Below are 288358 nucleotides of genomic sequence, written 5' to 3' on the forward strand. Positions count from 1 at the left end.
AGACCGAGGGGAGGCGCTACTAGACAGACGCGAAAGAAAGCCCAGAACTGGCAAACGGAAGCGATTCTCTCTGAGAAGCTCCGCTGTGAAAATCGACATGAAGTGGACCAGCTGGATACACATTCACCGAGCCGTCATCCCCAGCAGCCCGGGCTCTGAAGACACGTCAGTGCCGGACCAGGCCATCGGACCCCAAATACAGCTCCCTTTCCGTATAGGCCTCCGATAAGATCGCGCGCACCATCTCCTGCCAACTGGCCTTGCGCTCCTCGCTTATGAGAGCGGCTTCCCCCTTAGCGAGACTTCTCCCAGGGACACAACTGTGAGAGGAGAAAAAGAACAGAGAGGGGAACTCAACAGACCAACAGATTCTATGCCGCCCGAAAACCCGGAAAGGGCAACCGAGTCTCCTTCGGCCGGGCCTCAGGGGACATGGGTCTCTTTAAATATTAGGCAGAAAGGCTGAGGTCAGCCAGGCAGGTGGGAGGGGGTGGGAGAGTCGGGTTTCAGGGTTCAGAGCATCCTTGTCCACCAGGGGCCTTGGGCTGGAGCTCTCTTCCTAGCTAGACCCCTGGTGTGTGCGTGTGTTCAGGGCAGGGAGGGGAGACGGTTCAGAGGGGGGCTGCAAGATGCGTCGAAGGTAAGGATGTCAGGGAGAGGAAGGTGCTTCCAGTTTATTTTCCATCAAGAACCGTGCTGGGCTTCCAGGACAACACACACACGCACATGCACACATGCACACGCACGCACACGCACACACACGCACACGCACGCGCACACGCACACACACGGGTGTCTGATGATCGCAAGTGGCTAATTCAGCCTTGTGAATGTCCAGTTTCAGATGTCGAATGCCGGTCTCCTCATTCTGGGGACCCACTTGTCCTCTTGACCCTTCATCCCCAGTTCTTGGTCCAGTCCTGCAGGGAGCCCTGCTCTTCCCGGTCCTCCATTCTCCCTCGAGGGTGCTCCCAGTCCCCGAAGCCTTCCATTTTGTCACTTTCGATCTTTGTCGATGTTCTTTAAACTGGGTTAGGCAGAGCCCCGGTGTACAAAAAGACCTTCCAGGGAGTTTATCCCGGCAGGAAGTACATTAAAGGAATCAATTTCCAAATCTCCAGCTTCTATTTGTGGTTCCTTTCCTCGATTGCTTGTGCTAGAGAAGGCTCTCTGGGGCTCCCCTATCTACCGCTTCCCAAATAAAGCTTATCTCCCCCCCCTCCCAGGACTTCACTTGGGAGAGAACACCTTCGAACAAAAGGACAATTGTAAGCACTGATGTTTGAGGAGCTTAGCGCCGCCGTGGAGGAGGAGGTTTCTGCAGGTTGCCCACAGGTGGCTGCAATGTCACGGCCGTGACGTCACTGGGGCTCTCCCTTCACGCGCACGGTGGAGAGTCAGGACAGGGATGGGCAGCGGTGCCGGTCTGTGACCTTGACCTTAGCATCGTCTGGGCACCGTCTAGAAAGAGAAGACCCGGGCAAGAGTTTGTATTGTTTTGCAGAAAGGATGTGTCTTATTTAATCCATGTACGTGTTCTCTGGATTGCCCTAATGAAACATGATATTTTAAATTATAAATAATCTACCAAAGGCTAGCGGACTCTGCAGATGGTGACTTACTAGAAGGCCTATACTTGTTCTTATTAGGGGCTGAAGTCTTGCAAATCCGTATCCTAAGAATTGGTAGTGTTTGTCCCTGGGTCAAAGTAAGGAGTTCTATGTCTATTTATTAATGCATTTCCCTTCTGACATTATTTCTGTGTATCATTTCAATACACTTCTGATTTGGTTATAACTTTGTAAGAGGATGATGATGCTGGTGGTGAGGAGGAAGAAGAGGAGGAGGATGTCACTGGAACTGTGACTTGCACCCAGGGCCTTGTGCTCCTGCTAGGCAGTTTTGCTCATGGCTAGTGTTTTACTGTTTGAGTCACAGCACTGCTTCCAGGTATGTTCTGGATTTTTGCAGGTTTTACATCTCAGCTTCCTGAGTAGCTGGGATTGTGCCTCTGGGTGACCAGGACACAGGACAGCTTTGCTCTTCTGGACGATGCCACCCTCCCTCCATGTGGACACAGAATCCGAGTAGATTTAGCCAGCTCCACTGCACTTTCTGATCGCCCCGGGGCCAATCGTGTCTAATAAAATAAGCACCAGTGAGAAAAAAAGTGCTAGTTCTATCAAGTGGAAACTCAAACTTTTCTGCATCTGAGAACTGGGGAGAGTTTTTAATAGTAAAGCAAAGGTGACAGCGAGGTTTATTTTTTTTTTAATTGAAATGCAGTTTTAGTGAGATATTTAAGTTTATTTTGAAGGACTGTTCCTAACCAAGAGTGATCTTCACACTTCTGCAATGCTGGGCTTTATGAAACGTTTTTTTACCTTGGTGACACAATCCAAGCTAATGTGCCAAATGAAATGTAGCCTAATTAGTACACATGAAGAAAAAGAGGCAATTAGCTACGGGGGAATGAAGGACCTGGGCAACCAGGAAAAGGTCCAGTCAGGAGACAGGAAGTTGGATGAAGCGTTCAATGAATCATTTGCATTTTTAATCCCAGATGTATTGACTCTGGATTGTGATATTGATTTATTATTGATATGCATGGTTAATAGGTACAAAGATTGAGTAGAAATATACAATACATATAATCATTTTCATTAAATACTAGATGAAATATTGTTCCAGAGGGTATTAGCACATTAAACTTAAGGATGCCGAACATACTAGAAAACTTGATTTATCACAAGATCTATGTTTAAAGAAAAACAAAGGTGTATAATTTAATCATTCCACTATTTTTGGAAACTATCTAATATTTTGTCCTCCAAAAGCATAGATTTGAACAATACATTCAATAACTTTCAAAAAGGCTTTCCTATTTGTTTTTTTTTATTTGCTGGTAGTAATCCTTAAATCTTACATACACTAAAATCTAGAAGGATGTTTAGAATTTAAGTTAAAAAAATACTGCCCAGTGAAATATTTGTTTGGGTTTTCTTCTTTCTAGTAAGCAACTTGTAACTACTTAAAATTATGGAGCCCCAATTTTTATTGTAAATTGAGACACAAGAGCAATCTAACTCTCCATACATAAAGCAGAAGGGTTAAACTGTATCAGAACTGTTTACAACAATACTAGAGAATGGTAGGCACTTGAGTTATCATCAGCAATAGGAAGTGATAGACGAATATTTCACCTAAAACTGAAGTCAAATTAACCCCAAATATCTTGTTTGGGTTGTATTGCCAATAGATAAATACGAACTGTTTTGAATCATTTCTGAATGTGAGCATACATTTCTCAATGAGAATAAGCCAGAATATGTATATATTTCCTGAATTCATTCTCAACTAACATTCTCCTTAAGTCTTTATATATTTTGTAATATGTTAAAATTATACTAAAAAGTTTTGGCTGAGAGGTAGTAAAACCAAATCTGAGTATATTACTATATTTTATATGCCAGTTTAACACAGGAATACAGAAATGTTTCTGCTTGCAACATGATTTACACAGATGCAGTGTTTTCAGCATTTTCCAGGTACATAAATACCATTCTGAAGCCCAGTGTTTTCAGATTTTACATACCTGATATTTCAAACTATAGTAAAGTTCATTGCTATTGCACACTAACTTAACAACCTCCTTCACAAACCTTAGCATTTAATCAAGAGAAGCTTTATTGCTATTTATAGAGAAGAACACATTTTAGTGATAGATCTGAAAATAAAGATGGCACACAAGTGTTATTACAGCCTTTGTTCTCCGATTAGTAGTTGCTGGTAGGTTTAGCTCACTTGTCTTTTATAAGCATGTGTAAATGCCTGTTATTTATCTAAGTGAACCCCTACTGTTTTTAAAGACAAACAATTATTCCCAACCCAAACACTTTCTTGTCACTATAAAATATATAGCACTTCCTCTTTCATTGTTCCTGTTCAACTCCGTTTCGGTCACACTTGCTTGGACTCTCTGTGGACAGCAGCTGCACGCACTGGAAAATCACAGCTTTGGCTCTTCGGCCTCGTGTTGTCACGTGACAGTCTTCATAGAAGACAGAGAACAAATAGTAGGGCAATCATTTCCTTGGTCGAATTGACAAGGAAGAAAAATAATAGGTTTTAAAATGTGTTCACATGCAGAAAACTGAAACTAGGTCCTCAAATATCACCTTGCACCAGCATCAATTCAAACTCATTCAAAGACCTCAATGTAAGATCAAAGCCCATGACACTTTTATAGGAAGGGGTAGAGGAAACTCGAGAGTTCCCGGGCACAGGTCAAGACTTTCCAAGTAAAATCCACAAACACCACAAACCAAAGAAAGACTTGATGAATGGATTTGAGTCACACTTGAAAGTTTCTGCATGACAAAGCACATAGCCAACAGGCTGGAAAGCATGCCTCCATGATGGAAGAAGATCTTTACCAGCTATGCATCAGATAAGGGCCTAGTATACTTAGCAATATATAAATAGACAATCAAAAAGTTAAATGCTCAAGGAAACAACAACCCAATTAATACATGGGGTAAGGACTTAAAGAGAGACCTCTCAAAAGAAGAGGTAAAAATGGCCAACACACATGAAGAAATGCTCAACATTTGTGGCCATAAAGGGTATGCAAATCAAAATAACACTGTGATTCCACCTCACCCCAGGTGGAACGGCCATTATCAAGAAAACCAACAATAGCAGGAGGATGCGGCTGGGATGGGAGCTACTACACGGCTGGTGGGAGTGTAAGCATGTTCAGCCACTCTGGGAAGCGGTGTGGCGGTTCCTCGCACATCTACCCAGAGCCTCCCTGTGATTCAGCAGCTCCGCACCTGACCATTTTCCCAATAGAATAAGAAAGTCTCAGTAAAACCGGCACAGGCCCGTTCACTGCAACACTGTCCAGTCCGCCCAGAGGGCCCTCGTGGAGGAATGAATCCATAAAATGTGCATATACACAATGGAATTCTACCCATCAGTCAGAAAGATGATGTTTTACCATTCATAAGGAGCTAGAAAGATTTGTGAAAACCTTACAGGAAGTGAGCCAGACAGTCCCAAAGAAGCAGCGGTTGCATGGTTTCCTTCATTTGTGTTAGATAGAACGTGCTCGTACCTCTCTAAGTACACACTTTGGGCAATATGCAAATGGGCATAAGTGAATGAACTCAAGTATCTTAAGATCTATGAAGAGTTAAAGCTGTATAGTTTCTTGGAAAGACTAGGTCAAAGATCAGCAAAGTCATTGCAAGGAGAATGGCACATCCAAGGGGGGTGGAGAATGTGGTCAGGAATTCGTGATGGACACCAAAATATTAGGAAAAATAAGGGCAGGGGTGGGTTGAAGGAAAGCGAGAACATTGCAGGAACGATCAAGATGCACTGTGTTCAGAAATCGCTTCGTAACATGGCAATGCCTGTACAGCTAAAGATAATAAAGGTTTAAGTCATCTTTAAATGTCCAATAATATCAACACAAAAGGAGATGTGGGATTTGTATATTCTGTTTTTACTTATTCTGACTTCCAGCACTCTGGACGCAAAGACCAGAAACGGAGCAAAGTCAAACACTGATACATTTTACGAAGTGCGGAAATTTTAATGGTATGCCAAGCAATGTAGAAACACAGTGGCAGTTCTTCTGGGTTTTGATTCATTTTTTTTTTTTTTTTTTGCCAGTCCTGGGCCTTGGACTCAGGGCCTGAGCACTGTCCCTGGCTTCTTTTTGCTCAAGGCTAGCACTCTGCCACCTGAGCCACAGCGCCACTTCTGACCGTTTTCTATATATGTGGTGCTGAGGAATCGAACCCAGGGCTTCATGTATACGAGGCAAGCGCTCTTGCCACTAGGCCATATTCCCAGCCCTTGATTCATTCTTTAAAAACCTTTCCAAGTCTGGTCCCACAAATTAGGAAATTTTGAGTCAAGATTTGTGAAACTTACCAAACGGAGATTTAGTGTAGAATAAAAATGACAGAAATTGCGAGTATACACGCTAATGAAGAAACAAACACACGGCTGGGGATATAGCCTAGTGGCAAGAGTGCCTGCCTCGGATACACGAGGCCCTAGGTTCGATTCCCCAGCACCACATATACAGAAAACGGCCAGAAGCGGCGCTGTGGCTCAAGTGGCAGAGTGCTAGCCTTGAGCGGGAAGAAGCCAGGGACAGTGCTCAGGCCCTGAGTCCAAGGCCCAGGACTGGCCAAAAAAAAAAAAAAAAAAAAGAAACAAACACATGTGATCTACTTGGCCATTGCAAGTCCGTGGCTAGTTGAGATTGATTTTTTTTTTTTTTTAAGGAAAAGCCCTCTATCTGGGCTCGATTTTGCTGTACATTTTCCCATGCAGCTTACACCCGATGATGTGCTGGGATTTGCCTGTGTGACCGACCACTGCCCTGCCCTTGACAGCACCACGGGAGGAGTGAAGACAAAGTCTTCTCCGTCAGGTACGCCATCCCACCGCTGAGGTGCGGAAGCTGCATGCTGCATGAAGAAGACGTGAGTATCGAGCTCTTGCCCTGAGAATCGGATCTTCCAGGACTGCCCTATTTGTTCCGTCCTTTAAGACAACGTAAAAGAAGAAAGGGAGCCATGCGTGTGACTTTAGAAAGCATTCCGTACTGATCTGGACCCTCGGGAACCAGTTGTTTTTAATAGTACTTGAGTTTCCATGTGGCACAGAGGCACCTGAAGGATGACCATTTGCATAAACCGCAAGGTCATATAAGGAGAGCCCACGGTTGCCCTGGATCATTTCATGTTGGGGACCCAGGAAATGCCGGAAGCAGAGCCGGGTGGGTGGCCGCCTGGATGCTCCTCAGGTCCCTGAGCCAGTTCTGTCCGCGCTCTCGCCCTCCTGGTAGCTGGAGAAGGCTGGCAGGCGTGTGACCTCGTGCAGCTGCTTATCCTCCCGTCTGCAGGTCAGGTTGTCAGGCGACACGCGTTCAGTGTTTCTCCTGCGATTCCATGAACAAATTAATGAACCAGGTCAAAAGACAAATGACCGCCCCCGGTGAGGAAGCCGTGCGGTGATCAGATCTGGCCAGACGGGGGCAGCAAAGGGAAGCTGAGCGGCTGGCTGGGAGAGAGAGGAGCCCTCAAGATGGACCAGGGCAAGAGGGGGTGGGGTGTCTGTGAGCAGAGCCACAGAAGGCCAGAGGAGAGTGACCCCCCCCCCCCCAAGCCAAGCCAGGCCTCTCAGCAAGTCCGGAGGGCTTCGCGTGACCCTGGGAGCGAAAAGCCAAAAGACGACCCACCGGGCAAAGCCCCAGCCCAGCCCTGACACAGTCCCCGGCTCCCCAAGCGCGGTCTGGTGACACACGTCTGTACTGCCTGCTCTCCACCCACTCTGCCCAGGGCGCCTCTGGAAGCCAGGCTGACCTTGGGGCGCAGAAGAACCAGTGGAGTTGGGGATCTACCTATTCACGGCAGGTGGGGAGTGAAAACGAGCTCGCCTCTCTCTGCCTCTACAGCCAAGTGGTTCCCGGCAGCACGATGTAGGTTCTCCAATGCAATGGCTCTACTACAGATAACTTAAATTATCCTAAGTGTACGCTTGTCATAAGGAAGCCAAAACAAGGTGAAAACATTTTCGCCAGTTGTTTTAAGTGACTAAGTTTAGCGCAGAGTTCTCACTCAGTTAAGAGTGCTCAATAAGCCAACCCACTGGCGAGCTGAAATTTCAGTTTTCTGAGAACAGCAAAGTGTCTAACGCTCCCTCAACAGAACTTGGGTGAATCCTTTATTGCGTCTTGTATTTGGGAAGCAAATGTTAAAATATTAGGAGTACTTACTATCACAGAGCTCTCCTGAGTATTCACTGAAAGATTCAGTCATAGTTAAGTTAGAAGTGTACCAGTCATAAAGTGAACAATTGGTCAATATAAATTAACATGGCTTTTTAGGTATAACAACTTTGTATACATTTCCATGAACTTGTTAAAATATCTCAGCATTTCTACTTGGCGTCATTATACAAGGCAGAGTAGATCCGGCTTTTCAAGAACGTTGCTCTCCCCTTCAGATGTACAAAATAAAAAATAAAAGAGCAGATGATTTAGAAAATTAAATTTATTGCATTTCTACAGTGCAGAACTGCGGTTGTGAGGTAATCATGATCATGAGGCTGGGAATAAAGTAACAGTTTGCTTTGTGCAGTTTAACTTCTCCTGAGGTAATCTCGACGGTTGCACCAGAGCGGTGAGGGACACAGGAGGGAGGGCGCTGCCGCCGCCGCTGCGGGGCCGGCTCTGGCTGTGGAGTACAGTGTCCAGCATCCAGTACGCAGCCGAGACGGCCGGATGAATCCACAGGACGCTCAAGATGGCTCTTGGGCGCAGGCGATGGGTTCGCCGTCCTGGGAAGGCCTGAGGAGGGCTTGGAGCACGTGTACCCTTTCCATACAACCTGCCCAGCACAGACGCTTGGTAGGGGCCCGGAGCAAATCGCACAGGCCACGCGCACGCGAAGGCGAGAGTCGTGGGGCAGGCCGCGCGCGGCTACCATCTGAGGAGGACCAAGTGCCCCCCAAAAATGCATTTCACCTCACGAGTCAGCTAGTTCTATTCTAGATAACGTCAAAGTCCTCTAGGCGTTCTGTGCGGACGATGACTCAATTTGAAAGAAATTCGCTTTTCATTGTTCGCATTGCACAATAACACAGGATCTCTCGGCCAACTTTAAATCATTTAAATATGAGCGTGTATTTCCTGGATGATACCTCGTCTTACAACCTTGCCGATAAAACTTCCACTATTGTAAAAGACGATCTTACCTAACATTTTCTATTTTAGAATAATTACAAGAACTTGCCAGTATGTCTCAAAAATCCTGTGTCAATATTTTCTTTTTATCCACAGGAATAAAAGAAAGTTTTCAGCCTAAGAAGGAATTCCTACCGTGCTAATCCACATTAGGTACAAATTAATGTCATTTAATAGTCTCAAGAGCATGCCAAAGTTTAAAATATTTGAACATTAATTAAACAATTAAATACTGTGTCGGATAATAATGGGACAATTTCCTGATCAACACTGCTAATTAATGCCCGTGTCATGAAGTTCACAGTGAGATTTTCGTGTTAATACTATAACTTGACAAAAGTTATAAAAGGCCACGAAACCAAATTTCTCTTTCTAAACTTTCTAGTCGATATAGCTTAGATGTCTGTGTTTGAAAACAAGTGGATTCCTTCATGTCAGGCTTGCACACAAAGTAGGTGAGTTCTCCGAGTGTCACAAGACCATAGGTGTATTTAAAAATTCTCACTAGGAATCACATTATGATGAAGTTCTTCTGTCTAATCCCTCCAAGTAGCTTTTACACAATGCGGATTCTTCATTCTTGGGTCTGTGTCTCTGATACTGTGCACGGCTGCTTTGTAAATCCACGCGGACCACTCATAAATGTTGGCCATTTAGTCCTAAGTGAATTTCACCAACATAGTAGAAACGACACCTTAAGATGTCCTCCATGCCATCCTCAGGGAGAGACCACGTGGCCGGGTTCCACTCAACGGTCACCGGGTTGCCTGAGCGGGGCCTCCTCCCTCGACATCGGCCCCACCTCACCAGGCCAGAGGGCCTTCGCCTCCGGAGACAGACAGCCTGCCACTCTATTTACCTAGAACCTCCGTCTGCGACACAGAGAGCCCGATGGAAACAAGGCCGTGCTGTGTGCACGGATGGGAACTCAAGCGTTCACCCTTGGGGACGTGGCCAAGTGCAGGGCAGTGTGGAGTGATGTCACGGGCCCCCGCGGGGTGCACGCCGTTCACGTGGATTTTATTGGGAACGGGAAGACACGCAGCGGAGTGCGCACAAACTCAATGTAGACGTGAATGAATTATTATGTAACCTTTCTTTTGAAAACACTAGCATCTCCAGTACTGCCAGAGTTCTTGTCCCAAACGTAACCCCTTTCTTTCCTCCTGTTGTCACCATAATCATCTTCTATGTATTCCTAACATCTGTAACTACAAATAGTTTGGCCAATGTTGTCCATGTCCAGTGGTCTGGTTTTATTTCCTCCAGCTGAGTGACAGTAACCAGAGGTACATGACTGTTTGGCAACTGGAATGTTGTTTCTGTCTTTTATTTTTGCTAATTGGTCTAAGAGTGATATTCCAACAGTATTCTAGTGTGAATCTTACGATTGCACATTATAGAACATGCTTTTTCCTGGGGAGGGGTTTCTTATATAATAGAAAAGTTCAGTCTGAAGGTCAAGAGACAAATTGCTTCCTGAAAATAAGCCTGGCCTCCATGTTCCTTGAAACGCCATCTTCAGTGTTTCTGTGAACAAAGTTGAACACAGGGAACTTTGGCTTCCAATCTCTTCTTTCCTGTTTGATCAAAGGACACACAAGATGGAGTCCTTGAAATTCACAGTGAGCGCACATTTCAGAGTATGTGCTTGGTGACAGAGGACGTCTTTGAGCTGAATCCCTTGGTGCTCTCCACTCTCTGGTGCTCTTTCTGTCTCTCTGAGAACATTCTGTGCCTGCTCCCAACCTACTGAAGTTATTTGGACATTAAAAATGAGAGCCATGCTCTGTGCCCAACTGGATTATTCTCTTACTTTGGGGGAATCTCTATTTTCAGTCCATCCTGGGTTTTCATTCAGCTCTCGACCGAGTAATAACCTCTTCACTCATTCTTGTGTGACATCCTCCAAATTTAATTGACTTCAGCAGCTGTTTATATTTAATATCTTTAGATCATATCTGCCTTCATGTTACAAGGAACATAAAGGCCACATTTCAAGTTGTGCTTATTGCCTTACTTCATTGCTAGAGAGGAGAAAGATGATAACAGGACTTCCTTATCAGACTTTTATTGTGTTAGCCATCTCTAAGTATTCCACAGGCATCTGCCAGTCATTTCCAATGCACATGGAGATATTAATAGTTGCATTAGGAATTTATAACAAGCTCATATGGATTGCTTCCAGTGTTTTGCTACTTAGAGTAATATTTAGTGTTGTTTTCCAGTAAATAGATTTTTATTTTATTTATGTAACCCCTTTGTAGCCTGTTTCTATTAGAAATATCAGCCAAATGTTATAAAATCAATTTTCAGGGCCCAGTGACAGAGGTATGTGGTAAATCTTTTACTTTGCTACTGACATGAATTACACTGGGGAATTTCTCTCATTCTTGGAAGAAACCTAAATTATAATAACATTATTATGGTTTTGATGCATTGCTATATTATGGCCATATCAAAAAATTGTGAGAGAATGGTATTGTAGATAAATAAATCTTGCTTTCCCTATGGTTCTGCCTGGAGCAGACTTCATGATGGGCTGATACAGGAGCATGGATTTTATTTAGGAAAGTTCTCTCAAGGACATAGAGGGAGCAAGGGCACCTTGAGACCGGAGGTGTGTGGGAAGCCTGTGAGAACCCAGGAACCGTCTCTGATCACAGTGTAATGGTAAGAATAGCGGAATTTCACAGCCATGAATAGAAACTCCGTCTCCCTTCCCCCTCTGCCGGAAACCAGGCTCTCTTCCTACCCAGTTTGGACTCCTCACCTCAGTGGAACCTCAGGGAATTGTTCTTCTGTCACGTGCTGCGTGCTCTTGGAACAACGGTCCCCAGGGCCTTTCATCCTGCCACGTTCTCAGGTTTTGTGTCGTCTGTGATGATGAATAGCATCCCATTGCCTATCTGCAGTCTGTTTCTGTCCCCAGCTCTTCTACTGTACCGGATGTTGATTCTCTATTTTCCAAGGGTGAGGAGAACCACGTGAGCTTAGCGCTGCAAGTCTCTGTTCAGTATGCTGATTTACACTGATGTCAACTCCGGTCCATGTATATCCGTCGAAGCTTCCTGCGTAGAGTTACTGGAGTTCATCACCACTGGGCTTCTAATTTTCTGATGAGCCAGTCATACGCTTTCCAGCCGGCTTTTCCAATTCACATCTGCACGAGCACAGTGCTCATGATCTCAAAGTGAGAGAACGTCAGATCAGTTTGATTTCAACACACCACGAGACAGAAATAAATCGAATCTTGAGCTTAGGAGCCCGTGCAGCGCGGCACCGGGGGGCCAGGGGCTCGGACCTTGGAAAGGCCAGCTGTGGTGGGAGAATGGACCTCCTCCACGCTCAGAGCCTCCACACCTGCCGAGCGCCCTTCAAACGCCCTTCACAAGGCCGGAAGAGGCGCCTGGAACCTGCCACCTCTGCGTAGCACTTCCGGAGACTTTCTGAGTAATGAACTATTACTTGGATAACCTCCAAGTAGGAATTAGACAAATAGGAGCCAGAAATCTTTAAAAGAAATGTAATAGTAGGAAAGAGAAGCGTTTGGTTCTCGTCAGCTGTATCTGGAAGGAGATAGTTCACGCTCGTTGTGACTTCTGAGTGGAGAAATGATGATTGGGAGAGGACTTGAAGTGTTTTGAAAGGCAATTCTCAAGAAACTTCAAGGGCGAAGAAAATAAATAATGTAATGGAAAAGGCCACAACAACGTGGTGGCTTAAAAAAAAAAACTATTTTAAGAATGCTTAGCTATGTGAGTCAGAAATGTGATTAACTTATTCTAGAAAGTCTCAGAGTTCTCTGCTCCATCAAGTGTGTGTGTGCCCAGGGCAGGTAGAGGGGTGGGGAAAGGGAGGGAAGTGGAGGGGTTGGTGTGATTAAAACCTAAGATGTGCACGGGAGGAATCCCGGGGCACGGTGACTAGATGACGAAATGCGCGAGGGTAACATTCAAAAAGGCTCTGGTGGGGTGAGTGCCAGCTGGGCTGGGGGAGGGGCTGCCGGGGAGGAGAGGGAAGGAGGCGGGCTAGATGTCCTTGATACGCAGGTGTAAAAATAGAAACAGGGTATCACTGGTGTTCTTCGTGATAAGCAGGCACAAGGATGGGGGAGAGCGGAAGCCGGATCGAGCTTGGTCAGGATATTTGTGTGCATAAAGAAACGATCACAATAATGTAACTCGTATTTACTAAGATACATGTTCATATATATATATATATATATTCTCCTAAAATTCTTTTAATTGATGAGATCCCAATAACGAGAGAATTCGAATCTACAAATTTCAGATGGGTTGGAAATAGTGATGAGAACAGCAGCTGACGGAAGGTGCATGGATGCCCTCCCCGGGCGGTGGGTGGCCACGGTGGACGGTGGGGGGCTCGCAACCGGGGACCGGGGAGAGCGAGCCCAGGAGTGGGGGCCCCTGCGGGACTGATGTGTTAAGTCACCACTATTTCCCATGTGATAAATGCCCTTCCAACACAACTTGATTGAGTATGTGTGTGTGTGTGCGTGTGCGTATGTGTGAATTTACATAATAGAGACCTGCAATACTCATGTATGGAGACAGAGTCATGCACGGAAGGGACTCTGGGAGGGGGCAGACTGGCTTTGAAATGCTGTTGTCCAAAGCAGGAGGAAAAGCAAGGCCGAGGTGGTGGGTGGTGTGTTACCCAAGCACACAGACACGGCTGTGGCATTGCACACCATTGCTCATGCACACACTGTCAGCCATAGAGTAAAGGTCTTGGATATATTACTTCAAAAACGTTACAGAGATGTGGGCACAACCTTTTAGGCACAGTACCAGAGCTATGGGTCACGTACGTGTACTTTTTACACACATCTGGGTTTGCATGAATTTCTTCACAAGTTGAAACGCATCTCAGGTGTTATCATTTTCCCTCATAATATTAGTTTTTCTATTTGCCTTTTCTAAATCTGCTTTTTCATAAGGTGATCAAAAAGCGTGTTGGGGGAAAGGAATTCCTTTTAACCAGCTCCTGAGAATTTGTTTTAAGCAGTTCACCAGGCAGACGCCCAGCGATACTCTAATTTTCTCTGGAGGTTTAAGAGCTCAGAGGAGAAGAGAGTGGTTTGTGGTTATTAATTTTTGATATTACTTTGGTACCGAATAGTTGGTGGAACTGCTTTGCTTCTTTTACTGTTTTCATGCCTAAGCACATTTTGGTTCTTTCCCACGCCTCTGTGTCTTCATTAAAATGAAGAGCCAGAAATACAAACTCAGGGCTCTGGGGTGAGGAAATCAGTAAATCCAGCAGTTGAAAGACCCTCAGAACCGCAGTGAGGATAACAGGCACACATATTGGCACTGACCGGATCTTTCGGCGAGGCCTCGCTGCAGTAGGGAAGTGTGCTTCCGTGGGAGAGATGGGCAGACGATGACTTGCACCTGGGAAACCGGACAGCCAGGGAGAAGGCTCTGTGAAGAGGGAGACAGAGGCAAGGAACCCCACAATACCCGGTGCTCAGGATGCCCCCCAAAGTTAGGACTGGTCAAGAAGACCTTTCCCTATACTTGAAAAATCACTCAGCCAATGCCATGAACCCACACTCTTAGCTTCCAGAGCTGTGAGGGAAGACATTCCTGTTCTTTTCTTAGCTGGCAATTTCTGGTTCTTTCTATCAGCACTACATAGAAAACTAACGTAGTCCCTATTCATAAGCATGTCAGCAAATGAAGTAATGATGTGTGATAAAAAAAAATCATTACAAAGTAATCACTAATACGAAGTTCACATGCATACTAGCTATGCACATTTACTGTTGGGGTAGAAGGTATGTGAAAGAGATATTTCTGCGGGTGAAAGCACAGATTGGTGATGTGGTTTTACTGTACCTGCACGGAGGAGGGAAGGGAGGAAACAACACAGGATCCAGACACCCTGCGATGACACCGTCGTGAAAGCCTTTAGTTGTAGAACATACCACTTGGAATTTCAACAGCTACTGATTCTTCACAAGCCCTTTCAAGAGACCATAAAAAAAATAAAAACAGAATGAATCAAAAAACCCGCTAATATTTTCTTCTTGAGACTTTCTCACAAATGAGACTCTTGCTGCCCCCCCACCAAAAAAATAAATAAATAAAAGAACCAGGAGGCAGAAAAATTGTCAGGACCAAAGTCACCAGAAACCATACTGAAAAAGTAAGAACACACGAAAATATAGTCCTGTCATCACACCTCTATTCTATTTACAACGAATTCAGCACTCAAGAAAATGGCACTAGAACTTCTTCATCATATGTTTCTGAAGAACACGTATGTATGCATTAAAAATTACTGTGTTGTTATTCCCAAGGTGTTATTTCCTTAAATCGGTCTAAAATTGGTGTCAGCAATGACCCGTTAGTCAGAAAATACTCAGAAAAAATAGCAATTAACTCTGAATAATTTACAAAGAATATTTATACCGATAATGAAGATTTTGTTGACAAGCTCCGAAAGTTCTGTGGTAGGTCAACACTACAATATTTACTAAACTTAATCAGGTCATTTCATGATCCATCAAATTAACCCTTGATGAACTGGATGCCCTAACGTATTAGCCATGCTCATAATGTTCGCAGGTTACTAATTGTCTGTAATATCCCAATTATCACACCTATAAAAAAATGTACTGTTCTTTTGAAATTCCTTCCCAATTAATAATATCAGAATCCCCTCCAAAAAAAAAAAAAACAAAGAAATTGAGTAAAGTCAATTGTAGACTTGGCGTGTGTGTGTGTGTGTGTGTGTGTGTGTGTGTGTGTGTGTGTGTGTGTGTTCTGTACTGGGGTTTGAACCCTGGGCTTAGACACTATCTCTCAGCTTCCAACCCGGAGACCCACCCCTCGTGCCCCAGCTCTCCTTTGGCCTTTGCTGGTTGAGTGGAGAAAGGAGTCTTATGGCCTTTCCTGCCCAGACTGACTTCAAACTACAGCCCCTGACCCTCGGCCTCCTTAGAAGATAAGATTAAAGGAATGAGACCATAGTACACAGCAATTCTTTAGCCTCAGGCACAATCTTAGCTTCCATTAGTCTTTGGAGAATGAACTTATCTTTCTTTTCACTGCTTAGGTTTTCCTCTTTGAGCCTTCAAAAGATCACAGTGCTCCTTAGTACATTGGGTAGTTTCCCATGGCTTTTGCATCTTGAATATAACTAGCATTATAAGAGAGTGGAGTGTGAAATCAAGGCCTTAAATTGAAGCCTCAGTAGCTGCACATATGCAAAAAAAAAACAACCCACAAATAAAAATCTTCAGATCTGCAGACAAATGCTTATGCAACCTACATACACATACAACCCAGTGTGGCTCACGCGCGAAAGCTGACCCCTATCAGGAGCCGGCCCTGACAATGCAACCTATCATGGCTTGTATTTGTTTGTGCCTACTTTTAATGGGGTGAACGTCACGAGACTCACTTACCTGCTAGATCCCTGAGTCCACCGAGGGTAGTAACTCACAGAGTGTGTGGAAGCGGAGTGTGTTCTGAGTCCACAGGGAGGAGACATCTCCCATTGGCTCGCTACCAGAGTGGCCCACACCCCAGATGGTTGGTCAGGGGCCGGAACCACCCGCAGGGCAGAAGAAAACAGGAAGGACAAACAGAGACACATTTGCCTACCAAGCCATCCTGGTTATACTGGGAATTTTACCGTCTGTATTTTCCTCAAAGAAGCCATAATACTTACCTGCTATTTTTGTAAGAAAATGCATTCTGATTTGCTCTCACTTGACTTTGAAATAGCTGTTTTGAGCATGACCTCTTTGTCGGTACATCCCAATGTTTAGCATTGTGCTTCTACCATAAGAGAAAGCATCGAAGAGTTCCCATTATTGTGCCTTTAAATTCTGCTATAAAGCATATAAATCACTGTGGCCCAGAAAAACCAGACGCAGGAGAAAGCGGAGCACAGAGGTATGTTGATAATGTTTCCGTGCTGCACTTCTGATATTGACTATTTGCAGGATAAATGGAAAATGAACACAATTTATGAGTATTCATGATAATTGCCAAAAAGACACTGGCTCTGAGTTTATAAAGCCGATTCTGTTCACAGCAAAAAGAAGGATGAAGCATTATACATACTCAGTGGCGGCTGCTCCTTGCAGAGCCTCTTACTTTGGAGCAAGAGTGATTTAGTATGCCTGCCTAAAACATAAGGAGAATTTCGGTAATATCAAATAACGTCATGTTTTTGAATGTAAAGAACTGTGCCCTACAAAACACTTGCTGCTTATTGAAGGGAACAAAGGAATGTTGCGGTTTAAGTGCATCTTTATTTGAAGGGGAAGATGAAGACCTGCATAGTTTCCTTTCGCCGTAGACGCGTGCGGTAAATGCTCTGTCTGCGATTCACTGTGATTGAGCCGTCCTCAGATGAGGTTCATCTTGTTCGGAATGAGTCCCGGGTTTCCTAAATGTAAAAAAAATATATATATATATATATATGTTGTTTTTAAGTGTGCGTTTGGGTGTGTGAGACTGTGTGTGCACACAGAAGCGACCCCGTGGCCCTGTTGCGTCAGCGATGGCGGGAATGCACCCGGGGGAGAGCAGGACGATGGTGATGGACCGCGGTGCCCGGCCCTTGGTGCAGGACGGGGCTGCCGGCCCTGTGCGCTGACCCCTGGCTGTTGTCAGTCCCGCAGCGTCCGCAAACATGTATGGAGAGACGTGTGCCCTGGGAACCTGTAGGAAGGCGTCTCACTCACCTTGGGCCTCGCGTGTTGTAGAACGTGCCGGAGAGGAGATCAAAGCACGCTGTACGCAGGCATAAAGTATCATCGCATGTATCCTGTTTGCATAGTTGATATACGCTAACAAAAATCCGATTGCAAAGGAATATTAGAATTGCAGGGGTGATGTTGGTCAAGACACGTGGTGCGCATCAACTGGCGCGATGGTTGTCAACATGATGTACAACAACTGAAAGGAACTACGTGGGCGATTTAGAAAGGAAGCGCTGCCGTTCTGGTGTCAAGCCTCACTCCAGTCGTTTTAGCAGGAGAATTCGCAGAAATACGTGGCTCTCAGCTCACCCCCAGTTTCCACGTCCCGGGTTCCTATCGTTGCTTCGCATTCACGAGTTTGGGACAGTCTCTCACTCGCCAGGAGCTGGCATTCCCTTCGCGTAGTTTACAAAGCCCACCGCCCTCCCACTCCAGTGGATTCTCAGAAATACCCGCGAGCCAGGTCTCCTTCTCACTGCCAAACTGCGGCCATCGCTGGTCTCGGTGTCTTGGTGAAACTAGCCCAACGCAAGTCCCCGGGTGTGTTCCTTCGTAACCACTGTCCGTTTCAGAAATACCCCTTTCTAATATTTTTGAAATGTGTGGTTTGGGAATATCCCCACAGGAGGTAAGTGCCAGTGCTGTTTAGTCCACCAAAGAAGCAGGACAGAGAAAACGGCGTGTCTGAGAGGAGCTGGCCGAGGAATGACTGTATCAGCATGGAGAACGGGCATCAGAGAAATGTGAGGGTTGGGTCCTTGGCACATTTCCTGGGAGCTGTGGGCACCGACACTGGCGGGATGCAAAAATCCCAAACCAAATAAGACAGGGCAAGGACGGAGCTCGCACGCTCCCCGCTGCGGACTTCCAGGGCCCCCCTGGCTCTGCTCTGGCCTGGGGCGAGCTCAGGCTTCCTGCGCTGGTCTTGGGGTGAGCTCCGGTGGGGTGTGGGGGTTTCTTTATCACAGCGATATCAACTACTTCTTCAGTTATGTCTCCTTCTCTAATGTTTATGAATCACCATTCGAGACCTTACTTTGCCACACGCAATGAGTTAGGTTTAGTGAAAGTCACTGCTCTTAGGATCGTTAGGCTGTCTGGATTTATGCCACTTGGTCAGGTAAAGAGGAAAAAACATGGCAATGTAAGCTGATTTCGCAGGTTTTTTTCATGTAACTGGACAGTAATACTATTTATCCTCCATTTCATTACTTTCCCTTTCACCGGCGAAAGGGATTATGTATCGTGTGGACATGATAATACAATCACAGAGCATATTAAAGAGTATCTAAAAGTTACAAAAAAAAGCTTAACAATATCCAAACCAGCAGCTAAATGGTTGAAAATCCATTTTCTTATTATTTAGTTTACAAAGACAGACATAAGTGTAAAAACCTTGTCAGGAAAAAAAGAAATTGGTAGATCATGATAATTAGAATTTATTTTCTCGCTGTGCAACACCGTTGGGTTGTAAGGAAGAAAATAAAAGCAGGGCACATGTCTTCAACACTGTGATAACTGAAAGTGTGTGGAATATTAATTGTTTTCAAGAGCACAATCTGCTTCGCACAATAGAAATAATTGCACAAAGAATGTTGTAATCATTGACTTGGGTGAAGTTAATCTGTTTTTGTTGTCTTCTGTGTGGTGTGGGGATTGAACTCGGGTCCTCGAGCTTGCTGGGCAAGAGCAAATGCATCCTCAGTGTCTTTCCCTCCCCCTCATTGTAGGAGAAGAGCTGCAGGCCCAGGCCCCGGTGGGACACAGTTCCACGCACGTGTGCGCCCACCATCTGACTGGTGACGTGGGCCAAGTCTCCGCCTCCTGCGTGGGTAGGATACGAGCTCAAGCCACTACCCTCAGCTGAATAGAAATACTGTTTCCACTAAGCCCCGGAGCAATATCGTGGGTGCACGTGTTGAAATAGGCCAAAATTACGATGGAGGGGAAAGCAATGATGTAAACCGTCTACAAGTTCAGATCGTAAGTAAATGTCTGTATTTCAAATGAAAAGCAACTGTTTCTGCAGCGCTGACCACAGGTGCCCTCAGAGTGTGATTTACAAATGCTTTCATATGTAAAATGCATTTTATTTTCAAGACTTAGTAGTAAATTTGGTTAATTTCATGTTACCTTATAATCCATTTTGAACAACAGGCACCTGATCTGGGCAGAAGAAAGTGCCGGATCTGGATAAGCAACAAATAATCTTCCTGCTCCCTCCTTCCCACAAGGAACACATCACACACACACACACACACACACACACACACACACACACACACACACACTTTAGAATCATATGTTTTCCAATACAGGGAACACCCTCAAACTATAAATAGTATGTCACAAATTCCAGCCACCTAAGGCAACTGGTAGCTGCGCATGGGGGTGAAACGGGGCCCCTGCCCTCCCAGCCCCACAGAAGGGGAAGTTGCAACCCACAAATGGTTAAAAGCAGCAACCAAGGGAGGGGAAAAAAAAAATCTAGCTTGACTTCCTCTATTAACCAGACGACAGCAAGTCGGGAGAAGCGGTGCCCTTTCCAATTTAGGAATGATGCTCTCCAGACAGTGCGAGTGACTCCGAAGCATACGAAGCAGTTAACCTGCCCGGCGAGAGGCCACACCAGGTGTCTGCTCCTAGCCTCCCGCCTCCGGAATCGTTCCGATCAAAGAAAGGCGGCCGGGCCCCCCCCCTCCTCCCTGTCTCCCCCCTCCCCGCTCCAGACTCTGCGTGGGGAGGCCCACTGGGTCTCGGATTTGGAATCAATTAGTCCTGCGTTCTTGTTTCCACAGAGCAGGGCAGAGGCCTGGGTGGCCGCGGCAGAACACAACGATTTCTTAGCTCAAAGCAGGGCAATCACGCCCTGTCACTCAGTCACAGTTCCAGACTCTTGTTAGTTTCTTTCCTCATTAAAACGACAGCATCTTGAGCATGCAAGGAAAGACAGGCTGTAAGGTGACGCGCTAAATCTGCGAAACCAAGGAGACAGAGAGGTGACACCGATCGCTTATCTGACCCAGGGCAGAAATAAACATTTAAACCAGCACGTGTGAACAAGCAGATAAAGCATACGATTCCATTTTTTTTAAACTGAAAATGTGGTTTTTATAGTGATCCCGAATAGCCATGTTTCCCAACCAGACTCAGCAATCTGCGTTTAAGAAGAACATACAAGGGCTCTGAGTTCAAGCCCCAGCATGGACACAAGGAAATAAATACATCAAATTAAATTAAAAGAAGAATTTATTTAGCTATTGGTATGCCTTAGGAAGAAAGAAGAAGGGATGAATTGCTAAAATTCTAGGAAGTGGTTAAAAACTGGGTTTTAGATTGACCTCTAATTGGAATCTGAGACCTACATATTTAGGTAATCCTTAGAGAAGAAATAGGACAGAACAATTTTACAGAAAAATAATGGAATGTGTTTTCATAAATCAGTCTGAAGTATTTTATATTTTAAATTCTATAACATTTGCCGTAAAGACTAGAAGATTCGTATGGCTTGTGAATTGTTAAGGCTTATGGCAACCACGTGTTAATTAGGATCAATTTTCAGCTATGGTTGACTCTAATGGTGGAGTTTTGCTGATACTTGACAATGTTAACCGTGGCGTATAATATCACTAGAAACTTCTTAGGTATGTGAGAATAAGAAAATCTTCTAATTATGTACCGCAGGATATAAAAATTTTGCGTTAGTGGACTTGGCATGTTTAATTAGTGTTTTCAAATTTATAATTAGGAAAAAAAATTCAGTGAAGCGTGTCAAGTTGGTATCAGGAAGACTGTATTTCTTTGCGTTTTGCTGAGCGAAAATAAACACTAACATTTTGAGAGGACATGCTAGTGAAAATTTTACTGAGGCTTTTAGGTACACAGTTAACGTTTCAGACTGAAGCTCTACAGGTTTAGCTTCGGGTAGAGCGCCTGCTCCTGTTGTAGTTTGAGTACAGTATCAAATGAGAACTCACATGAAGGAGATGTGGCGTTTAAGGTATTATGGAAATATACATTCCAGGCCTTCCCTTTATTTCACTAATGTAATGGTTGGGATGATGAAGGACAAAGTTTACCATCGTAAGACTCCAAGAAAATAAATCCCGAGTTTCGGTGTGCGGAGGCATAATGTCCTTCCGGACATGCAGTTTGGTTTCCAGGCCCACAACCTCCTGGGTAATCAGACTTGCAAAAGGCATTGATGATATTTAGATAAAATAGTCTAATACCAGGAATAAATCTTGGTGAGATGGCCAGCCTATGTAATACGAGCAGCCCCGACTTGCATTACAAAGAGATTTATTTAATCCTCCAGGAAGAAAGAAAGAAATAGTCTGCAAGTAGCACAAGTGCAGGAAATATGTTATTCCGTATAACTCCTCTTTAACGTAACAGCACATCACACGCAAAATGAATAATGCTAAATGTTCTATCACGTGCTATCAAATGTGACTTGAAATGCTGAGGGACAAAAGGCGTAGAGAGCGTTTCCTCCCCGGAGCTCTGCAAGGGGCTCAGAGATGCACAGATGCGTGCACTGGGTTTAGAGAAAGCAGCGTGGACGGCGCTGTGCTCTGCAAACCTCCACCCGGGGCTCTGCCATCTGCCAGGAGAAGGGAGAGGGAGGTCTGGGGGCCGGGCATGGGCCTGGCAGAGGGGCCAACGCGGCCCGCGCTCCGGTTGTCGGAGGCCTGGCAGCCCGCAGAGGAGGATGCAAGGGTAGCTCCAGGCACTTTGTGATGAGTACCGTGGCAGAGGTGAGGTTTGCAGCCATGTTCTTCACTTCAGGAGGGTGTGGGTGGAGTCCAGAGGAGCGCCCGGGAACATTCCAGAATGAAGTGACTCGCATCGTACACGTGCAGACGAAGGGGTTAGACGGAGGCTCATGTCTAGAAAGGTCCCAGTGAGGGTGGCCCAAACAATGCACCAAATGACTGAAACAGGACACCATTGTGGGGGGCAAATGCTTCCTTTACCACGGACGGAACGGCCCCCATCTCACCTAAGCGGAGCAAGGTGTTGGACAAGTGAGCGGGAAATCTTGCAATTTTTTTTTTAAAGCAATAGGTCTTTGAGAAACATATATAAAAACAGAGTCGTACAGAACAGCAAAGAAGTCCCAGAGGGCTTTGCGCAGTGGGACTCGTTGAAGGGTGGAAGGACTGCACAGTGCCATCGTTGGAACAAGAGACGAGGTGGAGAAAGGCCTGCGACTCAGGCGGGGGGTTGAGCACAGCGGTGCGGCCTCACGGATGCCACCCGCGCTCCCTGCCTGCCCCGTGAGCCGCGCGCGTTACAGCGCGGCCCAGCACGGCTGGGGAAGGGTGGCTTCTACCAGAAAGGACCACCGGAGAGCTGGGCACTGGCGGCTCCCTGGTGGCTGCCATCCTAGCCGGTCAGGAGGCGGAGAGCTGGGAATCACACCCAGCTCAAGCCGCCTGGGGCAGGAAGGTCGATGAGACTCGCGCCAGTTACCCACAAAAGCCAAAAGTGGAGCAGCAGTCCAAGTGGCAGGGGGCTAACGTGGAGCAAAAAGCTCCAAGACGGCACCCGGGCCTCGAGTTCAAGCCCTGGGGCCCACGCACACACAGGTATGCACACACACACACACACACACACACTGTGACACATTGATGAAAGTAGTCCCAGTGAAAAGAATGTATCCAGCAATATATGGTGATAGCATATAGATGATAAATTACCAATATTACTAAGTGTGTCGGCCATCATTAAATGCTTCTTTAGTGGATTTGCCAACAAGGTATGCGAAAGGCGACAATACTAACTCACCTTTCCTTCTGTGGACAGCTTCTGATTAAGTTTGTGTAGGATTTATAAATTCTGATGCACTTTGATGACCAATTGTATCGGTCAAAATGTAGATCATCTTGTAGGCTTTACTTGCACAATAGCCTTTCTTTGTTGCAGTATAATTATCCAAGGAAATTTTAATAAATTTCTAAATTACCCAAGATAGTACAACCCACGTCCCTAGGTAACAATTCAATAAAGCTAGATATTAAAAACTTATATATAAACAGAATCCAGCTATTTAGAACTAAACGCAATATATTATCTTAAGATAAAATCAATAAAATTCCAGTTGCAGCCATTGGAAACTAAATATTATGAACATAAATTTCACTAAAATAATATCTGAATTAAAATATATGGGTGGAGGCCAAAACTACACTTACCATGTACTGTTTTATATTCAACAGGAAAAATAAACATACAGAGGATAAAATTACAATACATTAATCATAGAAATTTAAAAACAAGAAATAAGATAAAAATAATTTAGTTGACAAATATAATCCTTCATAAGCAATTCAAATGAACAAAAATAGCTGGTATAACAAAGAACAAAATTAGAAGGCTTGGGTAAGGAAATTAGAGATAGACTTGTCATCATATATATGTGATGTATATGTGTTCATATACTTCTCCATATCAGTGTACTTGAAAATGTCATCAAATATTATTAAACATATAAGTGTAACTGAGCAATTTCAGTAAAATATGGAGACTATATCTGTGGAAAAGAGTACTGAGAGTAAAACCTTTAGTATTGTTGAAATATTTGGAGGGACAGTGCCTGTAAACCAGTATTAATAAAAATTTCACATTGTGTGCTGGGTACAGTGTGTGACAGTCCATTTCGTTTTTGCTTTTTAAAAATATGGCTTTTTATGTACTGGTAAGTTTTCAATTTTGAGAACTGATGTATCCAAAAGGCATGTTTGGAAATGAATACAATAAATTTGGATCATTAGTAAAAAAACAAACACAGAACCAGACAATATATGTTATTAATGGAAATACAACACTGGGTTCTTTACACATAATTATTGAAATTTTCCAACATGCAAGTCAAGGACTAGAAAACGTGAAGTTGATGAAATCAGGATGAGTCTGAGATAGAAACCACATTAGAATAGAAGGCAGAAATCAGAGAAGGATGTAAGGGAAGGGAATCCATGTTGACATCAGAGAAGGGCATAAATGAAGGAAATCCATATCGGAATTGTACTTAAGAGTGGACTGAGATGATTTTTACCTGTTCTTATTGAGTGACCATCTTTGTTGCAAGATAGGAATACAAACTAAAGGGGTAGATTAAATTATTCTGGAGAGCCTTTTGAAGGATCAATGTCTGCATCTTTGTGCAAAAAAAGGGTATTTATTACAGAATACTTCAGTATTGCTTTTACCTTTATAGTGTTTATTTAATCTATTTTGTACACATGTTTAAATTTAGTTAATGAGCATAATGAGAAAACTCATATTTGTATATACTTCTTAGATGTTAATCATTTCAGATAAGAAACAATTTTAAGCTAGCAGGGTGCTGAAGTTACTTTTCTAGAAAAGAAGCATCCAGTTTCTGACTTTCTCAATACATATTTATCTCCATATGAGTGCATCTTTTTTTTTTTTTTTTTGGTCATGGGGCTTGGGCTGGTGGTTAAGACTCTCTTGGACTTTCCTGCCCCCGCCATCTTTGAACCAAGATCCTCATACCTCAGCCTGCTGGGTAGCTAGGATTACAGGCGTGAGCCACCAGTGCCTGCCAAGTGCACAATTTTAGAGAAGGGCACGTGACATTTCATAGATGGTTAGTTCCTTTAAGTAATGATTAGAATGTTGCCAATGGTGGTTCTCAATTACCATTGGTCAATTTTGTTCTTAACTATCTTTGACCCGAGTAGGAAGAAAGCGTTTTCAACCATCCGTGTATAAATCTTGAAGTCTTTTGTAGGTGACGTCTTCAAGCGCTCGTGGGAGGCAGAGCCGGGAGTCTAATCAGAGACAGTGGCTCCAGCATCGGTCCTCCTCAACGACCTATACGAGCCATCCATAAATCAAATCTATTTCGCTCCTACTAATATTTTAATTATACCTCCAATTGCTTTGAGCAGCTTTAACACTAATATGGAATACACGTTTAGTAGGTTTCCTCCGAAAATGTTCTCTCTACGGTTATCAATTCCAAGAGAACACTTTCATTAAAAATGAGAAAGATTTTTTAAAAAAAATCTGCTCCCATTTATCCATCGAGGAGTTTTTCCCATGGCTCTGTGGGGCTGTGGGCAAAATCATCTCTTCTCCATTTCTGAAGCTGCTAATTACACACCACACATTAAATCAAGTCCACTTGGGAAAAGGCCACATCATCAATTAATTTAATTAACAGGAAGACTGAGAGAAGATATGGTTATCATATGATAATCACCCCTTGGGGATGTCTCTCCGGCGCAGTGTGTTTCATATATAAGTGGCAAAAGAATGGCCATCCTTGCGAGGGTCTGTTAACTCTGCGGAGATCAAACTCCAGACGTGACCCATGTGATTTGCACGGGAATGAATAGCAGAATTTTTTTTTGTAGAACCTGGAACGTTATTTAAGCATCTCAGTTTTTATAACCAAGTTTGTATTTGTAAGTAAAGTTAGGGCTATATAGTTTTTCTTTTCTTTTCTTTTTTTCTTTTTCCCCCAGCCCAGTGGGTTTTCTTTCAGGAAGCACCCCATACCCTCTTAAATGAGGTTGAACAAGAACGTGCTAAAACTTGGCCAGCCTCAGCTCCAAGTTAAGACAACTTGGAATGCATGCTACAGTCTCCAAGAACAGCAAGGCTTCCTTTGCTTTTCCTGACCAGCCCTCTTGATTCCTTTGACCAACATGTGAGATTTTTAATTTGTTGACCTCAGGTCTATTCTACTGACACCATAGCTGACTTCATACCTGTACCACACTGCTTTGACTATTGTATGTTTGAAGTCAGTTTTGAAAACAAGAAGTTTGGGGAGCTCCAAAGTTGCCCTTTTTGCAGGTTGGTTTGGGCTATTTCAGGAAAATGAAGTTTCCTTTTCTGCAAAAATATCATTGGGACCTTGATAGAGATTTTGAATACACATTTTGAATACATCTTATCAACATCAAAACATCACAGTCACAGAAACTGGATGTCCTTAGCATGTGTTTGAGTCTCCACTTTGTCTTCTCAATTGTGTTTTCCAGTGTTGGTTTTGTCATCTGAAGCCTTGCTGAATTTATTTCTTAGTTCTCACAGGGTGTCTACATATAAAACATTTATCTGTAAGATTATTTCTTCATTTTTAACCATGATGCCTCTCATTTCTTCTCTCGTTTAATTGCACTGCTGGGAGTTTTTATTCCATTTTTAAACAGAATTGGCAACAATTGGAATCCTCTTTCTGACTTCAGACAAGCCTCCAGTCTCTTACCATGTGGGCAATACAAGACATGTGAGAGTTGAGTTTTGTTTCTTATTTTTGTGTTCTTAGATTGTTAAGCCTTTTTTTAACTATTGAATTTCATGAGATTTATGCCAATTGGTTTTTATGGATTAATACAGATGCCTATATTGTTATTCCTTCTCTCCTTATAAAAGAGACCAATTTTATTATTCTCAAGCATTACTAAAATTACATTTTCTTTTGGTTTTGCAAAACAAAAAAAAAGCAAGGTAAAATTACATATAACAGACTGATATTTCAATGACTATTGTAACTGAAATCTTTGTTCTTTTCCTGGCTTCTTTTTCAACAAAGAAAACATTTCTAAGATTATCATTATGTAGTTAAATGGTTTATCCGACAATTATTAACAATGATCCACAATTATCTACATAATAAAGCAAGTATTTGATTGGGTAACATTCAAATAGTTGGTTTTATTTGCCCTTTGCCAATGCAAATACCATTGCGTTTGCTTTGAAAACACATTCCAATTGTTTCCTAGATAAAACCTTTCATCTTTCAAAATAGTGTTCAAATGTTACATTTTCCAAGCTGCCCAACCACATTTTATAATTCTATATCGTCAAACATTAAAGCATAGGATATTTTTCTTTTTTACATTCCATAATACACAGAATATCTATGATAAGCTTCAGTGTCTAATATTATCTGTCATGAAGTACTTTCTCAAAATGTGTGTCATTTTCCAGTCAGAATTACTGAGAACTAATATTTCCATTTTTAACAAAAAATTTCCATTTGAACACTTGATTACTGTAATCTACCATGGTCATATCACTATTGCTCCTGGTAATCAATTAATGAGGAACATAACATCTTCAAACTTGGTAATATCAAAGACCTGCATACATTGGATTGGTTGTAGCTGTCTATAATTTCTTAGGTATGTAAAATATGTAGAGATAAGTTTAAATCAGATTGCAAATATAGATGGATCTCAGCATCCTTCTAAAATTTTCAGAACAACCACAGGTGTGTGCAACTTGCCACCTGCCTTAGTCTTCAGCAGCATTCTATCCTGGGAACCTAGAAAGGGACCAAGGCCTTCAAACCCAGATGAGGACCAACCAGCTTTTCATCCCCACAACCCCAGGAGCACCCAGTAGATGGCTGAAGACTTATTCTTTGTGTAACTGAAATCCTGCCAACAGGCATTTATGCATCACAATAGATTTCTTAATCCCTAACTATGTCACTCTGTCAGAGGACTTTAGATATGTAAATTGCAGTCTAACCTAATACAGTCACTTATTCAACCAATACACATTTATAAATCTCAGTATTTAAGTTTGTGATTCTCCCCCATAATTCCAATTCTACTAGCATTCTTTGAATTATGTTGATACTCTTTAACCCTTTGCCTTGAAGAATATCTTCACTCATCTACATGGTATTGCTTCAATTGAAGCCACTCAGTGTCATCAATCTAAAACTTCAATCCAAAAAAAATAAGCTCAAGCTTTGCGCAATGTTTGCTGAAATTTTTGTTGCCTGTAGCAACAAGAGGCCAAAGCACAGTCCACACTCTCTGTTAAAACATGAATCACGGAACGGATAAATGTGAAATGGAACTGCTATGGTTTGAAGGCCTCCTCCGTCGCACGTGGTCATCTGGACACCTCTGGAGGAGGCTGCTAGCTAGCAGGCGGTCACACACAGCTGTGTGTGCAGATGACAGGCACTGTGGAGACCGCCAACCTGCTGGAGCACTTCGCTCTTGGTGTCCATCGCCACGTCCAACCACAACCTTCTCCTGACAGGAGAAAACCCAGACTCCTGGGCAGGAAGAGGACAACACCCACCAACTGTGTTCTTCCTGCTGTCTACCCAGGGTTTCTCAAGGAAGAAAATCCCCAAGCAGTCTGATCCCTGCTCTGGAAACTGCTGAACCATGGAAAATCTAGCAAGGAAGCCCACAATCGTATCCAAGTCATCTCACTAGCCAGACTAGCCAGACTCTTTTCATTGATATGGAATCGGGAATCAATCGACAGATTGGTATTATTTATGTAGGATTAGGTTTTGTTTCTTTTACTCGGCTCAGGGAGTTGTCACACACTTTGCCGAAGAGGACACGGCCGTGTGTGCAACTCAGGACTTTTATCACACAACTTCTCTCAACTCATAGCCGTGCACGGGAGCGAAAGTATGTAAACGTGAATAACTCCTCTTCCCCAGCAACTCAGAAACCAGTCCACCCTCGTGAAGGACGGCATTCTGCATGAAAAACACTTCACAGTTGACGTGGAATGTACCAGAAGCTCAATAGGTATTAGCTTTTGTTATAAAGTAACCCTGTGTTGGAAATGTACCAGGTTGAAAGATGGCATTGGAATAATAATTATATTATTTTATCTAAATCTGTCACTTAATTCTCAGCTTGGGGATAGGAATAAAAGTCTGACATATTTCTACTGGAGATTTACTGGAGTGTAGATTTAAATGGAAGCTTTACGCTCAGTGCGCACTGACAGGTAGCTGCACTAGAATTTGTGTGGTGCGCACCAAACAAAGAAGTAGAAACGCAATACAGAGCTTCATATTCCGTGACTTATGTAATCACAAAAGTACGCCTTCTGATCCCAACTGTTCTTTTAGCCGTGTCTCATATTTTTTTCTCCCGAATAAATGAGCTTCTACACAAAAGCAAGGATGTATTAAAAATATCGATTGTCCCAGCCAGTATTTCTAGTGTGCTTGTGACTTCACAGGTCTTCATAGCCATTGCTTCCGCACCATTTCACTTCACAACAAGAGTATCAATTTGACTGCAGGTTCCTTCTGTACCATTAGCACACTAAAAAATCTGTGTCAATCACATTGAAAGGTTAGCAAAAATAATACATGCCTTCTTTTCAGATCAGTTCACAATACAGAATATACTAAAAAAAAAAACAAAACTCCAGTATCAGACTTACAAAAACCAATTGCAATTAGTGCCACGTCAGCTTCCAGGGCCGGGGCCTTTTACCTGCCAGACACAGCTCTCAAGTGAGACATTCTAGGGTGAAGTCAAGGCGCACACTGCCTTCAGCCATGCTTGCTCCCGCTCCTTGGCGGCCTCTGGGTCGTATTTGTTTTCTCCCGGCAGAGTGCAGTGAGGTTTCCAGTGCCCACCGGGTCGCGTTGCCTAGCTGCTACGTGCACGTCATAGTTTCTGTCCAGTGGCTGATTTCTGGTCTCCTTACCGATGTCGGCCCCACAGGTGGAGGGTAGACGGAGCCGGGGCCAGGAGGCCCTCCCTCCACCCAGCACCCACTGGGTGTCACGGGTGGAGGCAGCACCCACGTTTAGCAGGCTGGCCGTGGGGCCAGCGTGCCTTGCAGGAACCCAGGGCAGTGCAGAGACGCAAGGCGAGTGTCTGAGGCTAACTGGCGTCCTTCGCATCCTGCCTGTTCCTGCTGCGAAGTCATTACAGCGTTTTAGAGAACCAAGGAGACTATATCCACCTAATCCTTCCAGAAAGGCCTCTCTCCTAAGGAAGGAAGCAGGCTAGCGGAGGAGGGGTGAGCCAAGTTGGACTTCAAGGACAGAGATTTCGTCACGGTGATTCAGGTTGGCTAGTGAGCTTTCCTTGGTTTAAAATGTATGACTACCTTTCAAGGCTACTTCTTGATTGAGGGAAGGAAGGAAGGAAGGGAGGGAGGGAGGGAGGGAAGAAGGGAAGAAGGGAGAAAGGAAGGGAGGGAGGGAGGGAGGGAGGAAGGAAGGAAGGAAGGAAGGAAGGAAGAAGGGAGGGAGGGGGGAGGGAGGGAGGGAGGGAGAGAGGGAGAAAGGGAAGAAGGGAGAAAGGAATGAAGGAAGGGAGGGAGGGAGGAAGGGAGGAAGGAAGGAAGGAGGGAGGGAGGGAGGATGGAAGGAAGGAAGGGAGGAAGGGATGGAGGGAGGAAGGAAGAGAGGAAGGGAAGGAGGGAGGGAGAGAGGAAGGAAGGAAAGGAGAAAAGGAGGGAGAAATGGAGGGAGGAAAGGAGGGAGGGAGGGAGGGAGGAAGGAAGGAAAGGAGGAAGGAAGGAAGGTAAGGAGGGAGGAAAGGAGGGAGGGAGGGGGGAAGGGAGGGAGGGAGGGAGGGAGGGAGGAAGGAAGGAAGGAAAGGAGGAAGGAAGGAAGGTAAGGAGGGAGGAAAGGAGGGAGGAGGGGGGAAGGGAGGGAGGGAGGAGGGGAGGAAGGAAAGGGAGGGAGGAAGGAAGGAAGGAAAGAAGGAAGGAAGGAAGGAAGGAAGGAATTAAGGAAGGAAGGAAGGGAGAGAGGGAGGAAGGAAAGGAAGGGAGGGAGGGAGGGAGGGAGGAAGGAGGGAGAAAGGAAGGAAGGAAGGAATAACATGTTCATTTGATAAGCAGGACAGGGGAGAGGGAGCCACCTTAGAACTCACAGGGTTGAGATGCCCAGGGTCAGCAGGAGGCCTAGTCTGTCCCTGGATCTGCTTGGCAGGGGGATGGGCGCCCCAGTGAGCCCGTGAGAGACATTCACTCCCTCCACCCCAAGTCACCGATGGGATGGGGAGGATCCCGTGACCCCTCACAGGGGAGCCCGCGGTGGTACTTGAGGGTGGGCATGTTGGTATGGTTCACAGACCGTTGTACGGCTGGGAAAGAGACTTCGATTTGAGGAAGTGCATGAAGGGGGATACACACAGAGGCGTGCTGAAGGCGGTGCAGACGGAAGAGGCGCGTTAGGCATGGTTGTTGTTGGATGTGTGTGAAGACGCAGGGTTAGCTTGGGTTACTGAGGAAGACTTAAAGAACAGTACGCCGGCCATCCCGGCGCAAGAGAGTGCGTAAGGTGTGGAAGTGACTTTGGCTGGTTCTGGGTGACTTGCTCGGAGGCGAGGAGTTTCTTTATGAGGAGGTGGAATTTGAGGAGATTGTATCAGCACAGCCATTCCTGTACACCCAATGGTCCAATCCACTCCAGTTTTACAGAACGGCAGAAGCATTTGACGGATGGACAGTATGATATTCACGACGCCATTGAGCCCGAACAAAAACACAAGGGAAAAGGATTAGGCAAGGAACTGTGTAAATAATATGGAAATTGTATTATGTGTATTGAGTTAATTTCAACAGAAATATTTACTATCCAAGGAGATAGATTCTCATACAAAAATATCAAAATAAATGGAGTATTGCTATGGAATGTGACTGTCGAACGTTTGAAAGGATGCTGGTTTTCATATTGAGAAGCACAAGACACCCAAATTAAATAAGCTTCGTTTTAATTCTATTTACTTAAAGCAGATATATTAGTATTTTGAGAATAGTTTATGGTAGTTATACCTGGAAAGAAGTTATTGCAATTATTTTACTTTTCTTTGACTACTGGGTTTGAAAATCAGTATCATTCAATGACTGAATACATTTGTTCCAATATTAATAGAACAGTCAATTTTTCTATATGTACTATGAGTCTGTTGTATCTAATAAAAGAAACTATCATTCATTAACATTTTAATCACAGTAGGTATTTCTGGTAATTGTGTGTTTTCAATGCTGTCACAATCTTTTTCAAAAAGATTTTGAATCATTAATATTCAATCACTTGAGTTCATTTTCTTTATAGAAGCATCAATGCTTATGCTATTTATAGGAAAAGTAAAATAATTACAGCTATCACTGTTTCAAAACTTAAATGTCCTTAATTCCTATTACTAGCACATGGAAGTATGACTAGATAATTCTAGCAAACTGGGATACAATGACATTTCTAAAGGATGGATTTCATAAAAATACAGAAAATTTGACTTACACTTTGCATTTAGCCAGAAAATTTGTGATGAAAATCTGAATAATATGTATATGAGTTTTATCAGTGAATATTCTGATATTTTTAAAGCAAAAACACAACATTAAATAGTAGAAAAAACATGATCATGTCAGGTATGAAAAAGTGAAATCAGTTATTCTTAATTGAGTAGTTAGTTTGAGGTATTATTTTGTAAATGAGTATTTTGGATGATGTTAAGATATTTATGGCTGCTTGAGAAACACCTTTTCTGTAGAATTTCTTGATTTGTTTTATGAAAAATTAGCATATCACATTAGGAACATATTTTTGACCTGACAGAAACAACTTAACAGTGAACCAATTGACTTTTTTGACCTGCAAGTCAGTAAACGCATCCATTCTTCCCACATGCATGTATGAACATAAATCAATTTTTATAAATGATCATGAGATATATTTATAACCTTATTTTATGTTTAGAAAACACAAGGGTTCTTGAGAAAAATGAAGACAAAATTTTTTTGGAATTAAACTTCTCAGAAAATGCATATAAAGTAACAAACCTAGGCTCAAACTACAAGGGAGAGTTTTTATACAGATAAAATATTTGATGATGGCCTACATACTTCAGGCAATGGAAAGCAGTAAGCCCATGAAATTTGCATTCAACATCCAAGTCTACAGTGGAAAAGAAGTAGCTTGTCCATAATTTTTTAAGTCAAAGGATATACTTTATATATGAAATGTTTATTATGTTTCTAAAGAGGAAAGGCAAAGCATATTTAGTTGTACATTGATATATGCTATGAAGTGAGAAATGACTATCCATTCATGTTCTTTCCTCCCATACTTCTACCTTCTCTTCCACCCTTCCCTCCTTCCTTCCTTCCTTCCTTCCTTCCTTCCTTCCTTCCTTCCTTCCTTCCCTCCTTCCTTCCTTCCTTCCCTCCCTCCCTCCCTCCCTCCCTCCTTCCTTCCTTCCTTCCTTCCTTCCTTCCTTCCTTCCTTCCTTCCTTCCTTCCTTTGTACCTACCTACCTACTTCCCTTCCTCCCTCCTTCCCTCCCTCCCTCCCTTCTCCCTCTCTCTCTTTTTTTTCTCTTTCCTTTCTTCATTTCTTCCGCTCCTTCCATCCTTCCTTCTGCCTTCCCTCCCTCCCTTCCCTTCTTCCTTTCCTTCCTTTTTTCCTTCTTTACTTCTCTTGTATCCATTACATGTCATATGATAGGTAACATCCATCTCCACAGACATGCACACATCCATGCACACCTTTCTGTGTGATTAAGTTTCACTACTATCTGGCATGTTTACCTGTATTTTCTTTAAACAGAGAAGTTTGGTATTCTGTCACTGAATTCAATTGCAATATCACCCTGTCTCCTAATCATGAATTTTCTGGGAGGAATAGGACATCTTGGCAGATTTCAGAAAGTCTGGTTTCAAGCACAGGGAAACAATCATTGGATAAATAAAAATAAAATACTGAAGTATAGTGTGAAAGTTTGCACTTGTGATTTCATCTTTTGTCTTTAAAAGACTAGGTCATCCATATCAAGTATTTAGAAAAATGACTTTTAAAAACTTTACATCTTTACATAACTTTAACACTGTAGCTTAAAAAGCTATTTTTTCTCAATGTAAATGTGGATTTTAAGTCTTGAAGTGGAAGGCCTACACAGGGTAAAAAGTTGGTTTTCCGATTATAATTTTTAATTTCCTGATGTCATCAGCAAATAACTGATTCAAGCGCCTACTTAATCCCTTTAGAACATTTTTCTGATTATCTGGGTGCCCAAAGATTTAGCCTGGAAATGTTAGTTGGAGTCATTATGCAAATTGCCTTATGCGAGAATATAACCTTATGCCCTCCTGGAAAGAGAAATTGAAAGAGGCCACCCTGAATTAATGATTTCCTTCCCTGCACGGTTTCCAGAGCGAAGAAACTCACAGGAATGCCCCGTGGATTTCATACTTTCATGTCCACTTCTGACTGGCCGCAGGCTAGTCAGGAGAAGGGGGAGAAGAGAGAGAGTTTGGTTCCTGCAAATACAAACCAGAACAATTGCCCTTTCCTAAGGGAAAGGCAGAGAAGAGGTCATAAATATTAATCCAGCCCTATCCACTGACCATCAGATGAAGTAATGCATTCTGCAAGATTTCCATGAACACTCTGAATGTTCAGCCTCACATACAGAAGAGAAGATGGGCAGTTTCTGAAAGGAGTTTTGTACCCGGAACTGCCCCGTTTTATGACGAGAGGGCACCCTGCTGTCTAAGAATCTATATGGATATTTTGAAGACTATATCACGTTAGCGATTAACATTAGTTTTGACTTTCAATGTTCAAATTTCCATCTGATAGCTGCAGTAACGGTGGTAATTAAAAACGAACCCCGCTTACCCTTTGGGATTTGATAGCACTTGGCTGTTCACTCTCTTCTTGAGCATGCAGACATAGTTGCTGGTGTCCAGCGAATTCTCCCCGGTACCCCTGGTTGCAAGAACACCGGTGGAATGGGTGGTGGGTTCTCCGTGTCCTCCTCGGCGATTTCCACACCCACTCCCTCACACCTTATAATGAACACCCCTGAGAAACAGAGGAAACCGTCCGCGTCCTCGGAAGCAGAGGTGCACACAACCCCCGGAGCAGGCAAACATATCTAACTGTGGAAAACACACGCGTGCCTTATGCTTTCCTAGTCATACGGGAAACATTTTAATTGATACCCAAGTAGTCCATTTGTCCACCTCCTAAGTATCTGCATACTTACTGAAGGACAATGTGTGTGTGTGTGTGCGCGTGCGTGTGCGTGTGTGCTATGACACAAGGAAGGCCCCGTAACCAGAGCCAACACTGACTCCACCCCCACCCCATAAAATGAAGGCTCAGTAGGAACTTGTCATTAGTTTGGCTCTCATTTCCTTGATGTGTGAGCACAAAATTCCAGGACTCCTTTGCTTTGTTAGCATTATAGTAGTGGGACCCCTTATTGATAAAGTGTGTCGTGATCTTCCTGAGAAACCTGGGCACTTTACAGAACCGTGACTTTATTTTCCTGCTTGGCTTGCAAACCCAGAAGCTCGGCAGCAAGGCCTCCGGAGACAGTGTCCCGTGTTCTCACGTTTTGCTACTTGGGAAACTCAGAATCATGTCGGTGCCCAGATTTCCCCGGGTCTTTCCTCTCTGCCCTGCTTTCCCTGAGCAAACACAATCCTACCGCTTCCTTGAAACATTCCAAAGCTTTTTAACTCGTGCTGAAAATTATTCTCAGAAACAGAGGCCACAGTTCTTCAGCTCATTGATTATCTTACATTCCCAGAATATTTTTGAGGTCATTCACCAAGGTAACACAGAAAATCTTTCTAAATATTTTAGAAATGATGGAGGCTGCTTTTAGTACGAAATGCTACATTTTGTAAAGTGAATCCTTGGCTTTCAGCTTCTTTTTCCCCTAATAAGCATGCTATATATAGAAGAAGAAGAAAAAATGGACTGGTAACAGCTCTCAAAGACAAATAGAAGCACCTAGAGTTCACCTTGCTTTGGCTGGTAGTATACTAGATAGAAATCTCTTTCAAAACTATGTGTATGCATATGTATGCAATACGATCTATATACATAGGGCATTCACTTCTAAAACATTGAAAAAATCATTTCTTCTTCCGTATAACATTAGGTTTCTAAATTTTCTGAAAAATAAAAACTTAGAGATACTTTCAAGTAAATGATTTATGTATCAGGCCCCAGTTAATCTGAGCTTTAATATTTCTAATTAATTAACCTTAGCTGTAGCAGTACGAGCCCCAAAGCAAGGGATTACCAGGTGACTTATCTATGAATAAAACAAATCCATTATTTGAACAAAATATCTTTAAACTGGTTGCCTGAAACTTACAAAAGCTTTGGAGAATGTTGGTGTAAGAATCACTCTGAAAAGCTACTTAATTCTCTTAAGATACTAAGACCCACTCAGCTTTAAAAAAATATCCTCAGACTTTAAATACTTGGAGATTAGTTCTGTTGTCTTGAAAACAAATCCATCCATTCCAGTGCATGAATAGGGCTATGGAAGAATACTTATGCAAACGAGAGTCGAGATTACATTCTAGACGTGTATGATTTTTAGTATTTCAGATACTTTTTAAGAAAATCCTGAATTAGGTAATGAAGTGTTTTTATATTTAAATTAAAAGAAAGTACAGGAAAACCCATAGTTTTTTCTTGGTGAATGTACATGTCAATAATATCATTAATTCTATAATTTTATACTGAAACACTTGTTTTTATAATGACCTTGTGTTGAGCATTGGCAATTAGAATGTGACATGTGCATGTGTAAAAATCCAATCTATTTTCATATTTATTTCAAGGATTTCAATATGCATCTCAATTTTCAATTTCTACAGTATTACCTCATCCTACTTAGCTAATTTTAATGTATTAGTGTTATTATCTTTTAGTATAATCAGACTATAAAAACATAGTACAGTATTAGGAAATATTTCCTTCAATTTTTAAATTAATCATAGGAAATAACAAGCTATAGTAAATAAAAAGTAAAGTTGTAACACGTTACCATGTTTCACACGTGACATCAGTGTCACAGACGCAAGAACTTTTGAGATCACATTTGAAAAATAATAAATGAACTAAAAACGATTTCTTCTCCTGAGTAGACAGGACGATGCATAAGGCTGATAGACAAGTGTACCTTAAGGCCAAGTTCTTTGCCACAATAATGTTAGGTCAGACATGACTAAAGTTAAGATAGAGAAGACAGGAACCATGATTATTTTTATCTTTGAATCGTTTTTATGTAAAGCCCTCTCCCCGTCCCCCGGCCTCTCCCATCCAGAGTTCCTGAACACAATGACCCCACAGCTAGCGGGCAGACACCACGGAATCAGCATTAGAACATGAGGTGAGGTGATGGATAAGGACCTAGCCTCAGTTTCCTGCATGTGTGTAGCCAACTCAGCCAGCACCATTTGCTGAGCAGACTGTCTTTCTTCCATCCTGTGTTTTTAGCTCCTTTATCAAATTTTAGGTGGCTATAAGTCTACGGGTTTGTTTCTGGAGCTTCTATTCGATTCCTAGGTCCTCAGATTTATTCTTGTGCTAGTGCCAAACTGTTTTTATTACTACAGCTTTGTAATGGAGTTTATAGTCTGGGATTGGTACGGATTGTTTTTGCTCTTCAGGGTCTTTTATTATTCCAAATGAATTTTTAGATTGTTGATAGCCTTGAATAATGTCATTGGGATTTTGATTAATATTGAATTGAATCTGTGGATACTTTTTGACAGAATTCCATTTTCATGATGTTAATCCTTCTAATCCAGGAGTGTGGAAAGTTTTTCCATTTCCTTAATTTGGTTTTATTTTTTTTTTTCAGATTTTTGTACTTTCTATCATAGTGGTCCTTCACATCTTTGGTTAAGTAATTCCTAGGTGCTTTATTTTTGTTTGTGGCTATTACAAAATGAGTTGCATTATTGATAGATATAAATATGGCCATATGTAACTATATATGTATGGCCATATGTAGCTATATATGTATAACTGCACATATGTATGTATATAATTACTATATATACATATATATAAAAGACATATACATGTGGGGGTGACATACTTCAGTCCTCCCAACCCCCCTCAATCCTTTCCCTACCAACACCTGTTCCCCTTTACATTTGTGTATCATCATCACCATCACCATCCTTTAAAGACTTCAATAAAATACGTAACCAAGGAACAAATACGCCAATTAATAAATGCACAAAGGAAGGGACTATTTTCCACACAGGTTGAAATGGCACACACATTAAGGTATATTCGAAATCATTAGCCACAAGGGAAATGAAAATCGCCACTCCACTAAGATTCTATTTCACTGTATTCAGAATGGCAAGCATCAAGAAAACAACAGATACCAGAAAGGGAGGAAAGCAGAGGAGCGCAAACCATGTGGAAATCCGTGAGGAGGATTCCCAGTAAACTAAAAATGTACTTTCCCATGACCATAGAATAGCACCCCAGAGCACATAATCAAAGATGCTTTCCCACCCACATTTCTTGCAGCTCTGTGCAAAACCATCAAGCTATGGAATCGTACTGAGTCAGTAGTAGTAATTCTTATTATCTAATTTTGCATTCCCAAAGTCATAAACACATAACACATCCAGCCCTTTTCATTTTCTGTGAAATACAGGGCCTCTACAAATTGGATTTCTTTTGGTTTCCCATTGGTAGAAGGTAAATATCCTGCTAAGAATTGTAGTGTGGGGTCTAGAGTGCTCTATCTTCGTTTAGATAAAATTTACTTAGTGAGTAGTAAATTTAGGAGTTAGTTACAGATGCACCTACACATGCACGCGCGCGCGCGCGCACACACACACACACACACACAGAGGCCAGTAATTGCTATCTGAAGAGAGATGCTAAATAAAAGAATGACAAGGGAACAGCCTTCATGGGAGACTATTTTCTAGGAATCACTTGTCATAGTTGGAAACTACTGCGCCATTTGCAGCAATATGCATAGTTGTTTTTCTGTTGTCAAGTCTCTGATTTCCTCCGCGTAAGTTCAGGCTGGAGATGTTATTGAACGTTGTCATCAGAACATGAGGAGGCCCTCCATAGTTCACTAATTAAAAGACATGATAAGATGGCAGCGTACATTTCACAATGGAAAAAAAAAGAAAACAACCCTTCCGGATAGGAAGTCTCATTTCTCATATTTTAATTTTATAGGATTTGGCTCATTACAGGTAATTCAGTATTTTTATAGTTCGCCTTTTTAACATGGGTCAAAAAACGCTATCACTTATTTGTGGGAGCTGGCTGAGTGCTAGTTTAAACCTCTCTGTATGCATCAAGCTGTCTTTCCCTCGCTTGAAAGCCTGTCAGAAATAATCATTTCATGGTCTCACAATCACAAAGGTGCGAAAGCCACATGTCCTGCCATCTTATATGCCAAGAGCTGGAGACAGAAAATGCTTACTAAACTACAATGGACGCACACATAAGCTCTGTTTTGTTTTCCTCTACTTAGTTTCTTTCAGGAATCAATTGTATGATTTGTGTTATCTCTATATTATTTTAAAAATCGCTGGTAATTGGTTACTGAAATCTACCTGTAAAATAGGAGGTGAAATAACTGTAATCATCACTGTGGCTATTTGGTAAGTAGAATCCTTTATGGGATGTTGTTGGAATGCAATTTATATCAGCAAACAACCCTTAACATTTTTGCTCAAGGAAACCCGGTACAGTCTTGAGATTATTAACTTTACACATAATCCAAGAGAGGAAAAGTCAGAGTGCCCTTATGACTCAATTAGAAAACACTAAGCTGTACCTGGAGAAAGGAGCTGATAATACATGAGTTACTGTAAGTCACAAGTCACTTGAGATAAATCAAAGAGATTTTAGACCCAGAAAACTATTTCATCATTTCCAAATTTCAGATACTCTACAAAACACTTTTTTTTGTTTGAAATGGCACTTGTAAGGGCATTTATATGAGTCAGAATAGCATCTAACATTTTTACATGCTAAAAAAGATAATTATATTTATATGTGAATATATATACACACATATATAGTTATAATACAAATGAGTATGTATACATATGTGTGGATAGAGATAGATCAATCCATAGGTAGATAGATAGATTTCTTGTGATCTATGTTCTGTTGGTGTTTAGTATGAATTAGTCCCAAAGCTACATATTATAATACAAATAGTTTCAGTTGGAAAGAAAATAAGAGATACTGGGATAGGCATTTCAGCAATACACAACAATCCCCAATACATGAATGCAAGGAAATATTGATAAATTTCCACGTACAGTAGCACTTCAATCAGCTCAATTATATCCCTTGATTTCACTGAGAAAACAATTCAATTCTAGGCTAAGCTAACGAGACCATACGACCAATATTTTAGAATATGGTGAATGTGACCTTCAGGAGAATTACATCTGAGAATGATCACTTGAGACAGGGGTGGCTTGTCTTTGAGAGTGAGGAAGACAGATGGGGATTTCATGTGAAGCCTTTAGCCTGAGGCTCGGCCTTTTGCTTGTTGTGGTGGCGGTGGTTTGTTTACTCCTTTCTCAACCAGCCCCTTATTGCTCCCTCCTTGTAACAACTATTTGAGTTTCTGAGCCCTGTGGGGGAGGCTGGGGGCTTGCACACTGAGCTTCAGAATCTCACACACTAAGAAAGATAATTGTATTTATGTGTGAATAGACAGAAAGGTAGATACACACCTACACACAAGTAGAGTCCCCTCAGGATGCCTTTGGCACTGTTGTCACTCACCGGGAAGGAAGGATGCAGGATGCTTAACAGGCCACTGCTGAAGGGAAGGAGATGGGCAGGCAGCTGCTTGACGGGCAGGCCTAGGTCGCCAGCCCGGGAAGAACTTCATTCTGGGACTGCAGTGCTTGGCTTCCAGGTTAGAGTCTTGAACTCACACTGGATACTCAGATACACCAAATCTCATCTTCTCTGCCATTAAGCTAAGAATTATAATGATTTGATCAGCTGAAAGGATAATTCACAGATAAATAAGTCTTCTATTGTTTAGAAGCGTCTGTAATATACAGAGCTGTTTTGCTTTTATCATTACCATATGGCTGTTATTCTAAAGTTGGCATTAAATTGCATATTCAATAACCCCAAAAATTTTCCCTAAAAATAACAACAATTGCATGTCTTGTTCTTAAATCAACAACGTAGGAGTTGTGTCAAAATATTATGTAATGAATCAGGAGTAACCTGTCCCGATTGAAAGAAATCATAGAAAAAAATGTAATAATTTTATACAAAAACAAGAGCAAGCAAACAAAACAGAGTAAGAACAAAAGAACTTTTCTCCCTGACTACACATATTTCTCCAATAAAACATACACACAAATAATAGAGAAACAATCCTATTTCCTCATTGAGTTACTGCATAAATTACCCTTGTCAAAAGTATTTGTTTAGTATATTACATTCCTAGAAGCATTATACTTCCAGCCAGAAGTACTGGCAGCTTATTAGGGTAATTAATAAGTAGCATGTCACTTATGTGTGTGGGAAAAAAAAAAAGAACAAAGACCTTACACTCACCTAAAACAGTATTAAATTTCATGTCTCTCAATTTCCTGTCAAAATCTCTTTGTAATAATGAAAACAAAGGAAGTAAACTGCAAAACAGATCTGTCACGGAAGCCAATCAAACTTCGACCTTGTCCCTTTCCGTTTGGTCACAAAGCCGTTCTTCTCTACACCTCTGTGAGTAGATTTGAACCCTGCACCCATCTGACTATAGAGGTCTGTTCCAATCATTAAATACAACTTTTTCCAAAATATGCTTTTTTACTTCTCTACAAGACACATAAAAGTATGCCTTAAGTGAACATTTTCCTATATTAAGTTTACTAAAGATGAAGTCACTTTTAAAGCACAGAGGAGTTCTTACATACAAATTCAAAGCTTAATTGAATATGTTAATGATCGAAGTGTAAAAGTACAAGTAATTTTCTGGAGGCACATGACTTAATATGGGCTTAAAATTAAATGCAAATAAAAGAGCTATACAATTAATAACATTAAAATGTTAATGGCCTTTCCCTGGGGCACGGCGACGATTTTCACATTAACTATTCTTTATTCCTTCTCTGACCGCTTGCCACGAATGTAAGGGCAGAAACCAGCCCAGACGCCCGGCTCTGCGGTGGGTCAGCACCTCGGTGCACCCTGCCGGTAAGGCTGCCGCTGATTTCACCAAGTTCAAAGGCAAGGCCTCTGGAGGCAAATCCAAACCCGGACTCCCCCAATCCAAGCTCAGGACCCTGCCCTGCAGAACCCAGTGCACCAGCCCTCCTTGCTGGGCTCCCTCTTCATTTCCAGAGCAAGGAGCCCACCTGCTCTTCCTCCTCCTCTCCTCTCCAGGAACCGGGAGGGAGATAATGGAGAGCACTGCCTTGCATGAAGGATGGCAAACTCCATGTCAACACCAGGCCACAGTCCTGCCGGGTTCCTGGATCTGAGATGGCATTATTCCACGTTCTGAAGAAGCGAAAGGGCCTGAGAGCGTGGCAGAACTCGAAGATGCTAGGGATTCCTCACCAGATTGAAGAGCTTCCTTTCCTGTAGCTGTGTCGCGCACCTTTGCTCGAGCCACTTCCATTTGGAAGCCTAGCCAGCTGACGCATTCAGCAAGCGTCTGGTGGGAGGTTGGGGTGTGTCCCTGCCCTGCTGTTGGCCACTTGTGAATTGATTAGCATGAGTAAGACCATGCAGACTGTAGACTGTGAGGAGCCGAGGAGCAGGTATAATTCAGCCAGTGGAATCTAGAATTCTTGGAGGAGGAAGCAGAGCTAGCGATGGTCACAGGGGTGACGGGACAGCAAAGACCCCGTGTGGATAAAGTGAAAGCAGCCAGGCCCAGGGAAATGGTGGAGCCAGAGACATAAAAGCCGTGTCAGGCTGGAATGCCAGTCTTCACGAGAAAGACAATGAACGCAATCGCTTGCGCTGATGACAAATGCAGGCCTTGTTCTTTTTATTATTATTATTATTATCTTCAGATTTCATTGCAATCTAATTTTACCACATCTAGTTGAAAGGTGGCTTTTCCATTAAAAAAGACGCTCGCCCTTATTGACAACTTCCTCTCTTAACTGAAGAGATAAATTGTAGCCCTAAAACATAAAAACAATGTGTAATGCCTTGGATTTCTGAAGTTAAAAGTAATTTCATGGTACAGTCTGATGAACATGAACATGGCCATGACGTGGGACAAAAGTCGAAAAGAGAAGCTTGATTTATTTTACCCTCTCCATTGTATATTTGAACATGGGGAAACGGTTATGAAGTTTAGCCTGGGTCTCCTGGGTTCTGAATGCATTACTTGAATACTGGCAGCCATACATTAAAACTTTTATGCAAAATGATTCTAGTGGAACACTGCAATGTTGACCACTAACAATATTGTAAGAGCAGCCTTTCAGCACCCACGAGTCATATTAGAAATCATCCAATTAATGGGAAAATTCAAGCTAGAAAAATGAAATCAAGGTTTATACCTCCTTGGTAGAGCATTTTCCCAGCATGCATTAGACCTTGGGTTTTGATCCATATAGAAATGAAAAAGAAAGAAAGAAAGATGAAAAAAACTAAAGATGAAGAAAACAAAGGCAAGAAAGGGAGAAAAGAAAGAGCAAGTCAAAAATATCAGTTAACAATTCAATCTCTATGCTTCTAAATGCTTTGCTTATTTTATCTTGAAACTCTCAGCCTCTCTGAAGTTCCTCTAGTTTAATGAAAACACAGGTCTCATTTTCCTGTGGAATTGTCACGAATCATTTGGCCTTCATTGACCTCATTCCTTAAATATCAGTTCTGAGGCTTTCCACTTTAAAGGTGCTTTATTAATGAAAAAATATTGAGTAACTCCTTTCTATTTCACAAACCAAATTAACTACAATTGAACCTTTGACTCCCAAATAAAAGCATTAAAACTTGGAGCTTGCATTGAAGAATTAAGTATAGATCACTGTAAAATAGATTTTTGTGTCGATATAAGAGCATAATAACTCCCAAATGAAATATGAAATACAATTCAGAAAACTCAATGAAAAAAACTAATGAACATGGGCTCCAATGATCATTTTGACAAGTGTTCAATTGTCAAAAGGATTTTAGAAGCTAAGATTTGAAAGGCTCAGCAGAGTAAAGCTAGAGACCGAGCAGAATGCTGAGGAAAGACCTGCAGGTTCTCTCTTGCCTTCTGGGTAATAGAGGCAGCAGTTCTTGGGTCGCTACAGATTCAGACAAGAGTGATCCAAATAAGTAACAAAACTGTGCCTAGACTTTTGGAAACGAGAGTATGGACTCTGCCTTTCGGAAACTGAAGACGCAAGGAACAGCAAGGGGCATGGATTAGTAGGGGAGACAAATTCTACCCTCCGTCACGAGCAGAGAAGTTGTCCCTGGGTCACAATCACATACACTCTATGCAAAGCTAGCCTTGAGATGCAGTCACCACGTCCGTCCGTCGGTAAACATTCGATGGCTCACTTCCTGCAGACCCAGGGACCTGGAAGGTGGGTACAGGAGGTTCATGAGTTTAAGGCCAGCTGGATGAAGTCTTCAAGAAGCGATGTCCTATTCACAGCAGTGAAAATGAAGGGAGACATCTTAAACACAAGAGGAAAACTGCAGGCCACATGCAGGAGGATAAAGGCAGACCCAAGAGGTTCTTGTCAGAGCCTAGGCTCCAACAACAGCGGCGGAGTCACCAAGTTAACGTGCGGGAAGAACACCGGCACCAAAGAAAACGCTGTCAATTCACAACTCCGTGCTCAGATTTCTCATGGAAGGAAGAACTGGAAAATTTCCCAGCCAGCAAAAAAGAAAAACAAAACAAAACAAAACAAACAACAACAATATAAAAACCCACACAGTGAAAAAAAATGTGAGTGGAAATTCTCCACACCTAACCACTATGAGGGAGAATGAAGTAAACAATGCATGAGTATAAAATGACATGGCGCTTTCCTTTTTGTACTTAGGTTTACTTTTTGGAATGCCTTGTGTGTTCATAGTTTGGAAACAATAAAAACTTACAACATGTCACATATTTAATTCTCATACATTAAACATTAAGTAATTATAATTAATTTTTTTCTAGTATGGAGGCAGTATTGTAATAGTGTTCAAGTTTGGATGGTTGCCACTGTGTGAGGAAACAAAGAATCATATTTTTGTCTTGCACTTTTTAAAAATTCAACTTTCATGGAATATGGGCATATTTCCCTTAGACCCTCTAGTTAGGTGATATGAAATATTATATTTTCATCATGACCAACATTTTTGCTTTCCATGTATTAGTAAATGCTCACATTGATGTCACTCAATGGAGACCAAAGTAAGAATTTCAGCCTTACTAACACTTGTGAGGGCAAATCATTGTTCTAAATGCCACAGTCAATCTACGTGCATTTTAGTCGTGCCTTTGAATTTACTTTGCATTTTATTTCAGACTAGTTTATTTCTCTATAAAAAAAAAATCTCACCCGGTTTGAGTAAGCCAATGCAATAAATTTAACTGGTCTCTCTTCACTCATGAAATATTTACCATATCCCCAAATGTCAAAATATTCCAGCCTGCTTTTTTTCAAATCTGTGATTTATCATGCTGTCAGTATGGAAGTATTAGGTTTCCTCCTTGAAGCAGACAATACAAGAGTGATACTTTAAATTTATAATTTTTAAATCTCCAGGACCAAATTACACTCTCATTTTCTCTTCCATCTTATTGTGACTTTTGAAGTAGTAAGAATTATGTGTCCCACATTTTATTTCTGAAAAATAAGCTAAGGAAAAGATGACACCTTACTAAGAATTCAATTTCGTCCACATTCTGAAGCCATGCTGGCCTTTCTTTGTTGTGGGGAAAAATCTTTGCCTTTATCTGCCCAACCTCTGCCTGTCTAGCCCCACGATAACTTTCGTTTGTTTTGTGTTTAATCCTTCCCCCTCTTAGGTGTGATAAGCTTGAAGGAGGAGTGGCCTCTCACATCTGAAAGGAGGGGAGGAATTGGGCTCCAAGCATGGTGGGTTCTTCCTGAGTAACTGAGCAGCCAGGTCTGAGGCTCGGGCTCTGCGGCGAGTTTGTGGCCCTCACCGGTCTCCAGAGCTCAGAACCCCCGGGCGCATGGCCCTGCCGTGGTCCAGGAGATCGGAGGGGCCTTTCAAAGACCAGGCACTGAGTTTAGGCTAGTCACCGCAGAGGATCACAAGAGCCCAATAGCTATGCCCCTATGAACGCATAAGATGACGCTAAGTGAAAGGAACTCCATGTGATGGAAACGACTGCTATATCACTGTTGTAATCACTTTCCACATGCCATGTGAAACCGTAGCTTCTATTGCTGATGATCCTCTTGTATCCCCTTCCTGGGGTTGTACCTGCACTATCACAGGCACTGAGTTTGGGAGAGCAGACAGCGGCGTCGACCTTAACTCTGAACCAAGAAACTTAAAGGCTCACGCATCCTCCTCTTAGGAAACTGTAACCGCTCTGTATATCAGTTTGAGAATAAAAAAAAGAAAAAGAAATACAAATGGAACTCTGGGTGATGAGCCCCGTGACGACTGAGCGTAATGGCCAACATTTGGGAAGTTATCCTCTTCCATTGCCACAAAAGACACAACATGCTTTGGTACAAATGTCTTCCAAATGGAGGAGTGCATTGTAGAGCAGAGAAGGAATCAGTCGTTTCAGTCCCGTCATGGTGTCCTATCAGAAGTCAGTGGAAGGGATTTAGAGGTTAGCAGTCAAGGGTCATGCAGACTGAAGAGCCCATGGGTGACGGATGAGCGTCCGTGTGAAGAGATCATACCAGTCATCTAAACCTCCATCATCCTCAACTCCAGTGAAGGCGAGAGGACAGCCTCCCAGCACTGCACGACTGCCCAGGCAGAGCTCAGAGGCAAGTGCGCAGCAAGGACCCTCTTTACCAGTTCTTCTCCATCCCACGAACTAATCCCCCACAATCCTTAGCTGCCATCGTTGACAGTTGAACAAAAGAGTGTGTTTCTCCAGCCTTGCATTTCCCTGGCTGGTGTTTTGGATGGATCTGGGATGTCCCCACTCACATCTCCAAAGCCCCTCACCGTGCGTCCCGGCCTAGGAAGGAAGCAAGCGTTTGGTGACTGTTTCTCGAAGGTCCGTGTCACCGAAGTCACTTCCGTTCCACGCACGCGCCTTCTCGGCTCTGTGGATAAATAACAAGGACTCCCCAGCAGTGAGAAGCAAGCGGACACGGAAAGAGCGTTCCCTAGTGAGGCTTAACGTGAAGAATCGCCTTCCTGGAGGGAGACGTGGCCTTTGAGTGGGGCACGGGAGGACCACAGAACCCCCGTGTCCACATAATGTACCCGTTTCACGCATCCGTTCAGCCCAGCCCATTTCAGGATCCATTTTTCTTTCCTAGGAAGAATGCCATATAGTTATTCACATAGTTGCTTCTGCAATGTTAAGTAATATTACTTAACATAGAATTGTAGTGCTTGACAAAGAGAGTGAATTGCTAATCCATTTATTTCCTGTCCTAAGTATATACATTATTTATATTTTATAAGCTATTTGTGATACCATATCTTACTATTAATTACATTATATGCCCTACAGTGATGTATCTGTATATAGATGTCTTTTTTTAAAACAAGAATCTCAAGGCCTCAATGTGTACTGAATCTTGTATCATCTACCATGTAAGGAATGTCACTCAGTATAATGAGTAAAAATTCTGAAAGAAAACATGTTAAATGGAATATTAACTCATTTAGATATTTTAACAGGTATATTAGATCTTTCTGTAAGTTGTTAGTTAGCAAAGCGCATGACATGCTAACATGCTCATTAAACCATGTGTCTTATGAGCTGGTTTCCTTAATAAATATAAGCCTTAAGATCCCATACTAAAACAAGGTAACAGCGTGCTGTATTAATATGTATGTTCATTGCAGAAATAATTCAATCCTGAGATTCTTCCAGGCAATTTTTTGATGAATGGACAGCTTTATTTAGTTATTTTTTAAAATATATTTTAGCTTGAAAATAATAGACAGAACCACACTGAATGAGGTAAGAATAATTTTTTTTTATTTTAAATTTGAGTATCCTATGCAGAACTAGAGTATTTTCAGTTAATATATTGAAAGCTCACCAAGTTTTTGAGGGAGATTTTCTTCTACACATCTGCCTGGAACAGCATCTATTTAGAAAAGAGAAAATTCCACATAATGAAAGAGATTTTGCAGATACTTATAAGCTTAACCTTTTGTCTCTGGCACTCTTATGACGATTTTATGTGGCAATTAACCTCTTTGATCTTCGAAGTAAATATATTGTGTAATAAAAAGAAACTTGATACAGTGGTCCAAAATAGCAGCTGATCTAAGAAATATATGGCTCGATTTTATATGAAAATCTAGGTCATAGAAGAGGAATTACAATGCAATATAGTTTTCTCTCCCAGGTGCCCCCTGTGCTATTCATTTTGGTATGGATAGCAAATTTTCTTGCAGTTTCAAGTGCTGTCTTCTGGGATATGTTCTATGATGCTTATTTAAAATATCTTGCAGATGCTTTACTCCTTTAATATTTGCAAAATTTGGGTTTCATCCTCATGGGTCTTCAGTTTTGTTTAAGGCCGGATAGGGTAAATGTTGTTGCAATCTCATTAGCATTGAAAAATACCAAGTCGATCAGATCATAATTCAAAAGCAAACACACATGGCCACGCTATAGAGTTACCTCAGTTTAATTCTCATGCCTCGTCTATGGGAAATGTGCCCTGAAATTATGTGTTCAAGTCAACCCTCTTAACTCTATTGACAATTGTTCCAGTCTTTTATTTTTAATATGCTTCTTCTATCTTATAAGCTAATTCCACATATTGCTAATAACCTCCCCCTAATTTGAGACTCTTCTCTGGTTTCTTGAGTCTAGGTAGAGAATGATTTAGTATTGATTAGTTTGAAACACAATATCCTTGTGTTTTCATTACGTTGATTAACTGTGTATTCTGTCAAGTATGTATTTTCACAATGTCAATTTCATTAATATCAGCTTGTTGAAAGAACAGGAAAAACATATTTCATATTAATATGGATATCAGAACAGAATCCTCTTGATCTTTTGCCTCCTGTGAATATATTTATTTGGCATCAAATGAAAAATCAAGCTTTTCTAATTCATAATTTTAACTCTGCGTAACCCAAAGAAGTAATGCCATGAAAACCCAGATAAAATGTTTGGTCATGTTGTCTTTAAGTAGAGTTTCAGTTCCTGTTTATCTCTGCTTGATGCATTTTGAAGGGTGGAACACTCTTCAGTATATCTGATTTACTAAGCAATATGCAAAGATCTCTAACTAAATTTGTCAATCAAATGTAAAAAGCATCCATCTAGAAATGACACCAGATGAAGCATCTAACAATTTCGGGACACTGCAGTTAGTAATCACATAACCCTATCTCAAAGGGTTGGAAAGGGAGAGACTTGACTTGCTTTTCAAGCAGCTCTGCTGTTGCCTGCGGTGGCAAAGAACCACAAAGCCCTTAATTCTCAGTTTGAATTTTAACAGGACAACACCTAGCTGAGATTTTCCTTGAGAAACTTTATTGCCCAACTAGCCATTCATGCATAAAATGAGCATTTTTTCACAACAGTGTTAATTTCCTACATGTTGTATAATGAAGTACCCCAAACCAGGCGCGCTCTCTCTCCCTCTCTCTCTCTCTCTCTCTCACACACACACACACACACACAAACTAAAAATACATTTTCTCACCATTTTAGAAGTTAGAACTGTGAAATCAAGGTTTTGACATAATTGCTTACTTCTGAAAGCCCTGAGATGCAGGTGCCCACACTTCCACACTAGCCTTTAAGAAGTAAGAATTCTTGACATCTGTCACCTCACAGACACATTGCCTGTGCTCCACCTGCCGTCTTCACGAGGATTGTCTCTGTGTGTGTCTGTGTCGCCTCACTTGTAAGGACACTGGCCATGTGTCGGTAGAGGTGGCTTCATGGTAGCTAATTCTATCTGCCTTGGCACGTTTCCAAATCAGAGCCTATTGTCCCGCACTGGGGCTGGGGTTTCCAGGTCCCCTTTGGGGCGAACACTTCGGGCCTCTCCGTACATAACCTCTCAGCGTTGTGCAGAGCACCAGGCCTGAACAGCCAGCCACCAGGCTGTCTCCATCACGCAGGTGTAAATCCATTTCTTTACCAATGATTTCGGGCACATCCTATCGCTTCCAAAATGTCTCAAAGCAGTACTTGGCCCTCACCATGAGGAATCACGTGGAAGTTTACACTCCAACATAAAAAAAAAAAAATTCTTCAGCAAACAGCAGAAGTAATACTTTCCAGAGCCATCAGCAGGGTGAACGTGATCGCAAAATGGTAAAACTCCGGCATCGTGCTTTAGCTTGAATGCTACTGTTAGTGTCAGGGTTGTGAAATCAGACTTGGAAATGCATGGCGTAGTTGCCCAATGAAGCGCCCTCTCCAGTGAAGGCACCGTCCGCTGGCTGCATCACCCGCGCATTCTTTACAGGTTCACCCTGGAGAGTGAGAAGTGGGACACCAGCTCCAGGGCCCCCGATGCACAGGGGCAGCTCTTACGCCTCCACGGGGTCTGTAGTGTGCGCTGAACTCACTAAACCTGTGTGAGGGATGGAGCTATGGTCGCCTTGAGGATGGCACGTTGACGATTGACCTAGGACTTCACAACCCCCGTTGCCTCTGTGGCCTCTTCCTTAGTGTGGAGTCTACAAGGCACAGCCCCGATCGGGGCACTGGACGGTGACACGTTCAAGTGCATGGGGGAAATGGTTATATAATCAATGATTATTTGAAACAGCTTCGGCCAAGGCTTGACACAGCAGCACCTCACATTGGGACAGTACCTGTTGTTCTTTCCCATATGCATTAGTTAGGAATGGGTGTTCCCTGAGTTTGTCTTAGAAAGAAGTGACTGAAATAGCACCTGTGTTTTTATACATTCTCTCAGTGTGTTTGACTTGAATTCAAATTTAAGAAACCTAAGTTTAATTAAAAAAAATATGTACTCAGTTTAACCTTGAGAACCTTTCTTGAGGAAATCCAGACTGTATTTCTGCACATATGTACACATACCTCTACAGAAATGGTGGCATTTGACTAACACATCAATTCTTTTTTTCCTATTTTATTGTTTTAATACTCATTGAAGGACTTAACTTCCTTGAAAACTTAAGATGTGCTTCTCATGCAACGTGGTACTGTATTTTAGAAGGCAACTCCTTACCAAACCTCTATTTGAATTTATCGATTCTACGGTGTTGTTGAGTATACCTGATAACTTTGTTGACATAATTCCAAACTTTAATGGTCTTTAAAAGTCATGCTTCAGCCACTAAAGGTTCTGTTGGGGTAATTTGGTCTAAAAGGCCTTGTATTGGAGTTCGTGATTAAATGAACCACAAAATTATTGAGGCTACTGGTAGGTTACCAAAATGGAGTAATATTTATAAACATTTGAAATAACAAGTATGACTTCCACCTACTTGGTATCTTGGGACGAAGACCGGAAAGTGAAGCAAAGCAAAGAAGACATTTGTGCTGAGCAAGACCTTTCACCTCTTTATCCTGAAGTAAAACGGACAGCACCCCGGCTCTCGGTCCCTTCTCTCCCAAGCACACCTTGCCTTTCCAGGAGGAGGGGCAGTCTCCCAGCTGGGAGGGGCGGGAGCCTCGTTCCTTGCAGGTGTCTCAGCTTTCCTCCTGGTTAGGGTGCCGTTTCAATGTTCTTCTTCTTCTTTGTGATTAGTCCTGATGAGCTAGATGGCATCTGGAGAACTTTCATCCCAGCGCCCTTGAATATTTCATCACCAGAGTCAGAAATGATTTTGATGAATTTTTAACCGTTTCCTTTTATCCACCCTCATTTCTTGTGTATTTATTTTTAATTGAGAACATCGAATACCATGGTCATATTTTTGAAAGGCAGCTATGATAGCTACCAAGTTTTGCCTTCTTCTTTTTTGTTTTAAATCTCCTTCACTTCTGTCTCCCCGGGTCTCTGTCTTCTTCCTCCTTCCTCTCCCCACTCCAGGTTTATTACGGTTTTTCATAGTTCATCTATCAAATGGTGACTCGCCTATTTTTGTTTTCGTTTTAGTGTTGGGAGTATTGGATGGTTTAAGGCCACCTGTCTGGCCGCAGTCGGGACGCAGTCGCGCGTGTCACCAGGCACTGTAGATATGAGGGTTCCCGGGTGGATTCTTCTACTAGGAGTGAAGCCACTGCTATGGGTAGGGTGGGCTGCTCACAAGGGAGACACGCTAGAGCCGCCTCCCCGGGCCCGCTCCCATTCACCGGGCTGGCGCCCTGCCCCGCGTACCCGCCACGGTGGGCGCCCAGGGCGCAGCGAGCCCTTCCCCGCGCGCCACGAACCACCCTAGGTTCAAACCCACAGCCTCCTTTCTAACCCACGCGTGTTTTCTCCTTGGGCTGTGAGAACTGAAGGAAGAGGCCTTCTCTTCCCCGTGGGCCCCATGCCCCAGGGTGGGGTGGGGTGGGGTGCGCTTGAACCCAGGGACCGTGCACTGGAAGAGCGCGCAGCGGGCCCGCTCCGTGGCCTCCCTGGGGGTGTGGCAGCCCCTTTCCCCGGTGAGGGCCCCCCTCTCAGGCGCCCCAGCACACACACATATATATATATATTTATATGTATATATGTATATGTATATATACATACATATAATGTACATATCATATATAATAGTATGATGCCTTGATTTTCTCCATGAAAATGCAGAGGATTTTGATCATAAAAGACACGTTTACCCCCCTTCCCCCCCAGACAGCTCCAGCTGACAATAAGCCAAAGACAGGAACCTCAATATGCGTGATTTTCATTATTTCCTTTAAGCCACGGAGTAGATGTGGCTGTCCCCTGGGGATGATTCTCTTCCTTAATGATATTTCCCTGAGGAAGATGTTTATTGTCCACCCACAATTTACAAGATGTCTGACTTGAGCCCCAAGGAGAAGCTGCGCTCTGCGATTCCCCTTGTTTATCACCCTTTGATTTTACTTAACACATTATCTGACCACAAGGAAGGATCCTGGACCTTAATCTTGCTGGTCTTCCCACATCCATTAGGCAAATGCCCAGTTTAACAAATGAGTCTTCTACTTCGCCCTAAAAGCAGAAAACTCATTTTTCCTCCAACAAAATCAATGAAACCAGTTCAGAGAAACAGGCCTTTTTTTTTTTTCTTTAAAAAGAGAGAAGAAGAAGGAATGGGAAAGCTAGGCCACCCCTCGGGGTTAGGTTTAAGCAGAAAGCTCACATTTTGTCACTAGGCACGCACAGATATTGCGAGCATTCTACGTGATAGAAAAGACTCCTGACGTGCCACCAAGTATCCATTGCGAGAACAAGGTATCGGGATAAGTGCAAATCCCGCTGCCTGCTGATGACAGGGGAGGCTGGTCCCTTTCTCCCTCCCCAGAGGGTAACAGTGATAAAGCAGATCGGGACGAGACTCCATCTGACCTGGGAATTTCACATTTCAGTTACTCAAATCTACTGAGGCATTAGATAGGATCGGGTTTTTTTTTAATTTTTTTGGGGGGTGCACTAATATGGATTTTTAAACAATACACTGCTGAAGTCTATGCATATATAAGTATCTGTGCGACAAACGTGCCAGAATGTGGAACAAAATTAACATGCTGATAGAAGCTCCTTGCCTTTACACACTCATAGGAATCTCTACTAACTGGCATTTTTGCTACTATACTTTCTTAAAATAGATGCAGCATGTTACTCCTGCATTTGATTACTTAATTTTACAAACTACAGTGCAAGTGCAGAGGGATCGATTTGTTTTGAGTTTTATTCACTTAAAAAATAAAACCCTCAAAGTGAATTTGTCTGTAGAATGGTTTTTTTAACATCCCATTAATTATTTTTGTTACAGAAAAAGCATCATTTTTTAAACCTAAAACCCAGTCATATGAAGACAGTATTTATTCACATTGTAGGAAAAAAATATGAATTGAAACATTCTTTCCTAATCACAGGTCTGGCTTTTATACAATGAAGGAGTGGAGGTTAAGTTTAATTACTCAGGAGAAAGATAAAAACCATCATCATATTTTCACATGAGGGAGGAATGAAAGTTTAAAAAGTAGTCCATAAATGCATCACATTATTTTGTACATATATTAGCCAATATATGAGTGGGAAGGGTTCATGTCTCTTGAACTTAAACAAATAAGAACAATCTTGCAACCTTGATAAAGAATTTTCATCGCCAAATAAAAATGCATAGGAACCTGGGAAGAATTCTGCAGATCGTGATTTGCAGGTATTTATTGCATTACATCTAGTCTGTTGGATTCCATTTACTTCTTTTCATTTAGTGTCAACAATTACATTTTCTCTTTAGTGTGAACAGAAAGGAAAGTAAGGGAGCAATAATTCTCTTGATTTTAATTTTAAATGTGGAAGCTTTTCTATGTTGAAAATTTTGTTTCTTTTTTTCCTGGTATATGGTATTGAAAACAGTGTATCTGTACCTAAGTGTTTTGACAGAAAGGACAAGTTAAACATCTGTAACACTTGTCTGTTTTCTTAGATTTAACTATAAAGGAGCAAGTAAGTATGCATGCAAAATTCTACTGATGTTTTAATGCCTTTTCTTACTTTTGCTATTAGTAAAAGGCATTGTAATTTCTAATAATTCTGTGATATTGAATTGAAACTTTACAATTTAATGGCTGTCAGCACTGCTATTTGGGTGGGTTTTTACAATTGATTTTTTTAACTTTCTCTTCCACCATTTGCGGTCACTAGCTGAAGATCAGAGGGCAAAGGTAAGTAATAAGGTACAGCGTACATGCATTTATTGTAATGTTTGAGTAGATATCTGCTTGGCCTGCTATGTTAGGAAATGTTCATACCCAAAACTTAGGAGTCTGCTCATAAAAGGAATGGATGCCTGATGCAATACTCAGATGTAGATGTTTTCAGTGTACTATTTTGAATTCTGTAAAGGTAAATTTTAAGAGCGAGAGATATTTATAAAAATTGCCGAATTATTCTCTGTTGAATAGTTCAAGATGGAACTTCTCCTGGGCTGCAAATACAGCCCATCCAGCACAACAATTACACTGAGAACCACCTCCAGGATTACCATGCTTAGATCTAATGTAGAGACAAAAATGCACTAGAATCTAGTTGTTGGAACTAATTTGCATTTAAAATTTCCTTGTAAATATTAATTTTGACCCTATTTTGTTTAATTTAATTATTTTCAAGACATTTTTCAGGGTACAAGATACTATTACCCATTTTACATTAAATATACATAAAGTTTTTTAAAAAAATAATTCCAGCAGTATATTTCAGGTGAATTTGTAGATTAGGCGATAGAATAAAGAAGGAAAAGTGAAATTGAAGAGGATATCTTAAAAGAATTGGTGTAAGAGCATTTGGGGCAATTTCAAATATTATTTATGTCTCTCCCCCCTACCCCCCCCCCATTATTTTACTCAAATTATGGTGTGAAGATGAGGATGTTTTGTTTAGTTAGAGAAAAGGAGTTAGATTGAGGTTGTAACAAGAAAAGGAAACATCCAAGTTTCTATCTACCAGCTTGCTTTTCCTTATCGATTTTACACACGACTCAGGCATCTGATATTTGCCCTTCATTGCATGCTATATTATTTATCAAAGTATTTGCACATTTCAGCCTGAAGGTGACAAAGCCTTTGCCTTCAATCTAATGATCCGTGATCCTGTGCACACACAACCACTGTCTCCGTCGGTGCCGCCATTAAAAATGAAGGGCCCACTTTTCTGCCATTACAGAAAGCACTCTGAATTTCTGTGATGTTTGTTTATCACCTCAGAAATTAATGAAGGATCTCTTTCTTCCTGAAATGATGATCATGCAACTCGGAGCCTGTGGAAAAAAAAATCGTCAATATCTTATCTAAATTAAAATCTAAATTAAATCTTTTTTCCCATATGACTCAACTTCCTGGTGAGCATTCAATTATTATGTGAATTTACTGCTGTTCTGCAGACAGTGCAGAAACATGAAAACATTGGGAAAAAATTGATCAGAACAGAATCATCGGCAGTGCCTTCAAAGGGAGTCAGGAGCTGGTTTGAGAGCGGGACAGAATGAGCAGGGTGGGGAGGGTGAAGTGTCACGGTTCCTACAGGAAGAATGGCTACCGTGGGTCCAGCACTGACCTCGACACCTTTGCAGTCCATCTCTCGCTAGACCCGGGGCACGCCTGAGCTTCCTCAGGTGCTCATTTGTGGGTGGTTAGCCACAGTATGAAAACTAAGGTACAGATGGCCTTGCAATTCAGTGTCCGTTCAGATCTTAGCTCCACCACCAGTTCCACGGCACGAGGTGGGTTTTAGGACTGCGATGCTCGTGTTCTCAGTGCCCGGGCGGGGACCGGTCCCACAATGCATCACTCCATGACTGTCCTCTGACCCTGTGACCTTCCCAGGCAACTCTACCCAAAGGGAACTTTCCTAGACATAAACAAAACAGCAGAATTTAACCTCATTAACTTTTTTTAGCTGCCATTTAATACCTTTGGAATATCTGTTTTAATTATTTGGCATGACGTTATTTTCTTTCCAAATTAAGCCTTAACAATGGAAATGAAGTCCCTTATTCATACTTATTCTGCACATTCAAACCAACCTGTATGTTTTTTACGTGAAGAAGATGTCCATCAATGGAACACTGTATAGTCCACGATAAAACAACTTCAAGTTCTGTTAAGATAATGAGTGGACTTTTGATTTCAACTACAGATCCATCAGTGCTATTGACTATGGTTGAGTATAATTGACTATATTGACTGATATTCACATTGACCATAATTCGCCTGCTTCTATACTTGCATGTATGCATGTGTGTGTGTTCATGGATATACACACATATGTGTATTCTATCTATCCAATTCTTGTAGATTGCTACATGAAAGAAAAAAAATCTCTGGATTTTTACAAATAAAAACAAAACGTAGCCATACTTGATTATTTAAATCCTTTTAAGAAAATAAAGGAACATAAAAATAATTGACACATTTTAGCATTGTGTAAAAGTTTTCAAAACATGAAGTCACAATAAACAAAAAGAGGAGAAGATTTGGGTATCACCAATTAAGCTTTTCCACACTCACCATCAAGTGCTTTTATGGATGGCATAGAGCCAATGGAGTGACAACATCTCGTGGACAATGTTTTCCGTTGCTGTTCAGTGTGGAGTCCTCTTAAGACCGTGGTGAGCCTCCTGTAATGCGTTAGGCGCAAATGCACTTTAATGTCTTCAGACGCTGTTAGAAAGAATAGCAAAACAGGCACGTCATCTCAAACTTGAAACGCTTACTGCGGACACGGTGTGTGTTCTGAAACTGCGTTTGGCGCGCCGGCCTGCAGTGGAGGCTGCATTTCAACAGCCGCACTGGCGGCGAAAACAGACGACGGCTTGAAGACTTCCTGGCAAGATCCTTCTCCTGCTAAACGGAGTGCACTGCGTCGGACATCTGTAATCTAAGTAATCTGCAAGAAAACACATAGCCAGCTGTGGGTTCCACCGTTTCATGATTAAGATGGCAGTCTATTAATCAATTTATAGACAGAAATGCGCTATTGTTCAAAATAATAAGGATGTAAACACCCAGTTATCAATAAACATAATTAAGACAATAGTCTGCTGCAGTCATTTATTTGCCTTCCAGCTGTTTGATGAAATTACTGAATCATAGAGCCAAATAGCTAATAGCATGTTTAGTCTGGTTTATTGGAATAACGAATGTTTGTTAATGATTAAGTGCAAAAATACATAATAGAAATTAATGTACCATGAAATAAAATTTTATATGAGAATCAAAATGAGTACATAAAAAGTGGAACCTTTAAATGAACATTGCATAATATACACTTAAGAACTAGTAAATCACTTTTTATTGAAGTGTATCTACTAATTATGCCCCATGAAAAGTGACAGCAATAGGCCCAAGGCGGGGCAAGTATTGCGCATGGAAATAAATTTATTATAAATGCTCCTCACCAATTTTCTATGTAATCCCAGAAAACAGGAATATCCTAACATCGGCCCAGAACCAAGACTGCGTTTCTCTGTGCTGTGTCCCAAGTCACTTAGCCCCACAATTTTGTGGTGGTCCCTTTTGCAGCAACCGACGGTGTCTGAGATGATGCATTGGTACCTCCAAGTAAAACCTATATATTAAATTGATAATTCTGAAATAAACCATCAAGGGGAGATCATCTATCCCTCCTTCCCAGGGAAGGAAGGGAGACAGGGGCGTTAGGAAGGGCGGGTACCAGTGCCCTCCCCCCCCCGCATTGCATTTAGACGACTTAGACAGGAGAGGAGAACGGAACAGTCTTGTCCCCTGACACCGAGCCGTGGGGAGCAGGGAGGGCGAGGCCGGCGGTGCCCGCCCGGCCTGGAGAGGGGAGGGCTTCCTGCCCCTCTCGGGCCGCCTGGCCCCCCGCCTGGCTTTCAGATGGGCCCCGGTTTTCCGGGTCCCGCTTGGCCCAGCCCCTGCGCCCCTGCTCGGGCTGGTGGAAGTGTCCATGTCTTCCCAGGAGCGCCTCACGAGGGGATGCAGAGGAGCCGTCTCCTCGGCCATCCTGCCTCGCACGTGTGGCTCAGACATCCATTGCCTACCGAACCAGCCCGACATCCTGAGTGCGCACCTGATACTGTAAAAAAAAAAATGGTAGGAGTAAGCCCTGAAAGAAGGGTTTGAGCCATCCCGCCTGTGAATCGCAGGAGGAGGCGGAGGCATCGTGTCCCTCAGCTGGGTTCACTGTCTCAGGAGCAGCGCCGTCTTCCTGTGACTCACGGTGCGCGTGGGAAAGGGGACTGGAGGCTGAGCCTCCGTCTGCAGGGCAGAGCTTCGATCATCCAAGGGCTTGATCACACAAGCAGGTGTCTACGCATCATCTGCAACGGCTTTCAGGCTTGCTTGCTTTCAGATCATGACTCCACTGGCTCACGTTGTCGCTGGCATGCTTCCGGGGCAGGCTTCTCCCCTTCTAGGAAGAACATATTCTCTTATTCATTTTCCTTTGTTCCATGCCGCATTCTGAGCTTTTCCCTCTCCTAAAGCCAATGAGATCCTGGTGTTTGGTACAGTTTTTAAGCCTGACATCAAGCCACTCTATCAAGCTGCTATTATTTTTCCTGACTAGAAAATGGGGTTCTGTTTTTCAGTCTCTGTGCGACCATAGCAACCAATGTTTTACCTGTTCGGCAGTTGTCGTGCGGAGCGTAAGCTCATAATCACAGATCAAACTGAAATCTAATGAAATACAAAGTTCACGCTGCAAAGCCTGTCGGGGAGGATTAGCTTGAACTTTATTTATTTTAGAGTGTCAAACGCTTAGTTTACGTCTGGTAACATGCTCAGTATGCATCTATTGTGTAGACATACAGCCATCTATAAGAGATAGGCAGGTTTCTCCAAGATTTCTACAGGTCCATCATCAAGCAAAGCAAAAAAAAAACCCAACCCCCAGGAAAGAATCACATTCCTTCCTTCTAGTACAAAAGGCTACCGAGTTCTGATGCTGTTTACCACAGGAAGTAGGAGAAATTTTGGATGACTCTTGCACTTCATCTCCTTTAGCATCAGTTATTTGTAAGTAGGCTATTCAGACAGGTTTCATCCTGAAGCATATAAAACACCCAAACAATTCTTATTTAAACGCTTCTACACAAATACATCATGATCAAGAATCATTTCAGACATGGGAAAGCCATAACGGTGTTGGGAAAGTGAGACTAAAATCTGGCTCCAGCCTGGAACTCCCCATTGACCTCACAGGACATTCACTCTGTGATGCTGGCCCTGCCTTGGGATTCCTCCTAGCCCCCTATTCACGCGCAGCCTCTGCAGAGCAGGCTCACGGAGCCGCTTTGATCGGTTGTCCACTTGCACTGAAGCCCCAAGGGGAGCTCAGGCGGTCTTCGCAGTGATGGCTCTAATGTATAGAGCCCCGAGGCCGCAGACATACCACAAACTCACTTCTTCCCACCCCGAGACGAATCTGGACAAGCGTGAGCTGGCCTTCACCCTGTCACAAGTCACTGCCTCTTGTAAGTCGGAAGAAGACTTTTCCAACATCCCAACGCACCCCCCGTCCCAGGAGACACCGAACTTCACCACCTTGACAGTAAGCTTTCAAAAACCTCTTGAAACAAAGGCGAAGAAGTCGTCTAGAACGTAGAATGCAAACAAAAGAGCTTTCTTCATCAACATCATCAACATCATCATCATCATCTGGAACTTCAATATCACTTCTAATAATTCAAACATGCAAGGAATCCAACGGCTTGTGAATACGTGTGGTGGAGGCACACGTTTCCAGTGACTACAAGGGTCCTTGAAAATAGCATCTTACAATTTTCCTTTTGTCACATTTTACACTCTTAGACAATTAGCACACTCTATAAACCATCCTATACGGATGGAGAAAGACATGAGCAAGATCAGTTGAGCTTAGAAATCTATGAGAAGACAATTTAGGGTGTTGACAGTTGCAGTTCCCTTTGGCTTAACCCCATTTTTCACATTCTTAAATGTCTGCTCATGACATACTGAAAAGAACGAAAGAGGAAATAAAGAAAATCACTGTGAGCTTTTTGCCAAGGATCAATCATTTTTTAGCACCTTATGACAGATGGCTTTTGACTCCTAATAAGTTTCTCAGGATATGTTTGTGTGAACATGCTCCTCTCTGCATATACACAAATACAAATAGCCCACACGTTGAATTTCATATGCGTGGATGGATGTGCTAACAGTATTCCTTTCTATTCCACTTAATTCTCTTCAATTTCCTGCATCCATGTTATTGTTGCCACCACTTCAATACTTTCTAATATGTACATTGGAGGTAGGAGAAGCCATTAAACACTGGTTCAATGTGTCCTAGATGGAAATGTTAGTGAAATGGTGCTTTATTTCTGCAGGCAAAGAGACAGTGTTCAGATGTCTGAGCATCCGCAGAGCTGGCCCCCGGCATGGCAACGGGGTTCTTTAGAGGATCCGTGTTGGAGGGAGCAGTCCACAGAGGCTGAGCACGCACACGGAAGAACGGCAGATAAAGCCCACATGCACGTTCAAATGTCTAAGATGCCACTTTGCTTGTGAAACTTCCCTTCTGATATCACCAACCCTTCGGTTTTCTAAAGACCAGCAGTTTTCTCAAAGCAAGGACAGCCTGACATCTTGACATCATAAAATAATTGTGGCACATTTAACATAGGATGCCTGGGATCAAATGACAAATCCTTTCTTGAAGGGAGTGTTCAATTTTAGGAGGACACCGAATTTGATACATTTATTCCAAACATAAACTTTCATGATTTCTATTCAAAGTACCAAGGATAAAATAATGGAAAGGAAAGGAAGTCAGAAGAACAGAAAATGAAAAGAAAATGTATGTTTGTAACAACAAAATGTGCAAGTTTAAAAGACGTGAGCTGTATGTGTTAGATATTTCACGTTTCAGAGACACCCGTGATTATAAGATGAGGATGTAATAACGCAAAGGGAAGTGTGAATGAGCAAATTTAGAATTTTATCCGGCAGCATCATTTTCATACATGTGGTGATGTTAGCACGTTTGCAGTGCTTTGAGTTAAATGTCTATGTACTTGCACACGGGTCTGCCAGCCTCAGTGCTGCGTATAACACCCCAAATCACACAAAGCAGCCTTTGCATTGTGTTCCTGTGAAATCTGTAGGGGCTGCATAGGTTTTACAGCTCATTGTAGGGGGCTTGGCTTTCCAGTGAGAGAGAATGAGATGCATTGTAAGGCCCCTCCTACTTGGTATTGTTAGAATGATCACACCCTAACAGTTTAGGAAATTGATATCAGGAGTTTTCCATCATATTTTAGACAAAAACTCCCACATAAACAGGAGCCCCAAAGTGTGCACTTGCTGAAGAAACTGAAAACACACACAGTGTTACCCAGCAACTTGGCTGCCACTCATTGAGTCAGTAATCCACTGTGAACGTGGCACTGGATATCTGCTCTGGTGATGAGCTAGAACGGAGATGGGAAACAAAACTCATTATTATTTTTTAAAAAAATCTGAAGCAAATTCTTTGTAATACTGGTGCGTGAAATTCCTCTGGAAACATTAAGATTCCGGAAGCTGTATAAATGTAATTCACGTTTGGAACTATTCCATAAAATAGTACAGCTAGCTAAAACCGTGTTCTCCAAGAACAAAAGATTAAACCGGCTTGCAGCGATGTCACTGGCTGAGAAGTTCACGCGGGCGTGAGTTTGCTGGCTGCGTTGACTGTTTACGTTTAGACTGTAATGATGAGCATTAGGTCATGGCCATTGGGGACGTCTGGAAATGATATCAATATTATGGTTTAATATTTTTGTTGGTCTGAAAATAAATAATGCCTAAAAGATTACTTGGAAAATTCTGGCAGCACAAGGATGCTTCTTTTGGAATGTTGGGCCTAGGTCGGTTAGTTGAAGTTCGAGTGTCCTAATTCTTCATCTACTTAATATTCATGAAAATTATAGAAATATTCATGTCCTTAACATTTAGGAATGCCTTTGCCTAAAAATGAAATGACTCTAAGTATTGAAAAAGCCATTATTCTGTTGAAGTACAATGATTATACAGATTAGAACAATAAAAGTACCATTTTCACACAAAGCACTGATTATCATTTGAATACTTGAATTTTACCATCTGCACAGGCCTAAGAGAGCTGACTTCAGACTTTTGCTCTACTAAATAAGAACTTTTAAAGACTTAAAGAAGGGAATTGAGGTCACACTTTGCAACTGGTGAGACATTAACCAGACTCTATTAATTGCAGGCAGTAAAATCATACTTTCAGTAGTTTTTAACAGTATTTCTTTAATAAATGTTAACATTTTCCTGTTTCCAAAGTAGCAACAATTTAAAAAAATATTTTTATTGCACTATATATGTATTCCTTGGAAAGAACTAAAGTACTTAGAACTATTTACTAAGTAACATAGTTTAGTGCCAACTACTTTCCATACAAAATCCATGTTACCTCGTGGAATTGTTTTCTGGGGTTTTACTATGTTGTCTTGCTAGAAAGCCAGCAGCCGTGGTGAGCGCAGGCAGAGAGATAGGACTTCTCGGCACCAAGCCAAGCCAAGAGGGCCACGGAGCCACCAGGCGGCGGGTGAGAGGTAGGGGTGGGGGAGGAGGGGTGGACATCCAAGGTCAAATCCTGTAGCAAGAACTGGAATGCACAGCAGGAAGGCTGCGATTAATACTGTACTGTATACGGGATATATAGAAACAGGAGATTTCCTGCTCCTACCACACCAAAAATACACAACCATGTGAAATGAAGGAATATTCTAATACACATGGCAGCAATAATAAAAATTATTTCTTCAGGCATCTCTGTATCAAACCCTCGTGTGGCACACATTAAACACATCAAAGAAAGGAAGGAAGGATGAAAGAAGTGAGGTGGAGCAGGAAGCAAAGGAGGAAGGAGAAAAGAGAGGAAAGAAGGAGAGAGACAGGAAGGGGGGAGGAAAAAGGGAGGAAGAGGAGTAAACACCTATTTTGTAACTTAAGGAACAAAGCGGTTCCTGCTCCCTTTGGGTTATAACAGGACGATCGTGACAGCATTGGCGAGAAGTTGTCATGGAAGCACTTGCCCCGAGAGCACGTGTGTCTGGGTGCTGGAGAAAGGGCCTCCATTCTCCCAGGACTGAGCCCGGCAGCTCAGCCCACCTCACCCCACAGGGGGAGACCTTCGCCTCCTGGCAGCCCAAGATCGCCAGAGCTCCCTCAGAACGTGCTCCCGGCTTCGAGAACAACGTAGCAGAAGCTGCATTGATGTGGCTTTACGCCATGCTTTGGGTCTCTCCGGGTTTCCTTTTCCCTCTGCTGAGGCGGAACACTGCTGAGGTTCCCCAGACCTGAGATCTCAGTCACTCAAACCTGTCCCTTCCGGTACGTCATGCGAAATGAAACACATTCCGCAGGTAGCTATCAGCTCAGGGGTGGAGATGACCTGGCCACCTCGCTCTTGAAGTTCCCTAAGCGGAACCGGGGGCCCCTGGCCAGGCTCGACCCCAGCACCCATCATCTTACAGGCAAATGTCCAGACAAATCTTGAATGATTGCAGGTATACTGAAGGCTGCGACGCAGACACAGATTGCCTTTAATGCACGCATACCTGCCATCTGCTCTCCTCTGTCTCATTAGCCATAGTATTTCATAAAGTAGGAATGAAGGAAGCCATTTTAAATTTTAATTACATAGGAGGCATTTATATTATGGCAGTTCTGGGAGTTGTAGCCAAGTACAGGTGGGAGAAATACACGCAGGTACACGCACCCTGGACACTCCACATTCCAGTACGCTGCTGAGATTTTCCTGACTTTGCCAAAGAATGGGAGTTATTGTTTTTTAAGGAAATATGGAACATCAATCCAGGCAGAAGGAACACCAGAATTCCGTCGTCCCAGGCGGATGTCAGAAACATTTAAACAGCTGTCAGAGCAGTTCAAACTGTCATCAGAAGTGACCTTAAACCAAGTTTAGATTTTCAATGTTATTTAAAAAAGGGGGGAAAAAAAACAACACAGGGCCATTATGCAGCTGTCTGAAATATTAAATGAAAGAATGAACATCTGTTCAGTTGCTCTTCAAACTTTAATGGTTTGGAGAGAAATTCTGTTTTCTTAGATCTTTAAGAACATCTGAGACCCGTCCAGCCTCCACACCTGTGAAAACTCCTCTCAGCACACAGGCTCCTGACTTCAAAGCTCCCGACTGGTCCTTTGCCAAACCTATGCCATCAAACAACAGAACAAATTATTAATATTACCTACGATGAATATTAATGCCTAGGATTAATATTGCTTATTATCTCTCTGTCTGTCTGTCTTTCTCTCTCTGCCTTCTTTTTTTTTTTTCAGATGGACTCTCCCTATCTATTCCATGCTATTCGAGAAACCTCAGCCTCCCCAGTGCCGAGATTGCAGGCGTGCATCACCGCATTGGCTTGTGGCTGTATTCCTCACAGCACGTACGTACCATACTTTGTAAAGAGTTCTGTTACAGACTTCACAAGTTAGACCATTTAGAAGTATCAGAAATTTTTGAAAACTATTCAACTATTTAGTGTATACAGTTCTATTTCTTAAGCCAAATGTGCATAAACAAAGCAGAATTGAATACCTCAGAATCACTCCTTAAGGAAGCGCAAATCCGTAAGACACAAGGATTCACAGCGAACTTCAGCTGATATTCAAACTCCTAACAGAACTTTGCTTTTTTGTTCCAACTCCTACCCAAAGTATTTGAACTAACGCTTTTGAGTGTTTCTCAGGAAAGGAAAACAAGTTCATCAACTCAGAATCTGAAGTTCTGCTTAATTTCACATGTCATTACAAGTATTTTTGAAATACTGTTTAATTATGTTGCCTTATTTTTAAAGTTAGAATGTTTCAAGTCACTCATATGAAGAGAGATATCACTGAAACTTTATTTCATGTACTATGAATCTAATATTTAAAACACTCTTAAATATTTCATTTATAACTATTAGACCATTTTTTTTTCAAAAACTTCAGACCAATAGAATTATCATTCCCTTAAGCTGTATGGACTAACTGGGGATTATAACAAAATAAGCTGGAAATTCATCTCTTAATTATATTAAATAATTATTTATACATAATTTAACCATTTGGGTATTGCTAGAGGACAAAGGTCAGACCAATGCTGTTGAAAACCTTATGATTTTGAATCTGCTCTCTTTTAAGGGACATCATCTCCTGTTTGTTTCATGAAGCTTGAAATGGCGTCGCGCCGTTGGTGTTCATACACGTAACCACAGTGGGCTGGAGGAACAGGCGATGGATACCGGTCTGAAATGTAAACCAGTGCACTCGAGGGGCGGGTGACCGCCCCACCCCCACCCGTCCGCAGACGTCTGCACCGCTGGTCCCGGCTGGCCATTCTTCACCCCGCGGCAGCACCACGCGGGCTGCTCTCAAGTGTGCAAACATGGCCTCGTCCACTTGGAATGTCACGGGCTGGCAGTGTGCATCACGCGAGCAGCTCCCTGTCAGCGCTGGACCGCGGGCTCTGTGGCCAGGGCTTCCCCATTCGGATAGAGGTGCTTAGTCACACGTGCTTTGCACTTCCCTGGGCGGTGGGTTTTGCGTTAGGCGATTCCTCTCGGCTCTACGTGCTGCCCGTGCTTCACAGGGGCTATGGCAAGATGCGCTAGAGGTGCTAGATGCCATAGTTTGAACTTACGGTGAGTCACGGGGGCAACCCCATAGGCTAAAGACTAAATGCATCTTTACTTACAATTTGCAGCTTAAAGCTTATAGTGATGTAACCTGAGTGTAAATTGTAAGACTCTGTATATGAAAATGCGGCTCTATTTATAAATCTAAACCCCAGAGAAGTATATTTGTGCATCTGTACTCAACACAATCATGCCTATCTATGCACACATGCATGCGGTCATGTGTCAATTACTGATGAGGTTAGACTTACAACAACAGGTCATTGAGGGTGTCTTCATTCTCTGTCCCCGAGCAATAGGGCCTATGGAAACCATTGTCATGTGAGAAGAGCAGGGCTGACCAGTGGCCACCACATACAGGTTCCGGGATCTGTGCTAGTCGCACACTTATGGGCGCAAGTTTCCTCACGTGCACACGCAGATGTGTACCTGCCCCGGGATTGCTTACCTTCCCCCTTTGCACGTTACTGCCTTCTAAGCAAATGACTTGGAATAAGTAAGTCATCTGATCATAGAACTATATTTTAAAGTCTACGTGTGAAAGAACGAAAACATTGACTTGGCTAAATACAAAACCAAATTACAACATTTTCTCAAGTTAAGAAGAAAAGACAAGACAGAACAGCAAATTCTCCTTAACTGCATTATGACCTTTGACCCGTCCTCTTGCATGCCGTTAGGAATTTCTCCCCTGCGTGTTTCCCAGCTAAGTTTCGATTCCCCCCGCTCTGTAAGCGGTGGAGACGGGGAGCTCGTTAGCAGATGATTTACTGCCTGTGCACGCGCGGGGCCCTGCACACCTGTGATGAACGGCCATTGGGATCGCATTCCCACAAAGACCTCTTGGAGCAAATGGCCTCGTGTAAATTGAATTCTTGTGCTGCTCGGGGAAATTTATGTTTCAGGATCACAGGATGAAAGCGCGGAAACAGCTGATAATGACTCGCCATGTGTTTGCGAATTCTGCGCGGCTCAAGTGGGTGGCGTGCGGCTCTGCGCGGCGCGGCGGGGGTCGTTGGTGGCGTGTCCCCATTTCTCGGCCTGCTGGAAGGTTGGCGTGGAAGCACGGTTTCTGGGACTGCCACATCGCGCGGGGGAGGATGACCTACACAGGGCCGAGTTAAAGCAGACGGGGTGGGGGGGAGGCTGCGAGCCTCTTCTCTGAGGACAGGAGGCCTGGCCCTGGGTAGATGCCCACCCGGCACCTCCGACCCGCCCGTGGGCAGACGCTGCACCGGGCACGGCCCCGGCGGGTGAGCACCGAGCTTGCCCGATGTCAGCGTGGGCTTGGCTCGAGCCTTCCTAGGAGAGCAACGATTTCAAGCTCCCATTTTGTACATCTACAAGTATCCACTATTACTATCTGCTAGGATACAGTTCTACTAGAGGCCACGGGGGCCAAAGGTTACCTTGAAAGTTATTTTATTTTGGAAAGAATAAAAACAAACTCTGCTCTGGAGTTCCTGCCCGCGAGTGGTGATGGCGGTTGAATCTCTGCCAGGGTGGCATACGCGTCCATTGAGAATGTATGCCAACGTAATAGCATGGTTATTCATGAAAAACTCCTAAATGAGTACTGTGAACTGAAAACTATCATCAGCTTTCTTATTTAGCAGTAAAGGGCCTTAAAAATGTGAGAAGAGGAGCCGATGGGTACTTGTTGTAAAAGCATTTGAGCAAAAGCATCTCGGAGTCTCTACGGAGCCCGGTTGTCTGGAAGGGAATGAGGTATTTAGCAGGGGTGACGGAAGGCGCAGAGTTCTTCCTGACATCCACCCCGCTTTGCACATCCGGAGGTCACATTTCTTCCCTTGTCACAAAGTATTTACTTCAGTCATGGACTTGTCATTCTGCAGGGTGAGTGCAGACGCGGAGAGTTTGGAAATGATGAAGTGCCTTGTAAATGTAAAAGCCCTTCATCTCTGGTAACATTGTTGCTATTAAAATATTATTAAACATCAAGTCTGCATTCTATAATACTGTAGGCTAAGGGAACACTTTACACAGGGCCTCGGAATCAGGAAGCAGATAGTAAAATTTCCACCTGCTTCTTTTAAGATGACTCAATCCAGCACTGGCCAGAGTTACAACCTAGTTCACGCAACACATTTAACTAGAAGTTTCACTGCTTTACCACAAACAGTGTTACATAAAGATTTGCTTTTATAGACTATTAATATAGAGAGAAATGGAATAGAAAAGCTTGAATGGACAATCCTGAGAATCTACCTGCTTGCTCCTGTCCTAAATATGGTGTGTTTCTCGCTGAGTAAATCATTTAGAGAATCATGAAGCGCGAAGGGAAAGTAGAGAGACTGAGCCACGGCAATGGGACACAGGAGCCTGGTAATTAGACATCTGATCAAGATCACCCCCTAGTGCCCATTCACCCACTCAGCACGCACCCTACACAGGCCTGATACATTTCACCTTGGAGACTCAAAGGAACACCGTCTGGACATTTCCATGGAACGCAAGGTGCGTTTGTGAATCTGGAAGCGGAGAAGGGCTGTCTCCCCGTGTGTACTGGGTCCTGTGGGGCTCAAGGGTGGGGACGGGCTGGGGGTACAGTGAATAGGCGTCCCCTAGATGTTTCTATAAACTGAAACCTGCACTGACGGACACAGGTACTTCAAGTTCTACTCCTTCCCTGTCCGACCAAGCGCTGGCTGCGACCTTATTTTTGCTCTCTAAGTGTATTGATTGTGAAGTCCACTCCTTCCTGCATGCATGTCAATGTGCTTTGGGGCACTGTGGTGTTTTTGTCATCTGGTCTTGTTAGAGCACTGGTGAATGTTATCGCTGGCACTTCCTTCATTTCTTTAATATTCAGGCCTGATGCTTACCTCCTTGTGCCGGTCTCTTATGTGTGTGCATTATGAGGTCCATCATTTCATCCATATAATTTGCTCATTCTGTAATCTCCTTCAGTCAGAATATACCGTAGCTCACACTAGCAGCTCACAAGACAAAAATAGATTCTCCTTTCTTTACTTCCTTCCTTTTTTCCTAATATATTCCTAACGTGGACACCCACGGGCCTTTTCAATTTACGCATTGCCACTGCTATTTATGACAGGTCATGGCTTGGCTTCTTGGTGGTTAACGGGGAAATAAGAGTATCAGAGACTTTCCCGCGCAGGCTTCAAACCGTTGATCCTCAAATCCCAGCCTGCTGAGCAGCTCGGGCTGCGGGCTTTCCCATGCTCTTCCTGTGCACACCGGGCCTCTCCTCATCCCCACTCTCGGCACCCCACGGAGCGTGGTATACACCGAGGAACCCGCTCTGTGCTCATCTCCACCCTCCTCCACAGTTGCCATTAGGGCTTGCTATCCCGGTTGAGTTCTGTCCAAAGTCTGTGGGATCGGACAAAGGCATAGTGAGATGAATCCAGTGGCAACTCACACAGGGTAAAGATCTGTGAAGACCTTGTGTGGTCACCCTAGACACTAGTCAGCCCTCCCCAGTCCTCTAAGTCTGCTGGGTGGTCACCGCCCTCAATGCGATGGTTCCCAAAATGTTGTCCCCACCGGGGTGTAATGGTACAGTGGCACAGTACTGAATCGCACTGTACAGATGGTGTGTTCTTGTAGAGTAGGTGGTGTTTGCAGATTTTTCTCTTTCTACTTTGTAATACATTGCATCTTTAGCATCAAACCATTTTTGGTAGTATTATAATTAGCCATTGCACAAGTGTATTTCAGTTTATCCACTTCCTTTCAGTGAGATTTATCTTGCTTGCACACCTTGGAGTATGCATGTTTTTTTTTAACACCTTGCATAAAGACTCTTGGGCCTGCTTACCGGCTTATACTGAAAGTGTGTATCTGGTGTTAAAGGTGTGCCAAAGGCATGGATCATTCTGCCCCCTGCCCCCTAGCAATGAGTTAGAGGTCATCTTACCCCACAGCCTCGGGAGCATTTGATGTGCTGTGTCCTGGCTTTTGATAATTGAATAGGTGAACAGTATAAATTACTGTTGTTTTAGTACCTAATTCCCTGGTAACATATGGTGTGGAGTACATTTTATATGTTTATTGAACATCTGTGTATCTTCTTTATGAGGATTGTGCCCAGTTAATTGAGTTGTTTTATCCTTACAGGTACGTTTTAAGAATTTGATAATTAATATTGTGGTTTTGTGAAAAAAATTTTCTCACTATGAACTTTTCAGTCTCTTGGTATTACCTTTTATAGAACTGATACACTTTATTCTATAAAAATACAGCTGATTAATTATTTCTTATATGAATTACACCTATAGATTTTTTAAACTAAAAATTCATTGCAAATTCTAATGCCATTTAGATTTGTTTTCAAGTTTTATCTCAGGAATTGTATCTGTTTATATGTACTTTATGATCCCTTCTGAATTAATTTGTAAAGACTGTGAAGTCTGTGTCTAGATAATTTATATGCTTGTAGACATGTAATTTTTACAGCACCAGTTGTTGAACTTTTTTCCTTGCTCCACTTTAATAGCATAGCCGCATTATCAAAGAAACATGAACTATAATCTGTGCGAACAATTTTGTGTTTTCCATTCTACTCCATCGGTCTACTTGTTTTTATCTTAGCAATAGCATATTATACACAGTACAGTACTTCTGTCTGCATACCTTTATACTTGTTAAGAGCCAGAGGAAGCTCATTTATAATAGTCAGAGGGTGTAAAACCCTCTTGTTTAACCACTGACAGATTTTATGTGGAGTCATCAGAGAATTATTAAGACTGTAAACACCAGCACTTCACATCTATGTGTGCGCTGTCCATCTTCAGAGGGACTGGGATACAAGCATTGATGGGTACTCTTTATAAGAACAGAACTTAATAATTGTTTACCCAACATTCCATTTCAGAGTGTGATCCCTGGGAAAATAATCTAGGACATTTGGTTCTGACGGTGTTCAAGAAATTAACTCAATCAGCATGGCAAGAATGCACACTAAACCACAGTGTGAAGCCATGGTGATGCTGCAGTGTCTCCTAGTGGTGTCCTGGACTGCGAGGTGATGGGAAGAAAATGCCATGCTTATCTAGGACGTTTGAGAGGCTCCAGAGTAGACACCACGCAGTTGGCTGCTTTCACTGGGTATGAAAATGACTTGGGGAAAGAAAATGATGCAATGAAGGTGATGAATCAACAGTTAAAGCCAAGTCTGGCAATTGTAGGACTTCTTTCATAGCACACACACACACACACACACACACACACATACACACACACACCCTAATATATTGAGATCAGATGCCATAAATGTGTAGAGATGAGGCCGAAGGTTTCACTATTAGGATACCAGAGATTCATGAGTGTTGAGTCCCAACGCTAAGAAGTCGTCTATTGCTGCCAGGGAACTACGTGAGAAGATGAACATCCTTTGATTTGTGAAGGATCATCAACGGAACACTGTCAAACACTCCTTGAACGCCAGATGCCTCATTTCTCCTTGGGTCTGAAGAAGTGTTCAGTTGTTCGTTCTTTAAAGCAGGCAGCCTACAAGCCAACCCTTCCTTGAAGGCAGTGTGGAACCTCTAGCTTGTAAAACATCGGCTCTGTCAGGAGCCATAGACAGGCTTGGTTCTCGCTACCAAAGAATAATCCAAGGAAAACCACAAAACAGTCCGACTTTGGAAATGCTGAATCTGCTTTTGGTATTATATTTATTTTATTTTACTGTTTATATGGTACTGAGGAAGTGAACCCAGAGCCTCATGCATGCTTGGCAAGCACTCTACCACTGAGCCAATCCCCAGACGCTGAATCTGTTTTGAGAAGAGCGCTGCTGTACCCCAAAGTTGAGCAGGAGTTATCAACTGCCTGTTGCAGGAAATGCAAAGTGTATGGGATCGAGTCTGGAATATGCAGAATCAAAGGGGATGCAATACAAAGTTAGACATGGATTCTTTATCTATGCAGGAGAGTATACCTTTGGAAGAAGAATAAATGTGCTAGGAAGATCCTCAGGATATCATCTTAACACTCTGCCATGTTGAATCTGGCAAGTTTGAAAAGGCAAGTCACTTATACCAGTTGAAGTAGAAATGTCAAAATTACCATTTTCATCTAAGAGGATAAGAATCAGAAAGCTAAAGGGGAAGGGAATGAGAAAATGAAAATGATATGCAAATTCAGAAACTCTACCTGATGACTCTGGCCTATGAGAGGAATAAAATGGCATTTACCCTCGTTATAAGAACAATGATTTGAAAGGTTGCAGCCAGCGTGGATTACGGGAAGTGCTGTCACAGAAGAGCATTCCCTCTTACCTAATGCCTGGTACATTTCCCCAGAACAGGAGAGGCCAAGGGCAGGCTTGGCACCCTTACATAACCTGGGATGGATTCAGTTCAATAAACCGAAATGGTCACATTTGTAGCCAGGTTGGTTTGACCTTCATCATTAGAAAGGCTCCCCATCATAAAGTCCATGGCTCCAGGTCTACAATCTCCATTGGAACCATCGCTTGAGTGTTCTTTACTGGTCCAACGAGGAGAACATTTTTACCTGGGATCTCCTCTTCACCACTTTGGATATGATGTACGTGAGTAGGTCAGAAGGGTTGTGCTAGTGTGTATGTGTGTGCATGTATATATGTGTGTGTGTGTGTGTGTGTGTGTGTATACATCACAGTGGGCTTCCGAAAATTATTTTTCAAAAAATTACCTTTGTGATCACACATAGTCTTCTTACTGGTATTGCGCTATGGAGAATTGGAACATATGTCCTTTTCAAACCAGACTGGCTCCTGTGAAAGACTCTACTGTTAGGATGGCATAGGGGTGTTGTAATGAGATTTGCAGTCTCAAAGCAACTATAAATCTTAAGCCTGGCTCCCTTCCATTAGAATGCCTGGGTTCTTGACTTTTCCACTGAGATGGCATGGTTTTCGTAGTCTCTGACACCAAGAAAAATCTTAACCTGGAGAAGAATTTGCCTCATGATTAACTGAGCCCGAGGGAGAACCAGTGCAGTCACCACCAGCCCAACCCAGCAGGAAAGGTAGCTGGAAATCAGATCCTCTAGCGGTCAGATGCTGCTGCTTTCTAGAAATCAGATACTCCAGCTCTATAAAACTCAGATCCTGAAATGTTATAAAGTGCAAACTCGGAAGATCTCTAGAAATCATGATCTACAGATTTCTACAGTTCAGACCCTGGAGCTCACTAGAAATCAGATCCTGAAGCTCTGGAAAACAGATCCTGCAGTTCTCTAAAAGCAGATCCCATAGCTCCCCAGCAGTCAGATCCTTGGTTCTCTAAAATCAGAGCTCATAGATCTCTAGACATCAGAGCCCAGAGCTCTAGAAATCAGATGCTGAGGCTCTCGAAGTCGGATCCTGCAGCTCTCTAAAAATCAGATCCTGAAGCTCTTTAGAAGTCAGAGGCTGCAGGTCTCTGAAATAAGATCCTGATGCTATAAAATTCAGATCCTGCTGCTCTCAACATATGGTCTTACAGCTTTCTAGAAATCAGCTCACCAGAAATCAAAGGCTGTAGCTCTCTAGAAATCAGCTCCTGCAGCTCCAGACATTGACCTTGCGGCGGTCTGGACATCAGACCCTGTAGCTCTAGAAACAGCTCCCCAACCTGGCTGGCTTTGTATGGGATGAGAAAGAAAGCTGTTTCCTGTGGTCCTAATGTAAATTAGGGGCTCATGACAACAACATGGTTTATCATTCTAATATCCTTCCATTGTCAACATTGGTACATTGCGCTTCTGTTTTTCTCTTTTAATTTTCTGTCACTGGAAATCCTGGAGTTAATATAGAAAAATGTTTATTTCATCAGATACACCAAATGAGTACATATTTTTTTCTGTTTTAAAAATGTTCCTGAGAGAGTGAGGGAAAGGATGAAAAAAAAAAGAAATGTATTCTTTACCTGATTTATGTAACCATAACTCTTTTGTGTGTCACCTTTATAATAAGTTTGTTAAGGGAAAAAAGTTCATTAGGGGAAAATAGTGAGATTCTATCCATATTTTTACACAGTCAGTGATTTGTAATTTATTGATATACAGTTGATAGTACATTGACTATCTCTTAGCAATATCTACCTTAGGATAAAAATATCTCAGAGTAAAATGTTTCATTATCTATTGACAAACAGTTTTATGATGAGAGTAGTGTGTGTGTGTGCGTATCTGTGTATGTGAAAGAGAGGGAGAGGGAGAGATAGAGGGAGATGGAGAGAGAGAGAAAGAGAGAGAGAGAGAGACAGAGAGAGAGAGAAAGATAGAGAGACTCTCCTGGGGCTTGAACTTGGGCCTGGGTACTATCCCTTAGCTTTTTTGCTCCAGGCTAGCATTTTACCCCTTGACCCACATCTCCAATTTCTGGTTTCTGATGGTTATTTGAATAAAAGGATCTCATGACCTTCGTGCCTGGGCTGGCTTTGAACCGTGACCCTCAGATCTCAGCCTGCTGACTAGCTCAGATTATAGGCGTGAGCCACTGACACTTTGCTCATGAGGATAATTTTTAAACTAAAAATAAAACGTTCGATTGCATATTGTGCTGTGTCAAATGGACTTCTTCAACAGAATATTTACAGCGATTTTGTCTCTTCAGACGATAACATTGTAATAATGTTTAGCAAAGCCAAAGAATGATTTGTCCAAGAAAACAATGAACCATTTTCTTCAACTGTCTTGTTAAATATCGTGCGCTTGACACCTTGCTACTTCTGCTGACAGGTTACAGAGGATTACAGAGCGCGCTCACTTGCCTGGCAGCGCGTCTCCTTTCCAGGGAGACGGAGCATTCAGGACTCACGCTGCACTAAATGTAGCGCGGAGACACACACATTAAGGACTTCTCTGTCATTCTCAGTGTCTCGTAATGAGGCTAATTAGGAAGACACGGATCCTACAACCACACTGAGCTCGAGATGTTTAGATGTGCGAAGCGATGTCAGAAGTAATGACGCCTGGTTCAGACATTTACCATCCCTCCCTTTCCTTGAAGGTGGGTTCGCCCTGGGAGCAAACTGTGAGATGAAGAACATATGGAGGTTTCCCGGGGACACTGCGCAGGCAACAGCTGTGGAGAGCAAAGTACGTAGTGTTCAGAGCAGTTACACTGGGGCAGTTCCCGAAATCTCAGCCAGTTTGAGGAAGACCTGCAGCTCGGAGAGTGGAACTGGGCCCTCAGGAAGGACCAGGACCACGCACCCCCATCGAAAATACCGCAAGGGCACAGAGTCCGTGTTGTTGTCTGCTGCCGTTCACTTCTGAGAGTGAGTTCTCCAAGATCCTGCTGGATTTCTTTTGCTAAGGAAAATGTCCATCAGAAAGACTGTGGGGCGTGGTGCCTCCTCTAGTGAACTGTGACAGGTGAGACCCCTTCTTATTCTCTCCTAACACCCACCCTCAATTTCAGCAAAAACTCCAGCTGCAGCCTTGCTAATGCCGGAGTCCGCGGCTAGGCCGGCAGAGTGGCCCAGCCTTCATTCACATTCATAGGATGGGCGGTTGGTTTTGTTCCTTTTGGATCACGCAGAAATAGAAGGTAGAGAACAAATATTGCTCTGGGCAGGATTATAAATGAGCATCGAGGTGTGTTCCAAGTAAATACACGCTGTTGCAGGTGTACTTCTCGATAAAAATGGAAAAGGACCCATCTGCCCAATGAATCCTTGTATTCTCTGTACCAGAGGCCATGTTAATTTTCTCTAGAAAATTCGTCACATCTGGTGGAGCAGCTGCTGTTGGAGTTACCTCCCGGAAATTGCAGCTCTCCACTCTGCCCATGTACTTCCCATCTGCTTTTGTTGTTGTTGTTGTTTGTTTGTTTGTTTTTCTGGGGGTGGGGGGGAGGGAGTGGATTTGGTAAATTAAATGGGGATGAGACGTAACCAAAGACCCACAGGTATTTAGGAACTCCACTAACTTCTTCCATTTCCTTCTATGATCCAATACTACGTTTTCATTTAATTAAATTGGCCAGGGGCTGATACATTTTAAAATATTCATATGTGCTCGTTTTATCCTGAAAAAAAAATGCGAAGTTTCTGAAGTCGAGCTCAGATGGATCTTTCCAGCACTCCCAGCCTATTGCTCCGCATCCTTGCACGCTGGGTGTGACCCAGCCCACACACACGCACACCCCCAGAGAAGGGACTGGAGTCGCAGGTCCTGTATGTGGCTTGCCTGCGGACTCACGCCGCGCGCCGGCCCCGCTCCTCCTTCTGAACCCAGGAGAGACATAAATCCCTTCCTACCAGAAGCCAATCCTCAGCGCAACGGGGACAATTCCCTTGCTGTTTTCTTTCTCAACCCCTGGCGAGAGACGCGAGTGACTCCGAGTGAGATGGGCGTGGAAGTGTGAGCACGCGGGTCGTGAGCCCCATCTGGAGGGCGGCTCTTGTCAGCTGTCCTTCTCCCCGTGTCCGCCAGGGCCGGACACCCCGAAACTCCTCAGCCACTCACCCCACGGGGCGCAGACTCAAAGCTCACCTCCTCAGGGATAGCCCTGTCCGTGTGAGGTAAGAAGCCAGAGACGGAAGCTACCGGAACCACAAGGGAGTTTATCTGAATTAGAGATTTCCAAATTGGACTGAACAAGTGACCTCGCGTAGCAAGGCCTGGTCCCCTGTTGGTGTCACATTGAGGATGGTGGAGGCTTTGGGGAGGTATCAGGACTGTGTGCCACCAAGGAGGGAATTTAATGAAGGCGATGGGTAAGTCGTTTCTTCTCGGAGCTATGACAACTTAGCCTACCCTGTGACCTGACCCTTCCCAGTACTGTGAAAGTGACAGTTGGGGACAGCTATACGTGGAGAATTATTGTCATAGTCCACGTATTCCATGTTTTAACTCTACACTTTCAGTACAAAACAACCCTTCTCTCGCTGCTGGAAATAGATTGCCTGTGCTGGCACCGAGTTTCTAAAACCGTCCGTCCTCTGTGTCCCAGAGACTGGCCCGTACAGTCAAAGTTATTCCCTGACACCTCCAGAGTGAAGAGGAATCTTCTAGATCCTGAAGCTTCCTCTTCAGTGCAGTGCTGTTCCCAAAGAATCGGAGTAGACGTGGTGACGGAACCCTACCGAGCAGGACCTGTTGCCATTTGAAACCGGAGGCTCCCACTAGCTCCACATTCCTGCCTAGAGAAGGGAGCTGCTCAGAAGGAAGTACACCTGCCACTACGGCGCCGCCCGTCTCCCGACTGACAAGAAACTCAGCGCCTCCCAGCTCGAAGCCCCTCTGAGATAATCTTTGAAAAAGCCCCGAAGAACCAAGAAGTGTGGAAACATACCCCACAGCCAGACTGCAGTTCATAACCCTCAGTCTAAAAACACCAATTGCACAAAAAGTCAACGTGTCACCAGCAAAGACCATCGCCACAAGCCATGTAAGTACAGCAAGGAGGAAGACACTGAAAACCATGGCTTTTACCTGGTTTAAACATCTTGAAGTAAATGTTGTCATGCTTGAAGGAGAGAAGAATAGTAACTAATAATTTATGACTGACGGTTGATAAAATTTCAACGTTAAAAGAGAGTTCATAATCCCTTGTCCATGTTAAGAATATATATATATATATATATATACATATATATGGTACTTTTTGAATGTGAATTTTCTGTGACTTACCTACTAAACACAAAATGTTTATGTATAAGAAATAAGATAGTTGTAATTGGGGTAATTACACAGATGCATACTACAGCTCAGAACTTTATCATAATAATTGGAAGGCTGATTGAGGTGAAAGGAAACACTTCATTCACAAGAATTTCAATTTCTATAGAAATAGGTTTTCTTTAAAATCTTTCAGTGGTAGCAAGCAAAAATGTAATATTTTCTTAATATCTGTAATAAAGGTTAAATGACTGATAAATTTAAATTAGGCATTAAGATTAATTCCTTCCTTACTGGAAATATACATCGCCCTTTATTCAGGATTAAATTAGGCCTTTACAGTGCAATTACCTCAATTTAAATGCATATATCTTTCCCAAAGTATAATGAAAATCATATACATGTATAAGAAAGAGTTGACCTGTCTGGCCTGCAGAATTTGAATATCTCAGTTTAATAACTGCTACTTACGTACTGCTATGAATGTATACATATATACGTATTTTCATATATATATGCATATGTGTACATATGTTGACATTGGGAAGTGAGAGAAGAAATGAGAAGAGTGAATAGCTGATTGAGAGGCCGAATCTAATCATAATTGACCGTGAAAAACAAACAAACTGTGGCGTGGAACACGGGAGGCTCCTGCTTTAATCCTAGCTACTTAGGAGGCTCAGAGCTGAGGATCGCAGTTCAAAGCCAGCCTGGGCAGGAAAGGAAGTCCGTGAGACGCTGAATAACCACCAGGAAAGTGGACGTGTCACTGTGGCTCTGGTGGTAGAGCACTAGCCTTGAGCTGAAGAGTTCAGGGACAGCCTCCAGGGCCCAGAGTTCAAGCCCCACTACTGACAGAAAAAAAAGTGAAAAATATATAATTACATGTTAATAAATATATATGTGTACATATAAATATGTAGGTACACACATTTATGGTAATAAATGTGAGTATATATGTACATAACATTATAATTATACGGTAATTATTGTCATCACATCCTAATTATCGCTCCGTTATAATTATCTTCTGGGTTATAGATGATAAGTTACCTTAGAAGAGGTTTAATGTCACACTTCTCAAAGAAACCATAAAATCACTTAGAACCTCACATTTCCAATAAACCGAGGCAGGATTTTCATCGCCTGAAGAATTCCCCCTCGGCACCCACTCACCGTGCTGCATTGGGCAGGGGCCGTGGGTGCGTGCGCTGCTGGGCTGGAGTGTTCCGCTCCCACTTCCAGGTTTGCAGCTACGCTGGCATCTGCACGACAATCCCACATTCGGGAAAGACGGCCTTCCATAGACCTCCTTCCGTCTGTCTCTAGACTCTGGGTCTTCACACAGAGGACTCAGGGGCCCTGTGTAACTCAGACTCGTGACAACATTTTCCACAACAGCAACATAAATTTGGATCGTGACTCTTTATTTGCCTCGCTGCAAACAATATTATTTGAACAGTTTACTAGACACATTTCCTTATAAGCCAAGCTTGTTAATTTGTTTATTTTTCTGTAAATGCAAATTCGTTTTAAAACGTAGATAGAAAAATTCACAGTTTTCAAAGCTAGCATTAAAATTGGGTTCTCTTTTTAAAATGTTATTCAAATATTATTTTAATGTGCAGTTGCTTCCCGAGTCTACATCCTGATTCCCAGGAACTTCTTCAGCTTCAGGCTGGGGACAAGAAAGGGCTAACTGCTTTCAACTTTCCCTGGCCTCCCATGCCTTCCGTTAGAATCCACCTGAATCGGACACTCCTTCCACTCAAAAAGAATAAAATGTTTGTTTGGGGAAATTAAGAATCATCACAAATAGGGGCAATGTGTTAACAAATAAGCAGCACACCCACTCGCGGGAGAGCAGGAATGAATGAAGGCCGTGGACTGGCTTCCCTGCAGGCCAAGCCTGACTCCAGCCAGGGACCTGGAGGGGAGACAGAGCCTCTGGTCCTCCCTTCCTTTTGTCCTTTCCTCAGGACTCAGCTCTCCCGAGAGCAAGCGTGGCCTCCTTGGCTGCAACGAGCCCGGTCTGAGCACAAGCACAGGTCCCTCCACGCGTGTGTGCCCAGGTGCTGGGCGCTGCTCCCCCCTGTCGTCTTGTGAGCTTGCTGGGCTTCACCGGCAGGGTGGACGGCCACGTTACAGCAGCCTCTGCCTTCCCTGTTCCAAACTGTGAAGGGAGCAGAAGGATCCCTGGGAAAAACAAACAAACAAACAAATAAACCAACAACCCATGCAGTGTCTATGGTGTGGTTCTCAGGCCTGTGCACGGTGGTAAGAACAGAGGAAAGTCCTCCGTTGCGGGAGGGCTGACCACCTGTTCCTCGTGCTGCTGCCTTCCAAGCGAAGCGCAGAGCCAGCCCTCGTCCTGACAGGGAGGCTGCCAGGCGATTGCCACACCCGTGTCTCCTGCTGGGGTCGGGATAACTCGATTTCCTTTGGCTCCTGATGACCGGGGAGGCGGAATTGATGAAGCCCAAGGAACAAGGCTATCAGAGCTGGAAGAGGAGGGGAATGATCATGATCTGAAATCCTAAGCATGGACTAATACCCAAGCACCCTTACTCTGACTTCTGGACCCCAGACAAGGAGGCGAGCGAATGCGTTTCTGTTGCTTCAGAAAGCCCTGTTTGAGGTCTAATAACAGAAGGAATGAAATATACAATGAACACCTGTGTTGCTATTGCCCACACAGTAAGTGACGAGTAATGCAAATATATGTTAGGATGCATCTTCAAAGGTATATTGTTTTACAAATAGTCTAAAGACAAACACAATGATAAGTGTACAGATATTTCAAGGAAAAATTGGATGATGTGTAACAACAGAAATTAAGGACTCATATGTCCCAAGTAGCTTATGTCTATGCTTACGTAAAAGATATGGACTCCTATATTTAATGTGTGTGTATATTTATGAAATGTTCCCGTTTTAGAAATCCAAACAATTAATCATATGAAGTTCATACATATATTTATCTTTTAATAGATTTTTAAGCTTGATTTAATGAATTTTTAATATCATACCTTATAACATACCAGTATTTCTTCTAAAGTATGGAAACAAGTAATTGGAATCTATGGTCCAATTCACATTCAATTAGTACTGTACTATCTCATAACAAAATTTGTGATGCTGCTAAGACATCTTATTTGTAGAGACCTTGCTCTAATTGGATTCTAAAATGGTGATACAAAGAAGTTATGTGGGATATCTCATTGTTGTTTTTACTTCCCTTCAGAGAGGGGTTATTAATGATCAGATCCATCAAATTCTAATCTGCTCAAAAGTCTCATTACTTTAATGACTTCATCATTATAAGAAATAACCTTACCACGATTGTTACTGTTTTATAAATAAAACAGATCTGATGTACAAACATAAGATATACTACAGGAATGTGGGCGACCTTTCTTAGAAGACATAAAAAATATGACACTATGGCTACTTTCAAACACAAAATATCGAAATTTTGAAAATTTCACATATTGTAATGCAAATTATTTGTAATAAACAAGCAACTTTTATTTGGCTGTTTACAAGAAAAACATCCATAGGCAATTATAGCAGACTATTTGTATTTTAGTATTACTATCATAAAATGGAACAAGGATGAATTATTGAACTGCACATTAGTGATATATATGTACATATATAAATATATACATATATACACATACATACGGATATTAAGAAAGATGGATAGTTTTAATGTATTTCTTCATCATATGTTGGAGAAAATTATAGTAATTTATTAAAGGTAATTCTAGAAGATGATTTAATATATATGAGTTAATTTAATATAATATAGTAACAGTTTAATATATAATGTAATGTATATGATAATTTCATGTGTATATGAGTTCTTTCTTAATGGACAAATGGAAAACCATAACCTCTTGAATCACGAAGTGCATTCTTTTACACAACAGGCAACTGAGATGATGAGGGTTGTCGAAGACAATCCTGGGTTTAAAACTTACATGCAACTTACCAGGCAGTCTGCATAAGATAATCATAGAGGCTAACAATAAATACAGTTGTCCAATATATAATATGAAGTATAAAAACTCCTACAGTGCAAATGACAAACATTTTTACAATGCTGGCTACACGTAGAGAGGTTAAAAGAGAGAAAATGAATCATTCAATCTCTGCACATCTAAAGTAAAAATCACAGCAAGTAAGAAAAGTGCAGTCATTTTCTTAATAGAGTGGTGATTCTACAACTATATCAGCCATATTACAACATCTGTTTATGTTGCTAGTTTTTATTAATATGTAATGTCTATTAGATATGGTAAATAGTCGCTACATTTCTAAAAATATGGCAACAATGAATGTCTTTAATTCCTAAGTGCTAACTAATTAAGTGTTAAAGCTCATGTGCCGTTTGGTTTGGTTTAGGTGTGGTGATGTTTGAGTCGTGTTGCCTGATAACGCTGAATTCTCTTGTACCCATGTAGTTTACGTATGGTTTCTCTGGCCATCATAGTTAAGATTACTGAGACTGTGTGCTCTAGGTTAAAACACTGTTTATGAATCTGAGAACAGAATCACATGATTGGTGGATAAAAAGTAAATAAAAGTAAAGGACAATGTCAGGAGATACAGCAGAAGCCAAGTGCTCAGCGAGCCTGCCTCCAGACTCTAAGTTGAGTTTCATTCCATTCTTTCTTCATGAACAGAATGAGCCCACCAATCATTAGTTAGGGTCAACATTTAGCAGACAGTGTTAGTCAGAGAGAACTATTTGGAAAATAAATAAATAAAAGGCGTAAAGTTTAGAAAAATGAAACAACCTATTTATTATCTGTAAATTAGATAACTAGATAGAACAAAAATCCAGTGAATTTATGGGATAATAACTAGAACTCTTATTGAATTCCACAAATCTGCCTCAGATTAAAAACTAGAATCGAAATCAATTATATTCCCACATAAACCATGAAAAATGAGGAAGTTAATTAGAAATGTAAATCTATTATTTGTATTTGACTGGAAATCATAAACTACCTAATAATAAATTCAGCATGGAAGAGTAATAGTTTTATGAGCAAATAATTAACTATACAAAATTGTTAGCTGCAGATAGTTAATAGAAATTTCTCCAGGTAGTATTTTCAGAGGCACTACCTCCAAATTAAAAACTGGATTTTAGAAAGCATTATTATTTTACACAGAAATGAAGCTCTTGTAAGTCTTCTACTAACTATGTTTAAAAAGTGCTCATTTGGCTGGATTTTCAAGGGACATTAATTCCCTTTGGGTTTTAATTACATTTTCCCTTCCATGTTTCTGTATTGAAGCCACACACAAAGTCAGACCATGCGACGTCCGTCCACCGGGGGCAGGGAGCCGTAGAGACGCCCGGAGGGAACGTATTAGCAGGTGAACGCGCGCTCTCTAATGTCTAGGTGACGGGCCAGGAGTCCAGTCACGGGTGAGACCCGGCAAGCAGAGGAGCCCCTGGGAGGATTCGGAATCTGTGGCTGGAGAGGCTTTCCTGGGCACAAAGCCAAGCCAGTCCTGTGCCCTGCAGACCTGGCTGACAAATGTCCTCCCTGCGGGGCCACCCACCCGGGTTCCAGTCCTGAGGGTCACTGCGGGGGGGCCCCCCATCCAGGACAGCCCTGAGAGCGTTCTCAGGAGTGCCAGCACATCTGAGGGCATCGTCTCAAGGACAGATGGCCGGCCACCCCTTACACTATCCCCTCCCCAGCGGTGCAGTGCGGGGCAACGCCTTCCCAGACTCCATCTCTAATTAATGGGCACAAATACAGACCCAGGAGCGTGGTTCATGCGGAAGACTACCAGCCTGGGAAGGAGGGCTGACTTCCAGCCCCAGAACTTGCAAAACCACACAAAATAAAAGCAACCTCCCCAGTATTTATATCACACGTATTTTATTTACAACGTTGTGTAAATTTATTTGCCCTGACCTAAATGTCCTTCAGTCGTGGCATGAGACAAATCTATTCGACCCACATCTGCACCCGTGCCAGGAAGAGATCTGCTAATTTACAAAACCAGAAGATAACTTTGGTAGAATCCATTCACGGTATTGCGGTTTCATAGTAAGTTTGAGAACAGAGGGCATTTTGAAAAGAAAAGAAAAGGAAAGACAATTCAGGAATCAACCCAAACAGTCAATGAGAAGTTAGTTCATCTCTGTGTGAATTCCAACACTAATTTGCTTTGGAAAAATTAAACGATCGCGAGCCAAAAGGAACTCAATTAAAAGCCAGCAGCCTTCGAACTCGCAGACGGTGCTCTTTATAAATTGTATTGCTCCGGAGCAATTGAGAAGAATGTAACGCAGGTTGGAGAGAAAATAAAAGTTTGGAAATGAGCTATACAAGAAAACACACACCCACACTGACATAGAGGCGAATTTATTTGTACTTATATAGGAAAATAGTTACTATCTATTATTCATACACCCAGTAGAGATTACAGAAGCACCTATTTATGTAATTGTTGCATGTGAATACTCAGTATGCCAGCGGAACGGTGGTGCGCCCGCTCTAGCACGCCAGAGGCCCCAGAGCCAGCGCTGGAAACGCCAGTCCGTGTGTGGGCAGCGCCCAGCAGCGCCTGTCGGGGCCTCAGCCACGCCCTCTGCCACCCCGGGCCCACGTCGGAGCCTTTCTCCACCCGAGAAAGTAAAGTCTCCCTTTACTCCCAGGAGTCCCTTCGGTGGAGTTGTCCTTCTTGGGTGTCTCCCAGTGCTGTGGGTGGCAGGTGTGCGTCACTGTGCCCGGCCTTTGTGTCTGTGCCCTCCCTGGGCTCGGGGATGCCCACCCTGTGCCCGGCCAGAGGTTGAACGGCCGCTGCAGGACATGCACGCTCAGACTGGCCTCCAGCCAGGGCCCCCAGCACCCACCTTCCCCGGGGCTAGGGTCATAGAGTTGGACCCCTGGGCAGGTTCCTGCAGCATTTCTCTACCATGGAAGCGTGTCTGTGTCTCCCCGGGGAAGTCTGCAGGGCTGGCTGGTTGTTACCCCCTGTGGGAAGTAGGGAGAAGGGCTGCAGATCTCATCCCTGGCCCTGTTTAGTTTTGCCGTCCCTTGCACCAGCTACATAACCCAGCGGAGGAGCTTATGAAGTCCAGCACACCGGGCTTCTTGAGAGTTATAAGCTAAGGAACAATGTATATTCTTCCTAGGAAATTGTTTTTCCAACTAGGGTACTAGTTAGAAAAAAGAAGCACACTTTCAGGAGTGTTTCTTCATTCCAATAGCCACACTCAATTTCTTCTACAAAGAGAGAGTTTGGCAGCTATAGCTCCCATCCTGTAAGGAAAACAATGGACGAATTCCACGTCTGGGGATTCACTTATCAAATGTTATTCATCAAATAAATATCTTTGATATGGCTGAATGACACCAGAAAGTTTGAAAATAAAAACATGCAGATACTGAGAAAGCTGAGAACTAGAGTAGAAACCTTGTGAGCTACAAATTAGTGGGAACAACTAATAGATACCTTTTATTCATGCTATGATAGTTTTTGTGATCCAAGAAAGGTTCTCTTGTGCTTCACATGGAGAGAATAGGAAAGTAACCAGTTAATGATAACCTGGCCAGGCACCGGCGGTTCACGCCTGTAATCCTAGCTACTCAAGAGCCTGAGATCTGATCATCGCTGTTCAAAGCTTGCCCAGCAGGAAAGTCTGTGAGATTCTTACCTCTAATAAACCACCCAAAAGCCAGAAGTGAAATGGTGGACCAGTGGTAGAGCATTAACCTTCAGTGAGGAAACTCAAAGACAGCCCCCAGGCCCTGAGTTCAAGCCCCGGGATCATCTCTCTCTCTCTCTCTCTCTCTCTCTCTCTCTCTCTCTCTCTCTCTCTCTCACACACACACACACACACACACACACACACACACACACACACTAAATATCCTTATTTTTTCCAGCCAGAATTCTACCTTACGTTTAGAGGAGAAAAGAGGGGTAATGAAAACACTTTCCAAGCATCCTCCCCTACATACTGAGGCCAAGTAAAACACGTACACGAGTCAATAAGAATATAAATTACACAAACTTCACAAAAGCCAAACTGAAAGAGCGGATTCAAGCACCACAGCCAAAAGAACAAATCTCAGCTACTGCCAGGATCCCACTGTAACTATGAAGACACATCCAGATAAGAAGTTCAAAGGTGGAAAACGCATACCGTGCTGACACCCATTCCGAAAGTGTTGGAGGAACTGCCTAATTTCAGCCACAGTGGATTTCAGAGCACAGCCTTTACAAGGCCGCAGGGTCATTTATGATCATAAAAGGACCAGTACTCTGAAAAGATGGAGTAGTCTGATGTGCAGGTGTGTATGGAGTCGGGTGAAAGCATACAGGAAAGCGAGGTGTCTCCCCGACTTATAAAAACCCCATCAGGTTGGATTCGCAGGATGATGGCGAGAGGACCTTGACAAATCATCTGTGAGCCGAGGAGAAGTAGCTGGGCTTGTGGCTGGTTCCCTCGTAAACGTGAAGCTCGTCACAACCTCAGAGGATCTGAGGATCCAGAATAATGAAAGGAACAAAAAGAATGTGAAATAAGGGACCGTGTGGAATAAGACTGTGCGAAATAAGGGAAGGTGTGCAGTAAGGTAACCTCGGCTTCGCCTCATTAATGTAGGGTTCAAAGCCAGCCCTGTCAGAAGAGACTGTGAGACTCATCTCCAATGAACCAGTAAAAAGCTGGAATTGGGGGCATGGCTGAAATCGTAGAGTGCCAGCCTTAGGTAAAAGAGCCAAGCCAGCACGTGAGGCCCTGAGATCAAGAAGAAAATAGAGCAATATTATGAAATATTGAAAAATATGATTAAATGTACAAGCATACCAAATAGGTTTAAAATACATTCATCTTTAATTTATTCATGTGTCCATTGAATTCGAGGAACTTATCAACTAATATCTGTTCGTAAATGTATCAACAAAGGATGCAATATTTTATATTATTTCTGTGATATTTGGTCCTTTATACTTACAGGACTGGAGAAATTAACATTTTTTTGGGCAGATATTTTATGTCAGTGCGCGTCCACCAAGTTTTAAATCCTATAACTTTCTTACTTTTACATTATTCTAGTCACTTAGTGCCATAAAAGAATAATGAGATGGAAAACGTATACTGTAGCCCAAAAGAAATCTGCACTGGCAATTCAGAGAGCCCTGGACAGTAGTAAAGAAAACTCAATTAATTTTTATGGATCTTTTAAGATTTCAATCGTATTTGATTATTTTCAGAGCTAAATGTAAATGTTATGATCACACAACATGAGGGACCAGATGGTGTCTTTGAAAGCACATAATCTGCATGTAGATTCAATGTCATTTTCCTGGTATTCACATAGCAATGCTCTTTGCAAGGATTAGAACTCTAAATAGAGTCAACCAGAGACATGGGAAGAGACCTATGACTTGAACAATTAATTCTGAAATTACATTCCTTATCTACATCTAATTGCATCAGCCAGCAAAATATCACAGATAGTTCAATGATCATATCTAGGATTCAAAGTAGAGCGCAGGTTACATTATTTTCAGTTGTGTGTGTGAGAGAGAGAAAATTATTATCTGTTGGCATACATTAACAGATCATCTATGAGAATAAAACAATGAATACACATACGTTGAAGTCTAAAAGAAGACATTCATTTCTATGATCCCAGGAACCTACATTTAGCTTCTGTTTAGCCAGCGCTGAAGAAAACAGAGATGATGACTGCTTCATAGCAAGTCTACGTTGTGTTTGGCCCCAAGTCTGAGAAGATTCTTCCATTGCTATACCCTTTCATCTTAGATGTCTGTGGTGAAGGTTTTGACTGACTTTCCAAGCTATGAAAGGCGAATTTATAGATCAGAAGTATTTTTAAAATTATTATTCACGTGTTTTTTGAACTAGCACATAGTTGTAATAAAGAGATTCCATTGTGATATTCACACAGTGCATTTTAAACACTGAAAAATTTAGGTATGAGTTAAAATATAGCTAAAATATTTTTAAATAATCCTCCTGAAATATTTAACCATCAAAGAAAGCTATCCTCGCTTGGCACTGGTGACTGACTTCTAGAACACCAGCCCAACGTTGAGAGAACTGGGTTTCAGAGCCACGCTAAGCCCAAAGTTTGCAAGACTCTATCCCAACCAGTGGCTGAGCAGAGTGACACCTGCCTGTCGTCAAACACCTGCAAGAGGCGAAGGTCCGGAGACTCACAGTGACAGGTAAACTGAGGCACAGTGAGGCGAAGCAGCCATTGCTTCTCATCAGCATTCCAGCAGCACGGTGGGGAAATGATACAAAGTGAAGAAGAGACTGCCAGACGGCCGTGCAGTGCACAGATGTGCTTCACTGCGTGGGAAGCCAGTTCACACTTGTCCTCAAAACACAAGGGCGGGAGGCACCGAGGTTACATAGAATGAGGCAGGAGAAGCAGCCAAATCACCCCCGATGTCACAAATGTGAGCTGGAAATTTAGAAAACTTAGTCAAGTTCCATCACAAATGAGCATCCATCTACTCTATCCGTCCATCTGTCTATCCATCCGTCTATCTATCTATCCATCCGTCTATCTATCTATCTATCTATCTATCTATCTATCTATCTATCTATCTATCCAAATTTATAATTTCCAAATAATTTGAGATATCAAATGTGTATGACGGTAATAAATATTCCCCTTGGTTCAAAATCCGTTAAGCGCACCTCAGGCTTGGGAAGAGATTGTGTAGATTTCATATCCCCCCGTGCTCCTTGAGCAGTGATGAAAGGGGGAAAGACCCAGTGTCTTCTAGTTAAAGATGTTAGAGCGGCTGACACAGCCAGGGCTTTGCAGGAACGGAGCCTGGTTAGAAGAGACTTCCCGGGAGGGAAGCAGGTCCACAGTCGGTGCTGTTTTTGTTCTTGAGGAAAATTTCTACCTGAGAGCAAGAAGCTGAGAGGCAGAGCAGAAATTTCCCACTGACTTGGAGACGGTTTGGGCTCTGAGGATGACAGGGCAGGAATCTATGTGAGAATTTCACTTAACAAGTGAATGTTAAGGGTGAACTGAGAATATACCAGACCGACAAAGAATAAAGCCTCTGCGAAAGGGCGGTCCTAGGAAATCAGAAACAAAATAAATCTCCTCGGGGGCAATCCCGCATCCTGCAGAGCAGTCAATGGTCTATACATCTTAATACACGACTCAGTTGTGTATTAACTCAGTTGTGTAATGGCAAAGTGTACCAGAGTCAAAAATTACAAAATATGAAGGAAAAAAAAAAACAAAACAAAAGGTTTGAGAAATTCAATTCCAGAACTGAAAGACAAAGCACGTCCAATACGTAGTGGAGATTACGATGGCTAGGGTGTTGAATGACAATAAACTAAATTTTGACCAGAGATTAAGATTAAAAAAAAATCAGATCATTGAAATGGAGTGTTTTTGCTTCAGAATTGCCTTGAAGTGTTGCGGCTTCGCATCGGAGCGCGGCAGGCCTCCGAAGGCTGCGTGGCCCGCCCGTTGGCTGGGCTGGCTCGGAGGCCCTGCCTGGCTTTCCGTGGCGTGGTCGGCAGAACGTGGTTTCTGCTTCCACCTGCCTTCTTCCCTTCTTCACATACATCTGGAAAGCGGACGCGCGCCAGCAGAGTCTGACAGCCTCCCCTCGGGCCACGCCGGCCACGCTAGGAGCACAGGCCTCCCAACCAAGCCACGCCAGGGGCTCCTCACGACGCTCAGCACCATGAACCCCAATGCTCTGGGGTTTTCAATGCGAGCTAAGGAGGCGAGAAACCCCCAAACTGAAATGACAACGAGAAAGGGTCCCGGGAGCCTTTCCAGAGTGTCTAGGACACAAAGCCTTTGCCGGCCAGGCCCGCCCTGCGAGACTTCAGTGCTGCAAATCTTACGCTGCCTTCTGGTGCGCATCTTCCGAACTCAGCTCCCGTCGTGAGGAAGGAAGGTCCTTAACAAACACAAACGCTGGCCAACCCAGCGCATCCCAGGTGGACTTAGAAGGGGATCATGCATTCCACATTATTGTAGGTGTATGAAGAAGCCCTCTACAAGAGGTAGAAGAAAATAGAGTGTAAGTGATGTGGGAATGCTGAGGGGCTCTGAATGTGCCACTGTCTCCATGATAATAAATTCGAGTTTGCTTCTGAAAGTATTAAACACAATAGATGCCATCCAGGCCCCCGAACCCGGGAGTGAGAGTTCAAACAGTGGTCAGTGATGATCGGTGGATTGGCATTGCTAATGTCAATGTGAGCTGTGTCAAGGGACACAGGTAGACATGATGCACTTGCACTGAGGAAGGTCTGTGTAGATGCCTAAGTAAAACACACACAGAGAACAGGACAGACGGGAAACAAATAAGATGAATCTGGAACCTTTGACTGTGCTGCAGGACAAAAGCAAACACATTGGTTGTGTCACAGAAATCCTGGAGCCTACCAGACAAATCCTCATGGGCCCAAAACAGAAACAACTTGAGCAACAATACAGGGTAGCCTTTCATTCTTACTCAGAGCGAGCATTCATTCATTCATTCATTCATTCATTCATGTACATTGATAGTGATACATCACTCATAAAGTGAAGAGCATGTACCCTCAGAATTGCTGTAAACACCTCACGCTCAAGGATTTATCACAGTGACTCTCCTTTCTCTTTACAAAGAGTGAAGCAAGCGTAGGGGTTAAGGTCCTATGGGTTGAATTTTTGATGGAAATGTCTGACAAACAAAAAGAAATTACCAGGTATTTTTCCATCTGAAGACAACTGACAAAACGTGGGTGACCCCTGTCCCTCAACACTGTAGAGGTCATCGCCAATAAGGAAGGTGTGAGGAAACATGACAGCCAGTTCCAGCCGCCGGATGGGGGGGGGGGGGGGCGGCCGCGTCCTGATGGGAATCCGGAATGGGAGCCGAGAGCACTTGAGTAGAGCAGCCACTGGTTGATAGTAATGCATCCACACCGACCATGAATTGCGAGCAATGCACCGTGCTCCTTCCCGTGAGGCACGAAAGGTAGAGGAACTCTGTGGAGAAGGGCTTGGGGAATCAAGACAGTGGCGCGGGGACACATAGCAAGGCGTGGGCAACGAGGAAGGCCTCAGTAGAAAGGCGTCTTCATCTTCACCCTCGGCCCCGGGGGGCGGGGGGGGGGAGGAGGAGGCTGAGACCACAGACACGGGGGCAGTGCAGTTCCTCCCAGGGCGGCAGATGCGGCTTGAGGCAGCCCACCCCAAACACACCCCATGCTGGGACGGAGGCCACGGCCACCAAGCCAGCAGAGCCAGCGCTGCACCAGGAAGGAAGGACAGCCTCTGGAGATGCCTGCCTCCAACGGCAGCAGCCCGGCATGTCCTGAGGAGGGCGCTGCTGCTCTGCGCCCCCCCCCCCCACCCGGAGCCTGGACAGGAGGCTCCTGGACACCTGGAACCGTGTCCGCATGGGAGATGGCCACCGGGGCTTAGGAACAGTCAGAATCTGGGGTGGATGTGCTGGGAGGAGGAGACAGCAGGGGTGAAGCAGTGGTCATGGGAGTGGTTGGGCCCCTTAAGCTTCCAGGAAGCATAAGGTCCTGAACCTAGGAATCACCGTGTGAAGCAAACCATGGGCTCTGAACTTGGAGCAGGCGGCACGTCTGTCCTCTGTCCCCTGGCCTAGGTCCTCTGGCCTGCACCAGTGTGGGGTGAGCTTGTCCTGCCTCCTCCGGCACTGTGGGGGCTGCACATGGGGGGACTGGGGGTCCACAGAATGCAGCCCCCCCCAGACCCCACTCCTCCGGGGCATGGTTAACGACCGGCAATCTTTAAAAAGATTAAAGGTTACCAAAGCCATTTAGGGGTCATGGGCAGATGATAAATGATAGATTGATAGATAGATCCATCCCATAGACAGATAGATAGATAGATAGATAGATAGATAGATAGATAGATAGATAGATAATAGATAGATAGATAGATAGATAGAGGATAAGATAGATAGATAGATAGATACATAGATACATAGATAGATAGAGGATAGGATAGACAGATAGATAGAGGATAGGATAGATAGAGGATAGATAGATAGATGATAGGACAGATAGATAGATAGAGGATAGGATAGAGAGATTGATAGATGATAGGATAGATAAATAGACGATAGATAGATAGATAGATAGATACATGATAGGATAGGTACATAGATACACAGATAATAGAGATGTAGATGGATGCATAGATAGACAAATAGATGATAGACAGATAAATAGATGCATAGATACATAGATAGACATATGAATTCATAGGTAACACATAGATAAAGAAATGATAGATGGATGGATAGAGAAATAGATACATAGATGGATAGAGAGACAAATAGATGATAGAAAGACAGATTCATAGATACATAGATAGGTACATAGATGATAACTATACAAATAAATGATAGGTAGGTAGGTAGATAGATCGATCGATAGATCGATAGACACCTAGCTGGATGGGTTGATAGATAAATGGACGATTTGCAGGCAGGTAGAGGGACTTGGCTGGGTGACTGCCGGGTGTGTTCAGGGGGTCCTCACACCGCTCACCTCCTCTCCTCCTCCGATTTGCTTTCCGAGGCTGCCCTGGGATCCCGCCTGTCCACCCTCCGTCGGAACGCAGGCAGCCCGCAGAGCCCGAGCTGGCTGACAGGACCTCGTGGGGGTGACCGACTGCGTCCCCCACCTCGCCCCGAGGCCCCTGCCTTGCGGTGTGATGTAAAGTCGACTCCACAGATTACTGATGAGGCTACTCTGGAAAACTGGATTGATCCAGATTGATCTCTGCAGAAGTTCAACTGCCCGAGTCAAGAAGAAGATCAACATCACCATTACTCTGAGGGCCTGGAACGAGGTGACACATAAATAAAAAATCACTTGTTCATGGACTTTCCTGGACGCCGGGGAGCTGTTTGTTGCGTTGCAGACACAGTACTTCAACACAACGTGCTAATGCACACTTTATGTATTTATTTATACATGTCTGTGCCAAAGTCACATGCTACCCAAACAGCAGATACTTGTTTGGGGTGTGATATTGTCGTTTTGAAGGTCAATCCATTTATAAGAAAGCTTCTTTTAACTTACATATTTACAGGACCTACCTGAGCTGAATTCTTTATCACTGCACATTGTAATAAAATTCTATTGCTCGTTTCCTATTGAAAGGGAAGAGAATAGTCCTTTGTTATGATAAATGCTCTGGGTGCGATATAGAAAAGAATAGCACAATGGTAGAGTCCTGCAATTGCTCTAACAGCAGATGAGTCTGTAACTGCTTGCCATTAGCACGGGTTCTCTCTCCTTGCTGGTTCCCCGGAACACTACCCTTAAGTTTTGAATGTTTTCTACTTGTCTCCAAACAAAATGTGTTTTTCATTTCTTTTTTTTTTTTTCTTTTAATAAATCTTCCGTCACTTGAGCTGTTATTGTGGGTTAGAAAACGTGGAGGAAAAAAAGTCATTTCTGTTTTCTCCTAAAGGCATTTTATTCAGAAGCATTGTTTAAATGGCAGATATCTTATTTCTTCTGTAAATTTGAGCAGGGGGGTAAATGTTACCATACTTTCATACTGATTATGCTGACTGATTTAGTAAAAAATTAAGATATTCATTGAATTAAAGTAGGTTTTCCTCTAAAAGTAAAAGTAAATTATTCTAAAGAATTGATGCAAACAAGATATTAAGCTGTAAAAGGATTTTCCTTATGATATCCATGTAATAGTAAAATTAAAATAGATTTAAAAACATGTACCCACAGATGTAGAATGTAGAAAGTATGTTCATGTAAATATGTATATAGAGTACATATATACTATGTATATATTAATATGAATATATGTATGTACGTATTGTCTGATATATAGATATACATATAGATATAGATATAATTGTGTTCATTTGAAGCAAGCATAGGAAGGGGAAGGTAGACTAAATTTTTCCCATGTGGTATTTAATTAAACATAGAATATACAGGATAGCATTCAGTTGGAAAGAGGTTAAGTACAAGGACTATGTTTAGAGGAAGAGAGCTTCCTCTCTTGAACTTCCCCTTAGTATGACTAATGTTTAGATCATTTTCTTTCTCATTAGAAACCTCTGACCTTGCTTTGCATAGAGGTTTTACTTCAGAAGGTAAGAGACTGCAAAATCCCCCTCTTCTCCTTGTGAAATGTATGTCAGTCTCTTTAAGCCTTCTTTGCATGCTTAGGACCTAGAGGATGCCATTCTTGGTGACCTGGGATGTATTCCTTTGAAATGTAAAATTATCAGATTCTGTGGAGTGCAAAGTCTTCATGTTCCTGGTTCCCAAATACCAAACTCAGGTGGCCAGACACAGATAGGTGGGCACATCACAGAGACGGTGCCCAGAAAATCCTCCTTTGAGAGACTCTCTGTCTATCAGTTATATGAATAGTTCAGAAGAGATGGCTGTTGCTAAAGACAGGTTATCGCAACAGAGAGGCAAACACTGTAGCGTTAAAAGTTGTCTTGATAGAGAATATTGACGAGTCTGTCATTCCAAACTGAGTACATGATCCTGCCAAAATCTAGTTGAACAAGCAATTTGGCTCAGTGAGTTTCTCAGGTCTAGGTGTGAGTTGACACCATTACAGTGTCTTAGGATGGACATCTAGGCCCTGTAAGGTTTCCTATGTATGAAGTTTATTTCATAATACTGCTTAGTTTTAAATGATCTAGGTTGAACTGATAAACATGAAATGGTAAACATTCTAACACTAAAGTGTTAGCTTATTGTAAAGTAATGACGGTCCTCTGTATCTCTTTAGTTTCTCAGAATTCCCCTCAGAAATTTATTATTTATGATAAACTTATAATGGTAGACAACATGATATTTACAGGGCTTTGATTTCTTAACTTTGAATAATCATGGTTAGGTTTTACTTTGAATTATATTGAGCTATATGACAGTAGTTAAATTATGAAATACAGTATCTGCGGCTAATATAAATACAGAATTGAGAATTTTACCAGGTATTTTACCAGTTTATTGCTTTTCCAAAGAAAGTGTTTTCTTAAGAGAATTCCAAAATATCCAGTAATTACGTAGGCACTCTTCTGGGGATAATAGCATAACATTTCCGGTGAACTTTTCCAATTTAATTACCTTTTATTTTGTTATGCGGGAATTCAATCTCAAGATAAGAGGGAAGCCGCACTTTGAGAGGTGGGATTGGGAGTCTTTATTAGAAAGCCAGGACTCCAGGTGGGCATATGGCCCCAGAAAACCTTCATTCTTGAATATACTTCACACTGTTAGAAAAACTGTTAAAAAAAAAAAAAATCACTGTTAGAAAACCCCAGAAAACCTTCAGCCCTGAATACACTTAACACTTAGAAAACCTTCAGCCTTGAATACACTGAACACTGTGAGAAAAACTGTTAGCCATGAGGCTGGCAAAGCGAAGAGAGAGCGGAAAGACAACCCCAGCAAAGCTGTGAATTCCGATGGAGAGCCAGGAGGGGGAGGTGACCCCATGCTTGATGGCGCGGAGCTGGAGGCCTGAAGAGGGTCCTGGCCAGGGGTGGGGTCCCAGGGAGCGCCAGAGTCTCTTGAGTTCATGACACAGGATTGGCAGGGCCACTAACCAATTGTCCAAGTCCCCACCCCTGCCTCTAGGAAGTCAGGCACGCCTGGGGGGGTGGGACTCCCCCTTCAGCCACCAAGAAGATAAGATGGTGCCAGTGAAACCCAATTCCCATCATCCACCATGTTGGGGGGTTAGACCCAGCATCCTTATTCCAAGTTGGAAAACATGTTTTTAAAGGTAAACGTTAAAGTTATTCTTCTTATAAGTCAACGTACTGACAGGAAGGGAAAATCATGTTTAAGTATGATGGAGAATGAGATTTCTTTTTTTTGTTTTTTGAGTAATCACAGGATAACACAGAGATTTTATTTTGCCCTTTGCTCTTCCTTTAAAACATAACCGAGCCACTCAACTTTACAAGAAATACTATTTTGTGTGTGGTTTATGTCATCATTTCTGGGAATCTCATTTTAAGATTAGTTCTCCTAAGTTGTTAGCTTGAACTTGATGTGAGTTAACAATGCAATAGTAAACAAATGAGCCATGATAAATACCATGAGAAGGAATTTCGGGGTTTGATGGAATTAGTCTATATTTTGTGATTCAGGATGTATAAATGCATAAATTTGTCAAACGTCATAGGATTGTACACAGCAAAATGCTTACATATATATATATATATAGAAACTTCAAGAGTTTTCACTGACAATTAATTGTACAAATGTAAGGGGTATATTGCACTATTTCAGTACCTGTAACCAATGTCCTAGGCCTCACCTCAAGCATTTATATTATGTCTTTGTATTGAGAACAGGCAAAATCTTCTCTACTGGCTCCTTGAAATATATAAAATAGCCACCATTTATCCTGCTAGGCTGCAGGACAACAGATGTTCCTTCTTTCTACCCAAAAGCCTCCAGGGTTTTTTTGAAAACATAATTTGTTGTTGTCAATGAAAACAAATAAAAACACACACAACTTTTGCATATATTTTATAATGACCATTTCCCCAAAATAGTCACACTTAAAGTGGCATTATAATAAATATATGAGATTTACTTGTAGTCAAATTATTTAGAATGACTACATAAAGAGTAAAAATAAACTAGTAATATAATTGTAAAGCACATAGCTTAAAGAATTAAATTGCATATGCAAGTTGCCACCTGGTAGCTATGGTGATTTTGCTTACATTGACAACTAAATCAACATATTCAAAGTTACAAGGAAACTAAAAATGCAATAATACAATATTTCAGGGTAGGCAGCAGATACGACAGTTTCAGCCAATATTTAAAAGGAAGCCACAACATCTACTCAAAACTATATTCGTACTGTGTTACATGGCTTTCATCTTAAAGATAGTTGCATATTTTGGGAACTAGGCACTTAGCCAAGATGTAACATGGATGCCAGTTAATTATGTTAACACAGGGAACACATCCCAAATATGTGCTCTGAGACAATTTTTCACGTCTTCAGTAATTCTTGAAGGGTAAGATTCACAAATAGTTGAGGGGAAAATAAGGATTCAGGAATTTAATTCACAAAACACACGGCGCCATATAAGGTACACCTGACACTTCCCGCGACGTGCTTTTGCGTGATAGCCCGGGCAGTCTGTGGAAAGTCCGGCAGGACACGCGGGAGATGCCCTTTTCCTCCTCCAGCAACACGGGCTCGAATGCTAACACTAGTGATGGAGCAGAAAATGTTCTTCTTGTGTGTTGAAAGGGAACACATCACATCAGTGGTGTGAAATCCTTACAGAAGAGAAAGTATAAGGAGCGTTTCTTATGCTATTTGTTAATTGGAATCAAAGGCAGAATGCCAGTGTGAAATTCAGTGAAGGCACACCTACGCCATGTCAACACGGTGATAAACGTGAGCCTTCCGGAGAGCTTCGGCCTGGACCAGAACACATTATTGATATCCGGAACAGTTGGTGGGTGAATTAATCTTTCACTGATACTCTATAAATATTACAGTTTTTGTCGTGAATACCCTTGTACACAGCTCCCATTTCAGAGCCTCCCATGTGCTAGAGCACTGGCTCACCTGAGCGGGTTAGAGCATTCTAATGGCTCCTCTTAAGATGGAAGTGTGAATGAAACAGCTAAATAAACAATCAGAAACAGGGTTGGAAATGATCAGTGTTAGGCAGATAATTAAGAGAGAAGATGCATCTCATGGTAACCTGGAGGTTGATTTGATTTGGTGATTAGAAAGCGTATTTCTGAGGATGTGACATGTCTGAACAAGAAATCTGAAAGACAAAACGACAGCCTAGCAACGGAGCGAAGAGCATTTCCAGCGCAGGCTGGGGGCTGCATGAGCAATGATCTTAGAAGATTCAAGAAACCAGGGAGACCAAAGGCAAGAAGGCCGATAGGAAGGTATCAACAGATCGTGTACAACTGCATACACCACATTAATAAAGGAACTTATGTATTTTTTCCTTTCTGCAATGTCACTGGAGAGCCTTTGAGAGAACAACTTTTTAGTGTGTGCCACACAAATCAATGTGAAAAGACTAACTTTCAAATAAATAACTTCTGAAAATACTGAACCACTGACCTATCTGTTAAGTACATTGTGATAATTGCATGGATGCATATGCATACAGTGATGGTGTCTCTTTGGAGATGTTCACCAACCAATCACATATTTATATATGCACGTGTAAGATATGTGTCCATATACGCATATTTATATGCACACACGTTAAAGTCAGTGTTCCCTGGAGTGAGTGATCTGGCAGGCATTGTCTGTCCCCTGTCTGATGTCACACGTTCACTGTGTGGCTTGAGGTGACAAGATCTCCCCAGAGCCCAGAAACTCTACTCTACAATGTCCCAGGACAATTGCATTCTTCTGTACTTGCCGGACCTCGCTTCAAGAATATGAAACGTTGGAAAATATTATCATCTAGGCACAAATCTTATTCACGATTCAAGACATAGATTAGAAAAAGAACTCCCATGCACCCAGAGCTGGGAACATGTAGCCCCCCAAGAAAGATGAAGGAAGGGAGGGTGGGAGGGAGGAAGGAACACACTTAATTTAAAAGGTCCAGGACGTTAAACTGACATCGAAGAAAAAGACAGCTGGACAGGAGCAGCACAGTGCAGGAGGAGGCAGCACGAGGTGACTTGGAGATCTCCGCGGCTCCCAGGGCCATCACGGGGCAGTCCCAGGCAGGCAGGCAAAACGTGTCACCAGAGGAGAAAAACACTCCCCTTGGCACGTCTCAGAGCTTCGCGGAGCTCCTCTCAGAGAACAAAAGAGCTCCAAATGTCAGGACGTGTTTCACCTGAGGGATATGCTACAAGGAAATGCTCAACCTAATCTTGAGGGAGTGTCCTGGCTCCGTTGCTTTGCTTACCCTCTCCGTCTCACCATTTCTGTGCCCCCCGCCCCCCCCACCCGCCGACAGTTAAACTCACACGCCACACAAAAGGTACAGAAATCGAACACAGCAACAGAGGAGGGAAAAATAAACCCGAGAAGCGAAATAACACGAAAACGCTTGCTTCCATTTCTTAGAGTTCGTTTCCATGAGTGTCATTTTATACCACTTGTGGGGGGAGGGAGTCCAGGATGGAAAAGTTGGGAGAAAAGGAGGGAAGAAGGGTTGACACTGTTCAAAAAGAAATGTACTCATCACCTGACTTATGTAATTGTAACCCCACCGTACGTCACCTTTACGATAAAATATCAAAAAAAAATAAAAATTGAAAGATGAGAGCAAGTTCCGTGGTATCCTTAAAAAAAGAATATACTATAAGAAAACTAAGAACATGACGTGTGTCCTCCTAAACGGAGGTTTGGAAGACTAGTGAGGTCTGAGGAGAGGGTGAGAATATTTGACAACTTCTCCCAGCTTCTCTGGGTTGTCTTTCCAGCGGCTGTTGTATATTAAACCAGTTCCCAGAGCTGCAGCACATCAACGCTCTAATATAAATTCAAACACTCTCAGTGGAGGAATGCAAATTGATTCAAGGTTATTCATATTTGCTGCCTTCATTAGTATAAATAATAGGGAGATAAATTTTACATTATAGAATTAATTAACATTGCAAGCTTTTGGAGTACTATAGAATTTTCCAAGGAAATAGAATATGTTTGGTACCTTAGTCAATTTACCCTGTAAATTAAGGATGGAGAATGTAAATACATGCTTCAATTCAAACACAGAAAATAGTTTTTGAAACACAGTTGTAACAGAAATGAGAAATTGATTGGGGGGGCTTTGTATTTTTTCCTAAAAGAATGTCTGGTCTTTGCAAATATATGAATTGAGATTTTACTTAAGATGAAACTATCGTTGAATTAAATTTCACTCAGAACATCAATATTTTGTGCATCAATTATCTGTTTTACTTGCTAAGGCTATGTACATATACACATATACATATGCATATATTTCATATACAATAGTAATATCCTGTTCATATATCCAAATTATCTATTATAAATTAAATTTCCACGTAAAGAGGGTCTACATTTTCTTTGGTGCTCTTTCCACAGACTTTAGCAGATGAGCCATTTCATAATATTTAGTTAGTTAATGATCTCTCCATAAAATCTCATTCAATTCCATAAATAATTATACACTAATTAATATGTGGGTTTACCCAAATATTTAAACCCATATTTTATTGTTCTCTAACCTTGTCATATTTACAACTGTATTCAAAACTTTATGCCTAATGGAAAAGATACCAAACTTGCCTTGGTTTCATCCGTAGCAACAAGGATGGTTTTCATTCTCTTCCTGTTGGTATATATGTAAATCTTAAGCAAATTTTATACATTTTAATTGGCCAAAGTTTTTCCTAATAGCAACTTAGCAATACTTCCACATAATAATCTTGTGTCATTAATAAAAGAAATACACATCTTCATGCCCCAAGAAAATTATTTACACGTGTCCATGAAAGCATAATTCACTTTGTCCTGCTCACTCCTAGGAAGCTAAGGAGCCATAATCGATGCAGGGTTCATTGGAAATCTTTAGTAGTGTTAGCAGTGGTTCCAGAGCACAGTAATGTATGTGATGTACTAGCATGTGTTAGGGAGCAATCTGGTGCTGGTGAGTTTCTAGGTTACAATCCTTATGAATTCCTGGAGAAGGAAGGAGAATGAACTTCTACCTGGACTCTTAGGTTCTTGCGTACACACGATCAAGTATACACGTGCATGTACAGCTGCTCCTAGCTGAGCCCCTGGGCTTTAAGGATATATCCATGATCTATGACTACCAGTCCAGTTCTGTGTGTGGTGTGCGCCCACATAGTATATACACATGCATGGCTTTCTATATGAATTACAGCAATGTACTAAATATCATGAACTAACCAGCGGCCCTTACACCATTCAACCAAAACCTATCAATCATATTTTCATAGCAATAGGTAGAAAAACTTAATTGAAAGAGTTAGCATGTTCAGTTTATCAAAGACAATATGATAAGGAAGTGATACTAGTACATAGGCGTGTATTTTTTAAAGGGAAAGTTTAATAATAAGTTCTTTAATTAAAAACCATCTGAAGACAATTCTGCTCTGGTATCTTTCATCTTCATTTGGTTGTTCCTCTCCCAAATGGCTTGTTTCTGAAAAATGAGTATCATCTCACCTCAACAAAGAGGGGAAATGTCCACAAGCAGAGTAGACCCGCTACAGCCAGAGATTTTCCATTTAGAGATCGCAGGATTACAGATAGAACCATGGCAATTTAGTATAATATATTCCATGAATACATAATTCTCACCAGGTCAGCCTCTCTCCTTTTATTATTTAATTCTCTCTACAATCCCCAAATGAGCTCTTTGCTTTCTGTTTTGCATCAAAGACAAATTACTTCCTTTCTGTATTCAGAATATAGGAAATGTAATGAAGCTTAATGGTATTTAGTTGGGGATCAGATAATAAGGATGTGTTATAAAACCTTTCGGAGCAGACAAATAGAGGCTATTTTGTCCCTGTTTTGATGTGAAGTTCAATGGGAATAGATGAAGTTTTGACCGTGCATTTTGTTAAAAACTTTCAGGAGGTAATTCTTAAAGTATTTTTATATGCTGATCAGTTACATGTACAAAAAGATACTATTAATTGAGAGTGATAGCTGATGTTTTTCCCCAAATTAGCATGTCAAAAGAATTTATTAGAGTTTGCTACCACTTGAATTTAGGAATTCAGGGAAATTTCTCCCTGTCTTCCAGGCCGGCTGATCCCCCCTACTCCTTCCTACTCTACACATGGATGGAAATTACACAACGAATATCCTGGTCTTCAGTTTCCAATGCTTCCTATTATCCGTCACTAGTACTTTCCAAAAATGAACAAGATGTATAAATTACTACCTCTTTGGGGTTCTATGTCAGTTTGTCCCGGAAGCGCGTCCCTTAGCCGCTAGTTTCCTGGACATCTACCTATGAGTGACTGGCCTCTCAGATATAGGGAGAGAATCCCAGCCAAACTCTAGCAAGCCACCCTAGATCATTTGCTCAAGCCGTCTTACATGTATGATCTGCGGCTCATCCGTCTAGCAGTCTTTAAATGCATTGCTAGCTAATGTAATCTAAAGCTCCACCTCTCTTGGGAGGTTTGTAATAGACACACAGATTCCTAGGAGCCATGTAGATTGGTCAAGTCTATCCCATGCAGCCAGGGAAGGTAAGAGATAAGAGAGTTGGCAAACAGGGTTCTGGTGGGCTTCGCCATACAACACCGCAGAGAGGAAGGGGCCTGTGAGCTCTCCTTCCTACCCCCAAATGTGGAGCCCCCTCCCCTCAACCCGTCCTTCTCAATCCTAAACAGTTAGCGAGATGCTTCGGCTCGGTGTATGGGATTCGTTGTGCGGATGCAGGCCATAGGCCCGTGGAGGTGGGAGGTGAAGATCTCCGGTCTCTGGAGACAAGGACTCCATCCATTGCTTCATCTTCACCCACTGGGCCCCACTCGCAACACCCCGCCATGCACACCAAGATGGGGGCCTGGAGCCGGAAAGTCCACGTCTCTCTTGGACCCCAATCCCAGGCCAGACTTGAACAAATCTGCTGACTTCCTTCCACCTATTTCCCAGCTGCTCTCGGCAGCCCAGACCCTGTCCCAACCCGGGCCAAGCGGGGCCGGGCACTGGGCTGGCAGTGTGACCCCTTCCGCCCTCCGGGGCTCTCTGCACAAGTATCCTGAAAACGCTGGGAGCTGTATTTAACGAACATGAGTCGTGGTACGCGCTCACGTCTCATCATCCAAGTCTTTCTTTCCACATTAACTTGCAGATGATGATTTTAACTAATTAATTCATTGTAATTAATTTAATCCACTTTCAGATAATAATAATAATTTCTGCTATTCTGAGCATTTATTCTGTCTTACCCAGTGTGTCAGATTCAGAACACTGACTGTGTACATGTTGCTTGGTCTCGTTTGTTGTGTGAGTTTGAACAACGCTGAGCGAGATCTTCTCATGTCTTCAGGTTTTTCTTTAGTCCACCTCCATTATTACCTTGTTTTTCCTCTTTCCAAAGCTTGTATACGTATTTCCTTTGGAAAATGTGGCTATGTTGAATGTACATTGTTCATTTGCACCAAAACTTAATAACGTAAGTTGTTCTGGCATCAATTCTATTGACTTGCAGCAGTAACTCAAACCATTTATTGAGCATTCTCTGTGAAGTAAGCACGATGATATCTTTATTTCGTTTATTGGATATCAGATAATTAAATATTAATAAAAGAGAAAGAAAATCATTGGCATGAACTTTAAATTGACAAGCTGGAAGGAAAGCTTTGCCTTGAAGCAATGATCAAGCGTGTTTACATAGAGTCTATCGTGTATCCGGATTGGGTGCTTCATCAGTGCAGACTCAATTATCCCCAGTGACAGTCCTGAGACGTTCCCAGCCACGCCGGTGTGCCCCGGAACAGACGAGTGTGGGTGTGACCAGAGAGAGACTGAGGGGACACGGCCCAGCCCTGCCCCGGAACAGACGAGTGTGGGTGAGACCAGAGAGAGACTGAGGGGACACGGCCCAGCCCTGCCCCGGAACAGACGAGTGTGGGTGAGACCAGAGAGAGACTGAGGGGACACGGCCCAGCCCTGCCCCGGGACGAGGCCAGCGCCGGGCTCGCGCCACCCAGCTTCCCACTCCAGACCGCGGCTTTAAGTTGAAGTCGGGGGGAAGAGTGCGGGGAGTTCATAACCCAGCACAGAGGCCACACACGCCCCTGGAACCTTCCAGAAGAGCCTGGAAATCCTGCAAGCAAAGAACCCCATGATGTGTTGTGCAGGTCGCAGCCTCGGTCATACCCAGTCACGGCGCGAGGGACGGGGACGTCCCCCCCCTCCCGTGCACGAGCAGAGGCGGCAGCTGGGGTCCCCCTCCTGACTCCCCCTGACCCTGCCTGGCCCCCAGAGAGAAGGTGGGGGGTGCTGCCGAGGCTTCCTTCTTTCCTGACCTACTGGGAAAGAGAGATGCCTGCGTGGACGCCACTCAGAACTCAGAAAAATATATGCGCGTGCACACACGCACACACACACACACATGCACACACACACACACACGCGCACACACACACACCCCGCACAGAGGCACGCGCGGTTCCAGAAGAGAAAACAAAAAATCCTGTGAAGTGTCAACTGAAATAGAAATCGAATTGCATTGCGATGCATTGATAATGAATAGTTAAGAAACATGTTTTTGTTGTTGTTGAACAAGCCCGTCTTTTCCACACCGGCATGCCGCAGAGCAGATGCGAGGTGGCGTGGTCCATCCGTCAGCCGAGCACCGCCGCGCCCACCTCCTCGCCGCTCCCCGCGTAAGGTAACGCGGCAGCACCCCTGGAATCCCTGAGCCTTCAAAACCTGCCCAGCCAAAAATTGCTTTTATATGGATGCCCCCTCCAGGGAGATGCGTGGAATCGAAACTCTTGTTCTGGCGAGCCTGACATTGTTGTTTATTGGAATGAACATGAGAAATGGCTCATTGAAGAGACATAAAATTTCTTTAAGAGATTGGAATTTAAAACCCATCCCTGGAGCTTGTGTGAATATTGAGGCAATTTCATAGCCAGAGTCAGAATTTAAGTTCTCGCGGATTTTAAGTAACAATTGTTTTCACACTGCTTGCACAATAAACAGGAGAGCAGAGTCTGTTTTTCTGTTGGTAGCAGGACTCGGTGGTAGGAAATCCAGACTGTAAAGCTGTACGTATTACTTATGAATACTCAAATGTATCTGAGTAATGCTATACCTGTCTTAAGGTTCCACTTCATAATGAGTAAATGAAAATAAAGAACTACGTGGCTTTCCTAAAAGTATAAACGATTTTTTTTTTTGGCCAGTCCTGGGCCTTGAACTCAGGGCCTGAGCACTGTCCCTGGCTTCTTCCCGCTCAAGGCTAGCACTCTGCCACTTGAGCCACAGCGCCGCTTCTGGCCGTTTTTCTGTATATGTGGTGCTGGGGAATCGAACCTAGGGCCTCGTGTATCCGAGGCAGGCACTCTAGCCACTAGGCTATATCCCCAGCCCACGATTTTTGTTTTAAAGAACGATGACAGAAAGTATTCTAATCTCTTTTCGGACATGGAACTGAATCTACTGAAATACTTGTTTATCTGTTTTTCTTCGTTCTTGAGTCAGCAGTGCAGGAGCGTCATATATCTGCCTATCGTGTGCACCGAGTTAAAAGGATTGCGAACAACAGTGTCATCTCCATGACCACCGTTCTCAGCGCTAGAACACCAGGACAGACACATGAAGCTGGCGGATGGAGGTGAGTTCTGACCTGCAGGGGCTTCTGACTTGAGATTCGCGCGTGCAGCCAGGCATGCCAGAGCGGGCCCGCTGTGCCGTTCACCACGCGCCTCTAGCGAGAGGGCCGGAGGCGCCGCTGCCCAGGCCTTGGTACAGAACTCCGGGGAAGCCGCCCTAGCATCAACAGATACTCTGCACGACACGACAAGCCAATCCACGGTCAGGGACGACACGAGGAGAATTAATACTCGGATGGGGTGAAAGGGATGTCTATCTAGTCCCCGCCTGTCGAAGCGCTGTGCCGTTAGGTAGAAGCGAAGGGACTGGACTAGAAAGGCCACTGGGACGCACGGAGAGGCGGGAAGAGGGAAGAGCCCCGGCGGGCCGCCCGAGGAATGGAGGACAAAGACGGGCGCGTTGCACTGGGACAGACTCACAAGGAGGTGGGGGTGTGCCAGGAGGGCAGGAGGAGGATGCGGGCCTCGTGCAAGGCACGGGACACACCCGCACTCACAGTTCACGAGAGTCACCGAGACGGTGTGAGTCCTGGCTTGCACTCTCGCACACTGCAGGGCACTGCGCTGGTGGCCGTGGGTCCTCTGGGGCGTGAACGCAGCCCTCCAGCGGGGAGGGGAGGAGACCCAGGAGAAACACGGCTCGTGGGACCCCGTGGAATAGAAGCCCAGCCGGGGCCAGGTACGGTGGCCCCTACCCTCAGTGCCAGAACTTCAAGAGCCCACCTGGCAGCCTCTGCCCATCTCAGGAATGAGGGATGCTTTTGGACACGCCCGGAGGGTTTGAGGTAGCGTGTGTGTCTTCCTGCAGGGCGCAGCCCTGGGTAAAGGCCCAGTCCCAAGCCCCAGGCCCCTCTGAGGGCAATCTGAAGAGACGAACTGAGTCTCCAGCCCCCGACACCTCAGAACTCCCAAAGCAGGGAGCAGCTGTGTCCCTAGCTTGTGTCCTGGGGACCTGAACCCGGGTCCTGAACCCCAGGAAGAGCAGATCCTCCATATGCTACAGTTCCATCATCTCCTCCATCTCCTGGGCTTTAGGGAAGTGGGTAACTTCCGTCAGTGCCGAGTACGTACTGCGTATTTTCTTGATAGCAATTTCCAAATTTCCTGTTCAAAGTTCTCTTTTGTTTTCCCACTTGGTTACCCAAGGTATCGCTTTGTGTAGTCATAAAGCAGTGTATATTTTTGGTATCAAGAAAAGTCTCCACCACTCTGAAACCCTTAGCTCTTGTTATGATATGTGCTAAAGCAAATCTCCGAAGCTCCTTCCACAGGCCTATTTTAAACGCCTTATTTGTATTCTTCTTTAAATGAGCACAGGGAACGGCCGGCACACAAAAGACTTACAGTAACCCAGGTGCCTTTGGGAAATTAACTATTTTTAATAAAACACAGAGGCGTGCGATTTTGCATTTTGGGCTGCGTGATCTGTAATATAAATCCGCGTGTCCGGCATTAAGGGAGAGCACGCGGGGGGGGAGATGCCCTGGTGCCGTCTGGGCCGTGTGGCCGCAGGGACTGCCACCGCCGGCCGCTCGGGTCTCCACAGCACAGGTGTGTGCAGCTCAGGGAAACCGAGGCCAGGCAGGAGGAGCCTTTGGCAGCAGAAGCCGGCCTTGGTGTAGTCACGGTCTCATGGTTTTACTCCGTAGAGCCCTCGCAGCTCTGCCATTCTTTTGTCCGGTGACCGTCGCTTACCTTCACTCCAACATTCTAACTCTGCCCCTCCGCAGCGTAGCTCATAGAAATAAAAGCAAAACAGCTCCTGACAGAGAAACAGAATATGCGTCATCACGTCACTCACCCAAAAGACGGGAGTAGAAAGGCTCATGGCCCAGAGCGCATGCCCTGCTGGTGACGCGTGTTCTTCTTCTTCATGAGTACCAAGGTAGATATTGCATCTGTGTCTGAACTGAAGATACGGCTTGGAAACAAAAACATAAAACAGATAGATACTGCGTTTGTGTTTCAACGAAAAAATATAGTTGTGGAATAAAAACCTTTTAATAATTATAATGTTCACAGGGGCACATACATTTATTTTATCTTGTTTGCCTTCTTTAGTTTCTCGAAAGACAATGGAAATGATTTGGCCTACTTAAAATGGCCCCAGGAACAATAGGAAAGTGCTAATTTCTGCGTTTATTCATAGTTTAATCCCTTTTGAAAAATTGTTCTATGTAATACTGTGCATATTATTCAGTCCAAAAACCTGAGAAATATCCTAATGGTCATTAGAATTTACATTTGCAGGATGATTTCTCAGGAAATAAAGACCTACTGTGAGTGGTGTGTGTGTGTGTGTGTGTGTGTGCGTGTGTGCGCGTGCGCACGCTGCCCAATCTTTTCAAATCTTGTTTTGCTTTTGTGTGCACTTCTAAAAAGGTGGAATTATGTAGTATCACTCTCATTTTCATGCGCAATAAAGACAAAACATTTGACAGATAAACTATCAGAACATAACCGGTTTTTGGTAAATAATTGATAAATTTAATATCTATTGAATATGCTGATACTAATATTCATTCCCAACCTATTAAGACATAATCATTTTGAAAATTATGTTCAAAGAATATGAGGAAACTACAATTTCATTTTCAAAGTTTACTTGCTTAATATAACCAAATAAATATTTGTGCTATTATATTTTAAATAACGTGTATCATTAATTCTTATAGAGGATTCATAAAGTTAGCAATAAAAAGATGAACAGAATGAAGAGAATATAAACAATTAGCCTGAGAAAGGGAGAGAGATTCTAATAATTTGCCCAGGTTTTGTGCTCATCAGAACCGAGGACATCTGCCTGTATTTAAATTATTGTGTAACTTCTTATTAATTTGTCAGCTTATTATTTCTTTGTGCCATTAGGAAGTTGCTGATAAATTGGTAGTAATAAACTGGGTAGTAGTAGTAGTTGTGTATATACAAAAAAGGGATATCAGTATATTATACTTCTGTAATAATATGAATATATTAGAAAATACTGATATACTCATTAATATCTGTTCTTGGTATATTGGATATGAACGATCATATGTTTCTATATCAATGCTATCACATAGTAATCAGTATTAGCACATGGGACCCATTTTACTTAGTGTGTATCAGAACCGTGGAATTTAACCTGTATTAGTACCCATTATTATACACAATAACAGGTGTGATTGGGATTCTAACTCACAAACTAGAACAGGAGTGAGCCGTCGTGCGCACAGCAGACCTAGGGAGGCAAGTTGACCCCGTTCCCCAGGAGGAGAGACCCCAGAGGGGCTGGCGGGTCGCCGTGCAGGGGCGAGGAGCTTCCACGGAAGGAAGGAAGGGCAGCTCCAGGCCCCGCACACCCGCGGCTCAGGCCGCCCGTCGGGGGCTCCCACCTGCGAAGGTGACCTAAGGCTTCGAGGCGGCTGCGGTCGCAGACTTCCCCCTTGAGCCGCATTCACTCTTCACACATGAGCTCTCTGGCTAGGATGGAAGCCAGGGTTTTATTTCACCCCAAAGAGCTGGGGGTCAGTAAACCAAAGAAAAAGAGAGGGTATTTGCACATGGGGAAGAATGCACATTTTTAATGATTTTTTTTTTTTTTTTGCCAGTCCTAGGGCTTGGACTCAGGGCCTGAGCACTGTCCCTGGCTTCTTTTTTGCTCAAGGCTAGCACTCTGCCACCTGAGCCACAGCACCACCTCTGGCGATTTTCTGTATATGTGGTGCTGGGGAGTCAAACCCAGGACTTCATGTATACGAGGCAGGCACTCTTGCCACTAGGCCATATCCCCAGCCCCAGAATGCACATTTTTAGTCACTGTTATTACTCTAAATGCAGTTGTGCCTGCTGTCATTTATATCTCTTAGTGACTTCTTAGTATATGAAACACAAATTCATGTTGCTTAATTATAGTTAGCCACAAAACTGCCCTTCTTCTCTGACAGAAATTCTGAGGTCTGCAGCCACTGTTTAATGCAAGCCTAAGATTAAATTTAAATTTATGTGTATTATTAGGTTCTGCTTGTGTGAAACCTAATAGAATGGTATATTTAGATGTGGTGAGCTCAAAGTGCTAAACTTATCTCAGCTACAAGGTCCATTTTTACATTACACTATAGTTATTGTTTTGGCAAGTTGTTAATGAAGTTATCTTTTGATACATTAAATATAAAAAGTACTTTGGGGCCTGTAGTGTACAGAGGGTTTGGTTACGTGTAGAAGGCACCAAATAAAAAAGTTTTATCTGCAACTGAATTAAAATAAATCATAGAACAGAACCTTAGCACCTGATAAAATACAATCTTGTACTGAGCATTGTTGTAAAGTACTTGTTCTCAAAAACTAGGGCTCTAAAAAGCCACATATTAATACATCAATGTTTTGATCTCTGCAGAAGTATTGGAGCTAAAGAAAAACACTTGTATTGAAGCTGCAGTTAATGAATTTAGTTTCACATCAGCTTTTGTTAACTTGGTGCAATTTACGAGAAAGGACGGGATTACATTTGTAAATTTGAGAATCCATTAAGAACACCTACATGATCTCTAATGGGGAAAAATATCAGCAATTACTTTAGAAATAAGATTTTAAGGTTTGGGGATTTCCCAGTCAGTTTTTACTTAATGCTCCTTGCAAGAAAAATGTCCTTACATCCTAATCCTAACCACAGAAGTCCCAGGAATCTTGAGATAAAGAGAACTCCAGGGGGCGATACCCTGAGATGTCTCCTTGCAGGCCCGGTGTCTGCTAACCAGCGCCGGGCTGTATTCCTGAGAGCTGTCCGTCAGGCGGAAGTCATCACTCACGAAGACCCTTCACAGAAGCGCTGACCAACAGGGCCTCTACACCTCGTCGCTTTCTACACAATTCGAGCTTTTGAAAACATAGCTCTTAGCCTGACCTAGAAGTTGTTTTTTGACTTCTAGCCAGAATAATTCAACGAACAATGATGTGAATGCACGTCGCAACTAGAAATTCTTCAGACAAAGCAATGGGAAAGAATTTGCTTAAATAAGTAAGACCCTAGAAAGCATTATGTGTCTCTTCCTGGGATTTGTTTAGCTGGTCACAACATCGTCATGGGTTTAAGTTTTAAAGGCTAAATGTCCCACACTATGCTACCAAGTAAGGGAATCACACTTAAAATGAAATCACAAACTGGTTTAATTTGCGGGTCAGGATGAATAACTTTATACTGGGAGTCTTCTACAAAACGAATAGAAGCTACTTCCGTGTGTGTAGGTGTGTGTGTGTGTGTGTGTGTGTGTGTGTGTGTGTGTGTGTGTGTTTTCTCTAAGCAGTTGCCATTCAACAAAGCAGTTTCTAAGTACAATACATCTTGGTTGGTGTCACCTCTTCTATCATTCTCCTCCATCCCTCCCTCCCCACCCTTCCCTCGATTTGCTTCGTTCTGTAGTGTATGTTGGGGTTTTTTTTGACTGTGTTCTCCTTTTTATAATGTGTTGGATGCTGTAACTGGCGATACGTGGACAGGACTGACTCGTGAGATAAGAGGAGATTTTCTTCTTTCCCAATGAGCTTGTGTTAAACAAGGACATAAGAAATCACAGTATATTTTTCTCTATCCTGGGACCTGATTACCTGGCTTATGGTCACGCATAAATTTACATCACATTGATTACCACTGGCTGCTGAGGTGCCAGGAGTTGGCTTATCACTTTAAGACAATGTTCTTTCCAAATACTTCACTATATGTTTACGTTGAATACTGCAAGTCTTTATTGCACCCATGACACACAGGTTGAATGGTTGGTTCCTTTGTTCGACTCACAGTGACCTTGGGAAGAGCTCAGCTTCCCCGGCTGGGATGGCGAGGCTGCCTTGGTGCGCCAGGAGGAGGAGACGGCATCCCGGGTCAGGAAGGCGTGCTCTCCTAGGTCAGGACGAGGAGACGGCATCCCGGGTCAGGAGGAGGAGACGGCATCCCGGGTCGGGAAGGCGTGCTCTCCTAGGCCAGGACGAGGAGACGGCATCCCGGGTCAGGAAGGCATGCTCTCCTAGGCCAGGAAGCAGTCCTGCGAGCCACTGAAGGATTTGGGGAAACGGAGTCCGCTTTGCCAGCCACCCCATGACGTTTCTTTTTCTAAATGGAGAAGAACAAGCATGTCCTTTCCGTGTTGGCTGCTGTCTGTGGCCGCAGCTCCCCTGTGCTCCTTCAGAGTGATGGTCTGGGAGAGGGACGTCCACTCTCCAGCAGGCCAGCCGCGAACCCGCGTGCATGGCAGCGGAGGAGCAGCGGTGCCCGTCACACCGCCCGGCGGCAGCCACAGGAAAGGGAAGCTCGCTCACGTGCCCACCCCAACGCTGGGGGCTGGGGTCGAACAAGCCACGCGCGCGTGAGACCCGGGACGAGCTCTCGCTTTGTAAACGCGTGTCCGCATCGACGTACTGTGGGCAAATACACACTCGCGGAAGGGAAGCTCCGGGCGAAGGGCAGATCGGTGACCTTCCTCCCGGGGTGATGAGAGGTTGGCAAGCTCGGGGCCCGGGTGCTGGCCCGGGCCTGCCTTCCGCGGGTACGCTCAGGCCGAGGCACGCGCCCAGGGCAGGCCCAGGTTCACGCGGAGGTGTCTCCCCTCTTGCCAGAACCTGAGTGTGGAGCCGTGCGTTGCCTGTGGTGAGGTTCGCCCTTCCTCGGGCCGAGCGCTGAGGTGGGACGGTCCTGCCTGGATCCCTCTTCACTCCCGCGTCTTTAAGGATTGGTCTCTACCCCCAAACACCTGACACAGCCGAGCGAGACAGAGGCGCGGTCTGGCCTCACGGTTTCAGGATGTTCGTCATCATCAGTCAACCCTTGGCTCTCCACCTGTAGTGTACTATCATAAATACGCATTGATTTTATTGTAGCTCCTAGTTGACGGTTTATGTCTTTATGCTAATTTTAAGGTTAGGATAGAGAAGATCACTCGTTTCCGATGTAAGTCGTTCTTCACAGAATCCCTGTGAAATGTCGTAGGACCGTGCAAGCGTTGAAGCGTCAGCGTCAGCGTAGACGGCACCATGATGCCTGCGTGTGAGCTCTCGTTAGACCGTTTCATTGAGGAAGAAGGGCTGATGACGTTACTGCCTAATTGAAAGAGAATCGGTAGATGGATAGGTCCAGGGTGGACACGTAGACACCCAGGGAAAGGCATTGGCGAAGGGCGGAAGGCGGGACTCTGCTCTGGTGTGGGAGACATTTAGGCATGCGGGTCATGTTTCCCATTATCAAGGCCTAACCCGTTTCACAGACTTGATTCACCGCCGGGCGCCAGGTAAATGAGTGGAGATAGAAATAGATTTCTGAAGTGACAGACAGCCGCTCACCGTGAGGTTCCCCCGTCCCTGAATGGCTAAGGTCATTAAACCGTGAAGCACTTACTAGTCATGAGTGATTCCAATCAAAGAACTGCCTTGTCTATGAGGCAAAATGTGGTTCTAATCAAGCCCATTCTTCATGCATATCCCCATGAAGACTTGCAGGTGTCTACTGAGAGAACAATCTCAGGCCTAGGCACATGTCACACGTTAGTTTTATTCTTTGCATACACAAAAGGTTTGTGCCAAAATGCCAAGCTCAGGCTGTCTCTTAGTTCCTTTGGTTCTTGCATCTGAGCCTTGTGTTGTGCATTATAGATCCATAATTGCAAAAACCTCACGATTTTCCCGATAAACTGCTACTGATAGAAAACCACCCAACTACTGTCTTCCTACTCAGAATTTCAGTCTTGGTGAAGCCCATCTTATAAAGTAAGTTAAGATGATATTCTGGCATGTTAAATGTCCTTCCTGGTAGAATATGTAACATAGTTCCTCTATGAGTATGAAAAGTTAAGTTCACAAGAAAATCTGAATCATCTTGCAAACTTTGTCGCATTTCTAACTCATGGCATGAATAGAGCATGGGGCACATAAACCAAAACCAGGGCCGGGGTTCTTTTTCATGTTTTGGACAAAGTGTATGTTCACTACTCAGATGTATACATTGTAAAAGGCGTGAAAACTACTCTAAAAGGCCTTTAGGTGCTGTTGAATGCTAGAGCTTATTTAAAGGTGATTGAAAAGGACGGTCAGACTTGGTCAATCCCATACAGCTCAGTGTAATATATTAAAGGTGTCTGACACTAAATTTTTAAAAAATAAATAAATAAAAGGTGATTGAGTATAGTAGTATTTTGAATGGTTTTGGTTGAATTTCACCGAAAAGCTATGCAAAATTTTCATCTTCTACATTTTATACTGACATAGTAATTACTTAAAAAACCCCGGGATTTCTGAAGTGGGTGAGACGTAAACCCGTTGTGAGCACGCAAAACCTTCCACACGTCTAGAATTATTCCTCGTGGAGAAGGAAGAAGGTAGGCAGCTTGAACACGCTGAGACGGGAGTGGCAACACTCCGGGGAAAACTGCTAAGTGTCACACGCAGTGAAATTTCAGTTTGTCAAGTCTGTTTGTTTCTTTTACTGTAATGGTGGTCGCCTCCGCGTTCTGGTTCTGGTTAGCGTGTGACAACCCCCGGTGACGTTCTCAGTGCAGGGGAATATTCATTCTCTCTGTCTCTTTCTGGATATTTCTGCAGCATACCAGTGAAGACATTGTTTGGACACCAGAAAACGCTGAGAAATAACGAAGTGACTATTAATTCTCTTTACAAAATTTGCATCATTGAACATGACTTTCAGGGTTTGAGACCTATTAAAGGAAAAGAAAAGTCTCATAGGATCGCAGCATCATCCTGACCAAACAGGAAACCCCGAAGCCGCACTCTTTCTTCCTTTGAGTTTCTGGAGATGGAGACCCATTTTTCTAGCCTCCGGGGAAGAGATGGTACAATCATTGTGTTTTTGATCCTGGAAACCTGATATAAAAACAAATCAGATTACAGCAATAGGGCAAGGCAATGTTACAATGTACTGTTGTCATAAATTGGACCTTTTCCAAACACCTTTTTCCTTCTTGCAGATAACCCCATGGGAGTGTTTTAAAATTAAAGACACTCTGGTTAGGAGTTATATGAATCAGCACTGTGGACGGAATCTAGCTGAATGGGCCATGCATTATTCCCAGTTAACAAGCAAAAAGCTGGAAGTAGAACTGGGTCTCAAAAGTACTGTGCAGGCTTTGAGAACAAAAAGCCAAGGGACAGAGCCCAGTCCCTGAGTTCAAGCCCCAGGACCGGAACCAAAATATGTCCTTTGGGAATGCAAGCATTTAACAACTTCTGCTGTTACTTAACTTGATAAACCTGATGACAAACGTTTTCCATTTCAGGAAACCAGGTATTTGCTAAAGGAAAATATCCTTCTAATATTTGCACCAATCTACTTAGATGCAGTGTTTCTGTACTGTGCAAAACAAGAAGTATTAAATTTGATAGTAGTTTTTTTAAGAATGGACTTGGAAAAAAATGTCCTGCATATTTTAAAAACCATTATCACACAAACTGAAACTGGTTCCGAAATCTTTACTAAAAATTTTGGAGGTTACTACATTGCCCAAGTTTAATGGAAAAACTGAAGAATAAATTTTGACATGAAAAACTGAAAGCATTAGCAGCAATATTTTTTATTACAGAAGCATGTCTTTCCCAAGGGGGAAAATCCATCTTTTTTATTAATTTGGCAAATAAATTTCTCTCCAATTTAATGATGAGTTTAGTAGTTTAGCAAGACTTCTCTTACTTGAAGGATTGCTTAGACAGCTGCTCTGACAGTCTACCCTCCTTATTGTATTATTAAGTTGATTTGGTGATGTTAGGTTATCTACTATAAATTCTTTTACTACAGAAAACAAATGAGTCTCTCAAAGTAAAGTTCTTTGAGTATGCTTAAGCATATATATATATATATATATATACATATATATGGCATAGAATGTATTATGTCAGTCATTTCTCAATAATTGTCTTCTCTACTTTCCACCTCTTAAAACACTTATGGGAGCAGAATTTTAAAATAATGCAGTAAATAAAAGCACTTTAAAGACATTAACATTAACTTTGTACACTCTTGGAAGTTTCAGATGTTTTATGTTAGAGAAAGAACCTTTTGTCAGACACATAAATGCTGTTTCTGGCTTTGAAAGCTTCTATAAATAATACCCAGTCCTTTTACTTTATAATCTATTAGCAAAAGAAAATCATACAAATGTCCCAGCAACAGAAATGTACCCTTCCAAACAGAGCAACACAAATTCATTCTATTTACGGAAAAGCTTCTTTTTTTTTCCCCCCTTCCCAATGTTCACAAAATAGGCCTTCAAAATCATTATGCTTAATCTTGTTTTTCTGTCATCCCGAATGGGAGTGTACATATTCTTCGGTACTTAAAATCAGATGTTAACATTGATCGTGGAGAAAACAAACACAGGGTATGTCCCTGCCCTGAGAAGTTCTTTGCAGAACTCCATGCTCGGTGGAGAGCTGTAGCTGTGCGGATGAATGGCTCCATGGGGCTCCATGGACAGGTTGGATCTTCGTGGTAGCCGAGGTGGCTGACCACAGCCCCCCTCAGTGTCACTGGGGTGCCCTTCATCGTGGAACCCCACTTCAGATGCCTGCCATGGACTCTGCTCACATGAAGAGAAGCTACGTGGTGTTCATGGCACTGTGGTCAATGGTTAAAGTGACAGTAGACAGGAGGAATCCTTCAGTTGATCTGTTTCCTGGGTATCTGGGGGGAGGAGAAGCAGGAGGAGAAGGAGGAGGAGGAGGAGGAGGAGGAGGAGGAGGAGGAGGAGGAGGAGGAGGAGGAGAGGAGGAGGAGGAAGAGGAGGAGGAGGAGGAGGAGGAGAGGAGGAGGAGGAGGAGGAGGAGGAGGAGGAGGAGGAGGAGGAGGAGGAGGAGGAGGAGGAGGAGGAGGAGGAGGAGGAGGAAAAGGAGAGTGAAATAAAGACTGGTTTAAGAGATAATGAGAATCAGCATATGAGAAAAAGAAAATGGAGGAAACCACGCTTTAGGTATATATCATAAAAAATATATAATTTATTTCCCCCCCCCAAAAAACCCTTCTTAAACCCTATTGGCTTTATCTGTATAATCTCTCTTACCTCTCCCTTCAATTTAGTTACCGATATTTTTAATATTTTAAACCTCAAATTTCTTCCAAGTTAAAAAGTCATCACACAGTTATTACCTTGAGTCTATTTTCCTTGATTTAATTCCTCTCTGAACCACGGTGCATGTCCCATTCTTCTTCCTGCTGATATTTTATACATAACTAACCTAATTTTTCTTCCTAAACTCTTCTTTCATTGTCTTGGTGGACAAGGAAACATGAAGATGTATTCTTTTATACTCAAACCAACCCACAACTTATGTCCACATCGGCAAAAGGCAGCCCCGCTCTCCTCAGGACCCCGTAGCGCTTCCTTCTGTGCTATTCAGGGTCGCATTTCCCATCCCAGAGTTCAGTAATTCCAGTGAGTTCCGCTGTCCAGCGGCCGGCTGCTTACACTCACTGTCATGACCGAAAAGATCCATTCCTCTCATGACACCTGTGCTTTCATTCTCATCCCTTCCGAAGAGCAAAATATTATCATTAATATCCCTTCTTTCCTAAGACAAAGGTGGTTTGCACTGTGGACAACAATGATTGGCTCTATTTTGATAATAAGATAAAATGATTGAAAATAAAATTAATATATATCAATGTTTCATATATATAAGTATAAATAGAACATGTTAGACATACTGTACAGAGATATACTACATGTGCAGTCTAGTTTAGTTTATATCTGTGCACATGGTTTTTGAGTGAATTCAGCTTGGACTTAATGGGATTATTTAGACAACATAATGTACAAGGCACGGAGTGCTAGACTGGGTGCCGAGACAGAGAAGTACTGTTTAATTCGCAAATGAATTTGCTCGGGATTCATCTGAAGTTTGTGATTGTGCTGAGACTCATGTAACGCAGAAGGAAACATGGAGTAATTGGAAAACCAACAGGTGAATCTGGATTCTGTGGGACCAGGATCTGAATTAGTTCTTCAGACTTTGTTGTGACGATTTCAAATAGAACTGGACACTTAGCATTTCATCCTATTGAAATACCTGTTTTAAGTATGTACTTTCTAACCATTAGAATGATACAGTTTCCATCCAAGTAGTAACCAGGCCTGACCCTGTGAGCTTCGAGGTCAGAGGAGATCTGGCGTGCTCAGGGTGAAGTGGCTGTGGACTGTGTTAGCCAGTATGACAAGAAATGTACTCACTACCTTACGTATGTAACTGTAACCCCTCTGAATATCACCTTGACAATAACATTAAGTTTATTTTTTTATAACATTAAGTTTAAAAAAATGACATAGTGTGACACAAACAGCTGAACAACAGCAACAATAATGCTGCTTGAAACTGCTTTCAATTTCTCAAATATTTTGCGTTATTGGAATTCTGGACCTAACTATAGCAGGGCTCTACTTTGCATGGTGTTTGTTATAAACTATTTTATAGTTGCATCGAGCAAACTTATTCTAGAACTTTTCGCTAAGTGCTTTTGGTTCTGCATTTTGTTTAGTGTCAGGAAGTCTATGCTGCTTAATAAGAAGTAATCAGAATCAATTGTAGAAATCGTGACAATTGTATCTGCTCGAATTTTGACATGGTTCACCTAAGATTGCTTAACGATGCCCATCCTTGTAATAAATCAAGCCCGTGGGTATAAATCCTGCTGGGTAGGAGGCCAGGGCAGCAGGAGGATTATGTGAGCACAGAACCCTGAGCTGTTTCCGAGAATACCAAGCCTCCCTATTTCTATAAATCAGAGAAGACTTGTAAAGAGGAGGTCCCAGGTACAACCTGGGATGTAGATGCCAGAGGTCAGATGCCAGTACGATGCATGATGCCAACATTTAAACCTAAACACCAACGGAAGTAAAATAAGAATAAACAATTCGTAGGCAACTGTACTAGTTGAAATGTTTCCATGTAATTAGATGTATGGTGTGACAGAACAGCAGACAGGTTGTATCTGGTATAATTAATGGTAGGTGTGTGTGTGCGTGTGTGTGTGTGTGTGTGTTAAAATATGCTATCAGTTCTCTGAAAGTGGCTTTTGTAAATGATGGTATAATTTTAGCTTCTATAAATAGGCATATTTGATTAAATCGACAGCAAAAGATATAAAATAGTTGCCCTATTTTTTTTTTTTTACCAAAGAGCAATGCTGTTTCTTACTGAAATGCCACCAGCCCAAATTACCGTTACAATGAAAGTTCCGATTTTATTTCATTTTTAGGAAGTAAGTCTGCCTGAATACTGAAAGTAAAATCGTTTTTTACTTTCTCAAGCTTGGAATTTGATGCGTATGTTAAATCAGTTCATGTTCTAGCCAAATTGACTTTTCAGGTTTTCTTTTTTTTTTTTTTAACATCTTAGATATTAAACTCTAAAACTAATAGTCATTGCCTTAGTGTATCTTACGGTGAAACATAAGGGACATGGACTTAAATGTATCCCTCCTTAAATCTAATAATAGAGTTTGAGAAGATTCCCCTTCTCTAACCAATAGAGGCAAAGCTGCTCCCAGAGACTCTAAATAAGATCAGCCCACACCCCACACCTTCCTACAAGATCCGTGGGTCCTGTGGGCACTCCCTTCTCCTCTCATCTGCCTTCCCAGAGCAAAAGAAGCTGGTGGAGAAACACACGGGAATGGTTCTGCCTCGGGGCAATCTCATGTGAAAAGTAGAGATGGAAAAAATTTAGCTTGCTAGTTACAAAATGTACATAGGCTCAAAATATATAAAAAGTCTGCCCCATCTTATTGATGGAAAATAGGTCACCCGAATTATAGTGACAGAAAGCGGAATTAAAGAACGTGAGTCTATAGCCATTAAGGAGAAACTAAACCTCTGCAAACAGGTTAGAAATAAACACACGCACACACACACGCACGCACGCACGCACTGGACCATCTTCCTACACTCTAGATGCTGGAACGTGGAGAATCATTATGTCTCCTCATTTATAGAGTAGTAACTCTTTCTTCTGTACATATGCTTAGAAAAGACGAGAATTCAGACAATGAGGATGGAGAGGAAAAGGAAGCCGGGATACAGGAAAGGGCCCAGAGCCTGGGTCAGCCTGCAGGCCGGCCTGGCTCAGAGCTGCCAGGGTTTAGGAGCTGAGGTCCCCGGTGCTAAGGCTGGGGGGGGATGTGGTCGCTGAGAGTTTTTCTCCCCCAGGAGCAGGGCCCGGGCTGATACTTTTCTTATATAGAAGGAAAACCTCTTGTTTTCCTGATCAGGGCCCTGTGTGTACTCTGCAATGTGGACCGCCCCCCCTCCCGGGTGGCGACCAGCAGCCCGGCCTTCACTACGCAGCCCGCCTCTGACGCGCAGAACACCTGTTCTTAAGTACTCAGAGTCTCAGCAAGGTTTGCTTTCTGTATCATCGAACACATGTCGTAGGCTAGAGTAAAAGAAGAGTTAACGGTTCCTCTAACTCTTTCATAAGATGACAAATAAAACCTAACTCCTTTCCATTATTAATAGGCTAGAATTCCATTCGCGGTTTTATCATGCCGTGTGTTAACTGTGGTCTTTCAGTTAAATAAATTTAATTTCCTAAGAGATCAAATTACTGCTACATGCATGCAGTATTTGAATACTTCCATTATTATTTCTAATTTCATACCCACTGAATTCAATTAATGGTTTACTTTTATTAATTTTATTTTCCAAAGGCTTTATTAAATCTCCCTCTCCAGCAGGATAGAGGGCAAGGACTTTGCTCTTCCTAGAGCATTGGGGTATAAGTTACAGAGGAGAAAGTAACATTTGAACTTTCAAATACTTGCCCTTCCTCGTTTTAAATTGAGGCACTGTGAATGGATCCCAAATTAAATGCAAAACATACCTGAAGGTAACATTCCTATAGCTATTTCCTCCAAAAATATAAACTATGTTTGAGAAAGTTTTCACCCAAGTTATATAAGTTAAATGCTAAAGTCATCCACTCAATTATAATACCTGTTTACTGATGGCACTCAGAGGTCATGGGTCCATTCATTTATTCAGAGGTTATCATGCATTCATTCTAACAGCATTCATTCTTCTGCTTTTAAAAGCTACTGAAGGGTAAACTCATTTTATTCCTGTGTGGCAGTCAATTCTTCTATATTTCCTCATATTTAAGAATATTCTAGTGGTGCTGTGGTTCAAAGTGGTAGAGCACTAGGCTTGAGCTGAAGAGTTCAGCGACAGCGCCCAGGCCCAGAGTTCAAGGCACATGACCAACCAAAAAAAGAAGAAGAATGTTCTGCAAGACAGTACTAACTGCAAGCCGACATGACTGACCTTGAAGCTTGTGTTAATTGTATGGAAAAACATGGTTATAAGATTGAGTCACATCCATAAGTTATCACATTGTAAATGTGTACTTGCACCTTGCACATTTTCATTAATGATTGCAATAAACAAATCCTGTTTAATACAACAGTGCAAAGAAATGAAAATAATCCTTGCTCTGATTACTCTTATATTTGATGGTTTTCAGAAAGCACTAGTTAACCCAAAAGACAGATAAAAAATAAGATGAGTTTTTATTGAACAACTGTGAATAAATAGAAACAATTCAATTCCACTGCTCCAACAGAGATGTCAGAAGACATTTGCATCACTTTTTTGTCTTTTCTGTATGATTCATGCTTGCCATCTCCAATAGTATTTATTTTATTATACTTTTTATATGTGATGTATGCTTACTACTCATAGTAACACCTAAATCATTTCACTGCGCCTCTCTCTCTCTCCCTCCCCATGACACTACGGTTATGGATTCATTATATTTACATTTTATTCATCAGAAAATTAAGGCAGTGAGCTCATTTATCTCCCTCAATATCTGATTGGCAGCAGAGGTTCACAGAAAAGCCTTGAGTGTAAACACACAGGAGTTATTTCTAAGATGTGAGAAGACGTAAAAATATATGGGAGGAAATTAAACCATGTCTTCCAGACACATGTAACTAAACAACAATGGTTTAATGTCAGATAATAAATAAATGATACACAAAACTTCAGAATTCATGAAGTATGAATCAGTTTAAATGAACCGGAAAGACCAAAAGGGACAGACTGACTCTCAGAGGAAGGATACTGCGGAACAGGTTTGAAGCCCTGGGTTCAAGATCAACATCATGGAAATAAAAAGGAAGAGGCAGAGGAGGAAGAGGAGGAGAAGGACAAGAAAAGGGAAGAAAAAAATGAAAAGAAAGAAAAAAAGAAGTAAAAGATCAAAAGGCAAAGTCCCACAAACACTAAACCAGATTTTGCACATGTTTTAAGACACTAGGTTTATAAAGATAATATAAAATATACTTTACTGCGTGACCGTCTCTCTTGCTGTCGGGATGAGCATCCTCTAACCAACTCATAATAAACACAAGCTTTACCCGTTCTTATTCTCTGCCTTCTTTGATATATTTCATGTAATTCCATAAGTGGGAGACGCTCCACACATGGAGCTGATCCTCTCTGACTCCTAGGGCTGTAGACTTGTGGCTTGGATGGAAGGTTACAGTTGCTGCTGTAGCGGGAACCCCGAAACACATCCAGAGCTCCTCACCTTCAGTGACTGAGCATTCAAGGACATCCAATTACTCTGTTAACGGCCTGTCTTCATGTGTTGGTGTCCTGTAATGATGACTTTATTGTAATTTCTGTAGACCAATCCTTTTATCTGACCCCTTTTAGAACCCTCTGAGAAGGCTACTTCTTAGTTGAAGACGTTGTTGTTGTCATAGGGTTTTGTTGGCTTGTTTGCTGGCTGGAGACTCTCCTTACATTGCCGGTATAATACGCTGTTCCCCCCCCCCCCCCAGAACTCCTCTGGGTTATGACCATAGTAATCTCAGCGAGTTCTTAATTTCCTTAATAATTATAGCCCCGAAGTCCAATTTCTTCAGGGAAGTTTATTGTCTTTTAAGCTGTTGTTTACATTTCTGTAAGCAATACACTTTGCATAATTAAATAAGGGGAGAGTCTTCAGGACTTTGCCTGAGTGAGAACTGGGGGCTGTTGTCAGGGCCATGTCGGGGGGGGGGCGGCAGGACAGGAATGTCCCTGCACCTTCCAGGACGGTCACATGACACTGGCTGGGGTGGGGGTGGATGACTCCCCAGGGCCCGTGCCATCTCTCAGGTCTCAACTCCGTGTAGCCCTTCCGCAGCAAAATGGCCATTCCTCACCTGGGTCACTGTACGTGTCTTGCTACATGAACTTTCCATTTTTTTATTTTATTTTAATCTAAAAAAAAAAACGGTGACTGAATTCCTGCTGTGTGAAATACTGTCAGTTTCCTAGATTTGTAGGATATTCTTAATAATTTCATACTTCAAGCACTTGGCGTTTTTAATCCACAGTCTTCCTAATGGTGTTTGCATATAACTCACTACACGCTATACATTTGATTTAAAAGCTGAGATCTTTTCTGTTTTTTATTTCACTGTAACCTTTTGTGTCCTCTATCTGAGAAAATAGTTTATTTTGCTTGTTACACTAATTTAAAGAAGCAAGTATACAAATCAGATTAGTTATCACATATTTTTCTGTATGTTTTATAGATAACCATTTTACTCAAAATTTCACAGACCTTATCTAACCTACATTTTTAGTCAGTAATATTTGCTTATGGAAATGGAAATCATTAAAGTAAGTCTGAATTCTTATAAGAAAAAGTATGAATAAATAATAAGAATAAAATATTATTATTATGTTTCTTCCTGTTTGGCTTCATCTTTTACAGTTGATACTGTAGATGAATGGCATGTTAAATAATGTTAAAATCTGAAGACGCATTAAATGGCAAGAACAGTGTTGAAAGTAGGAAAGCCTTTTCATTATAGGTTTCAGGTATATGGTGTTCTCTTAAAATAAAAACTAAACTTAAAATGGAGTTTTATAACCTGAAATAGCTAGAGAGTAATTAAAGGTAATTGGCTTATTATTATTCTTAAAAGGTTCCTTTTTCTGTTCTAAGAATACCAGGGGACAATCGAATGGATAAAAAAGCAAAGTATAAATGGCCAAATAGTTCCTTTGTATAATAATGTATGTCTCTAGGTAAGATATTTCAGGTCTGCAAATATTTCTAGATCTATCTATCTATACCTGAGCCCAAGCAATCGCAGAGAAGTAGTGTCAGATTTTAAGCTCACAAGGTTTTGCAATATTTTAGTAGAGCGAATGTGATGATCTTGAGGGAAACCGGTTGGCAGAACTTCACACTAGCCGAGCAGAGAAACACTAATAATGAAAGAGAGAGGGCTGGGGAAAGCGCTCAGAATGATCAGTGGCAGCGCGATGCGGTTAACATTATTGATCTAACGTGCAAAACCGTCTCTCCTGCCCTTTCTCTCCCCAAATCCTGCATACTTTTTTCCAGAGTCAGATCAATACAAACCCTCCTTATGGAGTCGTTTATTTGCTGACCTCCTCTGCAATGAACTCCTGATCTGACTTCTTCCTCTTTCATTACAGTGGGACTCTCCGGGCTCCTAGTCCTGATGAAGTTTAGACAAAGCTCTGGGGGCTTCCCCTAATTAATCAGCCTTTGTGAAATTTAAATAGCATTCCTTGCACACTCCCTTTCTCCATTAAGACCGTGCTTCTCTGGTTTGTGCCTTTGGTATACTCTTTAGAGGCATGTGCATGCAGACATCGACATATGTGTGTAGTCGAGAACACCATGTTCCCTTCTCTTTCTGTAGCACCTAACTCTCAAAACGTTGGTCTTCAAGACCCCAATCTGAACTTGTCCACTAATAAAAAGTAATTCACACATGGCCATTTCAAATCTCATCTTCACGAGGACAGGAGAGTGGTTTTATTTTCATTCATGCTTTAATGACATAAACGTGAGGAACCATTTGTGCTCATTTTCTAGACTTTTGGAGAAATACAGTCTAGCCTGACCTTGCATTCCATATAAATTCTGATGTGACCAAAGGGAACAAATGAACTTCAAGTGATCCATGAAAACTCACCTTTGTTTCACTCTTCACATAGTTTTCTAGATTTTTATACAAGACTTCATTCAAATTAGGGCAAAGGTAGTTGCTGAGTTGTGGTGCCATTGTCAGTGCTTGCAATTCCATAGATGGCATGGTCATTACACATTTCTGTGATTATTCCCATTTTTCCAGTCACCATTAATTACATTCCTTGGGTGATACTTGAACTCTCAGAAACTGGCAGCGTCCTGGGCTGGCATTGGGCAAGCGAGGGCCCTCTGTCCACGGCAGGCAGAAGGGCAGAAGGCCGCTCCCCCTTGCCAAGAAGAGCACAAAGCAGCTGTCCTGGCTTCCCACCGGCCTTCGCCCGCCCGGGAAGCTGGGGGCCCCGCGCCAGGTTTGCTCTGCCCCCTTCGACCACGCTGCGAGCTGAGCAAAACTGCCAGGGTGCAAGTACACAACAGCACAATGGAAACCAAAGGTTCCCAGCTCCGTGGCGTGACTGAGGCCAGCTTGAGTCTGTAACACTGCAAAGACTAGGAATGGCTAGGAAATGGACGAACCATGCACAGGGATGAGAGATGACCACGTAAGCTCAGATGGGCCCTCAGTTAAAGAAGGCAAATAAATATGAACGTTGAAAAGCACAACATTTACAAGCTGGTCTTTAAGTGCACATGCGTGGCATCGAGAAATATTCGGAAAAACGCAGTGAATATTTTACAAAATTTAATTCCAGAACAACAAAAGCTTCGGACAGAGTTGAAATGTCACCGGCAGAGTGCTAGCCGTCCTCATAAATGCACACGACGACTAGAAACCTTTTGCACCACCACTCTAATAAATATAAAGATTAGAGAGTCAATGCTTGCACTAGTTTCTGATCATAAAGTTCCAGTTTGATAGAGTTTTGCAGCCTACCCCTTCCAGAGTGACAGCCAGATTCAGCTCTGTCCGGGAACAAGAACCACGCAGTTTCTCCTGCCTGCAACTCCTGCATGAGCGGCCGCTGGAGAGCTGTCTGTGAACACATGTTAGTAATATGTTCAAAGATGACATGCATACCATGGTGCTGTTCATGCTGAGTCGAAAAATGCCATAGCAACTTCAGGGCTTGTATCTTGGAAACAGTTGCTCTGCACAACATTTTTATTTTAATTATTAGTTCTCTAACATGCTTACCCTTTCAATTTAACAATACACTTTGCCCTAATCAACTTACTTCCTACATGGAGTCGTATTATTGAACTCAGGCTATCCTCAGTTCCCTGTTTTCCCTGCAAGCCAATCTCCAGCAGGCAATTAGGGAAAATGGTGGCTATGTATCAAATCTCTGAAAGTTTGTCAGTGAAGTCGACATTAAACACGCAATATTTAAGCACAGCACAATGAACGTGGGAAAGAAAGGCAAAGAGAGGCTATTTTATTTGCTTTGATCTCCTACAGGTTGTAATAAAGGTTATTGGATGCAATTCAAATCTAACTTCATTTGAGGGTGACCCCAGGCAGTTTATGTCTGGTTTTGTTGTAATTTCTCACTGGCTATTGGAAACACATTCAGATTTGCCTCAGAGCACCAGCTAAGCTCCGATCAAAAGTTCTCAAAACAATTCCACGCCAATTATTCTCAATAGAGAGACACACAGGTGTTTGAGCTACACAAGCTGATGGTACAAAAGAGGATGTAAATATTTCCTTGGATGGTGTGATTTGTAAAAGCAATTGCTTAACGGAATAGCAAACCAAAGAGTAAAATCCAGGAGTGAGGCAGCTGGGTAGATTGATTTCCCAGTGGTTTAATTAAATTATTTTTACAAGGGGGCTCATTTTCCTGTTTTTAGACTTCAGGTGCTTGGATGAGCAGATCAGAAACAATGTCCCCTCCTCCCTCCCAAACCAACTATGGTGTTTGACTCTGAAAATTCTTTATTAGACATTATTGGGCTATGTTACATTTACCAGTACTTCAAAGGCATTCCTGGATTGAAAAATGGAGCAAATGGAATGATGCATTCTTAAAACTTGGAAAAAGTTATACTAAGTGAAGTGAGCCAGACCCAAAGAAACATGGACTCTATGGTCTCCCTTATTGGGAATAATTAGCACAGGTTTAGGCAAGTCATAGCAGAGCATCACAAGGCCCAATAGCTATACCCTTATGAACACAGAAGATGATGCTAAGTGAAATGAACTCCATGTTATGGAAACGATTGTTATATCACTGCTGTATTTACTTTGAATGTGCTATGTGTAACTATAGCTTCTATTGTTGATGATCCTCTTGTATCACCTTCCTTTGGTTGTACCTTCACTATCTCTGTATCTTATCTGAGTATATTGGAAACCGTGTATACTGGTATTAGAACTAGGAAATTGAAAGGAAATACCAAAATTGAGAGACACAGGGCAAAAAAGACAAACAACTACAAAAGCAATACTTGCAAAACTGTTTGGTGTAAACCAACTGAACAACTCATGGGGGGAGGAAGGGAAAGGGGGAAGGAGGAGAGGGAAGGAGGGAGGAGGTAACAAACAGTACAAGAAATGTACCCAATGCCTAACATATGAAACTGTAACCTCTCTGTAATTCAGTTTGATAATAAAAACTTAAAAAAAAAGAAAAATGGAGCACATGGAATGATGCATTCTTAAAATAGCTTCTGATAAGTATCTTGATAAGTAATGGCTTCTAGAGTATCATACTGAAGGTAAGGCTAGGGAGCAATAAATGATAATATTGTAAGCTCAAAGTTAGAATTTGATTTTGTGGAGATTCCTTTTATACCTCAAAGTAGTATACCAGTTTAATATCCTTACAGATGTCCATGAAGTTTTCCCCTCTGCTAGCCTAGAAACCCAGGCCTCCTCCCCTGAGCCTCCAGTAGAGATGGGGTAGCTGGAGGGCCACTGCTGTCTGCTCCAAAGCAGGAATCGTGACATGTCTTGAGATCCAGGAGGCAGCTCCCCACCCCAGGACCTTGAGGCTTCCGAGCCGAGAGCCAGGCTGGGGTGTGGCTTGACACAAAGACAGATGTAGAGCTCTGGTGCAGGGCTGCTACGAGGTTAACCGAGTTTCTCAACTCTCAAGTCCTTACTCAGTACTTATAAATAAGACCCTGAGCTCTGCACCTAGCACAATGCCCACCTATATTTTATAAAACATTTCTGGGGCTGGGAATATGGCCTAGTGGCAAGAGAGCTTGCCTCATATACTTGAGGCCCTGGGTTCAATTCCCCAGCACCACACATACAGAAAACGGCCAGAAGTGGCGCTGTGGCTCAAGTGGCAGAGTGCTAGCCTTGAGCAAAAAGGAAGCCAGGGACAGTGCTCAGGCCCTGAGTCCAAGCCCCAGGACTGGCAAAAAAAATAGATAAACCATTTCTGTCACACTTTCTGCCACTCATCATGAATCTTAATGTGTCATGGTGCCACGTTGCAGGAGGCTGTGCGTGGAGGCTTTTCTAAGCGTTTGAGGCTGTTTCGTTTACTTGAATTTCCTTTGAGGCAGATTGCTATAAAGCACTAACGTTTCTCTGCCCTTGGGTCAATTCTTCAATGACCACACTAAGATTTGCACGCTCTCTGCAATGCATGCTATAGAAATCTCAAATATCATAAACATATGGACAGAATGAGCAGACTCTTACCACAACCTGAGGATATTTTCACTGATGCCTACAAATTCACAGTAACTATGTAAAATTTTAACAAAATGTTGGCTAGTGGTAATTGAATCCAACACTTAAACGTATTTCATTACGCTATTGTGCTAAGATTCCTTCAAATGACCTCCAAATTAATGAGTGTGTAAGATGCCAATCACGAGTCCTGCCCAGTCCAGTGCATAGAACACAGCCCGTCCATTGGTTGTGGACATTGCATTTCAGGCTCGGTCCTAGCATAGTTCTCATGCCTCGCCTCTCTCCAAACCACACACCATGACCGTCAATCCAGGGCCTTGGTCAAAGCCTGTCCTTCCTACCCCGAAGCCACAGTGTATCCTGGAGATGGGGGACATCACCTCAAATCCCGAAGCACTCATGAAGGATGAGGGGAAGGTGAAGAGCTCCTGACCCAGTCGTGGAATATGGAATCTGGAACTAGAGCCTTGACACACTTGCTATCCAATGCTTGCATGTTACCTTCAACCCCTTTAACTTGTATTACTCGTGGATTTTGGCCAGTCCTGGGCCTTGGACTCAGGGCCTGAGCACCGTCCCTGGCTTCCTTTTTGCTCAAGGCTAGCACTCTGCCACTTGAGCCACAGCGCCACTTCTGGCCGTTTTCTGTATATGTGGTGCTGGGGAATCGAACCCAGGGCCTCATGTATACGAGGCAAGCACTCTCGCCACTAGGCCATATCCCCAGCCCCGATTTTTTTTCTTTTTTAATCAATTTATTTCTTTATTGTCGAAGTGATGTACAAAGGAGTTACAGTTTCATACATAAGGCAGTGTGTACATTTCTTATCCAACTTATCCTCCTCCCTCATTACTCTTGGATTTTTTAAAAAAAATGTAAGAATACTAATGTTAGGTAGTTTTTTGATAGAAATAAATGTGTTAGTGCATGCAAAAGTAATATTGTACAAAATATCATACAAGGGTATGAAGTCTATTTTTTTAGAGTTACTCTATAAAACAATCAGGGTAGACGACTTTTCACTTAAGAAGGCAGACTCATCTGATGATTTGATGCTGAAAACAATTAGAAACATTTCATTATTCTATTGAGATGTTCTCCCCAAATCCAAAGTTTCTTCAAAAATCTCCTGAAATGATGTCATCTCTTACATATTTCTCCAATACTACCCACTGCTTGAGATTGCTAAGTGTATTGATAAAATAATGACACCCATGTTTTTTAATAACCAACTAGTGTTCATCCATGAACAATTACTCAGGCGTTAACGCTATGGCCATCATATTTAATGTCGTCCATGAAATCCTAGGCAAAGTCAAATAACCTTAAATTAACTAATATCTCCTGTAATACTTATAAACTTAAGGACACATAAAGCAGAATAAAAGTTCATTTCAAGATAAAAAATAGACTGAACTATCCCTTTATTTTATGATAGGATTTAGGGTGCAGTCTCAAGAAAACATTTTTTTCCCCTTCTGCATCAGCTCATTTAAGAACCAATTTATTTCTGAAATAGGCCCGAGGGGCAGACCCGTGGGAGGCGGTGATGGGCTATCTCACTGGCCACTCAAGGAAATTGCTATGGACTTTTAATCTTATTTTGATTAAGTTCTGTGTAGATTGTGTCTGCCAGGCTGGCTCCAAGATGACTGCTTCTGAGATCTTTTGACTGCTTTGGGACAAAGAATCATTTTTTTCCCCCCTTACTTTTTCAAGGTTAACTTGAAACAATCTTACCCATTTCTTACAAATAGTGTGCGTATGGGCTTTGAATTGTTCTGGCAACTGTAATGTTTAATAAAGAAGCCATCTTTAACAAGACACGGCGTATAAGAGTTCCCTCGAAAAAAATCATTTTAGATTAAATAAAATAAGGAGGGGAACCAATACAACATCACCATGCATTTCAACTCATAAAATTATGTAAGAAAATGAGGTGGACAATGTAGAGACGAGGGAGCTAAGACAAGCATGTGCTACCCCGAGGGGCAGGAAGAGGGGTGGCTGGTGCTGTCTTCTTACCACAACCATGAAGACTGTGGTGTGCTTCGCTCACAGGACGGACAGCAGGGCGGCCCTTTCTCTCTCCTCTGGCCGCCCATTCTGCCCTCCTTGGGGTCACAGGTCAGGACCCTTCAGTGTTGGGGGGAGGCGAGGCCCAGGCCTGCCCCGGGCTCTTCCTGAAAGCGTGTTGATGCCCGGGGTACCCCATCCTTCATCTCCGTGTGTGTGAGTGGAGAGGCGAGGCCCGCCTCCCTGTCCTCCCTACCACAGGGCTCTGAGAGCCAGAATCGCGTGGCCATGACGTCCAGCCACGAGCCGGGCGCTGGGCAGCTCATCCCTGCACAGACTGACTCGTCAGCCCGCCACGAGGCCACCTCTCCACAGGAGGCTGCTTCTGCTGTGGCCCAGGCTGGGGACAAACACCTCAGAATCTGGCGGAGGAGGAACGTGGTTTATAGTTCCTGCTAGGAGAAGAAATATTACACGATGGGACTCCTGATTAAACCTTCAGGAATCCATATTCTGTTTGAATCATTTTTATGTGCTCACTAACTTTCTAGAAAGTTAATGAAATTTTGAATAGTAGTTTATAAGTTGATGGATCTCCTAAAAATGAAATACTGGGAAGTAATGTGTCATTATAATACCCGGCAAAATAAAATTTGCCTATGATGTATCCTTCAATAATTGTAAATAATTTGCGGATTATATGGTTGTTCTTTCCAACTTATGTTTTAAAGTGGATTATCACTCGGGAAAGACGCTCATTGCGGTGAGATTAGCTGGTTCACGGCTGAGTTTCTTGATGAGAGCATTTACAAGGCACTTCGACGGAGCTCTGGGAAGTCCCGCCTGCAGTCAACACTCAGGGAACTGTGCTCAGGGGACTCCTTCGCTTGACAGAACTTAATCTGTCCTAGAATATTGTCCATTCCATTTGCATATGTCTTTTGAATAGAGATCATGGCATCCTTGTGTTATTAAATCAATGCAGTAAGATGGTGAAATGATAATAACAGAGGCTCCAGAGCCCAGACCTGAACACTGAGTGGAGCTATCTCTGCTGGGGTAGGAAGTGGGATTTTCTGATCTCGGCTCTCATGAACCTCAGGCTTCGCCCTCTCAGTACAAGCTGCCCAGGAGTTGGTCGTAACCCCCCTTCCTTGTTCAAATTAAAAGTGAAAATTATACTTTCAATTTATTTCAACACTTAACGTAACCACATCCATTGGAAGTGATGCTCTTTATATATTCAAGGACAGTTGTTGTCCTTCTATATGTCCTTTATAAACAAGCAGGCTGGTCCTTCTGCATTTAGAAAAGTCAAAGCAATGGATTCTGTTTATTAAATTGCTAGCATTTCCTCCTTTAAGTTTTAGGACACACACAAATATGAATAAGCCTCCAACATTTTGAATTCTAGCACTCCTTATTGACATGTTTCAGATTAACTGCACCAATACACACCTTCCAACACATGCTCTATTCCAAGTTCTGCTTTTTCCAGATATAAAAACTAAGTTTTATAACAAACATTAGAACTAGAGACGAGGGGGCTGTGCACGCTTCCGGAGGGAGAGATCAGCTTGGTGATGGCAAAGCGCCAGTTCAGGCCAGAAAAATGCCATCTCAACCAATGAGCTTGGCAACATCACCTGCATCTGCAATTCCAGGGACACAGAGGCTGGGGTTGGGATTAGAGTCTGCGGCTGGCCCGGGAAGACAGACGAGGCATGCAATCTGTGGAATAACCGAAAGCAAAAGGGGGTTGGTGCTTGTCTAGAAAGTTGAAGGCTCTGATCTCAATCTATGAGGTCTTTTTATCTATCTAATCTACCTTTCTATCTATCTCTGAATCTGTCTATCCATTCATCCATCTATCTATTTATAGATCTATCTATCTAATCTACATTTCTATCAGTCTATTTATCCATCTCTCTGATTTATCATTTATATCACTGGATCTATATCAGATAGAGAGAGAATAGATAGCTATAGATACGTATACAGCATTCACTGAGAATGTTATCCTTACTAAACACTGGGCATTTTATTTGATCAACATGAGATGAAGGCCCATACTGTCAGTTTTTCATAAAGTAAATCTGAACAGCCACTATAAGTCATCAAACAAGAGTAGCTGTGCTTGTTTCTATTAAAACTCTTTAGTCCAGGAAGGACATTCCTCTCCATGTGATCAAATAAATAATTCAAAGTAATTCCAAGTGCCCCTTGGATGTGTGTGTGTGTGTGTGTGTGTGTGTGTGTATGCAAATATACACTTTTGAGAAGTCCAGCAAAGCAGGCTGTAATTCAATTTATTTTGAACCAGTTCCTCTCCCAAGTGCCTCAGGAAATTGATTTATATAACCAAAAGCTCCTTAGTTACACAATTTTAAATATACCCTTGGAATTTCATGGAAAAAAATCAATAATTAGCTTGGGAAAACAGTTTTTAGAGAATCATAGTTTTATTAATGCACAGGAGAAAGCAACTAATCTAGTGCCCAAGTCGTAAAGGAAAGTCATCTAGTAGAAACAAAATCAATATTTAAATTTTTTTCCACCTAGTTAATATCGCCATGTCTACTTTTGCTGAGTAGCTAATAATTATACTTTTAAGTTCAATTGACTCTTGACACACCAACAAAATTTTAAGCAAATGTTATTTCTTTTTTTTAAAAAAGAAATGGTTTATTTAGAGTGTCGACATTTAGAAACTGCAAGTTTTGTGAAATCTGTAATGTGTTTTAGAATTATAAATGCTAAAGCAAATGACTGAGAGATTGTATTTAATGGGATAAAACTAAGAAATTTTTGAAGAGCTTGATGGCCCCAGGCAGAGTTCTATTATAAGTAATACTCTTTCAATCAAGATTAGAGTTATCCAAATTTAAAACTACTTCAACTATAGATGTACATTGCCTCAAAGGTCTAAGCCCGGGCTCGAAATCCTGAGTTCTTAACAGAATCACATGGCACGATTTTAAAAGCCTAGGAATGTCTTGACCTTTCTCTGGTCTTTTCATGAGGTCAGCTTTTGGAAACTGGGGTTGGAAGTTTAAAATGTCTCTCTTCTTCAAAATGCAGAACAGATTCGGATTTGGTGAGCAGCTTTGTGCCGTTTATCTGGAAAGTCTCGGGAACGGAGGGACATACCCAAGTGCTAGAATTCAGTTCATATCCAAATTCTCTCATCTGTTTAAGAATGAAGCTAACAATTAGAACCTTATCTTTTCTTTAAAAGAAAAAAAAGTGGAACAAATGAACTCTATATAAAACACGTAGCTGTGATAATTCGTAAAATGTAAAGTTGACTTTCATATAGAAAGACAGATTTTTGGCGGCTGCTAGTTTCACAAACTGTTTAAAATTTCTACTTGTAAGGCAATGTTCTATTTCCCTCCAACACTGGTTAATTTTGAGGTATGCTATGAGTAGGCCTTTCTACGAAGAACATGATTTTTGAGTTAAATATAGTCAAGTTGTCACTTTATTTACTGCCACACAAATGTCTCTGCTTCTCTTTTCAAAGTATCGTTGGTCAGCTTCGATCCTCTGCCATTAACTTTATCACCTGAGTGAAGATTTGCTTTTCACAAAGCTCAATTTATTTTATGCATTTGTCCTCTTGCCTAAGCCATTTTCATTGGCTCTTCACCGCCAAATTTCAGTGTTGCGCCATGCAGAACAGACAGTAGGCGATACCCCTCTTTTTAAGGGAGGCTTCCTTTTCTCTGCTAATTTGGAAATAAAACAACCAGAATGCCACAGTTCTGCTCTAATAATTCAACTGAAAATAGCGTCCCGGATAAACAAAACGCGCCGTGGCAATTCTTGGAAGTGATACAGGGGCACATCAGCCGAGCAGAAAATTGATTGAGGCGCGTTGGAAGAGGGGAGACAAAGCTGGTCCCGGGGCGGGAGGGCCGGGGGGCTCTCTGGAGCGCTTGGTGGGGAGGCTGCTCCCCGCGGGGCTGCGAGGCACCTGCTCTCCCAGGGCTGCGGACCCCCAGGCAGAGCGCCCTGGCCGGCGGGGAGCAAGCCAGCCAGCACCTCCGGGCTGGACAGCTCCGCGGGTCTCCGGCCCGCAGGTGCGGTGTGAAGCTGGGTTTGAGCCAGCGGTGCCTGAGAAGCGGCGGCTCTTGCTCTTGAACTACCTGGTCTGGGATGGGACCTCGTTGAGTGCCCAGCCTGTCTGCTCCAGCTGACCTCAGACCCCCGCCGCCCAGCCGTCCTGGCGCTCACAGCCGCCCGGCAGCGGGGATCACAGCGAGCGAGCCTGGCCGGCTTCCCTGGCCCTGCGCTTGCTTTCCATCCTGGAACGGGGAGACCTGCAGGAGCTCTGAGAAGGACCCAAACGCCATTGCTACCTCCTCAAGCTATGAAATAACCGAAATATTCCGCTGACCTTTCAGGTTATAAATGATCCTTTCAGTTATGACCGACATCAAGCGCTATCCGTGAGCGCCCAAATAAAAATTAGATAACGGAAACTACAGAGCAGGGCAATGTTTGCGAGGCGTAGTAGATAGCACTAGTAATGCGTGCACGCGGGAGGCTGAAACGAAAGGATGGTGAGTGCAAGGCGACCTAGCGTGCCAGTCCATGGGCATCCCGCATTCCCTAAAGAGAGCTCGTCTCCAGAACAAGCAAAGATAGAAAAACAAGTGAGTGATGCAAATGGGACAGAGGACCTATTCAACAGGCATGCCCCCCTTTTATTGAGGCCAAAGCAATAGGAACAGTTTAACACAATAAATACTAACCCTCGAAGTGTACTGAAGAAAGGAGCAACATCCTCATTTCCATCTCGACTTGAAAGATTCTACCGCGCGGGGAGAGAATTTCTATTTGGCACTGCAGGCATCCGGCAGATTTATTAAGTTGCCAAAGTCTACAGCATGGTTTCCCAGAGCTTGTGAAACATGTCCGCGTGCTTCCCATGGCTCCAAAATGAACTCCGTGTTCAAATCCCTTCAGACTTTGACGGTGTCCACTCTCTAATCAGCACTAGCACAACGTGAGGATTTATAGGTTGCGGATGGTCTTTTTAAAGAATACCACTGTTGGGCTGGGGATATGGCCTAGTGGCAAGAGTGCTTGCCTTGTATACATGAGGTCCTGGGTTCAATTCCCCAGCACCACATATGCAGAAAATGGCCATAAGTGGCTCTGTGGCTGAAGTGGCAGAGTGCTAGCCTGGAGCAAAAAGAAGCCAGGGACAGTGCTCAGGTCCTGAGTCCAAGGCCCAGGACTGGCAAAAAACAAACAAACAAAAAGAATACCACTGTTGAGAATATAATAAGCAAAACACACGAAAAAAAGCCCTTCAGAAATGCAATCTGTTGGGCTGGGGATATAGCCTAGTGGCAAGAGTGCTTGCTTCGTATACATGAGGCCCTGGGTTCAATTCCCCAGCACCACATATACAGAAAATGGCCAGAAGCAGTGCTGTGGCTCAAGTGGCAGAGTGCTAGCCTTGAGCAAAAAGAAGCCAGGGACAGTGCTCAGGCCCTGAGTCCAAGCCCCAAGACTGGCAAAAAAAAAACAAAAAAAAAAGAAAAAAAAGAAATGCAATCTGTTCATACAAGTGTGCACACAATCGTGAACACACATACACAAGGATGCGTGGAATTTCAGTACCCAGGACAGCTTTGCAGTAGGAGTTCCTCTCCACCAGACTGAGGACCTGTCCTTTGAAGGACAGGCCATCTCCCAGACACAAGCTTGTACAATAAACAGTGTCTCATGTTTTAATTTAATACTAGATTTAAATAAGCAGAATCACTTGTCAACCATGCTAAGTTTGGAAGACACTCTGTAGCTTTATTTTTGACCTATTTTAGGTGGAACTTGCAGAATTATAAATGTATAAAAATATGTGTGCTCTTCTTTGGTGGTTTAGAATAAAAATCAGAATAGGTAAGTAAATATACACAAGGCATTAAATATTAAACAATGTACTATAATTGATAATTATTAATTTATGTTCCATCATTAATTTAAAAACTTAAAGATGCAAATATCTTATTTGCTAATATATTAGAGAGATGAATCTATTTTCATTGGGATAGAGTACATTCTAAATTCTTCCATATTTCTGGTATGTTCAAACAATCAGTATAATAGAGAAGCATTCTTCAGTTTGGTTAGCAATATGATTAGTATGCCTTAAATCTTCATGAATTTCTCGGAATCTTGTCAGCCTTTGAACTCCCCATTGTTCCTTTTCTCTTAGATAACAGGAAAAATGTAAAATAGGTTATGCATTCAAAGTAAGTAGTTTAGAAGTTGTCAAAACTAAACAGCTTTGCAGTTAAATCACAGTGATATTTTCATGGAACTCCGCTCTAGGCTTAGATTCCAGGAAGCTTTTCAGAGCATGAATCAATTTTTTTATTAAGTTCTATTGGAAAAAATTACTTGAAAATAAGTCTTTATCATCCATTTTAAGAGCCCTGATGAATGTCAGGATATAGATATTCTCGCCATCACTTTATAAAAGAAAAATGAAAAACATGTTTCAGTAAATTCTGTACAGAGGGAAAGACACATGAGAGCATTCGTGAAAGACTATGTTGTGTTTGGCCACATTGGTGATGGTGCTGGGATATTTATGTGGCTAAATTCTAACCAACTGTTCTATACAAGTTCCTCAAATACAAAATGCCAACAGATTTAAATCCTGTGAACAATTGTTATGATAATATGTTTATCTATGCCTTTAGCATAGATAAAATTTACCTTGGTATGGAAATTGTTAAAGGTCATATTTAGTTATACATACAGGGCAGTGTTGTCTTATTCTCATAAAACTTTATACAACACATCCCACAAGAATTAACAAATTGATTGATTAATAAGATGTCAGGCTATGAAAGCCATTCAAAGCAGAACACAAAGGTGAGTCAATCGACACTGCATTGATCACAGAAGAATGACACACCTGTGTTGAATTCCTGCCACTGTTCCCTTCCTCGGAGGCTCTGTGACTGTTGCCTGCCTCTCCCGGGCTGGTGTTCCTCTGGCCCTCCTTGATATTTCTACCTCTCTAGCGAGCATGTGAGAAATTCTCTTTCAACTTGAAAATTCAATTTTCCAATTCACCTGAATTTTGAAATAAATGGGGATTTATTATTATTCCGATTTCATTAAAAATGTTCTTTTATAATTTTTGTTTTGTTTTTATGTTTTTGTTCTTACCTTTTTTGTGACAGGTAAGTTTGTAATTTAAAGAGGAGGGAGTTCATAACCTGCACGTGGAAGATGATTGTCAGTGAAATGAATATATTTCTCTTCTGTTTCTTTCATTACCGTATTTGGATGTCTAGTGATAGGGGTTAGTGGACTTACAAGCATCTTCCCTTCGACCCTTTATTTCCTCAGGGTTTTTCAAGCTATTTGAAAACTTGCAATATTTATCACGGGACTGTAAACATACGCTTTCATCCTGCTATGTAAACGCCTCTAAAACCATCAACTGACTCATATTCACTATCTAGGGCATTTGGAATTTGTCTTTTCCTTGCCTCAATCAAGCCTAGGGCATGCTTCCTACTCTACCTCAGTTTCTTTAAATCTGAAAATGTCTGCCAATATTTAGTAGTAGCAATATAGCAACCAATCACGTGGTTATAATTTCGGGTGATTTATTCTAAGCACTAGGTACCCTTCGACTTTAGTAAGCGTTAATATCTGTATTTGTTGACGTGATCCGAATTTCAAAACTTTAATGTTCTAGTGCTAACATTTCATGGGTCAGGGAAACAACACAGTGTGTGGGTTGGTCCGCAAATGGTGTCTGGATTGGCTTACTGAGCAAGAAGGGGAAGAAGGGCAGAAACAGAGTGGGGTGAGGTGACCATTGTGTAGTCACTTCCCTCAGGAGGCTGAGGACAGAGCCACCTTCCTCGGCCTGGGGCTTGCTCTGCCTCCCTTCTCATAGCTGACCTGTGTGGACGTTCGGTTTATTTGGGATCTCACGCCAGCACGTCCTGGGGACTCTCTCAGGAGTTCAGTGCAAGGGGTCCTTCCGTCTGTCTTTTATCACGCCAGCCTGAATTAGCAAGGCAAGGAGGAGGCGTTGGAGAAAATTAAAAATTCCTAATAGGCCATTTTTGTGTCAATCATCACAACTGAAGCACATCAGTAGCCTACCTAAAAAGGATAATACAATTATTTCTTTTTATAGCCTCTTTGATGATAATAAAATTAATGAAGTCTCATTATTTAAAAAAAATAACTGAAATCATGCACTGTTTCAGTACGACGAGAACTGTCATGGTCTTCAAACTTGAAAACAACAACCACAGCCACAAAACAACAGAACTCTCCCTAAAGCGGCTCACACCCAAGCCATTGGTAATCTTGTGGACTTTTGCCTCTAACAGGTAAGGGAGGAATGTGTGCGCTTACACAGAACTGCTCCAATTCATACTCCTGTAGTGAAATAAACGATTGCAAACATGTCTACTGGTGTAATCGTTCACCTGATTTCAAGTCAGCGGTACACACACACAGCGACCAGCTCCTTCCTAACCTCACTGGTGCCTTTCCTTGGAAGACAGACGCAGAGGGCTTGGGAGCCAGCATGCTGGAAGGGTGGCAAACCTCAGTTAAACTACTTACTTAATAATAACAATATCATTATTATTAAATCACAGACTTGTTAGAAGGGCAGCAAAATCTCCGCTCTTCACACAGCTCAGAGAACTCTGAAGTGCACGTCCCTGATGGACCGGACGCTGGCGATTAGACATTCATGTTTTCCCTGTGTTTTCGGATGAATGCTATTTATCTTCCAAGTTTCTGTGGCAGTATTTGGGTGCTGAGGGGCACAGAATTGCACGTGGAAGCAGACCCGGCAGAAAGCACCGTGTAAGGAGTGCGGGTCCGTGCGTCAGGCCCACGGAGGATGGGGAATGGTTTTCTCCAGTCTTTTTCCATCCTGACTCTCAGCTCTGGCGGTCTGGCGCGCCGTCCAGTGAACGGCCGGTTGGTGGGGTGCTGGGGGGCTCGGCTGGCAGCCGCAGGGGAGGGACTGGCTTTCTGGGTGCCTTTGCTTCCCCGTAGAGTCAGACTCTGGGAGGGACCGCTAACCTTGCACGCGTGACATGCGTTTCGGTATCCCATGAGTAATAACTTCCAACCCGCAGAGTTGTATTTACACATCAAAAGGTTGTGTTAAATCAAGCTGAACCCCTGGTTCCCTCGAACTCTACCGAAGGTCCATGCGCGGGGGACATGTCACAGGGAAAACCCTTGGAATGATGACCGTACATACCTGAGCACAAATGAACTCTGGAAAGGCAATGCAGGCGCCCTGGTCAGGGGTGGGGGGGCAGGGGAGGGGCCCAGGAGCTGGTGAGGGAGGAGGGAGACAGACGACTTCTCCTGGGTGCTGGTGTGGAGGAAAAGCAATGACGCGCGTTGATTTGGCCTTGAAAATGAGAAACACAGACGAGGGAGGGGGTGGGTCTCCGCAGCGTGCGTTGCACTCAGCTATGGACGTGTCCACATGGGACCCCCTGGGTAAAACCTAACTGATGATAATAAAAAAACAACAACATTCGAAACTCTTAGGTTAAATTGCCAATATCAGCCTACTTATTTGGGAGGTGAGAGATCTCCCCTGGCAAGAAGATGCGTTCAGTCTTCACGAGTGTATCTGAGAGTCTGACACATTGCCCTAGGTCTGGCATTTCCATGACTCATAATTAATAGATGTGCACGCTCGTGGATCCCGCCACGTACAAAAGTATGTGTTGGCATTATTGATATTACTATACATAAACGATAATTAAATCTTACAAATACTAGAAGCACTGCTCTGAACTCATTGGAGATTTATGACGTGGGAGGGAAATATTCTTGATAGATTTAGTATTTTATTATATAAGTCATCGCAAACACATAAATTATCAGTCAATTTTATGCTTTTCTTTTGAAATTCAAATTTCTTTTTATTTTCCCAAATTTTTATTATCAAACTGATGTACGGAGAGGTTACAGTTTCATACGTTAGGCATTGGATACATTTCTTGTACTGTTTGTTACCTCCTCCCTTATTCCCCCCTCCCTCCTCCCCCTTTCCCTTTCCCCCCCTGAGGTGTTCAGTTCACTTACACCAAACAGTTTTGCAAGTATTGCTTTTGTAGTTGTTTGGCTTTTTTTACCCTGTGTCTCTCAATTTTGGTATTCCCTTTCAATTTCCTAGTTCTATGGACTCTGTGGTCTCCCTTATTGGGAATAATTAGCACAGGTTTAGGCAAGCCACAGCAGAGGATCACAAGAGCCCAATAGCTATGCCCTTATGAACACCGAAGATGATGCTAAGTGAAAGGAACTCCATGTTATGGAAACGATTGTTACATCACAGTTGTAACTACTTTCAACATCCCATGTGTATCTGTAGCCTCTATTATTGACGATGTTCTTGTATCCCCTTCCTGTGGTTGTACCTACACTATCTCTGTAATCTTCTCTGAGTATATTGGAAACCGTGTAGACTGGTATTAGAACCAAGAAAATTTTATACTTTCGCTTTCCATTTTTTTTATCATAAAATTATTCTGTGTGTTTCTTTGAATTTGTGTGACCTTACTATAAGATTGCCAAGCCTATTTCCACAGGCATGAATGAGAGACAATCTCTAAGGATTCTTCACGCTCCAAGACCATATGATTCTAATTAACTGCTTTGCATATCCTGGGCAGGAAAATTAAATTGGGGCTGAGGCTGAGGTGATTTTTTACATTGAATTTGATCCAAAGAAAAAAAATATAACAGCGCAAAGCAAAACAGATGTTTTATGACAAGCATAAAAATATAATAAATTACTATTCTTACAGAGAGGGCATTAGAAAGACTTTTGTCCTTTTTTTAATTCTGAATTCTTTCTACTTATTCTAACGGTTATGAAAAATATAAGCACTTCCTCATTCAAATATCATTTCAGTAAAATATGTCTGTACTTTTTCTTCAGAGATTTTCAAAACTAATAAATTTTTAAATTTGGAGAAACCCGTTTGCTTAGATTTGTTTTTTTATTAAAACATAACTGAACTTTTAAAGCGACCTAGAAAACAAGTAGAACTGTTTCTTTTTGGGAGACCTAACATTTTTTGTAAGAATTTAGACGTAAGGATTTCTAAGTTTATATAAGTGATGTCAACCAACTACAATGCTTACCCAGTTCATTCATGTTCTACCAATAATGATCAGGTCTTAAACATAGACACTTTTACATTTCTGTCATGAAAATCTGATTATTTGTATCTTTAATGTCATCAAGTTCCTTTTCAATTGTGATAGTGCAGCAAATATTTTTCCTTATGCTCCTATGGGACATGTTTCCAGTAAATATTTTATTCTTGAATGTTTCATTGTTTTAAGAAAGAATACAACATATGTTTTAATTTACGTAGAGGTCAATATTAAAATATAATCCATCTTCATTTAAGATATTTTTATACACACTTACAGAAGGTAGAAATGAAGTCACTGAGCACCTGGAATAAGAACATTCTCCCAGAGAAAGGAAAGGAAGAATAGTAGCAAATTTAGATAAACCAAATCTGCTTTAAAGTTCCAGTGGACCTTATGTTACATGTTTCTGAAATTATGTACTATCTGTGACCCAAACTTATTTTGCTGAATTAATTCACATTCAACTGTATACAAAAGTTGTGAAAACAAATCAAACACAGAGATCCGTATAACCTAGAATTCATGTCATTGAATTCCAGAAACAAACCTGAATCTTCACATCAAATATATGAAAATGGTATTGCAGATTTTTTTTTGTGACCCAAAGTTGTTCATACACATTCAGTAATCTATTCCAATTGCATTGATTTCTGCAATAACCATACTGGAGGTACATTTAAAGAATCAGTGCTTGAAACACAAGCTATGTCTTCATCCATTTCATTCAGAAGTATACAAGTGATTATAAAACTGATCATTTTTCTGGATGGTCAGGTTGGAAATGTTCTTTTCATTTGCTCAAGTGAATACATAACTTTTTAAATGAGTATCTAAATTTGTTTTCTCCGATCTCATTTCAGGCATATTTTTTTGTGAAGTGTACTTAATCATCATGAATTCTCTCCTAGCCAACAATTAAGCCCCACATAAATTATCAGCAAGCATAAATAATGTGCCATACAGGAGACATAGCACATAAACTAGATGATCTGAGACATAATTAATAACAAACAGACTCTATCTAAATCCTGTAAAGTCACAGGCATTAAAATTATAAGTACCCTACAGGGCAGTAAACTATCTGCCTATTAATTATATTCCATAAAAGCAATATACCTCCACTAATTAATTATAGTTGAAATATAAACTATAGCTTAATTAAAAGAACCACTCCTAATAATGAAACCTTAAAAATAATTGGAATCTTCTGTCCAGAGGCAGTCACAATTATTGTCATTAGAAAGGTAATCACATACTGCTACCCCAAGCAAAATTGATTCTCTAATGACAGTGAAGCAGAGTTTGCCGAGGGGTCAGAGCCCCATGCCCTGTCTGGGAAGGGCTCATTACTGAGTACTTCAGGCATTGGGGCTCCAGGGTGCCGTTGGAGAGCATGTCACCACAGGCAATGTGGAAAACTCGTGATGCTGTTTGACTCCAATAGGTCCTTGTTGCCCAAACACCCTGCTTCTCCTGACAGCTCCGTTCTGTGGTCTGATAACGTCTAATGTAAGCACAGACATTTCTGAACCCTCAACATAATACTTATGGATTATGTAGGCCTTCCATCTGGGTTCTTATCGTCTTGCTTCTGTATTAAAGGTTGTTGGTTCACATTTATCAAGGATAACATATGGCATTGCTGTAGGACAGACACTTTTCCTTTTCCGTTATGTAACTTAGCAATTTGGGCCCTTCACTTGGGGTTACAGGAGGGTTCTAGACACCGTGGGAAGGTCTATCGATTTTCACACACGCAGTACAGAAGACAGCAGCCACAACACCGAGAATCGAGCAAGCCAGGGGCTCAGGATGTGATTAGAAGTGTTATTTCTGTAATGGGAGTTGTCTAATGAACTTTTCTCCCTTGAGGATCAACATTCTGGGAATGGAAAATACAAGATGTTTCAGCCTCTTGTCTAACAAGTAAACCTCCTCGAGGGAAGGAAAGCATGACGCGCTTGCCTTGGCTTCTTTGCGCTGGACGGCCAGGCTCCCGCTGTCCCCAGCCTCCTTTGATCTCCCTCCCTTCCCATCTCTGTCACCCCAGTCAGTGACTCTCCATCAACATCAGTATCTAGATTAGACTAGAGTGTCTAGAGGAGAGATTCTCATCCACTCTCACCCCAGGGCAGCGCGCTGGCTCCTGGCCTCCGAGTCCATCCGTGGGCTCCCGCGTGCCACCCACCTCGCCTGGCACCGCCTTGGGTGTTGACTGCCCTGCAGCCCTCAGAGGTGGAACTGGAGCTGCTTCACAGACGGTTCCCTGGTGCCACTCCACCGTCCACCACTCGGGGCTCTGCACTCCTGCTGTCCCCCCTGCTGAGCTTGCGCTTATCGCAGTCAGCTGCCATGAGGACTCTGTGGTCTGCAGCAGGACAGCCTGTCAACCACCTCCATCAGGGTCTCACGGTTCTGGGGCGCGGGGCGAGCGGGGCTGGCGTGGGGGCTGCCCCTCCTCCTGCCGGTGAACCCCACCATCCCGGAGTCTCTGCAGTCGGGTGCAAGTGGCCTAGATTTTGACATTGATCTTCTCCTTCATAAACACTCCTGATCTACATGCTATCCTCCTTTCCTGCCGTCTTTGCTATATAAACTAACCGTGTAAAATCTTGTTTGGGGAGGGTAAACGCAGTGTAGCACATATCTACATTTGTTCTTTATGATTTACTACACTATTTCTGTCATATCTATTACCATTTTATTAATACATGACTCCCTAGTAGACATGAATACAATCTACGATGTATTCAATGAACAAGTTTTCCTTCTTCTCCTTTATCCAGTATTTAATTTAGTCAATGTCTTTTAATGGTAGAGTCTCTTAAAATAGTTGGTGATATTTTTTTCTCTATTTTCATCTTTATCCTATTCACTATAATTTGTATTCTTCATTTTATACTGCTGCATATCTTGTTACATTATTCTCATTACTAATCTTAATTCTTAAATTAAACCTGTCTGTCTGCAGGTGTGACCTATGATGTCTATGCTGATCTTAAGGGTAGGCCTTCAAAGTTGCCTGTTCTTTATGGTCTACCGGATTCTTGAGCTATTCCCCATAATTGCATGAATAAAATGTCATGTGGTGGTTTTTACAACCATTAAAACACACTGTGACTTTCCCGTGTAAAGTGTTCCTCTCAAGCGCTCTGCATTCCGTGACAGTCCCTGGCCTGCTTCCCTCAGGTGCCATTGGCTGATGTGTTCATTTCAATTTTCTCCTTAGTAAATATCCCTAACATGCATGTTACTCTCCTCTGCCTTTGTTCTTTATGAAAGACTTTCTCAGACTTGTCAATCACTCTTTGGGGCTTGAATTTGCGTTTCTCTTTTTATCTTCTTCATTGTCAGTATATTTGTGTTGTTAATAATTGGCACGAAATTCCTTCAAATTGTCTTTATATCTGAAAATTATGCACCACTTTCTTTTGTCTGATCTTTCTTTTTATTCTCCACTTTTTCTTTCTCCCTCTACCCTTTCTCCACTCTTCTCCCCATGTGTCGATTATTGGCTGATTAATTTGGAAGTTTTTCGGCCTCCGGCCCCCACTTGGTGTTAGCCCTGAGAAACGGTGCTGTGTTCTCCTTCCCTCTCCTCCAGGTTTCCTGCTGAATCCCATTCACCTACCTCACCTGACTTCCGCGATGACGTCGCTCCTATGACGTCACTCCTATGATGTCACTCGGTCTCCGCGATGACGTCACTCACAAGACTCACCGCTCTTCCTGTCTACTCTGCTTATTCCTTTGAGGAGATGCATAAATAAGTAGAAGGAGGAAAACAGAGAAAGAGATAGAAAATCAGCAACTTCTCCAGTTTATTTTATTTTACCTGTTCACACCATCATGTAAATGAGCTCCACAATGACAAAATAAGCACATTTGTTGGTAATACCCAGAAAAACACAGTTTTACTGGCGCCTCTTTATACTTGACCTTACATTTCATATGACAATAAAGGTGTTAAATACTCTTGCTTGGTCCTTGCTCTAATGTAGTTGTTTTTCTTACAAGACAAAGAACAGAACATGTAGCTCTGTCCTATTTACTGTCAGAAATATCAGACGTTGATTCATCAAAAGAGCAGGGTAAATATTTGCAGATTGGGTGGATTCCATCCCCATGTCAGGAGGAACCAGATCTTCCTTCACCTCGGCATTTTCCTACTCAGGCTCCTCCTGTCCAGTATTCGCTTCCTGATGCAGGGTGGGAGATTACTTCCTTCTTCATGAGCCGAAAAGCAAATTCATCTAACCCCACCCCAGCCAGAGTTAGCTGTGCATCTTACTACAGCACTGCCTAGCAGAAACCAGAAACCTGATGCCGACCAGGGAAGCCTTCGATTTTCCATGAAAACAGACAAAAGGTCTTTGGAATCTGGCTCCAAGGCCTTGCCAAATTCACCCACAGAACAGGAGTCACAGGCGTGGAAATCCGCCCTGTGCCCTTGTGTCAAAATTGCTGAGAGCAAGGTGAGTCGTTCGTGGATCACCTGGTGAATAATACGTACTACTGCAGATTATCTGTCACTGGTTTTAAGGGTGAAAACAGCCTTCAAAATAAAACAGTATATATATATATATATATATATTCATTATCCCTAGATCAATCAGTAATTTACTTGTAATATTCTGAAGCATATGGTTAGTACCCTAGCCCAATCCTGAGTTAATGAAAATAGTGAAATAGTGAAAATAGTGGGGATGTATTTCCTTCAGTGCTTCTAAAGTTGAATGATGAATTTTATACAAAGAACTTTCTCTGAAGTATTTCTTCACTGGTTGAGCAAATGATAAATCTTTCTCTCTCCCCCTTATATGTTCACCTTCAAATTGTCCAATTGAAATTTGTGTGGGTAATTCATACCAATCAAATATTACAAATTGCACAGTCCATTGTTAAATAAAAACATATAAAGAAAAAGGTAGTCATGGTCTGAAAATATTTTAAAAGATTTGGAGTAACTCTGTTGTTCACTAGCATGGAATTTCACAAAATGTGTTCACTTTTACAAAGATCATTTCTTTACTCATTAAAATTATATTTCAGTTCTACATACCATTGTGTTACCATTCAAAGGTAGGTGACACTTTATGCATAAATAAATAATACAGTATTCACAATGTTTTGTTATTGTCACAACATGTTAATATAAAAATTGGATTGATCTCTTTAATAATTTGTTTATCCTATGGATAAGTGTACATTTTCCAAAGTTAAGCCTTGACTATTCTGTTGACAGTGAAAAAAGCTTTTCGATGCATATACATTATTTTTTGCCTTTTGAATGAATTTTTGAGGAGGGATTAGAAAAAGACAGCACATCAGAACATGATGAGATGGGAGAGTCATTTTGTTGCTGGTAAATTTAATGAAATCTTACTTATTTCACTGGCAAGTCTCAATTCTTTCAGCATCTCAGTGAAGACTGTCAGAAGTCATCAAAATTCAACACAACAGAGTAAAAGCTAATAGTCTTTTTGTTATACCAAAACTAAAAGGATTGGTAAGACTCAGATGCTATTATTGAAAATCCTCTTTTATCTAATGCTTTGTGCAGGGAGTGAAAATTGAACAAATACATACCCTTTTCATGGTGTTAAAATGAGTTCTGACACTATTAAACAAATATTCTTTGGTCCTAAAACCTCCTCAATACTTTTCCCACCAGTAGTATTATTAGAATGTCTTTGTGACTCAAGCCCATCATATTCTGACTATCATACTGTAATTGTTTTATGGAGAACAAAAAAGAAGCTCTTCCATTTAAAAGACATGCATGCATGCACTCAGCCATGTTGGGGTACAATTTGAATTGTTACTTTCTTTGGGAAATGTATATTGCAATCATCCTCTGATTCTTGTTAAGACAATTAGTGCTCCTTCCTACCTTTCCAGAATTTTTTTTTTTGCTTAAGTAACAGAAGGATAAAAATACGATGGAATATGATGGAAATTATATATATATATATATATACACACATATGTGTGCGTATATATGTGTGCATATATATAATATCACAAGAGAAAGATTGTAAGTTCAACGCAGTCAAATTAAACCTTTCTTCAGTGATACTGATTTGTTTGAGGAGCAAGAAAGAATCCCGCCGGGCCCAGGAGCACGGAGGGCAGCCGGGGCCACAGAGAAGGCGGCCTGCTGCGGTGGCTGCCCTCCCCGGCCTCAGGTGCCTCCTCTCTGCCTCTCCTCCCCCCTCCCTCCCCCTCTTGGTCCTCTCTACATACACAGGCCTTGGTGGCTGCCCTCCCCGGCCTCAGGTGCCTCCTCTCTGCCTCTCCTCCTCCCTCCCTCCCCCTCTCAGCCTCTCTACATACACAGGCCTGTGGCTTGTCAGAGCCAGAGTGGGCTACAGCCCCGCGAAACTCCCTGCTCACACACGCGTGACACAGGCAGAACGTGTGATTCACTCCTGGGCAGGTGGATCTCACAGAAGTGGCAGACACGGCGAGTCTGGCGGCCAGAGCCCTGAGAGGAGAGGCAGGCTGGGAGATGTTCTGGAAGCCTGGCCAAGGATTCCACTTGCTTGAGGTAGGAGAGAGGAGTCGGGAGACCGGCTGCCCAGGCAGAAGACTGTGCTTCATGGCTTTCCCTTGAGCCCCTGAAGGGTCGAACGCCTTGTCTCCGCCACACGCCGGCTCCTCTCCTGGCCCTCTCTTGCTCTTCTGAAGGTCAGTGAACTGCAGAGCCGGGGCTCCGCACCTGGGGGTTGCAAACATGGCCCTCCCTGGCCAGGGCCCCTGACCGTGCCTCCTCTCCCCTTCCTCTCCTGGCCCTCTGCCCTGGGAAGTCTCCCCTTCCCTGGGACTGCCCTCCTGAACTGGACCATCCATTTCACGTTATAACGGTTGGTAACGCACAGATCTCGTGGTTAGAGACGTTGGAAGGCTAAGTGTTTTCCCTCATGGTCTATGCTACAAAGCAAGCCTTTTCTCTTCGGAACTTGAAGCAACTGAAGTGACAGTTCATTTGGAGCTGAGCCGTACAGCCACATCTGTTAGCAAACGCGGTTTTATTTTTATGACAGTTTGTTCTCTGCTGTCTGGGAGATTTACATTTCCCTTTCCTATGGAGAAGGTCAGGGTAGGACAGATTAAACAAGAATAACTCCTGAGTATTTAAAACAAGGAAACCGAAATGATAACGCATGTGAAGTCTTCAATCTCAAAGTTCCTCTGTTAAGCTCAGGAACAAAGGATTTGAATGCACACAGTGCTAGTAATTCAATGTCAAGTGCTAAGCCATCATCTACACCAGGTTTTGACAGAATGCCTGGGGTCTTTAGTGACCAGTTAGGGGCAATTTTTCCTCTCCTTCTGATTGTCGGATTTGAAAAGTAACAAAAGGAGCAAGTGCCGAGTTTCATTACTCATGGAAGTCAAAACGCAGAAGAAATAAATAAAAGAGGTAGATACTGGAAAATCTTAGCTTGGACATAAAAGATATTGACTATGTCGTTCATGTCACCAGACGGACAATCTGCTGCAACTTTTCCCTGACAATGACTTACAAGTCAAGAGGGGAAACTGTTCAGGGCCAATTAACTATTCTTCAGGTGATGATTCTATCACTAATTATATTTCTTAGCTGACTTGAGTATATGTTGACTCTAAAATACTTTCTTCAATCAAGTTGTATTCATAGTTTTATACATTTTAACCACTATAAAGGAAATAAAAATAAAGCCTTTTATATGCGTATACAGGGGGTATCATGTAAAAGCATTTTCCCTAGTGTGCATGTCTTAATGTAGCTGCACCAGGAAAAAAAACAAGCCACTCATCAGTGAAAGTGATGCTTCTTCCTGCCACAATGTTAGTTCATGACATACGGACACCATTTAATGAACATAAGCATCTACAAAACCCAAGTCCAAGTAGCTGCATTCCTGGAGATATTTCTCCTCATTCTTCTCGTGTAGCAGGAACATAATTAACCACAACAGCATTTGAGTTAAAAATATTATAACGGCATAGTTCATTTAGAATAAAAGAAATCTAGAAAACTAAGACCAAACAGTAGGGGAAAGAAGCATTATCTCACTGAACTATGGATGTACACCCCAGACTAGATTATTATAAAGACAATAATTAGAGAACAATAGTGAATTAAGTCTTGAAGGATAATGGGAAGGAAGGATTTGCTCTGTTGAATAACAAAACTTTAGCAGATACAATAATTTAGATCACTTAACCAATGAGGGAAAATATAAATAATTAAAGCTGGATGATTAAGGAGCTCATAGTCAAATCTCCACACTCGTGGAAATTTGGCTTTTGTTACAAGTCCAACAAATAAAATCTCATTTCAGTATATAAAAGGTGTCTATTGATAATTAACACACGGTTGGTCAGATGTCTTAATGAAACACAGAGAAGAAAAAAGGAGCAATTATGAGCCCTAAGTCATAGAATCCTAACATCATATTCAGGCTTACTGTGAACCCAAAGCTCCAAACAGCAGCTCGCACAATGCGGAGAAGCTGCACTCATGGCTTCAGAACAATGAGGATTAACTTTGAAAACAGCCAAATAGAGCGGGGTGGGAGAGACTGGGGAAGAGAACACACACAACTCACAATACGTACGAGCAGGAGAAAATGCAAAAAGGCTTTGCTAATTAGAAAAACGGCGGTGGTATCACAATGGAATCTGGATGATACATGTGTATGCACACATATACTTACATTAACTGTGGTTTTTCACTATATATGTGTATATTACATACATATATGTCTACATATAATACTTTAAAAATATTTAAAACAAAAGCCAGTGGGGGAATTAGGGATGGAATGGTAAGATAAGCTGCAAGAAATACAAGAAACCAGGGGAATTGAGCAGGGCACCCACTCCAGGTAAGGAGAGACGCGTACCATCCCTGGTCTGTTGTGTCCATGACCTTCTGGTGATGCATGGGTGTGCTATGCACTGAGATCACACTCTACAAAGATCGGTCCAGACACAAGTAGCAGTCACGACCAGCCTCCTCAAGCAAAGGACAACTTTCACAGTATGAAAGCTTGAGCCACTGTCAAAATGGATCACAAGGCCAACTACGGAGACATGAAGACAAGCATGTTTCCATCCCCTGTGACGGGTGCTAAACCATCGGCCTGGGTGGTCCAGGTGAGAGGAGACAGTTCTCCACTAGCAGGTGAGGGCCTCCCTCCCCGACGTCTCCCAGGGGCTGAACATAGAATATGAGTCAACAAGTCGCCCTCACTGCTTAGGGGAGCTCCCCATTCCAGACCATGAATCCATGTGTCACCTGGGGTCAGCCATTAGACATCTAGGGCAACTGTGACCATGAATGACATTCCTACCAGCACATCTTAAACATCAGGGAAGACTGATACCAATCATGCTTCGCGTGATACACAGGTCATCCTCCATGCCCAGAGGTCGTCCTCCTTGCTCAGAGGTCATCTCTGGTGCTCAGAGGTCATCCTGCTTGCTCAGAGGTCATCCTGCTTGCTCAGAGGTCATCCTGCTTGCTCAGAGGTCATCCTCCATGTTCAGAGGTCACCCTGCTTGCTCAGAGGTCATCTCTGTTGCTCAGCGGTCATCCTCCATGCTCAGAGGTCATCCTGCTTGCTCAGAGGTCATCCTCCATGCTCAGAGGTCATCCTGCTTGCTCAGAGGTCATCCTGCTTGCTCAGAGGTCATCCTCCATGCTCAGAGGTCATCTCTGGTGCTCAGAGGTCATCCTGCTTGCTCAGAGGTCATCCTGCTTGCTCAGAGGTCATCCTCCATGCTCAGAGGTCATCTCTGGTGCTCAGAGGTCATCCTCCATGCTCAGAGGTCATCCTGCTTGCTCAGAGGTCATCCTGCTTGCTCAGAGGTCATCCTCCATGCTCAGAGGTCATCTCTGGTGCTCAGAGGTCATCCTCCATGCTCAGAGGTCATCTCTGGTGCTCAGAGGTCATCCTCCATGCTCAGAGGTCATCCTGCTTGCTCAGAGGTCATCCTCCATGCTCAGAGGTCATCTCTGGTGCTCAGAGGTCATCCTCCATGCTCAGAGGTCATCCTGCTTGCTCAGAGGTCATCCTGCTTGCTCAGAGGTCATCCTCCATGCTCAGAGTCATCCTGCTTGCTCAGAGGTCATCCTGCTTGCTCAGAGGTCATCCTGCTTGCTCAGAGGTCATCCTCCATGTTCAGAGGTCACCCTGCTTGCTCAGAGGTCATCTCTATTGCTCAGCGGTCATCCTCCATGCTCAGAGGTCATCCTGCTTGCTCAGAGGTCATCCTCCATGCTCAGAGGTCATCTCTGGTGCTCAGAGGTCATCTCTGGTGCTCAGAGGTCATCTCTGGTGCTCAGAGGTCATCCTCCATCCTCAGAGGTCATCCTCCATGCTCAGAGGTCATCCTGCTTGCTCAGAGGTCATCCTGCTTGCTCAGAGGTCATCCTCCATGCTCAGAGGTCATCCTGCTTGCTCAGAGGTCATCCTGCTTGCTCAGAGGTCATCCTGCTTGCTCAGAGGTCATCCTCCATGTTCAGAGGTCACCCTGCTTGCTCAGAGGTCATCTCTATTGCTCAGCGGTCATCCTCCATGCTCAGAGGTCATCCTGCTTGCTCAGAGGTCATCCTCCATGCTCAGAGTCATCCTGCTTGCTCAGAGGTCATCCTGCTTGCTCAGAGGTCATCCTGCTTGCTCAGAGGTCATCCTCCATGTTCAGAGGTCACCCTGCTTGCTCAGAGGTCATCTCTATTGCTCAGCGGTCATCCTCCATGCTCAGAGGTCATCCTGCTTGCTCAGAGGTCATCCTCCATGCTCAGAGGTCATCTCTGGTGCTCAGAGGTCATCTCTGGTGCTCAGAGGTCATCTCTGGTGCTCAGAGGTCATCCTCCATCCTCAGAGGTCATCCTCCATGCTCAGAGGTCATCCTGCTTGCTCAGAGGTCATCCTGCTTGCTCAGAGGTCATCCTCCATGCTCAGAGGTCATTTCTGCTGCTCAGAGGTCATCCTCCATGCTCAGAGGTCATTTCTGGTGCTCAGCGGTCATCCTCCATGCTCAGAGGTCATTTCTAGTGCTCAGAGGTCGTTCTGCTTGCTCAGAGGTCATCTCTGGTGCTCAGAGGTCATCCTCCATGCTCAGAGGTCATCTCTGGTGCTCAGAGGTCATCCTGCTTGCTCAGAGGTCATCTCTGGCGCTCAGAGGTCATCCTGCTTGCTCGGAGGTCACCTCTGGCGCCCAGAGGTCATGGTCTGTGCTCCGAGGTCAGCACCCAGTGCGGGCCTGCTCGTCCCTCTGGCAGCCCCGTAGGGAGTGGCATTCAGATTCAAACTTGGTGCAAGGTGGCTGCACTGCAATGGGGGATATCTTTAATGTTGGTTACTGAACAATTATTCAAGATTAAGTCATGTATTTTTATCTTGTAAGGAAACAATTAGATGCCTCTTCTCTGTTTTGCCTGCCCTTGAAAAATAGCAGTACGTGCAGAGGACACGATCTTCAAATGGAATCTAATTGTTTAACTGTTGTTTAATTCATTTAATCATTCTCCTTTGCAGAAAAATGTATTGAATAATTAGGTAAAATTTATCAGCAAAGACATTATTTATTTGATGATTTTTGTGTACAAGTTAGCTTGTTATAGTCTTGAAGAAGTATGTTTTCTGAGTAAGATAACTGCCAAGTGAAATTCTATGTAATTTCAATAACCAAATTTTTTTAAAAATCTGCCTTTGGATAAAAGGAGAGTTCTTATTGTGACAACTATTACTTTCTTATCTGATTTAAATGGCAAAAGAAAATTTAAAAATTACTTCATATTTGAAAAGGGACCCTTAGTAAATCTCATAGTTTTCTTAATAATAATTTGTTAAGATTTTTGTCTTGACTGGTTTGAAGTTGACTTTGAAACAGCACCAGGGTCACCTGGATGGACGAACGGATCAGGAAGATATGGTCTATAGACACAATGGCATTTCCCTCACCCATTAGAAAGAATGATATAGCATCGTTTGCAAAGAAATGGAAGGACCTGGAAAAACATGTTAGGTGAAGTAAGTCAGGCCCAGAGAGACAACGGATGCATGCTTTCCCTCGTATGTGAAAGCTAGCATTAATTTACAGATACATAAGTATACATTTCACGTGGTATCTGAGAGTTTTGACCAGAGCGTGTTAGGTTCAGGGGAGAACTCGAGGGATGCCATTCCTTAGAAAGGAAAACTCACAAAACAGACACCAGGAAGCAGGTGCTCAAAGCCCGAGGAGAACCAATGGGGGGCGGGGGGGGGGGAATAAATGAACAAAGAGAGGAGTGGGGGAGACACCGTCATAGAATTCCACACATAACTTGTAACATTCTGGAAACGGAGGGCTGGTGAGTTGAGATGGGGCCTCGTGGGACACACGGAACGAAGCAGTGTGCTCACACACGGCTGGGTTGGCAGCAACTCCCGTGCGGCTGCTTACAGATAAAAGTGACCACAGGACACCGACGCTGGCACTGGAGTTAGGGATGCTTGGTAACACGGTGGCATGTATCTCTCTGAGCACCTTCCTGCTCGCTCTGCCCTGGTCTCGGGGAACCAATGGGAACTTGGTCCCAACCTAAGATTTCTAGTGACCCCAATCCAGTGCTCGCATTACATATGTCGCTCCACACCGTGCGTGTTCAGGTCTGGGATTCCTCCTGGAAATCAGCTAGTTATCGGTTTGTCAGAACGTCTCCGTAACTAGTCCCAACAAAGCATGTCAAGAAGCGAATAGAAGGAACATTTCATAAATTCCAATTCTCACGTTGCTACTACTCATTTGGTGGTATTCCCTATGCGTGAAGCTCTGAGTTAAGAAAAATTGCTATTTAAACATAAATATATATATATATGTAATTATCTTTTCTTGAATCTGGAAAGAAGTGAAATAATTGTATCAACAAAGCATACTGAAAAGGAGATATCTTATTCAGGTACTTTTTTTTTAAGAGTAAATAAGCCAGGGAACTACTTATTGCTCATGTCTGTAATCCTAGCTACTCAGGAGGCTGAGATCTAAGGATCACAGTTTCTAGCCCCTGACAGGATAGGCCATGACACTTATTTTCAATTTATTAGCAATAAAAAAATTCAGAAGCGGAGCTGTGGTTCAAATGGTGGAGCACCAGCCTTGAAGGAATAAGCTAAGGGACAGCGCGGAGGCCCTGAGGTGAGTACCAGTTACAGCATGCACAAACACAAGAGAAGCAATTACAGTCTCCATCAGCTATGACATATGCACTTCCATACATCACAATATTAGTGAATTATTCTTCACTCACAGTTATGTAACATCGGATGACATCATGCGAAACACATGTCAGTCTTTCAGAGTTATCATGTAAGAAACAGTGTGGTTCATCATTATTATGGCTTCCTACAACTATTATGGTAAAACAGAGAAGCCACCTTTGGATTTCAAACAAATGCTGCTGGACACATTATTACAACTTCAAAGAAAGGAGCTGAGTTGTTTTTTTCTGGTTCTATCACAAATTATCAAAATTAGAGATATATAATATAAACAAGAAGTATATATGTATACTTACAACTAAACTGAGGGTTACAAAATATTTATCTAAAGCACTGAGAGATAAGAAATAATAATGACCTATTAAAATAATTTTGCATAACTAGTAATAGCTATTAAAATGTTTTTGCATCATCTAATGTAAGGCAGAATTTGTATGTACACTGGACTATCCAGAGTTTGCACAAAGAAATAAAACTTCCCTCACAAGGTAATACAGTCGTGGTATATCACAAACCATCAACTAAATTATACCATAATACTACTTACATCGTATGCATTCATTTTAAATTAAAAAACTCAACAAAATCTTCAAAACTTTCAAGGTATGTTTTCTAATAGCAGATTGAAATGACTTAAAATCATCTTTGTCTATGAGGAAGTATTTAAACCTTTTGTTCATTGTTCATTTTACCTATCCTTCGCGTAAATGCTTCTTTATTTGTTAACTTCGAGGAACAGGAGATGAACATGTTAAATAGCATTTGATTGGTCAGGGTTGCTCTTTCAATGTTTCTTTCAGTTTGGTCTTGTGTTTTGTGCAGAGCATAAATTAATTGATGAATTGGTGCATTGTCTTGCAAAAGCTGCAAAATGAAAACCATAATTAGAATGGAAAATAGGCTACATATATTCATGGGGAGAGAAAACACATTAGATGGTGAGAAAAAACAGGCAACAAAAACTTGAGTCAACTGTAAGATGATTTGCAAAATGGGATTGAAAGTCAAATCTAATTTAGAAGTAAAGTAAATGCTAATGTAGATAAACGTAAAAAAAATCAAGCAACGTTCGAGGGTATGGCATTATCAACTCTGGGTACCATGGTTTGTAAATGCTAGTTAAGGTCTGTGTTTGCTTCTCCGTGTCTTAATTTCTCACTCTCTCCTTTTTGAATCACAAACCCTTGACAATCTCTATTTTGGAATGTGTCAGTTTAATAACTAGAAAATCCCTAGTGCCCCTTGTGTGTTCGGAAGGGATTTTAATCTCTTCTGGTCATAATCAGCATGCTTGCCCTCATCCCTACTCCTCTTATTTCTCAGTCCCAGGCTTTTCCTTGCAAGCTGGGTCTTCTAAACTTCTCTATCTAGGGAGAAAGATGAAGTCACACGTTCCGATTGCAGTGATTAGCCCGGGGTGTTTTCAGAGCTGCCCCTGCCGCTGGCCTGACCACCTCAGGAGAGGAAGTTCAGCGGAAGCCCCTGAGCCCCAGGTCTCTCCCGGCTTCTGAGCCCCGTTTCCCAGGGGTGAGGAGCTAGTGAACTTACGGTGTTTACCTAGACTTCTTAACCGCGCTGCCTGCATTTCCATTTCATTCCTCATTACATTGCCAAGTCATTGTGCAATAGATCACACAGGGGATGATTTAGTAAACTTGAACTCCCAGGAATGAATCCAGTCTTAGGAATGAGCCTAGGCTTTGCTCTCTGATCAGCTCTACTCTCAGGGCATTCATGCACAATGGCCAGGCGTTTAGCTGCTCTTCCTGTGACTGTCTTCAGTACCGACGTTTGCACTCGCCGTCACTTCCTTGCTAGGCCGGCGGGCACTCTACCACTTGCGCCACGTCACCGGTGGTTTTTGCTGTAGGTATTTTTTCAGATAGGCCCCACTTTGGTTCTGGACCCACGTTGAACCTCATTCCTTTCCTTCCCCGTCTGGCGTGGCCAGCGTTTCGTGGTGGGATTCCACGGTAAGCTCGCTGCTTGCTGTGCCGTCCAGTCACACCGTGCCCCGAGTGGCTTCATCCTGCAGGAGGAGGAGAAAAATAGGGGTTTCTCCCGTGTGCAGTGGCTCAGTTACCTCCTGGGTGTCTCATTTATCATCGCTCTGAGCCTCAGTGGACGCCTAATGCAGTTGTTAACTAAGTCTAACGCTCGGCCTGCTTTCGCTTCATGGAGCCCAAAATCTCTGGATACACTGATGATGATTGCATGGTGGATTTTGAAAAGCAACCTCTCCCCTGTGTTCTCCACGAGTGTGAGGACGCGCTGCAGTACAGGGTCGGTGGTCTCCTCGGTCTCAGGTGCCACTAGCTCCGTCAGTGCTGCCGAAAGCAGGGCTGCACAGCTCCCGGGGGAGCAGCCTTGCGTGGGTTTCCTCTCCCGGTGTGGCAGGCATTGCAGGAGCCCCGCCCACACCGCGCGTGCTCAACCTTCCACGCTCCAGAACACCTGCAGGGCAGCTTTGCCACCTCCAGTCCTGCCGGGCATTTTGATAGATGTCAATCTTTTAAAAATGGCACGACGAACGCTTTTTCAAGAGTAAGTGCAACCGGTTTAAACAAAGTTAAATTTATTTTTATTCCACACATTAAATTTAGTATTGTATATGACATGCATTTGCCGTAGTTACCAAGGCAACACGATTTCTCTGTGCGCATGTTTAATTTTCATAGCACTACACTGACACCATTTGCACAGATGCTAACATCTGTGCAGGTTTGGGCTCTGCTTTCCATGTTTATTTTTCACAAATGTCCGATGTGTCTAAAGGCATGGTTTTCAGAATCCTTCCACTCCTTCAGCTCTCTCTACTGAACTGCCTCTCCTCTTCTTTGAAGATTAGCTCTGCATGGAAATCTGGTGTTGCTGTTGTTGTTGTTTCTCTATTTTGTTCCAGATGGAGGGTCAGTATCATACTAGGTAGGGAATTTTGTCTTTTACTTGAGATATGTGCAGAGAATGCAGTTCCGAAATATAACTTAAAATCTATTTAGATTAGGCACAAAGGTGGGGAAGTCTACAATGAATTGCATCCCCTTGGAAGAAAATGTAGTGTGAAAGAACAAAAGATTTAATCCATATCCCTAATTTAGCTCAAGCACTAGGAGAGCTTGGAGGGCAATTTGCAAGTGAGTGTGAGAATTAATGACAACAGCCTTCAAGATGGATCAGAAGGCTATGGGTGACAGAAGCTAAAAGACAACTTTCAGAGTCACTGTTGAGAAATAAGCGTGGGAATGATGGCGTTTTATCAGCAGGCTTGCTAGGGTTTCTACAGGGACACAGACAACCCACGGTTTGCTTCTTCGATTGCATTTCCTGTAACACATCTTCGCACGCCCACCTTCTTCCATTTTGTTTTGTTTTCTTGTTTGTAAATACTCTAGCAGAATTTCCCAAGGTCTTCCCATTGTACTCAAACTGTGGTAAACTGTTCTAAACTTCTCTGAAGACTTACCTGAGAGCGTTAAAGGATTTGTGTGTGGTCATTTTCTAAGTATTTTTTTCAATATTCATGAAATGACAATTCTGAAGTTAGAAATAACATGCTGATTTTAAATATTGTAGGTGTGTGACTTTCAATGTTTGTAAATAATAAAATTTGTTTAAATAATAAATTATAAAATTAGGAAAAATTAACTCAAAAACTTCTAATGGACATCGGCTGTACACATGTACAGAAAATATAAATTAATATAATTCTCAGATAAGATTTTTATGTGATCTACCCACTTTAAAAGATAATAAGCCAAGAACATCTTCTTCTGGTAGATATACATGATTTGAGAATGACCTTGAAGGTATGATCTATTGATTGAGCAATTTTCCCTAGAGCTTGACTTGAAATGATATGTAGACATTGGTCCTTCCAAATGTGACTTACTAATCGTATGGCTAAATCACATAAAGACATACGGATCGATGTCCATTTAAAATAGCGAATATTTCTTTCAGTTAATAAGTAGATAGTAGTGGGCTGGGGATATAGCCTAGTGGCAAGAGTGCCTGCCTCGGATACACGAGGCCCTAGGTTCGATTCCCCAGCACCACATATACAGAAAACGGCCAGAAGCAGCGCTGTGGCTCAAGTGGCAGAGTGCTAGCCTTGAGCGGGAAGAAGCCAGGGACAGTGCTCAGGCCCTGAGTCCAAGGCCCAGGACTGGCCAAAAAAAAAAAAAAAAAAAAAAAAAATAAGTAGATAGTAATGGCAATCACATATACTTTTTGCAACTTTTGATTTACAATTGAGAAAACTTAATGCAAATTCATGTATCCAATTTTATTCTGGCAATGTGGCAAACAATACGTTTCAATTGCACTGTAAAATATACTTAAATGGAGAATTTTCTCCTAAAAGAAAATGAACCATTTAACCTAAAAGTCAAACATTTTTATGATATTGTCTAGACATTTATGCCCAAAGGGACGTAGCCTATGTATTTCCATGGAGATTTGAGCGTTTCAGGAACACGTCCGCTGTAAGGAAAGCTGCATGCATAAACAGGAAAAGTTTTCAGGGAATCATCTCCGACCAGTGAGAAAACCTCAGGAAACACATTCTCCCAGCCGTGTCAACACCCTGATTTTAGCAAGGTGAGTACAGTCAGATTTGGGACCTACAGAGCCCTAAGGTATTAATCGTGCATTGTTTAAGGCACTACACAACTTAAAAACTTAACCTCCAAAAGAATCAAACTGATGCTTTTTCACTTCTAGAGGCCTGAGAAATTTAAACAAAAATCAACAAGTCCTCTGCAAATAATGACATAATCCTTAAAAAAAACAACTCATCTTTAAAAAAGATAACAAAACTAAGAATTGTATTTTAATGCTACAGCACTTGAAATAAGGACTTTAACATAAAAATCAAAAGGCAAATGGATCCTTTTCTATGAGATTTATCCATTTTACTACAAAATGAAAAATAACGATAAAGCATTTTCTTAGCCTAAGGAAAATATTAGCCAAAGAACTTGTCCTTCTTAAATGGTAGGGCCAGACCAAAACAAACCACAAAGGAAAGAGGGAAGAAGTATATGCAAACCTATGATAAGAAACAATAATTCTCTAATAATGTAAAATAATATACACCAATAACATAATCCATGATATATGATAAATATAAAACTGTTTTTTGATTAAAAGTATAACTGACTCATAAATAAAGCCCCTAAGTCACTAGGTTTGGTGGTAGATGTTTTTGTTTTTCAGGAAAAAAATATTATTTAGATAGATAACTAGATAGAAAGATCAATGTAAACATCAGGAGAGGAACTTACTGTCTCAACACATTAGGGTGATTTGGGGGCAAGGGAAGCAAGTTGGACTTAGTTTTCTTTCTAAACGTTCTCCACTTTGGGTTTTAGAAAGAGTAAGAATGTCTTTCCTCTGACACATAGGAATAGGAGATGTTGGTGTAATAGGGTTTCTAAAAGAGCGAATAAAATAAGCAACAGCCTCCGGTGGGAAATACTTTGATTTGGGTTTTTGTTGTCTTTAAATAAAATTTAACAAAAAGGGACAAGAAAACTTAGTAAAGAAGCGTGGTGTTACCTTGAGCCAGGGAGCATCTACAGTCCTTCTCCGGTGAATATTTCTGCTATGTTATTTATTTCTACTGCACTGAGATTTGCAGGAATTCTGCATATGTTCAGCTTAATGCAATCATTTCCTAACTATGCTCGGTGGATGCAACCTAGTTTCAACAAAATGAGCTCTCATCTTGTGACTTATATTTGTTTCTGCTTCCAGGTTCGGTGGGGTATGGGGGAAAAAGTGTTAGAAAATTCAAAAATTGTGAAAACCAGCAGTTTAGAGGAAATCATATTCCATTCAAAAAACAGACATTAGCTATGTCTCCTGTCTCCTTCAACATTAATTTACTGTGATCTCTGTTCTAGTTTCCCCATTCCTGAGTAATGTGTGCAAAATATACCACATCCCTTACAGGAATTAATTTGAGCTTCAAATTTATTTGACAACTTTGATACATGATTTTAAATCTATCCACCTCTCGATATCTTTGTAAAATAAAAAGTAAACCAAAGCAGACACACTATCCACATCCATCTTTTCCTCTGGACTATAGGTTCATTTCTCAGCATCTTATTATTGCTATGGCCCTAAAAGACTTAGGCATTGTAGACTTGTGAGTCCTGTCTTCCTATTTTTATGAAGAGTCTAAATAAAAATAAACAGCAGCAGCAAAGGAATCAACCACCAATAAAAAACTTCTGCCTTATAGTCATAGCAATTACTTGTGCCATTTATTTTATACAAAACATTGGAATACCACATTTATAAGGATGCTTTCTTTGGTGTTCCCTATTTTTAAATCAGTTGGTCGTTAATACGGAGAGAATTAATATCTTCCAGAACCATCAAGAAGGGGTAGTGTTCTCTGTTACTTTTCCATTGCGGATTCTTTAGTCCTAGAAAGTCTGACAGCCTGATACCAAATTATTAATGAGTTGAGAGCTAACTGATTCTTACACCAGTCACAGAAAGGTGTCCGTTTCTTCTGGACACCTGTGTGGCATCCGCGAGGCCCCCGATCTGTGAGAAGCCCCCGGTGAGCGAGCACCGGGCAGTGAGCAGGGGCAGAGCCTCCTGGGACGCTGCTGAGGGACACAGCCGCAGACCCGGCGGCAGGAGGAGCAACTGGGCCCCGCTTTTCTGGAGACGCCACTTGGAGGCCTTGAACGACCTCGGAAACGCTCCTCCTTCAGAGCTTTGGATTTCCAGCGTCCAGCCGAGCTGTACAAGGGAGCTGCCATCCCACCGGGCGACGGTCCAGGAACACCCTCAGCCCTTGGAGTGCCCCCGTCTGCGATGGGACGTCCACGTCTGCCACGGCCCCGGCCCATCCACGCGTGCTGCCCACCCGGTGCCCAGGGGCAGCAGGAGGCGGGAGTCATGATGACACGTCGCCTGGCAAACTCCTGGGCCTTATCCCAGGTACTAAGGGCTGAGAGATGGGCAGGGATGACTTGATTTGAAATCACCCCAGGAAAAAAACACACAAAACAACTGGGCTAGAGGCATGGATCAAGCGGTATAGCACCAGCCAAGCAAGCAGACTCTGCAAGCGAGGCGTGAGATCTCAGAGGGCAAGGCAAGAGGCCATCGCGTCAGCAGAAGAGCATCCTGCGAGTCGGAGGTCGCCGTTCTCTCCAGGACAGCCTGTGGACGGGCCAAGCGAGCCGAGGCCCTTCCTGAGCCGGCGGCCGAGCTCTCGTGGGGCCAGGGCCACCCCGCCTCGGGCACGAGCACACCCACGTCAGTGCCAGTCGCGCCCGTGCCGGCATGCATGCTGGGAAGTGAATTCATTCCAGGGGACCTGCAAGAAGAAAGCGTTGGGGACCTGGAGGGGGAGGGGGAGGGATGGAAGGAGCGACACCCAGGAAAGAGGCACGCAGCTTACAATCATTTGCTTTTTAAAATTCCCTGTATTGCATAGTTAATCCAAGCCGTCCCCCAGATCAAAAGGGGCGGACGTCTTTCAGATGTAAAGGCGTTTCCGTGCTGGTTTGAGAGGTTTGTGTGTGACCTGACCCCCGCACCCCACTCCCGGTGGAGCTCCTGCTGTTCCTTCTGACGTCAAGCGCAGACTTGGATCGCCAGGACAGCCGCCTGGACGTGGAGTCGCCGAGCGGATCTCCTGTAACTCTTGCTTTGAGCCTCCTGTCCTCGGCTAACGTGTGTTGCACACGCAGCTCCACGCATGCGTCACACACACGCCCGTGCAGCTCGCAGGGCCGGCTTCTTTCTCTCGGCTTCTTATTCACTTTTTAAAATTAGGCCACCGATGCCTATTGGAATTTAATTACACCAATTAGTACTGCCACATCAGACATGAGATGTGCCTTCAATTAAGGAGCACCTAATGGGCATTAGTACAATTTAGCTTCATAATTAAAGTTCCAAGAACAGCACAAATTAAACATTATGATTACAAAACATTAAAAAAAATCTACGGGTAAATTAAAGCTGAGTATGTTAGCTTCTGCCTGTAATCTGAGTTTTAGGATGCAAAGCAGGAGTGCCTGACAGATCAGGCTAATATCACTGAGGTGTTTCTCGTGAGAAGGAGAAACAGCTGGCGTGCACGTACAGCGACCACGTGTTTAAGATGGCACCACCCAGGACTCGCGCTCGCTGGAGACGGCCGCGTCACAAGGTGCGGATTTCTGCTCTTCATAGAAGTGATTGGTGTCTGTGGATGGCGGTCAGGGCTCCAGCTTCCACGTTTAATTGTGGTTGTGACGTCCGCATACACCCCGTGCCTGGGTCCCCCTCTTCCTCCCCCTCCCTCCCCCTGCCTCCTATGCCCGCCAGTCTCCACAAACTGCCCTCCTCCTTTTCCACACAGGTACAGAACATACACTGCCCTGCTCCTCACTCCCCTCGCTCTCTCTCGAGCCTAACGCAGGGCGGGGCCTCGCGTCCAGTCCCCGTGTTTCCAGTGTGTGCTAAGGAGCAGAGGGTTCCAGGGGTCATTCAAAGAGGGGTGGGCCGGGTGACAGCCGACTTCCCTCCCTCTCTCCATCCCTCAGACTCCTCTGCTGCGGGAAATGCGATTGGTTTTCCTCCACCCATCTTGTCTTATCCAGGTGATTGCAATTCGGGTCACAGGACTTTTGCACGGGCTTGGCGTGTGTGTCACGGGAGCGAACATGACAGATGTTTCTTCCAGGAACATCAGTGAGCACACTAGTGAACACGCTAGCTCACAGAAGCTCCAGATGGGTCCCCTTGCCCGAGCTGAGCTGCCCTAGGGCAGGGGCCTTGTGACACCCGGTTTCACAAAGGGAAAACCCTACTCACAGGGCAGGAAGGCAATGGAGGGCAGGCCTTGCAAAAAGGCCCAGAAATACCTATGTCCGGGTCTCATTAAGGACTTTAATTTCCCTGGCATATTTCTGTACACCCTCTGCGCTGGTCAGCTCCCGTCTCCCAATCCCCCGCAGGGGGAGCGGTGTCGCCTCTCCTCTGCTGAGGACTCTCTCTCCTCCTGAGAGCCCGTGTTATCTACAACCATGGATGGCCAAATCCAACTCATAGAATAGAAACCCAGCGCCCAGCGCCCTTGGACAGGGCCCTGGCTGTGTGCTATGGGTTAACGCCAAACAATCTTCAGAGGAAACCGGAATGAGCAAGAAAAGGTGTTCACTGAATCTCCACGGGGATTTGGGTCAGTATGCAGGGGTCTGCGTAAAGCTCTCTAGAGTGGGGTGCAGGGACCTCAGTGACACTGCTCCCCCATGCCAAGGGAGAACAGGGCCGGAAGAGAGCCAGGGCCTTCCCGAGGCTCTGCTCTCCTGCGAGGCCCATGGAGTTGGGAGAGAAGAGGGGCAGGGGCCTCAAAGACCGAGGGGTGAAGAGAGGAGAGGGGCAGGGGCCTCAAAGACAGAGGGGTGCGGAGAGGAGAGGGGCAGGGGCCTCAAAGACAGAGGGGTGCGGAGAGGAGAGGGGCAGGGGCCTCAAAGACCGAGGGGTGCGGAGAGGAGGGGGGCAGGGCCCGAGGACAGTGTGGTCACAGACTCCACGATGGTCCACGAGCAGGTGCCTGTTGAGCTGAACCCAGCGTTGCAGCCGCTGCGTCGTGGGGGAGGAGGACGGTGTTCCGCCTTCTGCACGCCGTGTTGTGACGCGGCCAGCTCTCTAGCGTTTTTTTCCCTGTGGACTACCGTCTTTTTGCACGTGTATCGACACCATCCACTAAGCGACACGAAGCGAGGCAGGACCCTGAGATCCAATGCGCATCCCTGCCATGGTGAGAAGGCTCTGGAGGAAATCCTCTGGACTGCCCTTGCTGGTCCAGACGCGGGCAGGAACTGAGACGCGACCCGCGCGGCCCGAGTTCCAGGGCAGCCACAGTAGGACATCAAACGAGTCTCAGACCCTCCTGACTCCACAGGCCACACACCGCAGAGAGGACCTCGGGTGCTCGTACAGGTCTGACACACATTCCCTGTTTTATATTCCCATTTCCACTCTACCCGGGCACACTGTAGATGTTTGTGGAATAGACACAAGGACTGCTGCTCCATCACAGGTGTGTTTTCATTGCCACGATTAAATGGCGCATTAGTTAAACGAGGCAGAATAAATCACCAGGGAAGAGTTGCCGGTTAAAGGTATCATGGTCCCTCCTTCCAGAGAGGGGCTCGGGTGAGGAGGAGGAAGGGACCGGAGTCCAGGCGGAAGGGGGTGGGAGACTCTCACACAGCCGTCGGTACCAGCCCTGTGTAGGAATCCATTTTCCCCTTTTCACAAGGGCACTGGAAAGCATTCCAACAGTGAACCCAGCACCCAATCGGTATCCGGGACTTCTACAACCAATGACCCCAAGATAGGTAGCTGACTGTAGCACACATCCTTTGGGACCCAGCTCTGGGCTCTAGGAGGCAGGCAGAGCCAGGACCTCTGCAAAACCCCGGGAAGACACCCTGCTCCTTCTCTCCTGGCTCGGCCGCCTCCAGGTGTCTGCCTAGCTTCCAGGAGTGTAGGTGCGTTCTGTAGTCTCTGGATCTGTTCCCACACTGCTCTCTCCTCTGTGTGCCCCCCTTTCTCCAAGGCCATAGCCAGCGGCTGCCCTGAGCTTCCCCCCTAATCTGCTCAGAGCTCCTAACAAATCGCACCTGGCATTTCCGAAGTAATGTCACGCTCGGGTTCTGAGCAAGACATGACTTGTGCCAGTTATTACATAATTTACCACTGGGACTGAGGAGGGGGAGGCGTTCGGGGCATTTCGTAGGTGGTGCCCAGACACTGGCTTCCCCTCCCCAGGACCCCTCCGTGTGGGTGCGGTAGCACCGCAAAACCCTGACGGGGAAGACCAGCAGCGGCATCTCCAGGACTGTGACTCAAGTTCAGAAGGCCACCGGACAGCGGCAATGTCAGAAACAGAGTCCCGGCGCCATTTCGTGGTAAAATGAAAAGTCTAGGGCCCCAACTCAACGCTATGAGGATGGACTCCCCGCAGGAGTGATTACTCAAATTACGCACCCCTCTGGGAGGCTGTTGTGTTGCTGCCCGTCGCAGTGTAAACACAAGCACACACCCATCGGCAGGTACCAGGCAAGGTCGCCACCGTGTTGTTAACAGAATCGTCCACGCCACTAACTCGGACCGAATCTACTCTGAAAGGTAATTTGTGTTTACTCCGCATTGCCTGCTCCATAGGCAGAAGAGGTGAATGTGCCCCCTTAGGTAGCCGAGGAGACGCTCAAAAGGTTCTCTGTCCGATCTCTGGACATTTGGTTAGGTGAGCTAACAAGACCCCTGCGGCGGGCACACAGGGTAAACACCACGGGTCTCGAATCCTGCGGCCCCATACTGGGAAGCGCGGAGCACACAGGGAGGACGGAGCAGATGGGAAGGAGTCTGTCGGTGCTCACATCGCAGGGAGGAGTGCCATGACCATATTTTCATGGAAACGGCTCAGAGCAAGGATTTAAGACTTAACTACCCCTCGCCACCGCCAGCCAAACAAATGGCTCTCGTTGGTAGGACTCTCTTGGCCTGCTCTGCACAGGGCAGGGAAATAGAACTCCTACTGCTTTGGATGTTATACCTGTACAAATTGGGGGAGATAAATGGCCCAGGGCCCCTGATGACTCTGCTTATGAGTAGCTGGCTCTAGGCGCTGTTTGCCATTCTAGAACTTTTCCCCCTCAAGAGAACTGCCAGTGAATTGCAGGAAATAGGAGACAGGCTGGACGGCTCCGCAGGTCTAACATCACAAATCACGGCGGTGCGGAGCCAGGCAGCTCCCAGGGCCCGATGCAAAGCAGACAGCGCTGTCTGTTTAGTCTCAGCTTGATCCGGTCTGTCTGAGCACACCAATTTAAATGGGAATTGAATGACTATAAAGAATATGGAAGTAGAACCACCAGAGCCTTGAGAATATGAATTTGGTGTTGATTTATTGATCGAAAACTACAAATAACTACCCTGAAGGGACTCACAAAGGACATCGATAGGGATATTTATTTTATAGATAAAATACAGATAAATAAATAGATGGTAGATAGATATTAGATATAGATGTTGATACAGATGATATAGTAATCCATATATAGATAGAGATGGTGAATATCTCTAGATAGAATTATCTCCATTTAGAGAGAAAGAAGAGACAGTAATGATTTAATTGATTTCATACAATAAGTTTACTCATATAAGTATAAATTAATCACCTCTAGCTTTCTCTCTGTTCCATATTAAAATTTTATTATCAAGAAGTTCAACAGTGTTATTTAGGTGTTTATGAAATCATTAAGTGGAGAAATAAAGCATATTTTGTAAGAGTTACATTTCTGTTATAATAAACACCAAGGAAAACAGAAATGGTTTAAAATTATTTTTAAAAATTATAATACTTTTTTTTCCATTGGACTGAATGTACACCAGATGGAAAGTAAATATTTCTTTTAAGTTTTACAAAAAGACTAGGCAGATGTGGAATATTTAGCTCCAAATTAATTGGGAGAACTTCATGGTGTTTTATAATTAAGTTGCCTTTCAATATGCTTGAACCTTCAGGCAAACATCTGTGGATATTTGTCTCCACATGTTCAAGCACAATGAGGTGATTTGAATTCAGCAAAAAAAAAAAAATTATAATAGTTAAGTTGAAACAGAAATTTTCCTAAGGGAATCTAGTGGAAATTCATTCAAGAGTCGATGAGCTCTGTCTGTGTCTTTGATGGTCGGTGTCGTCAGCAATCCTTCAGAACCCAGCACTTTATGAAGATGAATGACTGCTCTAATGACCACCTAATGGAGCTCGAGAACACAACCAAACAGAAATAAACGCCTTTTGCCCCGACAGCTCTCCTTTGAAAGTAAAATCTGAAGGCAAAAAATGTGCCTGGAAAAAAAAAAAAATTGTCTAAAGCTGGGGAGAAGCTTCCGGGCCCGCGCCGCCGAGGTTTGCACGGAGCGGCCGTGTGTCCAGCCGTTTGTCTTTCCGGGTGTCCCCCGGTGCACGGCTTTCTCACCCAGAACTCGGCAGAGGTGAAGCGAGCCCGGCTCTCGCTTCCAGCCTGCTCACCTTGCCTCCCGAGGGAACCGCCGCTCCTGACAAAAAGTCCAGCAAGATGCCCGGCGTTTGGGTTTTCTTCTTCTTTCAAAAAAACCGTTACCACCCACACAAGAGCTGTGTGGAGCCAGATGCCGCCACTGAGAGCGGTCTGTTCGTTTCGGTGGAACGTGTTATAAAAATGTTAATAAGGCATTTTTATGTCTATTACGTAGTGATATTTGACTCTTCTCGGTGCTTTCTGTTATAATGGACTGCTCTTTCTACCGATTCACATGGTTGGTGTTCGATCACAGAGAAGTAAATAAAGCCGGCAATAATGGAGTCTTTCAGCCAGATAACTGAAAAGAGGGAGGAGATGTGCTTTTTCCAGAAAGCTCACAGCACAAGCTTGGAAGTGATCACGGTGCCTTCTGCGTGAGAGACGGTTTCCTGATAGCTTGTTTAGCAGTTAGCTGCTGGGCCAAACAAGTCCTATCACTGGAAAAGGTCTAAGTCCCAGATGTCTGAACAAGCCCAGGTTCTTTGAGTGACGGAATGCTTTGCTCTCTACCCTGAATGCGCACCCTCCTCCTCTTCTGAGACAACTTGGTTCAGCCAGATGCCTAGCCCTCAACATGGAAGGCCTCGGAATGGCATACAAACACCTTCTCACCGAACATTACGCTCAAGACCAAGAGAGATAATAATAAAGACTGATTTGCCTATGGTCCGAATTCAGGGTCTTCTTCCAGGACAGTCGTTGACGTTACCAGGTTGGTGTTCATTTTCCGCAATTGTGTTCCATGGGTTGATCAAGACATGCGCTTACAATGTGAACAACTTCCTGGCGAGTCTTCCCCCCCTCTTTAGTCAAGCCCCAACGTGAGGTGCAGTCGGAAAGTTCCTCTCATTTTTTTCAGTAAGTATTTAGAAGTCTAACCATGAGCGTAAAACCCAAATGACTAATCGTAAGAATGGCACTCACCGAATAGAATCTCTTTCTGTACAGGTGGGTGTTAGGTGAAGCATGCAAACCGTCCTGTCTTAACGTCACCATCCCCTGCTCTGGCTTCGTGATGAGGGCAGAGCCAGGCGTGCTTTCTCCTTTCCCAACAACCCAGCTGCAACACAAGTTGTGAAGTGCACATGTAATCAAATTATACCACTAGTATAAACACGGCTTAAGTGACCTTTTCAGCCTTACGACATTCACGCTTTGGGGAAAAGCAAACAGAAAGCATAGTATGAGTCCCCAAACTTATTTACTCGAGTATTTTCCCCCTTCTCATTCGGTCTCAAAAATGTGCTACCCACAGAAGCCCCGTTGGCGGGTGGCCTTTGAGAGTAGCAGCCATCTATTTTTAATTCTTCACTTTGCATTTCTAGGTGGTAAAACCTGTGGTTCTTTTTAAACACTAGTGGTTATAGACACAAATGGGCTCCAACCCAAGATGAACAAAAAGCCTGGAAAGAACGAGCTAATGATCTTCAGTACAAACTTCAGCTGCTGCTCTGTACTTTTGAGTGAGCAAATGACTACATAGTAAGTTCCTCATTAGTTACCTGTCTGCTGGTGTCTCTAGTTTCCCCACTGCGGGAGGCTTCCTGACACACCTTCTCTTCATAGACTTTATCTGAATTAAAAAAACAAAAAACAAAAAACCCTGTATTCAGTAGCTATAACTCATATGGGAGAACGCTAAAAAGTCAAGAAAACCAAAGAACCAGCTTCATGAAGGAAAGTTTATTTGATTGAGATTTTCAAAGGCAGGCCCTATTCCTCTCGTGATTTCTATTACATTTTTTCCCACTGGCTTGTGAAAACATATATTATGTAATTTATGCAGAATGGTCTTCCAAAGAATAAGCTAAACAATAATTGAACATTTTTTAATCTTTATTTTTAATAAAGATATTTTCTCTTTATATGACTTTTTCATGATTTCAAGATTGATTACTCTTAATTTTTTAACAAGGGCCTGGGTTCTTTCTTAGTGGGACAATATCAGGGAAAGTTTTAAAGACATGAATTGGTATTTAGATATATTAACAGAGCTTTTGTTATTTAACACATAGCTTTTTAAATATAAATCTGGAGTTTAAAAGAGTTTCTCTCAGTTTCCCTGTAATTGTTTCAAAAATTGAGTTTCAGTTTCCACATTTTAAAAATGAATACATTTCTGACTCAGGTTTGAGAACTATATTATTGACAGTTGTGCAAAAATTCCAACTTCTGTGAAGTGTTACAGTTGAGACTAAATTGTCATCAGTGTACAAGTACTAAAATTCAAAGTTCATCCTCAGCCCAATGGTATCAAAATACTCTCAAATTATAGATATCCTCAAAAAAATTCTCAAATTGCAGATATACTCAAACGACTCTATGCAAATTCTCCAATACTATTCATCTCCAATACGGTTAGGAGATTCAATGGGGAAAAAACACAATGGCACTTTTCAACAGACAAATTTCTAAAAAATTCACCTTATTCATTTGAGTTGAATGTGGATCACACACAACTAAAACCATGCTGTACATATAAACTTCACAGTTTAGTCAGTTTAATTATTTTTTCACGGATACAATTTTCAACCAAAGAAGCCCTGGAAATGCAGCCTAGTGCTTCGTTTAAACTGTGCCTTAGTCCAGTGGAGTGTTCTAGAGGTTTCCATTCCCTGATTTTATGGCTGCTGTGGTCCTTGGGGAAAGGAATGTTTTCTTTTTCTGAAAAGAACTTATAATAAATATAATAAAACATAGGTTTCTAATAAAACATTCTTGCTAATAAACTTCTTTACTCCATGAAATGTACTTACTGGACATTTTCTTTTCTAACATGGTAGATAAATTAAGATATCAGCCACTGGGCTGGAACTTCTCATATTATCTTGTCACTGGGTTTGGTTAATTGAATGATTGAATGATGAGTTTCTTTTCATCTGATTCCATGTTTTAAACATGCACAAGATCTAGAGTGTGCAATTATTTGACTGGATTTTATTGAAGCAACATAGATGCAACTCAGTCTTTGATATTTAGGCTCTCTGTTGTCCAAATAACTACAAGTGGATTTTTAAAAGTTTAACTTCAGAGTAGAAAACAACTAGGAAGTTACAAATTAATTTCCGATGAAAATACCTATAAACAATGCAGCCCTACAAAGTGAGCAACAAATATTTTACTGGTATTGCCACACAGTAGCTGCCCGAAGAATGACCGAGGTTGAATTGTTCTACGTAGTAAATCCACCAGAGAAAAATTCTCTTACAAACGCCGATGGACCTTCATGCCAATTCAAGGATGGATGACTTTAAGAAGATGTTGCTGCTTATAAAAAATATCTTTTAGAAAAGTAACAAAGCAATTCTATGCCCTGAAGCGAAGACTCAGGGAGACATTTTTCTCCTGTCCTGTCAAAATGCATCCCCAGCCCCTAAGTGGACATCTGAGTGGTAATTCACTTACTTTTATTCCATTTGTCAGGTTTCATTTTTCAATACTAGAGTGGGCATCAGCGGTGTCTTTCAGTTGAATTTGTTTCTGTTATTTGCTAATATATTCAACGGATGCACAGAGTTCTTTGGCAGAGTACAAAATTATTAAATGATGATTAGTTGGACCAGTCACATAAAACTTGATAATCAAAGAAAAATGCCATTCATAAAAAGCGCAATTGCCCTCACAATTTTCATCACAACTTCCAGATGTATGATTCAGGTGACACGGGTTTGTAGAAAGTAGGCCTTTGGCTTGTGATGGAAACTCGAAATGGCTCGCTTCCCTCTAGAAAGATAATTAAGGACGGTCTGCACAAACATTTAGTATTTTTTTCAGAAGTCCCGCAATACTGCCATGTTTTAGAAAACTTCACAGCATTTAAATCATGTTTGCATTTTAATCCGCCCTGTTGCCTGGAAGAGGGCTCAGGAACCCTGTGGGGGCGGAGAAGGGAGAAGCTCTGAGCTGCTCCCACTGCTCTGGGCTGCTCCCTGCTCGAGTCCCAAGCTTTGACACTCTTCACATGGCAGGAGGAACGGCTCTGCAGTCGTACGTGGGGTTCATGTCTCCGTTTTGAGTGGATCGTAAGGGTTATGCGGAATGAGAGATGACTGGACTCTGAAGCGTGGAGGTGACTGGGTTTTATTTATCAATTCTTAGGTTAAGTTTCTGGACAGGAGGAACACTGGAGATTTATCATTGTTGACTTGCGCATGCAGAAAAATGTTAATACACACTAATTTGTGTTTTTTAAATGGGGGAAGGGATTATAGGAAAAGAGCTGAGAGCCAGGTTGATAGACCTGTAATGTTAGCTGAACAGGATGCTGAGATCGAAAAGACAACACATCTAGGCCAGCCTGGACAGAAAAATAATCCATGAGACCATGATTCCAAATTGATCAAGAAAAAAAAATCAGGTTTAGAAGAAGGACTCAAATAGTGGAATGCCAGCCAAGCAACGTGAGAGAGTTCAAGGCTCTGAGTTCAATCCCTCCTACAAGGAAAACAAGCATGGGAGGCAAGAAAAGACAATACAATAAATGCAGAAGGGTCACTCCCACCAACACGTTCTGAGTACATATACAATTACACAATTCATGCAAGGTAATAAATGAACAAATAAGAAGACAGCATTTCATGGCTTGCAAACTTGAAGTCGAGAGGAAGAGAGCGTGTGAAGAATCCACAGACTCAGGAACCCAGGAAGGCCTCTTGCTGGACCTGTGAACACAGTGAAATTTGAGCTCCACGTAAAAGGAAAGCACAACTTCAGATCAAGCAGAAGCAGTCAACACACCAGTTACCCAACTAGAGGAACTTCCATGTGAGATAACACAAGGAATGGGTCCACCATTCAAGCCCCGTCTTGGTTTGACGCCAAGTCTCCCCTCCTCCTCTCTCTCTGCTCCGAGAGAAGCTTGGAGACAAGCTCTGGTTCGGAGAAGAGGAGGTGGAATGAACTGATACTGTACGAGAATACTCATGTAATATGCACGTGATGAAAACATGAGATTTTTTTTTTTTGAGAAAAATTTAGTCATTTTGAGACAAAGAGTAAGAATTCCGTATGTATGGGAACTGGAAATCGTTTCTGCTATTTACTATTCAAGGATTTTAATAATATTGGCGAATGAGCAGGGCAATTTCCAGCTGAATAATATAATTATTTGCAATAATTTCAAAGATATTGATCTTCCTCCCTTATAAGTAATTCATGGGTGTAATAACAACAGATAAATTATCAAGTAAATATGCCTCAGGCTGTCACCACTTGGTGTAATTAAACACAAACTCGCTTCCCCATTTCCACAGCTTCAATTCCCACTCCACACGCGCCTGGAAGTAAAACCGAATGGAACCTCACGGACAGACGTGAGGCTGCAAGAAGCATTTCTAGGAAGTGTACAAACATTTCCCCTAGCGCCTTTAAGGTAATCAATAGCTTATCTTATTAATTTAGCATTTTTCGGCTGCTCATGGTTTGAACAGAGACATTTGGAAGGAGTTATATTTTTAAGGGTCTGTGCAAATAACTTAGGCAGGGAGACCCTTCCTCTAAGAGTCCCAGGGCTGGTTCCAAGGCCACCTGCTATAGAGATTTCTGAATTCTAATGATCACACACACACCTGCATGCATGCACACACACACACACACGCATGTTCACACGTACACACCTTTTACCTTCTGTTTCTATACATGGCATTTACAAACTTCAGAGAGCATAACATGGACTGTAATTGAGCTGGTTGGGTCAGGATTTAACAAATTCTGAAATTTTAATAAAATTAACTCTATTATTAAGATTGATTGTAATGTGTCCCTTTTTTATTGTAGTGGGATGATGATATATTTTTCTGCTGAGAAAGAAGGTTGCTCATAACCTTAAATTATGTTAGGTTTTAGAGGCAATAAAAATTGTGGGATTACCTTAATGGCTCTTTTATTCTTTAGTCCTGAAATATTTATCAATCTGAAATGCATCATATTTTATGTTGAATAATGACTATTAATAGTTTCTGATGCAAGCTTATAAACTGCTTGAGATTCCCCATGCCAGAATTGGTCATATAAAAATAAAAATATCGATATTGGTACTATAATTTGCCAGTGTTTCCCAATTTTCACTCAATTAAACATGTTTTATTGATTTTCTGCTAGGTACCTAAAATCCTGAGCACTGAGCACTGTTGTGTAGAGCATTTGAAGCAGGGGAGCTCATACTATGCTCCAGAAAAGTTTCCTTCCCACAGATCTGTCTGAAGTATATGGAAAATTATAAGAGGTGTATTTTCCAAGGTAATACAAAAGACATTTTAAAAGTTAGAAATAATGGAGAAATGTTTTGCAGCAAACATGAGTAGAATTTAACAATTCCTTTGAATATGTGAGGCGAGCTTGCATGAGGAGGAATAAAATACCCTCCTGGCCCTGCTGAGGAAACAAGATCCAGGGTGATAAATGCGTGGATTTCATGGCTAGTCAATGTCTTGCATGGCACCTATGTCAGAATGATCAGATGTCACACGATCCATCATTAGAGCGGTAAGCTCCAGTCCGCAAAGTTGTCGTGGTGTGGATGCGTTGCGTTCATCCCCATGGGCCCCCGCTGTTTTTATTCAAATAGTTAAGTTCTTAGTCATGAAATTTAAGTTTGGGAAGCAACTTTGTACTGGTGTTTCCTTCACATTCTGTCAGTGACTTTTCGAAACAAAGTGCCTGCCTTATCAAATGATGAAAACTTGCATGCTCGGAGAACTTTCCTGGGAGAACTCTCCGGAACTCTCTCTAGGAAGGCCTCGGTGCAAGCCCCAGGGTGAGGTGCTTTGCGAATGTCTCCAGCCAGGCCCATCTGCTGACACCACTCTGGAGAAAGCCTCCCTGCTTTCGCCAGCTCAGGCCGGGCCAGCTCTAGAGGGAAAAACCACAGACAGTAAGATGCGTTGGAGCAAGCTCATCCTATTTTAGGAAAGCCACTTAGAACTCACGCGTATAAAAAAAAAAATCTATTCCGAACTCTAAGGGAAAGCCAAGTAGTTGAGACTTGATATTTTTAACTTGTTTTAAAATTTCTTGGTTATTCATCATTATCTTATTCCAGTGAAAAATTAAAAAAAACTAAATGTAATAAAAGCAAAAAGCAAAGTAAAATAGAAAGATGAAATGCTACTTTATCAGATAAAGCGTTAATTCTATCCATGGGTAGAAATAATAGATTAAATACCATGATAAGCTCGAAAGACGGGAGAAGAACAATTTCATTGGGGACCTTCTGCGCACAAAGCACTTCCGTTACCTGGGAATCACTTTTCTTCCGTCCATGTTGGAACGAAACCAATACAGGAAAATTGACACAGCAGTAAGATGCATTCTTCTGCACCGTGGGTCCCCCCACACCCCCCCCACACGTCCACAGACCCTAGTCCAGCCCCCGGGGACACAACTGCCTCCCTCGTGCGAGCAGTGTCTCCGCAGACTGCCGAGTCCAGCGGTGAGCCACGCAACCACGTGGACTTTCGTGATACACACGGGCTGTTTAAGAAGCAAAAGACTGTAGTTTACACACATGAAGATAACAAAATTCATGTGTCAGAAAAGACATGACAAAGAAATAACATCTTTGCAAATGATTTTTAAAGCAACTTCGTTTGAGAAATGTGAGTTTTTGTTTCCACAGAAGGTTTAACTCTGCATTCTCCAGTTATATATGCATATATATATATATATATATATATGCATTTAAGTCATAGCTGACCTGCTATCTAGTTAGACCGTGATGCAAAACCATGCCGTTTCTTGATAGGGAGGAGAACAAGAGTCTTATCCAGCACCTGCTCAGTCAGGCGGTGATCCACCTGAAACAGCTAACTTGTTCCACACGGATCTCCGTCCATCTTGCAGGGAAGTCCCCCCACGGAGCCTGTGCGGGGCACAGCTTCCTGCGCTTCATCCCCCAGGGCGAAGGTGACTTGGAAGCAGGGGACAGCTTGTCACTGCCAAGCTCACAGACCACTGGTCAGCCATGAGGAGGGAGAGATAAGAAAGGACATCCCCCCCCCCCACACACACAGGGGGAGAATAGAAGAGGCTCCCTCACTGCCGCTGGGAATCACACTGAGGAAGGACACAGCGTGTCCGTTAATGCAGAATACCACAGACAACCTTCATTGTTGCCTATTTGAGGCATGAATCATATTGGCCTCGATGGGTTTGACACAAGAGAAAATTCTGCGCCACCTCGTACCTTGTATGAGATTTGCAATTTATTTCCATGGCAAACAATAAATAGATGTGTTATCTTTAAGAGAAGGTACATTTTAATCAAGGTATCCTCTTAGCCACGTTTTCTGTAAGTGTTGTAGGATTTATAATAATCTAGAAGTTACGTTTTAAAAAAACCTTTAAAGCAAGAAGAGTTATTATGCTGCTGCTTTGGCTTTGTTTTGAATATACTATAACATAAGAGCTCAAACCCCTGTGAAGTTTCCAAGAAACGCTTACAACAGCCTCCTTGTTCAGATCATGAAATCAATATTCATGTTGAAATAAGATTTTCATCTACCAGATTTATGGGAGTAGTGAGAACGCTTTAATTTTCATTTTGAATCTTTTCTTCATGGGAAAATAGATAATTCCCGTTTGCATGTAGAATAATTCAACCTGTGAAATTAGCACAATGAATTTGAGAAAACTTTATTATACTTGTAGATGTCTATAAACAAATTCTAAGTTTTTTTATGTTGCCTGAGACAAAATATCACAGATAATTGTTATTTTCGATGATCAGATTCAGTACTATTTCATGTTTAACACTGAGAAAGAATGCAATTCGTGTATAATCCAGAGCGAAATTAGCCGAAGTCCCAGGAGACAATCGCGTTTTATAGCTCCTGACTCAACCATGGCCCCCACCCACCCACCCAGTGGTGCAGTTTTGAAATTCCCATTACTCTTCCCACTAAATTAATTCTCGAAAATTGATTGAACGTATACAAATGTAGTGCGGCTTCATTGCAGAAATACTGAAGCAAACAGAACGATCATGGAAATGAAGCCTTTGCCTTAAGGACAAGGTGACGCCCAGCAAAGCTCTTCACCCCCTGTCCGAGTTGCCGCCCGGCCGGGGCGCCCTGCGCCTCTCCAGGACGCAGCCCCGGTCCCCGAACTCTGGCGGGGGGTGGGGGGGGGTCTCTGGGACCCCTCACCTGGCACCTGAGGCTTTGGGGACACCTGACGGCCAGCCCGGGGCCCTCTCAGCAGCGGAGACTCCAGGGGTGAGCATCATCGGGGCTCTCCGAGGGAGGGGTCCCCAGGACGGGCACCGCGTCCAGACCCGCACGCGCTCGCGCCAGCCGGGACGCGCGGCCTCCACGGGCCTGCCCGACTGCGGGAGGTGGCACAGGGCGCTGCCCTCCCCCGATGGCACGTCCGGGCACCGCCGGGCACCCCTGGGGCGTCGCCGAGGCGCAATGCCCAGCTCCGGGGCGCGCGCGGCCCTGCGCCACCGCCGGTGGGCCAGGCAGCCCCCGGGCACCCGAGCCCAGCTCGCCCAAGCCGGGCATGCGTGTCAGAGCTCCCCACTGGAAATAACCCATCTGTTAAAACGAAACCCACAATTCTAAAGGGAGCCAGCCCCCGTGAGAATTTCAAGGAATAGATAGCAGCCAATGGGGAAAAAAGAAACAATAAATGTAGCCCATTTCCTGAATTCCACCTCTAGAAGCAATGAGAGGGATATCTGTAGCATGGATGAAGAAATCAAATTGGATATCGAAACCTCACCTTAAAGAATAACCAAGAAAAGAAAAGTTAAAGGAAGAAGAAAGGCCATGTTAATAGTAGAGAAGAAATGTTAAATTTGAACCAAGGTGGAAGTATTGTGAATGTAGTATTTGCCTTATATTAATTTAATTTACAGTGACTATATACATATATGTGTATACATATACATACATACACACATTATATATATATAATTTTTCTTTTGAGGAAAGCAAAAACTATCATTACAGTAACCTTTCTCTGTTCAGCATTTTGATTTGAGTAACGATTTTGTTGGTATTTTTCCTATGTATTTCTTCTATCTGTTTTATAACACTTATTTTTTTCACTATTCTCATGTTTTACCGCAGCCTCTTAAATCACTGTGACAATCAGCATTTTAAATGGAGGGTTTGGCACCGTTATTATTGTTTCAAATACTCTACTCGTGCATTTAATTTTCTCTCAAATATATATTTCCCAAATTATCGAGTCACATTTCAAACCTTGCTCTTTTTAACCTTACAAAGTCTGTTCTTGTATTCTAGGGATTATCTTTAATATTCAAGTTTACAGTCAATAATCACTATGTGCAGCAGTTCATATTCTTACTAGCAGTGCAAATCCCGACTTAACAAGTATCGAGCTGTTCTTCCCAGAGAAGATGCGGCCTTGGGCCCTGCAGGTCTCCGCTTTCTCCTGAAACGTGAGGCACCGCCCATTGCCTCAGCTAGATTCCTGTGCAGAGGTTTTCTGACCACCAGCCAGGCTTCTCTGTGCGTGGAGACTCGCTCTTCCCAGTACTTGCCCCAGCGTCCTGGGCCCCGGGCAGTGAGCACCCCCTGGGGTCCTGTGCTCCGGCTCTGCCCCCTCTACCCGACCCAGGAGATGAGCGTTTTCCTAGTGGACGCCTGTTGGGTCCACAGCAGCCTCTCAGCGCTGGGCTGGAGGGCTGATGGGCTTTGTGGCTGGGCAGCAAGACCGAACTCCCGGGCTTTCCACCCTCAAGCCATGCTATGCTCACTTCTGAACTTGACATCCATCACCTCGAGCATCCTTCAATTTAGTGACGGTCACCAATCCGCCTCAGCTTTGCCATCTCGCGCTTTGAACATCAGGCCGTGTACGGAGGAATGATTCTTGCTTCGCCATGTTTGCCCGGCTTTTAGCTCACTAATATCAAAACCAAGAATCTCCATATTGAAAGGTCCACGGATTCTATCACCAACGTCGTCTTCTCCGAAGGATGCAGGCCTCCCTTCTGTGCTTAAAGCCACTAGGCAGCATCAGAGCCCGGAACCTGGGAGGCATGTAGAACTGTCAGGATCGGGAGAAGGCTGAAAAGGTGTCACAACATACTTCATCATTAGGAGACATATATATATATATATATGTATATATATATACACACACACACATACGTATACATATATACACATATATATGTACTTTTGGGAAATCATAGCTTGAAGCCATGCGTTTTCATCTTTATTAACTGATTCCTAAGTTAATTTCCCCCTCTGTAGGTGAGCATGTGGTCCTAGAGTATGGAAACAAAGATAATATCTTCAGGGAAATATCTATATGAGAACAGTTTAAATCAAAGAACTAGTTAGAAAAATAACCACCAAGTTATTGGATGAATTGTATCTTTAATTTGCTGTTTAACCTGCCTCTTCTTTAACCTGTGTAGAATTCTTCAGCAAAACAAGTTCTTTCAACTTGGAAATCTATTTTTAGTAACCTCTGCCAAGCAACCCCTGGAGATTCATGTTTCTGAAGATAATTGTCTACTTTTCTCAAGCTACTTTATGATGAATTGATGCACTGCAATAAGTGGCCTTATTTATTCTGTAATAAAAGCGGTATAGGCATGGTTCTATATGATCTCTGTAGGCGAAACCCCTATTCGTATCATACCTTCAGACTTTTGATTGTGGTACTAAGCACTGAGTACACTTAATATTTTGGCTTTGTCTCACTTAAAAAGTATATCCTTAGCATACGATGGGTCTTAGGACAGTCATGTAGTGTATGGGTACTTACGTAAATCAATTTACAATGTAAATATAGAAAAATAAGGTTTTGTGGATTGTGAATTTTATTGGGTTGGAGTTCTGTTAGTTGTCTCTGGCCTGTACAAAGCCATGAGTTCCTGGAACAGGTAGGAGAGCTTGTTGAGGACATGATTTGTTTCTGGCATTGCTGGAATCGCTGCTGGAACCCCAGGTATTTTGGAAGCAGCCCAGTCGGTGAGGAAGACTATGGAGGCAGATGACAAAAGGACAGGAAGGCTTGAACAATGAAAATGGGTTTGCCATGTTTCTGAATAGTTAGGTCTGCATCACTTGATTATATCAAGCAGTTAGTGATTATTTATGTAGGTATTATTTTATGTCACATTACTTTTTATTCAGAAGCTCTGTTTTTTTTAAAGTCCAACAAGCAGATCTTTGTAAACGTCTTCATATACCCCACATGATAAATTGTGTAATAATGAAGAAAAGTAAGATGATTAGATTTCTAGAAAGGTGTTTCAATCTTCTTCCCTCATTTGCTTTCCTGCCCTAGGCTTACATAGACAGAAATCCAAATTACGATTTCACAAACCTCCACCAATCTCAGTGGGGAAGCCTTACTGCATGTGGTTTTCATCAAAGGGAGCTGCGTCTACATTTGCCTGTCTGAATATTGTCATTATATTACTAATTTACACTTTGGGAGAAGGGTTGCAAGTGCTCCAAATTTTTGTTGACTTGATATTAACCTGAAAGGGGAATGTTAATAACTGATGAAATAAATCTGCGGTGGCTCAACATCAAGACCATTTTGAATTATGTGTTTTCAAAAGAGAAAACTCTACCTCATGTCTTTGAATTTTATATTGAGTTTTGGGGGAATGAGTATTTATTATTGAAGAGCACTAGGTTTAATTTTTATTAGACATAATAGTATAATGTAGGTAATAGGAAAATGTATATTAAAATAATATTGCCTGGGTAAGATGATGTTCAATATAATAAAGTTTATTGATTAAGAAGGAAATAAATTTGTATTGATCTCATGTGTTAAGGGAATCATAAATAGTTACAGTAACAGTTGCCATGAAATGTGGCATATACTGTGATTGTCAAATATAGTATTTTTATGAGTATTATGTCAATGCACTGAATAGTTTCTGTGAACTCTCACAACCCCATTGTTTCAATGGTATAAATTGTGTACTGGCTGCGTTCATTTTTTAAAAAAAGAAGTGTAATGCACGAGACTAGGTGGTCTCTTTCAAGTCATTCATGTAAATAGGGCACAGTCTTCACTCCTTAGAAGATAGGAGCGTATGAAGGGGTGTAGAGACTTACCCATAAATCAGCGTTTCAGAGTCAGGTAGGTGGAACCCAGCACCGCAGTGTGCGAGAGGCGTTTGAGAACTGCGTTTCCACATGATAACCACATTTCCACCACGCTCCTAAAGACCCCGACACCTGGGCAGCCCGAGTCTGCATCACAGGGAAACACAAGCGCAATGAAAGAAGAGTCCATGTCTGGCTGTGAAGCGAGGGTCCTGCTGTAGAAATCTCCTTTCAACAGCTTCCCTTCGTTCTCCAGTCCACTCGTTCCACAACCAAACTCGCGTTTGCAGAAAGAAGGCCTGGTTTCCACTCTGGGTGCCCAGGCTGAGTTGAGGACCTGGAGACTTGGGTGCAATCCCGAAGCCGCTGAGAAGGCAGGGGGACTTGGAGGAGGAGCGGGGATGGGGATGGAGAGAGTGGAGAGAGGGCAGGAAGCCCGGCCTCTGTCCTGCGGACCTTGTGCACTCTGAGTCCCCACCCCGGCGGGCGTCCACGGACTCCTTCCTTACCACCTGCACCATGAGCAACGCCACCGACACCCCCCCCCCCCCGAATCAGACTGCAGGGCCTTCACAAGACCCAGCCGGTGTTCGCATGTCGGCAGGTGCAGAACGTCAAACAACTGGCATTTGTAATCTGAAGCTGTCTTTTGGAAACATCTGCTAAATTACACAGTGGCTTCAGAAATGGAAAGTAGGTGGAGAATGCATTATCATTTCTCTCTCCATCTCTCTCTCTGTAACTCCAGATGTAGATTTCTAGGAAGATCCTCCCATGGTTATTGTGAATTACCTGTGCTTATCAATGACTGATCGTAACATTTCGAGTTATGGCTTGGAGATACAATCAATGAATCTTGAAAATATTGCAATTTTAAATGCTTAAAAGAAGGAAGTAGAATAGGAAACACCCCTCCTCGTGTTTCTATGCTGCACCTTGCTAAAGATGTCACCTTCACACTTGTACACCCATGAACCTGAGCACACGTACATGTACCAGGATGGGTACACACGTTCATATATGCACATGGAACTGTGAGCACATGCATTCTGGTTGCTATGTGTGCACGTACACACGTACACGCACATCTATATTTCACTATTTCACCTCAGAACCAGGATTTTGAATAAAGACATAGGGATAAGGTTTCAACCTTTCATTCTTTCCCTCAAGTGCTTTAGAATTGCCTTTCCTTCCTTCCTTCCTTCCTTCCTCCCTCCCTCCCTCCCTCCCTCCTCCTCCTCCTCCTCCTCCTCCTCCTCCTCCTCCTCCTCCTCCTCCTCCTCCTCCTCCTCCTCCTCCTCATCCTCCTCCTCCTCCTCCTCCTCTTTTTGTGCTGGTCCTGCGGCTTAAACTAAGGGCTTGAGTGCTGTCTCTGAGACTCTTGGTACTCAAGACTAGTGTTCTACCTCTTGAACCACAGCATCATTTCTGACTCTTTCTGAGTAGTTTATTGGAGATAAGAGTCTCATGGACTTTTCTGAATGGCAATCCTCAGACTTCAGCCTCCTAACCAGATAAGGTTACAGGCATGAGCCACTAGCACCTGCCACTTCCTTCTTGATTAAAAAAAAGTAACATTGTGATACCATAATTTTTAAGATTTAAAACTTTTGTCATCTGTTATTGTAGAAAACCGGTCTTCTTTTCAGATGCAGAATAACCTTTTCAAATCCACCAAGGACAAGTGTTTATGCCTTTCAGGTTGACAAATTAATCTCTACTAGTTAATTAGCATTTTAATTTTCTCCAAAATAAAAGGCTGTCCATTCCATTGTTGACCTCAACATTTTTCACTCAGCTTTCCATGGCTTTATACTTACTTGGTGGCTGCAATGAATGCTGAAATGGGTTAGCTTTCCTGTGTGTTTCAGATCTTTGAAAAGGATTCTTCTTGTGTGTCAGGCTGGCTTTGCTGCCATGATCACGACCTAAGAAATGAGGACTCTCGATCCTGAACACGTCCTGTCTTCTACGAGCCAGGTCACAGGGAGACAGCCATGCCACGCAACGAAGTGGGGCTCACAATATCAGGCAGGGGGTCGTAGAAAAGGACCTTGCTTTTTAAACAACTTCCTCTTCTTACAAACTTAACGGCAGGTCATCATTTTTTAAGCTCTTCATAATTAAATCGATTCGAATTTGAGGAAAACTTGACCAATGAAAACTTGAGCCGTGGGATTACAAATTTTGGATGACGTGCAGCATAGAAAAAACATTGGCTACTTGTTACATGCCACTCCTTTAGGGACAAAAGAGTAATTTATAAAGAGGCAAAAGCAGGAAAACAAAGAGAATAGGTGAGCAAGTAAGTAAAACAACACTAAACTTGGTTTCTGGTCCCAGACAGACGAGAACTGTGACCCTGGTAAGAGAAAATAAAACCTAACCTGAATCTCAATAGCGGCGATGGAGTTGCGAGAAAAGGCGCTATTTTTGTTATTATTTTTGTTCAACTAGGAAGAAAATTGCAGACTCTTGACATGGTGACAGAGACAGGTTGCTATGATGAAGTTTTTACATAGACAACACTAAAAGAAAGAAAGGCACACAAACAGGTGTGTCGCAGGTTAAATTTGCATTACTTTTGATACTAGAAGAAAACATTTAGAATTATGAGCAACCCAATTAAATTCTTCCTTTCCTCTTTGGCAACCCATTGCCAGGAAAGGCTTCTGGATACACTCTCGTTTTACCTTGGAGAGAGGAAGAACCCCAAACAGGAAGAACAAGTCATTTATCTGCATTTAGTAATGGCACGTCAAGGTAATTTGTATCTATCCATAATATTTAAAGCATCTAAATACTAGCAGAATAGAACAGATGTGATTCATAGAACTGGATACTTTCTTCTCAAATGGACACATTCATCTAAGCAGCAAACCTCCACTTCCTGTCAAAAAAGTTGAATGTTCAACATTTTAATTTATGTAAGACTAGTGATATTGCTCTAGATTTCTGATTCTTTCTTAAGGGATAATCTTTTACGGTACCACCATGGGAGACTAAACCATCATGGGATTGTTAAAATCAAATGGAACGGATTCTACGATAGGAAGCATTTTAAAATCGAAATAAATACCTCCGCAAGCCTCAGAAGGAAGGCAGTGACATTGTTTCTCAAAAGGGTCTCCTAGAAACCATATCCAACAAATAAGAAAATCCAGTGGCCGCACAGGCCTCAATGACATAAGGGTGCAAGATTAAATGAGATGTTCTTGTGCCACCTGATCTTAAGGAAGAAATGCCAGTTCCTTCCTCCTTCATATCTTCAAGGTAGCAAGCTGGAAGCATCGAAGTGGGATGAGGAAACGCGATAATAAAATATTAAGATGCTAACCTATTAGGCAAAAATTTTAAAGAAGAGAAATACAAAAATATTCCTGTTTTCCATCGTAACTATGATTGGCCCCTCAGGTTTTTTTTTTTTTTTAAGGGATTCTAATTAATATTTCATCCACCTGAGGGACATGCACATAATGCAGTCATCAGTTTGCTTGGATTGTGAAATGCCATTCATTTATGTACATATTTTCCCTATTCAAATTGACTATTCATATTGCTTGTCAATTTGCATATATTAAATCAGCATGCATAATTTACCATATCCTGAATATTTTATTAATGATGATCCTTTTCGATGATTTTTTTTTCAAAATATGGGTTTAAATTTTAAACACTCAAACGTTTAAAAACTTAACGCTTGAGTTTTAAAGTAGTATTTTTATGAAATGAAATGTTTAATTGCACATGCTCGTTGTCTAATCCTAACGATTCTTGGGGAGGGTGGTGTGCAGTTAATTGTTACCTCGGTACTGGGTTGCAGACCCACCATCCCCTCACTGAGGGGCGGCCCGGGAGGGGCAGGGCAGGGCTCGGGTGAGGCCCGGGGTCTCGGTGGGTGGGGGGGGTGCTGCCTAGGAGGAGGGCCGGGGTGTAGCTCAGCGGCTTTCCTCGAGCCTGGCACGTGCGGGCCCTGAGTTCAAACTCCAGTACTGCCAAAAACAAAAGCTCAGTTTCGCCACACTCGGAGGCAGAACTAAGTCGCCCACCTTTGACCTCTTTCTACGTCCTATGCTTTACTTCTAGCCATGGTGCTGACTCAATGTTTCACACATTTCAAAAGGGAAACTTCCCGCTCGATTACAAACGTGTCCCTGGGCGGCCGTGCCCTGGGTGGCTCACACCTGCAATCCTATCTACTCGGGAAGCTGATAGATGAAGATCGTGGGTCCAAGCCTGCCAGGGCGGGAAGGTCTGTGAGACTCTTTTCTCCAATAAACTACTCAACACAAGCTGGAAGTGGCGCCGTGGCTCAAGTGGTAGAGCAGTATCCTTGAACACAAAGAGGCTCAGGGACAGCGCCCAGGCCTGGAGCTCAACCCCCAGGACCAGCGAAAAGAAGGAAGGAAGGAAGGGAGGGAGGGAGGGACGGAGGGAGGGAGGGAGGGAGGGAGGGAGGGAGGGAGGGAGGGAAGAAGGAAGGAAGGAAGGAAGGAAGGAAGGAAGGAAGGAAGGAAGGAAGGAAGGCCAGCCCCGTCACTGGGGGAGTTGGAAGTGGGAATTGCGTGACCAGAGGCTGCATGGAGAAAAAACTCACGCATTCCTCTGGAGGCGACAGGTTGGGGCCAACAAATGCCAGCAGTGGCCATTAACCCTTCTGGAGAATTCCAACCTCAAAGGTGACTGTGTCCGGCCTGCGGGCCAGCGGTCCTCAGATGGGAGCCAACTACTTCATGCCCGTTACATCCTTGGTGGTTGTTTTTTAACCTTGGCGGCACTTCTCACCCACAGCACCGTGGCGTGGTTTACTGTTGAATAGGACAGCAATGGCCATGTGGCTCAACTCAACCTGATAAAATATCCCTTCCTCATTCTGTTGTTTCTATACAAATATTTATGACAAATACAGAGATCACTTAAGTAGCTATTGAAGAGTCCCAAAGATTAAGATAGAATAATAATCTGAGGTAAGATGTACACTACGGTGGTCTGCTTCCTGCACACAGAGCGCACATTACTAAGTAATTTATAAAAATCCATAAAATAGGAAATTAACTTAAAGGCCACCAGGCTCTCAGAAGAACAAATGACCTTTGGCGCTGGGAGCGTGGGAGGCTTGCTCCGGTTTTGCATAATATATCATAGATCACTTCTCTCAAGACATTTCTAGGGAAAATTAAAACAAAACTTGCAGGGGCTAAAATGTTATAAAATATGTAAAGTTTGGGAAACTTTTATAATTGGACAGATACCGAAAGCGCAGATCTGGACATGGGAGATAAGGGGGCATTTATCTGAGAACAGTGCAAGCTTTATAGTTATTTAAAATAGGAATAGATAGGAATTCTTTAGAAAAGAATGATAACGTACTCCTAGTGGAAAATCCTTCTACTGATCAAAGAAGAGATAATACAGGATAAAAATTCCTCTTAATAATGTACTTATCTTGGATTTGAAAAGACCACCTTCACATATGAAAAGGCCAGCCTCGTGTCAAGAGCTACACTGGATTTATCTGAGCTGGATTTGGTCTACGAAGATTTGGGTAAGTTTGCTCAGGGTAAACCTCAGATTAAACCTTTCCTAAGGCAGTCAGGACCCAGCTTGAAGTTAAGTGACAGTGCGGCCCTGTCCTCTCCTCCATGCCCATCTTACAGCCTCCTAGTCCTGCAGGGAGCTGGGTGCCAGCCAAGTACTTCCATGAGCTGCCTCTCTCTCTCAATTCCAAGTTGCTTTGCCACGGCAGTGTCACCAGAAAAGTAGCCAGACCTGTACCGGGGGTGGAGAGGAGTGGGAAAGAGAGTTTTTTGCTTTACTCGGGGACACAGAGAACTCAGGGGGGAGAAGGAACAAGGTAGAGGTGTCACTTACCTGCCGGACCATCACATGCAAATGTCAGTAAAGCCCCCACTGGTGACTCAGTCCTGTAATCTTTGGTTCTCCGGGGGCTGAGATTTGAAGCAATGAGGTTCCAAACCATCCCAGGCAGATGAAGTCCACAATGCTCCGTCTTCATAATGACTTGCCCAAAGCATCACTGGAGGCATGGTCCCAGTGGTAGGGCGTGAGCCATGCAAATACACTGGAGTCAGGAAGGAAGCCCCAAGGATGGCTTTGGGTCTCACCGGTGGGAGCCGTGGTGAGCTGGTGCACTGAGCCATGGTCATCTGTGTCGGTTATTTTCATCTATTTCTAAAGACTAAGTTAGGTGGCTTCAGTGTCTGGCTGTTCGTAAAATGGAGGAAATAGTTTGAAGAAAATCCATAGTCTCCAGATAGAGAACTGGGAGGAAGTTTTCCGTTCACTGAGATGAAAGTAATGACATTAGGACTTTGCATAGGGTCATTGGAGAAAAGTATATATCAGTCAGCAATGGATTATGAGTATTTGCTTCTCTGTGTAGGGACCCAAGGAATATAAATAAATGAGAGGATTTGGTGCCAAAGCTGGTGGATGACATATGTTTGGATGAAGCCAAACAACATTTAGAGTTGGTACCAGAAAAGTTCATCTGTGTTACAATGGAACCCAAGTTGTGTGATGAAGACTACAACAATCTTAAAAAAGTATATTAACTACAACTCCCATATCACTGCATGACACAAGACATTTTTCTCCTAATGTCAAAAGTACAGTTAATCCTGCATGTGTTTATAATATCAACATATAACTCTATACCTGAGTATGTCATGATTCAAATAATCATATAAGCCAATAAATATTTGTTAACATCAATATCCTATTTATTGAAAAAAATGTCAATTATAACTCTCTTTGCTAATATGGCAGCATATATAAAGTAGAATGAATGGTAAATCAGATGTGGATTGAAAAGCCATTTCCCCCCCAAATACATACATAATGTACTTCAGTTTCTGAGTCCCAATTTTTCTGTTCTTTAAACAATATTATAATCATCAACTCTTCACCTGAGCTAAATAGATCTCAGGATGAAAACCACATTGTGAATCTATTTGCATGAATGTGCAAATGTTATTTTGAAAGCATCAAAAATGTTCATGCAGACATTTAGTAAATGAGAGCCCACTTTCTGGACAATTTAGTGTTATTAGTGAGAGGACCAATTTTCATGTGGACAGCCTCTTCTCTTTTTGAGACAGGCTAAGAAAAATAAGGTAAAACTCACGTTTTGAACATGACTTTGCTAAGAAAACTGAAGATTTTGTAGATTTTGAAGACTATGTAAAGTTAATATCAAAAGAGCGATAAAAGTAAAAGAACTACAGTTACATCCTGGGTAATTTAAACAAAGCAATTTAAACAAAAAAATGAATATTTTTAAAAATTTAAAAGTTGAGACTACATTTTGTTCAGTTTATTTTTATTTTTGCTTCATGCATGTTCCTGAATCTAATTATAAATAGACTATGGTTCTGTGTCCAGAAAAACGTAACTTTGTTAAATTACAATGAGGAAGCAGGGAAATAAACTAAAAATACTAGAAAATTCAATGTAGATGTGCACTTCTGAGGTCCCTTATAACAAGGAAGGATTAGAAAGTCAATATTTGAGGCTGACAGATGTGTGGTTTCTACAATAACTACAGATCTCTGCCATTGTAACATGTCACAGCTAGACTACAGGTAACACTGAGTGATTATAACATGCGACACAGATTATAACATGTAACACTGGCAGATTATAACGTGACATTGATAGATTATAGCATGTGACACCGACAGATCATAACGTATGACACGGGCAGATTATAATGTATGACACTGATAGGTTAGCAAGTGTGACATTGGGAGATTGTAACCTGTGACCCCAATGGAGAATATTTAAGTGAATTACTGTGGCTGGGGCCTTGCCAAGAAACTTTCATGGACAAATGAAAATTTGAAGTGATTTTTCAAGTCACAAAATGTAACTTGTGATTTTCCATCTTTAAACGTTGGAAAAACACTGCTCTGTGTAGTTACTGTTGCTTACAGTTGAAAACTTACATGCTGTCCATGCTGAGGGAATGAAACCCCAATCTGTTTACTCCCAAATGATAAATTCAATTTGGGAAAATGACTTAGGCACTAAAACAGCAAAATGAAAATTAAAAAAGGAAAAAACAATGGAGGAGACAGCTGATGTTGTACGTTTATAGAATGAGAGTTAGTCATTGAATTCATTAAAAGGCAAGTCCTTTCGATGCATAATTAATGAAATAATTAAGGGCATTTAAATTCTCAACTTTGAATGTAGTCAAAGATAACTGAATTTTTAAAATGTGATTAGGTGGTAAAGAAGGGGGTCCAATGCGTGTGATCTTTACGATTGTTTTAAAATATGGCACATCCAAATTTACATAGTAAAGAAAATGTGCTCCCTCCTAAATTGACCAGGGAACATAAAAACGGTCCTTTTGCCAAGATCACTAGTCTGTTGTCTTAAAGAAAATAAATGCAGAGGTAAAATATCTCAATAATTCTCACCAAGATATAATGCAGATGTGCATAACAACCTTGAGTGGCAGAAACCTATATTAGGTTGTTCTAGAATTTACCAGCTGATTAGAGTCAGAGTGGCTGCACATGGCAGGTTTGAGTATCTGATGAGAATAAATAAAATCCCGCTGCTCTCTTCTCCCTTCGCCAGTTGCTGCAGGAAGTTACGAACGGAAAGGTGACACGCGCCGACCGTGCGTGCCGCTGTGCGGTTGCGTGCAGTTTTCCTGATCCGTGATGGGAAGCAGTCTTCAAGGTGACTCTCCCGGGCGCTGTGTGCCCGAGTGCTGTGACTGTGTCGGTGTCAGGCGAGGCGGCGCTGGGGGTGCTCCGGCCGGTGGTCTCGTCCTGGGTGAGGCGTCGTCTCCGTTGGGAGAATCGGGGAAGGGGCCCGAGGAGCCCCCTGGCTGGCAGGGGCCAGTTCCCAGCTCCGCAGAGGACTAGAAAGGATTCCCCAACTGCGCGGCTGCTTCTGGGCCTCCTCACGCACGGCTTTGGTGGCAGGCGAGTGAGGCCTGGAGAAGCTCCCGTTCAACAAGGTTGGGAGAAGGCCAGCACACGGCCGGCCAGCAGAAGAGCAGGTGCCTCCATCCCCCACCTGGCTGCCATCCAAGATTTAATAGAGGAGGCCAGAACTTACAGTACGTGTTCATGGGTGTATGGGTTTATAGTGCGTCTCACTGCTTATGCTTGTAAAAAGAAATGACTGTAAACCAAGGAAATTTTTGTCCGTAGAGTTCACAACAACAACAACAAAATGTACTGAAAGGTTTTCACCGGGTGGAAGGTGCCAAGGTCGACTCCTCGGCCTTCCGCGTCACCGTTTCAGGAGGATGTGTCCTCGTGGCAGAGGAAGTGCATTTAAAAGGCGTCAACGCCAACAAGAAAAGTACCTGGAGGGCACCTTGGGAAAAGGAAGAAAAGGCATCCTAATGACTTGTGATAAATGGAAATTCTGTTTGTGTTTGGTGGGCTTGGCCCGCGGAAGCTGGGAGGAAGGAGACACTGACCGCGTCCCCCGAAGATTAAATCCAAAATTGGCAGAGGCCGCCGGGGTGGGGTGGGGGGCTGCTGCTGTTTGTGGAGGTGGGAAGGAAGCCGCCTCCTGTCTCCTAGGAGACCGAATAACAAATACCAAGTGGGAGCTTTAGAAGGGAGGCAACAAAAGAATAATTTTGAAGTAATTGCTGTTTATTCTTGAAACAAACTTAGAGGTGATCCAGAACTTGATGAATTCAGCCTGCATAACTTCTCCAGAGCATTTGAAGACTCATGACTTAAAATGGTGTAAATCTAATTATGTTGTTATTTCCCAAGCCAATAGAAATCAAACAGACAATTTTAAACCTAAAATTGGTAATAACTATGTAATTTCAGGAGGATAATTTCAAAGACATTCAAATCCGAAAACGTTTGTGAAGTCGAAGCTGAGGGTGGCGCCGCTCGCTGGAGCCTCGGGGCTGAGCCGGCCGGGCCACGGAGCGGAGCTTTCCAGGCCCCGGGCCTCGCCTCCAAAATCCCGCCGAGAGCCCTGCCTGCCACTGGGGCAACAGGGGTACACCCGGAAAGTGAATCGAACCCACGGCCAGAGGGAGGCAGTGCTTTGTCCAGCTATGGGATCTTTTAAGAACAACAACAACAACAAAATTTTTATCACCTAATCCTTTGCTTTATCACTTTTTCTGTCATTTATTTATAATAGGGCATAAAATAAAATCTGAATGTTGCTGTTGTCTTCTTTACTGATTGCAATCTAAGGCCAGCTCAGGCTAAAGGGTGAGCCCCTGTGAGAAAGACAAGCACCAGGGCAGGGGGCAGGGGGCAGGGGGCAGAGGGCAGGGGGCAGGGGGCAGGGGGCAAGTGAGGGAGCACTTGACTGGAAGTTTGAAGCCCATAGTTCAATCCCCAGTATGGAGATAGAAAAACCACAGAACGGGGCCTGGGCACCAGCTCCCCAGACGCTCTGCAGGCCCATCCTTGTTGTCTTGAAGACTGTAACCAGACATTTCTAGGTATTTTCAATGTTTTATCTACATTAAGAAACACTAACTGGGACTGGGAAGGTGGCTTAGCCGTAGAGTGCTAGCCTAGCATGCATGAGGCCCTCGGTTCAATTCCTCAGCACCACACAAGCAGAAAAAGCCAGAAGTGGCACTGTGGCTCAAGTGGCAGAGTGCTAGCCTTGAGCAAAAAGAAGCCAGGGACAGTGCTCAGGCCCTGAGTCCAAGCCCCAGGACTGGCAAAAAGAAAGGAAGGAAGGAAGGAAGGAAGGAAGGAAGGAAGGAAGGAAGGAAGGAAGGAAGGAAGGAAGGAAGGAAGGAAGGAAGGAAGGAAGGAAGGGAGAAAGAGAGAAAGAGAGAAAGGGAAAGGACAGGAAAGGAAACAAAAAGAAAAGAAGAAAGGAAGAAAGGGAAGGAAGGAAGAAAGGAAGAAAGGAAGGAAGGAAGGAAGGAATAACTAGTATAAAATTATAGACATCATATTAAAGTCCAAAAGCCTGTTTTATATCTTGTCACGGTTTGTTTTTGTCATGAATCTGTTAGTTTATGTTCTTCTAGACATGCTATAATGAACCAAACAAGCCTGTTAGTTTAGGTGTGAGGAGATGTTTCTAGTGATTTCTGTCATTAGACTACAAGAGTTACAAAAGGAAAAACATCAATGAACAACAACAACAGAAAATCAGAACAACAAAACACTGGGCCTAGTTTGCCGTGTTAAAACGAGTTTTGAAAATCCTCCTGACAGAAGGGGCAGGGAGGTTCTGCTCCAGGCCCGAGCCTCGGCCCTTTGCCCCGACGGTGGGTCTCTCGAGAAGCTCCGTCCTCCACCCTCAGCTTGGGCCCCCTGTACACGGAGAACGGAAGAGTGGGAGGGGAAGCCCTGGCTCTGCTGAAAGGTAGATAACTAAGGGATAAATCAATAATTGAAGCGCTTTGGCCAGCCGCGTGCCTGCAGCAGTTGAAGCGAAGGGAGTCGCACCGTGAAGCTCTGTGGAGCAGACACATCGTGTTCCCGCGAGCTGACAGGGTAATGGGGACGGCAGACGAAGATAATGCACGTGTTGCTCTCCGTGCGAGTCTGCGACCCATGACTCGCTCGGCTGGAATTTATTATTTATATTATTTACGTGGATTATTGGTAAGTGCCTTCAGATTCAATTACTAACAATTTGGAAAAGTGGAGGCGAAGTCTGGAGGACGAATAGCTGTCACGCGTGTCATTTGTTTAGAACTTTGACTATTGTCGAGTACAAAGCTTCCAAGTGTTCCTTTTTGCATGTCATCCTTCCTCCACAGAACCAAGAAAGAGAAGAAAGAATTTCAATGATTTCTCCTTTCTCCGCTCACACCAGAGGATTGAAATGCTGCTGCTGCAATCGCTGTAATCTGGTTTCATTGAGCAAGAACAATTTGATTAGTCATAGTTCTTTGTTCCTTGTGTTCTTATTCTCACCTGAAAATTGTATCATAAATGTATTTCTAATGCATCTATAAAAACCGACTTACCACAAACATTAACCATTGTGATAAATCGGGTCATTAAAGTAACGCTCTGCATTTTACTTGCAATAGGGATTTGTCAGAGAAAGAACAATTGTGGGACTTGGAAATCTGTGTGTATCTTGGATGAATGACATCACTTGCAAAATACATCTAGTGCTTTGGGGCTAAGAGCACATCTTGTATCTTCATGGGCGTGTGCATGTGCACACACGTGTCTGCACACGTGTTTCATGTATATTTTACTCATATACGTGCTCGTATCATATCCCTCTATGTTTGTTCTGTAATAAAATAACATTCACAAATATCTCCACATGTTATATATGCTCTGATGTGTAGTAGGTTCTATCCGGATACTATGAGGTTTATTTCGCACCTCCAGCTCGGTAAACCTACAGTAGTTGAGAACACACGTCACGCACCTGTGTCACTGAGCTCGGAAAACCAGAACCAAGACCCTGTGGAGAGAACGGGAGACCAGAACCCGTACCCCGTAAAAGTTGTCCGTATCATAACTCGTGGCAGCTTCGGGGAGAACAGTCCTGTGCACGAGCACCCACGGGCGACAGCAAACTCAAAGCGGGAGTCAAGATCTCCACAGGACTTGAAATGCTTTTACAGCGGCACAGAGCAACACGACGTATGGAGGAGCACAAACCGGGTAGAGTCTTAGGTACGCCCATTCATTCCCCTCGACGGTAGCTGGGTGACACACACCTCTCTCGTAGAAAAGACCGCCATCCATCTCTGGGTACCGGGAGGAAGACAGAGAAAGGAGAGGGCCACGGGGGGAGCAGGACCCGCCACGGAGGCCCGCGTGGACTCCACAGCGCCACGGTGCCCGTCGCCAGCCCGCGGGTGCTTCCCAGGTAGCGAGACGCAGAAGCTAACAGAAAACAAGCGGAGGAGAGAGCTTTCTATCTCATGCCTTGCCCCAAACGCCAAGGGTGTGAGCACGGTGCCCACCTGGTGCCCGCGCCTGGCGGGGCGGCCGGTGAACGCCGTCCCCAGGACCCCGCACACCGGAGCCACCGTGGCCCGAGAACCCCAGGCCCAGCGGGCCCCCTGCCCCGGTATCACCTGAAGATCAACCCAGAACACAGCGCGGGACTCGGTGAGACGCAGCAGGTCAGCACGAGATGCGTGTTCTAACAGAACGCACCTGCCTTACGTGAAACAAGGGCTTCACTGTTGGAATCCAGGGACGCACGTTTCAAAAATCTCCATGTGAGCCTGCTAGAAGTGTTTTTTTTTTTAAAAAAAAAATGAATGCAAGAAATGAGTGCACCGGTATTTAATTTAAATGTTGATTTCATGCATGTGAGGCTGAAATCATTATTACTTTTAAGCCAATGTCACGTAAAACAACAAGGAGAAATTCAAATTAATCTGAATAATGAAACAAATACTGATCTTTCAAACCTCCAAAGTGCTGGGCTGCCACCCCCTGCTACCCCTGAATCTGCACAGATGAGCACATGTTTGTTTCACCGTGCCTACATCCTGTCCATCATCTCTTCTGAGGAATTTCATTTCTTTCCACCCTTTTTCTGTTTATTTATTTACTTATCTATCATTTATTCATCGTATTTAATTTCTATTTATTTACCGTATGGCTAATGTACACATAATGCTGGTATTTCAGGGTCAACAAAATGAATCATAATAGTTTTGTTCTCAATGGGACCCACCCATAATATTGGGTTTAGAAAAATTAAAAAACAAGGAAAAAGAAAAAAACTGAAGCCTATCAGTGTTTGCAAGCTTCAGGTCATTTCTGAAACCTTTAATGTCCCAACTCCTAACAACCCAAGCCCTGGTTTATTATTTAAAGTTCATATAGATCTTTTTCAGAGGACATGTTCTTACTCTATCCCCATAGGACATCGCATACAAGGTGGAATTTGTATTCAGTAGGCAACATATTGACAAAGTGTTTTCCAATTTTTATTTTATGTGAAATCACGAGCAATATTATCCCTCAAATATTCAGAGAATGATTAGTCTTCTCATTTATATTTATTACTTCTTTCTATTTTGATAAATTTTCACATATTCTGATTATTCATTACCACTATTCACACAATTGATTAGCTATAATGAATGCTGGGAGTCTTGCTCAACTTAAGTAGCTTTTCTTTGGGGATTCACATTGTAAAATAATGAAAAATGCGACAGGTAAACAAACTGGTCTGAAGAGCACAAATAATAGATTGGAATAGGACAATTGAATCGAAGAAGGTGAAGATTATGAAAGACTTTTAGAAGAAATAGATGAAAAAATAGCACAGGTGATGAAGAAAGGCTGAGGATACATTTTGCTTTTGTACCGCGTTTCTTAATACCTTCTGCTCTTGAAACATGTTCCCAAGAAGCTGGAAAATCAAAGCGTCTGCAGTGGAAGGCACCTTTGCTGAGGAGTATTCACCTGACACGCTTCCTGCAGGAGAGTTTGAGTTCTATAATAGAAGTATCATGACATCAGTCAAGGGTGTTTGCTAACAGTTCGGAATTAAACAGACATAAACCAAAAGCTGGGTACCCTTAGGAATCTGAACAGAGAATAACAATGGCCTAATTTATTCCTAGTGTGAAGAGCAGCTTAAGTTCAGCAAAGCAATTATAATTCCTATCTTGCAGAAATGTCTTATTTTAATCAGCATTGTCAGGAAATTTCCTCTGATACTAATTACTTGCTACCCTTAATAGACAACTATCATTTTATCTGTATTTCTGCATAGATATAGGTACACAGAAACAGATGTAGATACCATATAGTTATCAATCAACCATCCGCCTCTCTGTTTCCCCTTTCTGTTACTTATTTACGTTTTCATTCATAAATGTATCATGTGCGGCTAATCTGAAACAAAGAAAAGTAGAGACCACTGAGTAATGAAAATTCTCCTGCCAATCAATGTAACTCAATGAAGGTCACGTAAACTGACTTTCATGGAAAGGACTTAAAACATATCACACAAAGGGCACCGGTAAGATTTATCATAAAGTATGAAAGCAGAAGGAAAGGCTGAGTCCAGTTTTTCTTATTCAAAAACCTTGGATAACAATACATCTTCAAATAAATACATCTTCAGAATTTCGATAGTGGAGCCCAGCCCCCGGGGACCACGCCCAGCCCCCGGGGAGGCCTCGGAAGGGGACTGCAGGGCTCTGCGGTGCTTCCTGCGGTGAGGACCGCGCGGTCCACGGAGCAAGGCTGACCGGGGACAGCAGACACCAATGAACAACGTTGCCTTTCCGCATCTCAGGCCTGGCTCTTGGCTCTGCATCTGACAAGGGATTTCGCTGCAATGCTCTCAGGACGACCCTTCCTCCTGCTCTGTCCCAGGGCCAGGTGCAGCAGAGCTGATGGGACGTTTAACACCCCTCACCCCCACCCCGGGGCTGCCCACCCCCCACCCCCCGCCCTGTGACTGACCCCAGTCAGTCGTGCTCACAGGGGCGTTCTCTGAACTCACCAAAACCACCGGGTGAAACCACGCCGAGGCATATTTCCGTCTAGCTTTAACAGCGGGTGTTATTTTCCTACAAGAACCAAATGAGCCTGCCTGCTGTAAGAGCGTCTCTCCCCAGGGTGGACGGGAGAACGCCTGTCATTTAAACCATCATCGGGTGATGGCGAAGGAAAATGGCAGTCTAAGGAAAAATGAGACTATACCTTCTAATTCAAGTCCCCAATAGACAGTGTGTGTGTGTGTGTGCGTGTGTGTGCGTGTGTGTACCAAGAGCAAGAGTGTAACACCAACAATCTCATTGTGATAATCGGGCTGGCTGGTGTTTAGAAAATTACATTAAAATCTCAAATACTTCTGCAAAGGGTACGACTTAATGCTATCTAGTATTTTTCTACCGAAATAGATAATTGTTATCAAAATAGTATTTTATTTGGCTCTATTTCCTAAACCAAGAAATAAAATCTAAAAGTTAAAGAAAAATCCAAATGAGGCATCTGATTGGCATGGAAAAACAAGGAAGGAAAGATTTTTCTTGACTTTCCTGTATTGCCGGAGGTGATAGAGCCTTAAATATTTAACAAAAGAAGCTCGTTGGGGAGGGGGGAGCTATAAATGTATCAAAGACCAGGTTAGAAAGACAAGTATTAAGAGAAACGGATAATCCAGGAGATGGTGTTTTCAGCTTCCCTAAACTAGCTCATGTCTGAACAAATTTAAAACAACATTTCACCATTTCATTATCATAAATAATTCAACATATTGGCACACTCAAGGCCTTCCTTCAACATGCATAATGTACAAATCCTCACGCGAACAGCCTCCTCTTCCCTCTTATCCTAGACCTCCTGAGGGCCTAATGGGTCAGATTGCTTCTCTCAGAAGCAAACAGGCAGGGAGCAGAATTCAAAATATGGTGAACCCTTCATGGAAGCAACTACTCTTTTGTAAGGATGGATGTTCGCAGGGCTTTTAAAACCAGTTTATGGCTCTTGAAAAATTCAACTTGCCATATTTAAGTGTGAGAAAAATCCTAGTATCTGCTTAGGTGATAAAGTAAATGCTACACCGATGTGATATAACGGCCTTGACGGTGGTTAGCACTTCATAAGCTTCCCCATGCCAAGACCAGTGCAAGGAGAAATACACAGGCAGCCGGGACAAGTCTGAAAGGATGTTTGTTCCCCTCGTCTGACTCTCAGCTACGCACTAGTGCGAGAGCACACCTGAGAACCACCAGGGCTCTAGACTGTGTGAGGGCCCCAAACCACATTTTCCCGTCCCTCACCCTCAAACCCTTTCTGTCCCTTGCATTAGAGCCTTGTGCTCCAAACCACAGTACCTAACTAAGCAACATTCTTTAGGTCGACTGAGACAGAGATACCAAACTTCATGTAACTTGCCTAGTATTGTTTTTTCCATTTTCATTCTTCTATATATTAAGTTTATACTAAAAGGTTATACCCACTAAAAAGGTGGAGTATTGCTTTTGCTTTTGGGAAATAGTTGTCACAATCTAAGGAGGATAATATATAACAGAACGAACTTAAGCGTCATAAAATATAGTTGTAAACTTGTTGTACTATACTAAAATCAGCCTTGTAAGTACTTGATTTGCCCATACAAGATATGGAGAGACAAGGATACATTAATCCCTGGCTCTAGTTTTGATTGCAAAGAAGCTCAGGAAACAACAGAGGAAAGGAGAGAAAGAACCGACGTGATTATAGGCAGGCAGGCATGGAAAAAAGAACTAGGGATGAAGATAGGCGGGGAGAGAGGGAGAGAGCGCCAGCGATAATTCTTCCGTAGGACAGTCCAGCACTCTGAAGGTGGAGACGAGGAGAGTGAGTTCTGGGTCAGGTGGGTACATCACAAAACCCTCACCAAATGGAACCAAATAAATTGCACGAAACATGTCAAAAATTATCTAAAATTAAATCTTGGGATTTTTTTTTGAGAGTAAGTAAAACACACAAAAAGCAAAAATAAAAGTTATTCAAGGCCTATGTGCCTTGTTCCTTTACATTGTATTGCTCTACTGATAGTCCAGTTCTCACTTCTTCCTGGTCTTCACGCATGGACAACGCCTTGAGCGGGAATTCGGTCGCGCTGTGATTGTTTACACCAGGGCCATGGCCAAGTGTCACCCAATTTGGTTTGAGTGATGACTCTGTTTACTTAGTTAATATATTGGGGCTATTTCAATCTTTGTAAATTTGTTTTTCATTGACTCATAACAATAGTACACATTCATAGATTGCACTAGGATTCGTTGATGCGTATTTACAGTACGTGATGATCAAATCAGGGTAATTAGCCTTTTTATACTTAAGAAAGTAATTACTCCTCCTACTGAGTGACAAATGAAATGACGAGCAGAAGAAAAAAGCAAGTAAGAATGATAACATAATTGAAGAACTGAAAAAGGATGATTAGGCTTACAGAAGGGCACAGACCGTCTGGATAAGTGAGCAACGTTCTCTGTGCGGGTCGTCTTTCTTTGCCCTTATTGTAGACATTGATAAAAGCATCAAAAACTCATTGCATATACCACATGACTAAGCAAAATCCACAACCAAGCACATTTTGTTATAGGCCAAATCTCTGAATGCACATTTTAGAAGGTGGAGCTGTATTAGATGGAATTATACGTCAATAAAGATGAAGCAATGATAGTAAAGAGAAATATTGACAGGAGGATACATAAAACCAGAAAGTGGTTAGCTTCTTCACGCTACCAGGGTGTACACATGCTTCTACTGTGTGTTCACTGGCTCAGTTCTACACCTACAAAAATAAGGACATGACTCAGATCATAGCCACCTTGAATTTGGTCTAAGGCTTCACCATTGTGTTTGTGCAAGTGAAATGAGTAAGTATAGAATAAGGGACTCAGGTTTGAGAGACATCCAATGGTCAGACCTTACACTAGGTGCCTGTTTCTTCCGTTCAGTTCTCTAAGACACAGCATGGAAAGATGTTCTAACTTATTCATAGCAATGATGAAAGTAGTGACTCTTCTGGCACAGGTTAACTTTAATGAACGTCTTTGGATTTGGCAAATGGGGAGAAGAAGCTCAATGCTGGGTTGGGTTTTATAGGTTCTGGAGGGGAGTGAACCGATGGCAGAAACGGTTTCTAAGCAGGGCACCGGCGTTCGGCCCCTGGCTCAGCCGCACAAAGCTGTGTTTCATTTAAACTGGCCCTGGCCTGGAGGAGATTGACCAAGAGGAAAGTCACATAAAATACTAATGCTTACAGTTGTTTAAAATTAAAGCTATCTGGATCATTCCCCGTGATAGATGGCAGGCGTTGGGAGCTGGTGAGCCAAATTATCCAAATATGAATGACTGAAGATGAGGGGGTTTGTTACAATTATATCTGTAATTGCATTTATTACAAACCTAGGGCAACCATTCTTAAACAGTCTAATTTAAAAACCCTCAGTACACAGACTTTATGGTGCCATTAAAGTCTTTGTTTTATAGGCCTGTTTGCTCTTCCCAGGCCCGAATTGCTTTGACAAGGTTAAAGGAAAGATCAATAATTGTGAGGCAATGCTAAGTGAACGTTATTGAAATTGTGGATCATCACAGCAGATATGTTGTACTATATACCGTGGTGTTTAACTGGAGAGAAAAGCCAACCAACAAAGCGTGCGAGATACGTTTCCACTTCAACTAAAACTAAAATATCTCAAAGTAATTTCTGAGAGAAAAACATGGTCCAAATGGACTATCTGATGGAAGTAAACACACCCAGACTAAATGATTTTCGGTTTGGGGACCATCTTCAGGCCATCTTCTCAGCCTGCGTGTTGGGGTCCGAGCTTTTAAACGCAAGGCCTCAGCCTGTCCCCGCGAGGCCTGCACGCAGCCCGGGGCCGGCCCGGCCCGAGTGGGCACCTGAACACTCCCTTCCCGAGCAGGGCTCACCCGTCCTGAACGAGGTTTTACGACGGCTCCTCAGCTAGTGATCAGGATGCATTTATGTATATGGATGCACTCGGTTACGACGGCCATTTGCAAAAGGAAATTGCTAATACTCCAATGATGATTAAATGCCACTTTCACTGGGAAATACATAACTAACAAAGAAATTGTGTCATTGGTTCTCGTATTCAGAAATTAAGCGGAGAATGGAAAAAGCATGCCATAAATACACGGTGTGGTAGAAGGCGTACTTTTATTATTATGTTTCATAAAATTATATTTTATTGTCCTTCATATTGTTAAACATGCAATAAAGAGAAACGCAATATTCCTTTTACCACTTGGTCTCCTTTTATGCTAGTTTTAATTTTATTGAGATATCCATCTTTGGCAGTTGTAACACTCCAATTATTCACTTTTGTTTGTAAGTGGAAGGCTTTGAGGGGACAGAGAACTAGGGGGAATTTGCATGGAGGGTCACTTCAAAGTCACCCATCTGAAATCTAAAGTAGAGGAAACAGCAGTTACCCAAACATTATCGCGTCAGTTTGTGTCTTGGAACAACGTCCTCTTCATTCATTTTTGGCTCCAACTTTTCTTTTTTTTTTTTTTTAATCAAACTCCAGTGATTAAGATGTGCTCCTTGAAAACTCTTTGGTCCTATTAAAATTGTATGAGTGCTTCCACAGTTGCCAAAGAAGGCAACTGGATACTTTGATTTACGGCGAAGAGTGCAAGAGACTTTTCTAGCTTGAAATGTTAAGATTACGCTTGTGTCCTTATTGTCATCTTCAATGTCGTGATCACCATCACTGAAGTTAATTTTCTGGATGATGTGTGTCCTTACTCACAGAGTAGCATGTTGAAAGAGCAAAGGCTCGGGGGACTTTTCAGTAGAGGACACCTGTGCAAAACAGGAAAGCGATTCGAAGTGCAGAGCACCTGGCTGGCGCAGGTGTGTGCACACGCAGACGGGGCGTCGGTGCACGGTGTTGACATGCAGGCATTTGTGGTAATGTCCATTCATCATCCGTAAATTCTCTCGGGACTCCTTGCCATCACGTGCTTTGTAAAATGAAGCTTATAATATCCTCGCAAGGAATCCTAACGTGAAAACAGAAACATCTTTTCTGAGAGGTTCTTTTATAATCAGTAATAGGCTTTTTATTACATGAAATAAAACCCATGCATAAATCTTGGAAGATGGCATTTGAAAAGAACCCGGAAGGAATGATGAAAAGGCCGCTGGCGTTGAAGGGAGTTTTCAGATTTCCTGTGGCAGCGATGCACTGTGCTGTCCGAGGTGCTAAACAGACCTCGTAAATCCCGCCCACGGAGTCGCCCGTGCTCGTTCATCTCTTTCCTGGACACAGCATTTCCTCTTTTCATAAACTTCACCGCATAAAGAGAATCATTATTTTCTTCAATGCCATTTAAGTCTAGTGGCTGTACATGGGATATTAAAACCCCATCAGCTATTGTTGCAGACTGAGGCGAGGAAACACCCCAGAGGAAATGAGCTTGTCTGTGCTAGCAGGTGTCTCCACTGCGATGGAGGAGAAAAACTCACCGTGGAAGGGGACTCGGTTTACCCGCACCAGTCTCAACTTCACTGCCAGACACCAGTGTTAACGGGAAAGAGACGGTGGTATAAAACCGTGTGCACCGCCTTTAGGCTATGCTCCCAGTCCAGGAAAGTAGCCCCCTTTGGTGCATCTTCTGACCGCTCCCATGTGGGTGGTCGCGGCTGCATGAGAGCCCTGGCCGCGGCGGGCGGTGGCCGAGGCGGGCTCTGGAAGGAGCCCCACTTTGCATTTCTTCACCCCATTCTCTCAGGAACAGGCCGGGTTATGGACCAAAGGCCTCATCTCTAACCCTCCCGCCCGCAACTCCATTTCCACAGGGGTACAGAGCTGACACGCGGACTGACCTGCCGCTCTCTCCAGTGTCCGGGGTGGAGAATCCCACCAGCGCAGCGCGTTTCTCCGCGTCTCCCTAGGGATCCGTGGCGTCGTGTGCTCGGTGAGAATGCGGAAAGCGTACTGGACAGAGATTCGCTTCTGCACGTTCACTTGTCTACCAAGGAAAGGAAGTAAAAGAAAAATGTTTTACCGAAGAAATCTGTAAAAACATGTGGCTCCTTGGCTTCCCCATGATGTGGATATTTAGCTCAAGAGCTTGTATGCTACAGAACACGTTGTGTGACTGGTCTCTTGTTATAGAGTCGATTTTTGGAATTAGCCTTCTGCAAGACAAGGGAGAGTATTTATGGATGCGTAGCAGGACTGACGGCTCTCCGGACACACCCTGCACTTGCGTTCACACTTGCTGCAAAACAGAGCGTCCTCCGAGGCTTGCCTGACTTCCGCACTGCGGGGAGGGCCACTCCAGCGCTTGTTTCTTCGTAGAATATATAACTGCATTTGCACGGGGGTGAAGACTCTGCAGGTGCCCAGCACGGAGCCACGTTCTGACCCGTAGCTAGAACTGAAGATAACGGCGGTGACACCGGCACGCAGAGAGAAACCATCGCATGGGCTGCTTATACAAACCTGACTGACTACTTGGAGGAACAGAAAGAACCAAAGGTGTATGTTTGGAATCAGAGAGATAATGGTATACGGAAAGATTTATAGGCATATGCTTGTGGAGACTTTTGACCCGTTAATTGTTAGAACGTGGCAAGTATTAAGTAAACTTCTGAACAGTGAACGAAGAAATCTATTGTGATAACATACAAAATGCTGTTATACTAAAAAGAAACTCTTATACTCTCAATGCATGTGAGAGTAAAAAATACACTCAGTATTACATTCATAAAGATATTTTTAGAAGAGCTACCTTTATAAATTAATCTCACACTAAGAAAAAATGCTCATGCCAAAATACTAAGCAGAGCGCACATGCTAGCATTTGTAGCCTGTGAAAGTACACATTTATCATTGAAGACAGGTAGCAAAGTGTATATGTCATTGCTGGGTTTTCTTTCTTCCAAGTGCTTGTTTGTAAATCACTGTTCAGTGCCTGGTACAGTCTGGAACGTCCACTGATTCAGTGCTGACTGGGCATCGTCATACACTCCCTGTATTGGTCTCCTTCGTACAACGTGAACTTTCTAGTACTTATAAAGTAGCTCCAAGATTTGGGTGCATTTATTACTAAGACAGCCTACCCACACCAGTATTTAAATTGCTACTAACGTCAATGATAACCTGATAAAGTTGTTCAGAAAAATAACAATAGCAGTCATCCGATAGTCTTCTACATAGTCATAATTTCAGTGATCTGCTCAACCTTTCTTTATACACAAGCAGTGTTTTAAACAACATATCTTGGTAACCAATATACTATAATAAAGAATTGCAAATAATTCAAACACCCAAGCTTCTCCCAGGCTGTTCGTGCTGGAGAAATTACCAAACAATGCCAAGGAGGCAAATGGTATGAAGTCCCTGTCTCCACGAATTCGCTGGGTATGGTGGTTCATGTCAGCCGTCCCAACCTGAACAGCAGTTCAGGATGTTGAGGCAAAGCTCGAGATAACGAAGCACTGTTCCTCATATGGATGTCCTGACTTACAAGCAGAAGAGGGAGCACAATATGTTGTACGTAGAGTGCGCTGTCTCATCCCAGATGGCAGGCCAAGCCTGCAGGCAATGTCCACGTCCATTCCTCCGCGGGACACACGGCAAATGCTGACATGGGCTTACCTGGACAGTGCGTTAATAGACAGGTCGAATTACGTGGTCTGGATGAAATTACAACTTCATTCATTTTTGTAAGACTGAAGTAAGAGTAAGCAGTTTAGTAAGAGCAAACTTGTAGAGTCACAAGAAGTTCACAAGCCACGGCACTACCACACAGTCCGTACCTTGACCTCCTGATCACTCATCCGGCAGATGACCCCGAAATCGAGCAATCACTGCTCAGGGACCGGTCAGCCTGCGCACGCGGAAAGTGGATGGGGTTGTGCACGGTCCCAGCTTTAGGACGCACAGTTCTTGTTTGGACTGAGCAAAAGTTGAAGGGGGGGGAGAGAGAGAGAGAGAGAGAGTGTGTGCCTCAGGAACAAGAATCTAACTACTGAGACGCTAAACTGATTAATGCGGCACACCTGTGCTTGTGAGCCCGCACACATGCCTTCCCACTGACACACACACACGCTCTCTCTCTCTCACACACGCGCACTGTTCATCCTGCTCTTCTCCAATCATCTACATTTAGAGAAGAAGACGGCGGGCCTGGACAGCCACGGGTGCCCCCTTCCCCTCCCGTGGCACGCGTGGGAGATGCCGGTTTGCGCCTCTCGATGAAGGAGCTGGGAGCGGCGCGCGGTGCGGGGACTGTGCTGCTGAGGAGCGGCGGGGCCCGCCGCCCGAGCCCTGCCGGAAAGGTGGGCGTGAAAGGGCTGTTGTGCGTGGCCTGGGACGTTTCATCCAGCAGTGTGTTTCATAGATCCTTCTAGACTCCATCTGTGTGGTGTGAGTGCTGTGGACACGTACACTTAAATCAGAGAACAGCACTCACGGGAAGAGACACTTTGCTCACTCGCAGCGGGGTTCCCTTCCGGAGGCGCCGGGGTGCTCTGGGTGCTAATCTTCCTCTCGTGCCAGCAGGCCCGATGGATGCACAAGTGTGCCCACGGCGGGGATCAGCACCTAGCACCTGGCTGGGGTCCGAAGGGCGGCCATGCCGGGCACGGGCCCCCCGGGAGGGAAAACCGGGGCTTTCCTCCCGCGCTTCCTGTCCACACCGTGGAGCCTGGAGAAGCCTCCGTGCCGGCCAGGGCCACGCCAGGGCCCGGGAAACAGCTCGTCCACCGAGAGTCGCCTCATCAGATCCCTGTCGTTCCATTATCTTGAGGGGCGCGGGAGACACCTCCTAAAATCGGATCCCATGGACGCGGACCGCAGTGCTCGGAGAAATGTAGCATGGATTTACATCAGTATTGCAGGATAAAGTGGGAACATACATGCGTGCACACACACACACACGAGAGGGAGAGAGAGAAAGAGGGAGAGAGAGAGAGAGAGAGAGAGCGAGATCTCCTGCTCCTCACACAGGGAAGGGGGATCTAAAACCCCAGCGTCGTTGTTAAGAATTGGAGGAAGAGCGCCCCACAGCTGGAGCAGGACGCAGCCTCTCCTTGGCCACCCGGTGTGCCGGGCACCGTTGGTGAGAAGCTTGGGCGGGTGGGTAGGGCCGGGGCGCAGGAGGCCGTGGGAACCCCCCCCCCCGCCCCCGCCGGCTGCCCTGTCATCCTCCGGGGCTCTGCCCCGCGTCCTCCGTGAGTGAATTTCCCCATGGGTGGCCCGCAGTCGTGATGTGCAGAAATGCCCATTTGTGTTCCGAGCAAGCCGCGCTTCTTTCTGTCTCCGGCTACCTCCAATCCTCTCGCGGTGGAAAAACTCAGTTTAATGGATTATAAAATAAAAGGCAATCATTTCTGGGCAAACTCTTTTCCTTTTTCTTTAAAACAAAGCCTCTGCTGCTAATCCTCTCTAGCTATCAACAGCAATAACAATCAAAGCAATGTGTTGTGCAGAAGAGCCAAACTTAACTCAATATTTACAACAGGAAAGGTACAAAAGGGCCCAGCAAACCCTGTAATAATGCAATATCGATGGGGGAGGCTCGTAATTGGATCCCTTGAAAGCTTTGGTCCAGAAATAGGAGCTCACATGAAATTTGTCCAATTAAATTCACATCCAGGAGCCGGGGGACATCTTAGAGGTATCTCTGCAGTCACCAGAGTGCAGGAAATAATAATCATCCTCACCACTGCTGACAAAGAGGACAGTTTATAATCCCAGCCATGACAGAATGTGCCAGCTAACCTACATGGATATGTTATTTTTTTATTTCTGTGAATGGTTGATTTTTTTATATAATGGAAATTTGTTTTTATTCACAATGAATGATAGGTTGCACTGACTTTTCCCCCCTACTCCAACGTGAGTCAAACCCAAGGCTTCCTGATTTCTGGGTTGTAATGAAATATGACACCACGAAACACACCATTTCTAGAGAAGACTGTGGCAGGAGAGGCATGTGAGGGAGATAATTCGGAAGCCAGCCAAATTGTGTGGTGAAACAAACCCCATCGTATTTAAACTTATATAAAAATAGTCAGTGTTATTTCGTTGATGGTCTCCTTGCCTGAATTTTGACTCCTATGAAGCTGCCATTCATCTTAGCCTGGTGAAGGCTTCTTTGACCCTTCCTGTACCTTAATTTTACCCCCCAAATCCAACATTTGTGGGAGTAGAAGTGGGTAGCTGGCTCTAGGATTATTAAATCTTGTGTATCGACATGCACCGAGTTTCTTAGGTTACACTCAAGTTCAAGTTTCAACCATGGTTATTCAAAGCTTAGTAAGAATCACACTGGAGGAGAGATTTCCATAAACGTGCTAAATTATAGGCCAAGGTGTGTGAACTATATCTGGCATCTCCTCTAATAAGATGCTGTGTATACTAGCAAAAATTCATTCCTCTTTTCAAGACTTATTTCCATTAACTTCCAGAGTTTTGTTTTTGCTACTCCGTGTGCTATTTCGTTTACTTCTTTGTTTGTTTTTAAGTAAGATTTATTGTGTCTTATTTTCTTATTGGTATGAGGTACTGTTGAAACACACAATTTTGCATTCTGTTGTGAATAAACCAAATGGGCCCATTGCTAAAATAACACATGTTGATTATTTTGATACCAATTATGTCATCCTCCCACTGTTCGGCTATGTAAATGAAACACAAACTTTCCCAGGTTATGGGAAAAAACCTCACTAAGCCAACTGCCCGGATTAACTGGATCAAATCCTCCGAAGTTAGTGCAATTTCAACGAGGAGATTTCCTCATCGAAAGCATCTTTGCTCTCTCTCCCTGATTATACGGCCTCTGCGTTTCGGAGTTTTGAAGCTACTCTGGCCTAAACCTAACCACGGTTGCCTGTCACATAGTTTCCAGAAGCTTTCCGGTAAAGTTGGGTTTATTTCCTTTCATGTGGGAGCGGTGCAGGCGGATCACGCAGCCCAGGGGAAAACAATTTGTCCGCCAAACCCCATTCCAAGCTAATTATGACCACCTGGCTGGGGGGCGCCGCCCCTGCACCGGCGGAGGCTCGAGGCGCGAGGCCGTTCTCAGCGCCGTCAGCGGGACGTGCAAATGGGATTCTGTGCTCACTGCTGAGTTTTATTAAATGCAGGGGAGGAAAGGACAGCGAGGTTTCTGGGATCATAAAGAAGATGAAAGCACACAACCAGGCCACACCTACCACACATCCTCAAGCCCTTCCAAGCCAGAAAAACACGGGGAAGAGACACCGTCAGACACTGGCTCCAGAGGAAGCTGACAGTTTTCTAACCTGATACTAGTGATCTACTGAAAGTGTACATGGCTTTCAAAACACAAAACAAAACTAGTCGTTTCGTGGGTTTTAACTTGATAAATAAAAGCCTTGTACTTCAAAAGAAAATTAAATCAGCCTCGCGGTTGTCATAGCTACTTTTCACTTGGCTCGCATTTCACCTGAAGGCTGCTAAATGGTGCACCGGCATCTGGTTCTCCTGCCAATGACAAATCCAAGTGGCTTGGCAGGCAGGCAGCGCCATTAGTGACAGAAAGCCGCATTTGGAAAAGAGAAACATTCATGGAGACTCGAGTTCTGTGACTTCGGTTGTGCCTGAACTGAAAAAAAAAATGCCACACCCTGGGAAGCTGTCATTGGAAGCACAAAGAGCGCCGGCCCGGAGAGTTCGTGGGGGTGGCGGGGTGCTGGGGCGCGGCGGGGTGGGGTGGGGTATACCGCCCCAGGAATGATCCACCCCGGGCAGACAGGAGTTCCACGGGAGAAGGACTCACGAGTGTACAGACACACCTCTGGACGCATCCAAACTCCAACACCGCAAGTGCACGTCACCACTATGCAATAATAAAATACCTTTCGTAAGGAAATGCGAGAGGTTGGCGTGAACTACTGAAACCACGCCAGGTCTCCAGAGAAAGCAGAAACGCCAGGAAGTCGCCCCCCCAACACCAAAGGCCTTGAACGACTGCTCACCCCTTCATTCAAGAAAGAGATTAACTGTCCATCTGAGATCATCTACTCTTCTACTTTGAACAAATGCAAATGTCTGCTTTTTTTTTTTTTTGGATACATGTTTGGTGCAACACTCGATTATCAGTAAGAAGATCACTAGAAAGTTGGGACGTAGAAATCAATCACCAAACATGAGGAAGCACAAATAGGAAAGTTTGCAGTAAAGAACTGCTTCAAGAGCTACAGCAGGGGCAGACATCTGACAAGAAAAAGAGCTACAAATCTACTAACAGAAAGTGACCCCTAACCTGGTTATTATGGTACAGCCATGAAAAAATGCAGTGCAATAGTTACATTCAAGACCGAATGATCCCATGGTAATTATCAGAAACTGCAAATTCCACTGGAGGGAACTATTTTCAACTAGGAAGTTAGATCTAGATATCTTAATTATATAAATAACTTATGACAACTCCTCTGCAGTCCTCAAGGTCATTCACAAGGCACCGGTAAGGGTAGCGAGAGGTAGGATGGAACATCTTTATAGAAGAGAACGACCATGTAGGTTTGGGGAAGCATGACGTTAGGATGGTTTCTGCTTTTGTTCTCTCAGAAAAGTGCTGAGTAGACTGGATGAAAGCAAAGCGCCCTGAAAATTCATGAAGAAAATGAAAACACAACGGGCAGGAAGAAGAGCTACAGAGTTTTACTCCTTGGTTTTCACTGTACCTGTTGAACGGCATGTCAAACACCAAGGCCGGTGTCCGCAGCTCTCCTAAACCATCCGCCACCGGCCGCACCTTACAAGTCTCACCAGCTGTTCCAGAACGCGAGGTTTCGCTCCGGTGATCAGGGGAGTCACGTCCCGTGGTTCTTTCCTTTCTTTTCTCCTACCTGCCATTGAAGTCATTTTCTCAGAGGGGTGTTAATGGTCGGATTCTTCTCCGCTAGTGTGAGCTAGTGGCTCGTCTTCTTTTGATTATTTCCACGAGTTCAATGTGAAGAACAGTAAACTCTGGGCCAGAAGCAGCTATTCTCAGGAAGGAGGTAGCGAACACCTTTCTGGAGCCAGCATCGCTTTATCATCTTGAGGAAGGGGTTCGGGCAATGTTTTTCACATGCCGGAGCTCCTCCCGAGGTCAGCCACGTTCTGCAGTCTCCTCTGTGAATCTGTGAGCACCGAGAACTGGGGCACCCCACAGTATTGCTGAATTGATTCTTAAACATGGACAGAAATTTTACTCCCTCCCTTCTTCCTTCCTTTCTTCCTCCCTCCCTCCCTTCCTTCCTTCCTCCCTCCCTCCCTCCCTTCCTTCCTTCCTTCCTTCCTTCTTCCTTCCTTCCTTCTTCTTCCCTTCCTTCCTTCCTTCCTTCCTTCTTCCCTTCTTCCCTTCCTTCCTTCCTTCCTTCTTTCCTTTCTTCCTCCTTTCCTCTCTTCCTCCTTTCCTTCCTTCCTCCCTCCCTCCCTCCCTTCTTCCTTCCTTCATTCCTTCCTTCCTCTTTCTTCTCTCTCTCTCTCTCTCCTTCCTTTTGTTTGACATCACAGAGCTTGCCTCACATGGGCTAGGCAGACACTCCACCCACTTGCGCCAAGGCCCCAACCTTTGAGCTTTAGTCGCGTTTTTAAATGGAGCATGACTTAGAATGCCCTCTCCCTCCATCTGCTCCACGAGTAGCTGGAATTGTGGGCATGCACTACCATGCTTGGCCCCTTTCCTGCTACGTGATGGTGATTTATCTCCATATCTTTCTAGATACTTACTGATAAAGAAGAAAAGAAAAAAAGAATATCACTTCATGAAACTGACAGTGATTAAATAATTCACTTGAAATTTATGTTCTAAAGTTTTCTTTTCTCCCATACCAATAGTTTATTAGTTTTTGTTTGTGAAATGTGAGAGACCAATATTAAAGTTATCCTCATTGCACTGATTTACAAAGAATGACATTTATCTTCCAGGACCAAGGAGAATTTAAATAGTAGGTGTATCAGTTATACAGAATGTAGTATGGCTACTCTGAATCTTATGATGGACAGGAGGTTGTAAGTTGACTTTCTGATTCGTTCCCAGTCCTTGCTGCATCCACACTTAGTGGACTATTTTTGTTTTGAGTCATCCATTTCCTCTAGGTTTAAACATATTGATTTATCTAGTATATTTCTTGTAACCTTTAGGACAGTTGTTCACTGCTGAATAAATGTTACTTACAAAATACCTATTAATGTTTAGCTTTTATTATGCTAATCACTAATGAACAGAACAGCTTACAAGAGCTGTCAACAATTCAGAATTCTTTGATATACTACCAGTCTATACTTTCTGTCGTCTGTGTTGCCAATTATTTTTTCTCTATTGTAGCACGCTTGCAAAGTCATGGCTGGATGTTAGAAGAAAGCATTTCACTTTCCCTGTCATATCGGTTTGCTGTCAGGAGGGTTTGGTTTTTAATCCTGAAAATAATCTGATACTCTGCTTTCTGTCCATACATCCACAAGGGGGACATTTTCATAGGCATAACCTGGGGGTCTTTGGGGGGAAAATACAAATAGAGCAAGCAGTTATTGCTAAGTGCTGTTATTTTGTCTTTGTCACCAAGACACGCACCTCTCAGATAGGAATAACTTCGCAGGAAAGTTTGCTTGGTTCATAATCGGCAGCATTTGTGCTTTGTGGCGATCTGCCTGTTATGGAAGGTAGCTGGTAATTATAGCTCCTAAGTCAGTGCCGTTGAGGGCGTTTCTACCTCCTTTGAAACCTTTGGGGTGAGAGAACACAGGGAAACTGCACCCCACTGTTGGCATTAGACACGATGGCATTTCTGACACGTGGAACATGCATGCCTCTTTTAATTTTCAAAGTATCGTCTTTAGTTGTGATTTTTTTTAAATACATTTTCCAGAAACTTCTCGTCTAAAAAAAGAATAGCTGTTGGAGAATGATCATCCCCAACTAACTGATACATTATACCTCTTCCGGCTGTTTCTATTCATACAGGTTAACACTACATTGATTAAACATTAGGATGGATCTAGCCTTGCTGTCTCTCCTTGGCTAAGAGAGTTGTTAGCGCCGCAGCCCACTGCCCGTTGCATCTGCAGGAGACGTCTTCTCTGCAAGGCATTCAGCTGCTCAGATGTACATGAGGCCGTTTGCTCCACTGGTGTTGGTTCCTGGGGGTCATTACCTGTACCGGAGCGGAATTCCCAAGTCAGAATCCGAGCACCACACGAAGACCTTCTGTCAGGTTTGCGGAAAGGAAATACATCCCGGAGCTCAAGCAGGCCATGCCCATTTGGAACCGAAAGCTGGACACGGCGTCGTGTTCTGGTGGATGAAGACCGTATGTATGTATGTATGTATGTATGTATGTATGTATGTATGTATGTATGTTTATATCCCCTTGAAGAGGACAGAAAAAAAATATATCAACCGAATGTCTGTAACTGAGTAGAAGTTCTGGAACGCAAGTGAAACGTAAGAGTGAGCTTCGGCACTAACGTGAAAAGTGTATAATACAAATAAAAACGGGCACGGGTGGCCGCCTCTGTGGGGCGTGTGTGAGTGACCTCAGCGCTCAGAAACTGTGGGGCAGACGGTGGGGCGAAGGGAATGCTTGTAACTCTAACCACTTGGTGCCTGCCTGCAGCAACCGGGGGTTCCACATCCAGTTGGGCTTCAGCTGCCTCAGAATGACAAAACAGCTTCACTAATCCAGCTGTGCTCTCCTCAGGCGTAGTGCCCTCCACCGCCGATACGAGCGGAGTGGCCCAGAAGTCGCAGATGCCCCACTCTTACCCCGTCCACACACCCCATGCCTCACTCTGCTCTCCACACGGTGCAGATGTGGAAAGGAACTTCCCCATGGATGCATCGCGTCCCGGTTCACCGACTTGATAACCGACAGAACCACACCCAGCCGGAAGCTCTTGGGCAGCGCGGCTTTGGCTTGGGTTTGAGGTGTGCCTTCTTGATATAAAATATGTGAATGGCAAAAAAGCTAATCATCTCTTTGAGCTTTAACATTCTCACCTATAAAACGAAAGCAGCCCTTGTATATTTCGTTATTCTTTACTGCAGAGCCACGCTGAGATGTTTAAATAAGGAGGTAGTGTACAACCCTTAAACCCTTGGAGTGGCTGGAGTCATGCCTTTTATTATGATCGTAAAACTCAACCTGACCAGAGAACCCAGGAGTATGGTGGGATGGCAACGCAGAGGAAAGCAAGATGGTGCAGATCCTGCTTGCTGTGCTCTCTCTCGGGCGGCTGGGGAGGTGACCGGGGCGGAGGTCCCAGGGCCTGCGGGATGGAGTGGTGGGCTGTCCTCATGCACAGCCCGGTTGGCCCCAGGGGCCGGCGGCTCCCTCCTGGGCGGGAAGCCAGAGCTGAGATTTCTTTAGGCCCCCTCTCTTTCCCACTGTGAGAGTCCTAGCCACGCTCAGTCCAGATGCTTGTACTGGAGACGGACAGCAAGATGCAAGGGTGGCCGGAGGAGGAGGGAGAAGGTCTGCTTCAGATACAGACAGACAGACGCGTGCCCTCACGTTGTGGTCTCCCAGCGGTCTCTGCACCCTCCAAAGTGTGGGCTTTTAGTCCATGAACAGCCACCGGGCTCTCTACACAGTGAGGCTGAAAGAAGTAAGAGGAGACACAGACGTCCTGGGCCAAGAAGGCCCTCAGAAAATAAAATACACGTGACTGTGCAAAGTAAAGAGTAGCCTGTACACAATTATAAGGAAAAACTCAGCCTGCCTGCTTTTTGCTTGGGCTAATTGAAGCCACAAATCCAGAACAAAAGACAGCTCCCATCAGCGGAGTCAGCCTGAAGGAAGCGGGTAATTATCCCTCAAGCCTATCGCCATGGACGATCACATTTGGGGCACTGTTATAAAATTGCCTTATTGTACTTACTAGGATGATTTGTGAATTTTGTCTCCACTCAGAGACTTGCTTATGAGTGAAACGACTTACAAAAAGTTATTCTTTGGAGAGTTGAGAATTGCAGTGATGAATCTCTTCTGTGCTCCCATCCTGCTTCCTTACCAACGACTTTCGTGTGTTAAAACTATTTTTATTAACACATTTCAATAGTTATGAGCCCAGATATTAAATATTTCTTTTATCCTTGCAGATGGTATAATTTTTTTCAGAATAAAAATGAAGCAATAATGCAGGTGTCAGTATAGGTAAGAAAGCTATTTTTATTCCATTTTAAAGACACAGCTCCCTTTTGCATTTAATTGTCAGAGGAAGTCACAAGAACTTGTTCATGGAGTAAGGAACATAAACTTAGAAGAGAATTCATCCCATTTTATTTTTTTTAACATTGCCAGTCTCGGAAAAAATGAAGACAGGAATGCTTAATTGCCTGCCACTTTTTTGTATACGCGTGCATGTGTGTGTGCACGCATGGGAGGGAATAAATGTTTCTATTTCTACAGTAAACTCATAGACTCCGTGGAGCGTTGGGCGCAAACTGGGATGGGGGTCATTTGAAAGTGCACATGCATTTCATTGTAATTTCACGGGTTCACAGATGGCCCTGACTGCTGGCTCAGTGTTGCATTGAATACGGCATCTGGAATCTGGAATCCTGAATGAATTTCCCAGAGCCATGGCCATATCAGCACTGTCTCCTTTCACTGTTCTTCATGGTGGAATTGTGGAGAAGAGTCTTGTGCGTGGAAGGCGGGAGGGTCCACTCTCTCCTCTGCACAAGCCCACTTCCTCTCAATGGGCTCCTCAAGCACTTACCATGCTAAGAATTTAGAAACCACGTTCAGTCTTGCCACAAGCCACTGAGCCGAAACGCTGAATCCAACCACATATCATTCTGCAGATGAATAAGAAATAACAAGATGTCAAGATTTCTACAATGTGTTTAGTCACAAGTTGATGGCTCTTTTTCTTTTTATCTTTGATTTCTTTTTTACTCCCCAAAAGATTTGATTTTATCCCCAAACCAAACGTTAGGTTATCCAGCACAAATAACTTCTGGCAAGCTGGAAAGTTCCTCTGTTCTCGTATGTCTACAATTTTCTGTTGGCTTTTAGAAACAGTGAAAATTAATAAGCTTCCCCACCCCCTTCTGATTCTGTAGAGAGTAACACCGAACTTACCCTAAATTATCTTAAACCTATCTTAAATCCAAAAGACATTCTTTTGGAAAAGAAATTGGGGCCATAAACTGGTCTCTGCGTTAAAATTCTCTTGACCTTCGTGTGTCTTAGAAGCATGAGATTCTTGTCTTCAGTCTGGACACCGACTCCTCACGCTTTAAGATCTGACCAAGTTGACCTTTACATGAGGAGGGCACCGGGCTGAGCCCCGTTACACCCCGTTACACCCCCTTACGCCCCGGGCAAAGGCCAAGCCTGATGCTCGCTTCGGAAGCCGGACGGTCGGGAAGCAGCCCAAGAGCCAGGCCCGGCTCCCCTGAGTGGCTGGCTGCCTCCACTGCACGGCCATCATCCTCCAGCTTCCGCGGGACACGGAGGCGCAGCCTTGCACAGCCTTGCACGCGCCTTGTCCTCCGTCCTGGGCTCGGCCTCGGCCCCGGGCCCACGCCCGATGCGCCCCTGAAGGAGACCCAGCCTCGCTGCCGCGCCTTCGCCCGTCCTGCCCTTGCGCCATGAGCTTCCTGAGCTCTCCACTCGCTCCCAGGCTGTTCAAAGCACAACTCCTGTGAGGTGGGCCCTGGCCAATCTACTCCACACACCCCCCCCCCCCCGTGACCCTCATCCTTCCCCGTGCCCCCCGCCTCTCGCTGGGAAGCTGAACACTGGCACTGTGCACACCGAGGACCTCGAGAGCAGAAAGCTTCATTCGCCCTGCAACCTGGTGCGTGGGCCTATCCTGCCACTCTGTAAGATGAAGGAGGGCGCTGAGGTGCGCTTTCTGAATCGGTTCTCACTCCCATGAAGATATCCAGAGACTGAAAGATGATCGCCAAGCTCTGTCTTCTCTAGAAGAATACGGGCGCATGAATCCAGGCATCCGCATGGACACTTTCCTGTGGGTTTACCCGCAGGCCATAGGTCTGGGACATGCTGGAGGGGTAGAGACTGGCTCGCTCCTCTCCCCTGCTGTTTACTCTTTGGACACTTGCAGGAGAATAAGACGCTAGTGCTTGTCTAGCACTAAGCCCAGGCTTTAATACTTCATACCGTATTAAATGCAATGCATCGATTTTATAGTCACACTTGATGTGTGTGTTCATTTGCTCCTCCCAAGCGTTATTTAGAATAGAATGACAGTGAATGATCCTTAAGTGTAACTGACATGTCTGTAACATTCCTCTACCGAGTTTTTCACACTGCAGTCTGTTTTGGACATTGGGTATTTCACTTGTGATTCCACTTAATGGACATTGCTAGTGTTTTTATGCACTGTGGAAGTTATACTGTACCCAGATGTGCAGGTTTATTTTAAAATATACCCAGTTCTAGTAAATCTACACACTATGGCTTCGAACATGACCTCAAAAAAACAAAAACAACAACAACAAAAAACAACAACCCACCAAATGCTTGTGTTTCCACTGCATTTTTCACCATTTCTTCTTCAAATATAGTAGGTCACCCTCAACATGATGTTTCTATACAGGCATTTTATGTGGCAACTACATTAAATCTCTGTCTACTTTGTAATTAAGATATTCGTGGCTGAGAAAAGAATCTGTAATTCATAATAACTTCTAAATAAAATCCACAGTAAATTAATCATTTATCTAATAGTAATGATCATTATTGTAAGAGTTCCTCTCCTAATTGTCCTCATCACATTAAAGCAGCCTATGTGTCACGGCTGGAGCCTGCTTTGGGCATGGCGTACACCTCACCTCTGCTCTTCAAACTTCAGGAAGATCACCACCACATGTGAACACAGCCCCACTGATCTTACCCACTCCAGGACTCTTTCCTTGGGTGTAGGGACATGTTTTATGTTTTCACTAAGAACGCAAGACTCTCCATAAAAAGTGCATGAAGCATCAAATGAAAGACCTCCAGGCTATGACTCAAGGTAGACAGGAGTCAAAAGCTCACCTGTGCAACCCGATTCAGCCGAGAATGCTATCTATAAACGCTGCATATGACATTCCTCTGAGAATATTAGGAAAATGAGAAAGATGCCTTGCAAGTGAGCACAGGTGTTAACCAAAACGCAATGCAGGGTTCATATTTTCTTTGCATAATGCATGTACATCACGCCTCTGTGTGGGTGCTCTGTCCTGGGCCTTTCGTTGTAGGAGAGGCGAGAGGGCAGCCTGGTTCTAGGGTCTGTTTTTCTGCACATAGTACAACGCCGTGTGTGTGTGTGCGTGCGCGTGCGTGCGTGTGTTAGGGAGGACCTCCACCTGCAGTAAAAGAATGTCCTAGGAGTTGAGTATTTCAACTGGAAGCTTTTGTGGATAAGGAATCATTTCTGAGCTGTACTGTAAAACAAGAATGTGAGAAAACATTTAAGGGGAAAAGAATTGAATCCAGTGTGAGGCAAATCGGATCCACACTACCGATCTACGGTGCGTCGCTGAGGCGGCAGGGCTCTGCAGTGGTGGACGCGCTGACCGGACGCACTGACCGGACGCGCTGACAGGAGGGGGGAGGGGGAGGTCCCCCTGTAGCACCGTGCACAGCAACCTGCCCCAAGTCTGTGCTTCCTCCAGTCTCATTCCTGAGTCTCAGGAGTGACAGAAAAAAAAAATCATTGAAAGGGAAAAGCCAGGCCTTAAAGGATTGATTAGAATAGTCATCTGTAATGGTATCCACTGGTGGTAACTGCTAAGAACGGTGAGACAAACTTTGAGATATTATGTCTCATAGGTGTGTGTGCTATAATATAAATCGAGACAGTATAAACGTATGTGTATGGGTCTATTTTAAGTGAGGAAATGTTACACATAAATAGATAGATAGATAGACAGATAGATATCACAGTCATAGATGTATTCCCATATTCGTTTAATAATGATTGGAACAGACTCAGTTCTGACGTGAATGCCGTGGCTTGTCGTGCTAGTTAGCCCACGTGCCTGCCGCACACTCGGGGCGGGGGGAGCGGCCCGACCTCCCAGGCCTACATTCCGTCACCCCGGGTATGTAGAGACCGCAGGGGGAGGCATTGGGACACGAAGGATGGTTTCCAGTGCGTGGAGCTCTGTGGCAATGAAAACCACCACGCTGTAAGAAAGATCCTAGACTGGAGTTCATCTGCCAGGAACAACAGCCAGGCACTTCCTGTGCTACTCATCCCTTTTCCTCTCAAAGGAGTTAAATCCGTGTGGGTGAAGTCCAGAATCTTCTGCCTGGTAGCTGTCAGTAGTGAAAAGGAATGCAAGGATCTCAGTAAGTATCTCAGTAGTTTAATGGCTGTAATGTGTTCTTATGCATGCTAGGAGAAGGATGTGTACATTCATTTGAGTTGCACTAAACCAGCAAGAACTAAAAAATATTGATTACAAAAATGAATTTTCTATGCTGTTAGAAGAGATTCCTGTGACTTGCTATCAAGCAAATTATTTGGGATTTTCTGTGGGCCGCAAGGCAAGATATTTTTGGATCTGATACATTTTATTATACATTAGGGGTTTCTGGTAGTCATTATGCATAGATTTTAAGAAAATCATCTTACAGGCAATTCCTGACATCAGTAGTGGTTATTCTGGCAACATAACCGATTTCTCTTTCCCTGGCATCTTGCATTTTTATGTTTTATTTATGTACCTTCTGACTCCTGAGGACTAGTTGTGTTGTAGGAGTTGGAACAGAGGGGAGATTGGGTCACTAGAGTTTGCTAATTTGCTTTAGCTGAAGGAAAGCAAGCCCTCCACCTCACAGCCCGGGGCAAGGAGACCCCAACGCTGCGAAACCCTAGGACAGACGTTTGCTCCTGATGACCCTATCTCAGAGGGATGGCTCCCTGCTCCTTGTGAAAATGGCTCTGGCTATTAAAGGTGGAAATCAAGCTTTTAAAGTATTCACACATCAGAGCATTAGGAGAAAGAGTCATTTTCCCCATGTACTGAAATCTAAAGAAAAGCACTTCCAGAAGGCCAGTCAAGCTCGGGCTTCAGGGCTTCCTGGGCAGTGTTTGCTGACTTCCTTCTGGCTTAGCAACAAGTCTTGGGGTGGGTGAGGCTGAAGCTCTGAGGTCAAGTGAGTGCTTGCCTTTGTGAGGACCTGCGTTCAAGTCACGGCACCCTCCCACGAACACACAGACTCGCTGTTCACTCATTAATCAATGTAGGAAGATGCATCAAAAGAAAGAGGAGAACAAGAAAAATTAACAAGATTTTATGAGCTCAGCTTTCTCTAAATAGTTCACCAAATTTGCCATATTAGCATGTCAACTTAATAATACACTTTTGTGATAAAAATCACTTTGAACTTAGAACATCAAACTGAATGTGAATGGCCGAGCTAGTTGATTATACCCATTCACTTATTTTTGTGCCAGTTTAATGGATAGTTTCTAATGCCTATTTTTGTTACTAAATGACCCCTTGTCATAGCAAAAAAATAAATAAATAAAGCAGTTCAGTAGTTTGCAAGCACTGGTTAAAGAGCCAGAGTTCTCAGCACAGCAGCGTTTCCTTGTGGAATGCAGTCTTCTGGAGCTGGCTTGCAGAAGGGGCTGGAGGTTTCGCGCAGCTCTCTTTCATGCAGGTGCCCCAAGCCTCCATTTTGATGGCTTACCCTTGGGGTAGGACCACAGTCCCTTAGCATCATTGTCATGGGTGAGCCACCGTTTCCCCACTATAAGTGCTCTCCGTCTCCCCGCCCCCTCCGCCCCCGAGAGGCCCACCGTTGTCCCTGATGTGGACATGAGAAAGGGAGCTAGAACTTCTCAGACCCTCCTGGCTGCCAGCAGCCTCTCTGCAGAGCCCTCCGAGACCCGTCTCCATTTCCATCACCTAGAAAATTGCCTTATTTTCTTGTTTTCAAATTCTCATTTGAAATTCATGTTGATTACAATCAGTATTACTGATAAAAATCAAGATAGCATTTTAATTAATATGTAAAAATGTGTAACTATTTCCCAAATTTGGACTCAGTTTGATTCTTAAATGTAAATGTATCACAATTACAGAGAGATTTATGTAAGCCACCGTTTGCTTTTGGGTATATAACTTAAACAAAAATTCTTACCAGAACTCAATGTAATTTAATTCCCACATTCATGAGCCATGAAATCCCTACAGTGAAAGCCCTTAAACTTTGCTTAGATCACCTATTCTGTTCAATTTTGTCCATTATTGCCAAGTCAAAATATAAACACAATGACCAGAATTGTGTTACATAAAAGCCCTCATTAACACTTCATATGGAACAATGTTTCATTTAGTCCTCAGAACAATCCAGTGAACTATATAAATGATTACTCAATCACCCCATGAGGGAATGGGCTTGAAGGAAGTGACAGGAACTGCCCAGGGCTAAAACTCTTGATGATCTAATTCCAGCCCCTTAGCAAATTTCCATTGCTCTGTCAACGTAGCATATCATTTTCTTCTTACACCAGATTTGTTTGTCAATTAACAAAAACTCTAATTCACAGGATGTTCTACCTCCCAATGTCCAAGTAGGAAATTTTATATTATGACTGAAACTACCACAGAAGTAGAAAGCAAGACTTTATTGAATCACATATTTTGTGTGAGATTAAGCAGGTCACACAGAAGTGCTTGTCTGTCTATATGTCATGTATCATTTCTATCTCTGCTATTCTGTATAAAATGGGAATATCTGATCGTTTTCTTAGTCATGTCTTAGAAACTTAGGAATTTCCTTCATTAGACTTGAGTCAGACCAAGGAATAAAATAGTATGTATGCATGGAGATGTCAAAATGAGTCCTCCTACAAATATTGTTAAGAAAAGTTTCTCCTCAGACATGTTAGAGTACTGCTTCAATTTGTTCTCTTTCACGAATAAAAAAATGTATGTGTGGATCATCCTTTCATTTTGTTTCTGTTCAATTTTAATAATATTTATTTTCTGGTAAACAAATCACAAAACAATAATGTTCCTCCTCTCATTTTACTGAAGGTAACCAGTGTACATATTCAACAATTATTTTAGCCTTTCTTGTCTTAGTCTATAGAGTTTTCCAATTTAAGTCTTATATGTCTACTATTTGTGAACTTCAAAAAATTGTGTACATTCCAAATGAATGTGTGTTCAGTTAAAGAGAAGATTTTCTGGGAGTTTGTTGAAGGAGAGGATGCTGTTCCTGATTTGAAAGGGTTAAATTGACCAGATTTCAAATAAAGCACACATAGTAGAAATGTTGAAGTCCTTTCGGTTGGTTTTTGTTTGCTTGTTTTGTCAAGTCTTGGGGCTTGAACTCAGGGCCTGGACACAGTCCCTGGGCTCTTTTGCTCAAAGCTGGTGCTCTACCATTTGGGACCACAGTGCTACTTCCTTGAAATATTTTTTAAATGATGTCTACATATTTATGCCTTTTCAGCAACTAGTAATGCAAATACTGATAAATTAAGAGTAAGCTTGAACATAGTTTTCCACTTCAAACACAGTGTTGATGTCGGGATAAGATTCTACACTGTGACTTCTTATTATTGTTTTTCCTTCAAAATATACATGCAATAAAAATTGATATTTTTCAACAACAAGGTAATCATTCATCTGGGTTCAAACTTACAATCGTAACAAAAATAAGGGAATAGATTTCACATTAAATAGTAGGTAAAACTAATAAAAATACAGGATCTGTAAATTCAAAATTTCTCAAATGGAAAAGCAATTCATTCTTGGTGACAGAATAAAATCTATAGAATTCTAGTGTGAAAAATTTAAAATACACTGAGAAGGAACAAGTTACTAATACCAGAAATGAAAGTGCTGTCCACTATTACATTCATAACGAGTAAGATTATCAACGACTCTACACACGCATACTTGATGAGCTAGTGTCAATGAGCAATTGTTTGCCGGCTGTCCTGTTGATCTCACAGGAGAAATAGATAACTTGAATAAAGCTATAACTATTAAATCAATTTAGTAACTTTATGAAGTGGAAATTGCCTGCTCCATGCGGATTCATTGGTGAATTCTACCCAACTAAGATGACAAATACAAGTTTTAATTGTTAGTTTCTCTTGTTAGGTTTTTCTATTGTATTTTATTTATTGGATCTCTCTTACATACCTATTATCTATTAATATGTATATGCTTAAAGTATCTCCTTCCATAGTTTTTCTTCCCTGTATTTTAGGCAGTTTCTATTTCAACAGATATTTGTAATACATACATATATGTATATGTATACACACACACACACACACAGTGTATTTCATGACCTATCACTGAAAACTCAAATTCATGTGGCACTGAATTTTCTTCCTCACCCTATGTTCCCATATGAATGACTGAATACCAAGAATTTACCTCTTGGGAATTTGAGAATGGTTTGAAACTTACGAACAAGAAAATACAGAGAGTCACTCTGAATTACCCTGCCTTAAGCAGATATGCATAGTAAAAGAGTATAAAAAAGAAAAAAAAATCATGGCTCAGTACAAGTCATATTTGTGAAGTGTAAATACAGGAGAAGAAGCACTGAGAGATGGAGCTAAAGGCTTGTCGGGAGGCAAACTAACTGCCCTCCAGAGTCCAAAGCCCAGCACCGGCAACGTGCGAGGAAGCCGAGAGAGCCTCCGGGCTGGGATGGGATTTGAACAGATAATTGAATGATATGGAATCACAGCCTTGCAAAGCTGCCAGAGAATTTTATATGACTCTGTTAATACTACAGAACTCAATTCCTTGCAACTCAGGCAGGAAGCCATGAACACACAGGGAGCAGCTCCAACGCTCAAGATTTAGAGTAGAAAGAGGAAGAAAATTCTACCAGCTATATTGTTTGAGAAAGAGAGAGAGAAGCAAAGAGAGAGAAAGCAGCACTCATTGATATTTCCTTTAAGTGCTGTTGTATACGTGTTTCTATTACTTCTTATCATCTGCAGTAATACATCTTTATAAGTATAATTGAATAAAGTGCCACCACCCATATATATTCCCTGCCTGGTTAATGACTCTAATACTAATTGGAAAGCTACTGCAGCATCATAATTCTATCGATAAATCGATGTATTTATAGAGATGCTATCAGCAACCAACTCATTGTTTGGACCCAAGACCATTTTAGCAAAGGGCAGTGAAGAAGGGAAGAAAAATTCCTTCCAAAGCAAAAATTTCCTCCTTCATTTGAACATACTTTTTTGTGTGTGTGTAGAAAAAGCATACTTACTAAAGTTGTTTTCCTTTCGCTTTTGAAAAACTGCTTTTTCTTATTTTTAATTTATATAATATTTCTTGGTTACTGCATTGTAACTAAAGCCTTAAATAGTCCATGTGAAAATGTATTTCTGCTTGGGCCACTGGCCTTCAGGTATATAATACAACTTTAATTACATGTGAAAGATGTTAGGTTTCCAAAACTCCTTAAGAGTGATCATAGCAATTGCAAGACTAAAGCTCTTTCTTCCCTTGACCCTTCCAGCTATCCTAAAGAAAGTGCTCTTGGTTTGCAGCTCACCTCCAACATTTCGCTGCCAATCCAGCGAGGGCAGGGAGAGCTGAGGTTTGAAAACTTGGGGGTTTCAGGGCATCATTTCCTCTTGCATGGGGTGCACACAGGTTGTTCTTCAGTGCAGCAAGCCTTGCAGCGATGGCCCGGGATTCTATGCCGTCGCTGCCTTGGAGCCAGACGCGGGTGGTGTGGTGGCCAGGCCTGGGCGCTCAGCAAGTGTGACAGTGGGTAAGCGCTGAGGAAGGCTGGCATGCCGCCTCGTTCCAGAAGCCTCCCCAGGAAAGGAAAAGGAAGATGCAACATCACTGCATGACGAGCACACAATGGCGACTGAGCGACAACTGGGTGCCAACTTGGCCGTTATTTCCGAGGATGACAGAAAACACAACAGAAGCCTCTGCTTGTGACAGAAGATGATGACTGGGTGTCCCCTGTTCTTGGCAGCATCAGTGGAGGGGTGACAGAGGTCCCGTGGTGGTGGGGGCAATAAAAAGGGGGGGGCGATGCAACTAGGCCACCACCCGCCCACAGAGCCAAATAGCCCGAGCAGCGGGGGGTGAAAGGGAGATGGGCAGGAAACCCAGCTGTGGTCAGCACGGATGCACAGAGCACGGGGACAGGAGGGGCAGAAGACGGTCACGACAATCTGCGAGGGGGAAGAGGCCAGTGTCACGCGGACACCATGTGAAGGACATCACAGTTCTTCCCGTGAAGACAGGGCGCATCGCTAGCCTTGAAATGAAGATTCCAACAGGGAATGCTAAGACAGGAGGGGGTGCAGGGAGGGAGGGGTGAAGGGGGACAGGGAGACAGGAGGGGGTGCAGGGAGGGAGGGGTGAAGGGGGACAGGGAGACAGGACGGGGTGCAGGGAGGGAGGGGTGAAGGGGGACAGGGAGACAGGAGGGGGTGCAGGGAGGGAGGGGTGAAGGGGGACAGGGAGACAGGACGGGGTGCAGGGAGGGAGGGGTGAAGAGGGACAGGGAGACAGGACGGGGTGCACGGAGGGAGGGTTGGAGTGGGACAGGAAGCCGGGACGGGGGTTGTGGCATGATGGGGGAGGATTGGATAGGGGAATTATCCTATGTGCAGCTCAAATCCCCCCAGGATTGGCGTGGCCACCGCAGTGAGGTCCTGCCCATGCCTTGCGGGACATGATGAGATCCACGCCCTTCTGGATCTTCAGATTCCGCCGTTGTGACTTGGAAGAGTCAGAATTTCAACTCTCTAACGTCACTTGGCTTCGGAACGCCCGTGGGGACGCTGACTGTACTCGCGGTGGAATGAGGCTACGCAGATGAAAGACGCAGCGTGGAAATCAGGATTTACACAGCTGAGACATGCAGCCAAGGTCGGTTCCAGAACTCAGTGGCGAGCGCCCAGTTCTCACGATGCCCAGAGCTGAGTCTCCAGCTCCAGCCCTTCCTTACGTGCAGGTCCAAGTCCAATGTCACCCCAAATGTCCCCCAAAGGAAAAACCTTCCAACCACAGTGCACACTCAGAGGTCACGGGACAAAACAATTCCTTCACAGCGTGACAAATCTCAACACTCATTTACTGAATCAATTAATTGCTGGTAATCAAGTAAACAAATTGAAAGGAAAACTGCTCATTGGGAAAGGCTACCAATGTGCTGGGTAGCGTGGGTTTGAGGGACCTGTGCATCATTCAGAGTCAGACTTTTTTTTTTTCTTTCTTAAAATCCTGTGTGTTGCTTGGGTAAAAAAATGAGAAAAGAGAAAATGACATTGGAGGTTTTGAGGCACTGGATAATCGTGTCCTTCCACGAGAGCCATCTAACGTTACCAGAGTCTTAATAATAAGATGGAAATCTTCAGGGAGCAATCATAAACAGAGAGCAAAGCGTTGGTGTTAATCACAGTGAAAGGAACCATTAATTATCTCCGCTCATAGATGGGAATCTGATTATTTAGATGGCGAAGATAACCCACGGGACAGACATTATTTAATTCAGAAGAGCTTAGCGTCCCATACCAAATATGCTAAGCATTGAAATTTGTAAAGTGAATACTTTGTAGCAAAACTTTTCCTATGTCGATTGACTACTTAATGCCTTTGGTAATACTAGAATGCAGTATCTGCGGTGCTTCTTATTGAAAACCATTCCCATCTTCCAAAATCAGCACCGACATGGGAGGAGGAAACTGAACGGGGGAGGTCAGTGCGATGCTGTGATTCTTCTCCAGAGCGGGGTGACCCCTCGGAATACCCCCGCCCAGGGGTGTGGAAACCCACCTCTGCCTGGCAGCGTCGCCCAGCCTCTCCCCCACGCGCTCCCGGGGGGGGCAGAGTCGCCCACCAGCCGGCAGGGTCAGGGCAGAGCCGCCGGAGGCATCTTTGATTCTCCTTAGCACTTCACTGCTCCAGGTGCCAGGGCAGCAGCAAAGCTGATAGATGAACCGACCCTCTTCTGCTGAAGTTTGTAATTGCACCGTGCGGATATAATGACGCTATTTATCAATCACTTATGAATGAATCTTCATTACGGAAAATTGAACTCCGTCTGAGCAGATCCCGGTGGAATGTAAATTCCAGTGTGAAAAGACTTGGTGGTCGTCATCCAGAACTCAATGACCTTATTAAATAAATAATGTCAGAATCAAACGATATAAAAATGTGACATTGAAAATGGGCTATGGCATGTTTATACAGTCTGATCGAGGAAGATTTGCAGGCTAGAGGCAAAACACGGAAGCTGACGGGGGAGAGGCCGCAGCGGAGGGAAGAGAGAGAGAACCAGCAGGCATCTATTAAGCTAAAGGAGAAGGTGTTGGTGGCAAAACGATGATGGAAACAGGACTTGGAGGAAAAGCTTTTAAGCTTTGCTGTAGGGCTGACGAAAGCAATCTCTCCCACTACTCTCCTCTAGGCGCCACTCCTTAAAAATGGAATGTGTTCAAGTTTATTTAGAGTTATATGTCGGCAGTATAGTGAGAAAGAAAGGCTAGCTTAGTATACAAAATTTGGAATCACCGGTAACCAACAAAATTCGCACAGAATTCGCACAAACTGAGCCTCGATAACTTTATCTAACAGAGAATAATCTGCGATGATTGTGCAACCAGTGTCCAGTGCGGGATGCCTGCCGTCTTCCCTTACCACACGGGCTTAGGCTGCTTCCAAACCCGGCCTCGCTTCTGCCACCGGCGGGACGTCAAGCGCAGCTCCGCGGCAACGAGGGCCGCGACGACCCGCGACCCACCACGCTGCACTGCCGTCAGAACCATCGCTCCCGGTTACAAGCCAGTCAGTGGTTTGGGGCAGTCATGCAGGATGCATCTGGTGTTGACCTTTCGGGGTGCTCGGTCACAGACACCTCAGGTTCATCCCGAGGGCCCCACGTTCTCACGGAGCAATACCTGTCTCAGAGCAGTACCAGTTTAATCTTTCGGCAAAATGATTAGTTTAACGAATTCAAGAAAATGGCTAACACATCCGCCTCCTATCACCCACCCCAACAGCAGATCTCATCATAGATGAAAAGTAATAAAGGTCAGTGAAGTGGTACCCTCAGATTCTGATGCTGCTATCCCGGGAAACGGAATCCCGAAGGGAGGATGGGGAGACGCCGGTGCCCGGGTCAGAATAAGCAAATGCATTCTGAGTCTGAAAGGGATAAAAACACAAGTGGATGTCTTCGTTAAAATATAAGCACCAGAAAAATTACATTGTAGGGAGTTGTGACGTCGAGGTCAGAGCGTGGAGCTCTCCGTGGCTCCAGCGGTCCAGGGGGTCACAGTGGAGAAGCCACTGGGCTCCGAGGAGCTGGGTCTGGACCGGAGACAGACTTCCCCATCTGTCCACATCTGTCCAGACAATGACTCAGGAGATCCAACTATGTTCTCAGCCATCATGCTGGGGAGATAAGGAGGAGAAAACCCAACTGTCCTTGACGATCAAACCTCCAGTAGTTCTCTGACTGTGCACATCGAGACTTGCTAGGTGGGTTCTTTCTACCATGTGTTCTCTAAGTACTTTGGACGTTGACACACACAGAAGAGTGTTACGGATGTGAATTACATCAGGAGCCAGCTTTTTAAATTGAATTTTTATTATCTACAAGTACTGTGCAAAGGAGTTGTCAAAGGGGTACAGTGCATCTCCACGCATCTCACGCTCTTCCTTATTCTCCCCAATCCCCACCCCCAGCCCAGCCCTCCCCCCAATTTTCTTAATTCGACAGGACATGCACAGCTTGTCTTGACTTCATTCTCAAATCCTCCCTCTCCTCATTTGTCTCATTTTTATGAGTTATACGCTTGAGGTTGATACTCTCAAAAATTGCATGAACATAGACAATGTTGAATACTATTTAGAAACACATTCAAGTATGTATCTCATGCCACTTAATCACAGGTTAGTGACAATAATCACATCTGGGCCAATTAAAATGCTGTTCTTCTTTTTTTTCCTTCTTGTCTCCGCACCTTGTTTTCCTGTTCTCCACCTGCAGGAGGATCGTTGCCAAAAGATGGGCTAACCTTTACCTGGCTGCCAGGAGGACTTCCTGAGCATGTTTGCATGGAATTCAAATGTGACTAGAGACAAGGGTAAATTATCTGAGGTGAGTTTGAAGGTAAACAGCTGTCGGTGAACCGTGGATCATCTCGAAGGCATTTGAAGCTAACATCGCTTTCAAAGGAAGATTGTTTTGCCTGCCGAAAGAGATGCGGGCAAGGACACTGCACCTGCTCGGAATTTGTTGTCTGTGATTTATAAATTCCTTATGGAAGGAATGTAAGTTGCTATTGTTTTTTTTGTTTGTTTTTACATATGAGTTTTATATAAAAGGTGCTGTACTTTGTGTGGAGAAGAAAAGCAAAATTCCAATTTCCGCAGAGGAATGGTAAGACACCGACGTTCCTGCCATGGTGACTGAGTCCTCAGGGCTGAGAGCCACTGGGGAGCGGGGGGGAGGGGGAGGGAGGCTCAGTGTGCTTCCCTTCCATTTATAAAATGGGATCTTCAGAAAACTCAGGTTGGGATAAATAAGGCCTTCTTTCATGTGTTCCAAATCAATATCATGGTGTTTATTTTCATGTACCCAATGAATCAAAATTCTATTTCTTTTGTTGCTGTTTCTAATCCATGAAATATGAGGTAATTATCAATCTTGCAGATGAGCGGCTGAGAATTGATTTTTTCCCCCTTAACATTAAACCGTTATTTCCAATGTGCGATGTATTTAAACTGAATTGTCAAGAATTTCTAACACTGAATCGTCTCATATTTCATGCCGGTAACTCAATATTTGAAATTCTAATCTGCTTGGAGTATAAAGCCAAAATCTCCACAACTGGCTGCTATGTTTTAAGGAAAGTAAATGTTAGATAAAATGGGAAGGGCTACGGGAGAAAAGAGAGGCCATGAGGCAGTAGAGCTTGAGGAAATAAACGCAGAAGGAAAGGAGCTGAAAGGAGGTTTGAAGGTGGAAAGAACAGCAAAGGACGGAGAGAGTTCCTGAAGAAAGACTGCACGGAGCCTAAGACTGCACGGAGGAATGAGAGAGGAACTGGGTGCCGGAAGGAAAAATCTGGAAGGAAAGGCGTGGACTCTTGGTGCGTAATTCTTACAGTTAAGCTGTGGTTGGCTACAATTTGCTTCTCCTTTGTAGGCTTTATTTCCACCAGGCCGCGTCTGCCTGTGCTTCAGTGCCTTTCCCTCCTCTGGACTTTCCGTACCTGAACCCCTCCCCCGTCTCTCTCCCCACACAGGGTGGGACCCTGCCAGCTGTCCCATTTTGCAGGGACATTTTGAAAACTAGGATTACATTTTAAATTTTACTCCACGTCTCTCATAGATGGATTCTGACATCCTCCCTGGTTTCCTGCTTCCTCCTTTTTGCTGAAGTATGAGGTCTCCAAACCTTTGTGCCTGCCACCAGGACTCAGGCAGTTTAGAGCATGGAATCGTGATGCCACGAATAAGTCGCTAAAGGGGTGCGTCTGTGTCGAGAATAAAATGCATGCACCTAGGAGAGATGCAATTCATGATCTATAAGCAGTTTTAAACTACTTTTTCTGTTGTTTTTTTTCTTCTTTTTCCTTCCTGTGTACCTGTGAGTGAGACATAATCAGCTTGCTGCCTGGGCACGATGCTGACTCAGCACTCCCTGAGCAGAACCAAGTCCTTTGTGCATTAGGTCATCGAATTAATTCCCCTTAGCATCCGTAAAACTCATTTACTCTATGTAGCAGAACTTTAAATATGCGATTTCCCCCCATCCCCGTTTCTGTAGAATTTGAGTTTCTAACTATGATTATAGCTAGCTCCACTATAAATACTTCTGCTCGATTCCCCTTCGATTGCTTCCATGGTAAGGAAGAAGAAAAAGTATTCGAAACACAGACAGTACATCCCATGAACATATACATTATGATTCGATAGCACTCAACAAGAGAAGTAGAGAGAGCCGGAAATTGGTGAATCCAGGTTTTCAATGCTAGCTTCAAAGCACGTGGTTAAATAAACAGGACTGAATGAGGACTAATTCGCCTCACAGAATATTTAATCTTTAGAGGCCTGAAGAGAGAAAAGATCAAAGTAAGTGATTTGCACGCGTGGGTGCCGTTTCGAATACTTGAATTTCTATATGACCTAATAGATGATAGCTAACATTTCCGAGAGAGAGACATGGACTCCTCGAAGTCACTGCTGGGAAAGCTATGCCTGGAGGGCGTAGGACCTAGTGGTCCATGGACCGTCCCTCACTTTCCAGTGTCCCCGCTGAGACACGCTCTCACTAAGCACTTGAGAACATGCCTTTGGCTTGTTACAGCAGCCAAGAAGCTTCCAGAAGCTTCTGGGGGGAAAATACAAAACCAACATTGCAGGCAGAAAACTAAGGTGAAAGACATTTCTAAACTGGAAGCATCCATCACCTTGCGCACATGTGGGTTAGGTAAATACCTGCCTAAATTAAGAACCGTGCTTCTTCTAAGTGAAATGTATGTTTGCCTTGGTGATAGTTCTAATGTGATCGTAAGTCAGCATTTTACCTTATGGTCCAAAAGGTTTATGCATTAAAATTGCTCAGGTAAAGGACAGGGTCTTCTTGTCTCATATTTTCCCCTGGAAATTGTCCTTACGAAGATTTGAGCCTGGCTAGAAGTAAAGGGGAAACAAAGCAGAGGAGAAGCCTGGGAATGGAGGGGAGAGAGCACCGTGGAAAGGCGCAAAGGGAGGGCGGAGCACGAGGCCCTCTGCCCTGGAGGGGCAGCCGTGCAAACCCGCAAGCCCAGCGCTCCCGCGCCGCCCCTCCGCGCCTCCAATTACAACTCCGCCTGCAGCTTCAGATTACCAGAAATCCCAGGTATTAGCGTTCGATGAAGACAGCATTTCTTTCCACCAAGAGAGGCAGTCTTGGATCTATTCACCGAACAATAAATTCAGTGATTATGTTGAAGACGTATTTTCAGGACACGTATGCAATGAGGCAATTTGTATGCAATTATGAAACATTCCTTCATGCTCTGATCTCCCCTATTATAATTAGTAATTACATTTCCTTCAGTAAAAAAAAAAAAAAAAAGAATCCCCCAGGAGATGTAGTTTTAACAACCAGTGAAAAAGGGAAGTCAATCGCTTCATTCGGTAGGACACTTCCCTCACTGCCATCTGCATGGGCATTAATCTAAAAAAGAATAAAATAGAATAAAATATAATCTAAAAAAGAATAAAATAAAATAAAATAGCCTGAACCGCCTAGGAAGGTTTCTGTCTTTCACAGAGCTGATGTCCGTGGCAGAAGCGAATGGAGAGGTGTCGTTTATCTCTCCCTCCACCTCTGAGACACGTGTGTGTCTCTTTGGGCCTTTTGTGTACTTGGCGTGTTTAATCCAGCACCAGCCGGTCGGTCCCTCCGCCTTTCCCTCTGCGAGGAGCGGAGAGCACCAGTCTCAAAGGGCAAAGGCCTGCCAGGGCCTGCCCGGCCGCCCGCCATCTCCACGAGGCCTGAGGGGGGCTGGAAACCCACTCTGGAGGGGGAGGAATGAGCGAGTGAACACCCCACAGCGTGGGCGCAGACCAAACCGGACCGAAGGCATCACCCCTCCTTCCGTGGTCATTGCTGGCGAACCCGAGCCGCATCCCTGCATCCGCGGACTTGTCACGTTCAGTCCGTCTTCCACAGAGTGACCAAAAGCCTTTCCTGAGAGGTTTGCACTTCGCCGCTCACAGGGGGCTAGAAATATAAAGGGAAAGCAGTGTGCTTTCAGGAGAACACGGGCGTGCAAGGAGAGCTACAGAGATCGTGGTTAAGAAAATAAACAAAATATGTCTGTACTGAGGGTTTTATTCCCCTATTTGTGCTTTTAACTATTGACAGTGCTCTGCCTTTCTTTCTCTGCTTCTGTTTCTTTCTCGTGAAGAATGAGCGTGAAATTAGTCTGACAATCTGAAAGGACCAGTGGGTAACTTACTTTTCAAAATGAAGCTTTTGATTTGAGTCCTGGATATTATTGATTATTTAATATCATGGTCCTGGATAAAATGCAAAGGCTGTTGAAAAGGGGAATTGCAACACTTATAATGGGGGAAAGCCTGTTTGAATGAAATATTTTTGCTCTTTTAAGGGGAGAGAACTATTTGGTCTATAATGCATTGCACATAAAATAGGACAGAGGGCTGAAATAGAAGCTTTTCTGTAAAATTTCAAGATAAGATAATTTCTGATTCTGTAGAGATACAGGGAGGGAGGGAAGGAGGTGAGAGAGGAGAGTGAGAAAGAGAGAGAGAGAAATTGGTTTCTGGATATGACCACCTGAATGATAAGAACCATATGCCACCAAAGGAAGACTGAGAAAAAAATATTACACACTATTACCACACAAAAATAGCCACACAAATGATACACAGAAAACAAACATCCATAAGGTAAATTCAATCTTTGTCAGTCATATAAGTTTATAAATATTTACATTTAGATATAGATTCGATTTCTAATAATGAGAAAAATCTTAGGTATTTGTTAGGATTTGGGATACATTTCCATTTTCCTATGATACACCTTTCAATTTTAATCCTACCATGATAATGTTATGTATCTATTCACGCATAGTTTCGGTAATAATAAATCTTTCAAGTAAATAGCTAATGTTCCATTTTAAATCTTATTATCTGTAAATATATGTATATTTTATCTATCTATATTACAGATAGGTATATATATGCATAGCTAAACACAAACCCTACTCAGAGCATATCAGTGGTAAAAATATAAAATTAAAATATAGAATTATAGTTAAGATAATGGTGAGTAGCACATCTTGTTTCATCTGGGACAATCTGGGTGGTGTCATTTATCAAACTGTTAATAGTCATCTTATTCATCACCGTAGTCATAATAATACTCACTTATAATCACCTCTAATGATGACTGTTTCCCTCCCAGTGCTGTCTCTCTGTACTTGGGTAGCACATGACTTGCCCCAAAGAGCTCTTTGCCTCTTGGCCTTGGGTTATCCCAGCTGGGGTAATAAACCACTCGAATGCTGAGGACAACCAGAACTCAAAGAACTGGGGACCGACCGACTGTATGAAAAGCACTCCTGGATTGAATTCTTGTGAGGTCATTACAGCTATCACCTTTCCGAGGATTTAAAGCAGTATGAATAACAACTGGTGCCCCAAGTATGAAAGCGTCTACACATAAAATGCTAGCAAGGTGTGCACTTTGAGTAATTATTTATGCCCACTCTCCAACTAGGGCAAAATATTTTACTGCTTGATATTATTCTGTAAAGGAAATATACATATATATTCTTTTGACTCATGAAATGTAAATTAATACCGCTAAGATTTTTGCTGAGATGCACAGTAAATCCTTGAAGTTCAGAATCTTGTTTTTTCAGTTTGTTTGAAGAAAGTAAGCTTGTATACCATAGTAAATACCCCAATCAGGTATACAGCCAGCTGAGTAAGTCAAGGCTTTCAATGTATAATTTGCCAAATGGTTTGGAACCAACATTAATTTTAATCCCTAATGTACATAGTATAATTTGCAAAGACTTCTTACAGTACAATTAAAAAAGTAATTATTTTCTCATTTACAGAAACATCATAAATTATTTTAATGAATGTATAATTGAATGTCTAATTATAGCTTTATATTGTAGACAAGCTGTTTTTGAAGTTTTGTAGTTTAGCGAAAATCTTTCAGCAAGTTAAGTACTTCACACTAAAATAATACATTTAATTAATAAAATATAATTCAAACAAATTAAACTATATATATAAATACACATATACTATGAGATATTCAACATTTTACTCTAGTAAAACCATATCATAAGGCAAAAGCAGAAGTTGTGATCTTAATGTCCACATTCTGGAAAGAAAGCCATTGAGTATGTGTAAACCTCTTGTCATGACAGTGTTGCAATAAAACTTTATTGACAATACCAGATAGGCAAACAAATAGGCCTCCCTGATGCAGGAAGCAAGCCATAATCTTCACATCCTCACAAATGTAAGAATTACCAATCGTTGATAGGGCTTTCAAATTAAGAACCCTTACCTAACATAGTTTCCTGTTCACTTCCCACCAGCTTTCCACCAACTGGATGTTCTGAATAATTGATTATAGATGATGAAATTGTGTGGTGATGAGGTTAAACAACCTGACTACATATTACAAAATCAGTAGCTTATTAATGAAAAGTAAGAATCAGTATTCATTATGTATTATTCTAAATATTATGACACTTGGTGCTCCCAGGCTGCCAACGAAAGCGGAGTTGTAAACAGCTCGGTAATTAATTTATTAGAAAGAAAGAGTAGTAGCAATTCTTCAGGGGATATTCCATATGCCTTTTATTTTGGCTCTCACTTAGAAGTTGGCTGCTGCCGTGGAAGTCGCTGAGCGCTGATGTGGAGAGAGGAGAGGGGGCAGGTTCGCCTCCCACTCACCTCTGAGGTTCCAAACAGTGACAAGAGTTGTGGGAATGACAAGGTCACTCAAGACCCGAAACTGTAAAGCTGAGTCGTAAAGCAGAAAAGTGAATAGATCTTAAGCCTTACTCATTTTGAGAGCAAATACTCGAAGGAAAAGAGACCATTCTAGCGATTCTGACTCACCGTTTATTTTCTCTGGCAGCCATCTATTTTCGACTTCAACACTTGCAAGTGTAGGTATTTTCCGTGCCTCTCTTTTCATGTAAATGTCCCAGACAGAAGATTATCCTTTGACAACATTGGTCATTATCCTCCACTCTCTGTGTCCTTCTATTTCTAAACATGCTTTTTCCTCCCCAAATAAAAATAAAGACAGTATAGCCTCAGAAATCTTAAAAACTCTTTATTGGGAAGATGAGTTCATAAAAAAAAAAGAATTCCATAAACTTTTCAAAGCATTCATGACAGATACATTTATACTAATCTATACCAGATATGTTTTTAAACTTTGAATTGTATGTGTGTACAATATTAAAATAAAAGATATTAAGTTAGAAATCTGGCAGGCACTGGGTTCTACTTTAAGGACTATGGAATATTATTTGGGGTTTATTAGCGATTACTATCAGATATACTAATGTATTTCAACAATAGAAAAACACATGTTCTGACAAAATGAAGGTGGAATAATTTGTAAATAAATAACTGCTAAAGAACATATTGCTTGACAGAAAGTATGCAATTGGGTGTTTAATCACATATACACACACACACACACATATATAATTTATTTATGTATATATGAATGTGTGTGTATGTATGTCAAAGGGCTTGAACTCGGGGCCTGGGCACTGTCCCTGAGCTCTTCAGCTGACAGCTAGGGCTCTACCACCTTGAGCCACAGCACCACTTCTGGCTTTCTGTGATTCATTGGAGATAAGACTATCATGGACTTCCCTGGCTGGGCTGGGTTTGAACCGTGATCCTCAGATCTCAGCCTCCTGAGTAGCTAGGATTATAGGTGTGAGCCACCAGCACTCAGCTTACATATTTATTGAGATAGAAAAATATTGAAAGACCAACAGTTCCTCTTCTTATCCATCAGGCTTCAGATATACACAAGTATCAAACTTTATGTTACTGTGATCTAACTCCAGGCTTTTTGCGTTTGATTAGTCCACTAGATCTTCTCTTACACTTCATCTGGGTCCAGTCTTGGAGTGTTGTCCTCTATGTGCCTCCTGGGGTTGCAGGAATATGCATCTCACCCAGGCCTGAAAAATCACTTTTCTAGCTAAGCCATTGCTCTAGTTCACTTCTTCAGAAATCATAAGCCGTAGCTAGTGGTACTCGGTAAAGATTTCATCCAACCAACTGTCGACTGAGAGCATAATGTCCCCAGATACATAAAAACAAAACAGAATCTATTCCACAAAAAAAATGCCTATTTGTCATGTGATCACTGCTTACTCCAGTGACTGAAATGGAAAATGCATGTCTCCACCACACAATGCGTAATTGTAACTACTTCTGATCTTCTTCTTTTTCCCTCCGTGTGTCTCTGCATACACAGCTAGGTTGGTTTTGTTTCCTGTGACTGAAAGCAGGCTTACAGAGGAGTGTGCCTCATTTTCAGAGGGGAGAAAGCACATCCGCGGTGCACGTGCGCGTCTGCGGAGTTCAGGCGCCATGGGAAGCCTGGGCACAGGCCGGAGCACGGCATTGCCGCGCGGCCTAGCACTTACCCTCGTGGTTCTTAAATAATTTGCAGGCTAGATTCAATGTCGTTTGCATTCCCTTTAAGAAGACAAACCTGATTGGTTTTACTTTCTTCCCTATTTTCCTCGCATCAAGTTTCTATTTACTTTAATTGATTTTACCTTATTTGCAAGTTCATTCGGGGAGCAGTAAAGAAATCCTTGCTTAGAAAATAGACCTTTCTCAGTTACTCAGTTAGTGTTGTTTTGAGATTAGTAAATAATTCTTTCTTTGCTGTTTAACTGCAAAGGCCTAATGTAAGGCCTGACATTTTTAAGCGAGGAGACCATTTACGCTCCACATTTGATACTTGACACAGACTTTAATCCATGACGGAACACACAAACACACGGACGCCATCTCAATAAGAGGAATGGTTTTAAATAGCACTCAGATGGGCACACAGTACCCCTTGTTACCAAAACCATACACGTGTCTCACTTTAGTTCAGGTTCTGCAGGCCACTCTTCTGCATGTCAAACAGCCCTTATTCATTCGACATGTGTTGGATATCCTGTGTGTGTCAGCCATAATGTGGACATGGATACATAGATACACACATGCCCAGGGCACACACATGTGCAGTGCACACTTATACACATGTGCACACACACGCTCTCGCATACACACATGCACACACATACGCACGCACACACACAAAGGCATTGTTCAAGCTTTAAGCCTATCGCGATCAAATGGGCATTTCTTCTACAAATATTAACTCTTGTATAAATTGCTACTAGTGAGGCAATTCACCAATGTGATTATCAATGTTTGAATGAACTACAGCATGTATTTTAAGTTGTGCCGGAATTAGACTGCAGTTCAAGGGAAGTAAATGTGAAATTTATATCAAATTGTAATTCAAGCCACCTAATCAATGCAGAAGGGAAACAAAGACTATGACAAGTCTCCCCAGAAATCAGGTGAAATAAATACGGCCTTTGGGCTTCCAGCTGCTTGAATGCTGGCCTAAACTTCCTGCTCTGTCAAATTTGATAACTGGACACAGGGCACACTGAAAAAAAATTCCTTTTTAGAAGAATAGATGAAGTAGTACGAGAGAATGGCTGCTCAACAAAGCAGTTTATGAATATAGCACATCTCGATCAATGCCACCCCCTTTCAACCTTCTCCCCACCCCTCCCAACCTGCCCCTGCCCTCCCTTTTCTTAATTTTGTAGGATATGTATTGAATTTTTTTCTCCATTTCACAAAGCAGTTTATGTATGCAACGCATATAGATCTGTGTCATCCCTTCAACACGAGTTCTTCTTTTTTCTCTCATTTTGTAGAATTTTTATGTAACATAATTAGTGTCTATCAATGTTAAATCTTGACAAGGAGAAGGGACACTGATGATAACTCCTGAGATCAATGTCTGAGTTTCTAGTATCTCCCCCAACACGCCAAGAAGTGTTGTGCAGACTTTTAAAACTCACAAAGGGAGCGAATGTGCACAGAGCTCAGGTGCTAAGTACCATGATCTGAGAAAGCAAGCATGGAGGAAGGTTGAAACTGTTAGGGGTGACAGAAACTTCTTGCTTTCACGCTACATTCCAGCCAGGCAGTCTTTCTGTTTCCCTCTAGGACCCACGTTATACCTGCCCCGGGGGTTTTCAACACCGCCTGACTCCTCAGTGACCGAGACCACAGTACGTGTGACACACTCCACTGTCCTATTCTTTAACGAATATTTAGTTAGCTTTCTCACCTTTAACTATTAGGATTTTAGTATCTTCCCGAAGTTACAGTCAACAGTGAGAAGGAGATCAAAGCTACTTAGGCAAATTCTGGGGGAAAAATTCTCACATTGCTGAAAACCAACTATCTTTTTTTTCCAACTGCATCTGGCAAGCTTCTCTCTGCCAGAGGAGAAATGAACAGGTGTGTGCAGAGCTGTACCGCGGGGCTAGGTGACCAGTGCACAGCTTGTTGCTTTTCAAAAACCCAACAGGCATTCACTGTAATAATTCCCTGGCCTCATTATTTTCATGTAAGTCAGTGATTATCTTTTGTGATTCCTATTTTCGGTTGAACGGAAACACTTCTAACGGCAGGTCTCCCTCCACCTCATATTTTTCATAGATGTAAGTCCTGAAAATGTTAGAGAAAATAAAAGGCTGTTATTCAAATAATCTCAGGTTCATACGTGTGTCTATCCTGGTCCTTACTTATGGACTTAAACATCTAATGGAATGTTCAAAAACTGGATTAATAGGCATTAAGAAATATGAATGAATCAAGAAAGGCAGCGGTCAGTGTGCGTATGTTGAACAAAAGCCAGTCCCCAGATCGCGTGGGTCACGTGCATCACCCTGCCGGCGGGAAGGGCAGCGTTTGCTTGATGCAGCCTGAGAAGGACTTGCGCCGTGAGAAGGGCTTCAGATGAAATACATCCTACGACAGACCGGAGCTTAACGGTGATTTTAATTAAATGTGCCATTTTTCGTTTTTAATTTGGAAGTTCAAATATGTCTTCAAAAAGAGGAGTGTGTGTTTTGGTTGGTCTCTAAAGGGTCGGGAGCCTGTCTATATTCTTTTATGCATTTTAAAGAGCTCAAGGCATTCTGATGGCGTCCTTGGTGTTTGTCTGTGCATACACATCTTTCTGTGCATACAAAGTAAGGAGTAGATGTGGATACGTGGTAAACAAATATATGTGCAAATACAAATAAAGCATGCCACACGTGTGGTGTATGTAGACTTATCAATATATGACAAATGTTTTAAAAAAAACAGTTCACAGAGATAAGTGGATTAAGTAGAAAATGATTATTGCCAACTCAGTATTACTAAGCTAAGGCACAACACTTGTTATGTAGGCCAATAACTTTTATGGCTTTAGTTTATAAGCCGTTCGTCTAGAACATATACAAAGCAGGAACACATCTTTCTATGGTGAGTTGATAAACTTTTTTTTTCTCTGCCACAGCCTACATGTACATATAAGCACATTGAAGTTTTAATTAATTTTAAGCTTTTTAACCATAATATGCAACTTTGTTCAGTGAGAATTCTTTCTGAATTATTCTCCATGATTGAAATATAAAGGGAATAACACATTAAGAAAATCACATCAAATGATATACTTACACTAATTAGATTGTGTTAGATAAGAGCACATGTAATACCAAGGCATTATAAAAGTAAAGAATATACGACATCAAATTAGGATAAATAGCTTAATCAGTGAGCTGTAGGAAATGATTTGTTGAGCATTGCTCTGTTGGATGAGTTCACTGAAAACACTGGGCTTGGCTATCTCCTCCACACATGTGATATGGGATGAACACAGAAAACAGACCAGGATGGAGATGGAGGCCCGGCTGGGTTGGTGGAGTGCTAACCAATGAGCAACGGCATCACCTTCCACATCTTTGACGCCATCTCAGACCAAACAAAACAACTAGATGGAGATCAACAGAGGTGGACTATCTTTCTACCATGGACATCATAAATAAATGCATCCCTATTTACATTATCTACTTAGCAGAGTCTAAGTCTCATGCCTGTATTTTATCTCTGTGGAAATAAAAGAAATGTAATTTTCATTTTTTTCTCCTAATATACCTTATGTGTAGTCCAATTTCCTATGAGAAACAGTAAGAAATTGAAAGCAGTATACACTCTTCTGTTAGCTCAGGACCGTGGAAAATGTATTCAAAGATATGAGAAAATGTATTAGGATCACCTTGAATTCGGACCCCAGAACTTGGTCGGGTTACGCCCAACTCATCCAATTGGGGTTACTTACCTAGCATCTCTGGACCTTCGGTGATTTGAAGACAGGGTCTGGAAGGCAGCCTCAGTTCATGATCAACCCTTGCAAGCATGAGACCGAGAGTGGGAGAAGACCACGAGAAAGAAGGCAGAGGCTTTCCGCAGGCCCCGGAGCTCAAGCCCTACCTAGAATCTCAGGGAGCAGCCCCTTTATCTCCCTGCAGAGAGGACCAGAGCCTTCTCATGCCTTGGCTCCTAGCATTGTGCGACAGTAAGTATGTGTGGGGGAAGCCGCCTAACGAGTGTAATTCTGTCACGCTCGCTCTAGAAAGTTAACACGTTCGAAGTTGAGGAGACCTAAGTCTAAAAAAGGTATTTAGCAGGGTTTTGATAGAATTTTGTGGGGTTTTATTTTTGCTTTCAGGTTTACTAGATAATTATTAGACACTCACTCCTGATAAATATTGATGATATCACGTCTTTGAGGAAGTTCTAATATACCATTTTTAATTATACTTTATCATATGAAGTAGCCCTAATAAGATACATCCATATGCATACCTTACAGAGCAGATTCCACTGAAATTTGTCTGATCAGCTCCATCATGTTAATGAACTATCGTTAATTATAAATGCTATTAAAGTAGCATTTATATAAAAAAAAAAAGAAAGACTATGATGGTTATGACTCACATGCTCCATTTTATTTGATTGACAGCACTGAAGAGGCATCATTCGGTAGCTGATATGAAAATCATTTCCCATCCTTTCTCTAACTCATGAACGTGTTGTATTTCAGAGAAAAGCTTGTTCACATAGCTTCAGGCCGCTTTAGGGATATCAGCTCGACTGATTTCTGAACGTTAAATCATCTCGGAACCCTAAACAAAATGAGCCCGTGGTGTTCCTGTGCCACTGGAAAGAGATGTTTGCACTAGAACTCTCCATAATTGAATGATAGTGTCAACCCACCAACAGGGCCTTCAGGTTCTGCCTGAGACCCAATGACACACTGTGGGCAGAACCGAGGAGCCTTTGCAGAGAATCTAAGCACAGATTGAGTCTGTCCTGCACCTAAAATAAACCACGTGCCACTGACAACTTCAGCCTCGTTCCATTTGTGTCATCACGGTGACCGTCGCTCGTGTCCCTGCTGATCATCTGGGAATTACAGGGACGTGAGATGGTTTTCCGGGCTCCTCAGAAGCTCCAAAGCCTCTCAGGGGGGTGCCCCAAGTCTTATGAGAGCTTTGTTCCTGCATCTTCAGGGAGCATGGATGTTCCAGATTCACCTGTCCTCCGGGCTCTCCACAAATGGGTTTGCAGCTGTATATATATATTTGCATACACACACACATATGGACACACGTATATACACAAGTATGCACACATCATACACAACCCACACACCATACACAATGCACACACATACATGCACACACAGAGGAACATGATAAATGATACAGGTCTCTAGACAGTCGGACACTGAAGCCAAAGGAGAATGTGCATAGGAGCGATGGACAAAGGCGCAATAGCTATGTTCCTGTGACCATATAAAATAATATTCTATGAAATGAGTAAAGGAAACAAGAGGATTTTTTTTCAGTTGATGCTGTTCCTGTGTTTGTTTTCTTTTCCTTTCCTTCTGTTGGTTTGTATTTGGGAGGGAAAGGGGGGCACCGGAAAGATGGAACCGAGGGCGGCACTCACTGGACACGGTGGAAAGTGAAGTGTGCACCTGTGGGTGGGGACAGGAGGGGAAAAACTGGGAGAGAGAGCGAGGGAAGGGCTCAGAAAGAGTCGCACTCATTACCCGATGCGTGCAACTGCAGCCTCTCTGCAGATCACCTCTACAGGAACAATAAAAAATTGAAAAAGAATATTAGTGGAGAAAAATAAGAGTAAAGGCTCAAACAAGCAATCCCCTCCGGAAGTAAATCATGTGGGTTGCTGCTGCCTTCTGGCTGTTATTTGGAATACCCAGTTATATCAGGGTAGTTGTAGATGCCCATCCGTCCTTCCTGTGTGCACCCAGGGTTGAATTTTAAAAGCTAACTAATGGGAAAATGCACATCCTGCATGTGCTCGTCTCTTTACTCTTATTCAATAAGGCTTTTCTCCCGTTCTAACCGCACTCTCATTTTATTCAATATCTTCAACACTCAAATTAGTACAAGAAAACTTTGATGTGAGTTTTCTTTTGACAGATCACCACACATGGTCTTGCCTGATTCCTTGCAAGGGCAGGAGAAGTAACATCCCATTTGCATTTTATTACCACAGAACTTTAATAAGTTTTCCTTCCAGAGTCCAGAATGGCAATGAGCTCATTCAATCCTAGACTTTAATTGCTGTCTGTTATTTCATAAATAATTTTTAATACAGCAGTGTCCATTTGAATTTTTTGTGTATCCTTTTTGTCCTGAGATTTGACAGTTCTTTGTTAAGGTTTTACACACTGAAACCCTGTTTTCTTACTGGCAACTTCTGTAAGCTTTCAAAAACCTGTGTCTGCTAGTGATACTTTGTTGATCGTAGATTTGGGCACATCTAGCATGCAATGTCCTTGATAGTGTGTCACGGTTCTATTTTCTATAGCTCACCTACATTTTATTGTATCCTTCATATCAAAATGCGTAAGTGGTAGAGCTGGGTTCCTCTATTTAGCCTTGTCCCCTAATTTAGGCAGGGCACACCTGTTGTTTTGCATGGTGCCTCCTTTCTGAGCAGAGCCGTGTAGTTCAGAATTCCACCACGACCTTTGAAGACCACCTGGAGCTGCCTCTGTCCCCCTTTCTCTTTTGAGAGTCAGGTGGTTTGGATGTGACAGGTGCAATGCACACCGGCTCCTGGTGTCCAGATCGGGGACCGGGCCAGGTGTGAGGACCTGCACTACTGAGCTCAGCAGGTGGGCTGTCCCTCGCGAGGGCGGGGGGAGGGGGGAACTTTGCACAGACATGCGGCCTGGCCAGCCCCCCCCCCCCCGAGTCCAGCCTCTGTCCTAGACTTCCTGGGGCTCGCTTTTGCCTCGTGATCTGCATTTTTAAATAACCCTCGATTAGGAGGGGATTCATTTCTGTCTATCTATCTATTATCGATCGATCTATCTATCTATCATTCTATCTATTATCTATCTTTCTATCTATCATCTATCTATTATCTATCTATCATCTACCTATCTATCATCTATCTACCTACCTACCTATTTACCTATTTATGCACAGGTGGAGCACTTTGACCAAATTTACCACCTCCACCAAAATGCCATGGCTCTCTATTTCCCTCCTCTTATTTCCAAATGCAAACACTTGTCGCAGGATGAGTTCATGGACTGGGCTTCCGGTATTTTCTCTGACTCTCAGTAAGGTGATGATTTCCATGAACACCAACTACACAAGGCCTGACACACAGATGGGACATACATACATACATACATACATACATAATACATGCATACATAATGCACACATACATAATACATACAAAATGCATACATACATAATACATACATACATAATACATACATACATGTATATGTATACACACATATGGCATGATAGTCTGTATCTAATCTGGATCTACTTTTCTACTTAAAAGTATAAATATAAGAAAATTAGGCAACTTTCCCCAGAAAACATTAGTTTAAAAAATAAGGTAATATATGTACTGAAATTAGAAAGGAAAAAAAGCACGGGAAATATTAACGGGAAAATTGTAAACAAATGTGGTTTCTCCACGTGGGTGGCGATGGTAAGCTGTGACTTTCAGAGAGTATTGTCTCCGACTGGAGAAGCCCGGGCTTCCAGCTCCTGGCTCTGCGGCCACAGAGCCGAGCGCTGTAGTGAGCAGCCCACCCGAAGACGGCGGGGGAAACCCCGAGAAAGGCGGTCGCTCTTGGGCTTGAAAGGTTTTGTGAGCGCCTCAAACCCGTGAGTCAACAGCTCTCTAGCTACTCCACCACTGACCTCGGCACTAACGTCTGTGTTGAAGCGCTCCATGATCAGAATGAAACAACAACATGTGAATAGATGTTTGGAGCCAGGAACTTTAAGGGAGATGATAGCTGAGATATATTAGTGACGGCTTTTCCTTCAGAGACAATGGTTCCCCACTGTCATCAGCTCACACATTTCCCCCTTGGAGGATCCTGCCAAAGACTGTCTCTGCATTCATATACAGAGCTCGTATTGGCAATCTGCCTCTAACAAAACGCACGAACAGAGAGCTTAGAAATGAGCTGCGCCGGCGTCTGCTCCTCATCGCCTTGGTTCCTCCTAGAATTCTTTCTCACTGCAGAGAAGAGATGCGGGCAGCGCCTGAAATAACCGGAGACAGGAAGTCCTAACCTGGAGTCCACCGTCTGCGTGGATGGATGCGCTTCCTCGTTGGAGGAGAATGGTTCAGAAATGGATGTTCCATTTTAACAAACGGTTTCTCGTGGCCATTGCTAAGATGATGTGATTGTTTTTTTCCTTCTTTAGTCGGTTGATGTGCTGGATAATATTGATTGAATTGCTAACGATGAGGAAACAGTCAAATGATTCTGGGGCACGTTTGCATAGTGCTTGCATAGTGCACAAATTTGACAGATTAGTATTTCATTCAGGTGTTCGATAGATTTTTTTTTTTTATTTCACACATAGCGGTTACCGTTTCTCTTTCCTGCCACCTATGGCTGCATACAGCATATGGGGAAAATGCTCATTATCCTTCTTCTTCCTTTCTGGAGTGGTTTGAGGAAATTGCTGTCATTTCTTCCTTAAGCATATGGTAGCGCTCCCTGAAAGATTGATGCGGGCCATGCACTGTCTTTCTTGGGGAGTTATTGCTCGCTTTCCTTCTCCACTATCCACAGCTACGTCGTGCAATTAGGTCATCTATTTCTCTTTGTGTGCTTCTGTGCATTGTGTCCTCTAGGAATTAGTCCATTTTATTTGTCAAATTGATGGGCTTGGAACTGTGGATATTACACCTTTTTCTTTCATCTAAAGTTCATGGTAGCAATTGGGCTGCTTTACGCCTGCCTTCAGGGTCCTGGTAGATGGAAGCATTCTGCGTCGAGGATGCTGAGACCTCAGTTGCTTGTGTTACTCTATAAAGCTGTCTGGATCCATGTATGAAAGTCAGCCTGGTTCACGTTATCAACAGACATTTACGGAGGTGGCTCCTGGAACCCTGGACGAGGCTTCCGCTGGAGCCGTTCTAGAGGGCGGAGACGCTGGCCTGCCTTGGGTGCTGACGTCCATTCTGCGCATCCGTGGAAATTCCCGGGGCCTTGTGCTGCTGGGGATGCAGAGCCATGGGGCGCTCCTCTCCTCCTGTTTTCACTGCTGGTTTTTAGCGAGGGTCCGGTTTCCCGTTGCGCACACACGGAGTCACAATCTCCCTCTTTTTCGTCTTTTTGCCTCCCAGGACACCAGGTACAACACCATGTCTAGGCACTCTCATTGGAGCAGGAGTCTCAAGACGTTTCTGCTTGATCTGGTACCAAGACCCTCCCGATCTCAGCCCCGTGTAGCTTGTTGTGGCCCTGCCCGGCTGGGAGTGGAGAAGGGGGTCCTGCATGCTTGTCTGCCCGGCTGGGAGTGGAGAAGGGGGTCCTGCATGCTTGTCTGCCCGGCTGGGAGTGGAGAAGGGGGTCCTGCATGCTTGTCTGCCCGGCTGGCCTCACGCTGTGTCACTCGGGCTTCCTGGTACGTGGCCAGCCTTCTTGCTCCCGTCCGTGGCCCAGGCCGCAGACCCCCTGGCCCAGCCGTAGCAGCAGCCGGTGCCGCCACACCTGCCCACGGTGAAGACGGAGTCTTGCTAGCTCTGCCCCCAAGCTGTCCTCAAACCACTATCGCGCTGATGTCCACCCCTGATGTTCACATGCAAAATAATTACACAAATATGTATTCCATTACAAGTGGAAGCCAATACTGGTTACTTGGATTATAAGAGCAAAACGGCCATGTTGTCAACAACTGAAATATGGTTAAAAAAAATGTCCACCCTCGCAAACTGATTCACAAATTCAATGCAATCCCCATCAAAACCCCAGTGGCGTTCTTTATTCTGATAGAGAAGACAATCCAAAATCCAGATGGAATAACAAAAGACATAGAATAGCCAAAGAAAAGCTAAGCAACAAAATGCTGCGGTATCACAATCCCAGACCTGGAGCTCTGAAACAGAGTGTGAATAAATGCAAACAGATTTTCACAGGCACAAAAGTAGACCTTCTGAAGATCAATGAGCAGACTAAAGACCTAGAAACAAAACCATATGCTGACAGTTATCTGATATTTGATAAGGGAGCCAAAGATAGACATTGGACAAAGGGTGAACAAATACAGCACTGAGACTCACTGGACACTCTGTCGCCCATGAACTGTACAACCTGTGGGTGGGGTGAGGGGGAAACTGGGAGAGAGGGTCGAGGTGACATAGTATAACCGGAAATTTACTCTGTGCCTGACTTTTGTGAATTTAACCCCTTTGTTCTTAGCATTTTAAGTAAAGGAAAATAAATGAACGTAAATCCAGCCGGTTGCAGGTGGATCACCCCTGTAATCCTAGCTACTGGAGAAGCTGAGATCTGGAGACTCTTGTATCCAATGAGCAACCAGAAAGCTGCAAGTGGAGACATGGCTCAAAGGGTAGAACGATATAGCCTTGAGCAAAACAGCTCAAGGACAGCACCTAGGCCCTGGGTTCAAGGCCCAGGGTCAGGCTGTGTGTGCACGCACACACATAGGTATTTATAAACTTGAATACTTTCTATATTTTATGCAACTAAAATTCCAAGCAGGAATTAAAAATATGGTTAATGGATATTTTCTTTCTAAATAATGTCATTTGTCAATATAATGATATCCTAGAACAAACATTAATTTTGCATTTCACTTAATTGCAAGATCATAACATTGATTTCTTTTGTATTTAATTATGTGCTTTAATTTCATAACTAACCATATACTATAAAGATAGGAGATAGGAACGAGTTACTACAACTAAAGAAGCACTAAAAAGGAAAGTTGACATGATTCGATTGGATTAATAACCAGTGTATTAGATAAGACTGAAGCAATCCTGTGTGGCAATTTTTGGCTGAAGGCGGTATTCATTGCATATTTCATTGTACCAGTTGAATATTGAAGACATTCACTTTGTCACTTGGTTGTGGAAGTGGAAGGGGTGGATAGCGTGGTAAACTAACTTTCCTACCTTCCTTTCATGTCAATCTACTGTTCCCGCATTCACGACTCATGGTTGTACACCTTGAGACCCAAATTAATTCCGACCTTAAACCAGACCCGAAAGCACTGCAGGGTGGCCGTTCCTCTGGCGCTGCCGTTGCTGTGCCTTTCCCCTCCGTGGTTCTACGTGCGGGCTTCCCCCGCCCCCGGAGGAGCGCGCTTTAATCCTGGTGATACTCTGGAATCACTTCTGGCTGCCAATTAGGGCCTCTACCCAGAGGAGAGACGGAGGCCATCAAAGTGAACCTTCCTCTGCCCTTCATTAGCGCTAACGCTCTTCCTCTGCAATCTCTCCTGTGTTTGGGGATAGAAACGAGGGCGTACGTTTCTCTCACATGGACATGTGGTTTCCGGGCCCACAAAGCAACAGGCTCAGTTACGGAAAAACAGGTCCCAAGCACTTGTCCAATTCAGAAGCTTTAATTCTTCACTTAGGACCCGTCAGCACCGAGACCCGACGTCGAGCCCTCCCTCCTCCTCGCTTGCACAAGGTTGTCCTGGAGAGCTGGGGCGGATGGGTATTTTAATTCACATACACACGAAATCATATTTTTATTTTATGGATTGCTGACAATGTGGTCATCAAAATGACACTGAATCTTATGGTGTTTAGCTTGTAAATTGAATGCTTTATAACATTAGAGCAACCAAGACTTGGATAAGTAACTGTGATAACTCACTGGAAATCTGTTTTTCCTGACATCTGTTTCAAATTCAGATTAGTCACCTTGTGAGAGCCTCCTGTCCACTCTTCTCCTTTTACACAAGATCTGATTCTTAATGTTTAAGCCACCGTTCCTTTGGACAACTGAAGTCACTCTCCCTGTAGGCAAGACCTTAGCCATTTTATCTTATTTGTAAAAATCCCAACATAAAATGTTCCTTAATTAATGTAGATTTCATTTTTTGCTAGTATGAACCTAGAGAAAAGAAAATCACTCACATCCATTGTAGTCAATTAGAAAAATATTTAAGTGGATCCATGCCTAATTACACATGGTTACCATGCTGCTCGCAAACAGTTTTCCTTGCGGTTGATCAACTGGTTAAAAAAAAAAATCAACCAGTATTGACATTTCTGGGTTTTTAATAGTTTCTTTACAATGTTGTTAGCATCAATGAGTTGAAAAGGAGCTTGACATGCATCCACCATCCGGATTGGATTAGCCTCTCCATCACCGCCTTTATCCTTCCTCCCGCTTCCCAAACACAGCTCAGCAAGCCTCGCCGGCCAAGGGAACCCAGCACAGGAAGCATTTTGGCCCCACTGGCCCGTCTACGCCCTCTCCCCGTGGCCACCGCCCCTCTGTAGCACAGGGCTCTTCCACACCCCCGCCGCTCGGAACAGGTGGCATCGCGACAAAGCACTCCACGATCTCAGATCTCAGAAAGAACAAGTGACAGACGGCCGAGTGCACAGTGTTCTTCACAGGAGGGAGGTGCCTCTCATTAAAGCACTACTGGGAAGGAAAGAGAATCACATCCGTCACACTGAGTCATTCTGCAAGGGGGATGGAAACATCCGTTCACCGTTTCCCATCTATTGACGTTTCCATCTCTTATCAGAACACCTCCAACAGCAAGCTGGCCCTGGGAAAGACACAGACCAAAGGGGCTTCGTGCAAAGAAACCGGGCTTCTTAAAGTAGACTGAAATGTATTTACACACACACACACACACACACACACACACACACACACACAGAGAGAAAACTGCCGGAATCCCTGGCATATAGAATTAAAGTTGCTTTTTCATGCTATAAAAATTATGTTAAAACTACGATGTGCATATGTAACGACTGATTCTTGGGTGACACATTCTTTCAATGTGCGAAAGTAAATGTTCTTTATAAAAAATACAGCGTAAAATGGTAAACGTGTTCTCTCAATGGTTGATAGAAAATCCTTTAAACTGCAAGCGCTCCCCAGTCCCCCCGACGGCCCTGCCTGAGCCCCGTCCTTGCCACCGCCCCTGAATCGTCTCCCCTCCCTGCCCTGAGCACACGCACTGCACCCCGGAATCCTGGAAGAGAGCCTGAGACCAAGGCCCCCCGGGGCGCCGACGCCCCTGGTGGACGCGACGTGGACGCTCTGTGCCCTGAGACCTGACTCACGCCGACATTGCTCTCCCTCCCCCTCCCCCTCCCTCCATCTGCCCCGCTGACTTCACCGTTTCTGCCTCATGTTTAAAGAGACCCTGGTTGGAAGGGGCGGGCGCCATTTCCCCTCCACCCGGCTGAAGGAGACTCGGGTGCCCTTCCCGGGGCTTCAACCCCAACAAAACCTACTGGTCTGTTGACTTGGCCTTTCGGGCTCTTTCTTCATGCCTCTGGAGCTCAAAATACTTACAATTCCTGCTACTTACAACAACAACGAAAAAGAGCATAATAAAAGCTAAACTCAATTCCATGCCATGTGGCTGTTTTGAACATAGTGACTTGCCAACATTAAAAAGCTGTATTCTCTGGATGTCATGGAGTCATCCATTTTTGTTTGAATATGATTATGCTTCACTTGACATAAAAGTGATATTCATTATCAGGCTCAAGGAGAACAAAAGGAATGCTTCAAGTTCTGTCTTTGATTTCGAAGGCAGATGATTTAAGGGCATCCAGACCCAGCATATGATTTTATTTGGAAAATATCATTAAAATATATTCATGATTCTCTCTGTTTTGTTATTCATTTAAGATTCGAAATAGCAGTTTCCTTTTAAGATTGACAAGAATATGGCCACTGAAATATAACAAGAAACTACAAATCTACCTGTTATTCTAATTCCTACATGAAAATGTGGTAAGAACTTGATGTATTCTCTGAGTCGCCAATATTTGTAGCAGAATCACACCTCATACACATATTTGCACACGAATGCAGTCCCATAATGGAAATTATCACATAAATCCCGATTTTATATATTCTGGGACAGCGGTTTCACTCAATACCTACCAGTGTTGACTAAAATGTATCCTCATTAATTCATCCTCAACAATGTGTTAGTCTATAACTTCATATCCATTTGAATCAAGATTAAAAAGTCAGTTTTTCAATCACTTTTATTTTTGCACATTGCAATGGGGTCACACTTTGGGAATTTTTTTTTCCTTCTAATGGAAAAACTAAACATTTTTTACTGTGCAAGGGATTGGCTGCTTCTCCATGAGCCACAGAAGAGCCTTTTATGCCTCAGGAACTTTTCAGATCAGCTCTTTCATTTTTCTGCAGGCCAGGCCCAGCCACGCTCTTCCTAGCTCTGCCTCCTGCGTGATTGGGACGGCAGGCGCGTGCAAACGCACCCCGCCTGAGTGTGGAGGGGGGGTCTCACTGAAGTCTTGTCTCCCCGCGACTGGACTTGAGCATGCTTCGCGTGTGCCCTTCAGGAACACGAGCAAGAAGGAGGGTGACGGTGTCTCAGGTGTGGGAAGGGACGGAACTGTCACATGAAAGGCGGGACAAGCTACTGAAGTTGGCGGTGTGGTCTGGTGTGAAAATTATCTGATATCACAGTGGTGAGCAGAGATCATCAGCTGGGGTGTTTATACTGACTTACGGTGTGGTATATTTATAAAACAAAACACAAGGATTTAATGAATCAGATAGCCAACCTGTAACACTACTACACACGATTGACTCTCGATGGAAGGCGGGAGTCGTAGTTTACTCACATTAGCACGGTAATAATGATTGCCCAATGGGCAGCTGGCAGAGTCACTCGGTACCCGCAGATCATTTGGGAGAAGCCGAGGCGATGGCGCGTGCTGGTCGGAGCACCCCCGTTCCCGTCAGTCCACACGCGGGGACGGGAACAGCCCGCCGGGGCCGGATTCTCTGCCCTTCGTCTTCTAATCCGGGAGGTGTGATCCACCTCGCGATTGTGTTTGTCATCCTAGGGCTTTTCGCTTTGTCTTCGCTCTCCCTCCATTTCTGAACAAAGAATGCGACACGATCTCCAAGCTCTCTCTCATCTCGACAACACCGTGCTGCGGGGAAGTGTGGACGCCGCAGGCTGGTTCTGGAGTCGCTTGCTGGGGAGTCGCCCGTGTGCAGGGCTCTCCGCCCGCCGGCGCCCGAGGGGGGTGGAGGGGGCAGGGAGCCCGCTCCCAGCACACCGGGCCCCCGCTCCGGGCACACGCCACGACCGCTCGGTGCACACCCACGACCGCTCGGTGCACACCCATGACAGCTCGGTGCACACCTCACGACCGCTCAGTGCACACCCACGACAGCTCAGTGCACACCCACGACAGCTCGGTGCACACCTCACGACCGCTCAGTGCACACCCACGACAGCTCGGTGCACACCCAAGACCGCTCAGTGCACACCCATGACAGCTCGGTGCACACCTCACGACCGCTCAGTGCACACCTCACGACCGCTCAGTGCACACCCACGACCGCTCGGTGCACACCCATGACAGCTCGGTGCACACCCACGACAGCTCGGTGCACACCCATGACCGCTCGGTGCACACCCACGACCGCTCAGTGCACACCTCACGACCGCTCAGTGCACACCTCACGACCGCTCAGTGCACACCCATGACAGCTCAGTGCACACCCACGACCGCTCGGTGCACACCACAACCGCTCTGTGCACACCCATGACAGCTCAGTGCACACCCATGACAGCTCGGTGCACACCCATGACAGCTCGGTGCACACCTCACGACCGCTCAGTGCACACCCATCCATGACAGCTCAGTGCACACCCACGACCGCTCGGTGCACACCCACGACCGCTCGGTGCACACCCATGACAGCTCGGTGCACACCCACGACAGCTCGGTGCACACCCACGACCGCTCGGTGCACACCCACGCTCGGTGCACACCTATGACCGCTCGGTGCACACCCACGACCGCTCGGTGCACACCCACGACCACTTGGTGCACACCCACGACAGCTCGGTGCACACCCATGACAGCTCGGTGCACACCCACGACCGCTCGGTGCACACCCACGCTCGGTGCACACCTATGACCGCTCGGTGCACACCTCACGACCGCTCAGTGCACACCCACGACCGCTCGGTGCACACCCACGACCGCTCGGTGCACACCCATGACAGCTCAGTGCACACCCACGAATGCTCGGTGCCCACCCATGACAGCTCGGTGCACACCTCACGACCACTCGGTGCACACCCACGGCTGCTTGGTGCACACCCACACTTGGTGCACACCTATGACTGCTCGGTGCACACCCACGACTGCTCCGAGCACACCGGGCCACCGCTCCAGGCACACCCCACAACCACTCTGGGGCTCGGTGCACACCCACAACCACCCGGTGCACACCCCACGATTGCTCAGAGCACACCCACGACCGCTCGGTGTACGCCCCACCACTGCTCGGTGCACGCCCCACGACCGCTCCGGGCACACCCACGACCACTCGGTGTACGCCCCACCACTGCTCGGTGCACGCCCCACGACCGCTCCGGGCACACCCAAACACCACTCCCCGCACACCCAACCACCGCTCCTAATAAAGGAAGCACACCAGTTGGAAATGCAGTGAGAACTTTGGCCGCGGTGGACCACTTAGCAGATTTCGGCTTCAAAATAAAATTATTCTTTCAAGTGTCCACACAGAAAAGTAGCGTGTGTAGGGGCAGAAATCGTGACTCGAAACACATCTTCACAAACAAGTCCCGGACCCTGAGCAGGCCAGTACTTCTCTAGCTTGTTTACGAATTCTGCCGGGATGGTTCCTAATTAACGATGTCTGTGCAAACATAAATAGTCGTGTGCCATCATGCGCTGTGCCGTCCGGAGCACAAAGGCTGTGCATGGCGCCACTAACCGCAAGCCGCCGGCTCCGTGTGCACGCAGAGAGCGAGTCTTGACCGCCCTCCCTCCGTGACCCGAGGGGGCCCGAGTCCTCTCAGCCCGGAAGCTGGTGGACCGTCCTCCGCTGCTCGTGGACTGAGCAGGGAACCCCCCACCCCCGTCTCAACAGGGCGCGGGGGTCACCGGCTTCGCAGCTGGCGTGGGGGTGCGGGGCCAGTGCTCACGCACGCGGGCTAGCTGGCCTGAGCCACGCGTTCGCATCGTTGAGTGCCCTGAAATGCTGCTTTAAAATGCAACGTTCAACATTACACTTCATGACTGCAGGTGAGAATTATTTTATATTCATAAAGGATCACTAACATACCAGCCATCACGTAGATTAGGGGTTGTTTTTTTTCCCCAAAGAAAATAGGAATAAAGGCAATATTAATAGAAGCAGAAAAAAACGCGTAAGGAAATGTGTGGCATGGCTTTTTATTCCTTTCGTTATAAAAACACCCACCCATATAAAAAGACAAACAAAAAAACCCAAGAAACAAAAACCCCTCTGGCAAGGCAGCCGGGGTGGAGAGGAGCCGGGCGGAGGGCCTGGAGTTGGGAAACTGAGACGGGTTCCTCTCCGAGCACCGCCTGCCCTGTCCCGGTCGCCCCGGGCCTGCGGGTGCCGGGGACGCGGGTTCTCCACCCTGAGGACCCCCTGGCTGGGGCCTTTGCGGGGCCTCTGCGGTGAGCTGTGTCTCTGGGACTTTTCACAGGAGGAGGAAGGCTTCTCACAGCGACTCTCCCAACTGTACCCATGTGGGGCTGCTGGCAGGGCCGTGGCCTCCCCAGTTTCGAAGTCGAGGCCGCGTGCGGGTTTCCCTGTTAGAATAAAGCGTGACTCTGTGGCTGGGGAGGCTGGGATGGGCAGGACAGGGGTTCTGGATTCGCTGGGGCAGAAACGCACACGGAACTCCGTTTGCACACAGAAGCCTAGCCGGGAAAAAGAAAAGGGAAGTGAAGAAACCGCACAGGAACGACGCTCGCGAGGGTGAGCAGCTCTGCCCTCCAGAAGGTGCCCTCCGGTCAGAGCCACACAGCCCACATGGAAAGCTATGGGATTCCACGGAGATGGAGACAGCGGGGGACCCCCCCCCGCCCCCCGCCCCGGCCCCCAGCAGGGGCTGCCATCATCTTGATCAAAACACACTCCCATCCAGTCCGCGACTTAACTGACAGGGAATTGGAATTCAAAGATTTTATGGGGAAAAAAAAATTTTTACAAAGAAACTACAAAAGTTGAATACATCCCCAACTTTGATCTCCCATCCTTGGGAAAAAAAAATGATAAAAGAGCTGTTCCTGTAATTTACCAGTACACCTGAGGAGCACACGCTTCATTTTAGGCCTGATTATCATAATTCCGCACGCTCAAATCTCCACTGGCAGCAGCAGATTGGCTTCAGAAAGCAAGAAATTAATGACAGACACAGAAACGCACTCCAGTCCCTTGCCTCTAAAATCAATAAGCTGACCAATTTCAAAACTGAGCTGTTTTTTATTATGCAGTAATGAAGTTTATTTAGATTTTTGCAGCCGCATTATAGTTCAGGGATTTCTGAACCACAGCACACAAAAAAAATTTTTTTAAAAGAAGGCATTTGCATACTTCTTTAATCCAATTATTCCTCAGGCTGAAAGATTCACTTTTTTATTCTTTGATTAACCAGACTTTGAAACTTCAGAACTTCTCACTGTTGTCAGAACTACTGAATGAATTAGGCCTTTTGTCTTAGTGTGCGACAGAAGAAAAAGTTCTGTCCTACCAGTTTTTTTTTTTTTATTCTGGGATGCACATTTTGAAGAAAGATTAACATCATCGAATTTCTAGATCCAGTCTTATTAATTCAGCTCAAACTAATTTTAATTTATTAGCATCACAAAAACTTTATTATTGCCAAGAGCTAGAAGTCAGAGAATTAATATTTTTACAGTTGAGTTACAACTGAGTTCCAGTTTCTGCTTGTATTGTAAGAATGACACACGCACTTGGTTCCGTATTGTATCGTGATTTTACAGAGAAGAAGTGGGTTTTCAAAGGTTATACACTTTCAAAGTATTTTAAAGTGATATATTTCAAAGCAAATTTATCAAGTCAAGTAGGCGCGTGGACTCTGATGCACATTTGCAAGTACTGCCTAAAAGAGGTACATTTTACCCCTGCTATTCACTGGCCCTGCTTCGTTGTGCTCTTCGGGGCAAGACTGAAGGTTGGTTCCACAGAGGCAAGCTGCTGGGTATGGCTGTGATCATGCCCTCTCTCCTTTGCCTCCCCAGAACCTCGGCCTCTCGGAGCCTGCCTGCCGGCCTTTCTTCCTTCCCTCTCCCTCATCCGTCCGTCCTTCTTTCCTTCCTCCTTCCTTCCTTCCATTATTCTTTTTTCCCTCCCTCCCTTCCTCCCCTTCCCCCCTCCCTCTCTCCCTCCCTCCCTCCCACCTGTCTTGGAACTCACGGACCTCCCGTCTCAGGTTCTGATACTGCAAGCCCACCCCGCCCCGCCCCGCCCCACCCAACGTGCCGTTTTGAAGCGTTTCACTCAAAAGTAAAAGTCTGCGTGTTCAGTTCCCCTCTGCATGGGCAGCCGGGCAGATGCTCTGTTGTCTCTGCACGTGGACATGTTAACAAGCCCCTTCCAGCCTCTTCCCTGCCTCTCCCAGCCTCTGCAGACGGCTGCCTTCCTTCCGTAGGCCCCCACCCCGCGCGCAGCCTCTCCTTCACTCCAAGGCGTAGACTCGTGGGTTCTTCCCTCCCTGTCCGCTGAGCACAGTAGAGCATGCTGGGAAATCCACGTACCCACCCCACGCCCCGGGCCCGTGGCTCCTGCAAAGGCCTTCCTCCCTCACAGGCTCTGTGTAGGACGATGCAGTGATCTTTGTCCGTGGTTCAGCTGCAACGGGGCTGCAGCAGGGCTGAAACGCAACCAATTCAAAACGCCTTTTCATAAAGCATCCAAAGCACATATCATGGAGACAAATATACGAGCACTGTTCATTAAATATCATGCGTTTAGTAGCGAAGCAAAAATAATACACTGCATATTCAACCCTATGTATTAAGACATACCTGCACATGCAACGCCACGGATGAAAATATAACTGGATGTTAAACACCACCTATTAGATATATGCCATAAATGTGGCTGTAAAATATAACCCGGTCGTGTAAAACGTAATTTCACAACCAACACATTTCAGTATTGGGTATCCTGCAAATGTGTAGTTAATGGTTAATTTAGATAGAGGCGTTTGTTTCACATTCCTAGTATACGGAAAGCCATGAATTCTTTCCTCTTTCTGCTACTGCATCTCTTTTCTTTCCTCAGAAAGCAATCACCACGCATAAAGACCTGACCCTCGTATCTTAAACAAAAACAGAACACCCACGTGCTTAAAGGCTCTCCTGTCAGAGAAATGCCAGCGGAAATAAAAGAAGGTAACTACTTCAGCTGAGAAGAGAAAACTCCAAGACAGACATTCTAAAAATGATGGAGGTTTTTCACTTTCTCCAGGTGTGAGCGCGTGATTCTTCTTTGCAGGGTAGTATTATTTGTATTTAAGCTCAAGACAGTACAATTACTGGCAAGGCCTCGTTCACAGATACACCTTCAACTTTTTTAGTTCATTTTTATGGGCTTTTTTCAGATTTCCCCCAGTATAGTTTTGGACCTGGTTTTCCTTCCTCCTGAATATTTGAGACTACTGCTTAGAAAATCAATTCTTGAGTGAGTTATTTAAATCAGTCAACTCTCAGATCATTTGTATCTATTTTATTTTCTATTCGGCACATCACGATACAAATGTAGAAGTAAAAACAAGAGATCTTGACAGATTTTAATTTTAATTAAAAATCCTAATAAATATGGCAATTAACAATATCTCTACTTCCTGAAGAGTCAAACTTTAGACTATTTTTAAAGGGCACGACTGCATTTAACACCTTGTGCAGGTCACAAATGAGCCTTATAGTGTACAAATGGTAGTCTCAAGTGGCTATAAATATGAAAGAGATCACAATTTTTAAAACTCTCTATCTTACACTCTATCTCCTTAATACCAACCATCTTTCTTTAGTAATTTTAAAAAAATTTGCATACGATAGATGAAAATATTTGTAATTCTGTATGTTGAAAAAAATGTCAATTTGTTATTTATGTTAAAGAAGGTCAGTTTGTTAATTTGAAATCTGCCAGCAGACTCTATTTACGTATACCATATATATTTTTAGGGAAGCTACAATACTGTGATATAAATTTTAAATTACAAAAGAGATGTATTATTAAGTGAATATAGAAGAATCCAATTTAGCTAGAGCAAACTAAATTTACTCTGTAAAAATATTTCATAAATTGGAACTATTTTACATAAAGTCTAAAGATTTATGCTTACTTCACAAACACTGTGAAAATAATTAATGACTGATACCAGTTTGACTGTTTGGGGTATGGGTATGAATTCCAAAGCTATCTTCAAGCTTTAATAGTATTTTCAAGCTTTATTATTTTCAATTTTTATTGTGTCTGTTAGTAAGTATAACATTAACATTTGATTTCCCAGCCCTCCTGAGACCCAAGAATGCTGCACGGATTCAGAACTTATCAAGAACGATCAATCTTCCAGTCCCTAAACTGATTTCTGTACCATGCTTTCATCCTGAAGGCTGTGCTGTTTAGGCGACTGGTTTGTTTCTCCAGGTGCGGGTGAGCACCGCGGGAAATGTCACCGGAGCTGCAAGTGTCCACAGAGCTCACGGCCCGATGGCGTCCCGGAAAGTTCCCCTCGGCCGTGAGAGTCTGCCATGGAAAGCGCTTCCCACGACCTGCGGGAGAAATCGGGCAGCTGACACGCGCACCTCCAGCTAGCACACGCACCTCCAGCTGACACGCACACCTCCAGCCGACACACGCACCTCCAGCCGACACGCGCACCTCCAGCCGACACGCGCACCTCCAGTCGACACACGCACCTCCAGTCGACACACGCACCTCCAGCTAGCACGCGCACCTCCAGCTGACACACGCACCTCCAGCTGACACGCGCACCTCCAGCTGACACGCGCACCTCCAGCTAGCACACGCACCTCCAGCTGACACGCGCACCTCCAGCTGACACACGCACCTCCAGCTGACACACGCACCTCCAGCTGACACGCGCACCTCCAGCTGACACGCACCTCCAGCTGACACACGCACCTCCAGCTAGCACACGCACCTCCAGCTGACACACGCACCTCCAGCTAGCACACGCACCTCCACCCACGTCTGAGTTGCAAGTCTTTGGTCAGAGGCCATTTTATTCTTTTTCCAAAAAGAAAATGGTGTGTATGTGGTGGGGGGGGCGGGCTTTTATTTCTCTCTCCGAGGAATCTAGATTCTCACGTTTCATTTGTATGTGGCTATCCCGGAGCGCTGGCCTTCGTGTGACAGGTGCGCAGGGTGATTAGCGCGTGCCAGCACGCCCGTTCACTAGCTTCGACGTGCCTGCCTATTCCTGTTACTCCAAGGCAGGAGATGCGTCTCCATTCTGTTTTCGGTGTCTGACGAAGCGCTGGGGTTGGGCTCGGGCGTGCGTGCCGTGCATTACCATCTATCTCTTGAAATCTCGTGGGCACCTGCCCGCGCGTGCCAAGTGTTTCCCGGGCCGCTGGGAGGCACAACGCTCCAGGGAGAGGAGAACACACACCCTGAACATCCTCATCCTGTTTCCACCCAGAGAGAACCTGGCGGCATCGGCATTTTTAGGGCCTCATGGCGGGGGTGGGGGGGCAGCCGAGTATACCATATTAAAATAGTATTAATAAGCATAACCCAACAAAAATCCGTTTTTGCTCAGAGCTTGATGGACATCCTCTGGACTCCCCAGAGAGACAGATGTACCTCTTCGATGGTGCTAAGGGCAGACTTGACCTACTGCGGCCTGAGCGCTGTCATCAAGGTGCCTCGGCTTTTACGTTGTATTTTTCTATCTACCTGCTAAAGTGAATGCCCGTGGATGAACAATCTTTGTATACTCGTGAAATTCATTCCGTAGGAGAGAGAGAGAGAGAGAGAGAGAGAGAGAGAGAGAGAGAGAGAGAGAGGAGAGCACACCCACATTGGCTTGTAAGTATTTCTATCCTGTAAAATAGGATTTTGCATTTCTGAAGCATTTGGAGCTGATGTAAATGCCACACCATCAATGTCAACTTCAATGATCTCCAGAAGTCCTTGTCCGTTGAATCCAAGTTGAAATGGGGACTTACACTGAGTTGTAAAGATAGAGAGTTAATTACAGGATCATACAAAATTAAAGTATGTAGAGTACGTATAATTAAGTACGCTATAGGCAGCCATGATAGTATCACTGCCCAGGACATCTGAAGAGTCCACAGCAGGTAGAGGAAACTGGCGGGACATGAAGCAGAGGACTTGGGGATCATTTAACAGGACACAGGTCTGAAAAACAACGAAAAACTCAGCAGTGACAGGGAATAAGTGCATAGAAAATGAGCATGTGGCTCCAAGAGATATTTCAGAAAAAGAAGTACAAAAGCCAAAGATTATATTTAAATGCCCAAGCTCACCGGAAACCAGGGAGATACAATTCAACTTGTGATGAAATATTACAGTTTACGCTTTTCAGGATGGTTACAAAGACAAAACTTATTAGAATTTGACGGGGATGTTGGAGAATGCAGTGTCCTTTTGCAGAATTTTGTGAGGATGTAAATTACTTCAGTCACTCAGGAAAACAGCATAGGGCTATATCAAAAATATTAAAAAATATAACTGCCTAGTGGTGTAGAAATCCCAGTGCCGGGCATATAACCAAAGGAAAGTGAATCCGGACATAGAACGGGTATTTGCAGAGTCATTCCCAAAGGCCAGTGTATAAAATGAACCAAAATTCCATCAATGCATGAATGTAAAAAGAAAACGTGAGCTATATACACTACTGAATACATTTTGGCCTTCAAATTCAGTGAATAATTCATTACGGTCTTCATGAGTCTGGGGGGGGGGTGGGCGGGCCTGCTAAGGTAAAATACTAGTGTCTGTTACGTGAGTATAGTAAATACTTACTACTTTAATTATTGAGTATGCTTTCATTTTTATAAATAAGTTTAGTGTAAGTCAACTCCATCCAACCAATATGAAACAATGTGCTCATGATGGGTTTAAAAGAAGCGCATTAAAATTCCAATCTTAGTCTTTATTTAAAATACTGGGTTACTCAACAGCTGCTGAGACTGCAGAGAAGTCAAAGGGATTCCACGAGGGAAAAAAATAAGACAAATTATTGTTGGCTTGTTTGTTTTTGTCTTTGTTTTTGCAGAGCTGAGGATCGAACTCAGGGCCTCGTACTTTCCAGGCAAATGCTCTTCCACTGAGCTAAATCCCCCCACCCCCAAGCTCTGTTTCATTTTGCTTTTGGTAGTAGCAGGGTTTGAACGCGGGACCTTGTGCTTACCGGGCACGTGCCTTACCCTTTGAGCAATCCCTCTAGTCTTTTTGTTTCGGGCCGTCAAGACGTGACTTGCGCCTTGGAAGTTGGACGCGGCGACGGGAAAGCGCTTTCCGCAAGAGGCCATGTTGAGATGCACAGAAATAAATGTAAAAGACACTACAGGAAATGCATACCACACGTGTGTATCTGAAGGACAGCGTGGAGTCCTTCTCGGGGTTTAGCTAATCCCCACGTCTCCTCCACCATCGGGGTGAAAGGCACCTGAGGGGGCTGAACATGGCCCTGTGAGGGTTTGATGGAGGAGAGGGGCTCAGAGCCGGGGGACCCGCGGCCGCTCCCCGGGGCTGGGGGGGACTCCGGCTCACCGGAAGCACAAAGTTCCTGGGGAGTCAGGCTCCACTGACACCTACTCGCTGCACTTTTCTACAGAAGAGTTCGATCCGCGTGGGCAACGCAGAGGTAAGCGTCTGTTTTGTGTTCCTCCTGCAAAATCCAGTCTGAAAGATTAGGAAAGGTAGCATTCCGTCGGGGGGGAAGTGGACAAGGAAACGGGCAGGACTCAAAGGGGCTGTGGGCCGGGCAGATGCCGGGGGGGGGGGGGCCACCTGAGGCCCAGCGGGGTAACTATTCTACCCACGGCCGGGTCCCACATGGCAGGCAGCTCCCTTCCCGAGAGAAGACGGCCTTGGGGGCCCCTCACCAACCCAGGGACGCCCACGGCTAGGATGAGCCGGGCTGAGGGAAAACCAGGCGGAAATCACTCAGCGCTTTCTCAAATAACAATAATAACAATCCCTAGTTATCCAGCTAAAAGTAATCACAAGTTATCTTTCATAATTAGGAGAGAGTCTGTGTTCTTCCTAAAACATTGCAAAATAAATTGGTAGAATGAGACATGTAACTTCTTCCTGAGTGATGAAATAGAAATAGGTTTCGGTATGTCTTCGACTAAATCCATCTCTGAAAACCACAGATGAAATGGATGGTAATCTTCCAATGTAGAGTCCAAACCGTGAACTTCGTGGTTGTTGCCTGACAGTAAGGATAGGGAATCTAAACTTTATTTCTGTGCCCTGGATGCCATAACCATGTTTCCTATTTTTAAAACTTCTAAGTGTGAGTGCGTACAGCAGACACTGGAGACACCCCGATAGCGTTTGAAAATCAGGAGATGCGCTGTAGAATTTGCTTTGCACCCCTAGCCTGAACCTGAGACCGGGGCTTATGCTACCAGAGGCGTCTCCTCCCTCCCACTTCCTTTGGTGCAACTTGAAATGAGAACCCTGCCGAGGTTGGAGAGAGCCCTGGATGACACTGACAGCTCTTCCAGGCAGAGGGGTTGACAGATTTCCTGTACACACACACACACGCACACACACACGCACGCGCGCACACTCCTCTCCCAGCTCAGTGACAGGCCACAGATACACATTCCATCACACTAAGATCCGCAGCAGGTATCGGCATTTTTCTTTTAGCTCGAGCCTCCATTATCAAATAGCATATCGAAAAGCAAAAGGCCAAAATCAAGCCGAGTTCCCCATCCCCCAGAGGACTGACATCGGAGACTTGGTATGAGACTGCTGTGAATTCATCCAAATAATTCGGTTCGGGGGGTGGGGTGGGGTGGGGGTGGGGGGAGGCTTCTTTTTAGTGGAATGACTAGATACTGATAACTTCTGAAAGTTGTGCTTGGATAATATTGGACTAAATCTTTTATAAAGCGTCGTTCTAATTAAACGAATAATGCCACCTTTCTACGATTACTTGGAGGCCACCTTTAAATTAGGAATTTAAATGGAGGCAAGGCCTGGGCGATGATCCGTCCCGGGCAGCGCGCGGGGCAGGTGGGAAGGACGGGCCACGGGAAACGCGTCCTTCCGGGGGCCGTAAGGTCACACCACGCTCAAGTCTATCTTTTTCTCAGGGCCTGAGTAAAGGGGAAATTCCGTTCGTTTTCTCGGTATTTCTAGAAAACCCGTCGCTAACGTACTATTTTAATCACCGGCGTGTCATTTTTCCTTTGGCAGCGCTGGGGTTTGAACTCCGGACTTGGCGCGCGTCTCCTGCCCCCTCCGCACTGCTCATTTTGGGAGGGATCCTCAGTCCTCGGCCGGCCGGCCTCACTTCTCCTCTTAGAGCTTCCTGCTGGGCGGGCATTGCGGGCCTTCCCCGCCCCCCCCCACTCCTGTCCACCGGGGGTCCCCTGAACCTCCCCCCTCCGCCTCCTCCAAAGGGGATCTTCCCGCTCGGCTTCCTGCGGAGCTGCCCCGGGCAGATGCTGAAAGTTACTCCTATATCCACCATGCGCATGGTACGGTAGCCCTGTGCTCCCGGCCTCCGCGCGGACACCTGAGACAAGTCGCGCTGCCTCCTCCCAAGGTGCCTCCCTCCAGGACAAAGTGAGGGGGGGGGACAGCATCCAGAGCATTCCTCCTCCGTCCTGACGGTGGCACGGCGGCATCTAGAACCTTCTTCCTCAGCACTGCTGTTGGCGTCGGTGCCGGGGCACCGGGAGTCCCGGCTCTGCGTGGGAAGGCGGTGTGGGTGAGAGCGGCCGGCTCCGTCCATCCTGCCTCGCAGGGCCTCTCCCTCGCCCTGTCCCCTCGGTGGTTTCCCCCCCGGATCCACAGGGCCCTGTCTCCCGGTGTGTCCCCTTGCCTACCCTTGTCTCCAGGGGAGCCATGCCCGGAATGGGCCACCTTTGTCCTCCCGGGGCAAGGACAAGGGACAACTCGTGTCAATGATATTCCACACGTGTAAGCGACACTGAAGGAAGGAACGCACAGCGAGCGTGCTTTCACTGGCCCAGCATGATCTTATGAACGTGGAGATGGAGAGGGACAGACAGACAGATAGACAGACAGACAGACAGACAGACAGACAGACAGATAGATAGATAGATAGATAGATAGATAGATAGATAGATAGAGGCAGGAAAAGTGAACTACACAATATGTGTGTGTGGCTGGAGGGAAAACTGGGAGAGAGCAGAGAAAGGCTGACATTGTCCACAAAGACATGTACTCATTACCTGACTTACATCACTGAAGCCACTCTGTACAGCACCTTTACAGAAACAATAAAAAATTAACAGAAGAGGAAATGAAAGCACCGAGGGTCGGCACCGAGGGTCACCACCGAGGGTCAGCACCGAGGGTCACCACCGAGGGTCAGCACCGAGGGTCGGCACCAAAGGTCAGCACCAAAGGTCGGCACCGAGGGTCAGCACCGAGGGTCGGCACCAAAGGTCAGCACCAAAGGTCGGCACCGAGGGTCGGCACCGAGGGTCAGCACTGAGGGTCAGCACCAAAGGTCAGCACCGAGGGTCACCACCGAGGGTCAGCACCAAAGGTCAGCACCGAGGGTCGGCACCGAGGGTCAGCACCAAAGGTCGGCACCGAGTGTCAGCACCAAAGGTCGGCACCGAGGGTCAGCACCAAAGGTCAGCACCGAGGGTCGGCACCGAGGGTCAGCACCGAGGGTCAGCACCAAAGGTCGGCACCGAGGGTCAGCACCGAGGGTCAGCACCGAGGGTCAGCACCGAGGATCAGCACCGAGGGTCAGCACCGAGGATCAGCACCGAGGGTCAGTACCAAAGGTCAGCACCAAAGGTCGGCACCGAGGGTCAGCACCGAGGGTCAGCACCGAGGGTCAGCACCGAGGGTCAGCACCGAGGATCAGCACCGAGGGTCAGTACCGAGGGTCGGCACCAAAGGTCAGCACCGAGGGTCAGCACCAAAGGTCAGCACCGAGGGTCAGCACCGAGGATCAGCACCGAGGGTCAGCACCAAAGGTCAGCACCGAGGGTCAGCACCGAGGGTCAGCACCGAGGGTCAGCACCGAGGGTCAGCACCAAAGGTCAGCACCGAGGGTCAGCACCGAGGGTCAGCACCAAAGGTCAGCACCAAAGGTCAGCACCGAGGGTCAGCACCGAGGGTCAGCACCGAGGGTCAGCACCAAAGGTCAGCACCGAGGGTCAGCACCGAGGGTCAGCACCAAAGGTCAGCACCGAGGGTCAGCACCGAGGGTCAGCACCGAGGGTCGGCACCAAAGGTCAGCACCAAAGGTCGGCACCGAGGGTCAGCACCGAGGGTCGGCACCAAAGGTCAGCACCAAAGGTCGGCACCGAGGGTCAGCACCGAGGGTCAGCACCAAAGGTCGGCACCGAGGGTCGGCACCAAAGGTCAGCACCAAAGGTCGGCACCGAGGGTCAGCACCGAGGGTCAGCACCGAGGGTCAGCACCAAAGGTCGGCACCGAGGGTCGGCACCAAAGGTCAGCACCAAAGGTCAGCACCGAGGGTCGGCACCGAGGGTCAGCACCGAGGGTCAGCACCAAAGGTCGGCACCGAGTGTCAGCACCAAAGGTCGGCACTGAGGGTCAGCACCAAAGGTTGGCACCGAGGGTCAGCACCAAAGGTCGGCACTGAGGGTCAGCACCAAAGGTTGGCACCGAGGGTCAGCACCAAAGGTCAGCACCGAGGGTCGGCACCGAGGGTCAGCACCAAAGGTCGGCACCGAGGGTCAGCACCAAAGGTCGGCACCGAGGGTCAGCACCGAGGGTCAGCACCAAAGGTCAGCACCAAAGGTCGGCACCGAGGGTCAGCACCAAAGGTCAGCACTGAGGGTCAGCACCAAAGGTCAGCACCAAAGGTTGGCACCGAGGGTCGGCACCGAGGGTCAGCACCAAAGGTCGGCACCGAGGGTCAGCACCAAAGGTCAGCACCAAAGGTCGGCACCGAGGGTCGGCACCGAGGGTCAGCACCAAAGGTCGGCACCGAGGGTCAGCACCAAAGGTCAGCACCGAGGGTCAGCACCAAAGGTCAGCACCGAGGGTCAGCACCAAAGGTTGGCACCGAGGGTCAGCACCGAGGGTCAGCACCAAAGGTCAGCACCGAGGGTCAGCACCAAAGGTCAGCACCAAAGGTTGGCACCGAGGGTCAGCACCGAGGGTCAGCACCAAAGGTCGGCACCGAGGGTCAGCACCGAGGGTCAGCACCAAAGGTTGGCACCGAGGGTCAGCACCGAGGGTCAGCACCAAAGGTCAGCACCAAAGGTCGGCACCGAGGGTCAGCACCGAGGGTCAGCACCGAGGGTCAGCACCAAAGGTCAGCACCAAAGGTCAGCACCGAGGGTCAGCACCGAGGATCAGCACCGAGGGTCGGCACCAAAGGTCAGCACCAAAGGTCGGCACCGAGGGTCAGCACCAAAGGTCAGCACCAAAGGTTGGCACCGAGGGTCGGCACCGAGGGTCAGCACCGAGGGTCAGCACCAAAGGTCAGCACCGAGGGTCAGTACCGAGGGTCAGCACCAAAGGTCAGCACCGAGGGTCAGTACCGAGGGTCAGCACCAAAGGTCAGCACCGAGGGTCAGTACCGAGGGTCAGCACCAAAGGTCAGCACCGAGGGTCAGTACCGAGGGTCAGCACCAAAGGTCAGCACCGAGGGTCAGTACCGAGGGTCAGCACCAAAGGTCGGCACCGAGGATCAGCACCAAGGGTCGGCACCGAGGATCAGCACCGAGGGTCGGCACCAAAGGTCAGCACCAAAGGTCAGCACCGAGGGTCAGTACCGAGGGTCAGCACCAAAGGTCAGCACCGAGGGTCAGTACCGAGGGTCGGCACCAAAGGTCAGCACCAAAGGTCAGCACCGAGGGTCAGCACCAAAGGTCGGCACTGAGGGTCAGCACCGAGGGTCAGCACCGAGGGTCAGCACCAAAGGTCAGCACCGAGGGTCAGCACCGAGGGTCAGCACCGAGGGTCAGCACCGAGGGTCAGCACCAAAGGTCAGCACCGAGGGTCAGCACCGAGGGTCAGCACCAAAGGTCAGCACCGAGGGTCAGCACCAAAGGTCACCACCGAGGGTCAGCACCAAAGGTCGGCACCGAGGATCAGCACCAAGGGTCGGCACCGAGGATCAGCACCGAGGGTCAGCACCAAAGGTCAGCACCGAGGGTCAGCACCGAGGATCAGCACCGAGGGTCAGCACCAAAGGTCAGCACCGAGGGTCAGCACCGAGGGTCAGCACCGAGGGTCAGCACCAAAGGTCAGCACCGAGGGTCAGCACCGAGGGTCAGCACCGAGGGTCAGCACCGAGGGTCGGCACCAAAGGTTGGCACCGAGGGTCAGTACCGAGGATCAGCACCGAGGGTCAGCACCGAGGGTCAGTACCGAGGGGCGGCACCGACGGTGCTGAGGCTGAGAGCCAGTCTCCTGGTGGACACGTCGGTGGGAGAGGACCTCAAACGGTCCTGGGAGGAGCCGCGCAGATGAAGCATCGCGGCGTTCAGACACGCGCGCGCCACAGAGCTGCCATCGTCGCCATCTCGTCCCAAAGTCCACAGCTCTAAAAATGACTCCGTTGTGCCGACTCCCACGCTCCATTTTTTTTTTTAATCCCTAAAGAGAAGATGGGGCCGAGCGGGAAGGGTCCTACGATGTTCAAATAGGAAAATGAATTCAAAGAGCTAATGCTGTGTCTGAACTTCTAGATCAGGGATTTGGAGCACAAGTGGCTACTGATTTATGAATTATAGCGTCGTCATCTGTTGAAGTCCAGAGAGCAAATGTGGCCGTGTGGCGAGAATATACATTTCTATTCTTGGAAAACCAGGCTTCATCTTTGGGTCTGGGCAGAATAAAACCCAACGAAGGAAGCATAAAGCGACAAAAGCAGGGGAAAGAAGAAGGATTGAGAGGCAATTAGGGAAGGGCCTACTTCATAAAAATGTATGGCGCGTGTTTGAAGGGTCTGAGTCCGGAGAGCGGCGAGGAAGAAGGAAACCCGCCGGAAGCCAGAGCCAGCCCGGGCACCGTTCGCCGTGGCCTCCTTTGAATGCAAAGCAGCTCGCTGCGTGTCAAAGAGAAAATGGAGAACACAGAATGGATAACGAGTGGAACCTCTTTTGCGAGAGCACTTAGAAGGAAAGGAAGGGAAAGAACGAAGTGACGACTGGAGAGAGGCCCGGGATGGAGAGGCGTTTTTCACGTCTGTGAGCCCGTGGAGGTGTGGAATTCTCCCCGTCTGCTCCCCACCGAGGCGAGGAAGGAAAGGCCAGGCGGGGTGCTGAAAGTCGGGGGGACTGTGAGAGATGCGAGGCAGAGGAAGCCAGCCGCGGGGGGAGCAGAGAACACCAGTGTTGTGCTCCCCTCGGGGATGCGCGTCGCTCGACGAGGCTTTGCCCGGGGTGGCACGCCTCTGATCCCAGCACTCAGGAGACGAAGGGTGGATCATGGAGAGGGCACGGTCACCCCGGGTACACAGCTCGAGACCGAATGCGTATCTTCGCCTGACCGCCGAGGCCGATGTCCTCGCTGCTGAGCTGGGCGAATTCCGAAGTCCGTGGAGGGGGAAATCCCGGGCTTGCGTCTGCTTCCTTCTCCGCAGGCTTGGAACCCTCCATCCGTCCTTCCGCCGGAAGTCCTCGGGGTCTTGGCGATGCATCGCGGTGCCACGGGCGTTGCTCACGTCGAGTCACCTTTGGGGTGACGCGGGTGAGCCCTCCCCCAGAGCCGGCGGTCTCTCCAGACACGGCCTCTGCCCGCGGAGGGAGGCCTCTGCCAGGTGAGGGAATGGCGACGCGCGTGAGAGAGAAAGCGTCTCCCCTGCGCCCACACCTCACAGCCGCCGTGCGCACACACGCGCAGCGCGGGCCAGCCGCGGCTCTGCGTACTCACGCGCGCGTGCACCCGAGGGGCACGTCGACTGCGCCGTCGGCCAGGGGAGGGATTTGACGTTTGGTGTTCGGAAAACTTCCAGGAGCTCAGTGAGGTTACAATGCCAGGCAACGGGCTCACTTTTCCATGTTTAAGTCATCTATTGTTTCTACCGTAGGGTACCTCGGACAAAGAGAAACTCGTAGCACGAGAAGAAATCTCGCAACCTGCCCTTTCAATTTCACAAAGGGAGGACGACCAGCCTCCCATCGGTCCGTGTGAGCAATAGAAAATGAGGATTTCTGCACCCCATTTTCATGTCACGACGGGTCCCTTTCATCTAGGCTTTCAAGAAGAAAATTTAAGTCGGGCTCTTGATTATTTACTAGAATAACTCCACGAGCAAGATGTGTTCGTGCTAACAGAAGTGTCATTTAAAATAATTAAGGAAATTTTATGTGGCCCAGTTGTGATGAATAAATAACTTGAAAGAGTAAAAAAAAGGGAAAGAACAAAAAGACAACTCGATAATGAGATAATAATACACACTGCATGAACGCAGTTAATTGAAGGTTTGTCGTGACCAGCCGAACGCCACTTGTAAATCCTCTTGAGAAAATAACAGCCTACTAAAAGAAGAAAAATAATCAAGAGGGAGAGATTGTAGAAAAGCACGCATTAGCATGTTTTGGATGCACGCGTGGTCAACACGTGATGGTCACTCTTGGCGTGGAAGGGCGGAGAACGCGTCTCCACGGGCAGGCTAATTCGATAAGGCACTCCGCTGCAGAACTCCACCGCCACCCCGTGTGTCGGGCCACCGTCCGAGGGGTCCATCCGTGTCACGTGTTAGAAGACGTGGGACCCTGGGGCAGCCGGACACGGAAGCTTATTTCATTTGTAATTGACGCTGAGGCCCTGGACCGCTTGGGGCTCCGTTTGACGATGGAGTTGTGCCCGTCTGAGAGCGGAGGCTGGAGAACTCGGCCCCCCGCCATCTGTTCCCTGCCACACAGCCGCTTGTCCGGGAGGAGCTCAACGCTGTCCATCCCAGTGCCACCTACCCATCCCCTGCTCCCGGCCGGCGCCCCCTCCCCCGCCCCCCCTCCCCCCTCCCCGGGGGCTGTGTCTCCTCTGTAACTGTCTGCTGGCCATCGCCCCTCAATGCACAGTCTCAACACACACACACACACACACACGCGCGCGCGTGCGCGCCCACGTTGAACTCACAATCCCCTTGGACCTCGTGAATGTTTTTTCTCACCAGTGAATTTCATTGACATTCTCTTGATTATATAAGACTTCAAAACAGTGCAGAAAATGAAGATATATTTATTTGTGACCTTTATAACTCTCTCTAGAGCCTGAGTTATCAAGTATTAAAAAGGTAAGAAATACACAACTCTGAAACTTTAGAAGAATTTAAATGTTAATTCCAAGGCTGCCTGTGGATTTTCTTCAGAATTGATGTAGCAAAATGCTTCCCTTGATCATGTTTCCCTTTTTGTTTAATATAAAGGGATTCCTTGAGCAACATAGCGAAGACATTAAAAATGTTTAAGAGAAGTACATTCATTTTTTAATAATAAGCTCTATGTTCACTACTTGACTATGGGTATCAACTTTCTACATCTATAATATAAAATATATTTATGTTACATTTGCATCGACTGTGTATTTGTATTCTCTTGTCAAACTAGAACAATACACTCTAACCCATGCACACACAGAGTCCCTAGATCGTCACTCAGATGTTTCCCACACAAGAACATCGATCAGTATTGCAAAGAATGAAAAACATCTTGCTTCAGATTACATTGAAAGCATTTACTGTACTCATGGTCAGACATAGGAAATGGAGATTAATCTGAAAAAGTAACTAGAATTGGGAAAATTCAGAGTAGAAGCATAAGTCTGAGAAAGTTTTGGATTATAACAACACAAATGATATTTATAATTCAGTTAAATTTACTTCCATGGAATCGTCTAGATTATTTCTGCTAGTTGAGGAAACGTCGATGGTACGAAATTTACCAGAATATGACTCCGTAAACCATTTGATCTCAGATGACCGATGGCTTCTCGTGTCACACAGTGTAAACTCTCACAGGAGAGTGAACTTTGACTGCACCCAGCCAACGGTTGTCTGCCTGTATCTTACTGCGGCTGCTATTTGGCTTGTGTTATTTGGGTGCGGAATTAGGGCGATGGACTCCAGACTTTAGACGCACAATCAGAGGTTTGACTGGAAGCAGAAATAATCAGATACAAAAAGCTAAGATGCAAAAGCGAAGGGGACGCTGACAGAGGAAACCTCCTCGGCCTCGTTCCGGTCTGTTGTGTGCCTGGTGACGGTGCAGTGCGTCCTCTCCTCTGTGGACTTGCGTAACCGGGTTTTGCCCAAGTCACAGGACTGGGCACTCTCTGCGCATCGGAATATAGTCACATCTATCCGGAAACATTTCTGGTGTGCCCAAAGTTCTCCCAACTGCCCCCAGGACACGCAAGGAACAAAATGAACGGAACCGTGCTTAGGAAAAGCATCTGCTAGTATTGGAAAACAGTATGGTTGCTCTGCAATAAGAGATGCAGAAATATGGCATGACATGACAATCACCACACTATAGCTTGAGATGGCGTGATCTGATCATCGCCGCTTATGGGACACAGCGTGGCGTGACCCAGTAATCGTGACACGGGTGACTCGACATGGTCCGACATGACGACCCCTGCATCCCTGACAGGATGGGACATGGGATGATGACGCGTGGCACGGCGTGCGTCACGGCGTGCTAGCGCTCATGTGCCTCGGTTCCGTGTATTCCCGAGAGGGAAGGAGTGAGAGAAAGGAGGCCGTCGCTGCTCAGTGCTTGTGTCTTGGCATGTGGGTTTACACCACAGTCTGGGGGACCATGGACTTCCATTTGCATTTACTAGACAGAGCTCTGAGCATCCAAGTTCTCCAGCCCAGAGCTTTCTGCCAACTACACCGGACAAGCCAAAATGCAAGGGCCACGGTCACAAAATTAATTATCAAATAATTAATTGTAATAATTTACTAGATAACTTCAATAAAATATAAACATCAACTTTGTCTCTCAACCACATACTTTATTTTTAAGAGTATTGCACACTTTATTTCAGTTAAATAGCATGTTAGATTCATGAATTTCAAGCAGATGAAGCAAAAGTATTGTAAAAATAAATGGCCTGTCTGTACATCGGTTTTATAATAAAAACTTAAAAATAAATAAATAAAAAATAAATGGCCTGTGTCAAGCTAACTATATTTTATATAAAGATATTTATTTGCATTGTTATGTATACTTCATAGCATGAATACCTCAGAACTATAAACATGCTATTTTGTCAATTAAGTATTTTCAAGCATACTAGTTTGGTTCTATACTGCCTATATACTTGAAATAATTCAACTTTCAGTAATGAAGTACCATTACATTGGAATAGAGTTATGTATCTAACTAGACCCGCTCATAAATGTCTGGAAAATGTTCCTTAAGACAAATTCTCAAGTGAAGTATTTTGTCAAGCAATTTAGAAATGAAGGTGTGCAAAGTCATAACAGGTTTTAAGTGCATGAAGTTTGACAGCATGCAATATGGTTTCTTCAATTTCTTCAGTTTCATATTTATTAATAGGTCTTCTTAGCCATGTAAAGAGAACACCATTTTTGAAGTAATAGTGCTTATAAATAAACACAAAGTCTATGAAATTCTAAATTAGTTTTATTAATTCTATTATTTTAAAATTAAAAACGTGCATCTTGTGCCACCACTTTTAGCGTACAGGGTGGAATAAGGAATTTCTAAGAATGTCCCCTGCAAATGCTACATGAAGGTACAGCTTCAGTTTTAAAGCAGTGTTGGGCATTGAGCACTAGGCACTAGGTGAGAACTCTCTCATAGTGGTTTCTACAAGTAGATTACTTTATTTGTACATTCACTGACCCCGAGGATGAATAGATAATCCACTCACTGGGAGCTTTCCCCCGATGGCTGTTATTGGAGAGCCGTTCTTTACCAAGGAGGGGATTTTGGATAAAATCATCTCCCACGTGGGTAGGCATGCAGCCCGTGAAAACGTTTCCATCACCGACAAACTGAAGTGGAAGAGAACTCACTACATGCTGGTTCCTCTCCTAGGAATTCTGAGAATGGAAGAAGGTGATCAGAGAATTTTCTGGAAGCTTTTTTTTTTTTTCCCAAAACAGATGGATTGTCCTTTAATCAAATGAATAAAATGCAGTGGGGTTTTGTCTTCTGGGAACTGGTCACTCTGATGACGAGGTGAAGGTCCCCACCAGCCTGGGTTTCCCTCGCGTCTGCCTCTCATTTTGTCTTTCTAAACACGCTTCGTGCTTCGCTGGGGCACTCCAGCTTTTTCCAAATCAACTTGTAGGTCTTTCAAATCCCCCGAATGAAATTCAAAGCAATCCGTACCTTGTGCTGTTTTTCCTCAGCAGCTACTGCACCCTCAACTGATCTTGAGGGAGATAGTTGAGCTTGCCTTGCTTGCTTTCCCATTGAGAGGTTTCAAACGGATTCGACTGGCCCTAGTTAACCATTCCTCGTTCTAGGAAAGAGATGAATGGGGGTGGAATATACGTGGTTCATGGTAAATTTTAGGTACAGGTATCTTTTCTATTAAGAGATCATCGCTGATTATTATGCTTCACATAGTGGATGTCAAACTGAAACTTCAAGGTGGAATTGCGCAGTGAAACGCTCCCACCAACAGCCATCTCCCTTCCTTTATCCCGCAGCTCCTGACCCCGCGGACGAGCCAGGTAACGGGGCATGAGCCCAGGGAAAGCCTTTGAGACTCACTCAATCCTCAGGGTCCTTCCAGGATGCTGGGGCCGGGGAGGAGGAGGAAGAGGGGGGAGAAGGGCCGGGACACCCCCTCCAGGCTGACGCCGGTCTCCTCCTCCCCTCCCTCGCTCTCTCTGCCCTCCCTTCCTCCCTCCCTCCCTGCTGAGGCTGGTCTTTCCCCTCCCTCCCTCCATCTTTCCTCCCTCCCTCCCTCCAAGCCAATGCTGGTCTCCCGGCTTCTACGGAAGAGCGGTGCTGCCCCCTGCTGCCCCCGCGGGCCCCTCTGCAGGTGCGGCCCAGGAAGCCAACTCCTCCTCACAGAACGTCGGGCCGCCCCAGCCCCCTGCCACCGAAGACGCCGCCCAGCGTGGTGGCACGCAGGACGGCCGATCTGCGCTGCTAATTGCTTTTCGGTGGAGAGCGTTCATGAGGATCGTTTTTAAAAAGCGGATCACCTCTCGTCGACGGCACACCTGCCGAGTGTGGCAGCGTTTCACAGACCGCGTCATGAGGATCCGCGAGATCTCACGCACGCGCCGTGCTCCTCCTTCATCCTCCCACGACGTCGAGTGGAAGGGGGCCCGTGTGTGCACCATCGCTGATGTAAAATGATCTTAAAAAGCCTCAGCAGTGAAGACGGGAGGAGTGAGCCCAGCCTGGCCCTCGCTCTCGGAGCCGGTATGCAGGAACAGAAACCATTGCAAACACTGGGAAGCGAAGGAACCATGAAGAAGGCCCATCCACAGACTTCCTTCCCCCATTCCATGGCGTGTCCTGGGGGGGAGAGGGTCCAGCCGTCCATGGCGTGTCCTGGGGGGGAGAGGGTCCAGCCGTCCATGGCGTGTCCTGGGGGGGAGAGGGTCCAGCAGTCCATGGCGTGTCCTGGGGGGGAGAGGGTCCAGCCGTCCATGGCGTGTCCCGGGGGGGGGAGGGTCCAGCCGTCCATGGCGTGTCCAGGGGGGGAGGGTCCAGCCGTCCATGGCGTGTCCGGGGCGGGGAGGGTCCAGCCGTCCATGGCGTGTCCTGGGGCGGGGAGGGTCCAGCCGTCCATGGCGTGTCCGGGGGGGGGGGGAGGGTCCAGCCGTCCATGGCGTGTCCTGGGGGGGAGAGGGTCCAGCAGTCCATGGCGTGTCCTGGGGGGGAGAGGGTCCAGCCGTCCATGGCGTGTCCCGGGGGGGGAGGGTCCAGCCGTCCATGGCGTGTCCAGGGGGGGGAGGGTCCAGCCGTCCATGGCGTGTCCGGGGCGGGGAGGGTCCAGCCGTCCATGGCGTGTCCTGGGGCGGGGAGGGTCCAGCCGTCCATGGCGTGTCCGGGGGGGGGGGAGGGTCCAGCCGTCCATGGCGTGTCCAGGGGGGGGAGGGTCCAGCCGTCCATGGCGTGTCCCGGGGGGGGGAGGGTCCAGCCGTCCATGGCGTGTCCGGGGCGGGGAGGGTCCAGCCGTCCATGGCGTGTCCGGGGGGGGGAGGGTCCAGCCGTCCATGGCGTGTCCGGGGGGGGGGAGGGTCCAGCCGTCCATGGCGTGTCCGGGGGGGGGAGGGTCCAGGCTGGACAGCTGGCAGCTTCCAAGGCAGAGGCCTGCTGAGGAGAGCAGGGCACAGCAGCTGTGGCCGGGGCGGGGGGGGGGGGAGGGGAAGGCACCAAGCATTCTCACCGCCTGCCTTAACGCACAACTGTGTGTGGTTGGCTCGAACCCAAGACGCCTGCTGACTTTCCTGCCCTCTGCCAGCAGCACTTGCCGAAGGCTGTCCAGAGTCCAGTGCACGCCACCACGCCACCGTCAGGTTGGAGAGATAGGTGCCTGGTGCAAGGTAGTGAATGAATGGGGGACGGGAGGAGGATTCGTCGCGTTTCCTAAACCTCAGCAGTGGGGACGGAAAGGAGCCAACCCTGTGCATGACACCGTCAGTAATCGCCCTGTAATTCCTCTGTCGCTCCGCCCTTGGATCCCGGTGAGGGAGGAGCTCGAGCCCGGCTCCCAGGTGACACATCGGACCCCGCAGGGCAGGAAACGGCACACGGAAGCGTGGCCCACCAGCGTGGCGAGCAAACAGACGCGTTCCAGATGTGCAGCCGCTCTCCTGCCGGGGGGAGAGCCGGCAAGCTTCCGGGGAGCGCGGTCCGTCTGCGCGGCTGGGGTGCCGGCCACCCCCCCCCCACGGAAACGCGCTGCATCCCCCTCCCCGCTCGAGGTTTCTTCATCTCCCTTAACTGACAGACAAAATTATATGCATTTGTCATGTAAATCAGGAGATTTTTTTTGAAGCATGTGATTAAGTTGTCTTAGTTCTGCATGTGTGAGTTAAGGATGATGATTACCGGTTATTAAAAGTATTTGTTTTTAGTTTTGTGGATGCTTAAAAGAGGATTTAGGGAGAAGTGTGTCAGGATGAGAAATTATTTCGGGGAGCTCGTCAGCGCTCTGATTCCCGTGTGCCAAACGGGCCCCTGTCACGCAGGGTCATCCGGTGGGGGGGGGGGGCAAGATGGCGCGGTCTCGGCACCGAGAGAAGCGACCTTGAGGCCCTGAGACATCGATTCACTGTCACTGTGGCTCTTGTTTATGACTGGTGGGTTAGGAAGGAGAGCTGAAAACACATTCACACACAGTGAAACTTTGGAGCATTTCTATTCCATTTTTTTTTCCAGTTGTATGATGAAGAAAAGAAATTTGTTTCTGCTTTTGGGTAAAATGTATCCTTAAGGGAAGGATTAAAGCAGCCTTTCATTTAATAACTTTGTTTTTTAATTCAGAGAGATGATGGTGGTGAACTTACACCTGATGAAGTGGCTTTTTGTCCTTAAACATGCATGGATGTGTTTTATTTCCCCCATCATTAATAGTCTCATCAAGATGGTTTGATACTGTTAGTTCATACTCAGTGTTGAGTATCTAGCTATAATGTAATCACCTAATCTTAGCTGTAATTTATGTGCAATTATCATACTTCTCTACTATTATCTGCCGGAGACTTGTTTTGTAAGACATCATCCAAACAACTTTATCCTAGTTCAAAACTGGCGAAGTTTGGGTTCCTGAGAAGACTGACCCAAACCTGAGCTTCCGCGTTTACTACGCTGATTCGTGTAAGCAGTAGCTAACTCCCGGAAGCCCAACTCTCTCATCTCACAGCTGAGGGTCACAGATGGCCAAAGTGCGGTCCTCTTTCATGGACCCCAGGGGCTGGGGGGGGAAGGGGGGCTCTCCCAGTGCCAGGCAGGGCCCCAGCTGGACCACACCCTCCCTGCCCATGCTGGCTTCCAACCCATCCCCAGATCTGAGCCTCCCGAGCAGCTAGGGTTACAGGCACCAGCCCTCTGGGCCTGGCTCCTACTTTGTTTTCACAGTACCTGGGTCCCGTGCCTGGGTCCTTGCCCGTGCCAGCCAGGTGCCCGCTGTGCCACGTACGCAAAGCCACCGGGACTGGGGTTCACGTTTGTGTTTATGAGGGGTCAGCAACGTTGCTGGAGCTGGCCTGGAATTTACCATCCAATTATCTCCTCTCCACTTCCCGAGTCGCTGGGATTAAAGGTCTGCACCACCACGCCAGGCTGAAGTTCTGTTATTTTGAACTCAGGTTCTGTTCATTTTTCTTGGGAGAGGAGGGAAGTGAGGACACGAGGTTGGTTAATTGGTGAACTATGGTTTGTGACAGCAACAAGAGGACATTCACTGATAAGCATATCCACTTCTGTAAGGACACACATGCTTATATTTAAGTGCCATGCTGGTGGCCCTCATATGCACAATGACCTTGGGTGTTAGCGAGATGTCCAGAGTAGGAACATAGCCTGAAGTGAAATTCAAGTTGCTTTCAGTGACCGTGGGATTTCCAAAGTTGTTTTTTTTTTTAAATCGCTTTCCAAACCTTTTCATGTATAAATAAACGCAGAATGTATGCAAACACGCACTCACATGAATGGCAGACATCCCCGGAGCTGCGAGGGATATGTACAAGCTAAGTAAACACCCAGAGAGCAACGCTTCCATGCCTGGCATACAAACAGGCCCTGCGCAGGGAAGTCTGTAGGAAGAGCGAAGGCCGCCATGCAGGCGGCAGTACCCTTCCAGCTCGACTGGAATACCGTGCGGCTTGCGGTCAAGAACGACCACGCAGGATAAACAACGCGACCACTCCCTGTGACTTCAGAAAGGCCGAGGAGGAATCTGCGAAAACTCAGAAAGGTAAGCGCGCTGATCTCAGACAAATATTTAGGAAAATGACCAGGGTCAAAATATACAGCGGACTTGCCTGCGGCTGCAATTCGAGGGTACAGCCGGGCACCACCGGGGATCCTGGCTCCCTATTTATATTCGAAAGTATGTGCAGAATACGTACTGTGTGGGTCAGTGAATACTACGTCCCGCGATACCCCGTATTACGCGCCCCTGCGCTTTATGGACATATGCTCGTCACATAGACATTTTTAAACCTTTCCTCTTAGTCTTCAGTCATGACGTTGTCCACGCTCCTCGTGGGAAGTAGCATTAATAAGCACAGCGTGTCGCCATCATCTCGTGGCCCCTTCTCTAGGACTCTTTGAGCACCCACGCTTTCGCGCCTCGGCCTCAGGGGTGACGGGGCCCGCGGCTCCCCGGGGCTCCGCACCCTGGTCTCCTGATGCCCGGAGCCCTCGGCAGACCCCCGCCGCTCGCGCCCCGTCCTCTCCCGCTTCTCGGCCGGACCACGGAGGACGGAGGCGGTCCCACGCCGCACTGTCCTCCGTGTCACGGAAAACGACGCCATCCTTGTCACCAACGCCTCCCATAGAAAACACACACGGTTCTCACTGCCTCGCTCTACGGCGGGGCCAAAAAAGCCAATAAAGCCGGAGGCTTCTGAAACGATCTTCCAGCGCCTCTCATCTCACCGCGATGGGGCCGTTTCTCCTCGTCTACGCGGGGTGTGCGTTCAACTGTCACTGTCTCCCGGGGCATTCTTTGACCGTCTTTCGTCTCGTGCTTCGTGAGCTGTCTAGGTTGGGGTGTCCACGCCGTCTTTCGTCTCGTGCTTCGTGAGCTGTCTAGGTTGGGGTGTCCACGCCGTCTTTCGTCTCGTGCTTCGTGAGCTGTCTAGGTTGGGGTGTCCACGCCGGAGGCGGGCAGCTGTGGTGATGGCTTCATCTCAGAGTGCCCAGTCACCCCCCAAACACGGCGACCCCATCTTTCCTCTCTCGGGCCCTTTGGTGACGTCTGCGTCACCCTGTCATCTCCTCACTCCATTTATGTCAGCGTTGGAGAACAACCGGAGGGACCTTAGAGAAGGTGTCGTTACACCCCAGATCCAGCCTCCCCGCGCCCCACGCGGAGGCCGGGTTTGCACACGCCGTCGGGGGGAGACGGCCGGGAGGGAACGGCCAAGCCTTCCTCACGGTGACCCGAGGGGACTGTGGAGGCGTGGACGGAAGAGAGGACGGGGGACGGGACGCGCGTGGACGGAAGGGAGGACGGGGGACGGGACGCGCGTGGACGGAAGGGAGGACGGGGGACGGGATGCGCGTGGACGGAGTGCTCCTGCACGTGTGAGAAGGGAAGGAGGGGGTGGGGGGAAGGAGGGAGGGAGAGATGGGGGAGGGGCAAGGATGGAAGGGGCGACTCCGCGAGGAGGAGCTCTGGGGACGACTCCATGAGGAGCACTGCATTGGGGACGACTCTGTGAGGAGCACTGCACTGGGGACGACTCTGTGAGGAGCACTGCACTGGGGACGACTCTGTGAGGAGGCACAATGGGGAGGACTCCGCAAGGAGGAGCAATGGAGGCCACTCTGTGAGGAGCACTGGACGCTCAGATGCACACGTCCACTGGAAACCCACGCGTGCAACTCTTTGAAAGCCAGAGAAGAATTTTAGAACGCACGCTGAGAGCAACATAAAAAGTCATTTGCATTTTCCCACCCACTGCACCCCTTGGGCTCCAGGCCACGCGTGTGCGCGCTGCGTGCCATGGGAACACCGAGCGTGCGCGTTTCAACGGTGCAGCACCGCCGGTGTCTGGGAGCTGCCCCTCCGCGCCCACGGCCCCGCGCCCCGGGCCCCGCGCTCCCGTCAGCCGCGTCCCCCGTGGGGATCGGGGCGCCGTCCTGGAGCATCTCCACGGGGCCTCGCGTGTGAGCCACGGCCGTGTGTGAGCCACGGCTGTGTGTGAGCCACGGCCGCGTGTGTGAGCCACGGCCGCTGTGTGTGAGCCACGGCCGCTGTGTGTGAGCCACGGCTGTGTGTGAGCCACGGCTGTGTGTGATCCACGTCTGCGTGTGAGCCACAGCCACGTGTGTGAGCCACAGCCACGTGTGTGAGCCACGGCCGCGTGTGTGAGCCACGGCCGCGTGTGTGAGCCACGGCTGTGTGTGAGCCACGGCTGTGTGAGCCACGGCCGCGTGTGTGAGCCACGGCTGTGTGTGAGCCACGGCTGTGTGAGCCACGGCCGCGTGTGTGAGCCACGGCTGTGTGTGAGCCACGGGACCTCGCGTGTGAGCCACAGGGCCGTGTGTGTGAGCCACGTCTACGTGTGATCCACGTCTGCGTGTGAGCCACATCTGCGTGTGAGCCACGTCTGCGTGTGAGCAACAGGGCTGGGAGTGTGAGCCACAGGGCTGCATACACACTGTGACTCACCCACACACTCTGTGACTCACCTACACACACTGTGACTCACACACACGCTGTGACTCACACACACACGCTGTGACTCACCCACACACACACTGTGAATCACCCACACACTCTGTGACTCACCTACACACGCTGTGACTCACCCACACACACTGTGAATCACCCACACACTCTGTGACTCACCCACACACGCTGTGAATCACGCACACACTCTGTGACTCACCCACACACACTGTGAATCACGCACACACGCTGTGACTCACCCACACACGCTGTGACTCACCCACACACGCTGTGACTCACACACACGCTGTGACTCACACACACACGCTGTGACTCACACACACACACGCTGTGACTCACACACACGCTGTGACTCACCCACACACACTGTGACTCACCCACACACGCTGTGACTCACACACACGCTGTGACTCACCCACACACACTGTGACTCACCCACACACGCTGTGACTCACACACACGCTGTGACTCACACACACGCTGTGACTCACCCATACACACTGTGACTCACCTGACTCACCCACACACGCTGTGACTCACCCACACACGCTGTGACTCACCCATACACACTGTGACTCACCTGACTCACCCACACACGCTGTGACTCACCTCCGGGGTCCCTGCTGTGACTCACCCACGGGGTCAGCAGGAAGATGGGGACTCTCATGCGATCCCCTTCCTTGGATTGTCCATGGAATCCGGGGACGCCGGGGTCTAGCGTCTAGGAGTGCAGCCGGCTCTGCGTCTTGGATCCTGGAACCCAGGCCTGTGATTGTGTGATCATCTGCTCCGGCGCTGGGTCCAGCACACCCGCCACGCCCCGCACCCCCGGGGAAGCCCGCAGGACTCTGGTGCGAATGAGACTCGGTCTACTCGTACGCTAAGAGATGATAAGCAGAACGGAACCAGAAATGCCCCCAGTGGGTCCGTGGGAATTATCTTAATAACATCAGCAAAGTCTGTCCCTACAATGTTGGCACTGACTGTGAGGGGTGTAGTCTTTGCAGAAATGCATAAAACGTTCCTGATCAACAAATGGAAAAAAGCTTTCAATTAGGAAAATAATGATTCTATTTTGAAAAAGAAAAAAAAAATCACGTCCAGAGAAAAAATAGATACTTCTAGCAGTAGCGTTCATTGGATTTGAGTAAGGACACGAGAGGTTATTGTGTAGCTGTAGAAATCTATACTCACGGAGAATCAATTCTGGCTCATCAATATTTAAATATCTCTTGGATTAGGACGGTGATCTGCAAGTAGTTTCATTGTTGATGAAGCAAATTCAACACAGTTTGTCTTTATCCTGTGATTTTTATAGAGTAAATATTTTGAGCACTGCGATATAATTTTATCAGATTTTAAAAGTCTTTTTTAAATACTGCTGTGAAATGTAATTGGTAAGCTGCTTCGGGAAAATAGTAGCAATGGTTATTTATTCTATCTGATGTCAAAATTGCGAATCAATTGTTATTAAAACAGAATAATGGCTGCAGTTAGACCTAGGGGTAAAAAAAAAACCTAGCATCACGAGGCTATGAGTTCAAATCCTAGTACCACACAAATAGGATGATATTGCCTCAATAATATATGTATATACTTTTGCAAAATAAATAACTCCAAATAAATGAAATTGGTCAACAAATATGTAATATTTCAAATGTGGATTTCAGGAATTGAATAAATACTCATAGGCTATTGACAGTTACCATGAAAATTTATATTCAAAATGAACCAAGTATATTTTTCTGTAATGTTTAAATATAGTGAAATAATTGTGGAAAATCAGAGTCTTTTGTGGTAGTTTTGGGTCTTAAAATCTTACGAAGTGAGAGATAAAGTATATGTATGGAAGTACATAGAGTATTAAAATAAGTAAACAAAAACCCGATAATGAAACCTGTGTAGCAGAATGGAAACAAAAATTGCAGCATAGGTAACCAAATATTTCTCTAGTTTAACACACAGCATCACTGATACAAGCAATAAGCAAAATCAATGTGAATAAAATTTGACGGACACATGCACACTTAAAAGAAATGTGAATTGTCCGTTAACACTAACCCAGAGCAGTCTTTAGAGTAGCAGAGACATTTTCGGCTTGGAAACAAGGCAGACAAACATTTAAGATCACCGCCAATCAGAGACAGCCTGGGTGAGAGCACACAGCACGTGTTCACGCGCTTCCAGGAATAGCGGGAATAAGAACTGAATGTGCGGTTTTCCTCTTTATTATTGCGTTTGCTTTACCAAACTTTAAAAGTCCATAACTTCAACTGAATATTTTTTTTCTTTTTGACCGAAACAATAGAGATGCACAAACAATACCTCAAAACACAGAGCGTCATTACAACAAAATTTCCAAACAATCGCAGGTTTGTCGAAAAAGAAAAGGTAACGCGACCGTTGGTGTACTGATGACGCCAAAGTCTGCGGGTCTCACAAAACGCCCGGAATAAAAACCACAGGGAGCAGGCTCGACTGCGTATGGACAGGTCACCTGCGATTGCGTTCAGACACAAAGAGCTGCTCCCTGACCCACCTGCCGGGTGCACGGAGTGTGGGGAAATTCTACGGATCATCGCACATGCGTGTGCTGCTCGCTGTTTAAATTGTGGCCCATTTCCATAACCGTCGCGCGTGCACACAGTTACGCTTGTCGGCCGTCCAGGAACAACATGCAGGGTCTCATGACTGCTTTGCTCCCATATTGCAGTCACTTCTAAGGACGGAGTGGTTGTTCTGTGGCGGACAGGATGCTGGGACTTGAGTTCCCGCCCCCCTTCCTTCTCCTCGTGGAGACTGGCTGATCAGATGCCACGAATAGCAAGTGGGCTCTGGGAGGGAGGCGGCCTGTCAGGCCCGAGATCCCCAGAGTTTCCCCTGGCTTCAGACTTGGCCTGACAGGGGCCGGGTGATCGCTCATCCGCCACCGTGTCTGCCCTTCTTCCCCCGTCTGCGTCCGTCCTTACTTCACGAAAAAAACAAGACTTAAAAGAAACACAGACAACTGCCAGGTGCCGGTGGCTCAGGCCTGTGATCCCAGCGACTCAGGAGGCTGACGTCTGAGGATCACAGTTCAAAGCCAGCCTGGGCAGGAAAGTCCGTGAGAGTCTCATCTCCCATCAACAGCTGAGAAAAAGCCAGAAGTGGCGCCGTGGCTCAAATGGTAGAGCTCCAGCCTTGAGCAAAAGAAGCTCAGGAGCAGAGTCCAGACCCTGAGTTCAAGCCCTAGGTCTGATGAGAGATAGAGAGAGGGGGGAGGGGGAGGGGGTAACAAATGGACACGTGGCTACCCTTGCTTGTCCTTCCATGAGCAGTGGGTGGTAGGTGGTCGCCCATGAGTGGCTGGATCTGTGAGTTCCTCCCCGTGTGTATTCTGTCTCCATGATTATGAACCACAAGTCCCTCCCTGCCCCTGACCTCTGCTTTGATGTTTGCAGTTCTTGACATTTCTATACCTTCTGTTTCTGAATATCTCCCCTTCTCCCCGACCCCGTCACTGCCCAGAGCCCTCCGCCCGCCATTCATTTCATCCACCTGCTTCTCACCTGAATCTGTGCTCTTGGAGTCGCCTTTCACGATGCCTCCACACAGAGGATTCAACACACAGAGAAGCACACACTCCCATTTCCTGACCTGTCGTGTGGGGCCTTGGAACACCGTGTGCGATGCGTTCTGCCCTCCTGGCTGATTTACGTGTTTGGTGGAGGACAGTGGCCTGCTTCTCAGGGAACTGATGTTTACTTCAATGCGGTGGGTTAGCTGTATGCACTATGGTAGCCGTATGTGCTATGGTAGCCGTATGCTCTATGGTAGCTGTTTGCACTATGGTAGCTGTAGGTGCTATGGTAGCTGTATGCACTATGGTAGCCGTATGCGCTATGGTAGCTGTATGCACTATGGTAGCTGTATGCTCTATGGTAGCTGTTTGCACTATGGTAGCTGTAGGTGCTATGGTAGCTGTATGCACTATGGTAGCTGTTTGCACTATGGTAGCTGTATGCACTATGGTAGCCGTATGCGCTATGGTAGCCGTATGCTCTATGGTAGCTGTTTGCACTATGGTAGCTGTATGCTCTATGGTAGCTGTATGCACTATGGTAGCTGTATGCACTATGGTAGCTGTTTGCACTATGGTAGCTGTATGCACTATGGTAGCTGTATGCACTATGGTAGCTGTATGCACTATGGTAGCTGTAGGTGCTATGGTAGCTGTATGCACTATGGTAGCCGTATGCGCTATGGTAGCCGTATGCTCTATGGTAGCTGTTTGCACTATGGTAGCTGTAGGTGCTATGGTAGCTGTATGCACTATGGTAGCTGTATGCACTATGGTAGCTGTATGCACTATGGTAGCTGTTTGCGCTATGGTAGCTGTATGCTCCATGGTAGCTCTATGCACTATGGTAGCTGTATGCACTATGGTAGCTGTATGCACTATGGTAGCTCTATGCACTATGGTAGCTCTATGCACTATGGTAGCTGTATGCACTATGGTAGCTGTAGGTGCTATGGTAGCTGTATGCACTATGGTAGCTCTATGCACTATGGTAGCTCTATGCACTATGGTAGCTGTATGCACTATGGTAGCTGTAGGTGCTATGGTAGCTGTATGCACTATGGTAGCTGTATGCACTATGGTAGCTGTATGCACTATGGTAGCTGTATGCACTATGGTAGCTGTAGGCGCTATGGTAGCTGTTTGCACTATGGTAGCTGTATGCTCTATGGTAGCTGTATGCACTATGGTAGCTGTATGCACTATGGTAGCTGTAGGTGCTATGGTAGCTGTTTGCACTATGGTAGCTGTATGCTCTATGGTAGCTGTATGCACTATGGTAGCTGTTTGCACTATGGTAGCTGTATGCACTATGGTAGCTGTATGCACTATGGTAGCTGTTTGCACTATGGTAGCTGTATGCACTATGGTAGCTGTAGGCGCTATGGTAGCTGTATGCACTATGGTAGCTGTATGCTCTATGGTAGCTGTATGCACTATGGTAGCTGTATGCACTATGGTAGCTGTAGGTGCTATGGTAGCTGTATGCACTATGGTAGCTGTATGCTCTATGGTAGCTGTTTGCGCTATGGTAGCTGTTTGCACTATGGTAGCTGTATGCACTATGGTAGCTGTAGGCTCTATGGTAGCTGTATGCTCTATGGTAGCTGTTTGCACTATGGTAGCTGTATGCACTATGGTAGCTGTATGCACTATGGTAGCTGTATGCACTATGGTAGCTCTATGCACTATGGTAGCTGTATGCACTATGGTAGCTGTAGGCGCTATGGTAGCTGTAGGTGCTATGGTAGCTGTATGCACTATGGTAGCTGTTTGCACTATGGTAGCTGTATGCACTATGGTAGCTGTATGCTCCATGGTAGCTCTATGCACTTTGGTAGCTGTAGGTGCTATGGTAGCTGTATGCACTATGGTAGCTGTTTGCACTATGGTAGCTGTATGCACTATGGTAGCTGTATGCACTATGGTAGCTGTATGCACTATGGTAGCTGTATGCGCTATGGTAGCTGTATGCGCTATGGTAGCTGTTTGCACTATGGTAGCTGTATGCACTATGGTAGCTGTATGCACTATGGTAGCTCTATGCACTTTGGTAGCTGTAGGTGCTATGGTAGCTGTATGCACTATGGTAGCTGTATGCACTATGGTAGCTCTATGCACTATGGTAGCTGTATGCACTATGGTAGCTGTAGGCGCTATGGTAGCTGTAGGTGCTATGGTAGCTGTATGCACTATGGTAGCTGTTTGCACTATGGTAGCTGTATGCACTATGGTAGCTGTTTGCACTATGGTAGCTGTATGCACTATGGTAGCTGTATGCACTATGGTAGCTGTAGGTGCTATGGTAGCTGTATGCTCTATGGTAGCTGTATGCACTATGGTAGCTGTATGCACTATGGTAGCTGTATGCACTATGGTAGCTGTAGGCGCTATGGTAGCTGTAGGTGCTATGGTAGCTGTATGCACTATGGTAGCTGTTTGCACTATGGTAGCTGTATGCACTATGGTAGCTGTTTGCACTATGGTAGCTGTATGCTCTATGGTAGCTGTATGCACTATGGTAGCTGTATGCACTATGGTAGCTGTATGCTCTATGGTAGCTGTATGCACTATGGTAGCTGTATGCACTATGGTAGCTGTATGCTCTATGGTAGCTGTATGCACTATGGTAGCTGTATGCACTATGGTAGCTGTATGCTCTATGGTAGCTGTATGCACTATGGTAGCTGTATGCTCTATGGTAGCTGTATGCACTATGGTAGCTGTATGCTCTATGGTAGCTGTATGCACTATGGTAGCTGTATGCACTATGGTAGCTGTATGCTCTATGGTAGCTGTATGCACTATGGTAGCTGTATGCACTATGGTAGCTGTATGCTCTATGGTAGCTGTATGCACTATGGTAGCTGTATGCTCTATGGTAGCTGTATGCACTATGGTAGCTGTATGCACTATGGTAGCTGTAGGTGCTATGGTAGCTGTATGCTCTATGGTAGCTGTATGCACTATGGTAGCTGTATGTACTGTGGTAGCTGTATGTGCTATGGTAGCTGTATGCACTATGGTAGCTGTATGCTCTATGGTAGCTGTATGCACTATGGTAGCTGTATGCACTATGGTAGCTGTAGGTGCTATGGTAGCTGTATGCACTATGGTAGCTGTATGCTCTATGGTAGCTGTATGCACTATGGTAGCTGTATGCACTATGGTAGCTGTAGGTGCTATGGTAGCTGTATGCACTATGGTAGCTGTATGCACTATGGTAGCTGTATGTGCTGTGGTAGCTGTTTGCACTATGGTAGCTGTAGGCGCTATGGTAGCTGTATGCACTATGGTAGCTGTATGCACTATGGTAGCTGTAGGCGCTATGGTAGCTGTTTGCACTATGGTAGCTGTATGCACTATGGTAGCTGTAGGTGCTATGGTAGCTATATGTACTATGTTGTCATTTTCTGCTGGGAGAAGAGTGAGGCAGGGAAGGTGAACTCATTCTGCGTGACTCTTTGCACACCTGTGTGCTCGCTCCTTACCATACATGAGAAACCTAACTGGCTCTTCCTCAAGTCTGAGTCTCTGTTTTTGTATTTTTTTTTTATTATATGTAAAGCTTGAGTGTTTTTAAAATAAAAGGCTGGATTTTTCTATAACATTACCCTTATCTTCAGCAAAATTGTACTTTTTGATAAAGAAAAGCCATAATGTAAAATAAATTAAAATGGTTTTGACTCACACATCTACTTTTCAATGCATTTTAAACTGTGATTATCTACATATCTCTTAAAAGAAATCCTGAATAACACAAAATTACAAGAGTACAGAGAAATATCAGCCTAGAGATACTCTCTAGTTCTCTCTCTCATTCTTGTGTATTTTTAAGCTTTATTGTACGCTTTTTACTTCTCAAACTCATTTGTAGCCACATCTGCCTACTCACACAGCATAGCAAAGAAATATTCACAGTAGAATTCCAAATCCAAGGTTCATAGTAGGAAACTAATCGAGCTATTGAGAAATCTGTATTACTTTCTGGCTCAACTCTGGCTTGGTAAATCTTCATATTATTCTACGAGATATTTAAGCCCACTGACTCATATCTATTCTTCATCCCACCATCAAAACGTAGCCTGTTCTTGTGTGTAGAAAGTGAATGGGCTTTAGTATCTGGTACTAGCTGAATTTCTTTCTCAAATATATTAGTTTAGGTGTATACATAGACAGAAAGACAGAGAGGCACAGAAACTCAGAGAGAAAGACATGTTCATCTATCTACATGGAAGAATGAATTACGGAGAAGAGCCAAGGATGTTTTATGGAAATATACCCCAGTACTGCTAAATTATGCATTTAAATATTTATCCGTTAGTTAATTCAAAACCATATTCTACACGATCTTAAGATGTACAGAATAGTGTGAAGCCAAGGTAAGTCTTGTCTTCTTTAATTACTATGAGTTTAAGACTTTGAAGATAATTAAATTATTTTATCATTGAGATTGTATTAGAAACTAAAGAGTCCTATACTGCCTTTAACATTATTCACATAAATTATATCAAATTTAATCTTGATTTCTAATCATTTTAGAAAACAAGTGGAAAATGTTCTATAAAAACTCTAGAAAGTCATCTACAGAGAACTCAAAAAACTAAGCCCCTCCAGGCCCAATAAACCAATTAGGAAATGGGCAAAGGAGCTAAAGAGAGACTTCACAAGAGAAGATATAAAAATGGCAAAGAAACATATGAGGAAATGTTCAACATCCCTGTTAGTAAAGGAAATGCAAATAAAAACAACCCTGAGATACCATCTCACCCCAGTTAGAATGGCCTATACTCTGAACTCAGGCAACAACAAATGCTGGAGGGGGTGCGGGGAAAGAAGAACCCTCCTCCATTGTTGGTGGGAGTGCAAATTAGTACAACCACTTTGGAGAACAGTATGGAGGTTTCTCAAAAAGCTCAATATAGACCTACCCTATGACCCAGCCATACCACTCCTAGGCATCTATCCTAAACAGCAAAATCCAAGATATCAAAAAGACATTTGTACTTCCATGTTTATCACGGCACAATTCACAATAGCCAAAATATGGAAACAACCCAGATGCCCCTCCACAGATGAATGGATCAAAAAAATATGGTAAATATCCACAATGGAATACTACATAGCAATTAGGAATGGTGAAATATTGTTATTCGCAGGGAAATGGTCAGAACTCGAACAAATAATGTTGAGCGAGACAAGCCTAGAACACAGAAAACAAAGGGGCATGATCTCCCTGATATATGACTGTTAAGAAAGGGAGATGGAGAGACAGTAGAGACCAGGTCTGTGAAACCAAAAACTGCTTGTCGAATGGTATTTCCCACAGGATTGGGGCAGCGACCCAACAGTATGTAACTTAAAACCAAACAACTACTCAATATATAAAGGTCAAAAATTGACCTCTCAGTGGAATACAATAGCTCAAAAGCTATGTATGTACGTTCATATAAGACTACTGTCGACATATTGTCTAATATTGACATTACATTTAAAGCCCTAGGCGAATTTTCTTGGGCTTGGCCACGTGGCTACTGTATATGTTCTTGATACATTGTATATTGTATATATGTCTACCTGACCTAGAGAAGGGATAGAAAAACAGGGCGTAAGATATCATAAGAAATGTACACATTGCCCTACCATGTAACTGTACCCTTTTTGCACAACACCCTGTCCAAAAAATTTGTGTTCAATTAATAAATAAATTAAATTATAAAAAAAGAAAAGAAAGAAAAGAAATGGAGGTATGGCTCAAGTTGTAGAGTACCAGCCTTGAATGACAAAGCCAAGCAAGAGTAAAAGGGCTCTGGGCTCAAGCCCCAATACTGCCACACACACCTGTGTGCACACGCATACACACTCACAGCCATTTCACTTTAGCTAAGAGGTTTACTGACCCCGCCTGCTCAGGAGAACATTAACTCCACAAAGCTCATAGTGGTCATGACTGCAATTTCCTAACTCGGCCTAGTCTAAAAAGGGGCTCCATCAATATGTTTGAATGAAGAAGAGAAAATAAATGGGGTATCTAGAAAGGTGAAAAAGAAAAACTCTAGAAAGTGTTGTCTTATTTGGGGGAGAGAAGTATTTAGGTAAACTGAAAATCACAAATATGGAGCAGAGTTTCACTTAATTTTATGATATTTGTTATTTTTAAAATCAGTTTTTAAGATATTAACAAATAAT

The sequence above is a fragment of the Perognathus longimembris genome, chromosome 24 (assembly GCF_023159225.1).
Source record: "Perognathus longimembris pacificus isolate PPM17 chromosome 24, ASM2315922v1, whole genome shotgun sequence".
Classification (NCBI taxonomy): domain Eukaryota; kingdom Metazoa; phylum Chordata; class Mammalia; order Rodentia; family Heteromyidae; genus Perognathus; species Perognathus longimembris.